Here is a 238,819-nt window from a genome sequence, read left to right on the forward strand (position 1 = left end):
TGGGGTGCCGTGTGAGAGATCCCCACCAGCCAGTCGAACATTGATATGATCATCACATTTTAAAATATAACTTTGCTACATAATTTATTGAACTTAATATAATCAAATAGCATTTTCATATGAACATGATTGCATCCCGGTAAAAATGCCAAGCTCGGAAGTATACAGACGCTCCTCCACTTTCGAATGAGATACGTTCCAAATGGCCGTTCGTAACTTTAAATATTTGTTGTTATTCAACATCATTTTAAGGGTATATGCCAGTACAAAGAACTAGGATGCTGGGAGTACGCACGCTACGCTGCTGCGCGGCGGGAGTAGTGGCCGGAAGTCGTACTGGGCGGAACTGGCATACAGGAAAAAAAAAATTGATGTTGCGGACAGGAAACGAGAGCCCAGTGAACACAGTTTGGACTTTCAGTGCTCTTCGTTTGTATATTTGAAAGTTTGTAAGTAGAGGAGCGTTTGTATCTAGTTTTTTTAAACAGACAGAATCCTGCCCCCCCCCCCCCCCCCCATTCACATATGATCCATGATTTATGGATGGCTTTTCAGCTGTAGGCTTCTCCATTAACTGTAGCCTGCAGAGGAGGTGAATGGAAAGCACTCTATAATAGCTCACCCTCGGTTTTCTATGGACTAGATGGAGGAGAGTCGTTCTGGTTTGTTACACTGAATTGTATTTTAAAATAAACAAATGCATATTTTTTTGTCTGTGCCTTTCTGTAAATATCTGTGACATCTTTCTCCTTGGATGAGTGCTTATCAGTACTGCCCCAAGCCCACATGATGTCCTACACTGTCAAAATAAAGATGGGCTTTACCCTCAAGGGGTCTGTCAGTTATATCATTAGCTGTAGGTGCTTGTACCTTTTAAGGTACAGAATTGGACTGTGGGGAACATTTTTCTACCATTGGGGGTACATCAATGTTGTTTGTACCTTAAGGATGTTTCTCAGTGCCAATCTCTGTACCTTAAATTAGACTAAAAGGTACATTTACCTGCAGCTAGGGTGTGCAGTTGGCAGCCCCTTGAGGGTGCAGCCCCAGTGACAAGCAAAGGTACAGATCGGAAATTAGTCTGCTACATCAGCAGCCCCTCAGGAGATGACTCGTGGGGGTCCAGAGCCTATGCCTTGGTCTGTGGGGGGAAGGTGGAGTAACCGGCAGAAACCCCCCGACGAGACACGGAGGACAAGCAAACTCCACACACGCCTAGTTGTAGGGGCGACCAGCTGGTGCTGAGGACGACCAGGCAGAGGAAGCTCCTTTGGGCCCAGCAGTTAACAAGTACAGACTTGGAACAATGATGTGACTTTAGGGCCACCATGACTATTTAACAAAAATAGTTAAAGGATGTAGGAGGTGAATTGGTGGTCGTTCGCCAATCTTCCGCTTTCTGTATCAAGGTCGCTAATAATAATAATTACTATTATTATATCCCTGTGGGGATATTTTCTTTTTATGCCGCTGTCAACTTGCTCTTGTCTGCAAAGGGCAGCCACCTGTTGGGGCACCCAGGGACCTGGGGGTTAAGGGTCTTGTTCAATGACCTGCGGAGGCTGGGTTTGAACGGGTGATTTTCTGATGGCAGATACACAGGCTTAGCCCACTGAACCACACGCTGCCCTCAGTTTGTTATTAAGCTTGTCAGCTAGAGCTGATGAGATGTAAAGGTAACCTTTAAATGGGCACCTAACCATGGCAATACTGCCTAGCATTAACAATGAGCCTGGAACCTGGTACCCTCGTACATGACCAGGGAAACCTGCAGGGATACCGTCAATCAAACACCTCAGACCCGCCCAAGATGGCGCCAAGGCGAATCAGACGAGGCAACATAAATACTTTTGAGATAATCTCCAAAAGCTACACTGGTAAATTAGTCTCGGCTCTCCTCTGAAACCCCTAGATTGCACAGAATTCAAGACTCATTTCCATAACCGTACACATAAACAGATCAATTACACCCGAACAAAACCCTCACCAACCGCCACCACCCCATTAGAAAGAAACCATCAGAGTTATACCACAACCTTCATGAATAAATGTATTCCTTAATGCAAAGCCAATGAAGAACATCAAATTCCTAATACGGGAGTGATTGGGAGCTGGGTGGGAGCAAAAACGTGAAAACGTGCCCCCCCCCCAGGTGTGGATTGGGAAACTTTTAAAAGGAATCATGGAAGCTGTTTGAGGCCTGTGGGGACAACTGCCTCTTTGGGTGGGAGAGGCTTTGTGAAGCTGCCTTCTTCCCAACTAGCAAATCACATCCTTTCTTCTGCTGTTCCTCTATACAGCCACCTCTCATATTCGTATGCAAGGTAAGGCCGGAGATATCCATGGTGGCCTCACACCTCCAGGACTGTGAGTTTGATTTCCAACCCCAGTGTGCTCCTGAAGTTTGTGTCTTCCTATCTTTCAGTACAATGACACGTGCTTTGCTGGACGCCAAGCTCACCGTGACCTTGTCGGGGATGCGAGGATGAGTATGAGACCCATAGTAAGTCCCATGCCGGGGCAGCATGCCTCTGAGCCCAGGGTTTGAGTCTCCAAGGGTTTCCTCTGGATTCTCCATTTTCCCCCACCTGGTCCAAAAAATTGGCAGAATTTAATCCGAGTTTCCAAATTGCCTCTAGGTGTGAATGGTGTGCCCTGTGATGGGTCAGTGCCCTGTGATGGGTCGGTGCCCTGTGATGGGTCGGTGCCCTGTGATGGGTCGGTGCCCTGCGATGGGTCGGTACCCTGTGATGGGTCGGTGCCCCATCTTGGGTTGTTCCCTGGCTTGTGACCATAGGCTCTGGACCCCCTGTTACCTTGAATAGTTGTTACAGAAAATGGATGGATGGATAAAATCTCCGCCTTTCCAGCTGGATGGAGTCTAAGTTGACGATGCAGTGCACTTAGGGCACTGGACTATATGTTTAACGTTATTTATGCTGCTGTTTATTTACATGTTGTATCATTACCACTGCATGGTCACTATTTGTATAACAGTACTGTAGTTTTTATGTACAACCTTTTTATTCTTATAGTTCTCTTAGGTGCTAGATAAATGCACATGCATATTAATGCCTCTATAGGGATTGTGACTGGAGAGGCTTATGGAAGATGGTGGATCCTAACAGCTTTGCATGGAGCAGCACCACACTGATGTATGCACTCCAGGTCCACTGTCTATCGTGCATCCTCGCTTGCACATCCTGCAGTCTGTCACTGTTATCACTATCTCATGATCATGCAGAGTAGCTTACGGAAGGTAGCGTCATCATGTATCGCAGCCGTGTTTCGAGAATGTTTTGCTGTTCTCCAAGATGGATGCTGGACTTCCTGATTTCTGGTAAATTTTTAATCCCGTGTGGGGAAAGGTGCAGGATAGCAACAGGAAATAGGATGGGAAACAAAAGCGGTTAAGTATAAAAGGTTAAACCCCTCCAGTAAGGTCGCTGCGACTGGGTCTAATGAGAACAGAGATGAAGGTTAAATATACAAAACTTCAAACATGAACATGAATTCTATTTCTGCAAATCCACCAATCAACATCCAGGGCACATGGGAGCCTAGAAGCTCATCTGATCCTACAAACTCCTCCCCTTTAGTTTTATTAGATGAGTTCTATCTACTGCCTCCTGCTGGCCACCTGCTGTAACATGAGCGCACCTGGCGTCATGAAGTCATTATAAAAAAAAGTTAACAGGTATGTTACGTTTTTTTGAACAGATTTGCTGCTGAAATATTTAGCAGCAACATCAAAATGTGAGATGATTTTAATACAAAAAAAAAAGTTCTGCTCTTATCAGAAGAATGATGTTCAAGTCAAATGTCTTCTTGAGTCATAGATGTGGAACTACTGAAAAAGCTTAATATACCTGACTGCTGGGAATTTTTCACGAAGGTAAGTCCTCTTGTGTGTGGTCATATGGTTCTGGCTCAGAGCTGCTCCCCGGCAACCGCAGGGGTGTGAGGACACGATTCTTTCATACCTGACATGCCTCCACGACCCGGGGAAACTCGAACGTGAACGTGCCCCATGTGTTTTGCTCTAAATACAGCTGAGAGATGATGTGCGCCTTCACTGCAGAGCAATAGAAGCTGCATTTTTTTTATATTTGTTTATTTTAGTTGTCCTCCTTCTGCCCCTGTGTGGGCGGCCCTGAACCTGTTATCTGATGATCAGAAATAAAAGGACAGAGGCGATATTAAATGAAAAACAGCACCCCCCCCTGGCCTAGCATGGAACTGCGTGATGCAGACCCCCATCGGGCTGGGCCTGTGATTTCCATTCCAGGGTCTGACAGCCCTCTCTCTGCTCTCCACCGGCCTCTCTGCCCTCTCGCTCCAAGACGAGGAAACGCCCCCCTCATCCTGTCCGAAGCCCGCTGCATCCTGACGGGAGGCTTCCTCCGCTTTAAGAGGGGGGAGGCTGATTCGACTCGCGCCCAGTCTGACACGTGGCGGCACCTGATCATTAGGAGAGAGCTTCCCTTGGCCTGTTTAACTGGCGATAGCCTCAGTGCCTTTTCATCAGGATCGTGCGGAGAACTATGCGGCAGGTACCATGAGACACTTTCCACTGGTCGTACTCTTCTGCCTTGTCCACATTTTCCACCTCACTTTTCAATTAGGTAAGTTTCATTCTTATTTAAGTTACGGTTTTGTTTTTGGCATTATTGTGCAGGAAGAGTAACTACAACCATACACTGGATTACTGGCTATGCACGGTGTATGGCTACATTTACAGCTTTTCTCACTTTTCCAATAAATCGGAAATGCAAAGAGTTTTAGTTGATTGTCGTGAAATTTACTTTGATATTAAACTTGTGCACCCAGCTGATATTTAACCAGCCAGAAAGCAGCTTTTCCATGTTCCAGGATTTGGCATTCAGATTAAGAGTCTGGGTTTTTTCCAAACATTCCCATGAGTCTTCGATGCTTTTCTTGGGAAAATGATGGATTTTCAGCATAAATGACACTCGGGTGCCCTGATTCGGAATTGATCTGAATCCTGTTTTTCTAATAATGGTTCTGGTTCAATGGCCACATCTTTGATATCATTTAAATGTTATAGCTTGTACTCTGCCTTTCTAATTAAGTAGAAGAATATAGCACATCAGAAACATTAATTATGACACAAAAATGGAGATGTGACAGTAATTACTGACTATCATCCCAATGACAGTCAGTAATTACTACTAGTACATGTCTGATATGAATAGTTACATATCAGCATAGCCATTACTGGTTTTGACAGGGTTTTTTTTTCAAATGCGTTCCTGACTGTGCCTGTGTTCTTTTGCACCCATTTTTACATCATCTTCCATTGCCGAAGACTAGTTCCAAAATTAAGAACAGAAGTACAGAGGATGGTTAAAATCTTGCATCCTCGACATCCATCGAAATTAGAATAATTCCATGATTCATTATGTCCCACGTTCATTCTTGGCATGCAAGTTAGCAATAAAGCTCTTGCCAAGACCACAGGTACAGGGTATTAATAATCATCCTGGATGTCAGGTGATCTCCTTAGTGTCTTGGCTTGTGCCTTCTGTCATGTCAAGATCTATGCCTGGTGAGTTTGACTTGAGCATAGCAGAAAAATAGTGTGGAATGATGTCTACCCATCTGACCCTTGTTCCCCTGCGTGGTCCACAGATAGCAGCTCCTTCCTGATTTACAACTTGGACCACAACAAGTGTGTGGTGGCCCTCAGCGCCAACTCCATCCAGGTCATGGCCTGCAACCCGTCCAACAGTGCTCAGCAATTTCGCTGGGCCTCGGGATCACGGATGCTCAGCATCTCGCAGAAGCTCTGCCTGGGTGCCCAGAGCCTCAAAGACTGGGTCAAGGTGCTGCTGTACCCTTGCGATGAGAAGAGCAACTTGCAACAGTGGGAGTGCAAGAACGAGACCCTGTTCGGCGTGGTGGGAGCCGACCTCCACTTCAACTACGGCAACTTCAACGAGAAGAACATGATGATCTACAAAGGCTCAGGTTCCTGGAGCCGTTGGCAGATCTACGGCACCCAGGAGAACCTCTGCTCTAGGGGCTATGAAGGTAAGGGAGATTGATGGCCTTCCCACCATTATTGGTCAAAGCCCATTTTTGGGCCCCCTCCCATCAAAATACTGCTTGTTCATATAAGAACTCATAAAGACACAACCAGACAGCAGCCTATTACTAGCACAGTAGTGCGAACAAAACACTGCTCAGTATGATATGGTAGCATATTTCTTCATTATCTCATATTACCTCCTTATCAATGTATAGATCTTGCTACTCACATTTATGTGACCTGAGTCTGGATTAGCTAAAACCCTCAGTTATGTCATCATGTACTTATTCTCATGTATTCATAAATATAATGCATATTTTTCCATGTCCGGCCCCCCGCGTACCAATCAGACCCTAGGCAGGTGCCTGGTTTGCCTGTTTCAGGATCCAGCCCTGCATGTGAAGCTTGTGGGGCAGGATGTGACTCTGTGGGCTAAGCCTCTGTGCCTGTGATTGGAAGGTTGTTGGTTCAAATCCCCGGTCCTTCACCCCCAGTTTCCTGGGTGCTCCTATGGGTGGCTGTCCTTTGTGGCCTGCTTGCTCTCACCTACAGAGAGCAAGTTGGGGCAGGAGTGAAGACGAATTTCCCGACAGGGATCAATAAAGTATCCGTTGTTGTTACTATTGATATTATTATTTACTACTGGCACCCCTTGCCTAAGACAAAGTGAAACTGACTTACTAAGTAGACGGCCCTGGTGGCCACCAGTGTTACCCAGTAGGTTAGCTGGTAGTGCTTCTCTTGGAACAAACCTGTTTATTTGTCGTCGCTCCTTTGCATTATAAAGCTGCAGTTAGCGCTAACTGTAATCGTTGTAAGCATGCACTGCAATCGCTATACGCATGCACAGCAATCGCTATACGCATGCACTGCAATCGCTATACGCATGCACAGCAATCGCTATGTTCTCTCACATGGACTCGTATGGGGAAATTCGCTCAATCTTCTACATAAAACCTCCAAACTTTATGAAGACAGCCAGTGTTCTTTTAACACCTCTTCATTCCTTCGTTTTTATCTTCCGGTTTTATTCCCATTAATTTTTTTTTGCTCCTATCTCATACAGTTTTCCACCTAGAAACTCTGTTCCGCTTCTCAAATTTTCCAGCCATTAAGGAGAAGTGTGCTTCTATTATTCTTTTTGATATTTCACCTGCATCCCTCTTCTTCATCCTTCTTTTCGTTAAGTTCTTTCCATAGGGGACATTTTACAAAATGGTCCCATTCAGTCAATCTTCAATATAAAACCTCCACACTTGTTGAAGACATCCAGTGTGTAGCTCAAAAGTATTCAGCCAACTTTCATCTGCTCAGCCCTCCTTCATCCTTTATTTTTCATCCCTCGAATTTTCACCCATTGACTTTAATTCATTTTTAAATGCTTCTATACTTTAATTGCTGAAATAAGATTTTTAACTAAATGTATCATTTTGTTTTTTTCTTTGCATTTTTTTTCTTTTTTTTTGTGGTCCAGTGGTCAGTAATGGACCTGTAATAGTAGCCCGGTAATGGTCTAATGGTCAGTAATGGTGTTCTAATGGATTGTGATGGTGGTCAGTGCTTGTGGTTAAAGGTCAGCATTGGTGATCTAAGAGGAGAGTTTCTCTATGGGGTCGATTGAAGAGCCAAGATTCTAGCAGATACAGTCTGTAGCTGCTTGGGTATGAACTGATGGAGGCCATAGGAAACAGGAAATGGGCTTTCCTGGTACTACAGGATAGCAAGATAGGCAGTATTATTAGTCTGTTTTTATCACTGGTTCGGCTGGTTTACAGCTTTCTCCTTCATTGTTTTCCTGAGAAAAGTGTATTTGACTTTATCACGCACACATGCATCCGGATTGTTTCAGGAAACCAGTGCCGCTGGATGAAACTCTCACAAACACAGGGAGAGGGTGTAAACTTCTCACACATAGAGCCAGGGTGGAAATAAACCCTACAGGTGTGAAGAATCCGGGGGGGGGGGGGGGGGGCACGATAAATTTGTGCGCATTAGTGAGGAGGGCTTTTTGGCTGGCTTACTAGGAAAATGCCCAGTATGCCAGATGGCCGGTCCAGCTGTGGGGCTGAGTGATTAAGTTCTGGAAAAACAAGCAATAGTTGTGTGGAAATCTCGAAGATCTAGTCCATTTTCCTGTCCTACTTCTCGCCATCCTACAGTTCAGACTTTTTCCTGCATCTAGCTAACTCTCGTTTGCTGCACTGTATGTCCACACTTTATCTGCATCAAGTCCAGAGTCATGTATTTTAATGTAATCATCCTGGCTGTTTCGTAGAGATCTTCTCCATCGGTGGCAATGGATTGGGAAGTCCCTGCCAGTTCCCTTTTAGGTTCGAACAGAAATGGTATGCTGAGTGCACCCTGGCTGGTAGGTCAGATGGCCTCCTTTGGTGCTCCATGGACACTGACTATGATAAAGAAAAGAAGTGGGGATTCTGTCCAACCAAATGTGAGTACTAAATTTAGTCTCTGTGTGTATGTATTTGGGGAGGGGGGCCTGTGGGTTGTCCTAACATATTTTTGTGATACAGCAAACCACAGAGGGAATCTTCCTTCGATTTGTAAATTCCTGACCACAGATACATTTTCTCTTAATCAATATGATTTTATGTGCAAATACTATGTGATTGCAAAGCCAACAGTGGTTCATTTGTCCTGTAAAAATTCCATACATTTCTCCCATACATTTGTTATATATATATATGCAGCTACAGTAAACTCCAGCATGACTGCACAGTACACAACTGGCTGTGCTTCGCTGAAGACTTGGCCTCATCAAATGTTCAAAATAATTGTTGTACAGTGTTGCGGTTGAATTTGTTTTTTTAGTGTATCTTTCCTGTTTCTGTGTGACCTTTGAGTGGATTATAAATCGGTCGCCACTGGCAGCATCTGGTCTCTGACCTAAGGAAACTTCAACATGAAGAGCTTCTTTCAGCTAGCTAAGAGTTCATGACCCCCCCCCCCCCCCAGGTTTGGTGATGTGTCAGGAAGAGGAAGTCCATGTGTCCACTTTCAGGACAATGATAACTGATTTTATTATCCAAATGTGTTCTTCATCCAGGTCATGGACACTTGATAAGTGTGTTGGCTTTGGGCCAAAAAAGGGTTTCCTTAAGCCCAATATATAGTAGATAAGCTTGTCTTCTTCTCCTCTTCCCTTGGACTGTTGTTCTCCTGTAAAGCCAACGCTGGCTGGGACAGCGACCCGGTTACGGGGGTACTGTACCAGAGGAACATGCAGGCCACCCTGACTTGGCACCAAGCCCGCAAAAGCTGTCAGCAGCAAGGTGCAGATCTGCTGAGCGTCGTGGAGCTGCACGAACAGACCTACATCGCAGGTATCTGCTCTCCGGGAAATGGTTCCAGGAGGTACACGTTAATGGCTGCTCAAAGGTGCCATGCTCAACACTTAAGATTAATGTATTTTAAAGCTACTGCTTCAGGTAGTCGGAATTGTCTTCAAAATAAAGGGTTGGCTGGTAAAGGTTCAAATAAATGAAGCTCGTCCTTTCTGTACAATCGAATAACCAGCATGAATTCACCTACAGAACAACAGAAAAAAATACATCAGCCATGAACTCTTGGTGACGTTGTTTAATCGCCATGTTTAGCATCTAGATTTGTACTGTATATGTATAAGACTGCATATGTATAATTATATGCAATGTACAACATGACAAACTGATAATATCCATCCATCCATTTTCCAAACCGCTTATCCTACTGGGTCGTGGGGGGTCAGGAGCCTATCCCAGCCCATCGCAGGGCACACTCACACACCATTCACTCTCACACGCACACCTACGGGCAATTTAGCAAGTCCTATTAGCCTCAGCATGTCTTTGGACTGTGGGGGGAAACCGGAGTACCCGGAGGAAACCCCACGACGACATGGGGAGAACATGCAAACTCCACACACATGTGACCCAGGCGGAGACTCGAACCCGGGTCCCAGAGGCGTGAGGCAACAGTGCTAACCACTGCACCACCATGCCGCCCCCAGACTGATAATAATGGATTATATTTCCATTCACCCAGATGCACTGCATGTGAGCATAAATTATTGACAGACAAACTTTGTCCTAACCTTAAGCCTCTGAAAAGTAACAGCTCTATCATGCGATGGTTTGTAATGTGACTAACACCTGTTGTTGGGTGCGTGTTACGATAAGCTACTATGAATACTCAGAAAACAGAACCTGGATGCTTTGTGTTTTGCGAAGGACTTACAAACACTTTGGGTTCATTGCTGTGGATTGGCCTGAACAGCCTGGACTTCGGCAGCGGCTGGCAGTGGAGTAACGGCAACCCATTCCGATATTTGAACTGGGCCCCAGGTGAGCACCTTGAGGTACTATCCAGGTGAAAGACCGTCTTCGGGAAATGCCGGTACTCATGAGTGCCAAGCAGCCACTTCCGCAGAAATCTTTAAAGATACATACAGCTAGGAATGACTGCGAATTAAATATCTTATTTGAGAATCATGTCTGTGTTAACAGGCCACCCATCTTCTGTGCCTGGCATGAACTGTGCTGCCCTGAACTCTGGAAAAGCCTCCAAGTGGGAAGGTATCTCCTGTTCCCAGAAGCTGGGGTACATTTGCCGGAAAGGGAACTCCACCAGCCTCACTCCTTTGCCCTCTGGTAAGCCGGGCTACAAGAGGCAAGAAATGGCTGTCCTCTGATCTCCTGTAGAAGGCGTTAACCTCAGTTCACGTCATGGACTGCTAATGATTTTAAGCTATTGTCACGATTAAGGAACGCTGCCTGCTATTATGATTGTCGTATTGTCTTGCTGCTGGCTGGCAGGTTGGCTCTGTCTGGGGATATAGCATATCCTCCCTTTATATACTTGGCTAATAAAAAGGATTCGGATTCTTCGTTCGTGTGAGTCTCTTCTAGGTACTCTGGTTCCCTGCCCCTGGTCCATAGACATGCAGTTAGGCTAAGTGTGTGATCTATGTCTGCATGTGCTTTCTGATGGACTGGCATCCCATAGCGAGTCTTTCTCATCCTCCTGCTCTATGAAAAGGCCACATGTTTCCCTGTGATTCTGAGCAGGATGAGCAATTGAAAGACGGATGGATGATTACTGTCATTATCTACAGATACGCATGGCATAATATTGCATTCATTTCCCCTGCAATGACAGACAGTTTATTAAGCCTTTTTAAGGTAATTCATCCTGTGTACAAGTTGGCTTAACCTCTCGAAGGCAGAGTCCCACCTTCTAACGCGGCTGATTTCCTCGCCACAGTGACGGAGCAGCCCGGCTTTTGCTCAAGTCACTGGGTGCCATACGCCGGCCGCTGTTACTACATCCAGCGCACAAAGAAGATGTGGAAAGATGCCCTGGCCGAGTGCCATAAGGAGGGCGGAGATCTGGCCAGCCTCCACAACATCGAAGAGCATAGCTTCGTCATCTCCCAGCTCGGCTACCGTGAGTCAGGACAGCCTTGTGATTTATACACGGTGTAACAGCTATGCTCAGGGTGGCTCAGTAGGTGGCGCTGTAGGCTTTGTGGAGTTTACATGCTTTCCTTGTGTGTGTGCTAGTTTCCTCTGAGTTCTGAGGTTTCCTTAATTGACTTGGTGAATTCTAAACCGTCCATATTGCATGGCTGTATTGAAGACTGTGTGCCCTGCGATGGACTGGCATCCCGTCCAGGGTGTCCCCTGCCTTGTGCCCTGCGATGGACTGGTACCCCGTCCAGGGTGTCCCCTGCCTTGTGCGCTTGTGTTTCCTGGGATAGGCTTCTGGCTCACTATGGCCAGCTTGCACTGGATAAATCGTTATGGAGGATAGATGAATTATCCATACCATACCATAAGTTTTTTAAATTGAACAATAAAGCTGAAAAGTTCCAACGTCTTTGCTGACCAACACTGTCTGGAAATATGCCAAAAGAAAGCATTTCTGCACAGTGAAAAGATGCAAAGCAATACAACTAATGTTATTTTTTTACCAAAATATATTTGGATGTAACCCATTTGTAATCACCAACATTTTGATTAGTACCTGTAATTTAGTTGTTTTAGTTTTTCTCAGTAACTGTAACAGATTACAGTTACATTTGCAATTTCATTACATGACACTGTTGCATGTAACTAATTCTTCCCCAGCACTGCGCATTAGTATTGGAGCACACAGTATTGGTGCTCAAAACTATTGTTCAAACCTCCTTTGAAACAGGGAATGATAAAGAACAAATGGACCCAGTCCGAATAGCGACTGTTCTATGAAGCAAGCACTGCCATATTTAATGCAGATCCCGAAGTTGTCCTGAATTTAGACGATGTTTCACTGCAGACGGTTATACACCGGACTGTCTGAGACGTCATGTTTAGGTTACCGTTTGTCCCCCGGCTGCAGTGGAGAGTGATGAGCTGTGGATTGGGTTGAATGACCAGCGGACCCCCATGCTGTTCGAGTGGAGCGATCGGTCACATGTGACCTTCACCAACTGGAAAGTGGGTGAGCCAAGCCATGGGGTCAGCCTGCAGGAGGACTGTGTGCTCATCAAGGGAAAGGTATTTCCAACCCCAGACACTGGAACCTGGAACCTGTAGTCCTGCCTCAACCTCAGTCTGCCACTATCCCATCCTGTCAGACCTTCTGTTCCTATCACTTCACATCACACCTGAGGGGAAAATATGCCCCGTGATTAAATTTTGGAAAAGTCAACCAACTTAATTATTGCTTGTTATGATGTCTTTTGGTTAAAGAGTAAGGAAACATCATATGTAGGTTGTATGAAGGGGCAAAAGTAATCCTTGGGTGCCCATGTAATAATCAGAGAAGAATCATATGAAGTGTGAATTAGTTATAATTCCGTTAACTATGTTAGTAGAAAAGATAGCTAGTTAACAGTTTACTGGCAGTGCCCGGGTTTACAACGTCCGACTTATGGACAGTTCTTACTTATGAAATGGACTTCCATAAATGCTATTATATTTAAAATTCTGGTTAAATACCATGGTTTGTAATAACGAATGTACACATTACTTTGTGATGCTCCATGAAAACTGAACCGCATGTAATTATTTTTAATATTACTGTAGTATCATCATCATTATATACTGCATTTTTTTCCCAACTTAACTACAGATTCAACTTAAAGATAAACTTAGGGAACAAATCTTGGTCGTAAGCTGGGGACTATCTGTACGAGTTAATTCTGACTCATTCTATTTAGACCCAAGTTCAAGACGGACATATGAGTTAAAGCTTTGAAATTGTTAAACAATTCATTTCTCTTTCACTTTCATTCGGTTTCATGCCCCTGATGTCATTTATTCCCAGGAAGGAAAGTGGGCAGACCACCTGTGCGAGAAGGAGTTTGGATATATCTGTAAGAAGAAAGCATCTACCAAGCAAACAGGCACCTCTGTGACTGTGGCCGAGGGCTGCAAGCCTGTGAGTAGAGTTTCTGTGTGAGATTGCCTAAGTGAGATGACCAGACTAGTTCCCAAGTGTAGATCTATGTTCCATAGTTCCATAAGAACATTTCATTCTCAGCAGGATATGGTGTCTGTGGAAGCTGGCTACAATCCCCAGAACTTAACAAATGCTAGGAAATCCTTTATGTTACAAACCAGCTTGCTATTCTAAGAGGGGTGATTCACTAAAGGTTCTGATTATGTGTATCTGCTGGTGTACACAGAGGGAAGGAGCTGGATTTATACTGTTAATGGTTTGGGGACCTTCCTGTGTTCCTGTTTTATCATGGGGCCTTGCTAGAATTTTTATCTGTATGAAGAATAAAATTTCATGTATCACATTGCGCAGGGCGCTTCAGCTATGACTAAAGTGACGGAACAGGCCCCATTAGGAGCCATTTCCCTGCCTGACTGCAGGTGCTTTCAACATGCTGGGAGATGTATTTCAACGAATGACAAGATTTGGCCAGATTTCTCCCTGTTTCAGTGGGCTTTGCTCCTGAGATGAAACCACCCTTGATTGTTGACTACATGTCTAATCACCAGTTGTCCAAGGCATTAGGTTGTTAATGAAAGTTTCCCACTGTCACATAGTGAGTGATTTTGTGTGTGTGTGTGTGTGTGTGTGTGTATGTGTGTGTGTGTCTGTGTCCTATCATAGATTGACATCCTGTCCAGGGTGTGCCCCAGCCTGGCATTCTGGACTTCCAGTACTGGATGGGATGGGATTGGATAGGATAGAATAGGGTCTTGAAAAAAGTAGTACAGTAGAAGAATTATTCTTTAATAATTTACAAAGATGACCTCATATCTTTGTTACTGTGATTACAAACACAATGACATCAGCTTCATAAGATAAGATAAGATAAGATAAGATAAGAAAAAGCTTTATTTATCCCGAGGGAAATCCTTTTGTCCTTTACATTCTCAGTGCAACAATAGGAATAAAGGTAAGGTAAAGAGTTTAAAGGGAACAGAAGTAATAGTAATAGAAGTAATAGTGCAAATAACTATGACTAATACTTTGTATTATAACTATATAAATACTCATACTCTTTACAAGTAAAAAATAACTATAACTAAGCTATCACAAATATAATAAAATAACAGATTATTAGTGCACGTGTAATGAAAAGTGACTTAGTGTTTGTACCTTGAATAATTGATCATCATTCATAAATAAAAATCACTGCTTTAATCTCATCTATAGAGTGTGATCTTCACACTCTAGAGCAGTGTTTCCTAACCCAGTCTTCGGCGAACTCTGGGCAGTCCATGTTTTTGCTTCCTCTCAGCTCCCAGTGCGCCTGTACCGGGAATTTGGTGTTTCTGATTGGCTGGGAGCTGGGAGGGAGCAAAAACATGCACTGTCTAAGGTTCCCCGAGGACTGGGTTGGGAATCACTGCTCTAGAGGGAGTGATGAACCTGTGCTTAAATGTGGTTGCCCAACAGCAGACAGGATGTCGAATAATATCGCAGACCATCTAACTGAACTTTCCTCCAGGGATGGACCAGATTTGGTGCTTACTGCTACTACGTTAGCTCAGAGAAGAAAACCTTCGATGAGGCAAAAGTGATGTGCCAGAACAGTAATTCATACCTGATCGACGTCATCAATAGGTAAACGGGCACGAATCATGAGGGCCAGGTGGGTCTATGTCGGGACGGATCTGCTTTCTTTCATGCCAACCTGCTTTTCATCTGCAGATACGAAAATGCCTACCTCGTCAGCTTAGTGGGACTGAGGCCGGAGAAGTACTTCTGGCTCGGCCTGTCGAACACCGCCGACCGCCACACTTTCGTGTGGACCAACACAAAGAATGTGAAGTTCACTCACTTTAACGTGGGGATGCCAGGTACACCGTCCTCCATGGGCTGTAATCCGGACAGTTCCGTAGATAAGATTCATGCATCGTGTCTGACTCCATGTCACGATCCGCTCTTTCACAAAGGCCTCTGTGAACCTCAGTCGTCCACTTTGTACTATAACTTCTATTAGCCTTGGTTTTTGAGTTTCTGGACTTTTCATCAGTAAGGCGCCTAACCTAGATTTTCTTTGGTTCGGGGGTCATGTGTGTTTGGAAAAAGACAGAAAACAGGGCTGTGTCGCCATGACGACCGGAATGCTCGCCGGCCTGTGGGATGTGATCAGTTGCTCCACCCAGCAGAAATACATATGCAAGCATATGGCAGAGGGGATCATCTCCACGGTGGCCCCGCCCACCACACCGCCGCTCACCTGCCCATTGCAGTGGAGATCCCTGGGAAGCAGAAACTACTGCTATAAGGTGAAGCCAAGGGCTTGGGTCCGTGCTGTGGAATAGAGGTGCAAATTGGATAACCCCAGCATTCAAACACAGCATGTCTCATACCGCCAGTAAATGAGCTCCGACATCATGTTCACACCCCCATTCACGTCATGTGCCCCTTGATGACACCCCCACCCCCTAAAGCAGTGTTTCCCAACCCAGTCCTCCGGGACCCCGGATAGTCCATGTTTTTGCTTCCTCTCAGCTCCTAGTGTACGTGTACCAGGTATTCCATGTTCCTGATTGGCTGAGTTGTTGGGAGGGAGCAAAAATGTGGACTGTCCGGGGTCCCCGAGGACTGGGTGGGGAAACACTGGCCTAATGATCCCAGGCTCCATGTCTCTCATTGCAGGTCCGTAGCCAGGAATGCATTTCGAGAGGGGGTCCAGCAAATTTTGAGGGGGGTCAAACCCATAATTTTACTATATGTATCTCATTAGTTCAAGTTGATTCCTTTTTGTTTGTTAAATATTTTGAAGGTAGCACTGGGGCCTTAGCTACACGTATTTTTGTGTAATCAATTTGCCTGTAATCAGCAGGTTGCAGGTTCAAACCCAGCCTCAGCCTGTGGGTCCTTGAGCAAGGCCCTTAACCCCCAGCTCCCTGGGTGCCGCTATGGGTGGCAGCCCTTCGCAGACAACTTCCTCTATGAAAAAAGAGCAAGTTGTGGGAGGCGTAAAGACAATTTCCCTGCAGGGATCAATGAAGTATCAATTATTATTATTAATTGTGGTGACATCATCACTGTAGCCTAAACACTTCCAGAGCTGGGGGATCGAATTCTGCCTCCACCCTGTGTGTGTCGGGCAGGGCTATATTTTTTTTGTTTTAAGGTGGGGCCTTGTGCTCATCACTGATTGGACATGTCTTGCTGGCAGTCTTTAACTGGGAGGGACTTCCTGTCTGCCCTCAAGGTCTACAATAAGAACACGAAGCAGAAGAAGACCTGGTTCGAGTCTCGGGATTTCTGCAGGGCCATCGGGGGCGACCTGCTCAGCATTCACAGCAGCAACGAGCTTGACGGCAACATCATGTGAGTGTGGCCAGCTGGTCTGAGTTTCTCGCCGGTGTCGCAAACACCACATGGCCCATGATACAAATCACCCAAAGATTTGATTACCAGTGTTAGTGAAATTGACTCTGCTTTGGGGAAAACATTTTTGCCTACTCTTACCTTTGGAAAAATAAGGTTATGTAACATTACTATGGTGTGGAGATTCTTGAGACTGGAAGATTTATTTTACCATTTTTATTCTTATTTATGTTTATTTTAAACATTCCATCAAAATAATGATGCTCCCATTTCAAATGCCAGAGCAAGATCCACTGTTGTAGCCTTTAAGAAAAACTTAAATTGAGGTTTTTAGATAGTGCAGAAATAGTATATCATGGAAGTTTTGTAGATCGGCGTTTGACAATGGAATTGACTCTGTTTGAGGGAAAGCAGAGTGATGTCACCGTTAGACCCTTGGACCGTTGGAAATGGCTCCACCCTACTAATGACATACTAACGACAATGATACCCAGTCAAATGACTATTGTCGCATTTCTGTGAAAGGGGCCCCATGTCAGAAAATGCCTGGATCGGCATCAATGCTCTCAATGTCAACGGAGGCTTCTCATGGAGCGACGGATCGGTGGTGAGTTTTGCCCATGCGGACGGTATTGTCAGGGACACATAGACAAGACATTATCCACACTCACACACTCATGCCCCCCGCCCCAGGGTCTGGGACCCTAAAGGTCTTCACCTTTCTCCCCCCTAGTGTAGTGACTTTTTGTGGCCTACAGGGGGCTCCACACAAATGCGCTATTTGTTGCGCTGCCTGTTGACGTCCAAAACGCTCCTAATAAAATATCTCACTGTATAAATGGTAACAGGTTTCATACGAAAACTGGGGATATGGAGAACCGAACAACTACAACGATGTGGAATTGTGTGGAGAAGTCAGCTTTTACTACGGAAAGCCATGGAACGACCGCCACTGTGAAGTCTATAACAGCTGGATATGCCAGATCCGCAAAGGTAGAGAACCAAACTATCCTCCCCACAAGTGGCCCCATTGAGCTATGGAGGTAGAGGCCTAACTTCACAAATTTCAATTTCAACAACATTGCCTTAAATGGCAGAGATTTTCGTCCAGAACAAGGTGCAAGCTGGGCAGATATAAATCATAAGCATTCAGTTGTCAAGGAACCAGCTTTAGTACAGGTGCTGCTAGGCTGAGCTTCCAATGAATGACCAGTACAAGTACAGTATAGTTATGGAGGAGAGAGCAACATAAATACTGATCAGAAATTCTATGAACTTGTCATCAACCAATCAACAAGCTGTTAAGCTGTCCAGGCTGGCCCAATGCAATCCTGCCCTTCATTTCCCCCAGGTGTCACCCCAAAACCAGAGCCAACAAACATCGTTCCTGGTGAGTTATTCATCCGGCTTCTCCTTGACCACAGTTCGGAAGCATCTGGAAGAACTTCGAGTCGCCACGCCGCAATTTCCGCCGTTAAGATGCTGATTCATTCACAGAATACAATGTGACCAAGGATGGCTGGATCGAGTACAATAACACCCAGTATTACATCAACAAACAGAAGCTAGCTGCAGATGATGCCAGAGCCTACTGTAAGAGGAACTTTGGTGACCTGGTGGTTATCACCGGGGAAAGTGAGCGAAAGTTCCTATGGAAAAAGGTAAAGCACCCAACGGAAGTCCATTTCCAAACATCAGCACCGATAGTGGGACTCACACCTATTTTTGCTGACATTGAAGGGCTACTGTAGCAGGGTGGCATAATGGTTTAGTGAATATCACTACCTCACACCTCCAGTGTTGGGGGTTCTATTCCCACCATTAGCTCTGTATGTGTTTGGTTTGTGAGCTCTCCTCGTGTTCACCATGAGTTCCCAAGACATGCAGTTCATGTGATTTGGTGCCTCTAAGTCAATATTTCCCAAACCAGTCCTCGGGGAACCCGGACAGTCTAAATTTTTGCTTCCTCTCAGCTCCCAGCGTACTTGTACTGGGTATTCGGTGTTCCTGATTGGCTGGGAGCTGGGAGGGAGCAAAAACATAGACTGTCCAGGGTTCCCTGAGGACTGGGTTGGGGAACACTGCTCTAATTCACCCACTGTGTGTGAGAGCATGTGTGATGGACGAGTCTCCTGTCCAGTGTGACCTTTGCCCTGTCCTTCTTGGGACTCACCTGGATGGATGGCTGTACATTAGTTTAGAATCCTATGTTTTAAGTTGCTGTGAGGATTGCATCTGCATCCCTTTGCCCTTCTGTGAAATTTATGCTTTATCAGTAACTGGTCTGGATTGTGATCTGCTTCTGAGTCAGAGTTATATAAGCAGGCTGGAAAGAGACACATTTTCTGACTAGAAAGAGCAACATGAAGGTAATTCTAAACATTATGTTTCAGAGAAAGAGAAATTTGATTTTGTATTTGATCCAGTTAGGCATATTTACATATTTAATTTGTGAATAAAATTTTACCATGCTTTGGTCTTATAATCAGTAGGGAAGATGAAAGGGTCAATAGAATTTTATCACTAACAAATGTAATACATTTGAAGGATTTTACAGCTTGCCTTGATAGAGTTTGGATAATTATGGACCAAACTCTGAAGAATTTCCAAAACTCGGTCAGTCCACGGGACACATTTTTGAGAAAATTTCAATGGACTTTAAATTCTGTAAATTTTGGATTCCAACACTAACATGAGGAAGCCTGACTTCAGGTCATTGGCACTTCCATCTCAAAAGAAAAAAGATTTTCCCAGCGAGTTTTGGAAATTTGTTCTTCAGTTATGTGCACTGTAACATTGTAACATGAAATTTAGGTCCAATCTGACTAGTGTGTCTACCAAGTTTCAGGTTACATGAACAGTTAAAACCTTCTGCCACATTTTTGGGGGTGTGGGGCTGATGCATGGGTGGACAACAGGATGAACAGCAGTGTAGTCCTGGACAAGACTGCAATATCGGAATAAAATGGCCAGATAATATAAATAATGTACCAGGCATGCCCGCAGAGTCACATGACCGGTCACATGGGGTGACGTGCGTGTGCTTGCATGTTTTAGATATCCCGCGAAAATGAAGACCAGTATTATATCGGCTTGACTGTGGACCTGGATAAAACCTTTCAGTAAGTCCCCATCTCACCCATTAGTAGGAAGCAACTGCTTTTGGGTGAAGCATTTGTGGGTGTGTGGGTACGTGTGTTTGTGCACGTGAATGTATATATACATATATGTATATGTGTGCGTGTGTATGTATGTATATAGAGGTTGAGCTTACTGTACATGACTATAATTGAGATGCAAGTTTTCAAAACTCACTCATGCCATTTTTTTTAAGATGAGATCACCAATGTTCTAAAGTCACACTTCCTCGTCCTATGTTACATAGTACAAACCAAAACTCGCCCAGTCCTTATGTAATCCAACAAAGAACTCATTAAATTTTCAAAGCTACAAAAGGTCACAGAAATGGTGTTTACTAATTAGACTGAGTGAGTCTGGGAAATTTGTTCTTTAATTGTTACCATGGTGCTTTATGCTCAGGTCACGTGTGACACATGTCCACCCCGTGTCTCCGCAGGTGGGTGGATGGAAGCCCCGTGTCGTACGTGGCCTGGGAGAACAACGAACCTAACTTTGCCAACAACGACGAGAACTGTGTGACCATGTACAAGGGCATGGGTGGGTAGGGGTGCCCAGAGCATGCTGGGAAAATGAAGCCAGCAGTACACATTAACTGGTGTCTTGGTACTGGATCGTGTCTGTGATCATCTCATACTGTCTATCTGGGCTCAATCTGGATCGTTTGCACCGCCTGCAGGCTTCTGGAATGACATCAACTGTGGTGTCACCCTACCCTCAATCTGTAAGAGAAACATAGACGTTCCCGTTAATGCCACTGCCGCCCCCACCGAAGCGGCTAAAGGAGGCTGCCCCCCAGACTGGAATTTCTTCCAAGGAAAGGTGAGAGTTATTAAGCGCCGGATCCTCCTCTCCGTCTACAGAATAGCAGGAGAAATCCCGGGTGAAGTACCTTAAACTCGTGTACCTTTCAGCACCTGAATCATTCCAGTAAAGGTGTTGGCGGTTATTTATTTTGTTCGTTCGTTTTTGTGTATCCAGTGCTACAAGTTCCTCGGTGAATCTCAATCAGACCTGAAATCTTGGCGAGATGCTAGATCCTACTGCATCAACCTGGGAGGAAACTTAGTGTCCATCCTGAATGAAAAGGAACAAGGTGAGCGGCAATGCCGGGATAAAAACACCTGAGAGTCTTGGCGACAGTAAAAGTTGTTGATTGGAGGAGGGAAGATGATCTGCGTCCACACCCCTGCGTTGGATCTATCTAGGCAGCATATCTGGAATATCGATAGTTTGAGAGTAGAAGCCAGAACCTTCTGGATGAGGAATACAGAAACGTCATCTTATCTTTATGATCCCCTCATCCCCCCCCCCAACCAATTGTCTTTCAGCATACCTGACCATCAGAGGGGGTGGCATCTCCTCCAACACATGGATCGGCCTCAACGACATCAACTGGGAGATGCGCTTCCTGTGGACAGACGGCAGGGGCGTCTACTACACCAACTGGGCCAAAGGCCAGCCCATATCCATGCCGGATCGCGGCAACATATTCATGGAGGACGATGTACGCAATGGCTTCAATTGCAACTTGCATTTTAAAGAGTTATCAGCACAAAAGTAGTCCTTCTGTCCTACAGCATTTACCTGCTGATTGGCTTATGGTTTATAGATTAAAGTTCGCAACAACTGTAAGATATGATATTTTCTATAGACAAAATATAAAAAAAACCACAGGTTTTAGATTTCAGTACAGACTGTTTGTTCCCCTCAACAGTCAGTAGTTATTAGCAATGATAATGCATCAATGGCTTGATGTTAGTGTTGGTGTGTGTTTCCCTTCCGGTCAGGAGTATGACTGTGTGGTTTTGGTCGGAGGCTCCACAATCCATGCCGGACTTTGGAAAGTCGAAGGTTGCTCAGCTAAGCGCGGATTCATCTGCAAGAGGAATATTGGTGAGTCTTTCAAGCGATCCACACTTTCAGTGCCTCGTTGGGCATCATCATTTCATTGTTCTTCGGATGACACTACAGACACCTGCTCTCTTATTTTTCTAAAACATTGTAAATGAAACATTTTTCAAAGATAAATGAAGGAACCTGCTCTGTCTCACTGGCACTTATGTTTGTAAAGGAAAGACTTTCCCTGGAGTTTCCACACTGGAATTGCTCTTAATAAAAAAGATCTGGATATGTATGCTCAATCTAATAGACAGAAGATCTTCCGGCTTTTGTAAGGGGCTGGTCTTCCTGTATCTCATCAACAAGCCCTCGGACCCCCGCTGACACTGTCCCTGCCTCTGTCACTCCCCCACTCACTCTGCACTCATCTTTTTTGTTAATCTTTTTCACGTACTGGACATCATGTATTTTCATACTTTTAAATTTCAATATTCAATATACAGTGATCCCCCGCCTATTGCAGAAGTTACGTTCCAGACCCATGAGCAATAAGGTGAAAATTCACGATATAGAAAGACCATATAAATATTTTTTTTTGTAGTTTAAGCCTTAAAATACCCCTCCCACATGCTTTAAATACATGTAAACTTATTAAAACACACTTTGAAAACACATATGATATGTGGATGTTGGGCTAAGGATATGAGTAACATAATAATAATAATAATAATAATAATAGCGGGGGATCAGACAGCTTGCACTGCTCTGCACTATTTAATTCCTTTATTCCATTATTTTATTTCTACTGATCTATTTTTCTTAATTGATGTTCTTTGTTCTTCTATGTTATCGGTGAATATAAGCAGCAGTACTGCCAAAAGTTCCAATTACATGCAGTTGTACCCGATCAGTGAAATGAATTCTGATTCTGATGCCAAAAAAAAAACCACCTGGTAAAATAACAAGCTCATTCAAGCACTCTGTTGGATTTTCCGTTTCCTGGTCCAGACCCTCAGATAAATATCCCAGCAACTACCGTGCTTCCCAAGACCTATCAGAAGCTGGGCAATGACTCCTACAAGGTGGTGGCCCAGGCGATGAACTGGGATGAGTCCAGAAGGCAGTGCAAAGCGGACGATGCAGAGCTGGCGAGCATCTTGAACCCTATCGCCCAGGCTTACATGTCAATGTTCCTCTACCAGCACAAGAAGTCAATGTGGATTGGCCTCAACACCAACGAGGTACGCAATCACGGTTCTCCATTCTCACCAGAAACCCTTCTCCTGTCTTCGTTAGGCACTACATTATGAAGAGTTTTGCATCTAACTTGTATTATTATTTTTTATATTATTGTTGGTGGTGGTAGTGATGACGACGACGATGATGATGATGATGACAGACAAATAGATACTTAGAACTGGGGGTACCCATGGGGCAGCGTGACATGCGAGACCGGTGTGTTCCATGTAAATAATGTAATTAGCTGTGTGTAATTAGCGTTCAGTGTGCTGCATTACGTTGTGTTGTAGTGTCATGGATAGTGTTTAATGTTATATGTTGTAAATAGTATGTGCCCACCGTGAATGGTATAAGTAATCGAGGCAAAGAACACAGTGGACAGTGCAAGTGCACGGTTTTGAAATAGATGTCGTTTAGGATAAGTTATAATAGGGCTGGCTGTTTGGGATTTTAGCTAGTATTCCGTATATATCATGTTAAGAACCTGCTCTCTTCAGACTAACGGGTATTTCCGCTGGACTGACAACTGGCGGATGCGGTACTCCAACTGGGCACCAGGGGAACCACGCAACAACATAGGATGCGTGTACATCGACGTCGACGGCAAGTGGAAGACGGCCTCCTGCAGCGAGAGCCACTACTCCCTGTGCAAGCATTCACCCGGTAAGACAACCGCCAAGGACCCGTCAAGCTTCACTGAACCATCAGTAGCTGTTGGCATGACTCGAACTTCTTTTCAAAGACCTATTGTTGAGGATTGGTTGATGCAAGGTAATGTAACCGAATGACAACCAAATACCTGAGTAACTTGGTTAATGTTTTCATGAACTAATGTCATGAGCCTGGGGTATTGGGGGCCGAGACCCCAACTGAATCTGAACGAGCCCTGAATTATTTGTTTAGGTCAAATATTTTACCAACTATGCTCACAATCCAGGATTGTGTTTCCCAAAACATCTTTCGTGCAGCAATGATCATAACTTCAAAGGTGAGAGAATTCAATATGATGACCCTCGGGCAGATTAGGTCTGTGGACTAAGCCCCTGACGCTTAGGAACCCAGCAATGCAAACTCCACACACATGTGACCCAGGCAGAGACTCGAACCCGGGTCACAGAGGTGTGAGGCAACAGTGTTAACCACTGCACCACCATACCGCCCCCCCTGCTAATAATAATAAATTGTATTAAATTTGAGTATCCACCAGAACAATAGAATCTGGTTGGGTTATAAAGAATGAAATATCACAAGACTACGAAAAGAAGCACACAACCCTGTGCACATAATGTCCATAAGTTTCTACTACAGATATTGGCATTTGATAAGAATCAGTAAGGACCAATATGGAGTCAGTAAGCTCTTGCAGCAGTTTAAGGAAACCTATTCTTTTATAGCTTTATTTATTCTGTTTAATTATTATTAATTAACATTGTTAAATGGACTTTAATTTGCCTTTTTTCAGTGGGACTGTGTATTCACTTATATTCACTTTCATTTAAGCTGAGTGTTTTTCTCCCAGTAAATATTTTAAAATTGGCTTTTTAGATAGAACCTCCTTAAAAGAATCAGAAAGCCTGAGTCACTGTGTCCCTCTGCCACAGAAATCGCTCCCACCGATGCTCCTCAGCTCCCGGGAAACTGCCCCGAGCCAAAGAGGCGCAGGACGTGGGTGCCATTCAGGGGCCACTGCTACGCCTTCATGCTCATGATGGAGAACTGGGCTCACGCCTCCATCGACTGCATGCGCATGGGTACGATCAATCATCCACCCTAAGGCTAAACGTGCCCTAAACGTGTAGAACATACAAATTCCACAGAGTGGGATTCGATCCCTTGATGCAGATTGCTCACTTTGCACATCTCAGACATTTCAGTCGTTTTCAGGCTAATATCGTGACTAGATCCTAGGACAATTATCTTAAATTATTTTATCGATGAACCAGATGGTTTCGACATTCAGAGGTTTCATATTCATTGTATTACACATAACAAGATTATGTTGGTGACTTCCAAAGCTGATATAATTCAAAATACAAGACAAAAAAGATACAGTACCAGTCAAAGGTTTGGACACACCTATTCATAGAAAGGTTTGATTGTACTGGTCACTTTATTCTCAAATAATTATAAAGACATTCAAATTATAAAATAACATATAAGTAATTATGCACTGACCGAAAAAGTATTAAACAAAAAAAATGTAATTGGTCTGGGGGAGGAGGGGGCAGCTCTGTGGGTTGGAAACCAAAAGGTTGCGGGATGAAATCCCTGGGTTGGCAGAGTGATCCCCCCCATTGAGTCATTGGGCAAGGTCCTTAACCCCAATTAATCCAGGGTCTGACTGACCCTACTGTCTCGTCTACTGTACGTCAGCTTCATGAGGTGGCCTCCTGTGATGCTTTTCCTTCACTCTCTGGTCAGACTCCCCCAAAACCATTTCTACTGTGTTTAGGTCAGGTGGCCAGGTCATGTGATGTGACACTATCACTCTCCTTTGGTTGGCTTGGTCTGTCCAGACTTTTGACTGGTATTGTGTACAAGAGGCAAAAACAATGTACCAAACTAAACTGTGTATAAAAGTACATTATATGTTGCGGTAGTTCAACTAAAAGAAATCAATTATAAAGAGGCCGACTATGTAAACAATCACATAACATAAAGTGTAGGAGGGACAAGTGACAATTTATCATGAATATATTGCCATATTATACATACAGAATTTATGCCTCCCAGGGAAACAGTCACTGCAACCTATTCACACACTAAGCAGAGCTGGTCAATCCCAAATGAATACTACAGTGAAATTGCAATATAATGGACTTGCTTATAACGGAATATCGGTCCTGGTCGTGCGCCTTTAAGAACATGCAGAAGAAGCATCAGATATAGCTCACATGTAACGGAGTTTCCCTTATAATGGACAAACTATTTGGTCCCCAGGGCTGCCTTTAGCTGTAGTTTTGTTCGGCTTTAACTGTGATATCCAGCGCAGATACATAGTCGGGATTATTGATAGTCACGCATCTGCTCAGGTATAGTTGGATTACTACATGTACAATATAATAATGCATACCACACGTGTGTCTGCTGGGGTGTGGTGTGAGTAAATGTTGTATTCTGGGCATAGAGCAACTCTGGATATAACGGACCTTGGATTTAACGGACTGTTTTGCCAGCTCCCTTGAAGTCCTTTATAACGGGATTTTGCAGTATCTGTGCTTATTACTCCTTATTTTTCCACCAACAGGAGGCACCTTGCTTAGCATCGAAGATCCATTGGAGGCCAAATTCATAAAAGACAACTTGGACATATTGCAGGACGGAACAAAAGCCTTCTGGATTGGCCTGTACAAAACCCACGGAGGTAACAGACACCTTCCTGGGGGGGGGGGGGGGGGGGTATGCTCACACAAAACCGCCTTGTTACTTCAGTTGTGGCCCTTTTTTGAGACCTTTAAACAGTGAAGCTGCAAGGTTTGGCATTTAACAGGCTAAGTGCTTTTCAAGAACGACCATTTAAATTGCTAACCTTTCTGATTAAAGGGTATGGGGGTTTTTTTTCTCCTTCTTTTGCCCAAAAGTAATTTTTAAAAGGGTGACAATGAGGTCATGGACACCCAGAAGGGGGGGGGGTTCCCCCATTCTGTGGGTTGCTGGGGTTTCCTACTCAAACCAGCTCAGACTAGGGAATATGCAAGCCTTGTAATTGAATGGGAACAGAGGTATATACAGGCAGTATATACAGGCAGTGGCCGGCTTAAGAACGTCCGACTTATGAAAAGACTGCCAGGAAGTCTATTGTATTAAGAATTCTGCTTAAACACAACGGTTTGTAATAACAAATGGATGCACCACTTTGTGATGCTTGTGATAACATTACATGACTTCATTATGGTTCGCCAGCTTGAGGTACAGTACAACACTGTATGTAGTTAGTATCGGTATTTCTAGACTATTATTATTGTTGTTGTCATTATTATTATTACGTGCAAGAGGTTTAAGTGTATTTGGAAGTGTTTTTTAAGTGTTTTATATGTACAGAGTGGTAAAATGTGCTATATAGTAAGACAAACATTTGACTAACTGACTGACTTAAATAAGAAACATATGTGACCCGTCGCCACGAAATGAGTCTTAAGTCAGAAGTAGACCTGCACCCATAAGACTCATTTCGTGGTGATGGGTCACATATATGCCCATTCCAACGTAGACAGACTTAGGGAACAGATCTTATTCATAACTTGGGGACTGCCTGTACTGCACAGGGGACTGGTTGTGGATCGACAACAGTGTGGTGGACTACTCTGAATGGCTTGTCGGCGAGCCCTCTGAAACCAACGAAGATTGTGTCGAGATTTTGTCGGACACGGGCAAATGGAACAACAACAACTGCAACCGCTACAAGTCGTACATTTGCAAGATGCCCAAAGGTAAGGGAATGCGTATGACGGATACGTTCACCGGTATGGGTCAGAGCAGGTGACTTGTACAGCTAATTTTGACAGCCCTCTATTCCATGGACAGCCAGTTCTTAGACCATTTTTGGTTTAAATATTAGTTGGTTTGGTATCTAAGTTAAGTGATCTCTGTGTGGCTTAATTTATCCTGTACAGGTCAGTAACTTGAATGTTCATGTCTTAGCTGTGTCTTCATGCAAACAGTTTGTATTGATACCTCCTGCCTGACATGTAACAGCAGCTTATCTTTTATTAACTAGTACTCTGTCGCTGTATTAGTTACAGTAGTAACTTCTGCAATACACAGCACTAGCTTTTATACAGCAGTTGTTAGTTTGCTCAGGAGCAAGATTGTTGTGCTAGTTTAAAAAAAAATGTTGATAATAATAATGTTGAAATAAACTCATTTCATTTTCATACAGCGTACTTACATAGAGAATATGATGCATTTATGTGAACATTTTTTGTATCTCCAGTTATACCCCCAACACAAAAACCCCAAACTGGTAAGTGACTTTAATTATAGTTGCTTACTTATCCATCCATCCATCCATCCACCCATCCATCCATCCATCCATCCATCCATCCATCCATCCATCCATCCATCCATCCATCTTCTAACAACTAATCCTGGGCCATAGTAATAGGGACCTGTAGCCTGTCCCAGGCAACGTAGGACACAATCACACACTGTGGGCAATTTTGAGAGTGTGGGCAAAATTAGTCAACATTAATAATTAGAGCAGATTGACAACAGTGAACTCGAAGTCCTTTCTCTAGCGTGAACACAAGTGTTGACATATCTCCCCTCATGTCTCTCAGTGATTCAGCCTGAGGAGCCCCCCCAGAGTTTCGCGGGAGTCGCCGTAGCCGTGGTGATCGTCATCCTGACTCTGGTGGGAGTCGCCGGCTACTTCCTGTACAAGCGGAGGCCAATCCTGCAGGAGTGCACCTTCGACAACACCCTCTACTTTAACAGTGACCCCTCGCGTTCCACCAGCATTGACACCAAGGGTCTGGTGGATAACATTGAGCAGAATGAGCGGGCCATCACCATCTGACAGAGCCAGCTGCCAGAAGGACACATCAGGCAAGTCCTCAAGGACCAACCCATGCTAAGAGTTCAGTTCTAGGGAGAAGAATTCACATGTTGAAAACCCACGGCACAGTTATGAACATGACTGGTCTTGTGATGGGCTCAGAGAATCAAACACAAGCCACGAATCTTGAGGAGCTGTGTTAAATAATCATCGACATGCTTGGGACCAACAGTGTGTAAAATTCGCCTGTCTCTCTCTGATGTCACTGACAGGAAGCCATGTTTGAAGAATGAATGACTGTGATGCCGATTCCAGAAGGAAACCATTCAAATGATTTTTTTTTGTACAGCTGGATAAATGTCTTGGAAACAATTAAAAAATTTTTTTTGCAAATGCTTACAAGTAGCTCAGAGCTGTGCTTCATCTAAGCCATTTCTGGATGTGTGCCCCATCTGGTCTGCCCCACCTTTTGCTTATTTCACTTGGAAACTGTTGTTTTTTTCGTCTGTAAATAAATGTTAACAAAACTGGGAAGTGGGAGAAATCTCTGAGTTTTCATTGACGGGTCTTGTGGTCTGGACACCACCTCTTAATCTCCTTAAATAGTTATCACAATAAGGGCGTCTTGCAATGTTCTGATTGGTAGACTAGCTCATTAGACAATTTCCATGTTTGCACAGTGGCCTGGACTGACTGTAAGAGAAATATCTATTTGCCATTCCCTGTAGCCTGATAAGTTCACATCAGCCAGTTAAAAATGTTAGTGGAACTAAATTTTACAGAAACTAATTGGTCCTATAATAGTTTTCAAACTTAGTGGAAATGCTAATCTACTTATGAAAAAGTTAGCTTCAATAATTAGGGGTTCGCGGACTAGTAAAACCCTGCCCACTATTGAACTCTAAGATGTTTTAATTATAGCCGACACATGTGAGGCGGTGTGTTCAATGTGGTGCCTTAAAGATTCTCCCATTCTGTGTTTGCTTCCCTCCATTATCCATTTCCTGGACCGCATCCTCCCTCCCTCATGACCTCCGCTGTGATGCTGTACTTCATGACCACAATCCTACATTTCTCGGCTCTGCGATACACTGACAGGAACTCACTATGGATAATGTGAGAGTAACTCACACAATTTGTGCGTGCAGGAATGCGTTCATTATGGTTGAAAGGATGAAAAATTCATAGGCAGTCTAATGATACGTCTCATATTGACAAAATACCAGTAAGTATTTTTTCAGCCTAGTAAAAAGAAAAAACACCACAAATTCCTGCCAAGATTCATCTTCTTGAGCTGGGATTTTTATGTCCCACTGCAACCTTGTACTTCCTAAGTAGTGCATCGTGTATGGATGTGTATTGGCGTATTGGTCATTGTGACCCTGCATTGGACAAGCTGTGATGGGATGGATTGATGGATGCATGGATGGATGGATGGATGGATTTTCTATTGATCACTGGGACCCTGTACTGGATAAGCTGTTATGGATGCTCCACTATTGCACATTGTGTCACTCGCTAATTGCTGGCTATGCTAAAAATCTTACATTTAGGCTTATTAAAAGAACAACTTTTTTTTTATGACATTACAACATATCCACTGGTATAGATCCTCACCGGTGGTGACTGGTAGCTAAAAAAAATTAGGCAATAAGAATACATTTTACAGTATTACAACACAGAATTTTTCCAAAGTGAAGAGAAATGTGTTTTTAGATGGTAATAAAATTATAGTCATGAGATATTTCAAAGTAACTTGTTTCGTAATTTAAAACAGAAGTAGTATGAGCCAGCTGCCTCTGTGGTCCTGCTGCCTCTGTGGTCCTGCTGCCTCTATGGTCCTGCTGCCTCTGACCTGCTCACAGAAGAACTACAGGGAAATACCATTCTCCTGTCCTTAAAACAACAAGAAATAAGTCTGCAGCTTTAGGGTCTGAGTTAGTTCAGAGAATGACAAGAGGAATGGGAGCTTAAAATTCCAATTAAGACCCTGACAGAGGTTTGGACCTGATCTGGTAGCATGGAGTGCCCTGTGGGTTTGGTCAGTCATCGTTCATCATCCTACAGTGAGCAAAATTTGAGATTCTCTCTCTGGTTGGGAAACTTGTCTGTTTAAATATTTACGTAAGTATTTTTATCTTAAGTAGAAATCTCCATATTGTGCTGGGAGAATTTGTAGTTCAGAGGATTCCCTCTTTGGGGTGATGTTTAGGATTGTTCCCCTGTAAGGTGCAGCTACCCCTATGATGGGCAGCGAACGACATTCTCTGTAGCTTGTATTTGTGCCCCTGTGGTGAACAGTTGTCTTAAATTGCCCCCAAAAGTGTCCCCCCCCGCCCCATCAGGAGAGCTGCTGTTTGAAGATAATAAATTTTTGGAGTGCGATTCATTCTCGGGGCACCACCATTGGAGATTTGCCCCCCCCACCAAACAACCAGCCAAGCTCAGAGTCCCCTCATTGTTAAAATGAAAGCGCTCCTCTCCATGGCAACCGAATCCCTATAAGGCTGCTGCCACTAATCCCCCTGTAGCTTGTGCAATTCCTGTTTCTTGATAAGCGGTCTCGCTAGCACGACGGAATTCCAGAACCTTCCGTCAGAGCCACCTCTGTCTCATCACCCCGAGCAGGAAGACGACGGCAGGTGAGGAATTATGATTGATTTTTTTGCTGTGATTTGTTGTGATTCTCTTCCTCCGTGCCAAAGTTCGGGGGGGGGTAGGACGCGCAGGGGCGATTTTGCGGTCGATGTTCAGCATGCGACAGTCCCGTTAAGGGGGGGGGTCGGCGTCAGGCTAGCGTGGGGACCCCATGTGAGGACCAAGGACTGTGCTGCAGATTTTGGGGAGGGGGGGGCAGCGTCTCTCCTCTCGTGCTCGTGGCTCGCCAGCTGGATCTCTGCCTACTCTATGCACCTGCCTCTCCCACCCAAAGACACGGATTCCCGCTTAGCTGGATCTCACTGCGAAGAATTTCGGGTTAAACTTGCTGATCTGGGGCCGATACATGTGCAAAAGTCGAAATTGGAGATTCACCCACGAAAGGGTGCTTTCCTCAGATGTAAGTCATGAATGAACCTTATTAGATGTTAAATGTGTGTATTTTAGACTCGCGTCTATCTCCAGGTTCTGCTTTTTAGACTGCATTTTAATCCGAAGCAAGTCCTGGCTACGCATGCCCTGCTCTTCTCCTGATTTCAGATTCGCGGGTGGGATCGTTCACCCCAGTTAAAGTTTCTCGTACGATCCAACTCTGTGGCATAATGATACCAAACTCCCTCGAGCTAAAACATGCCACTGGAGTGAACCTGGGGCGCTAATTATTTCCCAAGAAAGTGAGTTCTGCCCCATGCTGGCTGAGGTTAACCCTTCTTAATGTGGGGTTAGGGTTTTTAGCAAGCCATTCTCTCTAGGAGGGCACAGATTAGGCTATGAGGTCTCAATGAGACCCCCTGTCGTTGACCAAAGTGAACCGTCTTGAAACCAGTGCTTAAACAATCGCTCTAAAATCCGTAGGCTTTCCCTCTTCTGCTTTTCAATACCCCCAATCCTCTCCTCTCTTCTCTTATATTCTTTCCCCGCAGTCTGCTCAAGGTTGACTCTCCAGACGGGGTGGATAGGGCGCTTGTGAAGATGATTCCCGGGGATAAGATACTGCCCCTGGTGGTTGGTCTGTGCGTGTCGAGCGCAGCCTTGGCAATGGCCTACCAGCGAGACGCCGCCGGGACCTTGGTATGGGATGATCCAACGCAGCTGCGAAGGGACCAGACGGGGGCGCTGGCAGCCAGCCTTTTGCTCGCGGTGCAGTGTCCCAGCCGGATCGGGGGCACCCTCGAGCAGTGTCAGCAGGTCAGGTGGTGGGATTTGGGGGGCACAGGGGTGGGTGGTCATGGGGTTGTCCCGTGGGGTTGCTAAGTTATCTCCCAGTTATGGAATATCTGAACCGGGATGATCTCCAGCCCCAAGCCTTGAGTGTTGGGGGTGGGGTGTGTGTGTGTGGGGGGGGGTTTTCTCAAAGCGATCCATGCTTTGTGAGCAGGGAAGGACATCAGGAATTGACCATGTCCCACAGATTCTCGCACATTCCACCACCATCCTGCAGTATATCTATTGCGTGTCAGTAAAAGTTCCCTTTCTTCTTGTGGAACTCTTGACTCTTGTCAGTCTGCTTTTCAGTATGGGGGAGTAAGGTTCGGGAAATGTGCCGTACACTGCTAGAGAATCGGACACTTAAACCTTATAACAAGCCTTAAGCAAGAGAGGATTGTAATGCCATATAAAACCATAACTTTCATGAAAATCCTGGTTGACTTGATCATTCTCTCTTTCTCAGAGTGTGAGGGATCTGTGGGTCATTCTTTGATCTCATACCTCCAGAGCTGTCGATTTGAGTCTCTCTTTGGCTTACAGTTTCATCCAGATACTTTGGTTTCTTCTCACAATCCAACAACATGCAGGCAGGCTAATTGGTGTCTCTAAATTGCCCTTTGTGTGTAATTATGCACATGTTTTGTGCCCTGTCGTGGACTGGCATCCCATCCGGGGTGTCCCCTGCCTTGTGCTCTCTGCTCACGGGGATTCTGTTCTTGATTATTGCTTATGGGTGGATATGTCTTTAGTGGGTTAACTTTACACTTTTGTCACACGGCAGAAGATTACTGTTAAATAATAAGTAAAGGTTATGGTTGTCATGCCGAAAAGACTTCTCTAAAAGCATTCTAGATCTGTCACTAGAGTATGCTAATTTTTTTGCTCTGTCTGTGTGCTCTCAAACCTGATGCTAATTTACAGGCAGGTCATTTTGGAGGGACGGGGGCAGCAAAAATGTTGACGAAGCAGTTTAAGCTGACGAGAGAGAACAGGAAGTCCTTTTTTCTCACATGAGCCCCTTGTTCCTCTCCTCTGTCAAGCTATTTCCCCCCACCCAGCTTGTCTGAGGAAAACATATGGGGGGCTTTCATCCTGGCTTGGGGCGTCCAGTGAAGCGCCTGCAAGGGCAGCCTTTTAATTCAGGCTCCTCTCTCTGTATCACACGCTCCTAGATATAATTACATAACAGCATTTTCTTTTTCTTCAGCATTTTCCTGAGTTTCCTTTAATAGCTCGTTCTCCTGTACTTAAGCTCACGCTGAACTGTTTGTTATTGACGGTTCCATCTGGTAAGCTGCCACCTAAACAAGGTCTGACTGGTAAGCAGTTTAAATGTTTCCTTGACAACTGCCCAAAAACATGTATTATCCAATCACATGCCCCGCTGGTATTGTTTTGCTCTCACATTGTTTCTGTAGATTCTAGTTGTGTTACGGATTGACATCCAAGGACACCCCTCGCGTCTGGAGTTTTCACGGATTCATGAATCCGTGCCATTTCTCCTCAGTGCCTTGCGACGGACTTGCTGCTGTCGGTGCTGCCGGACCATGGCGGAGAGTACTTGACGGAGGATGATTTCGGTCAGATCTCTACCGTCTTGCTGTACTACGTGGTCAACATGGAGGAACTCTGCGTCGCCAACGTTTCCTCCTCTCCCTGGGACTTTCAGTACTTCCTCTTAGCTGTGACGGGCTTCCACCCCCAGGAGGATGATGAGTACCTCTCCGCCAACGAGACAGAGAGCATCTTGCGACTCATTAGCCGGCACTACCGGGCCAGAGCCCAGCACCCGCGGGTCAGCACTGCGTTGAGCAATCAGACATGCCTAGTAGATCAACATCTTAGTGATTTCAGAGACAAGCAAGTGTACCTGCTTTCAAGACTGAGAGGGTGGCATAGTGACTCCAGGATAGTGGGTTCAACCCCATATAGATTTTGCTTGTTTGAATGGGTTTCTCTTGATACTACAGTTTCCTCCTGCAGTCCGAAAGCCTTGCAGTTTAGTGAATTTTTGTCGCTAAATCGTACATGGTGTAAGTGTGTGTTCCCTGCCTTTTGACCTGTTCTTACAGGCATAGGCTCCAGGCCCACCAAAACCTCTAAAAACAAGGAGGATGGCTGGACAAATGGATGGATAGAACTCTTCTATTCATACTCATAAATACATAGGGAACAAGCCACATATTTCATCAGATAGACACAATGTGATATTTTAATGAATTTCAATGTGTCTTCAGTTAGCTTTTAAATAACTCGTTGCAATCTTGAAATTATTTGCATTTTAAACCACGGAATATTTAAATTGACAATGAAACATTTAAATATATCTCTGGTGAAAGACTGTCTCTGACTCATAAAGCTTGGTTGCGTAATATAAAAAAAAAAAAAAAGCAATTTATTAAAAATGTAAAGAATCCCACGCACACGTCTCCTGGCACATTACTTCATAGCGCCCACTGGTGGAGGTTATCTTCCTTACCATCGTTCGCGTTCTCTTCCCAGTGCGTCGACGCCTTGTCCCTGATGGAGGGGGTGGGTGCGGCTGATGGACGCGGTGCTGCCCCCCAGGCTGTCCCCAGACTGGCGGGGGCCATCATCGGCCACATCCTTCGGGGGCAGTGCTTCAGCTGGAGGAACCTCCCGCCCCCGGGCTTTTTTGTGGGCCGCATTTTCCAGTCCCTGAATAGAACCAGCAACCTGGAAGTCACAGGTGACCCGCATGAAAAATTTAGCCTAGCTTCCCTGCTGGCTCTTCGGTGTCGAAGCCATCTTTATCGTCACTGTGCACAACCACAAAGAAAAGAGGTGGTAGGGTCTCCTAGGGTGAGAAACACACATAGTAATAGTAATAAAATAGCTCAGTCTAATAAATAAAATAACATTTAAAAATAGTACAACGCTTAGTTTCTTGAGTAAGGGATCGTAGGGCAGGGCAGTAGGGCAGGGATCGTGTACAGTACATGATCACACCACAAGAGAAGTACTTTTTTTTTTTTAACCTGCAGCCATTTGGCCTTAATTCTGCATCCCTGACCCATTTGACATCCTAATTCTGGTTGTAGTATCTACTAAGAATATGTAGAGTCTGCAGGAAAACATCATTTGGATTTGGAAAAGGACACTAGGAAAATATGAGGGCTAACGGATCTATTTAATGAACTATTGACCTTATGTTGGGCAATTTTTGGAGTGGTGTAGGTTTATATAGGTGGACGTTTGCCCAGGTTCTTTGTGTTAAACGCCTCTGTAAGACCTGATGCGGCATTGTGCGCTGTGCTAATGTGATGTCACATGCCACCATCTAATCCCCAGACTTGGAGGCTTTGCTGCATCTTCTGGGCATAGGAGTGGGCGGAACTTCCTTGTTGCACAGCAGGGGTAGGCCGAGCACTGGAGACCCCTCCCATGGACTAGTGGGGACCAGCAAATCAGAGAGCTGTCCTCAGGAGTCACATGACCACAACACTGATTGGACAAAGGTGTGTCTAATTGCCCCAATGAGCAAAGCGTGAATTTTTATTTGCATTGAAATGTATCCACACATAATGTGTGCATGTTTTAGCAGGTATGCTTCTCAGCCAGTCAGCTGGTGGAGATCTTCGTGCTGGAGCCCCAGCGTCTGATCTCCAAGGAGCAGTTTGGGAACATCTGCCCAGCCATAATGCAGCAGGTGCTGGACAATGCCTGCAGCTCTGCTGCCCATGCAGGGCACGGCCCAGCTCCGAGCACCATGGAGAGTAAGAATCCTCCTCTTTCTCTCCCTCACATTTCTCATGATTCCCGCCTCCACCTGTGCACAGCTCTGAGGTTTCATACCTGGATCACAGGTAAAAGAAGGCTGGAAAATCAGCAGGGCTTATACCTTTGGGACCGTGACTTGAACAGCCCTGGAGTAGGTGTTGGACACAGGGCCTGGTCACTGTAGGAGGACATGGCGTTCCCCACAGCTAAACCGCTCCACCTCTTTCCATCCCTCTCTCTACCCCCCTCCTGCAGAATACGGCTACAGCACGGCCGCGGTCCTCCTGGTCACCGTCAGCTCCATGCTGGGCACTGCTCTGGTCTTCTTCAACTCTTGCCAGGAGGTCTACGACCTTGTGCTGCAGCTCTTCGTGGGCCTGGCGGTGGGGACGCTTTCCGGAGATGCCCTCCTGCACCTCATCCCGCAGGTAAGAAGGGGAGGAACATGCCGGAACAAAGGAGACTTGTAAGCCTGCCCTCAAATGGAGAGGAAATGTTTGCTCATTTAGCTAATGTAGCTGGCATAGGGCAATCAAAGTAAAAATGAGGTACATGACACCTACCAAGGTACCAAGATAGAGATATTATTTATTTACATTTTACTTTGGTTCAAAGCAATGTACAAGTGAAGCAATTGTCATATTACAAACATTTGGCTTTCAAGGTGTTGATTAGACATGAGTGCGGCTAGAATGAGCTTCCAGTGAGCGCCCAGGTAGAAGTGTAAGCTCACTGGAACTGGAGACGTGCAGTGTCTTCCAAATAAAACAAAGAGCTAATAAGACTATTGTTTACATCAGCAGAAGGTGCAGCCTTAAGAGCATTGGGGGAATATGCAGTGGTGTGGGCTAGTTGAGGTGTTCCTGGAACAGATGACTGGGTCTTGAATTTATTATCTGTTAAATGCTATCGTACGCAACCTCTGCTATCGATGACACTCAAATCTGCAAGGCACACATGGAGACTAATTCAGGTATTTCCAGTTTTGTACACCTCAGTGTTTTCAGTTTTGTTTATAAGATCATTTTAATTAGACAGAAAAAATATTGTTAGTGCCGAGCAGACCGAGGCATAGCGAGAGCAGCGAAGGACGAGGAGATTCGCTTGACAGAACAGAACTTTATTATAGTCCTGAACTGGACTGTAGCAGGCACTCAACGAGCAACTGAATCCACGTCCAACGGAGAAACACAGGTAGATCAGACACGAGACGGTAAAGGTCGCACGTGGTGGGTAATTTATAGAACACTAAAGGCACGTGAGGATCTAACTGGGTTCACGCAAGTCATGGGCAAACACACATGCAACAATAGGGAAATACAATTATACCATAACTACAGTAACTCACGAGGCATCGGTATCCATACATTTGCAGGACCTCTGATAAGCTGCTTAAAGGGGACCTATTATCCTCACTTTCGCTGTTCATAATTTTATTTTGGGGTTCTACTAGAAGAGATTTACATGCTTCAGTGTTCCAAAAACATTATTTTTCTCATACTGTACATTTCTATTCACCCCTCTGTCTGAAAAACTCTGTTAGAGCTTTAAGCCCCATCCCTAGTGAGCCCAGTGTGCTTTGATTGGTTAGCTTGTCCAATTGTCAGGCTTGGCCTATTTGTTCCACCCAGACAGATCCTTGAAAGTAGGCGGCCAATAAGAATTGTGTTACGTAGTGACCTCACCATATCCTGAAAGCAAGGGTTGGAATTCCAACCAGGTGTTCCAACAGATTAGAGAAGACATTGTTAGAGCTATTCCCATTGGCATGTTCTTTGCAGACTGTTTACATGCACATAAAACTATATAATGCACTAAAGGAAATGGAAAAAAAACCCAGAAAAACCATATTAGGGCCCTGTTTGCAGGAAAAAAATATGTAAAATGAGGCATAGATGATGGTTTTAAATGTACATAGACAGGTAAATTTTATACATATGCAGAAACTGGACGAGAAGGACTGGGCTTAGAGGCAGAGCGCTAAGCAATCTCTGTATCAAATGAAAAGTGTAGACTTGAAACGTTAAGCTCTAAGTTGGACCATCAGAAAACAAATTCAATATTTGTTCTTATGCCAACAAGGCTGGTATTTTGTTGACTTTGGATGAAAGCTTACATCAGGAAGACAGCAACGTCCCTGCTGAGGACATTTTGGCCTTGCCTCCATTTCTCATGAGAGCTTATTAACAGCTGATGACTGCCCGCGCCGTCCTGCATCGTATGCAGACTGCTGACGGGAAATCTGACGAGAGGCTTCGGAGTTAGGCTGGACGTTCTCACGGGGACACTGCTTCCTGTTATCCTTTCTCTCAAGATCCTCGGACTCCACGACCACGCCGGCCTGGAGGACAGGCAAGCCGTGGAGGACAAGGGCTACCTGTGGAAGACTTTAGGAATCATAGCAGGCATCTACAGCTTCTTCCTGATTGAGAGGATCTTCTCGCTTATCATGCCAGCACATGGCCAGGTAAGGAGCCTTCATGTAGTGTTGGAAAAATATGTCTGGAAAAGGTTTGTTTGGTCTCTCGAAGGAGGCACCAGACCTCCTAAGGAAAATGTGATTATCTTTGTTGTCATTTGTCATCTTCCTTCCCATTCTGATAGGCTTATCAGATGGGGGGAGGGTCCCCTAGTGGGCTCTGGGTCATAAGCAGCTGCATAGTTCATTTATGCATTGAGCAAACTCTGCACCAGACTGTGGTTGGCCACGGTTTTGTAGTTCAGTTATGCATTGAGCAAACTCTGCACCAGACTGTGGTTGGCCACAGTTTTGTAGTTCAGTTATGCATTGAGCAAACTCTGCACCAGACTGTGGTTGGCCACAGTTTTGTAGTTCAGTTATGATCAACTGCAGAGTAAATTCTCAAGCAAACTGTTGACCACTGTACATGGTTTGAAAATATAAATTATAATCAAGCTTGCCTGTATTTGGTTCCCTTCAGACATATTCCTTCATCTACATTTATATTTCTACACTACATTTGTTGTCTTAGATTACGCCTTTATGAGAGGCAACTGACATATTCTCCGATTAATAGAGGTGGTTATCTTCATATGGTGCTTTTCCACTGCCACCAAGAACCAAGTGAGCTGGAGGTTCTCCACTGCAAAGTTCGCAAGTCGTACCCGAGCCGTAGCCGTGCTGACATGGCTCTGCTTACTCGCAGAAAACGTGACCAACTGAGCTGGCTGCTTCACTACTGCGTGATTGGTTGAGATACACGGACATGCTGATGTTCTGTTGATGGATTCTCTGAAGTATATGTTCTTTATATCATTCATTATTAGTAGTATTGCACTTCGTGATGCATTGATGCATCCCCAAAAATCTGGAACTTGAAAATTTCCAGGCTCCTACGTAAAAAAAGTACCATAGAGCAGCTGGATGGAATGGATTTATGCAAGCGAATGCTAATTCCAGTACCGTTTGTGAACAGTGAATAAGCGTCTCTTCGTTTTTACTTTGGACACTGTCAGAGCGACAGACCCAAACCCAACTACACCTTTACCAAGCTGACCCTTCTGCAGTAGAAACCCGAGGAGAGCTTGAACCATGTTGTAGCTAATCTCTCCTTGCGGTATGGCTCGGGTACGTGTTGGTTCCTGGATACCAGTGGAAAAGCACCAACAGAGAATTTCAGGTAAAGTACCTCACCTGGGATCAAACAGTAGAACCTTCCCAGGATTGAGGCTCACATTTTAAATCTGTGTGCTTAACCACTGCACCACCTACTGTCTTTTTCTGGAGAGACTCGATACAGGGTTCCAGTTTACTGGGATGGGAATCTCAGCTCGTTTCTATGCGGCAAGGACCTAACTTCCAAATCTTCTCCTTCCCGGCAGGGACGCTTGTTTGCTGGCGAGCGTTCGGACCGTTCCCATGATGTCCCACTGGAGATGCATAGGAACGCCCAGCCGCAGATGGGAAAAACCATCTCCACCATGCAGCTGGTGAGGAGCCGTGTTTGGGCAGGCGAGCCAGTATTAGCTGGTCAATCTTTCAGTAGAAGCCTGAAGTCTAGCGTGCAGTACTGTGCTATAGCTATTTGGCATTTTGTTAAGGAAGCTAAGGTTCCAACTCCCAGGGTATGGATCTTCAAATAAACGTACTTGGGGACAGGTGATACGCCTGTTTGCCAGCTGGCTGTGGAGGAGGCTGCGCCTCGTTTAAAAACGTTAACAGCTTCTCGCTGTCTGATAGGAACCAAGATGGCGGAGGTCATCCTGAAAGGATTTCATTAACATTTCATGCTTGCGACATCTGATACGTTTGTACTTGTGTGTGGGGGGAGGATGGCTCTTACAGGCTGGTTCTAAGCCCTCTGTTGCCCAAGTCTGGCCCCTGCAAAAATAACTGGCCTTTGAAGGCCGCCCCAGTCTCAATTCTCGGCAGGTGCCACTGAACAGAAAGTGTTACAACTTGGCCTCACTGCCTACTAGTTATTAGCCTTCATAAAGAAGGTCTGTAGCTAAACTCCCCAACCTGGGCCATCCGTCCATCACACCAGGTCTTCTGGCCCCGGAGACCAAAAGTCCCAACACTGGTGGAAAGAGGCAACCAGGGGGACTTGGGCCGCTGACTGGATGGACGGCTTCAGGATGAGGTGAAACAGAAGGGAGACTATATATGATGGATCTCCAGAGGCTTGTTTCTCCATAAGTCCAACCTAAAGAGGTTTTGTTATTTTTCTCTCCAGGTTTTTCTATTTTTATGTGAAATGCTTTGGGTTGTCTATGTTTGGACGGTTACTTTCCATCCATCCATACATCCATCCATCCATCCATCCATTTTCTGCAACAGAGCAGGGATGCCCAGACCTCCCACTCACCAGCCACCTCCTCCAGCTCCTCCGGGGGGAATTCCAAGGCATTCCCAGGCCAGCCAAGAGATATAATCTCCCCCGCGTGTCCTGGGTTTGCCCTGGGGTCTCCTCCCCATTTGGACATGCCTGAAGCACTTCCCCATGGAGGCATCCAGGAAGCATCCTAGATCGATGCCCGAACCACTTCAGTTGGATTCTTTTGATGCAGAGGAGCAGCGGCTCAAAAGGTCAATTTACAGAAATGAACTGACCTGAAAAGACCTGACAGAAGGATGAACCCGAAGAGCCTTGAAGGGCGTGATTGTCACAGCAAGGGTTTGGGATGCACTTCAGTACGACACTGCTGGCTTTACGCGCTCATGATGTTCTTCCCTATGACAGGGAGCTCTGGAGGACTCCGAGTGTGTCGAGATGCCCCCTGATGCGCCTGAAGCTCGTACCCCCCCCCTGCCAAAGAGTGAGATAATTTACTGAGCGTGCCCACCCACCTCCTGTCCCACGCGAGGCTGTGCACCTGACCCAGCTCTCCTTTATGTCCCCCTTCTTCCCCAGAGCCAGGGATGTCACTGCTGGCGGTGATGGTGATCGTGGGGGACAGCCTGCACAACCTCGCCGACGGCCTGGTCATCGGGGCGGCGTTCTCGTCCTCTGTGGAGATGGGCACGGCCACCACCGTGGCAATACTGTGCCACGAGATCCCGCACGAGATGGGTACAAGCACGGGGGGGGAGCTGGTCCTGCGGGGCCACATCTAGTAGGCACTCTGGTAGAGGATAGGGTGCCGACCCGTCACTGGGCACACTAGGCATTTGAGAGAAAGAAAAAAATCTATCTATCTATCTATCTATCTATCTATCTATCTATCTATCTATCTATCTATCTATCTATCTATCTATCTATCTATCTATCTATCTATCTACCTACCTACCTGTCAGTCTGTCTGTCTGTCTCTGTTTATAAATGTTTACATTGATATATTTATGAATGTATGATATATTTATGAAAGATACATGTCCTGTCTGTGTCAATATATTTTTATTATGTATATATTTATATATTTGATATATACGTACAGTACTGCGCAAAAGTCTTAGGCAGTCTCAGAAAATGATGTTTATACTGGAGTAAAGCTATGACGTGTGTGTCAACGCGGGCCAGCTTCGCCATTTCCAAACCCCCCTAAAGTCACACTGCTATTTGCAGCAACCATCCAATATCTAAATGATTTAGTGGACCACTAAATATCGAAATGTGTTTGACTGGACCACTAGTATGCTGGCTAATCAATACCTCATCAAACTGTTTGGCTAATTAAGTTAATTAAGAGAGCTGGTGATGAAAGGAGGAGAGGAGAGGTTTGGGAACTGAAGCGATGTTCATCTAGCTATCCAGCAAGATATCAGTAACGTTTTGGGGGATAGATGAAATTGTTGTTTATTTTTTTGTGTTACTATTAATTTGCATTCGTTCTAATGTTAAATTGTGTTTTATTCTATGTAAATATGCATCTCCTGTACAGATATATAGCTTTAAACATCATATCCTTGGGCTATCTAAGATTTCTGCACAGTACTGCATGTTTATATTTTGCTCACTGCCTATTCCCCCCCCCGCCCCACCTCCCACGCCCCAGGCGACTTCGCTGTCCTGCTCAGCTCCGGCCTCTCTGTCAAGGTCGCCTTGGTGATGAACTTCCTCAGCGCCCTCACTGCCTTCCTGGGGCTCTACCTGGGCCTCTTCGTCTCCACGGACGCGGCGGTGCAGCACTGGATCTTCTCCGTTACCGCCGGCATCTTCCTCTACCTGTCCCTGGTGGAAATGGTGAGCTCCCCCTGCCCACATGTACCTGGAACCACGTTCCTTTCATAACCGAGCCTGGAGTCTATCTCAGGAAGAACTGGGTGCGAGGCAGGGGGACAGGATTTAGGTGTCAGCAGGTCACCTGGCAGAGGAAAAGAGTGCGGCGTTCGCGTTGGGGGGAACATGCCAGCTACACACACAGGAGCACGAATCAAGCTGTAAAAAAAACTTCCAAAGTAAGGGGTTCAGTTAACCAGCATGTCACTGGCAGACTTTGATTGCTGAATCAAACGTTGGAAGGTAGATGGATAGTTTTTCTTTAGCGGAAGGCACCAAATGCAACTTAAAAATTTGAAGTCAAAAGTGTAGTTCCTGAAAGCTTTTGCAGACATGTCTCCTCCTAGTGCTCTATTATAAATATACTCTTTATTATGGATTTCATACAGCTTTTGTATGAAATACAATAACTTAAGAAATACATAGGAAAATGGATTAACATATGCAATAAAAACTGACCTGTAGGTAGCCTTTACTATCCTCGTTGTTCCACAACCTATGGACATCCCATCCGTCCAATGAGCAGCCGGGGAAATGACAGGCCCCGCCCTTCTCTCCCCTACAGCTCCCAGAGATGAGCCAGGTGAAGACCAAACGTCCCTGGCTGATGTTCCTGCTTCAGAACCTGGGTCTCCTCCTCGGCTGGGCATGTCTCCTACTGGTGGCCATCTTCGAGCACCAGCTGGAGTTCTGAGGGAGCAATCGGTCGCCGTCCCGACGTACAAACTGCACCCCTTCCGGTTATATGGTCCCCTCTCTCACCTCTGCTGCCCGCCATCTTGCTTTGAAGTTAAAAGCACCTTGCTGAATCTGTAGGTGGTACTAGGTGAGAAAAGGCTGAGAAATGGCGACTTTGAGAGCTCGCTGTGACTGGCGCTGATCCGGCGAGCTGCACTGGGAATTTAAATGATATGTGGGTCTGACAAACCCCCCCCAACTGAAGAGAACCACTCACTGCTAGAACGGTAAAGATCTTCTGTCCTTCTAACCACAGTTAGACAGAATTTCTTCATCTCTTCAAACACGTCTCACACTAGTACTATAAACTCCTCCCTCCCCTTGGTCTCCTGACCTGATGGGTTTTTTTTCCCTTGGTGAGTTTCTAAGGGTCTATAAGCTTGGGTTCTCCAGTCTTTCTCCAGGAAGCCACGTTCTGCAGCCTTCATATGGGAAGTGCACCAAATTAACAGCTACCTGCTACCTCTTCCTACTGTGTCTCTATTATGGTTTTCTGTTTTATAGCGTAAAGTACAGGAAAATAGATTCTTTCATAGATCCTTTTGGAATATCTCCATGTACCAGTGTAAGATAATGATTGACAATGAATAAATTTCTCTGTAATAATTCCGAGTTGCTCACTGAATTCTAGAATTGAACAGTTGCTGTCGGTTGGGGTGGGGGGGGGGGGGTTAAACTTGAGATGCTGATTGATCCGGATGGACCTGGATCTTCATAAAGCGAGGAGCATGTTTTCCGGTGTTCCCATCACCTTCAGCTGGCCCGGGTCGTGGGGCATGGAATCAATGAGACCACTGAGAGATGACCCCCCCCCCAGCCTGCCATCAGCAGCAGTGTTTAGGACCACTCAAACCATACATTTGCGTGCCCCCCCCAGGCCACAAAACAGTTACTACACTAGGGGGCTTGGGGCCAAAGTGGATTTTTGACTGGGGAAAGAGCAAACTGACTCCCACTTGCCATCATCCGTTTCCTTCTAAAGTACGTATGCAGGTCTTTGCATGCGAATGCGAGGGGGACGGAACCCATGAAGGGGTGTAGGGAAGCCAGAAGCATCGAGCGGCTTTTCTTCCCCACCGTAAAAAAACCTCCTGAACACACAATACTGTACATGTAATAAACTAAGTGGCAACTACTGCCTCCTGGGCTGTGGGTTCGAATACCTGCCTCCTCTGTGTGTGTGCATGTTCTTACTTTGTCGTTCACATTTCCTGCTGCAGTCCAAAGACCTACAGTCAGACTAATTGCCCATAGAGTGTGTGTGTGTGTGTGTGGGGGGGGGACTTTTATTTTCAGTCCTCACAAGTCGAAATTCAGTTTTATAAAAACTGTGATTGCAATAAAAAAACTAAAATAGCCAGAAGTCTAGTATTTTGTTTGGTTACTTATGGTTAAGGTTAGAGCTGGGTAGGGATTAAGGTGGGGTTAAGGATTAGGGGTTAGGATTATGCCCTGTAATGAACTGGCCTCTTGTCCAGGGTGTGCTCCTGCCCTGCACTGCTTGGGATAGGTGACCCTGCTCAGGATTAAGTGATTCATGGATGGATGGATGGTTGGATTATACTAACACTGTCTCTGTTGCACAAATTCTGTTATGCACAGAGTTTATAAAAGGTGTCATTCAACATGCAGGGCAGACACTACAATACAAACATTTACTTTGTGAGTCTGAGTTTGACTAAGTGGCACCATGATTATATTAAATTGTCCTGAATATTTCTTCTATACACCCATTTCAGGTCAAGCAAGCATACTTTAGGTCTCCCTTAAAAATGTTAGTTTTGTGAATTATTAATTCAGCTCAGTATTATAAATATGATTTAGAATAAGATACACAAAGAATGGTTTGTTTAGAGATTTGTCAGCCTGCCCTATAAACACACAACTTTAATTAACCTTTTCAGGTCGTGTTGTAACAATGTGAGGAAGTTGATTGCAAGCTTTTCTGCTTAAATAGAATTTTTCAGGAAACCATTTGGATTTGGGGGGGGGGGGGGGGTGGTGTGTGTTCGGGAATTACGCTTTCATGGATGTTGGGGGTGAGGTTGTTTTCAAACTCCCAACGCTGACAGGACAAGGAAGGAAGCCATTGTTATCTCTGCCATGGTCGTGTTTGTTGATAGTGATGGTCGTGAACTCACTCGATCAGCAAAATCATTTTGGGGACCTTTGGAGCAAAGATTGCGAGCTCCGCTCCGACATTTCCGAAAACTGGAAGTCCAGTTTTCCCCATTGCGGAAAAGAGTGAATCCTGCCAGATTTTAAAACAGATATGCGCCTACAGCCAACGGGTTGCTGCGCATAATCAGAAATTGCTAATATCCCGGCATCGCCGGCATGTACTGAACAAGCAATTTACAGCGCGATGCTCCCTCAAGAAATTCCACGTCGAAGCAAATAAGAAAAAAAGGTTGATACGTGTGTGCGTGTCTCAGCAAAAACTCGTCACACTTAAATAGGATAGTAATGGGTATGCTCTAATACTCTTGCTTTTGCAGTTGTTATTTAATTAAATGTAATTAATAGCATTAAGGATTAAATTAAAATATTTTACATGGTTGCTGTGCAGTTAAATTCGGGCCTGTGTCTTAATTAACTATGCAATCATGCCTTTCATAAACAACCAAATCGACGGGCGAATAAATGAAAAAGTTATAATTGTGTTTAAAAAGAAAAGCAAATGGTAGAAAACTAAAGCCGATTCGTGTGACTTGAGGTCACATTTAACACAACAAAGGCAATACGTGTCACTTGTTGAAATTCCCACATTGGCCACTAGATGGCATAAACAGATCGCATTTTACGATGGGGCTTCCAGCGACGTGTATGTGGCGTGCGTCATCTGCCCCTGTACTTTGTGGTAAAACAAAATCAAACAGTTATTTATGATCCGTTTAATGTATTTCCAGTTCACGTTATATCCACGCAATCACGCCTATAAATGCTATGCAAAACGTTCTGGTTTTGTATTATACGTTATTCCTTCGGTTGCTAATATAGTGCTCTACCGAAATAAGCGCAGAAAATCTGCAAGTTAACAACAATCGGAGGATTAGTAATAAAGCCTGGTACTGAGCTTGGCTTTGGGGAATTGAAAGTTTGCAGTTTAAGTACTAAGTTGGGGCTTTCTTTTGAAAAAAATATTCTGCCGAAATAAATAATTAATGTAAAAAAATAGCTTCTAAATATATTATAACCAATGCAACAAACGCTACCTTCTCTTTTGCGATTGCATAGTACAGACAGGGGTTGCGCCATCTCCGAGCTAAAGTATTCCTTTAAAAAACAGCAAAGAGTATCTGATGCAAAAAAGCCCGCTGAATGACATACATTAAAGGCGCTCAAAATAGTTCCTCCGTGCATGGGAATTGTGGGAGCGGGGGACTGCGAGAATGTCAAGACTAAACTAAAAGAGCCATGCCATATATGAGCAGGGCGTGATGCCTAACAGCCTGCACACGTCCTGTCCCTATGGAAAACCCACATCCCTGCAAAATGTCAAAAACTGTCCCGTTAAATGCGTGGGCTGAGTGCCGCAATGGGCTGCATTAAAGCAGATTATGCCCGGGGTTCTGATTGCATCTTGGGGCAGCAGGCGCGTCCCAAGTTTACTCGGTAGTTGGGTCTCGGAGAGATGAGTTTATGATAAAGACCGTGTGGATGGAGGATGCCAAGAATCCACTTGTCTTAGCGAAATTTGCCCCTCCTTCTGCCGTCTTCCCGGCTGAGATGTGACTCAAACTTGTGGAGCGAGTCTCCAGACTTACGGAATTAAAATCACATCCACCTCACACCTCTAGGATTACGGACTTCAGAACCCCTCCGGCCCAAACCTCCGGAACCTGAACTTTGCCTTTTCGTCATTTGAATGCACCTCACACATTGAGTTCTTGAAATTTAGCCTTCTATGTTACAAATTTGAGGTCTAAAAAATTTCGACAAATAAATCTGTCAAATGGTCCAGAACAGCATGTTGAAGATACCTTCCGCTTCCCAAGAACTTCACCTGGACTACGCTGAAAACCCCGTAGTAAGTACACACTTATTCATTTCTCTTGGTTTTTTCCTGATTCTTTTGTTGTTTTATTTTAAAATAGGCATTTCCGTTTGATATGTGGCTGAGAAAGGTTGCTTAATGACCACGGATAAAAAAAAATTTAGAGAAAACTTTTGCAACGTGGCCAACGAAGCGCACAATCTCCGTTTGGTTAAATGGACACCTGTTTAGACGCCGGTAGGGCGCATGGACTCCCGATTAAAATGTATTTTGACATAATTTCACAGAATCATGTAAATTTGATCTTATCCACACGATGTGAATATCTGATTACCAGTTTCTTTTTTAATAATTTGGAAAGATTAAGCTCATCACCCAGCTACCCAGAAGCCGTAGTAAAAGTCCAGATTTCATATTTCTGAGGTTTTATGTGAGATCAGATGATGGTTAATGAGCCGATTTGAAGTGAGATCCGTTTTAGGAGCGAAATGCCGTGGATGTGAAACAGCCCGATGCTCAGAACTTAACAAATGTACCAATGAATTTGACTACTACTTACTGCTTCACATTTAGTGTTATAATACCGTCCTTTGCGGGAACGGACCAAATGCGAAGGATCAGGTTCAGTCTGAGGACCATTTGTAGGTTCACTCAGGGACAGGAACTTAAATGAACCCCAATCCATGTGTCATTGACCGCTGCAACGCACTTCTACCTTGATTCCGTGAGGTGTAGTGATAGTGCGGTTGCCACCAGTCCCTTATAATACGGTATCGTCCCGTATTAAGTGGAACGCAGCAGTTTATTTTCCAACATGGGGCGATCCAATATTATAAGGGACGGGTGACAACCGTACTATCACTGGTGGATATACGCAGGTATACGGCTTATTCCCACTTCTAAAAATTGATTTACTTTAAATCCACCTAAAAATTGTCAGAGAAGTAGTATGTATACGCAGTTATATAGTACAACAGTGCACAGATATCCCTAGACGCCGTTACACCACTGGCACAAGTCCCATCATTATGGATAGGAGAGATTTTGTTAATTAAACAAATTAAACGTTTAATTTAACGTCTTAACTCTCGTATGTACTGTATTGTTGGAACAGTCCCACGGGAAAGGAGGCAGGAGAATAGGCCGATTCAAAGGCTCCGAGTGCAGCACGTCCTCCGACACGACCTCCAACAGCTTCATCCGGCAGGTAAGGCGGCCGCTTCGGCATCTGAACGGGCACCGGGGGGCGGGGTCCTGGCAGCTTGCTTATGGCATCTCATTGGACACGGCAATTACACGACTGGGTTCTGATTGGTAAACTAGAGGCACCATAATCTATAACACTTCATCGTCCTCCGGTTTGAAAAAAAGTGTTCAGTGGTAATCTTTAAATTTTATGCTGAGCAAATAAATTAGCATGATCCATGATAACTTAGCACCTGTTGGCTATGGGTTTGAATCTCTATCCCAGCTCTGTGTGTGTTAAGTTTGGTGTGTTGTACACGTGTGTGCACGGCTGTCCTCACAGAACTTTCCTCCTGCCAGTGAGTGAGTGCCCAGTCATTGGCTACCATTTCCCCACCTTGTTCCTTGTGCATTCTGGGATAGGCTCCAGGCTCAACGTGATCCTGTACTGGATAAGCACTTATGGAAGATGGATGCCAATAAATTTGTCCAAAACATCCAAGTGATACTTATGATTTAGCCTGTTAATGAAGCTGGATGGGTCACTAATTTACTTTTCATTACCTTAAATCTTGTTCTCTAGTGAGTAGGTACCATCCTCAGCTAATTAATCCTGTATTGCTAGAATCTAAGAATTCTTGGAGCTGTGTGATCCGAGACTGGGTCCCAAAGCTCAGTTATTCCCCTCCCTGCTTCTCTGGAGGTTTGGCAGAAGAGCAGGGTAAATGGAAAGCTGCCCCCCAGGCGTGGTGGGAAGGGCCGGGAGTGTGTGTGTGTGTGTGGGTTCGTGTGTTTGATCATTTAACGTGAGCGATAGTGGATGAAAGCGTTTGGCACCAGAGGTGTTATGAAACAGACTACAGGAATGGTTGGGGGGCGGGGGGGGAGGGGGGGGGTGCTTACGCCCCCATAAGATGTCTGGTCTTTGTTGAGGTAGGTGGATCGGGGGGGGGGGGGGTGTAGGTGGTGACATATTTCTGCCTTTTTTGGACGGGGATGCTAAGGTCTTGTTCTGGGGGGAATGTGGGGTGTTTTGTTTTTTGTCGGGGGGGGGGGGGGGAGGTATATGCACCCATAGTGGTTATAAGGACAAATGAAGTAGAGAGGAGATGCACAGTCTGTATCGGGGAGGGTTGCAGAGTCAGAGTCACCTTGCTGCGCTCTCCTTCACACACACACGCACGCACACACACACACATGTAGGTTATTCCTATCCTTATGGGGCCCGCTCATTCACCTCTATGGGAAAAATGCTAATACTAACTATGACAACCTTAACCCCCACCCTGCCCTAACCATAACCATAAGTAACCAAGCAAAATACAAGAGTTTTTAAATTTTTAGTTTTTTCATAGCACTCACTGATTCTTATAAAATAGAGTTTCCCTTATGGGGACCAGGAGGGAAAAAAATGGATATTTATCACGTTATGAGGACATTGTGTCCCCATAAGGATAGGTATACCTGCTCACACACACACACACACACACACACACACTTCATGTATTCATATTTTAGGGGGACTCTCCATTCATTTCTATGGGAAAAACCCCATTAATGCCAACCTTAACCCCCACCCAGCCCTAACTTTATCCATAAGTAACCAAACAAAATACATGACTTTCGGCATTTTTAGTTTTTTTAGTGACTGATTGCAGTCACAGATTTTTTAAAATCAAGTTTCCCCTTGTGGGGACCGGAAAAATACTCCCAACAACATCAAAACAACAGGTTTTTAATCGCATTGTGAGGACCAAATGTCCCCACAATGTCATATATACATGACCCACACACACATCCACACACACCTGAATGTATTTGTCTTCTGGGTGATGCTCTCCATGGCCTGGAGGAGATGAATCTGGACCCGGTAGAGCAATGCCATGTAAATGGGTGCCAATGGGGTGGGGGGGGGGGGGTCAAAATGGGGGTAGCGGCACACAGGTATCTCATCATTCCCCAGCATTGTGTGTGATCAATCAGTCAGAGAATCAAGATATAAAATGGGGGAAAATTACGGACGATTTCTCTAGGAGATGTTTAAACACAAGCAAACTGACTTTCCTGAAAAAATGGGGAGAATGTGTGTGCCTGGGCAGGGGGGGGGACTTCTCATCCAGGCCCCCAGAGCAGACAGTTAGCGTGTCTCCTTTTAGCCATCTCCGGATGGGGCCCAGGGGAGTGGCCGGGTGCCCGCTGTTTCTCCTGTTGCCATGAGATGGCATAAATACCCCCCCCTCCTGCCCCCGGCACCCTGGGCGTCCAGCACTCTGTACAGACCCCACTCCCGTTTGCGGGCTGGGTAGCTGCCCTTGTACGTGAGTGTGTGTGAGCTGTAGGACGGAGGTTTGCCCTTCTCTCCCGGCTGAGTGGAGCAGGACGCCTCCATCAGGAATGCCGCCGGCTCCTCTGGCTCCTGTTTACATTCCCAGTCGCGGGCTGCTCTGAGCGATTTACAGCCCCTGCTACGCTCCCCTTTAATCGGATAATGGACCGGCCCGTCCGCCCTGCCGATCCATCTCTCCGTAGGTCCCGGTCGACCATTAAGGAGAGATGGATGAATGTTCACTCACGGTTAAATCACAGCTTTAAAATAACTCCCCCTGAACCTCTCCTCCTGGATTGACGATCAAGGAACTTTTAACCAAAACAGTTGATACCAAATCAGATCTGGGGGGGATGGTTCAGTGCCCAGGGTTGGCTTTTTTTATTCTGGGTGAATAGTGATGGCTCCATTGTAGGTGACCATTACCTAGAAAGAGATATTTACTGTTCTCTTCTGAAGGGTTTTAGCTATTTAGGTGTTTGACGAGGAGTTTGTCACAAAGGCTTTTTAATTAAATGTGTGGTCTGAGGGGGAGGGTGCAATAATTACCTTTGTTTTTCTGACACTTGTGGTGATTATTCACTATCCGAAACGCTCCTTTTTTCATAATAACGTGATCAGTCTTGCACTGCTCGATCCTTACGGAGGACCGTACACACCCGTGAGTGTGCCGGGAAGGCAGGAAGGACATACCTGTCGTTCCTTCGATGAGCAGATGTTTGAAAAGCCAGGCCGTTCTGCTTCTGATCACGGTGAGGAACTGGCCAATCAGAGGCCTGCATGGAGTATTCAGCCAATGGCTGCTTTTGAAGGCCTTTGGATCAATTCCTCAGGACCCCATACGTTGCAGTGGGGTAAGCCCACCCCGTTATCGGTCCTGGGGAGTGAAGGTGGGCTTGCCTATGATTTTTGATAAGGATTTGGTGTGTGTGCGGGTGTGGGGCAGGCTGCTAGCCAGCTGCTGCCTAAGATGATGTTTAGCCACAGGTCACAAGTCAACGGAGAAGCTTAACTGCATATGTTGCAAAAAAGATATTCTTGGTCATGCTTCATCCCGTCATCTCCGGGTGCAATGGGATATTCTCCAGGTTTTCCAGATTGAAAATTTATTAGATTACCCTTTTATGCATTGCAAAAGGTCCCCGATCGATTTCCGAAAGTGCTGAGGACATTTACGAATAGAGATGGCAGAAATCCTAAATGTATGTCAATAGTCTTACTTGTCTGTATGAGACGGATTGTGCAGTTCAGATTGTGCAAATCAGGTTAAATCAGGTTGTCATCAGCAGCTGAGTGCAGTCACTGTCAGAGTCCTGCCTGACAGACTCTGCCTGGGAACTGCATACTTTCAGTTACTGCCCGAGTACTGGGCTGGTGTGAGTTGCTAAATCTGTCCTGCTTTGGTGTGAGACACTACCTGAATACTGCGCTGACATGAGTCACTGCCGAAGTATTGTGTCGGTGTATGTCACTACCAGAGTACTGCATGCCAGATACTGCCTGAGTAGTGCATTGGTGTTAGTCACTGGCTGTTTACTGCAACCTTCAATAACAATCTGAGTACAGTGAGTCACTGAGTGAGTCTGGTTTGTGTGAGTCCCTGCCTGCTTGCAGTGCATTCTCAGTGCTTGGTTGAATTTAATGGCACCTAGTGGGTCTCAGTTTCTCATTACAATTTTTCTAAGCCAGTCCGATGCCATACCTATGGAACACAGGCAGAGATACCCACAAGCCCCTGGGTGCTGCATCGGTGCAACTACAGGTCAAGACTTACTGTCCGTGAGTTAGCAGTAACAGGCATTGTGATGTCATTTCCTCTACACGTGATGTCATTTCTTCAGCAAGATGAGATTGTGTCTTACCCATTAGGTATAGGGGGGATGTGGCTATATAGGGGGGATACACCTTCCCCTGAAGCCCCCCTCCCCCCTGTTTCGTAGTACATTTTGAATTTTATGAAGCAGCCACTTTGAGCAAATATTGACCCCTCAGTGACCTAATCAATATGCTCACCACCCAGCAGAGGTAGTGATGAGGTCGCCCCCTTTATTTCCGGAAGAGGGGTCATTCTGTAATTATCATCACACTGCTTATATAACAGTCAGTCTGTTCTGATTTGATGATACAAGACTGTAATGTTCCGTCGCAGCCTAGTGACGGTCACCATAGGGACTATACCGTTGCCATAGCAGCAGGTGGTCACACGGTGTGCTGGCCACATCTCACATAACACGTCCCTCATGGAGTTGGAGAGCTTGTCGCACAGAGCTCGTCGCACACAGGTGTACCCCACGCGTTCCTGACCCAATCATGGGTAAATCGCTGACGTTCAAACGTCGAGTATCATCCTTCGGAAGATCACACTTTATAAACCAGGCAGAAAGCTAACTAACATTTGTACTCTGTTCCGAAAGGCGGTAAGGTGAAAACTCACTTCCTGCTGGGATGAGCAGCTTCTCGGGAAATACTCAAAGTATCACCCCTCCGCGCCAGGATGATTATTATAGGTTATGGCCTTCAAAATATGGTGTTGAGATGGTATACCAGACCTGTTTCTCCCAAGACAAGATCAAAATCTTTGACTCAAACCGATTGATGTAAACATTTTGCTTAATTTCCCTCAATGAACTGCAGAACGTGACCCAAGAAACATGCCTGCACGTCCTGTCAAGCACCTAGGTGATCTTTGTAGAAAATCTAAAGTTTGGGAAAACGATGATGAAGGAGATGATCAGCAGAGAGAGAGAAAGCTGGGGTGTGATTTAAAGGTGGAATTTGACTCTTTTTGAGAATAACACACATGAGTATCAGTGTATGGAGTTTGGAGCTGTGTGTGGTTTGTTCCTTTTTGATATTTGCTGAAGTGTTCATGACTAAAATATTAGTAATGTTTTACCAGAAGCCTGTGGGGGGGGGGGATGAAAACCAAATTTTGTGTATTTTTCTTGGATGGGTCCAGGGTGCTGGGGGGTGGGGGGTAGCAGTGGAGACCAAAGACAGGAAAGCCACGTCAGCAGGATGGTGACGTATAGATATTTTTGGTGCGGGGCGGGGGGAGGGACTTAGAGCATGAATGGTAGTAGTGAGTCCTTCGTACCTTGAAGGAGTAGGGGCTGTGACTCAAACCCCCCCCCACCCTTTTTCTTAACCCAGCCCAGTCTGAACGCTAATCTGAACGCTACTGGAGTCCGCCATACGCTGCTTCTCTCCAAGTCCTCGTTAAATGTTCTCCAGCTGGACAGGGGCCTGATTTCTATGCAAATATATGTAGATGATATGTAAATGAGTTCCTAAGGACCGTCTGTGGTAGACATTAGATCTCCACCCTGGAAATAGATGTTTTGATCCTGAGCTAAATTTAAACAGTGTTATTCATAATGTGTTGGTGGTGTGTGGATCGGCGTGTGCGGGTGTGTTTACACGTGTTTCGCCTATTCACTCGTCATGACACCCATTGATTGTGGAATTAGTCGAAGGATGGGTTACGTCACGCTCTGATTGGATGGGACAGTGTGTCACATGACACGAGCAGTAACTGGGTAGAGTTTACCCATGTTGCTCACATTTCTGTTTTCGGATATGAGGAGAGGGAAAAATTAATTGTTTGATTTACTTGCCGGAAACTCTAACATAGGCTGGCTCGCTTTCAAGGAGGTCTTAAACTCTCACATTTCTCCAGAAGTATCCGGTACGGCCCCTCCAAGACGATGGTCCCCCTCGAGATTAGTTGGTCAGGTGGGCGGGGGGCTGGCTTATGTAAGAGAGGGCGTCTGGGGAGGTGGTATGGCCATCTATCAGATCTGGCTATGGGGGATGGCTTATGTAACGAACAAGGAGGGCAACACTTTCTCTCCTGGGCTGGAGAACCAGGAAAGAGCCCTGCAAACCATCCATGTTGTCTATAAATCTGACTGCAGCGTTTTGGAGGGAAAATCATGATTTTGCCATAGAAAAAAGGCGCTGCTGTTTATGGGCGCTGTGATTGGCCGCAAGCCTTTTCTCAAGTTGTTTTAACGCTCGTGAAAAACTTGTGAATCGTACCGGCTGCATGGTGCAGTAGGAGTCCGTGGGTGTGGGAGGTGTGTTGGGTAAAAGCGAAATGTGCTGCCAGCAAGTGTGAGCCAGTGTGCCACCTAGTGGCAGGCAGCAGTAGCGACAGGAAATCAGCTGTGAATTGGGGTTTGTTTTTATTGTGTCAAAACTAAATCGAAACTGTGGACGTATTATTAATCAGGTTCTTTCACATGCTTATTTGCGTCTTTTTTGTGTAGCTTCTCTCCCATACATAAAAGTAGCCTGGTTTCCTTCTGCAGTTCGAAGACTGTGGATGGGTGTCCCCAAACAGGTCCATGTATGTCCTGTGATGGGCTTGGATCTCATCCAGGGTATCCTGTAGATCCTCAGGTGGAATTCATGCTCACCCTGACCATGTGCTCTGTTGATCTTTTGTGGGCTGTTGTTCGTATTTGTGTATTGTACCATTCTGCTTCAAGTTTCCACAAGGACACTGGTGTTGTACCTTAGAGTGTGATGTTTCACCCAGGATTATTCAGCAAAAGTCCCCCAGATGTTAAAATAAATTAAATATAGTCTACTGATTGGCTGAAGAGAGTTAAAACAGGTGTAACGGGTTGACAGCTGAAAGTCCTGAGTCGTGCTGCCGGGGAGCATGAAATGTCTTGGAAAATCACTCTGGGATCTGGAGAAGGATCCATGTAGGAGTTCTGAATTATGGACAGTCCGGAGGAATCCCCAGTAAGGCAGCGGGCGTGGTCTTCTCAGAATGGGTTCTTTTCCAGGGAATGGGCATAGATGTTTCAGTAAGATTGCCAGACTAGATCTGCCTTCTGGATGTGTTGTGGGACTCTGCATAGATCTTTTTTCCACAGAAGTGCAAGACTACTGTGTAAACATGTCCTACTGTGTAAACATGTCTGATCTTCCCATGAAGTCTAGGGTACCCTTGGGTTAAAAAAAGTCTTTACCGAGCCTAACCCTTTGCTGTGATGCTGATTAAGGGCAGCTAGGATTAATGTGGACCATGATGAGCAAGTCCTGAGGTGTCGATGTCCATCTGTGTGTTAAATTATAAAGTGTGAGCTCAGTATTGGGTTTGTGTGAGCCTCATGTGACTTACAAGGGTTACTGAGATGAGAGTCCTCTGTCGTGAGGGGAAAAGTCTGTACAGGATGGTAATTGGGTATGAGACCCCCTGATTAGACAGGACGCCTGAATGGGGCATCAGGGGCGACACGCTCTGGGTCGTCCAAGCTGTACCATGGAGGCCTGTCTGAAGCTGTACCATGGAGGCCTGTCTGAAGCTGTACTATGGAGGCCTGTCTGAAGCTGTACTATGGAGGCCCAACTGAATAACAAGCCCCACTTTTGGACTAATTGAACTGTGTGAAATTTCCATCCATCCATCCATTTTCCAAACTGCTTATCGTACTGGGTCGCGGGGGGTCCGGAGCCTATCCCGGAAGCAATGGGCACGAGGCAGGGAACAACCCAGGATGGGGGGCCAGCCCATCGCAGGGCACACTCACACACCATTCACTCACACATGCACACCTATGGAGAATCTAGCCACTCCAATTAGGCTCAGCATGTCTTTGGACTGGGGGGGAAACCGGAGTACCTGGAGGAAACCCCACGACGACATGGGGAGAACATGCAAACTCCACACACATGTAACCCAGGCGGAGACTCGAACCCGGGTCCCAGAGGTATGAGGCAACAGTGCTAAGCACTGCACCACCATGCCGCCCCCTGTGTGAAATTTGTCTAGTAGAAATCAATGAGCGAGATCAAGACAGAGATCATTGATCCATCCATCCAGACGTCCATCTTCTAACCGCTTATCCTGGTCAGGTTTGCAGGGGGAAAGGGCTAAAGCCTCAGAGAGCAGACTAGGCTGGGGTTCATCCTGGACAGGATGCCAGCAAGGTCAGATCAGATACGTCCCCCCCTTTAAGTCGTATCCCTTTAAGACCTGAGATGTGTTATACCCACTATGGATGTTAACTGTCTTTTAAGTCTAATTCTCATCAGTAAGATGAGGAAATGCAGTTGATGGTGAGTGAATCCACACTATGGCACTCATTACAGCGGCAAAGGCTGCTGTTTACATAGGTCCAGACCCTGAAAATACCCCCTTTTTGTCTGGGCTGGTGCAGCTTCTTGCAGTGTTGGGGGGGGGGGGGTGGGATCTGGCTACTGTAAACTCACAAGATGTTCTGTGCTCGGTAGCAGACGCAGGTGGAGGGCTGGGGGGAGGGCGGGTGAGCTTCACATCTCTGTAAACATCGGAATCGTAGATAAATAGACCCCTTTATTTGGAGACATTTTGAAACGATGCAGGGAGGAGGGGGGCAGGCGTGAAGTGGGGGTTTGTTTTAAGAAAGGTCATAAAGCCCATAGCCTGCTGTGTGTTTCAGTGTTCTCTTTTGTCCGGGGGGGGGGGGGGGGCATAGGTGCTTGTTCATTAATGTTCAGACTCGCTGTTGGGGGGGTTGTTTCCATCTCCGGCCTGTTTATCCTTGCGGCTGCTTCCTGGTCTGTCGGACACACTGGGAGGGCAGGAGGTGGGGTGCGGGGGGGGGGGGGGGGGTGATGGGCAGCCAAGCCACCCCCCCCCCAGCACACACACACTCATACCAAGCCCTCTGCCAAGGAGAGGAGAGGCAGGCAGGTGAGGGGCTAAGGAGACACATGCGCCTGTGGGACAAAGAAGGAGGAGCGAGATGGAAGGGGAGCAGGGTCAAGGTGTGTCAGACTGGGTAAGGGGGGGCATACGCAGAACGTGGCTGCCGACTTCTGGGGAACTTCCTGCTGTCGATGTTGGGGGGCGGGGGGGGCAGGGGAGCGAGGGATGGATGGGGGAGGAGGAGGTGTAGGGAGAGAGAGAGTGGGAGAGGGAGAGTGGGAGAGGGAGAGTGGGAGAGGGAGAGAGGCAGCCCGACAGCGATCAGACGGTGACATTCATGCCGCGTGCCGACCCTCCATCTGCGGCTCGTCCACGGCACCTGTGACCGACGCCGGAGCACCAGCGCCCGCCAGAGGCTTTCAGGAGAGCTGCAGGGGGCCGGGTTCGAGCAGCAGGCGGTGGGAGGGAGGCAGCAGCATGCTGTCTGCTGGGACCCAGCGCGGCTGCCCAGTGCAGGACGCCCGGAGACACCCGCTTCTGCAGGGACAGCTGTCCGAACTGGATCCAGAGGCGTTCCGGACGCCAGCCGCCCAGGGCTGACGGACCCCCCCTCTCCCCGCTTTCTTCGGACACCACCCCCCCCGGGTCTATCCCCCACCTTTCTTGAGGGATTGGCACGCAGGAATGGGCAGCGACTGAACGGCTGCGGCGTCCACACCGAGCCCCTCCTCCGGGGGTGGGTGGGAGGCAGGGGGGGCACAGAGCCACCGGAGACCCCCTCCTATCCTCTTGATGTATTGCTGTGGGCTGGGACATCGCCGGAGAGTACAGGTTTCCTACGTAAGTGACCGTCTCCTTCTATCCCACCCCCCGACCACAATGCCCACCCACCCGCGTCCTTTAAACCTGCGGATCGGGAGACAGCGGTTGGCACGGCAACAGTGTTGTTTGGGGGGGGGGGGGGTGCTGAGATTGAGGCACATTTGCGTGAGTTTGGTGATGTTGCTCTTTCCGCCAACGAGGGGACAGTGGCTTTGGGGGGGGCTTCTTCCCCACCTGGGAGCCTCTGTTTTGCTCTGCGCTTCCTCTTCTGCCTCCTCTACCTGCCGGCTGCACCGCGGAATTGGTCCATTTGCTTAATCGCTTTTGCCGCAGACTGTCCCGCCTTCGGGGTTGTGTGTTGTGGGGTATTGGGTCTGGTCCCCTCCCATCGGGTTGGGCATAAGGTCGCCCCAGACATGCTGTCCTTATCTTGAGCCACGTCGGTGTGGTCGCTATGGTGAAGGCAGGCAGCTGCATTGTGACGTGAATGCAATGCTCGTTCTGGTTTCCGTGCACGTTCAGGTCACACACACACACCGGTGCGTGTGTGTGTGTGTGTGTGTGTGTGAGAGACAGATGCTGTCAGGCTAAGTGCCTGCTCTCGCTCGAATGCTGCTGTTGTCAGGCACTGAGTTAGACGCCCTCCTGGGTCCTTTCTGTTGCGCTTCACCCCCAGTTTTAACCAGAGACCCTTTCTGATGCACCTGGTGAGGTTTAGCATTCTGGGAGGGCTGGCAGTCATGTCCCCCGGGCAGCTGAAGGTCCTTCCATGGGGGGGGGGGCTCGATGCCACGCCCCTATCGGCATGAGTCACAGACGAGCATCGGCATGACTCAGACGTGACTCTGGTGAGCAGGTGGCGGAGTGGCACTGCCGGCTGAAGGTGAACGAGTGCGGCGTTAATCACGGACACGTTCCTTCCACCAGGGATGAACCCCCCCCCCAACATGTACTTCACACAGTTCATGTGTATTTACAGGCATCACACGGCTTCACCTCCACCCATTTAGAAGGTCCTTTCCCTCGTCAACCCGGCAACTCAGAACTAATCAGAACCGTCGGCCCAGACTGATACATAGTGACCTATGAAAGAGGCTGAAGTATCTTATAACGTGAAATAATTATTTTAGATGTGGACCAGCAGGTGGCTTGTTGGTTAAAGACTCTTCGTTATTTCAACCCAAATGTTGCACGTTTATGCCTGTTACTGTTGAACCTTTTGGCGAGATGCATCACTGTAAACCATTCCAGTTAAATATTATCTAGAAAAATAAATATTTACTATTAAATCAAGTATTCAGTAAATATTTCGGATCCACAAGTCTGCCTGGAAGAAGTATTGATATTTTCATTTATGTTAAGATTAGCATAATTAGAATTTATCCTTCTTTCAAGGCTTGGTGTTTGGGTCATGCTGAGTTCTCACACTTACTGAAACAATCGAGGGTTTGAGGCTTTGCTGAAGGATCCAGCCACAACATCCTTGCTGGACCCATTTAGGTTTTACAGGTGTCGCGATACACGGTTACACCACCGGGGGTCTCCATCGAGCCATCAGAGGGATAACTGCTCTGCACGTCCGCCCTTCAAGCGGGTGGTCTAGGGGTGGCAGCACATGGAACGTCTCCTACCCTCCCTCTTCCAGGAAGGCAGGACGCGGCCCCACAAGACTAAACAGCAAATGAGAATAAAAGCGCAGAGCTTCTGCACAGGGTTAATTAACATAATAAAAATGCTGTGAAACAAAGATAGGTTGAAACTGCAGATATATTTGGCAGAAATAGTCCGTGGTTGAATATATAATTACGCTGTAGGCGGGTAAGTGTATGCGTGTGTATACCATTACCTGTATCGTGCTCTCTAAATGTGCTTTATATTGCAGATATTTAAACATTGTTAGTTATACTGGTTTGTGTTCTGCAGTCCAGTAGCGAGTGCTGTAACGGGGTGTAGGGTTACGAGAGATTTCCAGAATTTCCCCTCAGGTGGGAGACGTCAATCGTCATCACCCTTGACCCTTACGTGGAGGGATTAGAAGGTGCTAAATGCTGTTTTGCTCTGAGTGGTACCTGGATTAGCTTTCGGCATGTTCTTCACAATCCAAACACGGTTGAATCTGGCATCCTCACTGCCTGTAACCGGGAACCGCGAGATAGGGATCATCTTCCCGCCCAGTGTAGTGACTGTTTGTGACTGCTAGGTGGCCTTAAAAGCTCGGGGACCCCTTAAAAGTGTGTGGTTTGAGTGGTGGCAAACGTTGCCTCTGTTGATCACCATCCTGCCTTGCGTCCTCCTGGGGCCTGTATTAGGAAGCAGGATTTCTTGCTTAGCTGGCTAATGGGTCAGATTTAAGGTATCCCAGTTTAAATGCATGTTATCTTTTTTCAATTACATTCATCCCAGACTACCTTAAATTCACCAAGTTGTCTGGCTAAGCAAGTAATCCTGCTTTCTGAAACAGGCCCCAGATCAATGATAAAATCAAGGCAGTATGTCTTCTTATTACACAATAATAGTATTACATAATAATAGTATTAATGTCTTCTTTTTCTGATTAAGCATATGATTAAATCGAGTGGGGAATCCCCAAATGATATAATCTGTCAGTTTGAATAAACACCTAGGAGACGTCTGAGAGAAAGTTTTGTGTCACGGAAAACTCTAGTACTGTGAAAGCTTACCCACAATGCTCTCGTCTTCCCATGTCTTGTTTTCTAATACCTTATTAATCTTCTGACTAACTGTTTTGCCTCCATCTGGCTTTTGACCTGCTTGTGGTCGGCAAAACAAAGATGGCTACATGTGATTTACATATGATGAGCGTGGATGATATTTTCAGCCTGGGCAGGATTCCGCAGAGCCGATGAAGATAAGGCTTCTCTGAAGCTTTGAAGTTTATCCAACTCTTTAATTTTTCATGTTTTTTTTTTTTTTGTAGTTCTCTGAAAGCTACACTAATTGAATCCAGGCCCGCGTGACTCCGTCTCGTGTCGTTTCCCTGCTTTCCCATGATGCCGCAGTGGAGCGGGACCCTGGCAGATGGCCTCTGGGTCTGGCGGCCCTCCAGGCACCGACTGGTTGGGGGGTGGAGTGGAGTTAACAGGCACAGAAGGGGGCATTAGGGGTGCTTGAACCGCATGTGTCGGGCTGGGAATTTGGGGATGGATTTTTCGGGGTACGCTGGTGGTGAGACACATAGCCAGGCATCATGGTCACATGGCAGAGACCGTTACCTAGAAATTATAATTACAATTCTAATAACTACAATTGCAATTATAAATTACAATTATAATAATCACCCCGTCAATACAGTGACTGACCTCCCCAACCCAGCCACACCTGATCATACCTCCCATATTAACCTACACTTAATCAATACAGTGACCACACCTCCCCAACATGACCACACTTGACCACACCTCCGTTTCTGACCTACAACCTCAGTCAATACAGTGACCACATCTCCCCAACTGTTGAGTTCATATTACAAACCCTAAAAATCCGTCTGGTGAATTGTCCATCTAATTTTGACATGAAGGATTAAAAAAATGATGCATGTGACTAAAGTGGGAAAAGGACCACAAAGGCTCTGCTATCCTGATGCCTTAAACAGCGCAAAGGGAGTGGGTGGTTAGAGGATCACGTCCTGCCACCATTTCCTTTCCTGGTACCGTACCTCTCAACCTGACAGTCCGTGGCTGATGTGTCATTAAGCACGTGAGGGTCGTCTCCAAAGGGTGGAAACCAACTCCTCCATGGCCAAGTACTTGCAGCCCCTTGCCTACATCCACCGAGACCCAGCCAAGCTGGAGGCATATGGCTCTTTGGATAAGGATGCTGTACCTATGATTAGAAGGTGAGGAGTTCAAATCCTGTATTGGACCCCAGTTGCTCCAGGGATTCGCCGACCCGGTTTTCTTAGTTACGTGTGTTCATTTGAATAAAAGCATCTGCCAAATAACTAAACATGAACAGTCTAGCAGTGCAGTGCTGGGTGGCGCTTTGGTGGAGCTACTCAATACAGCTTTGAGGAGACTCTCTGCAGTTGGGCCCATTCATCCCCGTCAAACTCCAAATGGCGGTATGCTTGCAGGCAGAAACACCAAGTCATGTCTGCTGGCCTAGTCTTCCTCCCTTTACCTGCTCAGTTAAAGATTCCTGCTGTGTTACGTTAATCCACATCCTCAGTGGACAGGGGATCAGTCTCGTCTCTTTCCATAATGCCGGTGGTTATTCAGGAATGTTAACGTTTAACATTATCATCAAAAATATCCTTTTTGTGTAATACTTGCCTTGTTAGTGGTGTGCATGTGGCCTTTCGCAGACTGTAGGGTTTACCTGTCTGTAAATTGCCCTTAATGTGTGACTTTGCTTGAATGTGTTTAACAGTGCCATGCAGAGACTTTTTGAGAGCCAGTCGCTTGCATATATTTTGCCGACTGGGGGCAACCAAATCAAGTTTGTGACCTGTGATGGCCGGGCATCTCATCCATGGTGTTCTACTGCCGTGGACTCCCTGATATAAATTCTGAGTTTATCACAAACTTGAAGTAGAAGATGGATGGATTGGTGGATGATTATTTATTATTATTATTATTATTATTATTATTATTATTATTATCCGTGTTCCGCCTGATTGGCCTTACACTCTCCCCATGCGTGACGGCAGGCAGTGCGCATCGCCTTGCTCATTCTCCAATGGGCTCACTGTGGTTGGTGTCCCATCGTGGGTGAGGTGTGGCCGGATTCCCTGATGCACGGCCAAACGTCTGTTTTGGCCGCCAACGTCTGCCTCTACTTGAGGACCTCAGTCCAGGTCCAGTGGCCCGGTGCCAATAGGCCGTCCCTCGGGCCCACATGTAGGCAGAGAGGAAGTAGGAGGGCAGTCCAGTTTGGAACAGGACGTCCCCCTCAGCAGGGGAGTCCCTCTGCTGTCCGCTTCACACGCTGGTTTATTTATAAATAGCCATGGTTTGGCATAGGGAGGTGATACCTCACTTCTGGGTGTGTACAGAAAATGTATGGAGTGCTCCAGGGGGTGTCGCCGCCCACTCTTCACCCCCTATCCTTGAGCAGCTCTGCCTGACAGAATGACCACCCCACAAGCCGTCCCATGTGTTCCCACATTGGATTTCTGTGGGTGGATTCATGTTCTGCAGATAGTTCTTTTGGATCCATGTGCTGTTGCGTATGTATCTAAGGCCCATATGACTATGCATAAGTATATTAAGTCTGGTAATTGTCTGGTTGCTATAGTCGCTACGCACATCAAACCACACGTGGTTTATAACACGAGTTAAACTGGACCTTGTTTGGCCAACAGGTCCTTAGTTTGGTGCACATCAGAGGTGGAGGTTTCAGGTCCAAAGAGTACAAATCCAGGTCAAAATTTTGTTTCAACCAACCAGTTGAGTATAAAGAGTCACAGTCACAGAGTACTCAACTGGTTGGTTGTAACAAAATTTTGACCTGGATTTGTACTCTGTGGACCTGAAACCTCCACCTCTGGTACGAGTTAAGTTCTTTCTGGCTGCCATGCACACGGCGATGGGAGCAAATGCGCTCATCATGGTTTTCTCTGATGTTTGAATGGACAGCTAAGCTTCCCACGGACTCATCACATGACCTTCACATTTGGCTCAGACATGACATCATGCAAACTTCAGGGACGGTGGTGGTATCTCCACTGGGAGGCTTCAAATCACATGACCTCCACAATAGTGCTGGATATGACATTAGTGCAACATCAGGAACTGACTTTAATAGTTGCTTTTAAGGTATTTGTAACTTTGGTGACATTAGTGCAACATCAGGAATGGATGTCAATAATGCCATTTACATGGGAATGGACGTTAGTGGTCTATTTTAAATGTGCTATTTCTGTGTGGAATTCTCTCCTTTATGTAGCGTAAGATATGAGAAATATCTTCATAATTTTAAAGGAAACAAGGTGTTATCTATACATGCGTTTAGCCTACTGTGTTCTCTTCAGCATAGTCATGTCTGAGATGTGCAGGTGATTTCTGCCCCCACAGTGGATGGCCAGTGTTCTGTAGCCAGATCCTTCTCAAAAGAAACGCTAAAGACAGCCATTTTGGCTCTAACAAAATGACTGACAGCCAGGGAGAATAATGCTGCGTTTCATTTGAACTCATAACTCAATTCCTTGTTGGAAATACCACGTGGAACGCCCCCCCAAAGTCAGAGTCAGAGGAATCTACACAACCCAAAGCTCAGAAATCAAGATGGCTGCGCCCTTTATTAACAGAAGTTAAAGCTGTAGTTTTATAGTGTTTATTAGCATTAATGGCTTATTCGTGGCTCATTAAATGGGTTGTACACACAGTACTGTCCAAATGATTTCTGTGGACGTGTCGGTACAGTGTTTTTATGCGTAAAATACTACGTAATGTTTTGTTGTTAACTGATATTGCTAAAAATGGCTAACAATTAACCAGGCTAAAACTGGGGCCCGTTTCAGAAATCAGTTTTTCTTGCTTAGCTGGACAACTTGGTGGATTTAAGGCTAAACGTAAGTGAAAAAGATAAAGGTCATTTAAACTGGGATAAATTAAATCTGACAAGTTATCTGGCTAAGCAAGAAATCTTGCTTTTTGAAATAGGTCCCTGGTATTGCTAAATGGCTTTCCGACTTGCTGTACTAGAATGCTGTTCAATCATGTGTGTCATCATTCCCAGTTCTGTTTTCCCACCTCTGAGGTAAACGGAACACACCATTTTGGCTCTGTCTAACTCACAGTCTGGGGAAAAACGAACTCCTTTTTAATTTGTTTGCACTATGTTTGCGTGTTTGTACTACATAAGAACATAAGAAATTTACAAACGAGAGGAGGCCATTCGGCCCATCAAGCTTGTTTGGGGAGAACTTAACTAATACCTCACAGTTGTTAAAATCTTATCTAGCTCTGATTTAAAGGAACCCAGGGATTTAGCTTGCGCTGCACTAACAGGAAGACTATTCCATACGATACCTATACGCTGTGTAAAGAAGTGCTTCCTCAAATTCGTTTTATCCGTTCTACTGTGTACTGTCTTTGCACCTTGCCTGTTTCGCACAGTACGTAGTTGCTGCTGTATGCACAAGAATTTCCCTTTGGGATCAATAAGGTTAATGAAATCGAATCTGAATCTAAATCTGATTTTGAATTCCAATCCAGTCCAGTCCAGTCCAGTCCAAGTAGCATTGTACCTTCTTTTTTACATTTTTAAACTTTCCACTGAGACCTCATCAAATCAATCCAGTGCGATGGTGGATATATTTTGCTAAAAGGGTGGAGCTGTCAGCCAATATATGAGAATCCCTGGTCCAGCGAGTCAGTGGCATCCCAGGACAGTGCGTCCTGGTGGTGTTTTTTTCTGTGTTACCATGGAACTGGGGAGGCTCTGAATTAATTAAAACTGGGATGTAATTAGCTCTTCCCTGTCCTCTGGGGCCCAACTGGAACAAAAACAGGCACACACACAGCTCTGGGACCTGGAGTGGACACCTCCAACTGGGTCCATGTGGTGCGTGATGTTCCTGCCCATGCTCCTGTTTTTGGTAAAACCTGGAAAAGGATTTCTGGGACGTTCTTTGATATCTGGATGATTTGTTGCTTCATTTTTTTAAATTAAAATAATAATTCTATTTACAATGTTTTCAGTTCTGAGGAAGAGTCTTAATCTCGGCCAAGATCTCCTCTTCCGTTTCCTGAGTTTTTGGTCGTTCTTCATGTACTCCTCTGATCTCCAAGGCAGTGGAGGGGATGAGGAAAGCAATCTGCCAGAACTTACCATCAAACTTTAATGTCTTCATGCTGATCTCATCGTTCCTCGGACACCGTGAAGTATACCAAATGAATCTGCGGCATATTTTCAGTATGGTTCTTCTGTTTATGCTTTGAATTTCTGCCATAATGAATGAGGAAAGTATTTTCTTGCAGGTCTTTATGTTGAACTAGGGAGCCTGTGATTTGTCAGGTAGTTGGAGGTCTATCTTCATTCCACCTAATAGCCTGAGAGGAACACACTCGAAGAATATAATATTATAACTATAGCATCTCACATAGATAGCGACGTTGCACTGCTATTATAAGATTCTTTTGATGCAGTAAATTGCATTTATTTTATGCACTACTGGTTCTGTGGCATACTCTCCTCTTAGGGGTGGTGGGCTCGAACCCAGCCCCAACTCTGTGTGTTCGCACTGACTTTCCTTTTACTGACCTAATACGAGGCTTTAAGTTTCAACAGTGATTCTATCTCGATTTTTGGCCTTCGTGGACGGGACTGACCAAAAGTGGTCAGGCTGCATCCATCTACATGGCCTAAACCTCCTGCGATGGCCTCCTGCATGTCCATGACCTCAGTTATAACTATCATCATTAATATAAGGAGCTCTACACTGTTGTGGTATGTATCACAGTACATTACACAAGCCGGCTAATCCCTCATCACCCTATGTCCTTGCTCTCTGCCCTTGGCCCTGGACGATGACCTGTGTTCCGCAGAAAAGAACCATGTTCTGCAAATGGCCAACAGACTCACAGGACCTGAAATTGTAGGATGGAACGGTGATTTTTTTTTGTCACTTTTTGGGAGATTTCGGGCCGGCAGGCTGAGCATGATTCAAACCGAAATCGCTTTGTTACGTGAAAGTGCAAATCCTATCAATGTGAGACCCCCGCCATGTTTCTCAACCCTCCCCCTTCACAATACCCCCAAAACTTGCTTTATACCCTTAATTATAGGTGCATAGGGGAACTTGTTCTCCAACCTCATCCCTAACCCACATCGTCCACCTCCGCCATGTGCTCCGCAGCTATTAATTACCAACTCGTAAAATTAAAACTGGCCCAGGTTAGATTTAATAAGTCAGAACGTTTTGTTTTGATACCAGATGATGACCAAAAAATTCCTCCTGGCCTCCTGATGAGTGGGGGTCACAGTTTCCTGTTCACAGTGGGGGTTTTGAAATTGACCACAAACTTTTGATCAAACTGTTGAAATCTTGATTTTAATTTTAGTGTGGTTTTTGAAAGAAAGAACAACAAAGGCATAGGTTGGCAAAAAAAAGGAAGATTTCCTCTATTTTTGTGGAAAATATAAAATGTGACATTTCTGGACCCAGAAATAAGTTGAATCTGAATTATTTGGGGGGAGGGGCTGCTTCCTACAGTCATTGCTCTTATCAGTTGGGAGCTTCAGATTCCTCGATTGTGAAGACCCAGTCCATATAGTGATGGAGGTAGGGTCGACCCATCTTGAGGTGTATCCTAAGTGAGTTTCATACCATTTGGAGTTGCGGTTCTCCTAGATAGGTCTGAGTACATTCCTGTTATCTATTTTGGTCAACTCACCTTTCCAATCCAAGGAATTTTACCCACAATTCTAGATGGGAGATCCAGGTTAGCTGGAGCTACAAGCAAATGGACAGAAGGTGTGGAACAAGGAGCAGTTGGGTGTAGTAAGCAGGGGGGTTGGGAATCAGTCTGTTGGCCCTCGTCGCTTGTCGCCGCCTACAGACCGCCCCCCTCCTCACCCCTCCCACCCACCTTCCTGGTTGCTGTGGCTCCAGCCAAGGGACTCCGTGACAACAGGTGTCAACAGAGACCGCCGATGTACGCCAGGGGACAGGTACCTCCAAGGATGTGTGGGGTGAACGAGACTGTGCTGTAGCGAGAGAGAGAGAGAGAGAGAGAGAGAGAGAGAGAAAGTGAGAAGGGAGTGTGAGACAAGAGCTCCAGAGAAACGAGAAGAGGAAGAGGATGAGTGTGTGAAGCTGAGCAGCAATCAGGGAGAGGGACTGATGAAGGGGTAGCCATTCCTGTTCTCCACGCGACCCATGTCCTCGTAGACTGGGGGAAACCACCGAGAGCTGCCCCCCCCCCGCTGCCGTCCCCCCCGACTGCATCCCTCAACATCCGCACGCTAATAGCTGCTTAAGCCCACCCTCCCAGGCTTACCACTCCGCCGCAGAAAGTGGTCTAGCTCCTGCACTGCCAGGGATGGAACAGGCAGGATCCGACTCGATGTGATGCCGGATGTGAACTGGGAGCGAGGCCACATTACCGATCACCATCCAGGGGCCCCGACGGGCTCTGGTCCGGATGGCAGCAAGGGCTCGGCTGGGTCCCACGGGCTGAACACGTTTAATCGGACCGATGTTGTTGTTATTCCGCGCTCTGGATTTAGACGAAGAGGAAAACCCGTTCTGGCAGGCCCCCTGGGGCCCCATGATTACCGGCGCCTGTCTGTGCACCGCCTCCTGAGGGCCACACAACGACCCCAGGTTACCCCTGCACCATACTGCCATGCTCAGGCCACCCAAGAGCAAAAATGTGTCCTGGGTGAGTATGGAGATGTGGGCGTGTTAAGGGTGGGGTCAGGGGTCATTGGGCGGGGTCTTGATATTGTCTGTGGTTGGTGCTTTGCTTCCGTCCTGTGCTCTGGAGCTTGTAGTGACAGTTGGTGTTGGGTTTGGTATACTTTGTATACCTCACCTCGATGGTAAAATTATTGCAAGGAGACCTTACAGCTTTCATGTCTCCCAACATTTTGGAAAATGTTTAAGACTTTTAGCAGAGCTAGGAAATCCCTGTCGCTCCTCTGCTGTCCTGGCGTCTGAACCGACTAGTGTGTGTCTGACCATGGCTGTGAAGGGGGTCGCATCCCGTGTGAATTGGTCGACTCTTGGGACTTTGCAGAGACCAGGATGCTATGTGACTGATCAAGCCTCTCTGTGATTTATATTTATACAGTAAAACCTCGGATTGCGAGCATAATCCGTTCCGTAAATGTGGTTGCAATCCAAAGCACTTTTATATCAAAGCGATTTTCCCATTAGAAAGTAATAGAAACTCAGTAAAAACTGTCGAGGTTTTGCCCCCCCTTCTGGATAGCTAGTCACTGCCCCAGGGTGTTCCGGCTGCAGGCAGGTATCATGCCCAGAAAGTTGACTGTTTCTGGAACAGCTGCGGTCGGTCATTCTGGTTAAAAGGTCAGTTATCAAGGGAAACAACAAAGAGAGGCGAGGAAGCCATTTTTCTTAAGATTACACGCCAGCAGAGTGGTTAGAAGATGGATGGATAGATTGTGTACTTTTTTTGATCCTGGAGGAGCAGCATGTCCATCAAATCTGTCTGTGGCTGGTGGAGTGTTTGTATACATATGCATGTGTGTGTATGTGTGTGTGTGTGTGTGCTATACAGGAAGTGGTGATTACTAGCTGTGTTGTGTTGGAGCAGCGCTTACACTTATAACTAGTCATTCACTGGAAGCTCAGCCTAGCTGCGCTTATGCCTATTTGACAGCTTGACAGCTGTATATTTCTCATATGATTTTCGTCTCACTTCTACACTGCTTTAGACAAAAGCATCTGGCGAACATGTAAAATGTAAATGAAGGCAGACAGACTATTAAACAGCTGCTTATGTGAATGCTTAACGCTAATGCTGGTTAGTTGAGGGTATTGCATCTAGCAGGTTAAGTAGCATTTGGAGTAACCAGCCTCAAGAGGAGAACCTGTCGCTTGGCTCCTCTGTCACGCCGCTGACGTCTTTCCATTGGCGCCATCCACATCCGGCCTGGGTGAGTGGGGTGGAGAGAGAGGGGTAGGCTGGGCTCCTGGATGGGGTCCACGTGTACAGTCACACAGACACGCGCGCAGAGCCCACCTCGAGCTGAGCGATGGCGCCGGTCTGCTGGGCCCTAATGACCGTGGCGATGATGCCGACGGAGAGGTGTGAGGATTAGCGCTCCAGATGGCCCGGCCTGGCACCGCCGTCTGCTGTCGTGGGTCACATGCTCCGGCCCTCCCCCTGGCTAGCTCGCTGCGCACGCCCCATGGGAGGGGGGGGGGGAGGCGCGCTCAACCAGCCCTTAGACTGCTGATGGGGCTAGTGACTCCTACCGACATTTCTGAGTCTGTGATGCCACGACCAGCACCCTAATATAATCGTCTAGTGTGAATTTATATATTTTAAGGGAGGAAAAACAGTTATGAAGTGGTAAAAATGTTTATGTAAGACAAATTGCATATATGCTACAGGCTAGAGTTCGGGGTGCAGTGTCTGGGATGAATGCAGTGCCCAGTACAGGGGTACAGTTCAGGCTGCAGTGTCTGGAATGAATGCAGTGCACAGTACAGGGGTACAATTCAGGGTACAGTGCAATGTCTATGATGAGTGAAGTACACAGTACTGGGGTATGGTTCAGGGTGCAGTGCAGTGAACAAGCTCATTGGCCATGACATAAATGGGATGAACCATAGTGTCCAGACCTTCACATTTGGGTTTGTTCACTCTGTTGTCTGTTGATTGAGCTACACAGGGCTTAAATATATACCTAACAGAAAGCTGTGGGAGGGGTAAAGTGCTCAGGTGTTTTTTAAAGGCCCATCCGAATCACCTCACCAAACAAACATTCTGCAATAGCAACAGAGAATCCTCTGTGAGAATGTAGCGCCCCCTAGAGGTATGTTCAGCTACTCACAAAATTTCCCAACATTCCATGAAGTATTGAAACTGGTTCAAACATTTGGTTGATAAAGGCTTTTAGGCACCTAATTTTAAAACACTGGAAATTAAAATTAGTGAAGTATGATTGCGAAAGGCTATTGAATGAGTTATATCTATGACTATCTGCCTTAGCATAAAATTAATCTAATATTGTTAACACTTGTATATTGATATTACCTGTTTATAAGAATGTGCGTGTGTGTGTACGTGTGTGACTGTGTATGTCAGTGGGTTTGCATAGATGGCTTTGCACCAAAATGTCCCCAAAGTGCAATAAAACCTGAAACTTCCTTACTTTTGGGGACCTTTTTCAGGTCCCTATTTGTATAACCTCAATTTTTATAAAAAAAATCTGTGAATGCGATCAAAAAAGTGAAAATGCCAAAAGTCTTGTGTTTTGCATGGTTACTTATGGTCAAGCTTAGGGCTGGGTAGGGACAAAGCTAGCATAGTTGGGATTAGGGTTTTTCCCATAGAAATGAATGGACAGTCCCCACAAAGATATGGATACAAATGTGTGTGTGCGTGTGTGTATGTGTGTGTGTGTGTATGTGTGTGTGTGTATGTGTCTGTGTGTGTGTATGTGTGTATGTGTATGTGTGTGTGTGTGTGTATGTGTGTATGTGTGTGTGTGTGTATGTGTGTGTGTGTATGTGTCTGTGTGTGTGTATGTGTGTATGTGTATGTGTCTGTGTGTGTGTATGTGTGTATGTGTATGTGTGTGTGTGTGTGTGTGTGTGTGTGTATGTGTGTATGTGTGTGTGTGTATGTGTGTATGTGTCTGTGTGTGTGTATGTGTGTATGTGTATGTGTGTGTGTGTATGTGTGTATGTGTGTGTGTGTATGTGTGTATGTGTCTGTGTGTGTGTATGTGTGTATGTGTATGTGTGTGTGTGTGTGTGTGTGTGTGTGTGTGTGTGTGTGTATGTGTGTATGTGTGTGTGTGTGTCCCACGTCGGGTGTGAACCACAATTTCATAGCAGGTTACTGGGTTTTGAGTTTGTTGCATGTTGCTCACAGGTCCTCTTGTTTCTGGAATTTTCTTCACTGTTCACTGTTGCTTGGGCGGGGAAGTGTTTTGTTTTGACCTTCCTGTCTTCGTTTAAACAGCTTAAATCTCTTTATCAAGGCAAAATAATCGCAAGCAGAGAGGGCACAGATGGGCAGCGGGCAAACACAGACAGTCACGCACACACAGACACTCACACAGACACTCACACAGACAGTCACGCACACACAGACACTCACGCACACACAGACACTCACACACACACAGACACTCACACACAGACACTCACACACACAAAGACACTCACACACAGACACTCACACACAGACACTCACACACACACAGACACTCACACACAGACACTCACACACAGACACTCACACACAGACACTCACACACAGACACTCACACACACACAGACACTCACACACAGACACTCACGCACGCACAGACACTCACACACAGACACTCACGCACACACAGACACTCACGCGCACACAGACACTCATGCACAGACACTCACGCACACACAGACACTCACGCACACACAGACACTCACACACACACAGACACGCACACAGACACTCACGCACGCACACACAGACACTCACGCACATGCACACAGACACTCACGCACACACAGACAGTCACGCAGAGACAGTCACGCACACACAGACACTCACGCACACACAGACACTCACGCACAGACACTCACGCACACACAGACACTCACGCAGACACTCACGCACACACAGACACTCACGCACAGACTCTCACGCACACACAGACTCTCACGCACACACAGACACTCACGCAGACACTCACGCACACACAGACACTCACGCACAGACTCTCACGCACACACAGACTCTCACGCACACACAGACACTCACACACAGACACTAACGCACACACAGACACTCACGCACACACAGACACTCACACAGACACGCACACAGACACTCACGCACATGCACACAGACACTCACGCACACACAGACAGTCACGCAGAGACAGTCACGCACGCACAGACACTCACGCACACACAGTCACGCACGCACACACAGACACTCACGCACACACAGACACTCACGCACGCACAGTCACGCACACAGACACGCATGCACATGCACACAGACACTCACGCACACACAGATACTCACGCACACACACACAGACACTCACGCACACACAGACACTCACGCACACACACACAGACACTCACGCACACACAGTCACGCACGCACACACACACAGACACTCACGCACACACAGTCACGCACGCACACACAGACACTCACGCACACACAGTCACGCACGCACACACAGACACTCACGCACGCACAGACACAGAGATACTCACGCACACACACAGACACTCACGCACACACAGACACTCACGCACACACAGACAGTCATGCACACGCACACCGACACTCACCAGCACACAGACACTCACGCACACAGACACTCACGCACACACAGACATTCACGCACACACACACTCACGCACACACAGACACTCACGCACACACAGACACAGATACTCACGCACACACACACTCACGCACACACAGTCACGCACGCACACACAGACACTCATGCACACACAGTCACGCACGCACACACAGACACTCACGCACACACAGACACTCACGCACAGACAGTCACTCACGCTCAGACAGTCACGCACGCACAGACACAGATACTCACGCACACACACAGAGACACTCACGCACACACACACAGACACTCACGCACACACTCACGCACACACAGACACTCACGCACACACAGACACTCACGCACACACAGACACAGACACTCACGCACACACACACAGACACTCACGCACACACAGTCACGCACGCACACACAGACACTCACGCACACACAGTCACGCACGCACACACAGACACTCACGCACGCACAGACACAGAGATACTCACGCACACACACAGACACTCACGCACACACAGACACTCACGCACACACAGACAGTCATGCACACGCACACCGACACTCACCAGCACACAGACACTCACACACAGACACTCACGCACACAGACACTCACGCACACAGACACTCACGCACACACAGACATTCACGCACACACACACTCACGCACACACACACTCACGCACACACAGACACTCACGCACACACAGACACTCACGCACACAGACACTCATGCGCACAGACAGTCACGCACGCACAGACACTCACGCACGCACAGACACTCACGCACAGACAGTCACGCACGCACAGACACTCACGCACGCACAGACAGTCACGCACAGACAGTCACGCACACACAGACACTCACGCACACACAGTCACGCACGCACACACAGACACTCACACACACACAGACACTCACGCACGCACAGACACTCACGCGCGCACAGACACTAACACACAGACACTCACACAGACACGCACACAGACATTCACGCACACACAGACACAGATACTCACGCACACACAAACACAGACACTCACGCACACACAGACACTCACGCACACACAGACACACGCACACACAGACACACTCACACACACACAGATACTCACGCACACGCACACATACACTCACGCACACACAGACACTCTCACAGACACGCACACAGACACTCACGCAAACGCACACTGACACACACACACACAGACACTCACGCACACACAGACACTCACGCACACACAGTCACGCACACACAGACACAGATACTCACGCACACACACACAGACACTCACGCACACACAGACACACGCACACACAGACACACTCACACACACACAGATACTCACGCACACGCACACAGACACTCACGCACACATAGACACTCACACACAGACACGCACACACAGACACTCACACACAGACACTCACGCAAATGCACACACACGCACACACAGACACTCACGCACACACACACACACACGCACACACAAACACAGACACTCATGCACACACAGACACTCACGCACACAGACACTCACACGCACGCAGACACTCATGCACACAGACTCTCACACACACACAGACACTCATGCACACACAGACACAGACACTCACGCACACAGACTCACCCACAGCTCCTAACACAGGCCTAAGCTGGTTACACAGTGAAAAACAGATCAAAACAACACAAGTCTTGCCGAAACTCTGGTGGGCAGGGGTGCCCCCCCCCCCAACCAGATCAGTCAGAATATGTTCCAAATTATTCAGGGCCGCAGTCACTCAGGGGCCCTTGAAATTGTCGTAACATTCTCACTCTTTGTGGTTACTCTTATAGTGGGAAAAATTACTTTCTAATAAGCATTGCACTCGGTAGACTTCTGTCATTTGTAATTGCAATTGCGGCATTCATTACCGATAAGGTGGTGCTGTATCGTAATCGGCACAGTGCCGATTACCAATACTGCCAAAGAGAAAGAAGTGTGCTGGATTTTTCCTTAAAACAGAGTGTCTGTCCCCCCCCCCCACAAATTTTGTGGCTCTTCAAACAGGTGAGTATAGAATAAAATATACTTTGAATCCAAGCATGTCCAGTTTCTTAAAAATGTTTCTTAAATTAACATTACATCTCATTGGCGTGTTGTTTTCAGCTGCGCAGATACGGCTCATAGAATCCGCAATTAATTTGCTAAGCGATTTCGCTAGAAGGCGATTGGTGAGACGTTGGGGACTTCATCTGATAGACAGTTAAAAAGTAATAATTCATGTTACTGATGAGATGCGATGAATTTGTGCAGGAGGCGAGGAGGCAGTTAAACGTGTTTTTATTTATTCGCACGGTGGGCGAAATTAAAAAGAAGTGGTCCGACATTAAAGTCGACGTGACAAAACGAGTGGCCGCTGACCATAAGAGTCTTAACAGCACAGGCGGAGGGAGTGGAATCCCCGGTCTCTCACTTTATCGGGTGAGGAGGACGCCGATGTCAGCTCGGGTAAGTTTTTCTCATAGCATACTTGTTTGAATTACTTGCATGTTTATGAATAACAAGTAGGGCGCAGATGCGGTGTTACTTTTGTTTATTGTTTGTTTATTCTTACAGACAATAGTACAAGATGTGCCCCCAGTGCCAAGGACGACGCAGGCGGCGATGGTGCTGCTGTGCCGAGCACATCTTTGGGCGCTGGCTGCACACAATCCCCTGCCTCGGAAACCGGGGAGCGACCGTCCGGCCGTGTGCTGACTGAAGCTGTGCTGCAGTCACAAAATGCAATAGCACATGCTGTAAGAGATGTTGCCAATGAATTAAAACATCTAAATGATACGCTGTGTGATATTAACAACACATTAAAAGAATTAGTTAAAAAATAAATGCGGTGTTTTGTTACCTGCTTTACATTCTTGCTATTACATCAATGAGACGCATGTTCGAATCGTACATAATCTACATTAATAGAGTGAAAGTGCTTTCTATTTACATAAGCAAGTTCGTTCTCTGAAGGTTCTTTTATAGCAATGTGAGTGCAGTCGATGGCTCCGATTACATTGGGAAAACCGGACATCGCTGCAAATTATGCTTTAATGTTTGTCTGTTCAACCACAGTGTAAGAAAATTTTATATATCTGGGTGACAAGCGGATTATGCCGTCCCATACAGCAGGCATGGCGCGACTTGGCGTTGACTAAATCACCTGACTGTGATCCCTGAATACGCGCTCTCTTCCAATTCTTCCATAAGCGACGCCTTCCAATAACGCAAGAGCTGCCATGGCAGTTGTAATAGTTCGGTCATTTTCTGCACCATTTTATTGTTACAAATTGAATGAAAATCAGGTGCCATACATTTGCAAACAACATACAATTAATGTCGGTGTATTGCATAAAGTCAGCGTCATGATTGTGAGTTAAAAAAGGGTAACCACAGTAGCAATGATTTACCACTGAGAGCCGTCCGTGTACAAAACCGAGTAGAAACGTGCGTACGCCATGTGTGGAGCTGCCGTGAGAATGTGCGTAGCGGTGCGCTAAGTTTCGTTTTTATACATCTCGACGTGAGTGTGGAAACGGACGTACGCAACATTTTCGTACGTACGCACCGTTTATACATGAGGCCCCTGCTGAGCACCATTGCCGTCGATCCGTTGGGGTTCGTGAAACAGCTGCCCCGGGGGGAGAACGGACTGTTCCGTGTTGGCCTCGGTGTGGGGGTATAACACGGCTCCCTTAGGTTTATGTAAAGTGCCTGTAGGGTGTAATTTTACCAGGAACATTTAGACATTATTATTAAAGTGTTCGGCTGTCCAAACATCGTGTCTTTGAGATCATGGTTTGTTTTTTCCCCCTGGGCCTTTGCCCAGTTTGGGCTCGGGTGGACCCTGTCGGTGGGATGATGATGGAGAGTGTCCGCTCCCAGTGGCCAATCCATACACCCAGCGATCGGGAATGAAAATTAACAGATGTGCTCTCTGTGTCTCACCCCTTGTTCAATGAAGCCAGAGGGTGACGCGGTTTGGTTAACGAAGGTAACCCTGTCTGCTTCCATTGTGGCGTGTGTGTTTAGGCGCGTTTACAGAACTGTACTTCTGCATTTGGGAGAAATCACCCCTTTGGGGGAAGGGGTGTTGGTCATGAAGAGACCTTACTGTGATCAGCTATCCATCCATCCTGTGGTTTCCCCGCATGATAGTGCTCTGTGAAGTGTTTTGGTCATAAAGATAGGTAGTGAGCGTGAGTATAATAGTTTTTTTTTTGTTTTGGAAATGGAGTTTATTTCTTGTATAAATTATCTTGTTTTCATGTATAAAGGTGATGGATGAAATTTCACAAATGGGGGAGTGTGAGAGATTCGCCTGTGCTTGTGTGTCCTGTGTGGTGACCCGATGGAGGGGAATACATCAGTAAACGTTGGAGTAGTTTTAGAGTATTGGCACGTTCCCCACAATGCCCCAATTCTGAGCCATTGTGTAGGATGTAATTATAGTGGGATAATTACAGTCCTATCAAAAGCAAGCGAAGTCCCACAGAGGGAACTCCCTGCATCCCGAGAGCGGATGATTCTGATTCCCCGCAATGTTTACCTGTGGCTTTGTATTCACTGTCTAGCATTATTGTCACTGCACAGGAAAGAATACAAGTAAATCTTTCTAACGCTGGTTTTTAATTGTTGTGTTGAGTATGCATAGCCCCTGGGTGGCCAATCTTATCCAGAAAGTGCCAGTGTGTGTGTGTGGTTTTTGCTGCAACTCCCTATTTAGATTACTACTTAGAGGACTGATTGGCTGAAGAGCCCTCATACCTGGTTTTGAACAGCTAACCTAAAGGTTATTCCAAAATCTGCATACACACTGGCCCTTTGCAGGTAAGATTGCAACTCCTGCTGTTACTTTTCACTGTTCCTATATGGCTAGGGATGGCAAGTTTCGGTCTCCAAGTTACATTACACTGTCTCCAAGTACTGGGCAGGTGTTTCCATTACTTGGTTTTTCACTCTGCACAGTGGACTACTGCCGTTTGACCTGTTGCGATTGTGAAGGTGTGTTAACTTGACGCTGTGCCCTTACGTCATTTAATTCATCATTGTTTTCACCAAACTGATGTTATTATATTAGGCAGGATGGTGTAATGAGATGCAGCATCAATTAATGAATGGGTTTTCCCAGCACACTTTGGAAGGGGCAAGCTGTTGTACCCTTGAACAAGGTTCGAGGGAATGGATGAATTAAATGGTTCCTAAGTTGCCTTTGGTAAAAGCAATGATGAAATTCTGATTTATTGCGACTAATGAGCTTTTAGTGGTGTTTCTAAGCTCTTCAGTCTGAAAGGTTAACCATGTTTTCCACATCAGTGGGAGATAATTTCCTTCCCGATGGAATGCTGGCCGTCTTTAAGAAAGCCATCCCACCTGTCTCTGATTTCCCTGAGGTAAGTCTGAGCCACGGGAAGGCTGTGGAATTTCAAGGGATGGATGCCCATCTCACTGAGACGCCTCTGGCTTTGAGTTAATTTGCAGGTGGTGGTGCTGGTTGTTATTTTCCTAATGGTGGTGCTGGTTATTCATTTGCAGGTGGGGGTGCTAACTGTTTGTGGGTGGAGGTGCTTGCTATTTATCTGGTGGTAACAGCATTGGTTGCTCTTTTGTAGGTGTGCATTCTGGCTTCATTTTTGGGTGGAGGTGCTTGTTATACATTAGCTGTGGCGCTGGTTATTCATTTGCAGTTGGAGGTACTGGTTATTCATTTGCAGGTGGAGGTACTGGTTATTCATTTGCAGTTGGAGGTACTGGTTATTCATTTGCAAGTGGAAGTGCTGATTATTCATTTGCTGGTGGCAGTGTTAGCTCACTTGTGGTTATTTGTTTCCGGGTGGTGGCACCGGTTGTTTGTTTGCGGGTGGGGGTGTTAGTTGTTTTTTTTTTTGCCGGTGGAGGTACTGGTTATTTGTTTGCAGGTGGTGGCACTGGTTGTTTGCAGGTGGAGGTGTTGGTTATTTTTTGCGGGTGGAGGTGCTGGTGTTGTTTGCGGGTGGTAGCAATTATTGTTTGTTTACAGGTGGCGGTAACATCTCCACCTGCAAATGAATTAACCATTCATTTGGCATTGATGGGGAAAAGTACATCATGCTTCCTAAGTCATTTATAAAAGCTAGTATTTGGAGTATAAGTTTGGGTGTTGGTTTACACTGAGCAGCCAGGTAATTAGGTATGCCTTCTTGTCAAGGCAAATGGCCTGATTCCCCAAACAGACAGTCATGTGGCTGAATACATACAACACATAGACAGGGTCAGGAGGTTCAGTTACTGTACTAGAATGATTAAGATCCTGATCTCAGCGATTTTGAATGTTGTGTGATTGTTGGTGCCAGACGTGACGGTTTTACTCAATCGAATGCTGTCTGATGCACTAGGAAATCGCCAGCAATCTGGTCACCATGATTGTTTACGTTAATCTCAAGTAATCAAACCTCTTTTCGGTCTTGAGAAGTTCTACCTGATGATGGTGCTCTCAGCCAATGTTTCAGAAGTATCCCACAGCCCTTGCAGGCCCTGCTCTGGAAGAGTTGAGTCGGACTTTATTTGGGCCAAATATCCATTGCACACAAAACGCACTCTTAAGGCTAAGGACATCCTCCTTGGGCTTGGAGCAGAGCAAACCGAAGACCGTATGCCCTGGGATGACAACCGAAGGTCGCCGTGCCACCCGGATGGCTGAACTCCTCTCTATTACCAGTCAATATTGTTCTGTGTCCTCTGTTTGCCATTTCCCATGTTTGTGTCTGGGGTGAGGGGGCTGGTGTGTGGTGGGTGGGTTAGCACTCTGTGCCTTTTACCAGAAGGTCACCAGTTCAAATCCCAGTGTCAGTAGATTGATGTCATTCATTGGCCCCCTGAGAAAAACCCTTAACCCCCATTTGCTCCAGGGACTGGCTGATCCTGGTCTCTCAGTTGTTCTCAGTACTTTAGATAAAAGTGTCTGCTAAAAAATAAATGTAAGTGTCACAAATATAGCAGCTTAGGCTATGAGCTTCGACCTCATTCTAGGACAGAGGAGAACAGGGCCACCTTGCTATCACTGGGTTTGGAGAACTTGATTCCTCAGTGGTGGACCTTAAACATCTCCAAAGACCCGCTGAAACAAACTTCTGTGATACCTTCTAATAAGGACACTTATCTTCTGGGTGTCCCTCTGGCAAATGAATCTCAGAACCATGATGATCCCCATGTCTGTTCTGAACAGCTGCAAAACAGGCTACTAGACCCTGTCTTCACTCCATGAACCAAATTTCAGTAAGAATTAGCACTCAGTTCCTCTGTCTGGCACCATTTGCTGACGTCCCGTGTGACCGGACTCGAACACTGCAGTCTGGCTTGCGTAAAGCAGTTCTTCAGGAACCTTTCATGCCGCCCGTGAATTTCAGAGGCAGAGGTGTTGCGCCCAGTGGCAGATGTGAAGGTGATCGGGCAGGTTGGCATCAGAACTGGGGCTCTTTCCTTCTCTCTGTACAAGTTGTTCCTTGGCTGGACTCTTCACTCCCGGGACTCCGGGTGTGGATGAATCGAAATCTCCGCTGCGCCCGTGAATTTTTACACGTAAATTGTTGTGAACGACTTCGTGGGATTCAAAAAGCAGAAAATAACCAAGACCTGGCTGACTTTCTTGCTTGAGGTGAGCTGAAAAATGAGGCGTTATGTTAGTTTGTGCGTCAGACTTGGAGTTTAAAAGGGACATCCTGATTGGTTGGTTTATTTATATTAAATGACATCATGTAGTAGCTTAGCATATGATTTTAACCAGTGTGACTCACAAAGCTTTGGTTCCCTAGTCTACTTCAGTTGCTTCTGAAGAGCCTTTGGCTAATTCACAGGTCTAGAACCAGCAACCTTCTGGGTCAACTGTCCTGGGGTTCAACTTCTAGTTTTCCATTCTTTCTCCATCTTTGGTGTTTCAGACCAGAAAGACAAAAAAATTCTCAAAATTAGGAAGAGATCCTCTCTTTTGGATTTACAGAAGGGAATTGTCGATCATCTGTCAGACACACAGAAGTAATTTAATTCTGTGTATTTAATATGAGAGGATTTTTAGTACTGTTTTTATCAGACGCTTTTGTCCAAAGCAATATACATTTGAAATAGCAAAACCAACCAGTCCCTAGAGCAATTAGGATTAGCCAGTCTGCCTTAAGGGTCCAGCAGGGATTTGAACCAAAAACCTTCAATCCATTGCTCAGGGGCACACACTGCCCCTGGTACATTATAAGAAAATTGGGGATTAAAGGCCTTGCTCAAGGGTCCAAAAGTGAAATGACTTTACTGACCGTGGTATTTGAGCCAACGACCTTACAATCACAGGCACAGCATCCAAACCCTCTGAGCTACCCTGTGCACCCGTGTGTGTTCCGTTCCCCTCTCTGCGGTAAATATGGGTAAAGTACGCTGTGATTACATCCTCCTGGAGGAGGATGAAGCAACATCAGCGAGGATCCCGTGGTTCCTCTGGGTGCCTCTTGGTTGTTAGTGGTTTTAACACATGACTGACTGGTGAACAGACCTTTTATCCGGGTTTAAGAGCGAATTGCCCCCTCCCTCCCCCCGCGAATCGACAGTCTCTAATTATAATGTGACAGCGTGCCTTTTGAAGTGCGCCACCCTCGTCGTGGCCCCGTGGGGGGCATCGTAGGTCCCTGTCCTGGCAAGGTAGGTGAACGTGCTTGGGAAACAGAGCTCTCTCCTTGGGACTAGTCTGTAATATCGCCCCCTGCCGGCAGGCAGGAGTATGGCAGTGAAAGTTGTTCCGCCTCTTTCACAGTGCTGATAAGTTTAGATTTTTTTTTAAAGCATGTAGGTTTGCTGGAAAAGCTGTTAATGGAGACGAACGAGGGGTGTACTAATATATCTTATGGAGGATGTGGCTTTGATGTACATCCCAAAGCAGGATGCAAGTGCCGCAAAACATGGGCAATTTCCACACTTCCTGTAATTTACGATTTTTTCTTGTTACCCAAAAAGGCTTTTCTTCAGGCAACATGTGGATGTGCCCCCCACCCCTTCCATGCCTGGGGTAACCCCATCAGGGCTTAGGCGTGGGCACATAAACATCCCCTCCCACCCCTGGACACACAGATGAGTACTCGGGCCGCAGACACACACACACACGCAGACTTTATAAACAGCTGCAGCTGTTTCTGCGGAATTCTGGAATTTTCTGGCCTGCCCCTTCGGTTGGGGCTCGTACATCCGAACTCGCTGTGTGTGGGGGTTGTACGGAGCGGGGGTTGGGTCCGGTGGGGGGGGGGGGGGTACTCACGAATCAGAGTGACTCCAAGAGGAACTGCTTCCCAAGTGTGGGAATTAGACACCCGACTCCAGCGGCAGAGCCGGACGGAGCACACGGGGGGAGAGGATCTGGACCGTCCTTCGCCTGAAAGGCGGACGGGCTTCCCCGCCTTTTGCCGGAACTTTCCGTGGAGGAGAAAAATAGCCCCCGAACGTCTTCCCCCCCCCCCCTCCTTCCACTTCCCAGCGATGGCTGGAGTTTGAGGAGTCGTTCTCCAGCGGCGTAGGAATGTACCTCTCCGGGAGCGAAGAGTCGGATGTGGTGAGTTTCACACGCAGGCACCAAGACACACGTACGCACACACGTGTATGCAGCTAGGTATGTGGGGTTGGGGGAAGCCAGTAAACACGAAGGCATTTTGGCACTACTGGAGTTCCCTCCTCCCTCGGGCACTGAAACTGTGGAAAGTTTTCCGGAAACTTCTGAGCCGCCTAAAGATTTTGGATGAGGTGTAGATGTGGCTGTAATTCCCACCACGAGCCACGCAAGGGCAGAGTTTTGGCCATGCCGGTCTTTAAATCAGCAGTAGCCCCCCCTTCCCATGACAATTAGTTGGATAGCTTGAAACAAAGGTAGCGCACGTTTGTGAGGCATCGGGGCGGGGGTGGGTGGGGGGGTAGGCGTTTAGGTCACAGCCCCTCTCTGCACGTAAAGATGTTCAGCGCTTCTTTTGTCTGTGCTTTGCATATCCTTTTAAGGCCTGGCCGCCTGCGGGGGATGTGTTTTTACCGCGTAAGTTAGAGACCGGGCTGGGGGGGGCGAGAAAATGCAAGGAACTTTAGGAAAACAAATATGCTGTAAGCATATCATTGGCCATCTCCCTCTGCACAGCCTGGTCAGTGTGAGCTGTGGGGGGGGGGGGCTCATAGACAGTCTTGTGGGATGGGGGGGCACCCAGGCCTGTGAGATGGTTCGGGGTGTTTTAGGGTTAGCGCTGTCTCGGCTCTTCATTCCACCCCGTGTCATTTCTCCCGGGGGGGTCGGGGACGGAGAGTGTGTGTGTGTGGGGGGGGGAGGGTTATTTGGGGGGAAGGAGGAAGGAGGAAGGAGGCGAGTCTTTAAGACGATGTCTGGGTTTTCAGTTTGGGACGGGGGTGCAAGGGAAGGACAGGGGAGGCACTTGTCATAAAGCTTCAGCACCTGACAGTCAGACAGAGGTGAATTTGGGTTATATGTGTCTTTGCATGGCTTTTGTAAGGGTTAGGACATCGAAAATGATTCTTCTTCTATTTGAATATTTATAGAGTTTTCCCTTCAAAGGCTCAGCTCATCCTGCAGGGCCCACGCTCTGCCAGCTAAAGCCCCCCTGCCCACCCCCCCCCAGCCCTATCCCTAACCCCCCCAGCAGGCTATCATGGGACTGATGGCAGCATGGCGGTGTTCCCTTTGCTGTGGGGTTTGAAGTCTGTTGGCATTGAGAAGGCCAGAACTGCAGCTCGTCCGCTAACTCCATCCTGGGGTGATAATGCTAATGGTGCCGGTCCTCAGTTTCCCACTGGAAGGGATTTCTAAGCTCCCTGTACCTCCCCTATATAACATCTAGGCTCTTCATGTTTGGTGTGTCACAAGTCAAGGCCTTAGTACCTGCTGGGACTGCCCCCTGGATTAGGGGTACTTCGACTGCCCATCACCCATGGTGCATCCTACAGACAGGGTGGGTGGCCTTTTAAGGGGGGCTTTGGACTTTGTCGATTCGATATGCCTGTTAAGATTACAGTGTAGATCAGTGATGGCGGTGGCTTTGAATATCTCCCGTGAGAAGGGTGCCGTACGGGTCTCTCACCCCTGTTGAGAGAGCCAGAGCCGCACGCTCGGGTCCGTCCTGCCACCGTGTGGCTTTTTTCAGCAATTACGTGGGCGAGGGTGCGAGAAACGGAGGGGGGGGAGATAGCGATGAGAAATCAGACACCGTGACCATGACAACCGGCTTTTGGAGCTCAGCACCCCTCCCAGAACCATGATGATTGCGGGTCTGGGTCAGGACTTGCCCCCAGACGGGCTGTGGCGAGAGTGTCCAAATGATCCAGCTTCCTTTAAAAGAGTCTGTTTTACCCATAGCGGATCGTATTTTGACCATTTGGATTAAAATTGTGTGCTTAGTACTGCCTTGACATGGTTTTTGCAAAAGTCTGGGATTCCTGCTTGGACGCTTTTTTTTGGGTGATGGATGACGCTGTGCTTGGGAATCCCACACAGATATGATTATGTGTGCATGTCCTCAAAGAGATTAGATGACAGAAGTCTGGTTTCTTCCAAAAGAGAAAATATCTGGCTGGATCTCTCTGCTTAAGTGCGTGTGTGTGTGAACTGGGTCTTTTTCTCCAGAAGTGAAGTGTGTGAAATATTGTGCCAACTAGATTCTCTGAGAATCAAGGTCGGATTTTGATTTGTGCCCTCTTTCTTAAATGGATAAATCTCTTAGGTGATTCGCAGTGTGGGCGGCACCTGGACATTATTATTAGATTGTATGTGATCTCACTGTGCTCCCATTCTAACCACTTCCCTAGCTGATTTGCATTGACTGGTGGGCGTGGTCACCGTGAGCAGTAGTTAAGGTGTTGGGCGTGCGGAGGTAGATCGCCCCAACGTGATGAATGCAGATGGGTGCGAAAACTCAACCGTAACCACTGTGGAAGGTCATGCGTGATCAAGGGCTGAAATGAAATGGTGCTTTATTTGCAGTTTGCACAAGTACATGCAGGTCAACATCAGAATGCTCATCTTCTCTCCCTTGAGACAGATGCACACATGCACAGTTAAAGTGAAACTTGGGGTCGGAACGCAGGGTGAGGCCATTTATCCTGCACCCCTGAAGCATTTGAGAGTCCCAGCGCCCAGCAGATATCTAAGTATTCTGCTAAGGATAGGATTCAAAGCGGCAACCATCCAATCATATATGAGTCGACCCTCTACAGTTTTAGAGTCACCAGGGGCTGTGGTTCAGAATCCCTGTCAGAATGTCCTGTCGGCCACAGGGGCCGAGGAGTAGGCGGCATCGAGACTGTAAAAGGAGACCATAAAATTGGGACGGTTTCACAGATCGGACCGAGTCGTGCCGTCGATCTCTAATAATACGGCAGACTAATTAAGGTGGCCTCGTTCGATGCGTGGCTGGGGCGCCCCCAGTGCGACAGCTAAATTGGTCCTCGTCGATGACCCGGGGGAGAAGAAGTGGAACGGGCACGGATTCCTCCACCTTGGGTGTTTCGGATCAGTCTGGATGCCATTCGGATTCTGTGGCGGGACCGGAACGTGTTGTCTCCCATGGTACGGTGTGGAAACACAATCAGGCTTCATCCTCAGCTCTGTGATTTTTTATTTTTTATTCTTTTCCTTCCCCAAAATATACTCCTCAGTGTCCTTGCTTATCTTGAGGTTCCTCAGAGTACATCTGGGTTTCCCCTTGAATGTTGACCACCAGGATTTCCTGTGACCAGTGCCATACTCTCAGACCCCCAACACACGTTGAGACCCTTGAGCTTTCTCAGAGCGTGTCCGGGTTTCCCCTCAAACATTTACCACTTGGCTTCCCTTGGTTCATGTGACTGGTGCCACGCCCTCCTACTTCCAACTAATTCTGGGTAACCACCGACATGGACCAGAGCTCAGCTGATGCACTGGCTTTAATTGGGGCGACATCAGGGGTCTATTCAGGAAATTAGGGTGTTTGAAGAAGTTGACCCAGGGACTGGAGAATCTCTTGTGAATCGATGATATTAACCTCATGCTCTCTGAGCACAGATTGTCGTGAATGAAATGGATGCTTCTCCAGAGTTGGAATCGCCTCAACTAGAGAGACACGGCAAGGGGGGTGAGGGTCGCTGCATTGGGACTGAAAGGTGGTCCCAGGCGGGACCTCAGGATCCTCGGCTATTCTCAGCTGTTCCGTTGTTTTCCTTCTTGGCTTGAGAGAAGGGTTCTGACATAGATTTGGCTGAGACTGTGACGTTATTGTGGATATTTAGGAGAAAAAAAAGAACAAAGGAGGAATGAATTCAGCAGGCATGCTCAGTGCTGCCCCCCAAGGGAGGAAGGCGGCTTTGAAATTTGGACCGGCACTGCACTGTCGGAGGGAAGGGGGACTTGCTCGTGCGTGTATGTGTGTGTATATAGATGAACCGCCTATCTGAGACTGACAGAGAGACACAAGAACAGATATGGAAGGAAAATGGAGAAAGCAGGAGAGAAAGAACGAGGAAGAGGGTGCAAATGTGGAGATACGTTTGGTGGTGAGCGATGGGAAGAGAGCAATAGGTAAAAGCAGGAGACGGAAGAAAACAGGAAGTTGAAGAAGAGAGTGGAATAAAACAGGGGGTGATAGGAAGGAGAGATAGAGAGATGGACAGGAAGAACAGAACAGGTAGAAAGAGAGCAGCAAATGGGAGGGAGCAGGAAGTAGAGGTGGGAAAAGGAGAGAAAGGCGAGAGAGGGGGAGAGAGAGAGATAGAGAGAGGAGTGGAGCAGGAGAGGGAAGAGCAGAGCATTTTTGTACCTGAGCAGTCCAGGCAGCAGTGCGAATCGAGAGCCCCCCCCCCCCCTTTCCCGTCACACACGCACACCCGCCCCCCCTGCGGCGAGAGCATGGCAGTGTGTCGGTGAGGCATGAGCGGTTGGACGGCCAGCCAGCCCAGACGGGGCGGCGGCAGTAGCGGTTCCACGCGACTGTGGAGTGCGGTGTCGCCGCGGCAACAGCATCAGCATCTGCAGCATCAGCATTGGCGACAAGTGACGAGGCAGATAGCGACGCGGCTCAGGGCGCTGAGCGCCGGGGCTGGCCGATGAAGGCGGCTTGGATACGGCTGCTGAAGAGAGCCAAAGGGGGCCACGTGAAGAGCTCGGACGTCTATGTAAGCGCCCGACCGGTTAGCGAGCGCGTCTGTTTAGCGTGTTAGCCTTTTGAAGGGAGGGTATTTTTAGCTCATTAATGTCATATTCCTTCTGGCTGGGGGCAGGCCCCCTCCTGCCTTAATTACCCTGATTAACGGGTAATGAAGGAATTTCAGGCGGCTGGGAACGGGGTTGGGGGGGTTGGACTGCATTTTATTCCGATCAGGGGAACAGCGGGCACGCCAGGCAGTGACGCGGACAACCTGGTTATTTTTAACATGCCGGCGGCTTGAGTGGGGCGACCCGTTGCCATGGAAAAGCATGCCGATTTACGCATCTAGAAGCAGGTGAATGTGTGCACATCCCAGTTCAATGCAAAACCCCCTGTGTGTGATGTTATGTCCGCATGTGTGTGTTAACTGTCTGTGTGTGTCTGAATACAACCAAGCATGTGTCAGGGCCAGACGGTAGAGCTCTTATACCTGTTGTGTTGGCAATAGTCCAGATCAGGAGCTCTTCTAGAGTGAGGGGGGGGGTTGTGGATGTATGCCGAACTCTTGATTAACGCCTTCGATGCTCGGTCCCTTTCCTATTCTTTGAAGCTTCCAGATTGACATGAAAAGCGATAATTTGATGCACGGTGGTCTGTCTGTTCCGCTAGGGAATTGTCAGAATGTTCCCTGATGACGAATTCTGAATTTTAATTTTCTTTACAAAGATTTCCAGTTCCTCTCATCCTTTCTCAACCAGTTTATAAACATTGCATTCCCATAAAACAACAGTAAAATTGTCTTTGTGCTGTCATCGAGGCCGTGGCTGTTTCTCCTTAAAATGGCCAACAGGGGGCATGGTGGTTAAGGTCCTATTCTGCAATATTCTTGAAGGGACCCAGTTCTTGTCCTTCAACCAAGGAACTGAAATAATTGTGTAAATGATCTTTTCTTCCCCATAATACCAAGCAGCTATATAGTGACATGTGTGGAAGTACTGATCTGTTAATGATGTGTGTGTGTGTGTGTGTTTGTTTTCTCCCCTAGGGTTCGGCGGACTCCTACACCAGCCGTCCATCAGACTCTGATGTTTCTTTGGAGGAGGATAAGGAGGCATTACGCAGAGAGGCAGAGAGGCAGGCCCAGGCACAGCTGGAGAAAGCCAAGGTACCATCTCCAAGTCCTTGGTACCCCTTTCATCCCTCTATTTCTCTGCACCGTTGTTTCCCATCCCGGTTCTTGAGGATCCACAGCTGGGACATGTATATGCTCCCTCTGTCAGACAGTGCACATTTTTGCTCCCTCAACTCCCGGGGCAAAAATGTGGACTGTGTTTGGGTCTCCGAGGATCGGATTGGGAAATACTGCTGTACACAATTGTTTCCCAACCAAATCCTCAGGGACCCCCAGACAATCCACATTTCTGCTCCGTCCCAGTTCCTAGTCAATCAAGAACATTGGTACAGATGAGACTGGGAGCTGGGAAACACTGTTCTACACCCTCCTCTGCCCCTCATTCTTGGTACTTTGTTCAACTTTATACTGTTTTTTGCTCAAAGTCAGGGAATCTAATTATAGACCAGCAGTGGTCATGGAACCAGATGCATTGATGGGCAGTCACTGGTTATTGTCAACTCAAGAAAAATTTGGCTGCTTCTGTAAGCAATCCGCTTTTGCAAAATGAAGCTGTGAGATATAGGAGTGTATAGTACGCAGGTACATACAATATTATACACACAAAAAAGGAGGTGTCTCCAATTCTGATTGACTAAGTGTATGTGAGGAGCTCAGGCTGGTCTGTCCCAGCTTTGTGAGGAGCTAAGAGTAATTCTGTGTATGAATTATGCCCCCTGGAAGCTGCAGTCCTGATGTAGTTGTCAAGCTACCTGGTTTGATTGAGGGTTTTAATGTGGGCGAGTGTCTTCTGGTGTCTTCATTGGGTAATATATGTCTTCTGTGAAGGCCCTGGGGCCCTAGTCCTGGACTGAGGGTCATTCTGTGATTCCGTCCGTCCCTACTTGTGGTATTAAGAATGTCGTCGAAAGTCCCTTCCCAGGCTTAGGTTTCAGCCGCAGCTCAGGATTTGTATCGATTTTGGTTTTGAAGCTTGTTTTCAGTAGAAGGGGTTTTCTGGACACAATCCAGCATGACCGGCTGATGGTTTTCCTCTCCTGAACCGGAGAGCTTCGGACATCGCGTACGCCAGGGGTCACCAGCCTTTTTGAAACTGAGAGCTGCTTCATGGGAACCGAGCCATACGACGGGCTACCAGTTCGATGCACTCTTCTTAAATCATGTATAATAAACATGTTTAAATTTTTTTTTTTTTTTTCGATATTGCCATTTTCAATTCTATATAAATGCAAATGTGATTAAAGAAGAGTAGCAACAGGATAAAATTAAATAATAGATGCTGCACACTGGTGAGTTGTACTATTTTTAGAACAGGTCCGCAGGCGACTCATGTGGTCCTTGGGGGCTTCCTGGTGCCCATGGGCACCATGCTGGTGACCCCTGGCGTACGCAAAGATGAGGGGAGGTTGCAGCATAAATTTTGCCTCACCGTGCTTAATCACGGACATTGACGATCATGAACAGATGATGAGCAGTTAGGAATGCCAGCAGCATGTCGATGGGCTCAACTTTTAGCCACAGATTGTAGATGGCCGAACAGTGATGATGTGAGTGATTGAGGATTACCTCTTGGTATTTTACTCTTCTCTCCGAAGGGCAGTAAGATGTTTCACTTGTAGGACAGTAGTTCTAATACCACTGTGTTGAAAAGGCTTTAGATCCTGACTCTTTGACCCATTCCTGGCTGTCATGGTTCTGGTCTCTTTGATGTCTCATGTATGGAGTGCGTGTGTGGGTTTACTGTAGAAGCCACCATTGAACGTATGCCTTATTTAAAAATTGCATTTTTAAAGAGCTGTAGATGATTGATGAGAGTTTTTTGGGTGTCAGCAGAGTACAGTGTGGGGGGAGGGGGGTTTATATAGGTGGTCTGACCCAGCCGCTCACCCAGGTTCCGTCTCAGTCTGTACTGGGACCGTTTTGTTTCTGAATAGCTGAAACGATTCCCGGGTCCATGCCATCCAGTGTTCCGTAGCATTCCAGTGCTCCTGTTGGCCAGCTGGGGCCCCCATTAAAACAATCCTGCTGGCTCCCTGGGGCCCCAAGCTGCAGGAGACCAAGCACAGCCAAGCATTATGTAACAGCATCTAAGCTTGTGTCCTTCTGACCTTTGACCCTAGTTTATGTACGGAAGGAAATTTCACTTTTGGCAGGATGTCCTTTTAACTTGTGTGGAAAAACTTAAAAAACAGCAACACCCCAGAAAATCCCCAGATACACACGAGACTTCGAGGGAACGCTTAAGCAGGCCTGTTTGAAAGTTAATTTCCCCCTAGTTTATATTCATAGCCTTTGCTCTTGTGTAAATCTGTCCTGTTATTTAAACAGTCCAAGTGTCTTGGCCGTTCCATTCAGTGGAAAAGCTGGGGGTGTCCCGGTTGTAAACTCGCTAATTAAAAAGATCACTGTTTTACAGGTTAGCTCTGCTGCAGTGTAATTTATCAGGGAAATGCTCTCTCGGTGATCTCCCCAGGGAGGAAGATTGATTTGTTGAGGTCGGTTGCTATGGTGATGGTAATGGGCCGTGAAAGATCTTTTAAAAACCCCCGGCGAGGTGAAGGCCGACCGGAGACAGACAAGGGGGAAGTGAAGTCGTTCGCGTGGTGGGGTCGTGCACCATGGACATGTCGTGTAATTCGGTCGTTATGAAACGTGGGCCCCGGGGTTCATGGTTTTGCTGAAGTGTTTTGCTTTGGATTCTGGCTCCTTGCATCTGGATTTACCCTGAAGGAGTTTAATGGACCGTCCGTGGGCATTTTGAATGCCGCCATCGCTTCCCTGACAAAAATAGCCAGTCGCACCCTCCTCATTCGTGATCGAACGATCGGGCAGCCTACATTATGCGACAGGGTACTAATTTTAGCGGCAAGTCGAATCTGCCTACGTTGGCCAAAGATTATCGGGAACAGACCAATCGACAGCTGGAGAGTCGCTCCTCGGGGAAGGCGTTCCCCCGTTGCTGTGGTGATCCTTGTCTGGAATGCCTAGCGACTGTAGCCTCGCCCACCAGGGGGGCGGAGTGAATTGTGTTCTTCTATAAGCTGCCAAAGTACCCACTTCCTATCCCTGGATCTACAAAGCCCCAGTCAATCACTGCCCACCCACCCCCCCTAGCTCTTGCCACAGATGGCCACTTCCGAGAGAGCAGGCATCCGGTCTGCAAGGGGCACAGGAAATGAGTGTCCGGCTCGTCCCGACAGGGTGGTCACTTCTGCGGAGAGGCCGTCTGGGCTGTTTATCCCCCGACCCGGCCTGCCTTCCCACAGCCCCGCACCACCTATAGACCACAGGCTATGCCCACAGTCGTGACTAGATGCCTGCCCTTCCTTTTGACATTTTAACTTTGAACCTTGGCTTACAAGACAATAGTGCCCAGGGTTCTAGCTAAACGCATCCTTGTGATTTTGGGCCCATACTATACCATTCCTGCTGGTACCCTTCGTCTTTTCTTACTGCCTGTTCTGGGTAGACTCCAGTGTGTCACCATTCTGGTCACGGGGCACTCAGCGTGTCACGGGTGATGTCCTGCATGCTTTCTACACACCTCCATATGCCAGGGTAGGGTTACGTAATGCCTTTTAATCTCTCTCCGGTCTGTGTGTGTGTGTGTGGGTGTTTCTGCAGTCTAAGCACTTTGGGCTTGCCTCACTACTGCCCCCTTCAGGCTCGGCTTGAGTATCTGACTGGAACGATCAGAGAGGAAGAAGAGGAGGGCTTGCCCTCTGCTGTCAGTAATCTTCCTAGCGAGATGTGTCCCTCACCCGTATCGCTGGGCTTCCCGCATACCTTGCGATACAGCCTCGCAGCATTTGCCCAGATGGGGCGCATTAAAGGGATGCATTTTTAGCTGCGCCGATTCCCATGTGGCTGTAGACGGGTATAAAATCCCGGGCTGAGTGATGTCATCGTTGAGGCCTTGAGCACGACCCTTAGCCCCAAACTGTTCCAGGGACTGACCAACCCTGCTTTCTCAAATGTTTCACTTTGGATAAAAGCGTCCAATAAAAAAACCTAATAGACAAACAAACAAATAAATTTTGGGCCATAAATTTGCGCTGATATCTTAAGGCCAATTCATACGTCAGTTTTACGCCTGCACTTTCGGTTGCAGACAAAGGGGCATGACGTAAATTTCGTCATCAAGGGCTAGCTGCAGTCGGTGCCCATGTAACCTAGATTTTTATGTCTAGCGGGAACCTTGTGCATACGTGCACATCGACCACACGCGTGTAAGATAATTGATTACGTATTTCAGGTAGGTGGTACCACGGACTTTTACAGATCAACAGTCAATGATGAATGAGTTGAGGTAAAATTGTTGTTGTTGTGGTAGATATGGTGAGCTGCTGTATAAGCGGGTTAGAGGTGCCCACATATCTAATTTTTCATGATCTCCAAGCATTGTACCGAGGTATACAGTGTTTTACTGTAACTATTCCACCAGTTTGACATCTTGGCCATAAAATTCACCGAGCAAGTTAATGTTGTCATAAGGATTTCAAAATCTTATTACCGTAATACCACCCAAGCCTTGACTAGTACAGTAACTTTAAAACTGTTCAGAAACGTTTACTCGTTTCACTACACTACTTGTAGTAATACATGTACTACATCTACCCTCTCCTGGTCTGGGGGAATGTCGCCGCTGTTTGCATGCGCCGACCAGGCCGTTCGCATCCGTAGCCAAATGCGATGTCATGCGGACACAAGCTGCTGTGCGGAAAGCCGTCTCCAGCCCAAAAGCGCACGAAAGCACACGCGGAAAAGTGAAGTATCAACTAGACCTTTGAGCAGTAAACAGAAAGATTACTCGGATATTACACAGCTCCCCCAGATAATTCCCAGCCCGACCCAACCAACTGTACTCGGAGATTGTGGGATGAGAGGTTTCTATGGGCTACATCCATCCTGCCAGTGAATCTAAACGTCTGAACTAACATGAGCACAGTGGGGGCCCGATACGGCCATTTTAAGGTATGCTTTCTGTTCAAAGGGGTCGTTAGATCCCCCAGACAGCACACCAAATGCTGAGCTTAAAGCACACCTGCTGTCCTAGGGTCCGTTAGCTACGGTTTTCTTGTGTACAGCCTGATTACCAATCTGCGTGGCTCTCATCCCCAGACTAAACCAGTCGCATTTGCCGTCCGCACTAATGTCAGCTACATCGCCGCCCAGGACGATGACGTCCCCGTGCCCGGCATGGCTATCTCCTTTGAGGCTAAAGACTTCCTTCACGTCAAAGAGGTGAGCAGCCCCCAGGACGCGCAGCCTACGAGTCCGGAAGGATCCACCCATAAGGACTAATGAGTTCCGCTCCAAATTAATTTTGGAAGCCAGCAAAAGTCCATTAATTATCAATGATGTTGCCCAGCAAATTCCTCTCCAGGCATCGTGAGGTCTCTTAAATACTTACTGAATTAAAATGATTAAGAGCTGAGCACGAGCAGAATTAAGTACACCTGGAGGTGCTTGCCGATTTTGTGTTGTCATGACAATGGCGATGATGATGTGATGATTGTAGTGATGGTGATGGCGATAATGATTCAGAAGTTTTCAAACCGGAGAGGAACTGTGGGCCGCCCACCCCGAGCCCGTAAATCTGGTGTACCTAGGATGGGGATACCATGAGTGATTTAGGGAGCTCCTTGGGTTCTCATTTATGTCTAATCTTGACAGTAACGGTAGCATGTGGTCCCTGGGGTCTGATCTCACCTTCTAAACCCCCCCTGCAGAAATATAACAATGACTGGTGGATAGGACGGCTGGTGAAGGAGGGCTGCGAGCTGGGCTTCATCCCCAGCCCCGTGAAGCTGGAGAACACGCGCATGCAGCACGAGCAGCGAGCTAAACAGGCCAAGCTCCACTTCAGGTAGGGGGCGTCGCTCACACTCTGAGTGTGTTTCTGTGTGTCTTTGTGGATTATGTTTATATTACATTGTGGGGACCATTTTTCAGGTCCCCATAAAGATCTGTGAATGCAATCAAAAGAGTAAAAATGCCAACAGTCTGGTATTTTTTATGGTTACTTATGATTAAGGTTAGGGCTGGGTAGGGGTTAATGTTGTCATGTTGGGATTAGGGTTTTCCTCATAGAAATGAATGGAGAGTCCCCACAAAGATATAATTACAAACCTGTGTGTGTATGTGTGTTTGTGTGTGTATGTGTGTCTCCTGCCTCCTGCTGTGTGCTGCCTGGGATAGGGTCCAGACTCATTGTGACGCTGTGATGGATGGAGGGATGAAAGGATGGATGGATGGATGGATGGATGGTTTCGACAGTAATTCATTTGAGCCAAAAACATTGGATTGATGGAGCGATCGGTTGGGACTCAGTAGTCTGAAGTCTCCTCCTTTTCTGTCCGGCAGTAAATCTGGAGCAATCTCTTCATCCAGTTTGGGTGACATCGCTCCCAATTCGAGGAAATCCACCCCACCCTCGTCTGGTAGGTTGGAGCCAGCCAGTTTTCTCACAGTGTAAAACCCTCCTTCTTGATGACTTAATGAGGTCACAGTCGACCTATAGTACATTTCAATTATAAAACCTTTATTTATGTAAGCATCAGATATTGATCAACACTGAATCCATTTGAAGAGCTTAGGGGCTGCCTACATCAGAGGCTGCTTTTGTTGGGAGTTCCCTGACCTGAGGAGTATGCTGTGATGTCAAAGGACAGCTTGTTATCCGTGTCTGAATGCGTTATTTCATGCTATTCGTATTAGGTGCCTCAGCTAACTGCTGTTGTCCAACATGCTGAGTGGTGGTTGTAATTAAATCCCAGTGCTTAATGACCTGTTGTCCTTTCCTATATGAAATCCCCAAAATGCTGCCCTCAGTATTAACCACAGGTCATGCAGTGCTGCGGGGATTCACAGCTCTGATGTCATAGCGGAGCCTTTCTGAGAACTTGATCCACTGCAACTGTAGCATAGCTGTATGCCGAAAAAAAAAAAATACAAATAAATTTGATTGTGATTTACTTGGAATTACTGACTTATTCTTCAGTCAATAATTAGTACTTCAAATTATTAACCAAAAAAAAAATGAGGGTAGTGTATTGAAATTCCATGGATGACCTTGGTCTTGGTCATGTTTTTCACAACTAATCATAGCACCTCACCTGTGTGCTCTCACAGTGGCTGAGTCAGTCTATAAATGCATATCTATATTTAGATTTTGTGTGTGTGCGTGTATATATATGTACATATACACATAGACATACACACACACAAACACACACACACACACACACACACACACACATACATACAGTATAAAGAATACGGTTGAGGTGGAATCAGTTCAGTGACTAGTCACATTTAGGCTGTTGGTAACTATATATAATACACAGTTGCTATAACTGTAATAGAAATAATTGCCACAGTAGCATACAGTAACGTGACTTTATTGTACTATATCAGTATTCAAATAGTACTGTAATGTGGTATATATAGTATACTCTAGTACTGTAGAATTATGTCACTATACTCCAGTACTGTATATAGTACAATATGTCACTATACTCTAATACTGTACTATACTACAGTATTGTACTATAAAACTATATGTTACAGTTCTCTAGTACCATACTGTAGAACTATACCTCACAAAGCTGTTGCACTATACTGTACTATTGCACTGTAATATGACTCTGTACATAAGTGTAGCATATACTACTTTGATCTAAAATGCATGATACCTGTTATATAAATGACCGGATAGAAATATGATTCCAGAACTGCTCCTGTAAAAACAGTGATATTTACATAGATTAGCCTCTCCAGCCTGCCATGTTCTGTCTCTGGGGCCCCTCCCGTGTCCCGCCTTTGGCCCGGCGTGTGACAGTCACCCTGTCTGTCTGTGCGTAGCCATTGACATAGACGCCGCAGGCTTAGAGGCAGAGGACAGTGACCTCCCGGCCCAGCAGCGGTCCCCCAAAGCCAGCCCAAACAGTGTCATGTCACCCCTAGCAAAAGAGAAACGAATGCCCTTCTTTAAGAAGGTAACGGCCCTATCGACGCCTCCCGCCTGCCTGCCCGCCCGCCTGTCCGCGCGGCTTCCTGCCTGTATCTGCTGAGCGTGGCGCCATCGCCCCCCCCCTCCCACCCCAGCCATCCCCGCACGTGGTCCCATGGGACGCTTGCATCACGCATGCCAACCTTAATCACTCTCTTTCTTCTCCTCCTTCCGCCTTTCCTTAGCTAAGCTGAAGCAGAAGTCGGTAAGTATAAGGAACGTGGCCTCCGTGACGTCCATGACCTCTGTGACCTCCGTGACCTCTGTGACCTCAGTGGCCTCTGACCTTTACCGTCATTTTTTTTTAACAGATAAGACTTTTTCTCCCTTTTCCTCACCCTTCTTCTTTGCCCCCCCACCCCCACGTTTGGTGACGCTTACGAAGATGGACCTCACTGTACGCTGAGAAAATAAGATTTGGGCTCTTCGTATCTTTGGACTTGCAGTCTTTAATTTTCCTCAGTAATTCATGATTCTGGCAGCCAGAATCCCAGGACCGGGTCTGAGGCAGGACTGCTGGGCTGCTTAAGGGGACACCGCAGGAATGTTTCTGTTGTGTAACAGTAGAGCAGAGTGCTATCCACCAAACAGAGGTTTTCTGAACTGAAACTTCTGGTAAGTTCTAGGTCAGCTGGATCTGGGTAAAGTGATTATACATATTAAAATATATATGAAAAAATTTAAATATAGTTTTTTTTCCAAAAGAATCTCTCACTTTATAGATGTAGGAAACAAAGGCTGTTTCCTTCACAAGAAATTTTCCTCTCAGGTGATTTTCCCTCCTTTCCTGTGACATTCCTGCGATCGCCCCCCATCCTATCGTCCCTCCCACAGGCAAGCTGAGTGCCCCCGGGCGGAATTGAAAACAAAATGAAGCGCCATGCAAATAGGGATTCCTCTCCATTTTCATAGCTTGATGGAGCTACGGTCAGGCAGGCTCCGCCTGCACATTGGAGGTGCTGTCATTACACTTGCTGCATTAATGCAGGGTCTTCGACCAGATCCAACTGCCCTGCAGTTCTCGAGTCGGCTCTTATCATTGTTCTTCTAGGTGCCAACATCAAGGGAAATCGATATGACCATTTAGCCCACTTGTGCAGCTCCTCGGAAAGGTCCAGAATTAGAGCCCATCTTAAAGCTACGGCAGCAGTGCCCCCCCCCCAGGCGTGACTCTAATAATAGCCCCGCCCCCAGAGGGGGTCGTGCTGCTTGTGGCACGCAGGGTACAGTGTGGTCTCTTTGCTCTGTATATGCAGTGTTCTCTCTGGTGTCCCGCTTCCAGCAGTGACCTTTGACCCGTGGATGTTCCTGAAGTCCCCCCCCCCCCCCCTCAGCTCCAGCTGCGCAGTGAGACGAACATTCCTGCACGTTTCCCACTATCCCCCCCTTCAGGTGCACATGCACCATCAAACAGAACACTCTGGAATATCAGAGAACCCACAACAAATAACACCCCCCTCCCAACCTCCCCAGAATAGGCTGGGTTTTGATGGGATGTTTGGCTCATTGTTCAGAAGGGCACTGAGTGATTTGGGGGGCTGGATGGTTCGATGGCGATTGCATTGGCGATGTCTAACTGCTGCTCTTCTCTGCTTTAGACGGAGCACGTGCCCCCATATGACGTCGTGCCTTCCATGCGACCTGTGGTCCTCGTTGGCCCCTCGTTGAAGGGGTATGAGGTCAGGAAACCCTCCCCCCTGCATTGTCTTCTGGCATTACGCAGTCCAAGGACGTTTGCCAAGATATTTCTGAGCCTTACTCTCCGTGTTCTTCCTTTCAGGTGACGGACATGATGCAGAAGGCGTTATTTGACTTCCTGAAGCACCGATTCGAGGGAAGGTGAGTCCCCCACCATTTTTGCTTTTCCAGCCTCGGCTTCCCACCCCGGATTTCCACAGGCCAGGAAACGGGGACTGTGTGTTATGGCTTCTCTCTCAGGAGCATTCTGCTTAAATGGACTTTTGATTGACTTCCTGTTTCTTTGGAATCTAAGAGTCTGTCTCTCATCAGAGCAGGATCTCTCTCTCTCTTTCTCCTTCTCTCTCTCTCTCTCTCTCTCTCTCTCTCTTTCTCTTTCAGTGGGTAGCAGTGAGGGACTTTATGAAAGAGTGCTAACTGGTATTCTGCCCTCCCCAGAGACACTGTTGAACGTGGCCCCTTGCGTCTTTAGCTGCTCGGAGATGTCATGGGGCTGCGTTTCATTTCCTTAATAGGATAGGCCCTAACCCCCACCCACTTCTGCTTGCATTTATTGGCCCTGAAGGAGGGGGAGTGGGACTGTTTACTTAATTCAGCCAATTATACTCAAGTTTAGATGGATATTGGAATCCCACCTCCATATTTGCTGATTAACTGACTTAAGCAAAATTCTTTCAGGCAGGGGAAAGGTCACTGTGAAATGCATGTGTTGAGGGTTGGGGGTGTCCTGTAATTATATTCCTTCACCATCCCACTTCCCAGAAGTGGCTGTCACTGCCCGTCTGTTTGTCACCTTCCCTTTGGCAGGATATCCATCACGCGAGTCACAGCAGACATCTCGCTGGCCAAGCGTTCTGTGCTGAACAATCCCAGCAAGCATGCCATCATCGAGCGCTCCAACACCCGCTCCAATCTAGGTAAGGGTTCTCCTGCTACCTGACACCCCTTCAAATATGAATAAAGATCCTTCTGTCCCTTGATGGCTCCTCAAATAAGGGTAAGGTTCCTCCCCTTCCTCAAGGCTTCCTCCAATTTGGGTAGGGGTCCTTCTGTGTCCTGAGGCAAGCCTCAAATCTAGGTAATGGTGTACTGTATCCTGCCACCCTCTAAAATCCAAATAACATTCATTCCGTTTCCTGACACCTTCTCAAATGTGGGTAATGGCCCTTCCATCCCAACATCCCCTTGAATCCTACTAACAGTCCACCTATCTTCCAGTGCCCACTTGTATCTGGCTAAGGGTTATCCTGTACCCAGACAACACCTATCCTCCAGTGCCCACTTGTATCTGGCTAAGGGTTATCCTGTACCCAGACAACACCTATCCTCCAGTGCCCACTTGTATCTGGCTAAGGGTTATCCTGTACCCAGACAACACCTATCCTCCAGTGCCCACTTGTATCTGGCTAAGGGTTATCCTGTACCCAGACCCCACCTATCCTCCAGTGCCCACTTGTATCTGGCTAAGGGTTATCCTGTACCCAGACAACACCTATCCTCCAGTGCCCACTTGTATCTGGCTAAGGGTTATCCTGTACCCAGACCCCATCTATCCTCCAGTGCCCACTTGTATCTGGCTAAGGGTTATCCTGTACCCAGACAACACCTATCTTCCAGTGCCCACTTGAATCTGGCTAAGGGTTATCCTGTACCCAGACAACACCTATCCTCCAGTGCCCACTTGTATCTGGCTAAGGGTTATCCTGTACCCAGACAACACCTATCCTCCAGTGCCCACTTGTATCTGGCTAAGGGTTATCCTGTACCCAGACCCCACCTATCCTCCAGTGCCCACTTGTATCTGGCTAAGGGTTATCCTGTACCCAGACAACACCTATCCTCCAGTGCCCACTTGTATCTGGCTAAGGGTTATCCTGTACCCAGACCCCATCTATCCTCCAGTGCCCACTTGTATCTGGCTAAGGGTTATCCTGTACCCAGACCCCACCTATCCTCCAGTGCCCACTTGTATCTGGCTAAGGGTTATCCTGTACCCAGACCCCACCTATCCTCCAGTGCCCACTTGTATCTGGCTAAGGGTTATCCTGTACCCAGACCCCACCTATCCTCCAGTGCCCACTTGTATCTGGCTAAGGGTTATCCTGTACCCAGACCCCACCTATCCTCCAGTGCCCACTTGTATCTGGCTAAGGGTTATCCTGTACCCAGACCCCACCTATCCTCCAGTGCCCACTTGTATCTGGCTAAGGGTTATCCTGTACCCAGACAACACCTATCCTCCAGTGCCCACTTGAATCTGGCTAAGGGTTATCCTGTACCCAGACAACACCTATCCTCCAGTGCCCACTTGTATCTGGCTAAGGGTTATCCTGTACCCAGACCCCACCTATCCTCCAGTGCCCACTTGTATCTGGCTAAGGGTTATCCTGTACCCAGACCCCACCTATCCTCCAGTGCCCACTTGTATCTGGCTAAGGGTTATCCTGTACCCAGGTACCCTGTGGAATTTGAGTACAGGCCTCCCATTTCTTGGCACTCCCTCAAATCTGGTTAAGGATTCTCCAACACCCTGACATCCCCTTGAATCTTTGACTGGGTCTGCTCTGTACGCTGTCACTCTCTCAAACTTGGGTAAGGGTCCGCCAATACCCTGATGCCCCCTTGATCCTGAGTAAGGCTTCTCCCATCCCTCTGCACTTTCTTGAATTTGTGCAAGAGCCATGTTGTACTCTGACACCCTCTCAAATTCTCATGTACTCCTGTACCCTTATCCGTTCTCAAATCTGGGTAGGGGTCCTATCATCGTCTGACACCCCCCTGAATCTGGGTAAAGGGTCCCCCCGTACCCCGACACCTTCTCGAATTTATTGCTGTACTATATATTAACATATTCTGGATCGATTTAGAATCTACGATTTACTGTACTGATCCCAGGATTTTGAATGAAGTAGACAGCACTCACCAGTGAAGCCTCACCCTGTATTTCATTATCACCGGTCTTTATAGATATATCAGACAAGCCTTTAATGTTTATCAACGTTACTGAAAATGCTTGATGTATTTTGCTGTGTCACGTTGAATGAGAAGAGAGGTAATCTCTTGCATGACGGCACATTATGGTCTTCTTCCACTTGGCGCCACTTCTCCAAGGCCTGTGGACGGGCTTGATGCCTATCAGGAGCTGTCAAAGTGCCTGCTTCAAGATCCTAGCTTGTTTACTGATTAGAGGCAGGGGCAGATCAAAGAGATCTGTTTCAAAGGAACTGTTTTTAATTAATGGTCCAGTCATTGGTGAGAGGGGAACTGACTGAATCTCACCATTGCGGGAAGAGAATGGTGATTACGTCCGGTCAGGGCCCTTCTGATTTTGGCCCGGCCGTTTTCGGATATATAATGAAAGCAAGATGGCTGCTGCCGAACCCAGAGTGGGGGCGGTAATCTGTCATCGGCCGACTCCCATAATCAGCGGCGCAGAACGCTTGGCGTAACGCTTTGTGCTTTAGCGGAGACTGTATGTACCCAAGGACTCGCAGCACAAAGGAATGGGCTGTTTTTTTTCGTGCAGTTTTGCTACTGCTGCAGCGGTGTGTAGTATTAGTAGGTCCTGCCACGTGCTATTCCCGGCTCTCCTGTCCTCAGCGACCCAGCTCAGGATTGTCGTGGTTCCGTTCGTTCCCAGCTTGTGGTGTTTCTGGGCCAAGGTCCAAACCGCGACCGCTCCTGAGCATAGACCCGGCCTCCCCCTCATGGATGAATGTGTGACCCATGGCTCAATGAGTATGCCTTTCTTCATCCCCTGATTCCTATTGCTTATGTTATTGTTTTTTAAAAGGATACCGTAACATCTCTGGACATCCATTCGGTGTCTGGTGCATTCCATGGTGCTGGTTAGCACCCTGGTGTGTCTAGAAATGCAAATCAGCTTCATCAAAGCAACATCTTCATTCCAATACCCAATGTGAATTTCCTGGAGCAGAAATGGGGTATTACAGCCGATCTTTGTCCCCACAGCCGAGGTGCAGAGCGAGATCGAGCGCATCTTTGAGCTGGCGAGGACCCTGCAGCTGGTGGTGCTGGATGCGGACACCATCAACCACCCTGCCCAGCTGGGGAAGACCTCACTAGCACCCATCACCGTCTATGTCAAAATCTCATCCCCCAAGGTAAACACACACACGTCCCCCCTCTACCCCCCCGATTTCAGTTTGTGTCTGTCTCACCCTCGTTACCTAGGCGGCCAGATTATGGCAGCAGGCCAAACGGTCCTTATCTGTCACTGGGATGCAACATGTGTCCAAGAAGTCCTTGGGGATAAGTGCTTTAGGAAAAAGGAAATTAATTCATCCAATCCCAGGAGTCAGGGAAGGGGCTGATCCCATCCCAGGAGTCAGGGAGGGGGCTGATCCCAATCCAGGAGTGTGGGACAACCTTTTGTTTGAGTCCTAGATCCTTGGATCTTGCTTGTCTGTAACGATGTAGCTGGACACACCGCTAAAATACAGGAGTACTAGACTGTTCCATTTGAGGTCATTTTCTCCTCGTTCCCACAGCAAGAGAGCTGCAGCCTTTCGGTAACTGTACGCGCTGTCCTCTCCTGTGCCCGAACAGGTCCTGCAGAGGCTCATCAAGTCTAGGGGGAAATCCCAGGCCAAACACCTGAACGTGCAGATGGTGGCAGCGGATAAGCTGGCGCAGTGTCCGCCCGTGAGTGCCAGCCTTCCCATGAGACCCCACGGTGACCTCTGACCCCTCTCTACCACGTCACCTGATTCATCCTGAGGCGCAAACACAGTTTAGGACAAAAACATCTTATAAACGTTTTAGTCCAGTACAAAGTACACTAAAATCATAGAAGAGGGCATTGTTGTCAGTGCTTTGGGGTGATTTTTAAATGGATGGAAGACTCAACAGCTGTCAGTGAATATTCATGTGAACATCCCACAGCATGCCTAACTGGGATGATTATAGAATTTTTAAAGGGGGGGTGGGCATAAGAAGGGTCATAATTTATACAGAGATGCCAACCTTGTCCTTAGTCAATGGTATATTTTGAATTGGTGAATGACAGTGCTGGAGGCACTCTGTGGGCCAATCAGCTTTCAGCCTGAGCCTGTTCCCCTGAGGCCCGCCCCTATGTACACCTCTGGTGCCTGACCGAGTTTTCAGGAGAGTCGGCTTGAGAGGTCACCATTTTTGGTTTCACTGGTTCCTCTCTCTGTTCCTCTTAACCACCCTAACCAGTTTACACGTGTCCAACTGCTAATTTCAGTAAACAACCTTTTCTTCACTGCCCCTTCCCCCCACTCCCCAAAAAGGAGATGTTTGACATCATCCTGGATGAGAATCAGCTGGAGGACGCATGTGAGCATATGGCTGACTACCTTGAGGCCTACTGGAAATCCACCCACCCGTCCAGCTGCAGCCCCGCCAACTCACTGGAGGCCAAGCTGGATGCCAATACTGTGCCCTCAAGCCCTGCACCTGTCGCCAGCCTGCAGGTACAAGATTTGACAAAGCAGCTGTGTGTGATGAGGTATACCCTTTCAGAGGTCCAGTAACTACTCTGGGAGAGCAAAGCATCCTGGCTGGATCTTTAGATTTTATTTTAAATAAATTCATTAACCGATCCCATTTAATAGCTTGAGATTATGCGGTTAGGAGGGGAAGGGGTAATGAGCGAGCCGGACACTGGACTTATCCTACTATAAATTTTTGGTTTATGTTACTAAATGCATTAACAGTGCATTTCATTTGCCTATAACTCACCGTGTGAATGACATTTGATTTCCTTATACAATTTTACAGTTACTAGAATGTCATTTCAGCTGCTTTTTACATATACACGTTTCTCTGGTAATAAGTAACGACCCATGAGGAAACAGCACACATTTCTGAAGCAGTACTTGCCATATATTCCACTCTGATTGGACAGTTTTGTGTTCAACCTTCTCTAGGAAATTCCCCGTGAAATTGACTTACTTGGTAGATGTGGTCTTTTTCAGTGGCAGGAGGTTTGTGGTGATTTTATGTCTTGTACTGTTTATTTCTGTCATGCTTTTTGTCACTGGGACCTTGTGGGCCGACCACATGGGCGGAACCTTGTCCATTACATAGCACCTACTACTCATGTTAATTGACATACATTATTGACATGCAGGGCTGGCCCAACCCTTTTCGGGGCCCTAAACATAATGTGATTAACCTTTTTGTCATTTATTATCTCCCCTCTCATTCTGAGGGCCCCCCGGTAGCCACTAGACCTTAAGCATCTGCCTAGTTTGCTTACACGATGGGCCGGCCCTGTTGATACGTTATGCTAACGTCGCTAACAGACTGTGTGTTGGTGACGCAGGGCTCCGGGGGCGTGCAGAAGGCTGACAAAGCTGTAGGGGACAGAAAGCCCTTACGGGAGGAGCACACGTGCCACACAGAGGCCGAGGCTGGTGGAGACAGGCCCCAGGCACCGGAGGTTTCCCGGCGGGCGCAGCACACGCACCACCGTTCCTCCTCCACACGGACAGAGCACCACAACCACCATCACCATCACCATCGGAGCAGCAGCAGCAAGTCGGGCCGGCGCCTGTCCCGGCAAGAGACGCTGGACCTGGAGACCCCGGAGAGCCGGGACTCGGCCTATATAGAGCCCCATGAGGAGTTTCCCGAGGAGGCGGAGGCAGCAGTGGGGCCGGGTGCAGGCACGGCATCGCGGCCCGAAGCAGCGGGTCACCGCGAGCACAATCACCATCATCATCATCACCATCACCACCATCATCACCATCACCGCAGCGACAGCCGTGACCACGAGCAGGACCACAACGAACGAAACAGGCAGCGAGGGCACCACTCTCGGGGGACCCGGGAGCATCACCACCATCAATACTACCGGAACCGCGACCGCGATGGGGAGGCGCAGGCCCGGAAACGGGGGGAAACTGGCGAATGGACCAGAGACGCTTATGCCCAATAGTGCCTGTCTTCACATCCGCCTCTCCTAGGACCCGGCGGGACCCTCCTCGAACCCTGATGCAGGCTCCATAGCAACAGTTGCTATGGCAACAGTTTCTGTGGTAACGCCCGTATCCACTTCAATAGCAGCATCATTTTTTTTTTTTTTTTTTTTTAAGGAGGGCGAAAAAAAGTCTGTACACTTCCGTGGGTGTGTGCCCACACGAGAAAACTCAAAGGTATCCACGTTTCGAGCACATATCCACACACGCGTGTGTGTGTGACTGCCGTTCCGTGTGCTGCGTTCCACTTGTGAGCGACATGTGTGTGTCGAGTTGCGGTAAAATGTGAAATCTAAACCGTGAGGGATAAGTTTCTGATATAATGTTGAGATATGCAGCACATACAGCAAAATATGTTATGTTTATCACCACTTTCATATATGCAATTCTGTGCATTCGTTTTGGAATGTTTTTACATGTAATCTTTGGGGTGGGTACTAGTGTAGAGGCATAAAATGGCATATTGGGGGGCTGGGGCAACACTTTTAGGAAAATAATATCCGCAATATATTTTGATGTGTGTTAAGGAGATAATCTTTATATTTTTAGACTTCATTTTTAATCGTAGAAGCCGTTTCTGTAAAGGGTACGCTGGTGTATTTTCTGTTCCTCTTTTTGTTTAATTTTTATTTTTCTGTTGTGAGTGCCTCCCCCCCCCCGTTGCAAATAGACTACTGTTTCATGAAGCGGGGGGGAGGGGGGGGGCGTTGAGTGAAAAACACCCACCGGGGTTTCGAGAAGCTTCCGTCCGCATGGGTCATGTCCGTTTAGTCACGGTTCATGTTATGCAACTTTGTTTTGTGTTTAAATGTAACGTCTAAGTTTATTTGTTTAAGTTTTTTAGTTTGTTTGTTTGTTATTGTATCTTCTGTCTTCTGGTCCTCCGACAGCTCCTGGTGTCCTTCTGGAGGATATCAGTAGTCTTGCCTTACAAGACGATAGCAGTATTGCTATATGATGCTAGCCAGCACAGTCCAGCCTGTGTACATTGGGGTGGCGGGGGGGGGGGGAGTTTGTAACACGCATGCACACACTCACACCACACACTTGGGATCCCAAACATGTGACCGGGGCATGGGTGGCCTATCGGTCAGGAACATCAGGGTCACCATGTTCGTGCAGCATAGCACCAATGGAATTCCAAGTAAACCTTGTACCATATGGGGGCTTCCCTGTACGCAACCTGTACCAGGCCGTCTGGCCTTACCTGAAAGATGTACTCCAAAAACAGACTGCAGGAGTCATAAATCTGTCCACACTCTAAAACAGGGGTGTCAAACTCCAGTCCTGGGAGCGCGGAGCCCTGTGTAGCTTAATTCTTAATTCTCCCTGTTCCGCCATAAATGATTCAGCTCAAGAGCTGTGTGGTAATTAGCACAAGGAGGTGCAAGGAGGTGAATCAGGTGTGTTAAATGAGGGGAAACCCAAAAATGTGTAGGGCTCTGCCCCCCAGGACTGGAGTTTGACACCCCTGCTCTAAAAAAGGGAAAAAAGAACCTTCAAAAGAGCAGTGATGTGGTGGAAAGATGGAGGGCATCTCATGGATGATCTTCTTTCATAAGTGATTGGAATGTCTCACCTTTTCACTACAAAGCAAACTGGATGTAAATCTGTACGTCCTATACAGACACATATGCAAAACACACTTATATGCCTGTTTTTCTCTTGCATTGAAGATTTTAGTCATACGTTTGGATCTTTCTGAACCCTTTTCTAAGCCTTCTGTCCAAGTTTCATCATATGTGACCAGAAAAGTCTGTGCTGGGTACTCTACATGTCCAATTGTTCAAGAGCTTTTAAATATATATATATTTTTGGTCAGTTTATATGCATTTGTATATAATTCATGAATGCCTTTGTAGAGGAACTCGTAGGAAAGGTTGCACTGTAAAATCGATTTTAACTTATTTATTTAACTGTCCATTCTGCAGCTGTGACTTACATGCTCATATTCTAAAACAACCATGGCAACTAAAACCATGGCAACAAGGAATTACTACTTCCTGTTCATCCTCTGTTCCTTTTCTATTCAATTTAAACCAGGGCGGCATGACGTTGCTGTTTGAGTCTTATTTAACATGCACATCTCTCTGTTTGGTGTGAACTGCCAGCACTGTCACTCCACTGACATCTTCATTTAATCGCGTTCAGTTTCCCGGCTTTCGTTTGTTTTGTTGTTGTTTTATTTTGTTCGGTCCTGCCACTGCACAGCACCGGTAGAATTCCATGTTTGTAAGAATGTACATTTTGAATGTACATAGATGTATAAAAAAAAAATAAACTTGTCGACACAGACTCAAAGGAAAGTGGCTTTTGTTTTGAAGTCTGACCTGATCTCCTTCTCAACCTCGGTGCTTTAAAATTAATTTCATTTTATTTATTTGCTGATTCTGAAATTGAATTTCAGATTTGTCTGGGCAGCAGGGGTAAGGAGTTAGATCAGAGATCTGGACTCAATATTAAGTGGGACGTTACTGTTTCTGCTTTGAGTTGGATTTCCAGCTTCTTTTTTGAAGTTTATCGCCTGAAATTGACAAAATAAATATTCATATACGCTAAGGCCTAGTTTGAGTGATGCATAGACACCTCTTAGCCCCAGAGCTTTCGGATTGGCTCGGCATCCAGCTGGAGGCGGAGCTCTCCACTAGCTGTCACCACAAGTCCGCCGGACTAAAATAGGCCTTCATCACAAACACCTCCAGCTTTGCACTGGTAAATATTAACATTAATATTAGTGTGACTTATGTTACACGTGTACATGCTTTTGGGAGGCCCGGAGACCTGGATGGGGAACGGAAAGTTCTGGAAGGACGTCGGCTGTGTGGCCACATCAACATCCCCTGACACGTAATTTCAGATGAATCTCTGAGTGTATTATTCCTGTCTCTGGGAAACCCACCCCAAATTAAGGTAATTATTGGGTAAATATTGATAAATATACTCAGTGTCTCTCTCTGGTAAAAATTGTGCTTCGAGTTGTATCATTTTCACACAGCCTGTGACCCCTTTTATGGAATTAACATAGTGTCGGGTGTGTGGTGGCCTGATATTTGCATCTAAATTGAAACTATGCGGTCAAGCTAAGATAACTAGAGAAATAAAAAATTCGAATAGGAGTGGGGTGGCAGTAAGAATGTATCAGAACCTCTGCATCTGGTGTGTTTTGTTTTTAAAATGGTTGAAACAGGACATACAACGCCCCCCAGCAGGACAGAATGCACGTCCGTGGATGCAGAGGTAAGAGGCAGATCCCGGGACTAGGGCTGTTACTGGACAAACATGGGGGGGTCACCATGACAACCCTCACCACAATCACTTGAGTGCCAGTGCCAAAATGACCCCCCCCCCCCACCCGCTCATTTCCTGCCAGGAAGTCTGAAGATCATTTCTGGGTGGTTTTCCCAGCCTAATATGTTTGTAGTTCTTAACCTTTACCACCGGCAGCCAATGAGAAGTAGGGTAAGAATAACCAGAGAGATAAACACCAGTCCACATGTGTAATGCCTGGGGCAGCGTTTCTCAACACAGTCCACGTTTCCACACCAGCACAGCAAGCCTGTGTCAGGTGTTCACTGTCCTGAATGTACGGGAGCTGGGAAAGGACAAAAATGTAGACTGACTGGGGGTCCCTGAGGACTGGATCTATAAATAGTGGTCTGGAGGATGGGTGAAGTAGCCGTTTGGATACCAACAGCAACTTGCACACATTAATCAATCACATATGAGCTGTCATTCAAACAAAGAACACCACTTAAAGGACTGCAAAATGTTTATTTCAATAGTACTACAAAAAAAAATAATAAATACAGCACACAAGTGTTCAAAATAAGCCCCACGCAGAACCTGCCCTCTAAAAATAATCCTCAGTCCTGTCGCCGCCCAGTAAGACGCGATTTGAGTGATAAATCACTTTCTCCTCCGTTCTCAACTTCCCCGTCTGCCGTCACATAGCCGTTGCCATGACAGCCGTGCCGTCACCATCTCCAAGACAACCGTTGGGGGGGGGGGGTGCTCCGTATATGGTGCTCCTGGCCGGTGTCACAGGGGGATGGTTTCCGGTCAGCGAGAACGATTCGTACTTCACTCCTGCAGGCTTCCTGAGCTGCTTGTCATGGGTTTCTCCCCCCTCTGGGGTGGGCTGCCACTCAGGTCTTCTGGAACTTGGCTATGAAGAAGCCGATGGTGTCAGCGTTGGCCTGCTGGAGGATGCTGTTTGGGTCTCTCTCCACCAGGTCCGAGTCACTGGGATCATGGCGCGGGCTAAACCTTTGGACCAGGCGGCGCTGGTCACGTGATAGGCCTGCCCCCAGCATCCCCTCTCCTCCGATGTGAGGGGTCTGGACGGTCCAAAAAAAACTATTTGTTCTAGGCCAGTTTAACATTGCATTAAAGTCTGGTGACACACCCCCTTAACTGATCATGCGTTAAGTTAGAACTAAACGATTAAGAGGTATAAAATCAGGCGAAGGCTGAGAGGCAGAGCGAAACAGTTCAGCGGACCTGCTTTGGGTCACCCGAGAGCTGGGCCAGGAAAAGGGACTTCTAGAAGTTCCTATAAACTTCTAAACTTCTATAAATGTATGTTCTAATGTTCTTATTCCAGGACCGTATGGTAAACCGCAGCGACACAAAAGATTCTGAACTCTGAATGCCTGATTCTTCGAATGCTGCTGCCTCATGAGCCAGGACCATCCCAGGGAATCCACCCCCCCAATCTGACGCTGGGGGCCAGTTGGGCCATCTCCAGATTTAAGCATCCAAGTTTGGGCTCAAATGCCACGATACCCCCACCCCAGCCAGGACCCCCGCTCACCTGCGGCTGTAGCGTCAGCTTCGGGAAGGTGGAGAGCGCCCAGGCCACTTGCTCCTCGTTCTCTGCCAGGGTGATGGTGCAGGTACTGTACACCAGGGTGCCGCCCCTCCGCAGCAGCTGCACGGCCTGATGGGAAGGCGCATATGGTCATGCTGACAACCAAGCCTCTTAAGCTGAACATTAGAGGCTTGAGTGCCAGGAAGTTCCCCGTCTCTTCAGTACAGATTTCCAGTTTGAATGGGTAACATTATACTTCCACTTTGTTAACAATACCATTTACTGGTAAAACTTAACTGATCAAGCCTGTAAAAATGAGCAGAAACTTGACTTGGTAGGAACTAAACATCCAGATTTAGCTGAAAACTTCACGGTTTAAGGGGAGGAATGACTAGCCAAGGAAACTGGGCAGAATGACTTCAGCAGAAATGTCTAGATGAACAAATGGATAAATGGTGTCTTTGGTAAATCTGTCTGCAATACAGCCAGTTTCTGAAGAAGTGCTTTACACACAGGGGAGAGCAGAGACCTCCCCACAGTAATCTGGGCATGTTTTTAAACACATCATCCAAACGAAGTTTACCATCTCGCAGGTTAGGTTTGAGTGGTCATGCTGCCCTCTGCTGGTGTCGCTGTCACTGCTCATGCAGCAATTTCTACTACAGAGTCAAACCGGGCAAAAAACATCACGCTACAGACGTTCCTAACCCATCTGTTTTTCAACGGCTCATCTAGTGCAAGGTTGCAGAGGGCCTGAAGCCTGTCTCAGGAAATTATGGGGTGTGAGGAAGAGGGAACGTCCCATCACAGGAGATGGTCATTTGTAACTATATCTTTATGGGGACTCTCCATTCATTCCTGTGGGCATAACCCAGCCCGAACCTTAATCATAAGTAACCAAACAAAATACAACACTTTACTTTTTTGATTACATTCAGAGATCTTTGTGAGGACCTGAAAAATTGTCCCCACAATGTAAAAAGGTTTTTATTGCATTGTGGGGGACATTTGTTGGACTGGCACCAAAACCAATCCCAAGTATCGGATCGGCGCACCTCTACTCCAGCCCTGGATAGGCGAGGCAAAAGCGCCCAATGCTGGCCCTCGTTTCATTTAAAGTGTTATTTACACAAATAAGTGTGATATATTAACAGCAAACCACTTGAAATCATGACAAAAAGTGAGGGTAAATTTCAGATGTTCTTCTACTTACAAACGTTCAGCTTACGAACTTTCAGATATACTAACGAAGAGGACCGTGAGTCCAAATTGTGTTCACTGGGCTCCCGTTTCCTGTCCGCAACATCGAGTGTTTTTTTCTCCGCTAATTCCGCCTAGTACGACTTCTGCCTGCTGTTCTCGCCGCGCAGCACAGTGATGTCATATTTGGACTCTTGGTCAAGGCCCTTAACCCCCAGTTACCCCCGGGACTGGATGACCCTGCTCTCTCAAAGTCAACGTACACTGCTTTAAATAAATGCTCCTGCGAAATAAATGAAATGTAAATGTAATCAATGGCTAGCTAACATCTCACAGAACTGCAACTCCTTAATTAGGGGGACGAAACTGGGAAAGGATGCCTGCAGGTGACCCAAGGAGCGAGGCCGGTGTCACATGGCCGTGACCATGTGACCCGGGGAGACACGTACTGCATGGAAGAGCTTGCGCTGCAGAGGCTGGTAGGACGTGACCTCACGCAGGCTCAAGGAGGACGCCATGTTGGGCCTCTGGCCCAGGCCGCTGCAGGGGGCGTCCAACAGAACCCTGTCGAAACTCTCTGGGGGGAAGGGTGGCCCGCCTGGAGCACGAGAAGAGGTGGGGAGGGGGGAATGTGGGGTGAATGGCGGCTAAAGCTAGGGGGTGTTACATCATGGCTGGGGGTCCCACCATTTCCTGGAACCTGGGCCTGATCAGCACACACAGCCCGGATACTGTTGAAACAGTAAGCCGCGATACAATCCAACTCCAGGGTCGAGGCGTTCTGGCGAATCCGCTCCACCTTGCTGGCGATCTTATCCAAAGCCATTACTTCCCCCTAGTAGGGGAGGTAAAGTATGAGTATGTACATTTGGTGCAATGGCGGCATCTAGTGGTAGCATTGTGTAACACAAGGAAGGCTCATTGTTGCAGAATTCAGTTTAAACTGCGTAGGACTGGTTACCTGACCCCCCATCAGGGCGGCGATGTGCGAGGTCTTCCCCCCAGGGGCTGCACACATGTCCAGGATCCTCTCACCTGGTTGTGGACCCAACACATGGCTCACCACCACCGAAGGTAGGTTCTAGATACAAGGAACAAGCAGCGTCATTCACAAAAGCTAGAAAACGGGTAACTCTTGAATGGCCAGGAAATCACCCGATTTAAATCCAGTTGAGCATGACCTGCATATGCTGTAGAGGAAACTTAAAGGGACCAAATCCCCCAAAACAAGGAGGAGGAAGATACTCAGCACCTGCTGATGTCTATGAATCACAGACCTCAAGCAGTCACTGCATGCCGGGGACATGCAGTGAAGTACTGAACACGACTGCTTTAATATACACAGCACTGCTATGTCCCGACATGTAGGTGCCCTGAAATGAGGGGGATTATGCATAAAAAGGGTTGTAATTTCTACACAGTGAAACCGAAATGTGCACAAACAATTTTAAATTAAAATCTGGATTGTGCACTTCAATCACGCCTGAACTGTTAGATTCAAAAGTTTAAACTGTGGAGCAGAAGGGTAAATCAGGGAAAAATGTCTCTTTGTCCCAAGTATTATGGAGGGCACTGTATGTCCAAACAGCTAATATAATATCAGTAATATCATATGCCCTGTGACAGACTGGAATCCCATCCAGAGAGTCCCCTAGCCACCTCCCAGCCCCTTGAAGTCCACTGCCATGGACCAGCCCCCTGGGTCAGGGCGTACCTGTAGGAAGACGAGTCTGGGCAGGAGACCATCGAAACAGGGGCTGTGGTACACAGGCTCCTGCACCCTCACTGCCACCCCCCTGCACAGACAGATAGCGTTATTCCCGATGGCCATCCACTCCTTTCCCCAGCTGGGCCCCCCCATTAACCTGCCACCCACCTGACTGGCTCATCCGCTTGGAAGATCTCCGCGCGGCTCATCACAGCAATCCCGTTACCCAGAAAAACCTTCCTGCCCTGGAAGTCCGTCGCCCCCCGCGTGCACCTACCCTCGACGTCGGAGCAAACTGCAACTGAATCCCCAGCCTTCATGTCTGTGGTCAAGAGACTGCAGATCAATAACCCCCCCCACCGGTCCCGTATGGTCGATCAGATGTCACCCAATTAATGCTAGACAATAATCTGCTTTCAGGTAAGCCACGGATCTGTTATTTCAAATATAATTCTCAGTTAACATGAAAAGATCTTACAGCATGATATTAGCATATAATATATAACTCACTAGCATTGTACTTTGAATGGAAGTGGAATTACAAATAGTGGACTTCTGAACTGTTTAAGGCATGTATAACAATTGAATTAAGAATTTAATCTTATAATATTAGTTTAGCAGATGTTTTTATCCAAAGTGAGAAAGCAGGACCAGCCATGTTCCTTGAGCAATTAGGGGTTGATCAGGGGCCCAACGGTGTCGTCACTCTGCTGACCCTGGGATTTGAACCTACGACCTTCCGATCACGGACACATGCACTGGGTTAGTCTCCCTTCCCTTTTCTCTGTCACTCTCACCCACTCACATATGCACACACGCCCAATCTGTATTTACATTTAGGGGCAGACAAAACGCCAGGCGCAAAGACGTGAGCCCCCCGCAGCACGGAATTCCCACACTGTGCTCCTACGATGACCTCTGACCTCTGCCGGCAGACAGACCTGGGTGGGGGGGGTGGAGAGGATGAACCATGAATGCTGGGACAGGCCTTAAACTCACCCCAGACACCACACTCCTGTTCATACAACTGCTGTCCGTAATTAAAATTACAGCTTACGTAACTTCACACTTTTAATTAAGTTAACTAGTTGACCACCCTGGCTGTTCTGGTGCCACAGACGAGATTCTGCTGAGTGCTGACATTTCATATGCAGGGACAGTGCCATTGTTTTCCATCACTCAAACCATGCATTTGTGTGCGGCCCAGTTAGCCACAAACAGTCAGTACGCTAAATATTAATGAAATAAATGGTTCAATATTTTGAGTCTAAGTACTAGCTATTTATTTAGTTTTTGAAACATCTGGGTGGGGGGGGGGACTCTTTGAGAAGGACCCCAGAAACAACAAGCCCCCCCGTACAGGGAGGCTTCCTACGCTTTGTACTTACAGGGGTCCGGTAACACGGATGAGCAGAACATCGGGAACCTGTGGGTGTGTAAATATTGGGACTGGCCCCACGCCTGAGGACCATGCCACCTGCTGGTGAAACAGACAAATGACAAATGCTTCTCCATTTGTATGCATTTGTAGGCAGTGACAGACACACCCATCTCCCTCCTTTATTTACAGATGGTTTAATTCTTAACAGCTGATCTGGAGACCAGGGACCCGTTTCGGGAAGCAGGATTTCTTGCTTAGCCGGATAGCTTGTCGGATATAAGGTACCTCAGTTTAAATTTTTCTTCGTTCGCGCACATTTAGCTTAGACTACCTTACATCTGACATATCTGGATAAGCAAGAAATCCTGCTTCGTGGTACAGGCCCCAGAACAGAGCCAAGAGCCCCCACAACCCGGGTGACCATGTGATCATACTCCAGCCAATACCTTTTGGAGCTCCTCCACCAGCTGCTCTCTGATGGTCTCCAGGGACTCCAGGTGGGTGCTGGCTCTCACGCAGGTGAAGCCCGGGGGGTGGGACAGGTAGGTGAGGAGCTCCTCGAACTTTTTCTCTGCCTCCTGTTCATCCACTTCGGTCAGCAACTGGACACAACATGGAGCAGGCGTCAAAAAAAAGCTCATCACGCAAGAGCGAGATACTACGTTAATCACTGGCGGTTTTTTTTAAACAACGTCATACTCACCCTCATCTTATTATGTGGCTTAGTTCAGCTTCCCGGATGTTATACACGGAGTTTGTCTTGGTGATTAAGCTGAAGCACAGTGTCTAGGTACGGGCTTCGGTCTTTGCAATAACATCACGAAAAGACACAAGGAAAAGCCTCACCTCTTTATTCTGAAATGCATTACTGAGGTACTGACGAACTTCTGGCTTCAACTTAAGTTTTGGTAAAACTGACACGGTCCTCGTGCATGATTCCCCAAACGCTGTCAGGTGAAAACAAGATAAACGAGTCGTTAAGTCATTTTACCTTCTATCGCATTAAAATGAACTTTTGTGCAACACGGACGTTATACGATAACAGATTGTACAGTACCTTGCATCCTGCCTGTCCTCATCTAAAACACGTAGTTTCCGGGGTCTCCGTAATGCTGTCACAGAACCTGCACGTAAAACGTCGCTTTCGCAATGTTTTCCAATTTCCACTCATGACAACACATGTTCATTTTTTACGATCCTTCCTTCTTATCTCATCACCAGTTAAAAACATCAATCACTATCAGATTAACATAATTATGAATAAAATCTCGCACAGACTCTCCCATCCATCTGTATTTTTGTAGGCGGATACTTTTAATGGCCCCACATGACAGATTTTAAACGAAAGATGATATAACGCTACATGTCACATAGTATACAAAGCAACTTGTACCACACTGCACTGGCGCTCGATCAATTTTAAAGAGCAATCCGAAATGAAAAACCAAAGCTTCCCACGTTACCCTTCTGAGAACTCATGTACAGGATATCCGTCTCGGGGCCAATTGACAGCTGCCTACTCATTGGCTAAGCGTTTAATCGCAGAGGTGTCTGGGAGTTTTAGTTTTTCTTCTTCTTTTGCCCAGATGTGTAGTTTAACCATATTTTGGGTTATGCTTTTGTTAGCTAATATCTTGTTTGCGGCTCACTGAGGTACTGTGTTAACAACAGCACCGTTAAATCATTGAGAAGTGATTGTACTCCAGTACAATCATTTTCATCACCATTTCAAAGCAACTGAACTTGAAATATAAAATACACCAACATTTTGAACGTTTCGTCCAGTCATTATACCAAGCCTAGTACCAAGTCGCCGGTGGCCGAGCCAGAGTACAAGCAACCAAGGATCGGGTCCAAGTTAAGTACAAAACTTATAAAAGGCCAGGGATGTTCAGAAATAGTCTACATGTGGCAGAATGTATTAACTGTTGTCAGAAGTACCCTGACGAAAGAATCAAGAAGACAGCTTCCTCTCCATTACCTATTTTTCCATCGCCCATAGATTGTTTAGTTATAGTCATATTCGACTCCTTTAAAAAAAGAGTCGAGGACCTTCTGATGGAGAAAGCCAAACACACTCTTGTGTGACATGGGTAACCTCTAAAATACTTTTTAGACAAATATATGGTAAAGAATTTGCATTTCAGGGGGAGTTCAGGGGTAATGAACCTTGCCAATGTAAGCCAATGTGAATGACTAGAAAAAACGTAATGTATTTGGTAATATATTCTTATATCCTATTATTGTAACATGGTATAAAGCACCACGTGCTATTCACTAGCAGAAAATAATCACATGTGCAGGCTAAACAATACCATTTGACGAGGAAAATTAAGCATTTCTCCTTAACAATGGAAAGGAAATATTTAAATTATTTTAACGTCAAGAACTGGACTTAAAAATATGGGCCAACCTACCTAGCCAAGATCCAAAATTTTGCATATTAATGCTAAATAGGCGTACGTAACTTCTGGTGCAACAATGTGCAATATAATAATTTTAAAAGTATATTAATTATTTCTTTGCATACACTCAGATACACGTTCGTGTGAACAGTTTCAATCCTTGCAACATTTTAAAATGAATGGTTAATTCAACGGATGATTACATTTTTCATTGGTCAGATTACTTTAGATTTTTTATTTCTTTCAATTAAAAGTGCTCCAGTGCCTTGTTTGGCTAAATCAAAATTACTACTGATTTAATCCCTTGTATCTATATTGTATTTAGGCCTACTTATTTTGTTAGTGTATATTATTATATGCGTGCATTGTACTACTTGCATAGCAGTTTGGGAACCGTGCACGTCACGGGGGTGTAACCCTAAGCCGGGGCGGGTGCTGCAGATCAGAGGATCCCTAAACCGCGGCGCTGCTGGGCGCTGAAGCCGCAGTTACCCGGCGCCTCGACTCTGTCTTTTCCCAGGCGCTGCGTGACTTTCCCCTTACCGGCTTTGCAAATACGGACGGGTTGTTTAAAAAACGCAGATTAACGCAAAAACATAAATATTTATGATTGTGGCTGTAATGACAGGATTGTCGGGTTGACAATCTGAAGCGCTCCGGCGTGGAAATAGGGCTCTCCGGGACAAAGGACGGACATCCTGGTGCTGGTGGAATGGTCATCGTTAGCCTTGCGGCTAGCAGGCGAACTGGGAGCACCGGACAAGGGGATCGGGGAGCGGAGACAGCCCAGCGTGCAGCCGGGGGGCCGAGAGAGAGCGGACGGCCGCCGGTTGATGCCACCGGCAGCGGGTAGTTTACCAGCCAAGAAACTGATCTCAGCAAAACATCCAAACCAGCATTAATAATATTCAATAATGGGTGTTATATTTGCCAAACTCTGGAGTTTTTTCTGCAATCAAGGTGAGTTAGATAACCACCCACACCCCCCGGCCGGGTGCGTCTTACACCGGCTAATGGATTACATAGGACCATCGGGGGATGGCCAGGCACTATATAACAAATATACAGTGATAATAGCTAAACAATTGACATAATAGAGTGTATTTAAGACAATCTTTCTGTTACTATGTATGCTATTTGTTTTTAAAGGACGCGAAAAGTTACATAATCTATTAACTTCAGATGCATGTGAGGTGGCCTGTAGTGATATTTGAAACGAATTCCAGGGTTCCCAAATCTCACGCATCTGGCGTGACACGCTTTCAGACTCCCAGGCTCACGCAAGTCTTAAGGCAAATCCACATTATTCCATTATAAACCTAAAATTAGCTACGTTTAAAGCGTTGCGGTAGTTTGCAAACCCTACGGACTATTTACAAGGTAATTAAGCTGCTACATGTAAATATGTGTGCTCACTTCTGTCGAATTGAAAATTCAACTCCAGCCCGGTAACCCTGGAATAGAGTCATGTTGCTAACAAGAGTAGGTAATGGGGAAAAGTGAGTTTTGTTAACTAGTAGGGTGTTTTTCACTTTTTGGCTTTTAAGGTAGTCTAATTTCTGTCCCGGCGGCTGTTTGGTGAGTTAATATTTATCTAGCAGATGCCATGTACAACATGTAGCCGAGAGGGCTATGGTGAAGCAGACACACCAGAATGGGTCCAGCTGGCCTGTGTGGCGCCCTTGTGTTGGTGAATAACCGTTCATTGAAGGCTTATCTGTCGCGTTTAAATGCGCGATTTCCCGGTTTCTGAACAATAAAAAAATCCCGCGGCTTCTTGTGCGTCCGGCCACAGATCTCAAGGCGACAGATGTTGGTGGTACAATAGATGCAGGGGTCTAACACATGATTCATCCCCCCTTTACCAGCTGGTGGTCCTCCCTCATTGTGGGGGGCTGGGAATTCCCCCTTTGTTAAGTTTGTGGTTGACCTGGGGGGCTGTGGGCTTTCAGAATAAAGGGACATGGCAGAAAGCATGAAGCCTTGGTCTAATTGGTGGCACGAGAACCCCCCTCCCCCGTTTTTCATTACAGACCAACATGCAGTTGAAATGGATGACCCCCCCCTCCCAACAAGTGGTGTGCATGCGGCTGTAGCACTGGAAACCACTGTGTTTTGCTCTTTAAAATCTGATTTACTCTGCATATCATTTTCATTTGCCAGTCTTGGACAGAATCTCGGGGTCTTCCCTGAGATTTCTGCATTTCGTTAGCGGTCAGTACTAGCTGATGCAGCTCACTGTTAACAGCCGCAGTCTTGACAAAATGCTCTATATATAGTTAAACACATCCTACTTATTTTGCGAAGAAACTAAATTCACCATTTCTAGACTTTACTTTGATTCCCAATTATTTAAAAATGTGCATTTCTGCAATGTCAGGACTGGTTTTGGTTAAAAAATGTCAACTGGTTTGGTTCTATACATTTTAACATGAAATCTTCCATCCTGCCCTGTATGTGTTAGCAGTCTGTCGCAAGACTTCACAGAAAGTAATAATTTCTTCTGAAACTTAGAGCTCCACTGTTAAAGAGAGTGCTGAAAATTCTCACAGGTTCACACAAGACAAACGTCTGATTTTCTCCCAGCGTAAACTGACATAATATACTGTGTGCAGTGAGTCAGATCAAATGTTACTTTTTGAAATGTTGACTTCTTTAAAGAATCTCCCTGTCCTTTGGCAGTAGTTTCCATGCAGGTACTTAAATGGAGACATGACTTGTAGTGACATGTAAACCATCTCCAGGAAGATCAAATCAGTCCTTTTCAAACCAGCTTCCCTTGCCTTTTGGTTGGTTGATCTGTGGCTTGTTTGGATCCTGGAAAACCTGCTGAATCTACTCCCACATATGTACACTTGTTGCCAGGTTTCAAAACCTTCTAATCTCTAGGAATCTCCTAGAACCTTGGGTTATGTTCATGAGATTCCTCTACTCGACATACAGTATAGTTTGGTTCCTTTGTGGGCGCATTTAATCCAAACAGCTTGCACTGTTGACCTGGCAGGTTAGGATGCCAGGCATGTGATCGGTTGGTTGCAGGTTCAAATCCCATGTTTGGCATTTGGTTTTAGCATTGGGCCTTTTAAGCAAGGCCCTAAACTTCTAATTACTCCAGGCACTGGTTGACCTTGCTATCTCAAAAATGTATGTTGCTTTAGATAAAAGCATTTGCTTAACAAGTGTAAATGGTCTTGCTTCTTAAATTTATCTAAGTAGTATTTGGTATTTGGTCAGTATTTAATGACTTGCTCCTAATTAAATACAGGGCATTGTAGATTTTTTTATATTCCCAAGCAATTAGTCTCAGCTATTGACGTTGTTTCTCTGTATTGGACACTTTTACGAGTCCAAATTCTCATTGTGGTCATATATATATTATTGATCTATGTGTTCTGCATTCTGTACTGCGGTTAATGCATATTTGCATTTTTGTGGTCAGTCCACTCTTGTCACTGCAGGAAATGCAGCTGTCAGTTAACAGATTTCTAACGGGTGGTTGGTCCTGCGTCACATGGACATGAAGGTGTCCTGAGGCTCTCCACAGCAGGGCATCTCTGCTGAATGTTCTAGAATGTTCTGTGTGGTGACCCCATTAAGCCATAACAGAAAATGAGCTCATTAAGGGCATTTTTATATGCACGGCAGCCCACTTCCCGGTTTAAATTCTCCGGCTTCCATCGGTGGTGGCTCACAGCCTGACCACTGTCCTCAGGAAGTAATCCCAGTGCCGTATCTGCTGTTGCTGGCCAACACGGTCGTCATGGATGACATTCCCACCCCCACTTCCTTCCTCCTTATCTACGATACAGTTAATGCTTTTGACCCAAGGGGCAGATCATTCCGGAAAAATAGCCCCTGTGCCCTAACATCAGCACCGAAGGCCTGCCAGTGTCAGAGAAACGGTTTGATCTTGCCGTGAATGATGAGGCACTGGCTGACTGCTGATCTGCTATCCCACCCTGATTGGTTATCCATGATGGTTGCCTCCTGGACTGTGTTTGTGGCTCAGCCATCTTTCAGAGGTAGTTCAGCTGATATCCTGGGTCAGATCTAGTCTGTGCCCACGTCTTCACTGTCCGCTAGCACAGGAGTATCTTGAATATGTTACGGTGTTGGCGGTTGTGTGTGTGACTCATTGGGTTAAGACTCTCTGCCTATGATCAGAAGGTTGCCAGTTCAAATCCCATGGTTGGCAGAGTGTCACCTTTGGACCCTTTAGCCATGCCCTGATCTTCACCCTCAGGTGATCCAGGGACTAACTGAACCTACTTTCTCAAAACAGTGTGTCTCACGTCCTGGGTCAGATCTATTTTGTACCCAGGTCTTTGCTGTCCAACTGGAACAAAAACATCCCAAATATGTTATAGGAGAACTCTCCTAATGTTGTAAGCTAAGCTTGGACTCTTCCAGAACTAAAGTTCAAAAGAGAAAGAGAGTTTCCAAAGACATATGTTATCCCCTGTAAAGTTATTGGTGCCTTCGAGCTGTTTTAGGTTACACTTATGGGCTGAAATGTCATCTTGTGTATGTGTGCAGCAGTACATTAATCAAAGGAAATGTATACGAATGATCTAACGCCATTAATATGGGCGGCTAAGCGGTGGGGAATATTTCCCAGTTATGGCCTTTCCTAGTGAACCATTCAGTCGCATTGCTGTGCCATGACTATTAAGTGGGTCTCGCTGTGCGCTGTGTTCTGCATCGCCGGCTGTGTCACACTCTTGCGGAGACTCTCACGCTATTGGGGTGGGGGTGGGGGGGGGTGGCTTCTGGGCAAGGAAGGAAGCTAGTGGGTCATGAATGAAAAGGAATGAGGTCGGCCACAGGAAGTCACACACGTTGGGGGGGTGGGGAGGCTTGGAGCCAGGTCTCTAAGTGTTCTAGAAAGTTCTAACCTCTATGTTTTCATCCTGCAGAACACAAGGTGATCATCGTGGGCCTGGACAATGCGGGGAAGACCACCATACTGTACCAGTTGTGAGTAGCCACACATGAGGTTGAACCCTTGCCGCCTCGTTTGCGGGAAACTTTGTTTACGATTTAGTATCTTTATGGTGTTTATGCCATGGGATCTCTTAGGCCTCATGGAAATAAATCCACTGCAGTAAACATCTTTGAGCCCTTGTGGGGTCTTGATGGCACAGATAGCCACAGTGGTCTTTGATGTCATGGTAACACCACTCCCTTCGTCAGAGTGTGACATGGCAGATCATGTCCTCTCTCATCCACCAGCTTTCTTTAAAATGTCATGGTCTTCACACCCTGATCACACCTACCTCCATCCAGGGACGTGCACAGGACAGGGCTAAGGTTGCCCACCTGCCCTATTTGACTCAATCTGCCCCTCCTTGAAAAAACATTTATATATATTTTGTCACCACACAAAGAGGAAAAAAGATGCGCAAGTTATCTGCGTCAGGAAAATGCTTTTTGATTTCAGTCACATACAGTAGCAACTCAACAGATTCACAACTTAGTGCAGCTCCCTGAACGGGCCCACCCCACCCCACTGCATTGCGCACCTACTGAACAGTGGCAAACTGCGCGCATTTTTTAAAAACGCCACCTGATACGCTTCATGTAAGGTAGAGAGAAATGCATATGGCAGTAACGCTACCGTTACAGACTCATTCTGAGACTAGCTACTTCGCCATCGAGCTGTTCACTTGCACTCGGCAAACTTATAGGCAAAGCGAGCGGACGTAGCGTCTGACAGCTCGGCCGGTCTGTTCCCCTTTCAGCTGCGTCGCCTGCATCCACGGCACTAGAGCCAGAGCCTGCATCTTGCAGCTGCGCATTACACACTGACGACGTAGAAATGATTAAGGACAAACTATCATTTTTTTATTAAATGAATTTTGAGTCCGGCCTCAGTTTCCCACGTAATGAACCAGGCAGTTACCAGATAGCATGTTAGGTTATCACATGCTAAATATTCTGGTAGGAAACGTACACGTCTGCTGATGGTTATTCTCCAACATTTGTTTTTACAAGAAGCATAAATGGTGGAAGTAATCATGCCCAGACTACCTTAAATCCAACAAGTTACCCCGATAAGCCAGTAAACCCGCTTCGTAGTACAGGCCACTGGTGCAGAACCTGTGTAGAGTCCCAGAGGCAAACCATTTTATTTGCTCTGATCCCACCCACCATCCACGAATGGCCGACATGAATGTGATACCACACGGTTGATCAGCTGGACTAATTAGGCAGCTACCAACATGCTTTGCACTGCACCGCACTTTACATACTATAAATGAATATGTGTGTTTGTGCATTTATTTTAATATCAAGTGTCGTGACCTTGTCATTTTTGCTGCGGAATACGTGTGTTTCGTTATTGTGTAACTATACCTGTAAATTGTTGGCTTCCCTGTCTGTGCCACTGCTAATATTAAACCAGGAATGGCTGTCAATAAAGAGAGTAACTTTCATTTTGAATAGGGCTGTCATCTCCTCAGTCACCCGCCCCCATACAGTTATTTGTGCTCTGTATGTGGCTGTGCTGCATGGAAAACATTCTTTGCCCTCTAGGGACATCTAACGTACAAGATGGCAGCATCATGTTGTTTTCGCCAATGTGTTCGATTTTCATTCTGTACAGACATCGTCTGAGGTACCTGGCCACTTTTAACCACTTGTCTAGTACAAGACTGCAGTGGGCCTGGAGCCTATCCCAGAATGCACCGGGCACAAGGCAGGGGACACCTTGGACAGCTTGCCTGTCAATTTAAGAGGAGGGAACACTCACATATCCTTCTTGAATAAGAGAATTTTCTTTAAATTTACCTGGGGCATTATGACCTATGTTTGCAGTTTTGGGGAGTAGCTACTAACTGACCTAATTTTCTGTACATTATAAGTAGTGCAGCTACTTTTAAAATGCTGTAGCTTTTAAGAGTATCCTACAGCGCAGATATTAAGTATTACCAGATGAAATAGCTTCAATGTAGTTAGCTACTTTTTCTCTGTAGCTTTTTGTGTGGCTAACTACTATATTAAAACAGTAGCTTGCCTCTAGCCTAGCTACTTTTTAATCATAAGTAGCTTGTAGTTTGAAAAGGTACTGCAACAGACTGTTGGATAGGTGTCTTATTGTGAAGGCATGTTGTTATGGGATAGAGGAAGTGTAAGGAGAGGTTCCGGGTGGTGATGAGCGGGGAACGGAGTATGTATGGCAATAAGAAGGCCGCCACTTGAGTTGAACACTAACGGGTCTGTTCCTTCTGTTCATTATTTTCTTTATTACTGCAAAGTCAGGCAAACCCAAATAACCGGCTACAGTAGTGTTTCAAAGTAGCTTCCCCGGCACTGTTTGTTGTTAGGGTTTTTCTTCTGGGGGAAAGTGATTGAAGTGGCGAGTTCTGGATCTGCTCACAGCAGACTGAGAGCGGTGGTGTCTTAGTGTTTGAGACTGGGTCAGATTTCCCTGTCAGGGAGGCCCCAAAATCCCTCTGGCATTCCCACGAAAGAACTCCCCATCATGTAAAAATCATAGCCAGCAACCACTTGGCCCTGTCCTTTGTAAGGGATAATCTTTATATCAAATCAGCTGCTGTAATACAAATTAAATACCCCCATCCACTTTTATCATAGCGTCTGAAGGCAACCAATCCTGAATCCATTACGTTTACATTACATTTATTCATGCGGCAGAAGTACGAGGGAGGCAGATGATATATCTCCAGCGTACAGCTGCTAAGGAGCCGGTTTAGCTGCAGGTGCTGCTAGGCTGAGCTTCTAGTGAGGAACCAGTACAGCAGTAGTTGTGGGGGACAACAGCTATAGGCGCTTGCTTAAAACCACAAAATTGTAATCAGAAATGTGATAACATGTCATTAAGTGTGCAGACATATAATCAACTCAGAAATATCCCCCAAGGAAAATGGCAGTAAGAAACTAAATCTAAATCTTAAAAGAAGTGCATTGTACTTTTTTCTTTCAACCCAAGTGCTTGGTTGAGCCCGTTGGGTAATTTTGCTGGGTTATTTTCAGTGTAAGTACCCAGTCTTGACCCAGCAGGGGTTATTTTGCTTTAGATCTTAACCCAGAACTTGGGTAACTGTACCCCCGTTTTGGGAACCCATGTTCTCTCTCGCCTCATTCAAAAACATCTTCGTTGGAACTGCTGGAAGACGAGCACACAAACATCCTTCAGACGGCTGATGTGGCTCAGATACAAAGATGAAGTTGTTACCATATAAAGATTAAAATGCATTGTTTTGTTTTCATATCACCATAAATGCACATATAATAAGTATGCATTTACACTGTTACCACAATCGATTGTCGCATTTATCGTTTCTAAAGGTGAATGCGTACTTGCGTAACAGTTATGTCTGTCCCCGGTTATATTGTCTTTCTTTTGCCAGCTAGGTAACCCGGCCGATTATCGATGCTGATATTTAGCATTTTTATGTTTATTGGTATCGGCCTTTTTTTCCCACCAATAAATATTTAAAAAGTGCTGCTTTGTTTCAAACGCGCTTCACTGCCTGTACTTGGCACTCTGTGGTCTAGAGAAATGTCCCACCCACTACGCCATCTGATTTGTTAGGCACCACGAATCCAGCCAATCGACATGGAAAGATGAAGGCACTGAAAGTCCAGTAGTGCTGGTTGCAAAGCTCAAGGGGCGTGGAATCTCTAAGGCAGGGGTGTCAAATTCCAGTCCTGGAGGGTCAGAGCCCTACACATTTTTGGGTTTCCCCTTATTTAACACACCTGATTCAACTCCCTGCACCTCTTTGTGTCAATTGCCACACTGCTCTTGAGCTGAATTATTTGTGATGGAACAGAGAAAGAGCTAAGCTACTCCGGCCCTCCAGGACTGAAGTTTGACACCCCTGCTCTAAGGGAACCTCATGGGGGCGTGTAATCACTTAGGGGCCCTCAAGGGGCGTGCAACTTCTGCAAGTTGATAGATTTATCCTTCGATTATGAGCCAAAATGTCATTTTCTGTTTTACTCATTTTTAAAATCTATGTAATCCATGTAAAAGACTTTCCTTCTGCTGTTGTTCTCCGACAGCTTGATGAATGAGGTCGTCCACACGTCGCCCACAATAGGAAGCAATGTGGAGGAGATCGTGGTGAAGAACACGCACTTCCTGATGTGGGACATCGGGGGCCAGGAGTCTCTGAGGTCTTCCTGGAACACGTACTACTCCAACACTGAGGTACGGCCCCAGTAGGCGGATGCAGGGCATGGCCGTGTTTCTGCAGTGCTGGTTGTGGCAGCCATGCTGGGTGTGGTTCACAGCTCCAGGGCCAACGGTATGGTGCCAGGTCGAAATCTTAGATATAACTAAGCTACGTTTGAAAGAACTTTCCAGTGATACATGGCAGCTTCTGATTTGGGCCAGTTAAGTTGGTTTTGGGGATGGGGGGGGTGATAACATTTTCCCCATAATTCCTTGGTTTGCAAACTCAGCCAATAATATACCACCTGGAATCCGGAACAGTATTGAAATAAAATGCTGTTGCTGATGTAGTTCACTGGTGATTTTAACAGAACGAATCTTGGTCTGTCTAAATGCAAATTTTAAAAGGCACTTTTAACAGGTTGACCAAGGTGAGAAATTCTTGGATTTTTTAAGGTGGGGAGCATAAGAGGGGCCATAATTTATACAGAGGGGGCAACCTTCTTTTTAGCCAATAATATGTTTTGAATTTGTGAGTGACAGGGGAGGTAGCACTCCGGGGCCCAATCAACTTCCATCGAGGGCCAGTGCCCCCTTCGCTGCTTTCCAGTCTTGACCTCCATCCATCCATCCATTTTCCAAACCGCTTATCCTACTGGGTCGCGGGGGGTCCAGAGCCTATCCCGGAAGCAATGGGCACGAGACAGGGAACAACCCAGGATGGGGGGCCAGCCCATCGCAGGGCACACACACCCCATTCACTCACACATGCACTCCTACGGGCAATTTAGCAACTCCAATTAGCCTCAGCATGTCTTTAGACTGCTGGGGGAAGCCGGAGTACCCGGAGGAAACCCCACGACGACATGGGGATAACATGCAAACTCCACGCACATGTGACCCAGGCGGAGACTCGAACCTGGGTCCCAGCTCTCATACAACTCATCAAGCATAAAAATTAAGAGAAGATCTATTTGCCATTTCTAGATACATAGGAATTCCTTATGTTTCACATACCCCAATTTAGTTTCTGAGAGAGAGACCGTTTAGGAGTCAGAGCTCAGGGTCCCAGAGGTGTGAGGCAACAGTGCTAACCACTGCACCACCATGCTGAACCCAGTCTTGACCTATGTCACAATAAAGCTGGAAGGAGGGTTTGCTAAGCTTCCTGGCCGCGTGTCGCTTGGCCTTGTGAGAGGCGTGGGGCAGCTTAAGGGTGTTGGGTTTTGATCTGTGACGCATGTGATCCAGGGGGGTTTCAGCTGCGTGGCAGCATGAAGGGGAGCAGCTGGTGTGTTTGTTCAGGGGGAGTGAATGCAGAGGGCGGTTAAAGGTGGGGGGGTGTGAATGATGCGCGTGTGTGGTGGGAGGGCCTTCCTGCTGTACCCTCGATTTCCCCCACCCCAATGTGCCGGTCTGTGAGTCTTAATTTAGTTATTTGCACAGTATGAGTTACATTTGCAAAGAAGTGCGGTCCATGAAAACATCCCCCCTCCAGTCTTCTCCAAAAACCTTATTTTTGGGTGTTTTTATAGCCTGATATTTATCATTCCTGTGCAATTTGAAGTTCTGTAATTATATATAAATATACTTACTACATTCACACGACAGCTTGATCTGTTTCAGTTACATCATCCACATGTAATGAAGATAATTGGGCCGTTTCCACTGAAATTATAATCAGGATGATTTGGGTTTTTTTTCTTTTGTTTTTTTTAATAAGAGAGTGTGGGCACAGTCGCCCTGTTTTGGTTTGGAGGGGGTGGTGAGGTGTGTCGTATTTCCCTGGAACTACCTTTTCTGGATTGGCTGGTTTAGGGACTGATGTTTCCATCATTGATTGTGTGTCTTATGAACTTAAAATGTGCCGGCTTTGCAGTAACTTTGAATCGACTCTATTTTAGTTTCTTGTCTTGTCTTGAAGCCTGTGGGAGGTGGTGGGGGGCCCCCGCTGTCCCCCAGTCTGAGGTGTTTCCTGCCTTTCTCACCCCTCCCCAGTTTGTCATCCTGGTGGTAGACAGCACCGACAGGGAGCGCCTTGCCATCTCCAAGGAAGAGCTGCATAGGATGCTTGCTCATGAGGTGAGCGCCCCCTGGCTGTCGATCTCATAGCTGCATGACACACACCTTCATAATTCCACCTCTTCCCTGAGCATGGCAGTTCTCACAGGGGGGAGGAGGTTTAAGAAGAGGCCCTAAACAATGGCCTGATGTGTACTGCATAACAGATGGTATCTGAAACCACTGTATTTACAGTAAATAAATGTCATGTGTTCAGGGGTTTCAGGTATGGCCTTAACGAGCCCCAGGGGCCCGGTGTGACCTTGAGGCCCCCATGCCCCGCCCCCGGGGCATTTGTCCCCTAACAGTTCTGTGCTCCCATGACGCAGGATCTCCGCAAAGCCGCCGTGCTGATCTTCGCCAACAAGCAGGATGTGAAGGACTGCATGAGCGCTGCCGAGATTTCCAGGTCCCTCACCCTCAGCTCCATCAAGGACCATCCCTGGCACATCCAGTCTTGCTGTGCGCTCACAGGAGAGGGGTACGTGTCGCAGAGCGCCACCCTGGTGGCCACCGTCATTACTGCTGGCTTTACACCAAGCTTCCCCAGAAGTTGCACGCCAGTAATTGCTTAGAGATAAAAAGGTAAACGGCATCTTTAATCGTACTCGTCAAGTTAAGCCCTTACACCATATACTGGTCCATTTAATACGGGGACCTATGACCTACCCAGCTCTCATACAACTCATCAAGCATAAAAATTAAGAGAAGATCTATTTGCCATTTCTAGATACATAGGAATTCCTTATGTTTCACATACCCCAATTTAGTTTCTGAGAGAGAGACCGTTTAGGAGTCAGAGCTCAGGGTCAGCCAGCATTCTGCACCTCTGAAGCAAATGAGGCTCAAAGGCCTAGCAGTGATAAGATTGCCCTATCATGCTGAGCCACACCCTGCCCTCCAGTTGAATGAGTAATCCCAGTGAATGGATTGCCTTCCCCAGTGTTTATCCTGCTGTTCTGTAACCCAGGGGTTTCTCTCTCCAGGCTGTGCCAGGGTTTGGAGTGGATGACCTCCAGAGTTGGACTCAGATAACCAGCATCCTGGACGTCCCCACCCCACCCCCCACCACCTCCCTGACCCTGCCAGACAGACTGCATAAAGATACGTTGCAGGCTGCTGTGACATGAGCCTGATGCTGGCCTTGGAATTCCTCCCACAGTTCCCTGCTACACTTCCAGAGGGACGGGAACTGGTTTGCAGATTAGCCAATGACGTATTGCCTGGAATCCAGAAAGGTGTGCATGCGTGAGTGAGTGAGAGAGATGTCTTTTGGATAGAGAGTTCTCATTATAGAAACCATTGACTTAGAGGCCTGAAATCACTGTTAACATGGCAAACCTGACACTAAACTGAACAGCTGCTTCGGGGGGAAATGTGTGTGTGTGTGTCTGTGTGTATCTGCACATGTGCAGCATGAGGGAGAAGTGGACAGAGGTCACCTCAGAGAGCATGTATCTCAGCACAGTTTGTGGGGACCCCCGAGTGCGGGGATTGGTTAGGGTCACAGCCCCAACCCCTTCAGACAGACTCCTCCCCTTCTCCGTGCATGTGTGTTTTACTCAACTATCAGTTGAGTGACGAGTTAGTGAGTGTGTGAGAGGACACAGAGTGGGTCATCCCATCTGCCTTATTCTCACTCCCCCCCCACCCCCACAAATAGCACTACTTGTTGCCAAGAGCAGCGGGTCCTTCTAACTGGCAGTATGACAGGTCTGTGTCCATATAAGGAAGTCTTCTGAAGAGTATTCACTTTTTACTGTGCTCAGTAGTCCTTAATATTAACTCCTGTAAGCTTTAATCTGGATTCTAGAAGTTGACTCTCTTCTCATCTCTCGGTTTTCATTTCATACCAGCAATCTATGGAATTTGCCCATGTCTTCTATAAGAGCGCCTCCTATTGGTGGGGAGGTGTTAACGTCTTTTAAAATGCGTTGATTGGGGGTCTCAGATGTAAAACCGTGCCAAACTTCCCACGGTGCCCCCTGGGCATTCTGGGATTGCATGTAGAGCCTGTAGGTGTGCCTTTACCCAGGCATACCTGACTTTGTTTATTCAACTGCTGCGGGTTTGTGCCAGGAAGCTGCCGTGCACCTGATCTTGGAACACGCTGGAACTTTCCACGTCAATGGAACACTGTGGTCCCTGGAGGGGGTTGTGACAGAAACCTGCCAAATGTGGTGGTGCCTTTTGGGGGGTAGGGGGGGTCAAAACCATAGACCATTTATGCTTTTGGTAACGGACCTCATTTGTCCCACCGCGGGCAAAGCGCGTGGCACTTAAATCACATTCATTTCTCTTTTTAAAAGTAGTTTACAGATGAATGAACAAGTGCAGCATTCTGAGATGTTTTAAAATGGGGCAGAGATAATTATGTACAGGATTCGCAACTTGTTTTTTTATTAAAAATGGAATGAAAAATGGAATGTGTGGTTTTTATTTCCACTGATAAACCTCCCCCCAAAGTGAAAGCACTGGAACGTTTATTTAATGTTTAGTGTAGTGACTGTGTGTAGCCACCAGGGGGTCCCCACACAAATGCGTGGGAGTGGTAAAAGTGGTAATCATGGCTGCTCACAATAATTGGGCAGTAAGCATTTTCTGGGACAAACAGAACACACCCTTCTCCAAGGTGCTTCTGTACTGTGTTTTGTTGTTTTTTTTTGAGCTGAAGCAGGACGTTTTCTAAAGGTGTCCTTTGCCACTAAATCAGGTCTTGGAGGTGTGAAAGCTTAAAGGTCATGATGAGGATGCCGGCCCTCTGCAGGGTCTGCCATTGGATGGCGCAGAGGGAGGGGGTGGCTCTTGACACGGGTATCCACAAAAGCAGGGTCTGTTCTGCTTTTACTTCGAGACACAAGAAGCTGGCAGGCATGCCGGTGGATCAGAAACTGCACGATTCCCTAACCCAATCGCAATGCGCCCCCTACAACTTAAGCCCTGAACCCTCACAGGCTTAACTGACATCAGCTGGTAAGTTTCTAAGTGCGAGAATCTGCAAGGGCTCAAAGTAGTATGAACAGGAATGGGACAGCACCTCGTGACGTTACATTGACATTGCCTAAACATCAGTTTACTCCTTTCTCACAAAATTATATCATAAAGCAAAAACTAAAAGAAAATAATTGTTTACCGTTTACTCTTCTTGGCATCCCCTGGTAGCCTTGTGTTTCACGTTACAAAACTGTGGGTAATTCCCTAAGTCAAAGAATGTGTGCATAAAGGGCTCAAAATGCGTGCGAGGGAGCCCTCATGCACTTGGCAATTAGGCCGTGGGACAGCCCTAATCCAGGGATATTCAGATCACGGTCCTCAAGGTCAGCGCACTGCTGATTTTCCAGCCTTTACCTGTGAGCCAGGTATGAAGCCTCTGTGGCCAATCAGAATCAGCAATTATTAAACCAACTGCCTGGGAAAACTGAAAACAAGGCCTGGATTAGAAACTGAAGGCTGGATTTGAAGACCCCTGCCTTAAGACTCCTCAAGGCCCCTGAGTGTGGATAATGGGATTGAGCCACTCAGTAGTAGCTCCCTCAAACTATGCATGTGTGTGTAGTGGGTCCCCTGTTGGTCACAAAGAGTCACTAAAATAAAAATTAAACATGTTGCTTGTTTAGGGGCTGCAGATGTAATGTGTTATGTTGGTTTCTACAGGTGTGGCGTCATGGTAATTGGAACTCGGGTGCATTTCTAAAAAGCATAGCTGCCAATTACGCTAGCAATTTACAGCTGGAACCATGTAACAGAATGGGCCCAACTATGTAAGCTGCTAATGGGAGCTTATGGGAAATGCACGCCCAGGTGAAAGCTCACTGCCGGTCGCATGATAATTGTTTTCTGTATGAACCAAGTACAACTAAAGCAATGGCAGTGATACCAATAGTAATAACAATCCTAACTATTGTGAACTGAACTTCTGGTATTGTGATTGGGGTGTAAATGCGAGTTTTATCTAAGTGAAAAGTACTTAACGTTAATGTGAACAAATACAGTCATTTTATATGTGGCAGAAAAAGCAGTCATTTCACGGCACAGTGGTTCTTACACCGCGGACCTCCTCAAAATATTATGCACTCATAGCCACAATAATAGAAGGAGATTCCTCATTTACCACCAGAGGGAGCTCGTGGTGCACGTACCACAATTTAAGAACCTCTGTCTTTGCAGACTGATGTAGAGGGAAGAAAGAATGGAAAGATGACAGGAAGAGGGACACAATATGGCAAAAGGAAGTAGGAAATTGTAGACAAATAAAGGAAACGAAGCAACTATATGAAAAAGATGGAAGAGTGAAGGAACAAATGAAGGACTACTGAGAATTTCTCAAGCCAGAAGGGTCCTCAGAAAAACGGGGAGAAACTCACTCTGCAGCCGGGAGGAGAGCAGGACTCCCGCAGCCCATAGGGGTACATTCCTGACTGGGTGTATCGTAGCGGAACCTGCTTAAGGCTGCCTTAAATAGTGCTGGCCAGCAGGTGTCAGTAGAGTGCCAAGTGTGTACTGACGTCCAAAATGCAGAGACATGGAAAACATGCAAAAACAAAAGATCAGCGATTATTGTAATAATAATTTAAATTATTTATCATTTATTAACCAAAACACTGTAGCCTCACTTCCGGGGCTCTGGGATCGATTCCCACACCCATCCCTGTCTTTATGGAATGTCCATGTTTTTCCATGTTTGTGTTGACTTCATTTATATACTCCGGTTTCCTGCCTATGGGGCGCCGTTTGTAAAGGTAGCAAACATTTTTGTACTTGCCACTTTTTCAACATTTAGTGCAATTTTCTGAAATTTGGCTAGAAGTCAATGGTGTTGTGGATCATCAGGTTTTTTTGCTGTGTAAATTATGTTCAAAATTGTTTCTCATATGTAAATATAAATGGTTCGTATATATATAAATATTAAATGTAAATTTTATATATAAATGTTAAATGTAAATATAAATGTTAAATATAAATGTTAAATATAAAACTGAAATATAAATATAAAACTGAAATATAAATATAAAACTTAAATATAAATAGTAAATATAAATGTTAAATATAAATGTTAAATGTAAATATAAATATAAATGTTAAATATAAAACTTAAATATAGATGTTAAATGTAAATATAAATATAAATGTTAAATATAAAACTTAAATATAAATATAAATGTTAAATATAAAACTTAAATATAAATATAAATGTTAAACATAAATGTTAAACATAAATGTTAAACATAAATGTTAAATATAAATGTTGAGAACGTATGCTAATTAGCCACATTCATCTGCGTAGAAATGGGCGGTACCGACGAGAGCGCGCTAAGTGGTTGCAGGTTAGGGCTGATAGAGAACAACATGGCGAATTCCGCTCAATTAGAGGCTATTGAACGTGCCGTTTTGGCAGGTGTTCGCGCTGCATTAAATGGTATTGCCACACAAGCGGGAGCAACATCATCTACGTCTTCTACAGTCACATCGGTAAGTTATGAATGTATTTTGGGGCGGGAGGGGGATCAGTAGTATCGTATAAATTGGCCTTAAGTATTTCCCACCAAGCTTTCGTTGGTGGCGGCAGTTCGTAAGATGCTGCCGCTGAACGTTTTGTTCGGAAATGGCAAGAAAAATCGCTTGCAAAACGGCAGGTCCAATCACAGGAACTATGTGGACCTTAATCAATTGCGGTTATCGGTCACTGCTACGCGTCGCTCGTTCGCATATTGGTCAATACTGACAAGCGAACATTACATTTTATGTAATGTGTTTAGTGATTCTCATTTGACAAACAAAAAACTGAAGTAAGCAGCAAGGACATACACTGTTTTTTGTTCTACCCATTTAGTTAATAACCCAGCAGGCTATACTATTACATGCATTACAATAGTATAACATGCGCAGTAGATTACTAAATAGATTACTAAAATTCAAGGTAGAATACTATGTCTTATTGTATACTTATACTGTTTCCTAATTTTACTCTATAATTGTAGGATGGCAGCCTAAACCTGATTTCCAAAGAGGATATTGAGAATTTGCTGTCACTAAGTTTGACATTAACTGTGGTAGCATCAGTCCTGGGGATTTCCAGACCCACATTATACAAATATATGCAAGAGTACAATATTCCACAATCCAAGTTTTCCAGTATTCCAGTTGAGGAATTGGATGTTATGATTAACCAAATAAAGTCAGAACATCCACATGCAGGAGAAGTAATGCTGAATGGACATCTACGTTCCAGAGGCATCATTGTGGCAGAGAAGGCGTCTACGAGTCAGTGAAAAGGGTTGACGGTGCTGGTCACGAATCAAGAACAGCAGTTCAGCATGTTTATGCTGTACCCTGTCCAAATTATATCTGGCACGTGGATCGAAACCATAAATTGATTAGGTGGAAACTGGTTGTACATGGTGCAATGGATGGATACAGTCGGATGTTGATGTTTCTCAGGTGTTTTAACAACAATCGAGCTGAAACTGTCAAGGACCTTTTCAGGACAGCTGTCAGTGAATTTAGCAGGCCTCTCCATGTTAGAACTGACCACGGAGGGGAAAATGTCCAGATTTGGCAGGACATGAGACTACACCGCGGTGAAACATCTGTACTAACTGGAAACTCAGTACATAACCAAAGAATAGAACGGTTCAATCGGGATTTAAACAGGAACTGCAGTCATGTTTACGCTCCCATTTTTTATGAGCTGGAGTCAATGGAGGCTTTGAATGTAGAAAATGAAATGGATTTATTTTCTCTGCATTTTGTATATATTCCAAGGTTAAATCGCACACTGGATGAGTTTAAAGATGCATTTAACAATCATTCAATCTCCTCTGAAGGGAACAGAACACCAGTTCAGCTTTACACAGTGGATAGACATCTTTTGTTTCTTAATCCAGATGTTGCTAGCGGAGAAAGAACAGTAAACTCCACATTCACCATGAACCAAACATCAGTACCTTTGCATATGAACTATTCATTTTCCCCTTTGAATTGTTGGGAACTTTTTCAGAGACCAGGAGACGTTGGGATATCATTCAAGCAGAAGTTACTCTTTATTGAGAACTTGCCGAGCGTCGCTGCAGTCATCCAAGTCTGACTAAAAAACTCAGCTCTGGAGAGTTTATACTTTACAAGAGGGGGAGGATACAAAGAGGTGGAGACCACCTAAACAAAGCATAGTCTAGTACAGGAGTCAGCCTGCTAACGGAAGTTCCCCAGCCCTGATCTCCTCAGTATAACAGTGGCTTTCAAATGCATAGGTGCTAATCTAATCAGCCTGACAGTATCACCCAAACCTTTACATTCTCATAGAGACAAAGGCACAGTCTGGCCTTGAGATTAGCATTCCCATTGACTTTGGGACCCTACCCAGTGGTCAGGAAGTACATAAAGACAAAAGGTTAATGTCTCTGACACCTGGGGTACAAGACTTGATCTTCTTAGAATGTCACCAATTTTACCTTAAAAGGTAAAACCCAATGTACATAACTTGTTCAGTTTGTATACTATTACGTTGGAAGCTAGATTTAACATTTTATAAATTTGTAATCCTACAGAATGAACAGGGTTTACAAGAGCTGTTTGATACAGTAAACCCCCTTGCCAACGATGGTAACAATGGAAAGACATTCCAGAGAGTACAGGAGTTTGTGTTTAACAAAATTATGAATGAGCAATGAGCTGTATGTGTAAATGAGCTGTATGTGTGGAACGCTAGATACTTTTGACTAGTCTACACAGTACTGAAAATGCCACCATTCATGAGAGCCACAATAAAATGATAATCAAATGCAGTGTCATCTGCCAAATTCTTTGTATTTACAAAAATCAGAAGCTCGTTTGAGCATGTGTGAGCAAGTGGAAGGTGCTTCATCTCATCGTGAACAAAGGTGAGCTTAGGACTAGGACTGAATCCAGCTGCAGGGACTTTGCTGCTCCCTGTTGCAAATGCAAGTACATGTGCAGGACTCAAGGTCAGGATGAACGCCTTCTCTGCCTCATTGAGGTTCCTTGTGTTGAGACGTTCCCCAAGATCATTCTCTGAAGAGTTGAAAAGGGTACAAAAATGTCAAAAGACCAAGATATCTTATCAGATATGCAGTATTATCCTATATTCCACTGACCTTGTACACAGTAAAGGAACTCTCGGAAGTTTACCACCATTAGCTCCTCTTTTGCTTCTCTATTACTACCAAGCACTGAGTAATTTGGCTTCAGAAGACCAGCCACAACATGTGCAGTGACTTCACTGGGCATATCAAAGAAAACCCTCATAGAAGGATTTTCTTTCAATAGGGGTAGGGCCTTTTAAACAAAAAAAAATAGTTCAAAATCTGTGTAATACACATGTATAGAGAGTTTATTGTGGATCACACATGAGATCTATTATTATGTATAACAGTACTGAAAATAGCTGTTTGTTTATATATACTCATGGTATTAAAGTAAGGCTCAAGGATTATCAAAAAACTAACCTCATAGTGCTTCAAACCCTGAACAAACTGGTCATAGCAGATCTGTCGTTGAATGAGATTGTGGAAGTGTATTGCATTCTTCACAAATGCATCCTTGGTCTCCATGGTGACTGGGTTTGGAAGACCTTCAACTTCAAATCTCAATGAGTCACAACGTTCCACTGCTACACTCAACTCATCTTGGGTTGCTGCTTGATCAACCTAAAACGTTGTAAAATGGAAACATAAAGAAAAGTGAAAATGAAATTAAAACTGGCATTTACATTTCTAGCTTTGCACATTGCTACATCATGTATTTTGTTTTTAAATAACCTGAAAAGGGTTGTTTTCTGTTTTCTCAGAGTTCAGTGTCAGCGACGTCACCCGGGCTGACATGCACCTGAAGAATATCTCCTGTTACAATGTAGTCCACTACATGAGGAGAAAGTAATGCTGGAGGTTCACCACCCTGGACTATTGTGGTAGACATCATCTGGCCAATTGGAGTATATCGCACTTTCTGTACATGAGAAATGTTCATTCTTGGAACAAATCCATTTGGAGCCTCTAGGACAGAAAACAATTTATGAACAACTAACACAACTGGTTATTCAGAACAACTATCTGGAAAAGAAACAAACAATCACATGCAGACATTAATATAAACTTTCAGGATTAATCTGAAATGTTGGTGAATTTAGCCTAATTAGAACAATTACCTTCAAAGGCTCCACTTTCTGTGTAGATGGCTTTTACAAGTAGACGAAAGAATTCTCGCCTTGGTCCTCCTAGGTCATCAGCATCCTGAGCAGTGTCTTCATCACTGGCAAATGTGACATAAAGCATGTCGGTGCTCTCTGCAAATTTGCGTCTACTGAACTGCCGGATGGCAGTTGTCCACAGGTTTCCTCGGCTGATATGGATCGGTCGGAATGCTGATGTGACAACTCTCTCACTGTGTGCTTTCACAATTCCTGTAATTTCTTCTCTGCTCAAAGTTATTCTGGCAAAACAAACACACAGAGTTAACATTACAATTATTACCAAACAGTATACACACATATGGCAAAATAGTAAATTACATACAGTAACAATTAGATTAACAGAATGTATATTCTACTTGCATGAAATATTAACACACTATTACAATCTACTGTGACAAGCAAATATGAATCATACCTTGAGTCATGTAAGGGCTGCACCGCCTCCTCTAAAAGACTGAGTCTTATGGCCTCTTCAACAGCTTCATCTTCTTCGAGATTAACAGGGCTACAATTAAGGTAAATGGTGATGAGCTGAAATCAATATTTCTGTTGACCAATAATGCAGATCAACATACAATATAATCTGAAATGTAATGAAAATGCAGTCGTTTGGAGACATTCAGCTTTTCAATGGCTTAAAAATGTGTAAAAACATTTTTGCTACTGACGGAATTCACACATAATATCTTACATAAAATCTGCAAAGTGAACATTTGCTCGCAGCAAATTCAACCCTTCATCTGCTGGAGCATTTGCTGCTACACCCTCATGCCTCTCAGGGGCTTCCCTCTGTGATAGAGCAGATGGAGGCCACTTCCTTACCATCCCATGGGAAATTGTTACTGACATTTGGCTTCATTAGTTTTTTGCATCCTTCGATGGTGCTCAAATACTGAAAGGGCAGTGTTTGGTTCTCTGACAATCCAAATGTGGATCTGAAGATGGAGGATATTTCATCTCTCAGTTGGTCTTCAGGCCACTCACTGGAAATTTTTCCAACAAGACCATCCTGAGCCAATTTGACTCGATTGTCACCTCTGGGTATAACTAATGTTGTTGCCTCGGGTGAGAAACGCAAACATATAATGTCCTTTGTATAGGTTTTGCTAGATCTTCGTTTGAAAGGATGGCAGTGTTGCCTAATAATAGAATGAAAGGGAAACATTAATACAACAGTCTTCATGTGCAAATGAAAAATTATGCACAAAAAAAATTATACTGTCTAGCCAACAAGAAGCTGCCATATTCACAAATAAACATCTATATTTATACATATATGTATTCATTCAGTTTTACAAAAATACTCTGTAGACTGATGTTGCTAGCTATCTGTTAGCTGTGACTAAAGTCAGAACTTACTGAACTCACTGATCACATAATGGCATTCGTGCTGGATGTGCATGAGGGCACTGCCGGTATTGAAATCAATGAAATGAAAGGGCCTCTTGAATGTCTTAAGTATGAACTACGTGAACTATCTGAGACATGAGATTATGAACGGTTTCATAAATATTTACATTAACTCAACCCAAATAATATAAACAATTACACTTTTTATAAGCATACTTTCAATAATAAGATAAGAACCTGTGATTCCTGTGATTGGACCTGCCGTTTTGCAAGCGATTTTTCTTGCCATTTCCGAACAAAACGTTCAGCGGCAGCAACTTACGAACTGCCGCCACCAACGAAAGCTTGGTGGGAAATACTTAAGGCCAATTTATACGATACTACTGATCCCCCTCCCGCCCCAAAATACATTCACAACTTACCGATGTGACTGTAGAAGACGTAGATGATGTTGCTCCTGCTTGTGTGGCAATACCATTTAATGCAGCGCGAACACCTGCCAAAACGGCACGTTCAATAGCCTCTAACTGAGCGGAATTCGCCATGTTGTTCTCTATCAGCCCTAACCTGCAACCACTTAACGCGCTCTTGTCGGTACCGCCCATTTCTACGCAGATGAGCGTGACTAATTAGCATACGTTCTCAACATTTATATTTAATATTTAACATTTAGATTTAACATTTAGATTTAACACTTAACATTTATATTTATATGTAAGTTTTATATTTAACATTTATATTTATATTTAAGTTTGATATTTAACATTTATATTTATATTTACCTGCGATGGGCTGGCCCCCCATCCTGGGTTGTTCCCTGCCTCGTGCCCATTGCTTCCGGGATGGGCTCCGGACCCCCCGCGACCCAGTAGGATAAGCGGTTTGGAAAATGGATGGATGGATGGATGGATTTATATTTACATTTAACATTTATATTTAACGGGGGCGGCATGGTGGTGCGGTGGTTAGCACTGTTGCCTCACACCTCTGGGACCCGGGTTCAAATCTCCGCCTGGGTCACATGTGTGTGGAGTTTGCATGTTCTCCCCATGCCGTCGTGGGGTTTCCTCCGGGTACTCCAGTTTCCCCCCACAGTCCAAAAACATGCTGAGGCTAATTGGAGTTGCAAAATTGCCCATAGGTGTGCATGTGTGGGTGAATGGTGTGTGAGTGTGCCCTGCGATGGGCTGGCCCCCCATCCTGGGTTGTTCCCTGCCTCGTGCCCATTGCTTCCGGGATAGGCTCCGGACCCCCCGCGACCCAGTCGGATAAGCGGTTAAGAAAATGGATGGATGGATTTATATTTATATTTATATTTATATTTATATATAGACGAACCATTTATATTTACATATGATGAACAATTTTGAACATAATTTACACAGCAAAAAAACCTGATGATCCACAACACCATTAACTTCTAGCTAAATGTCAGAAAATTGCACTAAATGTTGAAAAAGTGGCAAGTACAAAAATGTTTGCTACCTTTACAAATGGCGCCCCATACCTGCCATAGCCCAAAAACATGAATATGGGTGAATTTGTATCTCAGAATTGCCCTTTGTGTAAGTTTGTGTTCTGTGATGGACAGCCATCCCGTCTGTCATGTTCCCAGTGCATCCTGATATTCACTCACCGATGGCCAATTTGCTAACTTCAGTTAACCTAATGCATATTTTTGGACGGTGAGGGGAAACTGAAGGACCCAGAGGAGACCCCATGACAACATGGGGAGAACATGCAAACTCCACACACATGGAACACTGCTGGAGACTTTAAACCAGGTCCCAGAGGTGTACGGTAACAGTGCTAACTACTGCACCACCATGCCTCCCCTGGTCCTAAACTGTATCCATCCATTGTTCAAACCGCTTATCCTTCTGGGTCGCGGGGGGTCTGGAGCCTATCCTGGAAGCAATGGGCACGGGGCAGGGAACAACTTCGGGTGCAGAGCCTATCGCAGATCCCAGAGGTGTACGGCAACAGTGCTAACCACTGTACCACCATGCCTCCCCTGGTCCTAAAACACATAAGTAAATTTAAAAATACAAATAGTGCATCGACAACATGGGGCATTGCTGTGGTGTGATGTCACTCTTGGGAGTATTAATTCTTGCAGCTGGTTACCTGCTGCAGTGTTGCTATGGCAATATGCAGGAGGCTCGGTCGACAGTGCTAACACTCAACAATGAATCAGGTTTGTCTTCCGAGACTTTTTAATTAAAAAATTGCCTTAAATCAACGTGTATAATAGGTTAAGGCTTTAGGGAACTGTCATTATGCATTGGAAAGAGCCCTACGATTGTGCAGGAGTTGGCGAAAGGATCTGAATGATGTTTTGTTCCGTTTAACACAGGTGTTTATTGAGGGCCGGATTTTGCTGCCTGATCTTGGGGGGCGGAGGAAGCTCACACTTATTAATATGTCTACATGTACAGTCTCTCTTCTACGTAATGTCCTCTCGTATCTGTCCCAGTGAGAGTAGAAAGGAGAGTGTCTCTCCTTTCTACTCTCTCCTTTAGGCTGGCAGTCATCAAACGTGTGTGAACAGCAGCTGAGGCGGTCATCTGCAGACCAGCAGGGCCTGATGTTCCAGAGACATCAGTTACGAGTGAGACCGGTTTTCATGAGCTGTACAACAGGGATGAGCGCTAATGAAAAGCTTTGCGGGTAACTTACTGTAAGTCTGAAAGAGTGACCATGTGGGTCAGGAAGGGTCCCAAACAGGGATGATTCTTGATCAGCCTGCCAGGCTGCCAGGATGTTACCCATCGACTGAGGCCATATTAAAGGAACAGTCAGTTAGCCTGGTATGCAGAGAATTCACTTCCCATGTTAGATCCTTCACATACCTGTTGAGATACCTCAGCTGATTTGGCTCCCTGTTTAACCCTGGCACGGTTAGTTAGTGACTTCTGTAAAATGTTGACAGTTTACTAGTTTACGTGGCACCATTGAGATTGTATGAAATGTACCAGACACCTCTGAACAGTGTCAGCTAACAGAACTGACTTCCACATCAGCCGTGTCATTTTAGGTTTCACTAATTTTGATTCTAAAATATACACGCATAGATTCTTTGGGGGTTTTCGCAGTTTGGTTCATGATGTCTTGTGATGTCTTGGTCTAAGGTCCACAGTCTGCTGATCCAGAGGGAGATACACTCAAGACGTGTTGGGTTTAAAGCTCCATCCATGTTTGATAGGCAATTTTTACTGTTCAGGGAGCCTATCCCATAGCACAGGGAACAGGTTATGTATATATTTATGTAATGGAAACATGGAAAAGAGTCAGAAATCAAAATATGCTGCTACATTTTATTAATTAATTTGTTTTCCAAACTCTCACTCAGTAAAATACATAAATGATTTTAAAATTCCAGTATAATCTTCATTAAAGCGATCTTTGTTAATTATTCATACAGATATCTAACATGACAAAAGCAAGACAACTGATGGATTTATACAGATTTTATACAGAATATCAATAAAAAGTATAAATGACTGCATAAAAAAAAAATAATCATTTCATTTGACAGAAGGAATCATTTTGGAAAATTTGCTAACTAGACCTGTTATTGATATTTAAAGGAATAGACACAGACACATTTACAGGTGGGAGCAAACTTTGGGGTCACTGCACAGAAATGTCAAGTAAAAACGTGTAAAAGTATTGATTTCTAATTTGTTATTTCCACCTATAAATGACCAAAACGCACAATTTATAAGACATCTGTAAAATTGTTGTTTTATTGTATTTATTTTCATATTGATTGTTTCCACTCCTCACATGAAAGATTAAATATACCAAATGTAAAGAGATATTAATTAGCTTACTTAGCTCAGTTTGGCTGTACTGTACCAAAGCTGAAACCCAGGATAGAGGGGCTCAGTGAACGTGGCCTGGACCCTGTGCAGGAGGGTCATTGTGTCAGAGACACTGTAGAAGGACAGAGTTCCTGCCCTGTGATCCAGGTACACTCCTATCCTGGAGGAGGGGGGGGCAGACACTGCAGATTTAATGTTGTTGTGCCAGAATGAGTGACTGGAGGTTGAGCAGTACAAACACCAGGACTTGTCATTGCATCCAAGCTTGGTGTCTTCACCCCATCCTTTCCTGTTGATCCCTCTATGTGTCACAGCGATATTAACTACAGCCCCACTCCACTCAACCTCCCAGTAGCAGCGCCCAGTCAGACCCTCTGTACACAGCACTTGGAGGCATGGGCCAGATCTCTTCTGGTGATCAGGATATGACTGGGTCTCTTCCTTCCATGTCACTGCTTTGATGTTCTATGCTGAAACTTGAATGGAACATTCTTACGTCTTGAGGCCCCGAATGAGAAATTGAAATCTTCATTATCATCATAAAGTGTTCGTAATGTAACAGCTGGTTTTATGTGTATTACTTCCTTTACGATGGTCCTTTTCATAACTAGAAGGAGACAGAGAGAAACAGGGATGTCAGTAAAAGGAATTTACTTGTGGGAGATGAACTTCACTCACTGTGGAGATAACAGCACTAGGATATTATCATTATGAGGGCATTTTAATCATGTGATTATCATCCCCAGTGAAACACAATAGAAATCTCTAATACTTTTTGAATTATATCATTTTGCAGAAACATGATTTCTACTATTTCAAATGTTTTCTGAAAGAGTTTTATCTTACTGGAAACCGAAACTAACTTGGTCACAAAAATGTGAGGCTGACTGAATCGTCGGCTGTCTCTGCATGGTCTGTACTAAACGTGAACAGAGTGGTAAATGTATTTATTTATTAACCTGTGTGTTTAACCTCTGTTGTTTTATGTTCGCAAACATTCTCCAGTTGATCCTTCAGTTCAGAAACCACCTTCTTCACATTCTCAAAAGAGCAGCGTGGACTGACAGAGATTCTGGGTCTAACTTCAGCTTCAGGGATGACAGGAAGAGCCTGGAATCTCTACAGATGCAAAGTGAGATTAAACAGCTTCATCAATACAAATGTATATTATAATCTAACCAAAAGGAACATTCCTGACAAATGACAAGCTAAAATACAAATGAAAAATACATCCATTTGAATACTCTGGTTTTCTTATTGCCAAAGTAGCTGTTCTGTTACCTGGAGGAAATGGATGTGATCCTCTGTGTGTGAAAGCTGCTCCAGCTCAGAGTGTCTCCTCTTCAGTTCATCAATCTCCTGCTTCAGTCTCTCCATGTCTCCTTCAGCCTGACTCACTGCAGCCTTCTCCTGATCTCTGATCAGCTGTGTCACCTCAGAGCGTCTTCTCTCAATGGAGCTGATCATCTCAGTGAAGATCCTCTCGCTGTCCTCCACTGCTGACTGTGCTGAGCTCTGTTGGTGACACAGGGAGCAGAGGACAGTAAAGTACAATTGGCCCCTTTTGAGACTCCAGAGAGCCTCATTGTACAATAGAGATGTGAGCCGACAGGAGGTATAAAAACAGCACAGGGCTGGGGTTTGGAGCGTCACCATGCTGGATGCCTCAGGTACTGAAACCCAGCCAGCACTGATTGGAAATGATCACTCATTAAGCTCATACACTGTCAACTGCAGGGATTTGGCAGAGACTGGTGGCTGTATGGGGCAGGTTGGTTGTCACCATTAGGTGTCAGTTTAATAGGTGACTTTCTTGGTGTTTATTTGCATTACGCTGGGTTGTGAAAAGTTGCATTTTTCTCAAATGGGCCTTTTATGGTATTTTTTTTAAATAAATAAGCTACTACTGCTGCAACACTTGGTTAAACTCTGTAATCTAGCAAATTTATCCCACTGAACCAGAATAACCCAGAGCAGCATTAATTTGATTAATCCACGTAAGTCTGTAAATCTGCAATCTGTTGAATCTGAAAGAAGATTCAATATGATCACAAGCCAGCTGTTATCTTCTCTTCAGGTTCATACTCACTGTGAATGAGGCCACAGCCTCTCTCAGCTCCTGCAGCTCCTTCTCTCTCATCTGAATTCTCTGCTGAAATTCCCTCTGTGTTTCACCCATTTGTTTCTACAGATAGGAAAAAAGATGACAAAACAAGTTTGTTTCATTAGTTGAGATCACATTCATTAATCATCCTGCCCAGGGTGGCCCCCAGCCTTGGGCCCTATGCTGCCTGGGAAAGGCTCCAGGCACTCCCCCTGACCCTGACCTGGATTACCGGATAGGAGATGGATGAATGGATGGATGAATGGATGGATATCCGTAAATGATTTATTGACTGTAGGTAGGATTCAATGGACATAGACCCTTTGGTCCTGTTTCCACCTGGTATTAACATGCGTCCTGGGTGATCCAATCACAAGTGGACAGCGCTAATTACCCAGGATGCATTGAAGATGCATTGAGATCCGATCACTCAACCCACATTGGGAGGTGGTCTGGGCTGCATATGGTCACATTCTTATAGCAATGTGAAGGCGAATGTGTCCTGGGCTGCACTGCAGGACCGGCTACTCAACTGACGTCCTATTTGATTGATGTCAGATCGCATATCAGTTGAGAATGGGCCACTGTGTAGTAAACTGCACTGTGAACAACAATAATGCATCTTTTCTCTGTGACACTAAAAACTCTGAATCCGCTGGGAAGTTGGTTTAATATTGGACTGTTGTGACCCATTCATATGGAAACTGTGTCAAAGTCTGCATCGTTGATGTTCCACGCAAATTCAGAAAGGAAAATGTGTAAAATGGGATTCATTAAAGATGCTTCAGAATTTGAACAGATCATATATTTAATGTGCATGTTGGGGCGCAGCCTGGTGCAGGCAGGGAAACAAGGTGACGATGCACTTAAAAGCACAAAGACAAAGGGAATTAAGGAGACTGAACCAAACTGGAAAGACACACAATAAAGGAACAAAAAGGGGTCAAAACCCACCAGGGAAAAAGTAGCTAAACAAATGACACGTAGACTAACAGAGGGAATGGGGCAGCTAGTGATGTTAAGCTTGACACAAAAAAAAAACGATTCACTACATTCTGAAGCACAGCTTCAGTTTCCTCCGTTCCACCCTGAACACGTGACCATGGTCATCTGAAGCTTCGTTCTGCACTCAACCATGTGACTGCTTTGGAAACTGAAAATGTGGCACAATCCTCATTACCGGTTTCAAACCTGTTGTACAGCACATATTTTGGCGTATACACACCCCCTCTTTAAGAAAGGGGACTGGAGGGTGTGCTCCAACTATAGGGGGATCACACTCCTCAGCCTCCCTGGTAAGGTCTATTCGGGGGTCCTGGAGAGGAGGGTCCGCCGGATTGTCGAACCTCGGATTCAGGAGGAGCAGTGTGGTTTTCGCCCTGGCCGTGGAACAGTGGACCAGCTCTATACTCTCAGCAGGGTTTTGGAGGGTTCATGGGAGTTTTCCCGACCAGTCTACATGTGTTTTGTGGACTTGGAGAAGGCATTCGACCGTGTCCCTCGGGGGGTCCTGTGGGGGGTGCTCCGGGAGTATGGGGTACCGGGCTTCCTTTTAAGAGCGGTTCGGTCCCTGTATGACCGGTGCCAGAGCCTGGTCCGCATGGGCGGCAATAAGTCGGACTTGTTTCCGGTGAGGGTTGGACTCCATCAGGGCTGCCCTTTGTCACCGATTCTGTTCATAGTTTTTATGGACAGAATTTCTAGGCGCAGCTGGGGCGTTGAGGGCGTCCGGTTTGGTGACCTCAGGATTAGGTCTCTGCTTTTTGCGGATGATGTGGTTCTGTTGGCTTAATCAGACCGTGACCTTCGGCTCTCACAGTTCGCAGCGTAAAGCGGCCGGGATGAGAATCAGCACCTCCAAATCCGAGACCATGGTCCTCAGCCGGAAAAGGGTAGAATGCTCTCTCCGGGTTGGGGATGGGGTCCTCCCTCAAGTGGAGGAGTTTAAGTATCTCGGGGTCTTGTTCACGTGTGGGGGAAGGATGGAACGGGAGATCAACAGGCAGATCGGTGCCAAAAGGCGAAGCTTTCGATTTACCAATCGATCTACGTTCCTACCCTCACCTATAGTCATGAGCTATGGGTAGTGACCGAAAGAAAGAGATCGCGGGTGAAAGCGGCCGAAATGGGTTTCCTCCGCAGGGTGGTTGGGCTCTCCCTTAGAGATAGGGTGAGGAGCTCAGTCATTCGGGAGGGACTCAGAGTAGAGCCGCTGCTCCTCCGCATTGAGAGGAGCCAGATGAGGTGGCTTGGGCATCTGATTAGGATGCCTCCTGGACGCCTCTCTGGTGAGGCGTTCCGGGCATGTTCCACTGGGAGGAGACCCCGGGGAAGACCCTGGACACGCTGGAGAGACTATGTCTCTCGGCTGGCCTGGGAACGCCTTGGGATCCCCCCAGAGGAGCTGGATGAAGTGGCCGGGGAGAGGGAAGTCTGGGCCTCCCTGCTGAGACTGTTGCCCCCGCGACCCTACCTCGGATTAAGTGGAAGATGATGAATGGATGGATGGATGGATGGATGAAACATTTATCATTTTATTTATTTTTTTGATATACTTATTTATTGTATTTTGAGTATCATGGTGTTCCGTACAAACATCTTAGGGGGTTTTGTTACCCTAAAATGTGCTAATAGCTTTTGATTTCTTCCTGTCCTTCTTTTAATGTTCAGCAGATTCTGCATACGGAAGTTATTTACGTGCTGATTTAAATTACTGCGGGAAAGTAAGATCCAGTTACAAATGGATGGTTAAGATGGATGTGGAGAGAGTGGATGGATGTTAAGATGGAGTTAACATGGATGTGGACCAGAGCCTTTGACTCAAGCTGTTTTAATAGTAACAATAATTGATATTTTCACTGATCCCTTTGGGGAAATTCTCTCAACAACACCCCCCCCCCCAACTGGCACTCTGTAGGTGAGAGCCAGCTGACTGCAAAGGGCAGCCACCCATAGCAGTACCCAGAGAGCTGGGGGTTAATGGTCTTGCTCATGGACCCCCAGATGTACCAAGGCCAGGCTTGAACTGACAATCTTCTGATCATAGGCAGAGAGGCTTAGCCCACTCAGCCACAGGCTGCCCCAGAACTAACACACTCTGGGGGTTTCATGTTTACTGCACCATTCTCAGTAAACTCTACACACTGCAGTGTGTGAAATTAAAATCCCAGGACGGAGGCTGTTTCTGAGGTGATGGAGCCGCTACTCTTATGCTGAGCTCCATTTACCTCGGAGGTCGGAACTTGGAGCTGGGAATGACGTCACAGACGAGTTAAACACGTTCCAGTGCAGCAAGTCGGACGGCAATTTAGCAAAACCAGGGACCAGTTTCAAAAATCAAGATTTCTTCCTTAGCCAGATTACTTGTTGGATTTAATGTGTCCCAGTTTAAATGGCCTTTTTCTTCATTCACTTATATTTATCCTGGACGACCTTAAACCCGACAAGCTGTCCAGCTAAGCAAGACATCCTGCTTTCTGAAACGGACCCCATTTCTAGCTGGTTAATTGTTAGCCATTGTTAGCAATATCAGTTGGTAACAACACAGTACATGATATTTTGCACCCAAAAACACCATACAGTAGCAACACGTCCACAGATAGCAGCTATACAGTACTATGTGTATGCCTGATTTAATGAGCTAAAAATAAGATATAAGTGCTAATAAACAGTATAAAACTACAGCTTTAACTTCTGCTGATAAAGGGAACGACCATCTTGAATTCTGAGGTCAGGGTTGTGTAGATTCCTCTGACTTCAGTGGCCTGTACTACGAAGCTGGATTACTAGCTTGTCGTAGTAACTTGTCGGATTTAAGGTACCACAGTTTAAATGGAGTTCATATTCGTTCACTTACATTTTTCCGAAACTACCTTAAATCCGACAAGCTAGTAACCCTGCTAGTAAGACCGGACAAGCAGGTCATGGGAACTTTACCGAACCAGTCTTGTTCTGAGTGTTTCGTAGCAATTACACTAACATGTGTTAAGACAAAATCCATTTCTTTAAAATTAACTTTATATTTATATAAGAGCACTTCTGGCCTGACCTGTATCTCCGCCCTTCCTGCAGCAGCTGAGACTGTATCATGGCCTCTGTGTTCATCCATCACACACAGCAGACAGATACACTGCTGGTCGGTACGGCAGTAGACCTCCAGGGGTTTGTCATGGTGGGAACAGACCTTGTCCTTCAGATGGCCAGTGGCATCAATGAGCTTGTGCTGTTTTGCATGGTGGAGTTTATTGTGAAGCTGCAGGTCAGTTTCACAGTAGGAGGCCAGACACACCAGGCAGGACTTGACAGCTTTGTGTTTTCTCCCAGTGCAGACGTCACACTCCACATCTCCAGGTCCAGCATAATGGTCAGCAGGAGTAGCTGCTTGTAGTCCAGTCTTCTTCAGGTTCTCCACCATTTCAGCCAGTATTGTGTTTCTGCCCAGAACAGGTCTGGGTGTGAAGGTCTGTCTGCACTGGGGGCAGCTGTAAACTCCAACATGATCTTCCTGATCCCAGCAGCTCTTAATGCAGCTCATACAGTAACTGTGTCCACAGTTAATGGCCACTGGATCCTTCAGTAGATCCAGACAGATTGGGCAGCTGAACTGGTTCTGATCCAGTGCGGAACTGGTTTCTGCCATTTTACCATGAACACTGATAGGATTCAGTTTCGTTTTCTCTCACAGTCGTCACAGTGGGAGGAACTTCATGCTTCTCAGGCTGCAGTAGGTGTGGTTTTGGACTGAGGCCAGACTGAGAAGAGCCGACTACTGTGTTTACTTCCACATTATCTGTCAATGTTAACGTGCCCCCCTCTACTCCTGCATTTGTCCTGTCTATCCACTTTATGTATATACATACAGTCTTGTGAAAAAATTATGACACCCATTAAATATTTAGTACTTTATTAAGAAATATCAACATATCAATATTGAATCTTCTTTCAGATTATATATGTAGATAAGAGTGATGTAATGCATGAAACAAGAAACACATTCACTTATTTAACAAAGGAAATTAACTAAGATGCCAATTCCCACTGAGGAAAAAGTTAGGACACCCTGTGCCCTAATAGCTAGTATGTCCCCCCTTGGCTGAAATAACCTCAAAGAGACGTTTCCTATAACGATCTATAAATTTCTCAGATATCACTGGCAGAAAGTTTTCCTCACTCTCAAATGCAGAATTCCTTAAGCTGTGTGATGTTTGAAAGGTGTCTTGCATGCACATCCGCTTCAAATCACCCCGCAACATCTCAATAGGATTCAGATCCGGGCTTTGACTTGACCATTCCGGAACTCTCCATTTCTTTCTTGTAAGCCATTCCTTGGTAGATTTACTGGAATGTTTTGGTTCATTGCCATTTGCATGGTTCACCCCCACTTCAGCTTCAACTTCCGGACAGTTTTCACATTGTCCTCAAGCACCCTCTGATATAATGAAGAATTCATAGTGGATTTTATGATGGTGAGCTGGCCATACTTTGCTGCAGCAAAGTATCCCCAAACCATGATATTTCTACCCTCATGCTTCACAGTGTCACGCCCAGCTCGTATGATCCTCGTGTGTGCCACGCCCCCCTGATTATCCACGTGTGCTTCCCTGATCGTACCCAGCCGTGTCTAGTTATTTTGCTCCGTCTTGTGTATTTAAATCCGCGTCTTGCCCTGGTTCCTTGTCTGTCATTGATGTTTGTCGATGTCCGATGTTCCCTGCCTTAATAAATCCCCGTTTCCCCGTGCTTTGCCTGCCTGCCTGCTCCTTCCTTGCTTGCTCGCTCGCCTGTACGCCTATCAGCACGATCGCCCGTCTTTTCAAGCCCGATCGTGACACACAGCTGGTATGAGGTCCTTTCGTTCAAAATCTGTCTTTGGTTTATACCAAATACGTCCTCTGTTACTGTGTCCAAATAATTCAGTTTTAGATTAATCTGTCTAAATCACATTGTTCCAAAAGTCCTGGTCTTTGTCTTGGCGGTCTCTGCCAAACTTCAGTGTTGCCCTGATGTTTTTTCTGACAGCGAAGGTTTCCTCCTTGCACACCTCCCACGTAAATGAAACTTGTGCAGTCTCTATCTGATATTAGATGCATGTACCTTGACATCAACTCTGGCAAGAGCTTCCAGTTTATTCCATAATGACATTTTCAGATTTTTGCAGGCTTCTTTCAGCATCTTGCGCTCTGCTCTTGGGCTGAACTGCCCATGTTGACAATTGAGGTGGCTGGTGAGAGGGAGGTCTGGGTATCCCTGCTTAGACTGCTGCCCCCACGACCCGACCGGGGATAAGCAGCAGAAAATCGATGGATGGATGGATCTTCTGGTCACAGGCATGGATGCCTAACTTGCAGAGCCACAAACCACCTCCCTGCTGGGAAGGAATTTTCAAACTTTTCAAAACTTATGCATAAAAAAAGACAAAATTATCCTTTATACCAATGACAATGACTTTATGCCCCCTTGTTCCAATGCGTTCCATGGTCCATGACTTTATGCCCCCTTGTTCCGATGCGTTCCGTGGTCCATGACTTTATGCCCCCTTGTTCCGATGCGTTCCGTGGTCCATGACTTTATGCCCCCTTGTTCCGATGCGTTCCGTGGTCCATGACTTTATGCCCCCTTGTTCCGATGCGTTCCGTGGTCCATGACTTTATGCCCCCTTGTTCAGATGCGTTCCGTGGTCCATGACTTTATGCCCCCTTGTTCAGATGCGTTCCGTGGTCCTTGACATTATTTCCCCATTGTTCAGATGCTTTTTGTTTTAACTGTGGAGAAAAATAAGAGCTTGCGGTTTTTATTCAAACAGTAGCCTTGACAATAACAGTTTCTGCATGAGTAACACAAAAATGTACAATATCAAATACCTAAAGATGCCATGAACATTTTTTTTTCAAGCAAATCTGAGATATAGAGCCACCTATAGGTCCTTTGCTAGTTTCCATGGACACACACACCATTTCTGTGATTTCTGTATCATACAACAGGTATGATATTTATATTTAATGAACAAAGCGTCCTCAGAGCAATTGGGGGTTAAGGGCCTTGCTTAAAGACCTAATGGATAAATCCCACTCTAATCCCAGGATTTGCGCCAAGAACCTTCTGCTCATAGTCATAGGAGCCGGTCCAGCTTGGGACTAGATCTTGACATCAGATACTGACTTCCTGTTCCTGGAATATGACTCTTGCGAGATTACAAGACAGCTGAGTGTGTCATGCTGCAAAATGGTATACAGGTTTATTTCTTTTTTGCTAAAGTTCCTGTGAAAAGGTAGGAAGGCTTATGATGGTGTGTTCATGAATATATGTGTGGTACAGGGGACTGCGCATTGTTAGTCTTTATTGTCATTTCATGTTGTTCTTTGTACTGTCAAAATGTGTGTTGTACTACAGCAAACCTGCATTTTCATTCGAGGTTGATGTGTCCATCCACCCCAATAAGAAGCAAAACGGATCACCCCTAACCTAATGACATTGATCACTAAGTTCAGTTGTATCTGTATCTGTGCAGGGTGAGAGCCTAGTCAAACTGGGAAGTTGGGTCCTTCACTTCTGGTATCTCTCCATTACAGTTATTGCCACACTCTCACCCAGGTTGGCCAAAACAGATACTTCCTCTCAGACTGTGCGGATTCTGTTGAATAAGTGAACATGATAAATAGGTAATAAGAAACATGATAAAGGGATGAGAATGCAGAAATAGATGAACGTACAGTACATAACTTTGATGAACACAATTAGGCTTATTAGGATAAATAAAGATCTTATTAACTTATATTACACTACATTTATTTTATCTTACAGTAGCCCATCAAGTGTCAGCGTCCCACCTCTCTTATAATTCTTTGTAACTTGCATCCTTTTCCACAAATAAATTCCACACGAATTATACCATCTTTAATAAGTACAAAACAACAAAATTCCACTTGCTGTATGGCTCAATGCACGTTTGTTGGAAGACAATATTTTACATAAAACATTTATATTCATTCAATAAGTGATTATGGATTATGATGGTGACACATTTGTATCAGTTTCACTAGTGTTATTCGCTGTTTTCCAGGTACATCTTTCCACTGGTCTGAAAAACACGCTTTACCTAATATAAAAATGCCTTATATAGGCTTGTTCCCAAATCGTCAGTGACATACCATAATTTTACATTGTATAACTTGTCCCCTGTAACATTTTTACTGATTTTAAAATGTGTAAAAATATCATATTCATTCCACACAATATATTGCAAGTATTGTGTTTGAAAATGCTTTCATCCTTGAAGATTCGTCTTGTAATACTAGACTGAAGTACCATCCATCACCACATCAACATGTACGTTTCAAAGCTTTACAGCAGGAACATCTGAGCTTTGACGCATAACTTCCTGTATGTCCCCAATCGGAGGACGTTGGGTAAGGTATAACCATACACGACTTCAGTTCCTTTAAAGTCACTGTAGAATCTATACAGTTGCTGGCACGTCGCAGATTTGATTAAAAAAACCATGTCGTTTGTGGACACAATTCGGCAGTGGGACAGGGGGGTCGCACATGCCGATAAGAGGGACTGGGCAGCTGCACTTGAGGTCTTCTTGGACATTCAGGAGAAAAATTCGAAAATATTATTCAACATTGGCTGTCTCTATCTCATCAATCAGGAATTAGATGCCGCTGAAAAGGTAAGGGGTGTTTTCTGTTTTTTTTTTTTAACTGTACCGTTCAAGAGACATTATGGTAACACTTTACTTGACGGGGCACAAATAAAATCTTATTATGCACTCTATTACTTATGTATTAGCGACAAACTCGAAATAATATTTAGGAAACCAAATCATTCCTCTCACTTTTGTGCATTTTCTTGAAGTCAGATATCTGTTGCTGCAATGTGTCGTCATTAGTGAAGTGCGAGTCATTGTAAAAAAGGGATGTGAAAGTGTTTTTATAGCTCGCGCCCCCCCGACTGTCTGTTCTTGGTAATTCCCACTAGGCTTTTGATAACAGCATCAGCAAAGACGAGCACTTGGCGGTCGCCTTCTTTCAAAGAGGAACGATGTTTTACAAAAAACAGAAGTGAGTTTCAAAATTTGTGTAAATGTATCTCGAACTTTGCGGAAATAGTTCCGCAAATGGCAATTGTAGAAGTAGGCCTAAAAAGTAACAAGTAGGCCTGTGAACACGTTTAATGACATTTTGGGGACATATGTGATCTATACACACACACACACACACACAAGTTTTATATATATATATATATATATATATATATATATATATATTCCCTTTTACAATCTAAACTACTGCAATTTTATCTTACAGTACCGTATAATAACAGCAGTGCACGTTATTATAACACAGTAGTTCCGCCGATATAGACCTACGTGCTAATTCTTCTTCTAATGTTTTCACAGGTTTGAGGAATCTTTAAACGATTTTCAAAAGGCCTTCAAATTGTTGCGAGGGAACCAGCTGATTGATTACAAGCTGTTGGGACTGAGATTCAAGCTGTATGCATGCGAGGTGAGAGCAGGGGCCAGTAACGTAAACCTCAGTGACTGGGTGTCATATATAAAACTTACGCTGTCTTATTAGTAATTAATAAACTACAAACTAAAATACACACTAAATAGCAAGCTATTTAAATCTAAATATCAAGTTTTATGATGTACTGCGGAGTGTACCTATGGACAAACCTCACAGATGATTAGTATAAGTCAAACAGCGCCCTCTTAAGTTTGTTTGATATATGAAAGCTACTCCAGGCCTGTTGATCTGTACAGCATATCCAAGTCGACTTTTTGTTAATAATATGTAATACATCAGTAATTAAATGGCATGATTAAAACCAATTATTATATTTTTATTACTAGAGCAGTTATTATATTCATTATTACTTGAGCTGTGCTCAGATTTTTTTTAGATCTATAATTCTATCCATCCATCCATTTTCCAAACCACTTATCCTACTGGGTCACGGGGGGTCCGGAGCCTATCCCGGAAGCAATGGGCACGAGGCAGGGAACAACCCAGGATGGGGGGCCAGCCCATCGCAGGGCACATTCACGCACACATGCACTCCTATGGGCAATTTAGCAAGTCCAATCAGCCTCAGCATGTCTTTGGACTGTGGGGGGAAACCGGAGTACCCGGAGGAAACCCCACGATGACATGGGGAGAACATGCAAACTCCACACACATGTGACCCAGGCAGAGACTCGAACCTGGGTCCCAGAGGTGTGAGGCAACAGTGCTAACCACTGCACCACTCCTAATCTCTTCCCATACCCATCATTTCTGTGCATGTACAGTACTGTGCAAACGTCTTAGGCAGACAAAGAAAATTACGTTTAAATGATCTTCAACTTGGTGTAAAACCATGATGTCTGCCAAAGTGCATTTGTTTTGCCATTTCAAATCGTCTCCTAAAGTCACCCCAGTAAACATCCAATATAATCATGTTCGGATGAACAACACGTCATGAAATTCACTAATTACATTAATTAATCAAGTAAGCTGGAAGCGAAACTGAACAAATACATGGAATGGCTGAGGTGCCCCTGAGGAGAGGTTAGGGAACCAAATCGGTGTTCATCTATCCATCCAAAAAATACCAGTAAATTTTGAGAACACAAGAAATTCTTGTTTTTTTATCATGTTACTGTTCAAGGGATGGCATGGTGGTGCAGTGGTTAGCACTGTTGCCTCACACCTCTGGGACCCGGGTTCCAGTCTCCGCCTGGGTCACATGTGTGTGGAGTTTGCATGTTCTCCCCAGTGAGTGGAGAAAAACACGTATTTTCTAAGAAAATTTAAGATAAAGGACTAATTTCTGAAGACAAAGCCCGTACAAAACATTCAAATTATGATGGTTCAAGGTATTTATTTGCTATTTTGATTATTGGGATCGATAGATGATTACTTAATGGACTTGTTTTTGGGAAAATCTCAATTTCAACGAAAATTTACTTTGACATTTTTGACTCTAGCTCATAATTAGCCTGTGCGCATTCCGACTCATTTTGCCAGCACGGGTCACATATGGATAACTGGTCGATAATCTGAATTTCGGTTCTGTTTCATTGTCCTGTGTATTTGTTCCTAATAGATTCTTCACAATGTGGCTCTTACCCAAGCCCAGCTAGATCAGTGGAAGAAGGCTCAAGAGAGCCTACTTACTGCATTAAGCCTGAAGACAGAGTCCAAGCACGAGCATGTGGACCAAGCTCTGCAGTCTATTTTGGTGAGTATGTCAAGTTCATAATCATGCAAATGTTCTTCTTCAGGCTCAGTGTTTGTTTGTTCCATTGGTATTTGTAAGAATCACATTTGACACCTTTTCCTTAAAGTGTTTAAAATCTAAAACAAGTAAAATTGATGGAAGCTTATTTTATCTGGCAAATGTGACAATTTTTGTTGTCTTAGATGATTAAATGAGAATTTATTAGAGTTATGGTTTAAATGAATAAATAAATCTATCTATGTAATTTTTTATTCAAAAGAAGGGTCCTGGAGCAACTGATGGTTAATGACCTTGTGCTAGGGCCCAACAACGAAATTATTCTGTCCTCATTAATTATTATTTTCTAGTCCCCAGTCAAAGGTTGAGTTTCCCTCCAAAACATGCTGTAATTTCCAACATACTGAACATACGTACTAGCTATTCCATCCATCCATCCTTTTCCCAAACCACTTAAACTTCTGGGTCACGGGGGGTCCGGAGCCTATCCCGGAAGCTATTAACACAAGGCAGGGAACAACCCAGGATGGGGGGACAGCCCATCGCAGGGCACATTCACGCACACATGCACTCCTACAGGCAATTTAGCAAGTCCAATCAGCCTCAGCATGTCTTTGGACTGTGGGGGGACGCCGGAGTACCTGGAGGAAACCCCACGACGACATGGGGAGAACATGCAAACTCCACACACATAACCCAGGTGCAAACTTGAACCCAGGTCCCAGAGGTGAGAGGCAACAGTGCTAAGCGCTGCACCACCATGCCGCCCCTAGCTATTTTCTGTCAGGAGAAATATGTTTGAAAAAAAGTTTGAAATTCTGAAATGAGTTCCAATGTGGGAAGACAGGATTAGGCAATGTTCACATTTGATTAGAAGACACTTTACTTTCATCAGAAACTTCGGTGAGATGCTGAGTGAGGATCAGAAACCAGGATCTGCCAGTGCCTGAAGCAGTGTGGGTCAACTGGGGCCCAAGATCCCAACAGTGACATCACTCCGCTGACCAGGGGATTTGAACAAGCACCGAGTTCTAACCTACAGAGTCTCACTCCATCCATGTTTTCTCCCTGACAGAAGCACAAGCTTTTTGCTTTGGTGGAGATGCAGCCAGGGATCCTATTCAGACCCCGGAAGCACTACGTGGATGAGCTGGAGAACAAGGATTACATGGGCAAGGCCAAGGTATGCTGATCCTACAGCCATGTTTCAAAGAAACCGTAGCCATCATCTGGGAATTCTACTGCTAAAGTGTAGATCAGTATGCCTGCTTTGCAAGGACTGGCTTAAGTGTACAGAAAACTAGAAACTGTTCATAATCTTTACATTGCTGATTGTCAAGCGATGGGTTGCGATCTTTCTCATTGGGTCACAGAATACAGCATTAATCTACATGTTTCCTGTACAACTATAAAACTTCTCAAGTATTAACAAGTGTTAGTAAGTTAGAGTGTAAGACAATTTTAAGGATACTGACCAATTATATATGCATTTTGTACATTTACAGTTAAATGTATTAATTTGTAGTGTTCCTCACATGAATACCATGAATTCCATTTCTCCGGCAGGTCATCGCCTCTATAATCCCTCAGGATGAGTTTTCTGGGTTTGCGCCTTTGCAGCCTCGGGTAAGCCCGTCCTCTAGATTACTAGTGACCCCAATTGGTTGTTCTTTAGAAGAATATCGGTGGTCTTACCCGCATACTATACATCTATTTTTTTATGGATGTCGTGGGCATCTGGACTGGTGTGTGGCTTTGTGGGGTGGAATGATATGCTTGTGATCAGAAAGTCACCAGTTCAAATCCCTGTATTGACAAAATAATATTATCATTGGGCCCTTTAGCAAGGCCCTTAACCCCAATTGTTCTGGGGCTTGACTGACCCCACTTTGAACATCACTTCAAGTAGAAGCATATTGTAAATAAATATGCAATTGGAAATTATTATACTGGTTTTGCAGGCAGTATCCCTGTTAACACATGCTGTATAGTTTCCTGATTGGTTATATTTATCCATTTACCCTGCTTGTGCCTGTAAGTTACCTACGATGTGATGTGATCTTTTGCCATGCTGCTTATCCATTTATTATAACCTCTTATCTAATGTATGGTTACTAATCCCAGGAACAGCAGTTATGCTTTTTACAGGATGTCGATCCAACACTGGGCACAGAAACACAAACGCATAAAATCAGTACACAACAGTACAGCATTCAGCAGTACATGCAGGCAATGAAATGAGTCAAACAAGCACATGCTAAAGCAGGGGTCTCCAACTCCGGTCCTGGAGGGCTACCGTCCAGTAGGTTTTCTATCCTACCTGGCTTCTGATGAGCCACACCTGTTATCAGGTAAATACCAGGAGCAGGTGTGGCTCATCAGAAGCCAGGTAGGATAGAAAACCTACTGGATAGTAGCTCTCCAGGACCAGAGTTGGAGACCCCTGTGCTAAAGGTTGTTTAGACGTGTATATTAGTGGTAGATTGAACAAGACTACATATAATGAAAGAAATTTTGCCTTTTGTGGGACCCACGATTCATAATTAATTTATTTCTTTTTGCCATTTTCAGGCAGAAGATATTCCAGTTCAGCCCAAAATGCCAGAAGTAATAAGGTAAGAAGAAGACGCTGTTTTTCTAAGTATAAGTGTGTGCAAACAGCACCATAAGACAGGATAGAGTATTAAGGAACACATTCAGAGTCAGAAATGTAAACAACAAGGTCGTAGCTTTCTGGATAATGCTACGGTGGCTGGTGCATAGAGATTATGGTCTGGTCACAGACATCTACACCATCATATATAATAGTAGGGGAGCCCTGACCATTTTAATGTGCCTCTGGATGTTCCGCTTCTAAAGTTCATATTTCATAGGTGTTGTAATGCATAGCTGCACGGGAATTTAACCCTTTGACTCCATGTACATGCTGTATGCATTCAGTCAGTTCAGTGATGCTGCATTCATACAGATGGTTGAGTTGTGCTATATGAATTCAGCCAGTTCAGTCATGCTATAGATATTCAGGCAGTTCAGTCATGCTGTCTTGCATTCAGTGAGTTCAGTTGTGCTGTGTGCATTGTCATTTGAGTCATGCTATATGTATACAGTCGGTTCAGTCATGCTGTATGCATTCAGTTGGTTCACTCATGCTGTTTGTATTTAGTGGTTTGACGAGCTGGTGTACCAGATAGAGTGACCCCTGAATATCCTTTTACAGGCCTTTTGGACATGCAGTGTAATAATGATAATAATTATTATTATGTATTAGATAGAGTGGCCCCTGAATATCCTTTTACAGGCCTTTTGGACATGCAGTGTAAGTGTGCCTGGTACTTTTTAGCAGTGTCTTTCCCTTCCACAGAGCGCTGGAAGGGGAGCCTCACAGTGTACTGTACGAGTTCATCCCAGAGACGGAGAATGAGCTGGCTGTGTTACCAGGCAACATTGTATTTGTGCTCCAGAAAGATGCTGATAATTGGGCATCAGTCATCTTCAACGGAAAGGTGGGCTCCGTTCCCTCCATTTCTTGCAGCCATTCAGTGTCTTCATCTGTCTTCTACCGTAACTATATTTGTTTCTTTCTTCCTTGTGTCAAAATGTCTCTCTCTCACTGTTGCCGGGGTTGAGAGCCTTAATTCAATCATAGTGAAACTGGCCTGCATCGTTTATTAGGCCGATAAAGCCAAACTGTCTATTCAGTGCGTTTGAGTGTTTGTACAATGATGTTATTAACTACTGGCTTTCTCATTTGGGTCAGTGTGTCGAGAAAATGGTATGTTGTTAGATGCATAATCCCTGTCAGTTTGTTCTAAATCTTTTCTGTGTCTTAAAAGAAAGACTGATCAGGGCAGCTGAACTATACTCAGATAGAACCATTAGGAATGACGTCGATTTGAGTAATTAGCATTGCACTGTAGATTATTCGGGATCATTTTGATGTGTATGTTTGTTAAAAGTAATTTGCTCAGGGAGTTGCACTGGGAGTCAAATGCATATGTTTTTTTTTTTTTAATATAGAGTGGTCTCTTAATTTTTTCCAGAGCTGTATATGTGGCATTTTTTGGATGGGAAGGGTTATTTAAAAGAGTGTCATTTAAGACTTACATTAGCTGTCCAGTGCAGTTCAGCTGTTTGGTCCATGGAGTAACATGGTTTTGATGCTGAATCTCAGGCTACGTTCATACTGCCAGCTACATTGTTCAATTCCGATTTTTTGCTCAGATCGGATTTGTCTATCTTAACGGTTCGCATTCATAACTGCAAGTGCCCTGTATCTGACTGCAATGTGAACGCATCGGTCCTCCTAAACGTCACGCATGCGCACATTGATACGTTTTTACACAGTTCAACAACAAAAAATATATCTGTGGGACGACTCATGGCATTAAAAATGGAGGCGTTGGTAGCTCACGCATGTATCGCACTTTGCTCTGGAGGATGACAAACAGTGAATCAGCTGTACATGAGCAGGTCGAAAAGGAGAAATAAAGTCAGGCGGCTAGCTTTTTCTTTTTTCGCAGTTATTGCAGGGATTGCTGCACCAAGAGATGTGTGGGTACGAGCCTGCCGGTGTAGGCTGATGATGTCATGCGTATAAGCAAAAAGCCGCATGAATTCTGATCTGAGCGTTCACATTCAGGTCGCATGGCCGCGAATCAGATACGTATCCTATTTAGTACCACATATGAAAGTGACACAAATCCGATTTGAAAAGATCAGATTTGCGTGTCCATACAGCCCTGAAAAGGTCAGATCTGTGTCACATCAAGGCAAAAAATCCGATTTGAGTCGCTTCAGCGTGGCAGTGTAAACGTAGCCATAGTGATGGCCAAAACGATGCCTCATAAATCATTTGCTGTATTTTTTGTCGCCACTAGATGGGGCTCATGGTTTGCTTTGGGTCATGCTTTGAGCCCTCTTTTGCACAGAGAGCACCGTCTGGTGGGGTCAGAAAATACAGCAAATGCTTTATAAAGCGTCAGCCAGCACTACTGGATAACAAGCAGTGCCTGAACTATTTTGGGGTAATCCTGGGTGTTTCAGTTTGGAAGATCCTTTGTTGGTCAAAAATATTTGGAAAGATTGTGCTCTGATGTAATGCCCTCTGATATCTTTTTCACAAACTGTTTCAGAGAGGACTTGTTCCATATACTTTTCTGGAACCTGTGGAAATAACTCTGTCTTCCAAGCAAGGACAGGTAACTGCTTTTTAAATAAAATGCTATGCACATTTCAACAGATTATGTATTAAAGTCACATGTCACATTGCTGTAGGGAGGCTCTGTGAATGATGCCATCCCAGCCCCACCCGTAGGACAACCTCCAGTGAGACCACAGAGGAGAGAAGGCAGCACAGGTACCAAATCCCAAAGGAAAATTATATAAAAGTGCGCTTCATGAACCATTTGTTATTGTTTTTTCGAAATGAATCACCACCTTATCGTGGTGGAGGGGTTTGTGTGCCTCTGTGATCCAAGGAGCTGTGTTGTTGGGGGTTAATGTCTCTCAAAGCAAATTAGTTATAGGCGAGTGGCTAGACTAAGTGCAATTCAGAACACCCCCATGATAATTATTACAAAGGAAAATGTGACCCGGTCGGACTAGGGAGACCAGGGCTCCGCCCTGAAGCGAGGCACAGTGAGGGAGCCCATGGGTGGGGGCCTGGAGGCCAAGCCTCTGACCATAGGGCCCGGCTGGGCATGGTCCAAAGCAAGTAGAGGAGTGCACCCTTCTGTGGGCCTACCATCAGCAGGAGAGGCTTTGGGGGTCGGTTGCACTATAGATCGGATGACAGTTGAAGGCAGGGGTCCCGACAGACCAATCGTCAGCTACCAAGTCGGGCTATAGGTACATGAAACGTAACCTCTCTGGTGGGAAAGGAGCCTGAGCTGGTGTGGGAGGTAGAGAGGAACCGACTGGATGTAGTCAAGCTCAGCTCAACACGTGGCCCTGACTCCTCAACCAGTATGTTGGAGCTTACCCCACTGAATTAGAGGATTGTCTTTCTTCGACTTCGTGTCAGGGGATGCACCAAACCAGTTCAGAGTGTCCGGCCTTAATGGAGACCTAGGATGGAGTGCTGCAAGGCGCCCCCTCTGGGGACTTCATCGTTCATTGCTTCTGAGCTGAGCTTAGCCTTAGAGACAGGTTGCAGAGCTCAGTGATTCGGACAGAGCCAAATAGAACTGCTGCTCCTCCGGATCGAAAGGAGCCGGTTTAGGTGGTTCAGGCATTTATCTAAGATACCTCCTGGATGCCTCTTTGGGATGGTGCTTCAGGCATGTCCAACCAGGGGGAAACCCCAGGGCAGACCCAGGACATGCTGGAGAGATTGGAGCTGGAGTTGGTGGCTGGTGAGAGGGAGGTCTGGGCATTTTTGCTTAGACTGCAGCCCCCATGACCCGACCTGGGATAAGCAGCAGATAATGGATGGATGCATGGATGGATGGACTTGTATTTATACAATATAATTCAATACTTTTTGTTTCTTAGTATTATAAAGCTAGGTTGAGAATTTTAACTAATAAACTAATATGTTTGTTCATTTAATTAATGTTAATACTAAAAGTCACTTCTTAATTTTATCCTTGTGAAAATTGCAATGGTTTTTCTTTTGACAGACTTTTCAAAAGACATGAATACTGCGATGAAAGGCACAAAGGTATGGAATGAAATTAGTCCGCAGAATGTACCATAATATAACATGACCTTGACATGAAGGAGTGATTTGCGTGCCCTAACGTTACATGGAGATTAGGGCTGCCACTAACAGCTCTTTCTATAGATTAATCTAGCAACTAGGATCCTGCAAAAAGCCCAGTGAAAGGCACTAAGAAGAACTAAGGATGTGCAGGGAATCATGTTAGTGGGGGGTGGTGTTTGACGGAGAGTTCCTGGTGGCATCCAGGTAACCAGGCAGGACTCAGACAGGTAACCAGGCAGAAATGGCTACGTGGAGCCATCTTCTAGGTTTGCAATCCATAAACTGAAAGTTCAGGAACAGTGTAAGTGTTTTATGCCTGAAGTCCGATGGCCTGGCCCAAGATAATAATGGTGGTGGTGGTGGTGGTGGTGGGTGGGGGGGGGGGGGGGGTCATGGGGGTAATCGTCTCCACTGGGTTTTATGAGTGATGAGGGTGAAAGTTGTTGACCTGGGGGGGGGGGGGGGGGGGGTTGTTACCTTTTTGTGGGGGCCCACGTCTGTGTACTGACTCTGGGAAGTGGTGCCTGACTGGCAGAAATGAGGGTGCAGAACCCAGACATCTTACACCTTGGTAATGGATGCTGACTTTAGGAATGTGGGATATTACCTACTTGGCTAGTAAGGAGTCAGAACTAGTGCTGAAATTTAACAAACACATGGAATGGCTGAGGTGCCCCGAAGAGAGGTTTGGGAACTGAAGCGGTGTTCATCTAGCCATCCAACAAGATATCAGTGACTTTTTGTAGAACAAATTAAATAATTGTTTCATTTAATTGTATTTTATTTAATTGCATTGCAGTTTATTTGTCCATATCCATATAAATAACTCAAAGCTATAGTGTATATATTGCATAAAACTGTATTTCCATATACTAATTAAACAAAGCCTATCATTAAAAAGAAAATGGAAAATGCAATTCTGTTTTTGTCCTACAGGATGAAGAAATCCAATCCTGCGTTGTGAAAGTGCACTTTAGATACACATTAGCAATCTGCATAATCCCTGGAACAGCATACAGCATCGTCCTGCAGAAAATTGGAAAAAAGCTAAACCTGCCTATTCAACATGTAACACTAAGGTTGGGCGCAAAACCGATAACTAATGAAAAGTTCCACATTTAGCCTTGTGTATATATAGTGTTTTGAAAAAAGAACCAAAATCTCTCAGGCCATCCTATTTTCTGAAATTGCATAATAATTTCAAACATTTTTTCAAGCTTAATTTTATAATGAACCATAATTCTGGGTTTGCTGACCTTTACTGTAGCTTGAAAGTAATAAGATAAGATAAGATTGCCTTTATTAGTCCCACGGGTGGGAAATTTGCGTTTTACAGCAGCAAAGTGGACAGTGCAGCAGAAATGCACCCGAACTCATCTCTTTGCACACTGGATTATTGAATTCTTCATCCCAGTGATTATTTCAGGCTTTTATTTTACACAACATGCCAACCCTGCTTGGAGCTTTCTGTCCACCATTATTGTGCATTCATGTTACACCATGTAGGACTCACTTGTTTTCAAATGAAATGGCCAATGACCAAAAGTCAGGTTTCCTCCTTACATGTTAAAGTTTTGGGAACCAAAACTCATTCAGTCCAGACATCCCACCTCATCTGGAAGTTCCTGAAATCTCCTACAAATTAACAGCAGCACCTTGGCCCCCATGAACATTCCAGCTATCTCATCTTCTGTTGTTTATATACAGTATAGTAATACTGTCCGAACCACTGCATATGGTATTTTGAAGATTTGATGATATAAAATTTGCTGAGGGGGTTTGGGGGTAATTTCAAAAATACTGCTGTATATGGTATTACCATAATACCGCCCACCCTGCTCAGCACCCGCCCCCCCACCCCCAGTTCTCCATTATCGACCTCCCTGAAATAAGTATACCCAAGGTGGTCTGTAGATAGCAAAAGCTGATATTTTTCTATAAATGTAATGTCATTACATACCATACCTTAGGAATGACCTAAATCAGTGGTTCTCAAACACCACATACCACCTCTGAAAACATTACGCTCTCCACCTACTAGTTTTATGACCATTGTCATCAAAAGAGATTCCTCCATGTACCACTTTTCGAGAACTCACATACCGAAGTTTGAGAACTACTGATATATTGACATATAATCTAGCAAAACAATGTTCCTAGACATACTGTGTTATAAAACACCTATTTTCCAGTTACACAGAAAAAGACTCGGGTCAGAGAGTAACAATCAATGAGATGGAGATGGAGAATGTCTGGAAGAACGTCCAGAACGGCCGTCTGGTCTTGTGGTGTGATGTCAGCTGGACACAGCAGAGTCAGGGCACAGAGGTAAAACATTTACAAGATCTTTCATGAGTGGAAATTTATATTACAGGCAATTAATATGACAAAGGGTTGTGGGACGGTGTATTAGTCTGACAAAAAAATGCCATTACACATTTAGTACTGAGCTTCTTGAATTCTCTTCCTTTTATTGTAGTTGAGGATCAGTCTGTTGCAGGGGTGGCCAATCTTATCTGCAAAGGGCCAGTGTGTATGCAGGTTTTTGAGATAACCTTTAAGTCAGCTATTCAAAACCATGTGTGAGAACTCTTGAGCCAGGTAATCCTCTAATTAGTTATCTAATTGGAGAATATCGGTGAAAATGTGCCTACATAATGGCTCCTTCTGGATACGATTGGTTATCCCAGCTCTATAGGCTGCTTGGAATCGGGGCTATATGGTACTTAACCAGCACTTGTCATCACAGCAGAGTGTTGCGACCCGGGACTTTAAGAGAGTGGTGGCTCTCCATTCCTATGCAGCCTTGCAGCCAGAGGACCTTGCATTTCACCGTGGTGATGTCATCACGCTTCTTTCCAAAGGTCAGTATGAAGATTGAACTGAAGAATTTAAGGAAAGTGGGTTAATGTAGAAAGTATATATAGTGGTACCTTGGAACACGAACTTAATTAGTTCCAGAAGGCTGATTGAGTTGCGATTTGGTTGAGTTGAAATTCCTCGTAAGTAATAATGTAAATAAATTTAATCCGTTCCAGACCACCAACTGATTGCCTATTTAAACTTATCTAACTATCTAATGATGAAAAGCATTAACAAGCAATATAAAATTGATATACACATGAAAAGCGCACGGGGCGGCATGGTGGTGCAGTGGTTAGCACTGTTTCCTCACACCTCAGGGACCCGGGTTCGAGTCTCTGCTTAGGTCACACGTGTGTGGAGTTTGCATGTTCTCCCCATGTCGTTGTAGGGTTTCCTCCAGGTACTCCAGTTTTTCCCCATAGTCTAAAGACATGCTGAGGCTGATTGGAGTTACTAAATTGCCCATAGGTGTGCATGTGTGACTGAATGGTGTGTGAGTGTGCCCTGCGATGGGCTGGCCCCCCATCCTGGGTTGTTCCCTGCCTCGTGCCCATTGTTTCCAGGATAGGCTCTGGACCCCCCGCAACCCAGTAGTAGGATAATGGAAAATGGATGGATGGAAAAGCACACATATAAAACCAATAAACATTAAATAAATGACAATCCCATACTCCAAAGTGAAAGCAGACTCACGTGCATGACCTTCAAGTCTCGTACTGTGAGACTGAGAGTGAGACATACAGTAGGCATCGGCATAGCAGTAGGTCCGTTTGCCTTTTTAAGAAAACATTATGGGGCAAAAGAAGAGTCATGATGTGTTTCTGTTTTTAAAAAGGATTACAAAAGCACATTGAAATCATTTTCAGACTTCTAAGTGGCATAAGGTTCTTAGTAGACAGAAATGTACACAAACGTTCCAATACTTGCCAGGCATGTGAAAAACATTATCCCAAATCTCTCTTATGTAATCAGAGCTGAACACTGCTATAGCTTTTCTACAGAAGTCACAAGCTAGTCGTTAGTGCCGCCTGTAGTGTTGGGCTGTGTCTCTTGGTTCAGCCTCCATTGCACCGAGCCAAATTTTGCCCATTTTTTAAAATTCACATTTATGATTTTTTAAGATTGTTTGTTTGAACTTGTGAGAGGTTCTTCACAATTGAGCATGTGATTTAAACAGAAACTCACTGAGGCGTAATTAATAGGGATACGGTACATCTGAACTTTTATTTAATGTTAAGCTGTTAATGAGTGCTATTTGATTACAGTTAAAATAAGACATTGACCTTCTGTGATAATTGAGTCAACTAAAGAATCTACAAAACTAATAATAATATTTATTCCTTTTAGTGAATGATGAATGGTTTGAAGGAAAATACGAAGATAAGGTGGGGATATTTCCAGCGTCTTTTGTGGAACACATAGGCAACAACGACCCACTCTAAAGATGTCAGGAAAATCTATTCTAAAATAATAACCTTTGAAATATACCTGCAACTGCTTTTAATTACTTGTATTGTTTTGCTTGTATGGCATTATTGATGATTAAATACTGAGAAATATAGTCTTTGTAAGCAATCGTCTTCTTCTTTGGGAATGAGCAAATGTATGCAAATGTGTGCAAATATATGCAAATGTATGCAAATGTATGCAGGGTCAAGAGAAAAATAAAATACCCCATGAAAACCTGTGTCTTTATGATCATAGGTAAACATCTTCATTTTAACAATAATGAGAGATTAAGGAAATATAACTAAAGAAACAAGACTGAAGAAATGTCTTTTAAAAATGTTTTGTGTAATGTAATTAATGGAACAGCAATTCCCTGTGAGGAAAAAGTTAGGATATCCCCAGATTCATTACTACTTAAAATGCCTAGAATTAGGTTCAAGTGCAAATGATTAGAAAACTGGTACAGAACATTTCGGAGGAGCATGTCTTATTGAAACCTCGGACGTTTAGTTTGGTTTGTTCTTGATTGTTGAAATGAGTTGAATCACCATGGTGAGAGTCAAGGAGCTCTCTCAGTTATCCAGTGAGAAGATTGTAGAGCCATGTGTGTCTAGGAAGGGATGTTATTAAAAGATCTCAAAGAACTATAAATCAGCCATTCCACTGTCCAGGAAATAATTTACAGGTGGAGAATGTGTATAACAACTGCCAAAATGACCAGGTCAGGAACAAAATGTTTTGGATAAATGATAAATGACTGGTTTATACAGCCCAGTCACTCCACTAGCCCACTGTGAAGTACTGAGTGCCTACACCGTACAGCGCGTTTCCTGTGATATCCATTGTTGTGCCACATTTGACCCGTGTTTTCTGTTCCTTGTACCGATGATTCTCGTCTCTTTGTTTCTCAGCATTTGGTAGCCTCGTTGATGGCCTTCATGTTAGTGAGCTATTGCCTGTACCTGTCTTCTGTCTCGTGTTCCTGCTTGTTTCAATCTCTTGTATCCCTGCTTGCGAATTAATTTGTTTTTTTGAGCATGATTTGTATGCTTCTTTAAAACAGCCGTCTCTGCACTTTGATCCTCTCCTTGAAATAATTACAAGGTAATTTTCATTTAAAAATGTTTTGATATCGTGGTTCAAGGTCGATAGATCCAGAGGGAGACGTTGAGTATAAACATGTTGAGTATAAATCTCCATCCATGTTTGATAACCTCTTTATACAGTTCAGTGAGTCTATCGCAGGAAGCACAGGGAACAAGTTTTTATATAATTATCTAATGTCAACATGTAGAATGATAGTCAGAGTAAGAAACTAACATAAACTGCTTTAATGTCATATTAATTCATTGGTTTTCCAAATTCTAACTGTGTAAAATACATATATTATTTTAAAACTCCTGAGGATGATCCACATTAAAGCAATCATTGTCAATTATTCATACAGATATCTTGCATGAGGGCCAGCATGGTGGTGCAGTGGTTAGCACTGTTGCCTCCCACCTCTGGGAACTGGGTTCGGGTCTCCGCCTGGGTCACATGTGTGTGGAGTTTGCATGTTCTCCCCATGTCGTCGTGGGGTTTCCTCCGGGTACTCCGGTTTCCCCCCACAGTCCAAAAATATGCTGAGGCTAATTGGACTTGCTAAAATTGCCCCTAGGAATGCATGTGTGAGTGAATGGTGTGTGAGTGTGCCCTGCGATGGGCTGGCCCCCCATCCTGGGTTGTTCCCTGCCTTGTGCCCATTGCTTCCGGGTTAGGCTCCGGACCCCCCGCGACCCAGTAGGATAAGCGGTTTGGAAAATGGATGGATGGATCCTGAGACATTGCAATAAGAAAGTTATTTTTTTTGCCTATTACTACTTCTTGCTGTTCACTCTAGCCAAACGGAACTATGCTCACATTCAAGCTCATCATTTACAAACTAATTCGATCATTAGTGCATTCATGCGGAACACTGGCCATCAATGCAGGTATAACCTGTTACACCCAGGCATGCACAGGTAAGCAGGAATAAAAAGACTGAGCTGGTGCTCACCGTTATTTTATATAGTTTAAAAAACTCCTACATTCTTTTGAAAATGTCACCAAATTCAGTCAACAAAAGTATAGGCACTGGTGAATTATCTCCCCACCACTGCTAAATGCAGCGCCGATCCAGAATTTTATTTTAAACTGCCCCAGACCTTACCCCCACCTGGGGAGCTCATAGTGGTTGATATTTTTTCCTCATACCGAGCCCTCGTTGTGTTTTGTAAGCATTTCTCGTCATGGGCATTTCTCTCGGGCACGTTCTTTCAGCATACTTTCTGTTAGTATTAATTATCACTAACAAAAAAAAGAAGTAATGAGAAGTGTGGGATTACTGGTACTTCGGTTGCTGTGTGTCGCTGTCTGGAGATATTTGAAAAAGTGTCCCCCCCAGCATGGCGGATGTACTCGTAATGAGTTTATGTGCCCATTCCTAATTTATTATCTCCTACGTACCACTCTGCTGTTCCATCATTGCCCATTTGAAACATTCCATCAGTGTTTACTTCACCAAGTGTGTGTCAGTGCTGTTAACGTGTCTTCCCACCCCACCCCCGCCCCTGCACTTGTCCTGTTTATTCATTTTTTGTATACATGTAGCTTGCATCATGGTCCAGAGAACATCATTTCGCTTCACTGGGTGCAGTGTGCTGACAATAAAGCCGCATTTAACTTGATTATAAAAACTATACACAAAAGGCCCATTTGACTTGATTATAAAAACTTTTGTCAGAAAGACTAAAGTTAAGCGTTCTGTTTCCCATCCTCGGTTTGTTAGACTCCCTACTTTTTTCTTTCTTCCCTTTAATGTGCATTAAATGACATGACACTCGCTACTTGTTATCTGTTAAGTGTGTGCATGGAAAGAAAGTGAGTAATGTTAGGAGTGTTTTTTATTACCTTGCTTGTACTTACTTTCTGCCCTATCTTTGACTGTTCATTTGATTTAAAGTTATGCAGTGAGAAAACTGACACTTGTGCAGTTTGCCGGTTTATTTCTGATGAGTATAACTGTTACTGATAGAAATGGCACAGATGCGGAACCACCACCAGTACTGGGTGCCACTCACTGGCCTGTCTGCTGTTAGCTGTACCGCTGCTGTGTGCCACTCACTGGCCTGTCTGCTGTTAGCTGTACCGCTGCTGTGTGCCACTCACTGGCCTGTCTGCTGTTAGCTGTACCTCTGCTGTGTGCCACTCACTGGCCTGTCTGCTATTAGCTGTACCTCTGCTGTGTGCCACTCACTGGCCTGTCTGCTGTTAGCTGTACCGCTGCTGTGTGCCACTCACTGGCCTGTCTGCTGTTAGCTGTACCGCTGCTGTGTGCCACTCACTGGCCTGTCTGCTGTTAGCTGTACCGCTGCTGTGTGCCACTCACTGGCCTGTCTGCTGTTAGCTGTACCTCTGCTGTGTGCCACTCACTGGCCTGTCTGCTGTTAGCTGTACCGCTGCTGTGTGCCACTCACTGGCCTGTCTGCTGTTAGCTGTACCGCTGCTGTGTGCCACTCACTGGCCTGTCTGCTGTTAGCTGTACCGCTTCTGTGTGCCACTCACTGGCCTGTCTGCTGTTAGCTGTACCGCTTCTGTGTGCCACTCACTGGCCTGTCTGCTGTTAGCTGTACCGCTTCTGTGTGCCACTCACTGGCCTGTCTGCTGTTAGCTGTACCGCTGCTGTGTGCCACTCACTGGCCTGTCTGCTGTTAGCTGTACCGCTTCTGTGTGCCACTCACTGGCCTGTCTGCTGTTAGCTGTACCGCTTCTGTGTGCCACTCACTGGCCTGTCTGCTGTTAGCTGTACCGCTGCTGTGTGCCACTCACTGGCCTGTCTGCTGTTAGCTGTACCTCTGCTGTCCTTGCAAAATGAAAAGGAAAGTAAAACAAAATAAAATGCTACCAAAGAATCTAGTAATGCAGTTGAGAATGAGATGGAGGAGATCAGAAAAGCATTGAACTATGTGTTGAACAGATTTGCCAACCTCTGCTCGCAAGACATCCCATGTCAGGAATCATTGTTGTAGCTCTGAATTGGACCACCTCTTAAGCAGCAATGTCCTTTTTGAGTTGATGCCCTTGAATATAGTAAGATAACAAGCATTAGTTTCAGAGTTGTGCCCAGGAGCCACAACTTGAGAATGCTTCAAGAATTGTGGTGATTTTTCAGGCTAGACCTACCTTTGATGGAAATTCAGATTGGCTTCTTACTCCCCTGTCACCCTGATATCTGATCCATCACTTTTTATCAGTATCAGCCTGATGCTGATAGTGGCTATTGGATCGGTGCCATGTCTATCAGAAACGGTTATACTCATAAAAATGTACTTATTTGCTGTGCGTATAGCTTTATAATCAAGTCTAATGAGGCTTTATTGTAACAGCAACCTGTCAGGATCGGTGCCTGTCTGGTCCTGTCCTATGTGTCTTACTCCCTTTTGGCCAGCAGGTGTTGCTGGCCATCTTGTTCCCTCCTTTTGTGGTTGTGGGTTCGAGGCTGGCTTGCTCCTTGTTTCCTGTTCATTCAGTTGTCCTGGTTTTGTTTCCCTTATTGGTTGGTCCTTTCCCCCCTATCTGCTAACCTTACTCCCGCCTGCGCCATGCCACCCCACTGTAACACAACCATATTCAGTATAGTGCATATGGTAACATGAAACGTTCCCTGGACTGCGGTGCGAGCTGCAAATATAAATACATATAAAGTGCACAGGCAGGACAAGTGCAGGGGTGTGGGGGACACATTAAAAACAATGACACACATGGACTCCAAATAAACAATGCAATAATGCAATAATGCTGCAAATGGCAATAAAGTAATAAAGTGCTATTGAATGGCAGAGTTAATGTAAAGACCAAATCTGTGGGGAGGAGGCAGCAACGACGTCAGAATCTGGATGGCCATGGAGAAGAAGGTGTTACAGAGTCTGGCGGAACTGGCTCGGATGCTCCGGAACCTTCTGCCAGACAGAAGAGGAACAAGCAGACTATGGAATGGGTCAGAGGCTTTTTCATGATGATGAAGGCCTTACAGGTGCAGCATGTCACAAAGATCCCATTAGTGGAGGGTAGAGAGTTATCAGTGATCTTTTCAGCTGCATGTATAGTCCATTGTATGGTCTTGTGGTCAGAGTTGCAGTTCCCAGACCAGACAGTGATACAGCTGGTAAGGACACTCTGGATGGTGCCCCTTTAGAACATGGTGAGGATGGGGGGAGGTAGACTTGCCCTCCTTAGCTACAGTAGGAAGTGAAGATGCTGCTCTGCATTCTTGGCAGAGGAGGAAGTGCTGAGGGACCAGATGAGGTCAGCTGGCTGGTGCAGCCCAAGGAATCCGGTGCTCCTGAGCGACTCCACTGCAGAGTCCACAATGTGCAGCAGGGGGTGGACAGCATGGGTTGATTCAGTTGATATGTTGTTCAGTTGCTGAATCTCCATGCTGTACCCTGACTCATCACCATTGCAGATGAGACCCATTGCCTTTGTGTAATCAGCAAACTTGATGATGGTTGGAACTGTATTCAGCACTACGGTCTTGGGTCAGGAGGGTGATCAGGAGTGGGTTGAGCACACAGCCCTGGGGGTGACAGTGCTCAGTGTAGTGATGCCCAGCAAGCTTAGCTTCCCTATGAGTTTCTGGGGGATGATGGTGTTGAATGCTGATGAAACAGCACTCTTACATATGTGTTATTCATTTCAAGAAAGGAAAATGAGACGACTAGCCTTTCAAAGCATTTCATGATGACAGGTTGTCATTGAGGCAGGAGATAGAAGACTTATTCAGCACAGATATGATGGTGGTGGCCTTGAAGCACGTGGGGACAACTGGCTGGCTAAGGGAAATGTTAAAGGTGTCTGTATCTTCTTAATTGTGGACTAACATGGTGCCTGTTGAAGAGGTCTTCCTCGTAGGCATGTCATTCAGGGCTTTCATAAACTTCAGCTCCAGTGTTTGCCCAGTCTGCTCTTCTCAGTCTGGTCTCAGTCCAAAACCACACCTACTGCAGCCTGAGAAGCAGGAAGTTCCTCCCACTGTCACACACAGACGACTGTGAGAGAAAATGAAACTGAATCCTATCAGTGTTCGCGGTAAAATGGCAGAAGCCAGTGTCGCAGTGCATCAGAACCAGTTCAGCTGTCCAATCTGTCTGGAACTACTGAAAGATCCAGTGACTATTCCCTGTGGACACAGTTACTGTATGAGCTGCATTAGGAGCTGCTGGGATCAGGAGGATCATACTGGAGTTTACAGCTGCCCCCAGTGCAGAGAGACCTTCACGCACAGACCTGCTCTGAAAAGAAACACGATACTGGCTGAAGTGGTGGAGACACTGAAGAAGACTGGACTACAAGCAGCTACTCCTGCTGACCATTATGCTGGACCTGGAGATGTGGAGTGTGACGTCTGTACTGGAAGAAAACACAAAGCTGTGAAGTCCTGTCTGGTGTGTCTGGCCTCCTACTGTGAAACTGACCTGCGGCTTCACAATAAACTCCACCATGCAAAACAGCACAAGCTCATTGATGCCATCGGCCATCTGAAGGACAAGGTCTGTTCCAACCATGACAAACCCCTGGAGGTCTACTGCCGCAACGACAAACAGTGCATCTGTCTGTTGTGTGTGATGGATGAACACAGAGGCCATGATACAGTCTCAGCTGCTGCAGGAAGGGCGGAGATACAGGTCAGAATGGAAACGCTGTTATGTAATTTTATATAAATTGAAAATGTTTTATTCCGGTTGTGAAAAAGTTCGCACTGATGAAAAAATTATGATTAGGTCTGGGTAGTTACATGAAAGAAATATGCACAGAAAATTAATCACTGAAAATGTCTTATAATTGATTAAAGATAAATTTAGTACTTTCACTTTTATAAGTAGCTCTCTTCTCAATGGGGCAAACCCGTGTCAGGTGTTACTAAAAAATGTAAAAAGTTCTGATTGAATTCCTACTAAAAACACTTTCAAATAGTGAATTTGAATGGCTGAGATGTGTGAGCTAAGAGGTTTTAAATATGGTGTGATTGTTGGTCCTAAGCGTGGTGATTCCAGCATCTCCAAAACGGCCACTTTCCCGGGATTTCCTGAGAGTTTACTGAGCACTGTGCAGTAAACATACAACACCCAGACTTTGCCCATTCTGTGGGCAAAATGGCATATTAATGAGAGAGATCAGAGGAGAACGGCCAGCTTGTTAACTACAGAAGTGCAATGATAAGTGTGCAGTTTAACAGTGGTGAGCAGAATGACTTTACTGAACAGATATCTAATCTAAGCACATGTATGTACGTGGGGTGCAGTGGTGATTTTGAGGGTAGGGGTTAGAATCCTGTGAATTGTAAGGTCTTGCGGTTGGAGTTGCAGTTCCCAGACCAGACAGTTGAGGAGCAGGTTGTTGACTCTGCACCACTCTGACAGCCACTCCTCTCTGTATGCCAGCTCACTCTCCTTGCCCGATCAGCGTTGTATCTGCAAACTTAATGATCTTCTTGTTGGTGTGTGTGGGGACACAGTGATATGTGTAGAGGGTGTAGAGGAGCGGACTGAGCACACAGCCCTGCGGCAACCCAGTGCTGAGACTTAGAGCAGTAGAGGTGTGGGAACCCAGTCTCACCCTCTGGGAGCGACCTGACAGAAAGTCCAGTATCCAACTGCAGGTGAGTGATGGAAGTCCCAAGTCTGCCAGTTTTGACACTAGTCGTTTTGGGACAGTGGCCTGGGGCAGGGACTCATTGAAAATCCTAGTAAGGACTCCAGTCAGTTGATCCGTACAATCCTTCAGCACCCGTCCAACTACACCATCAGGTCCTGCAGCCTTCCTCGGGTTCACTTGAGTGTGTTGCTGTTGTAACTAGTCAGCTGCAGCGGAGCTGCTGTTGATGTCACCTCAAAGTGGGCAAAGTAGTTTAGCTCCTCTGCCAGAGAAGCATCTCCCTCAGTGGCCTTGGAGTTGCTGGATTTGTAGCTGGTGATGTGCTGGACACCCCACCACACCAGCCTGGTGTTGTTACTCCTCAGAAGGTCCTCTATCCTCCTTCTGTAGGTTACCTTGGCCTCTCGGATGCCTCTCTTCAGGTTGGCTCTCACTGCACAGTAAAGTGCCCCCTACCCCCATACCTGAAAGCAGTATTTCTGTCTTTCTGCAGGCTCTGGACCTCCCTCCTCATCCAGGGCTTCCTATTGGGATAAATCCTTATGCGTCTGACCCTGCTGACGTTGTCCATGCAGAACCTGATGTAATCCAGTACTACTGTAGTACTGTATGGTATTCCAGATCCCGGTGATCGAAAATTTCCCAGTCAGTTCCCTGGAAACAATCCTGCAGCTATTGGGAGGCATCCTCGGGCCATGTAGTAACAGTCTGGGTCATAATGGGAGCTTATTTTCTGAGGGGAGTATATGCAGGGATCAGAAGCAGAGACGTGTGATCAGACTGGCCAAGGTGTGCTAGGGGTTTAGCCCTATAGGCCTGTCTGATGCTTGTGTACAATTTGTCCAATGTTTTTTCTCTCGTGGTTGCACACTGTATGTGTTGATGGAATTGGGGGAGAACAGCTCTCAGATCTGCATGATTAAAGTGAGCAGCCTCAGGATACTTGCTCTGTTTGCTGCTGATGGCGTCCTGCAAAAGCCCCAGGGCCAAGTTAGCATTAGCATCCGGTGTTATATAGACAGCTGTTAGCAGTATGGCGTTGAGTTCACGGGGTAAGTGGGTCAGCGTTTAATCGTCATAAACTCCACATCCAGAGAGCAGTGTCTGACAGCTACGGTGGAATTTGTGCACCAGCTGTTGTTCACATAGGTGCACAACGCCCCTCCTCTTTTCTTATCGGAGCTCTCTTACCTGTCTTGCCGATGTGCTGTGTAGCTTCCTAGCCGGATAACCATGTCTCTGCAGCGTCGTCGTCTCATAGAAGATGGAATTGTAATCCACGGAGAGCCCCGTGTCTGTGGGATGTCGTCCTTAATGTTGTGGATGCGGAGAAATTCTCATGTCGAGTAACTCTCGCTCCGTAGTCTGATAGATAAAATATCTTGCCGATTATAGATGTATGGCATGACGGTAAAACTAAGCTCTGAGTCGGAGAGCACACAGCCGTAGTGTCTAGACGTGCCGCCACCTTGTGATGTTACCCTATCTGACTCTGCAAGCGGGTCCTACAACTTTCAGGGAAAATTTGGGGGTTGGTAGCAGGACTGGAAGTCCTACCACCAGAAAAATACTTCACATCATTTCATTCCATTCGAACGTGTAGTGCTGCGGTATCCATCCATCTCCTACCCACTTATCTGGGTCAGGGTCAGGGGGAGTGCCTGGATCCTTTCCCAGGCAGCATAGGGCCCAAGGCTGGGGTCCACCCTGGACAGGAGGATAAATGAATGTGATCTCAGCTAATGAAACAAACTTGCTTTGTCATCTTTTTTCCTTGAGTAGAAAGAAATGGGCAAAACACAGAAGAATTTTCAGCAGAGTATTCAGATGAGAGAGAAGGAGCTGCAGGAGCTGAGAGAGGCTGTGGCCTCATTCACAGTGAGTATGAACCTGAGGAGAAGATGACAGCTGGTCTGTAAGAACCATTTCAGGCTTGAATTGAGGAATTGAGGCTCTTCCAATATGGGCAACTTAAGTCCTTTAAGGTTTAATTAATGGCTGGGTTTCAGTACCTGAGGCGTCCAGCATGGTGACGCTCCAAACCCCAGCCCTGTGCTGTTTTTATACCTCCTGTCAGCTCACATCTCTATTGTACAATGAGGCTCTCTGGAGTCTCAATAGGGGCCAATTTACTGTCCTCTGCTCCCTGTGTCACCAACAGAGCTCAGCACAGTCAGCAGTGAAGGACAGCGAGAGGATCTTCACTGAGATGATCCGCTCCATTGAGAGAAGACGCTCTGAGGTGACAAAGCTGATCAGAGATCAGGAGAAGGCTGCAGTGAGTCAGGCTGAAGGAGACATGGAGAGACTGAAGCAGGAGATTGATGAACTGAAGAGGAGACACTCTGAGCTGGAGCAGCTTTCACACACAGAGGATCACATCCATTTCCTCCAGGTAACAGAACAGCTACTTTGGCAATAAGAAAACCAGAGTATTCAAATGGATGCATATTGTCATTTGTATTTCAGCTAGTCTGTCATTTGTCAGAGATTCATTAAAAGCTTCCTTTCAATTAGATTGCAATGCACATTTGTTTTGATGAAGCTGTTTAATCAGACTGTGTGTCTGTAGAGGTGCCAGGGTCTTCTTGTCACTCCTGAAGCTTCAATTGGACCCAGAATCTCCGTCAGTCCACAGTGCTCTTTTGAGAATGTGAGGAATTTGGTTTCTGAACTGAAGGATCAACTGGAGAATGTTTGCGAAAAGAAAACAACAGAGATAAATCACACAGGTAAATAAATAATTTTCCAGTCTATTCATGTCCAATACAGACCATACAGAGAGAGTATGCAGTACAGTCAACCTCAAGTTTGTGTGTCCAAGTCAGTTTCTGTTTCAAATAAGATTAAATCTTTCAGAAAACCAGAAAATAGCAGGAATCATGTTTCTGCAAAATGAAATTTGTATTGTGTTTCACTCAGAATTATTATCACATGATTAAAATGCCCCCAAGATGATAATACCCTAGTGCTGGTGTCTCCACAGTGAGTGAGTCCATCTCCCACAAGTAAATTCCTTTTACTCACATCACTGTTTCTCTCTGTCTCCTTCTAGTTACCAAAGACACCGTCCTACCGGTATTAGTGCCCAGGACCAGAGCAGAATTCTTACAATGTGAGTCTGTTCACACACACGCTTCTCTCTCCCTGTATGAGCTGGAGTGTGTTTTATTGTGTTTTATTGTGTTTCATTTTCTTCTGCTAGGGGAGCTTCACTTTCTCTCTCCAGCTGCCTCCTGGTCTTTCATATTTACAGTTGTGCTCATAAGTTTACATACCCTGCCAGAATTTATGATTTCTTAACCATTTTTCAGAGAATATGAATGATAACAGAAAAACCTTTCTTTCACTCATGGTTAGTGGTTGGCTGAAGCCATTAATTGTCAAACAACTGTGTTTATTCTTTTTAAATCATAATGATAACAGAAACTACTCAAATGACCCTGATAAAAAGTTTACATACCCTGGTGATTTGGCCTGATAACATGCACACAACTTGACACAAATACGTTTGAATGGTAATTAATCTGTTTGCTTGTAATTAGTGGGTGTGTATAAAGGGTTAATTTGGTCAGAACTGATGGCAAGATGAATGCAGTAAATTATCAAAAAATACTGGAGGATTATTTGCACTCATCAGCCCGGAAGCTGCGCATGGGACGTACTTGGACATTCCAACATGACAATGATCCAGGTTGACCTGTCATTGGCTACAGCAAAATAAAGTGAAGGTTCTGGAGTGACCATCTCAGTCTCCTGACCTCAATAGCTTTGAGCCTCTCTGGGGAGACCTCAAACATGCAGTTCATGCAAGACCCAATAATTTACAGGAACTAGAGACTTTTTGCCAGGAAGAATAGGCAGCTTTACCATCTGAGAAGATAAAGAGCCTCATCCACAACTACCACTAAAGACTTCATGCTGTCATTGATGTTAAAGGGGGCAAAACACGGTATTAAGAACTGGGGAATGTAAACTTTTGAGCACAACTGTATATGAGCTGTTTACGTCAGGAGCCTTTGAATCTCTGTAATGTGACTCATGATGTTTAATATTATATTACTTATCATTTTCTTCTCTGAGACATCGATGTTGAGAATATGACCATATAAACATGAACGGGTAAACATACATTTATTTATTTTTACTTTTCAAAATACTTTTCAAAGCATTAAAATAAACCAAAAACACTATGTGTTTAATATAAGGAGTAAATGAAACCAAAACATCACCTGCTGATCTTCTCCTCCATCAGATTCCTGTCAGCTCACTCTGGACCGCAACACAGCAAACAGAAACATCTGTCTGTCTGAGGGGAACAGAGTGGTGACATGCATGAGTGAGATTCAAGTGTATTATAAATACCAGCAGAGGCATGACACAAGCCACCAAGTGCTGTGTACAGAGGGTCTGACTGGACGCAGCTACTGGGAGGTTGAGTGGAGCGGGCGTTCAGTCAGTATAGGTGTAGCATATAAAGGGATCAGCCTGAAAGAAGTTGGTTATGACAACAGGCTTGGATACAATGACAAGTCCTGGTATTTGTCCTGCTCAGCCTCCAGTTACTCATTCTGGCACAATAATTTGCAAACTGCAGTATATGGCTCCCATTCCTCCAGGATAGGAGTGTACCTGGATCACAGGGCAGGAACTCTGTCCTTCTACAGCGTCTCTGACACAGTGACCCTCCTGCACAAGGTCCAGACCACGTTCACTGATCCCCTCTATCCTGGGTTTCAGGTTGATGGCAGTACGATCAAACTGTGCTAAATGGGTTACACCAAATCTCTTTAAATTTGGTGTATTTAGGATTTTGTGTAAAAAGTGGAAATAATTAAAAATAAACACAACTGTTAACTAATAGCAGTGACTGAGGGGTCTAAAGGGTTGGAATGTTGTCCATGGCATAGAAACAGTATATTAGCACTGATGGAAAATTGAGCACTGACTGTCACTGGTGGCCAGTGTATTAAAAGTCAGACAGTAGTAAATACTGCTGTAACAGCTTGGATTAATTTCAGTCTAGATTTAACCGGTCAGGAGATATAGAAGAGATTGTAGAAACCTGCAGTGTAGCATTTCCCCCCATTTAATGTCAGATGCTCTGTGCAGTAGGTAGAAATAGGCACCTTCCTACCTAATGTGGTAGGTCTAGGTCTTACACCTTAAGTTTTGTTTATGCTGGCTGTGTGAACTTGGACTATATTGCACATTCAGAACATTGCTGTTTGGGGGGGGGGGGGCTCCATATAACAGGGCTACCATCACACCTTCTGCTTTTGGCCGACTGTTCATTCAGACATGATTTTATCCTCATTACTTGTGCTGTCACCACTGTTGTGATTATGACATAATACATGAGTCCCATCTGATAATGGGACAAGCATAAATGTCTGTTTAAGACAAATATAGTCTATTTCAATTTCAAATGTGCGTGTGGTTTCTGGTTTGCCTCTCATCAGTAATAATAAGGTATGACAAGTATTTCAATGCCATGAACAACATGTAAGAAAAAGACCCATTGGAATATAATGACATTTCACAGTGGTGTGAATTGCTGCAACTTATATTAATAGCTTGCAATATGCAGCCAGTCTGTGGTGTTGTAGTTTGACTATTTCCATTAGCAAAAGCAGCCTATGTTTGCATTACGATGTTAATTTCTACGAGATATTTTGATTTAGTTTTAGTCTTAGTGCTTTGACAAAAATGCAACTTACAGGATACAATGACAGGATATTTAGTCGACTAAATCTAAAGCAGATTTAGTCAATTAAATCTACAGTAAGCACAATCAAATGAAACTCATCTAGATTCCTGAAGGTAACATATGTAAAGCTGTCATTATAGCATGCCATTAGGTTTGAACATTTTTTAAGTTTTTAAGGACCTTAATATAACTGTTGTAATGTGAAACATTGCAGTTCTTTCCAATTTTAAATTGGCTTTATATGAACTTTATTCATCATCAAATAAAAACAAAAATAAAAACAAAATTTTGTCTCAAACAAATTACTTGCGTATTAACACATGTTCATTTGTATTATTAAAAAAATACTCATTGTCAGGATGCTGGTGAAGCGCTGGGTAGCGCACAAGCAGGTAAGCTGGCAAGGAACAGGCGAGTAGGCGAAATTGGGGGAAAACTGGGATTTATTCAGGACTGGGAAACATCTGACATAGACTAACATCTAACATCAATGACAGACAGACAATGGACTCAGGCAAGACATGGACTGAAATAGACAGGACTGGGCGAAAATATGTGGACACAGCTGGGTACGATCGGGGAAACACACGTGGATAATCAGGGGGGCGTGGCACACACCAGGATCGTACGAGCCGGGCATGACACTCGTGTCCTCTCTCAAAAACATTATCAAGTATCAGGCTGTCATGCAATAAGAGATGACATATGGTAGAGCAAGAGATGGGACAAACAAACAGGGTTTTATTCAACTAATAGACCAAAACATAAAGGAACAGGAAATGGCAGGGTTGCCAACTTTGGCCAGCTGGCTGACGTGACATTTTTAATTCAAGACAAGTCTGCATGTGCATTTACATGTATTACCTTGTAAATAGTCTATAGGGTTTGCAAACTACTCAAATGTTTTTGATGTAGCTAAGCGGAGTGGAGCAGGATTGTTCCTGACGTGATTTCCTGATGGTGTCCAAACTAGTGTTATCCAATTACAAGTGTGCATACAAGTTTTTAAAATTGCACCACTGCATTCATACTTTTCATCTGTTGGTGGACCGTGTCATGTGTAATAGAAACGTGCAAAGAGCGTCATATCACTCATTGTCCAGTTGTCTATTTGTATAACATTTTCAATGTTAATTTTCCTCAAAAATTATTTTAAAAGCATTTGTCCTAGTTTTGTCATTGAAGGTGCCTTCGTATTTAGTTTTTGTTCCGTTTTCATCACAGAAAATATGTCATTGACGAGTATTTTTCCTTTTAAAAACCAAATAACATTTAACACATTTAAAATACACTAATAAGCAATGTGTAGGGGAAGGCCTGTAAGTATTGAATGGCATTTCGGAAATGGAGCCCTGACTCCACCTGCTGGCCAAAAACTTATACTGAATGCTGAATTCTGCTTCCTTTGATATATGAATTAAGTCTGATTACATTAGCCGACATCAAATTTGGTGAATAATATCAAATTACATTTTTCAAACACCCTTCATAAACAAACATTTTTAGTTTATTTAGTTTTGCTCCAGCACGTCTGGTTTTTCTGTGATTTCGGCTGCACCTAATAATGTCATTTTGATACCAGTCATATAATATCACCAGTAACCTCTCATAGACAGATTTTTTGTGCAAACTAGTCAGCAGGGTTTACAGGCAGCTTGCAGTTATGTAAACTTACAGGTATGTTGCTGCAGGTCCACTGACGCCGACCTTTGCATGCAGAACTGTGGTCTGAGTGACAGTACCGGAAAGCGGACCGCAGATAAGAAGGCTGCTGAAGGCTGCTGAAGGACAATGTATTTGCAGCCAAAATGGTGACAGTGGAGAGACAAGCCTGGGAAGAATTCCGTAAAGTCGTTGACGGATTTCTCGGAAACAAGAAGTCATCTGACTGTGAGGTTCACATCAAGGATATGATATGTCGTTTTCAAGATCTTGGATGTAGAATGAGTGTCAAGATGCATTTCCTAGACTCGCACCTTGATTACTTTCATGAAAATTTGCGTGAGTATAGTGAGGATCAAGGTGAGAGATTTCACCAAGATGATGAAATGGAACGAAGATACCAAGGACGTTGGAGTGTAAATATGACGGCTGATTATTGTTGGAGTATGTGCAGTACGAACAAAATCCTGCTGCTTCTTACAAAAGAAAATCATACCGGAAACAGTTTCGCAGTGCTGACTGACCAGCAAAGACATGATAAACTGTTTATTTAATGTAAAATTTGCTATATGTTGAACTTTAATTGTAAACTGTGACAAAACCAGATGTGTGGTGGCAAATTGGAAGCCATATTCTGAAAACATGAAAACATGAAAAATTGTAGAACATGTGCATGTTTTTGTTAAATCACATAACAAAAAATTTTAAAATGTCGACCGGTTTTATTTATGTAAGAGTCAAACGGCAGTAAAATGAAAGGTATTTAAAAGCCTAGACTCAGGTGAATGTAAAGGTGGCAACTCTTTGAAGATTATAAGAGCTATAAGGATATTTCAGCTGAATTAGCCAAGCTGGGCCTCAGACATATAGGCACAGTGGCTGTAGCGCCCCCTATTGACCAATCGGCACCAACGTTGGAGGGTGTACCTGTAGTCCCCTACTACAGTATAACTTACATATTAGTGAGGATTGGCTGAAGCACGCCTGAGATTCAGCTGTCTGATAGAAATGGGAGCGGCACAGGTACAGTATGGTCTGGGTGTGGCTGGTGACCATACCATTCAGCAAGTCTAAGATATTGTTAATAATTATTTATAATGAATGAACTGATTTGATTGATACCAGATGAATGTAGGCTGGGTGAAAATTCTAAGACGAGTTTGAAAAGACCTGTTTTCAGACTCATATAAAAAAGGCCAAAATGCAAAGAGGTAGAACCAAGTTCTGCATGTTCTTTGATTTGTCATAACATGCTGAATTGGCAGGGCATGAAATTTCTACAGTATGCTTCACAGTTTGGGAGAAAAAGGCAAAAATGCGGAAGGTGTCACTGTAGTGCACCCAGATGAAAACAAAATAAAATTATTAACACAGGAACAAAAACTTTATTTCCTATAAAGGTGAAATACAAATTACAGTGGGGCAAAAAAGTATTTGGTCAGCCACCGATTGTGCAAGTTCTCCCACTGAAAATGATGGCAGAGGTCAGTAATTTTCATCATAGGTACACTTCAACTGTGAGAGACAGAATGTGAAAAAAAAATCCATGAATTCACATGGTAGGATTTTTAAAGAATTTATTTGTAAATTAGGGTGGAAAATAAGTATTTGGTCAATAACAAAAATTCAACTCAATACTTTGTAACATAACCTTTGTTGGCAATAACAGAGGTCAAACGATTACTATAGGTCTTTACCAGGTTTGCACACACAGTAGCTGGTATTTTGGCCCATTCCTCCATGCAGATCTTCGAGAGCAGTGATGTTTTGGGGCTGTCGCCGAGCAACACGGACTTTCAACTCCCTCCACAGATTTTCTATGGGGTTGAGGTCTGGAGACTGGCTAGGCCACTCCAGGACTTTCAAATGCTTCTTACGGAGCCACTCCTTTGTTGCCCGGGCAGTGTGTTTGGGATCATTGTCATGTTGGAAGACCCAGCCACGTTTCATCTTCAAAGCTCTCACTGATGGAAGGAGGTTTTGGCTCAAGATCTCACGATACATGGCCCCATTCATTCTTTCCTTAACACGGATCAGTCGTCCTGTCCCCTTAGCAGAAAAACAGCCCCAAAGCATGATGTTTCCCCCCCCATGCTTCACAGTAGGTATGGTGTTCTTGGGATGCAACTCAGTATTCTTCTTCCTCCAAACACGACGAGTTGAGTTTAGACCAAAAAGTTCTACTTTGGTTTCATCTGACCACATGACATTCTCCCAATCCTCTGCTGTATCATCCATGTGCTCTCTGGCAAACTTCAGACGGGCCTGGACATGCACTGGCTTCAGCAGCGGAACACGTCTGGCACTGCAGGATTTGATTCCCTGCCGTTGTAGTGTGTTACTGATGGTGACCTTTGTTACTTTGGTCCCAGCTCTCTGCAGGTCATTCACCAGGTCCCCCCGTGTGGTTCTGGGATTTTTGCTCACCGTTCTCATGATCATTTTGACCCCACGGGATGAGATCTTGCGTGGAGCCCCAGATCGAGGGAGATTATCAGTGGTCTTGTATGTCTTCCATTTTCTGATAATTGCTCCCACAGTTGATTTTTTCACACCAAGCTGCTTGCCTATTGTAGATTCACTCTTCCCAGTCTGGTGCAGGTCTACAATTCTTTTCCTGGTGTCCTTCGAAAGCTCTTTGGTCTTGGCCATAGTGGAGTTTGGAGTCTGACTGTTTGAGGCTGTGGACAGGTGTCTTTTATACAGATAATGAGTTCGAACAGGTGCCATTAAGACAGGTAACGAGTGGAGGACAGAAAAGCTTGTTAAAGACGACGTTACAGGTCTGTGAGAGCCAGAGATTTTCCTTGTTTGAATTGACCAAATACTTATTGACCACCCTATTTTACAAATAAATTCTTTAAAAATCCTACCATGTGAATTCATGGATTTTTTTTTCACATTCTGTCTCTCACAGTTGAAGTGTACCTATGATGAAAATTACTGACCTCTGCCATCATTTTCAGTGTGAGAACTTGCACAATCGGTGGCTGACCAAATACTTTTTTGCCCCACTGTATATTTTAATCTTCACTGGTATAATATAGACTGTAGGGACATTTTTTAGCAGCAATGTTGTTAGAAGGAGGCCGTCATTGTTAAGATTCCAGTTCATCTTTCCCAGTGTCCCTACACATTCACATGTCCTGCTCAAACCTGGGGCCAGAGCTTGGACCCTCTTTTATGTCAGGCCTGAATGAGCCATGCTTCTAGATTCACTGCCTTTATTTCAACTTCCATTCTTTATCCATTCATCCATCCATCTTCCAGCTTATCAGGTCTCTGGTCAAGGTGAACCTTTTTCTTTAATTATGGAAGGAAATTTCATGCACACTGCAGGGACAGTATTTGAACCCCCAGCTCTGGAGGTATGAGGATATAGCACTCATGTCCCATCGAAAGGGGAATCTCTATGGGCATGAGGATGGGGGACACCCTGGACGGGATGCCAGTCCATCACAGGGCATGAGGCAGGGGACACCCTGGATGGGATGCCAGTCCATCACAGGGCACGAGGCAGGGGGACACCCTAGACGGGATGCCAGTCCAGCACAGGGCATGGGACAAGGGACACCTTAAACGAGATGCCAGTCCACCACAGGGCATGAGGCAGGTGGACATTCTGGATGAGATGCCAGTCCATTACAGGACACGAGGCAGGGGGACATTCTGGACGGGATTCCAATCCATCATAGGGCACACAAACACACACACATACAGACAATAAGATTTTACATTGAGTCTTGAAGAACTCAATGTAATAAAAGAACACACTGCCTGGTCTGCAAAGAATTCACTTCCCATGTTAAACTCACTGAAAGTTTGTTCAGATGTCCAGCCAACAGTGTAGGAGAGTGTTTGATATTGGGGGGTGGGGGGGGGGACTCAGTAATATAATTGAAATACAGCAGTCAACTTACGGGGGGCAATGAATGAATTCAAATTAAATATAGGGGGTTACACATACCTGTATCAATCTGTTTAAACCGTGTATGATTTCTGTATGAGAAAATCATCTGCTGATGGTTTAACTCTGACCATGTTATTCAGTGACTTTGTTAATGTAAATGAGATTATTAGTTGACGTGGTGTCACTTAGCTTGTAACAAATGTATTAGAACTGAACACTGTCAGCTGAGAGCTGACTTTCACAGCACCTGTGTCTGTCACGCCCGCATTGGACCAACCACACCTGTGCCAAGCTGCACCGGCACGGTCCCACCTACACCGATCACCATCCCCGGGATTCTAACCCGCTGCAGTTTATTTCCCATGATTGGCACTTAGTCTTCACATACAGCCCAGTTACTCCACTAGCCCACTGTGAAGTACTGAGTGCCTACACCGTACCCAGCATTTCCTGTGACATCCATTGTTATGCCACATTTTACCCGTGTTTTCTGTTCCTTGGACCGATGATTCTTGTCTGTTTGTGTCTCAGCCTCGATCATTACCTTCCTGTTAACTGTTTCAGCTTGCTTCAATTTCTTGCATAATTTATAAGAAATATGTACAATTATTTTTTTATTGTATCTATTTTCATAGTCATTATTAACACTCTTTACACAAAAGACTAATTACACCAGATTTAAACAGATGTTTTAACCTAATTAGCACAGTTTAACAGTACTGTCTCAAAGCCAAAACCCAGGATAGAGGGGCTCAGTGAACGTGGCCTGGACCCTGTGCAGGAGGGTCATTGTGTCAGAGACGCTGTAGAAGGACAGAGTTCCTACCCTGTGATCCAGGTACACTCCTATCCTGGAGGAGGGGGGGGCAGACACTGCAGATTTAATGTTGTTGTACCAGAATGAGTAACTGGAGGTTGAGCAGTACAAACACCAGGACTTGTCATTGTATCCAAACACACTGACGTCACCCCCTCCTTTCCTGTTGATCCCTTTATATGTCACGGCTATAGTGACCGAACAGCCAATCAACAACAACAACAAATTTATTTTTGTATAGCGCATTATCATGACATTACATTGTCTCAAAGCGCTTTACAGCATCCGCACCCAAAGCCCCCGGTGAGCAAGCCAAAGGCGACAGTAGCAAGGAAAAACTCCCAAGAAGGAAGAAACCTTGGGAGGGACGAGACTCAAAGGGGGAGCCCATCCTCCAGGGGCCGGCAGGGAGAGTCAAATAGGAGTCAAGTCACATTGTCCCAATCATAAGATTTGGGAAATAACTGGAAAGCAGGGAAGATGACAAGCCAATGCCGAGTCTTCTTCCAACCGCCAGGCAACTAGAGGTAAGGCAGTGGTGTCAGACATGAAAGATGACACAGGCAGAGTGGCGAGTTGGGTGCAGGGACGTCACTGGTGGTGGCGATGTCACATGTAGCAGGGTGTGCTGGACATCTTGATAAATTGAGGTCTCCAGGCAGCACCCCCCAGGAGGAGTATGGGAAATAAAATGTACAATTAGTTAAAGTAGAGGAGGCTATTGGCAGTGCTAACAGCTAGGTGAGTGCAATATGAAGTCCAATGTACAAGCTCCGGCAGATATGGCTGTGGCAGCATCAGTAGGAGGGAGAGGCAAGTGGGAATGCAGGCATGGGGAGTCCCTGAAATGTCAGCACTCCAATTCCACAAGGGATTCTGAAGCCAGAGTGACAGCACTGACAGTCCAGTTTATCCAAAGCCAATGGCACCGATCCCCACCCAGCTCTACACCTCACACTATAGGTCTGACTGGGAGTGAGGAGTTAGCTGGAGCTAGAACTAGTGTCCCTATACGCTAAACTAATCCACTCGACCTCCCAGTAGCAGCGCCCAGTCAGACCCACTGTACACATCACTTGGTAGCATAAGTCAAACCTCTGCTGGTGATCAAGATATGACTGTGTCTCTTCCTTCCATGTCACCAATCTTTGCCTCTTAGACAGATGAAGATTTCTGTTTGCTGTGTTGGGGTCCAGAGTGAGCCGACAGGAATCTGACGGAAGAGAAGATCAGGAGGTGATGGTCTGGTTTTATTCACTCCTTATATTAAACGCAGAATGTTCACTTTTTTGTATGTTTAAACACTTTGAAAAGTATATATATATAAATGAATATATGTTTATCCTTTCATGCTTGCATGGTCATATTCAAAACACGGACATCTCAAAGAACAGAATAATAAGTAACATAATAGCAGTCACAAGTTCAAACAGATTCAGAAGCTCTTGACATAAACAGCTCATGTAAATGTGAAAGACCAGGAGGCAGCAGGAGAGAGAAAGAGAAGCTCCTCTAGCAGAAGAAAATGAAACACAATAAAACACAATAAAACACAATAAAACACAGTAAAACACACTCCACCTCATACAGGGAGAGAGAAGCGTGTGTGTGAACAGACTCACAGTGTAAGAATTCTGCTCTGGGGCTGGGCACTAATACCGGTAGGACGGTGTCTTTGGTAACTAGACAGAGACAGAGAGAAACAGGGATGTGAGTAAAAGGAATTTACTTGTGGGAGATGGACTTCACTCACTGTGGAGACACCAGCACTAGGGTATTATCATCATGGGGGCATTTTAATCATGTGATAACAATTCTGAGTGAAACACAATACAAATTTTGCTGAAACATGGGGATAAGCGGTTTGGAAAATGGATGGATGGATGATTTCTACTATTTCAATGGTTTTCTGAAAGATTTAATCTTATTTGAAACAGATACTGAATGGTCATAAAAACTGTACTGTATACTCTCTGCATGGTCTGTATGGAATATGAACAGACTGGAAAATGTATTTATTAATTAATCTGTGTGATGGATCTCTGTCATTTTCTTTTCGCAAAACATTCTCCAGTTGATTCTTCAGCTCAGAAACCACCTTCCTCAAATTCCCAAAATCAGATCTTGGACTGACAGAGATTCTGGGTCCAAATCCAGCTTCAGGAGTGACAGGAAGAGCCTGGCGCCTCTACAGACACACAGTCTGATTAAACAGCTTCATCAACACAAATGTGTATTGCAATCTAATTAAAAGGAAGCTTTTAATGAATTTCTGACAAATAAACACTTTGAAATACAAATGACAATATGCATTCATTTGAATACTCTGGTTTTCTTATTGCCAAAGTAGCTGTTCTGTTACCTGGAGGAAATGGATGTGTCACCTCAGAGCGTCTTCTCTCAATGGAGCGGATCATCTCAGTGAAGATCCTCTCGCTGTCCTCCACTGCTGACTGTGCTGAGCTCTGTTGGTGACACAGGGAGCAGAGGACAGTAAATTACAATTGGCCCCTTTTGAGACTCCAGAGAGCCTCATTGTACAATAGTGATGTGAGCTGACAGGAGGTATAAAAACAGCACAGGGCTGGGGTTTGGAGCATCACCATGCTGGATGCCTCAGGTACTGAAATCCAGCCATTAATTAAACCTTAAAGAACTTAAGTCGCCCATCTTAGAAAAGCCTCAACTGAAGCCTGAAATGGTACCTACAAGCCAGCTGTTATCTTCTCTTCAGGTTCATACTCACTTTGAATGAGCCCACAGCCTCTCTCAGCTCCTGCATGTAACATGCATTATATGCAGAAAAATAGTGTAGTTAAAGCCATCTGGCATTTAAGAGGTTAAGCTCAATTTGCGTGAGTGCAGCCACGCTCTCTCATCAGTGGAGAACTGGAATGGGCTCTATACACGCCAGTAGGACATTCACCGCCATTACAAATAATATGGTTACGCTACTTCCGGTCCACAGCTTAGAAGAAATGGTGCTGTTTTACACAAGGTGTCTCAGCGAGCTGCCAAATTTAAACATTAACGATGTCCGTCGACTGTGCCGGTCAGGATCCACGACTCCCAACAGCAAGTTGGAGAAGGGTTTTAAAATGTATGCATCATCGTTCATACATGACTACGAAGGTGAGTCTTGTAATATTTTTTGTACCGTCTTGGCTAGCTAGCTAGTTGTACACTAACATGCTCACATGTTACACAACACATTAGCCGAAAATGGCGGCGGTGAGGTGGAGGGGGGGGTGGTAGCTGGACCTGTCAGTCATCGGTGATGACATCATGGGGGGCTTCTAAGCTCCACCCAAGGTCTCAGATAACCTTTTTTCACCGGATATCTAACAGACAGTCTTCTAACCAAGAGAGCAGTGATGCATCATTAACTGTGTATCCTCAGCATAAGAATGAAACACAACACCACGATTTCTAATAATGTTACCAGGAGCATATATAAAATGAACAGTAGTGGGCCCAGTACTGATCCCTGTGAGACACCATATTTGAATTTGGTGGCCTTGGAAGATTCATTGTTCACATGGGCAAACTGATAGTGATCAGTTAAATAGGAGTGGAACCAAGAGAGAGCTGTCCTCTTAATGCCAACCACACATTCTAGCCGGTCCAAGAGGATATTATGGTCCACAGTATTGAATGCTGCAGTTAAATCTAGTAATACCAACAGAGATATACAGCCACGGTCAGAAGCCAAAAGCAAATCATTCATTACTTTGACTAGAGCGGTTTCTGTGCTATTATTAGGTCTAAAGCCAGACTGATATAATTCATTAGTATTTTTTTCTGTAGGAAAATAGACAGCTGATGAACTACAAACTGTAAGGGTTTAGTAGGGGAAAAGATGACGATGTTGCGGAATCAGGTGCTGAGAGACTTAGTACAAAAGAAGGCTGTTATTTCCAAGAAGCTGACAGGATTGTTGTCGTGGGGCAGGCTGGGGTCGGGTGATGTGCGGGGTCGATCTTGGGGCTTGGCTAGGCTCATGGTCCGGGTACAGGCAGGGTCAGGCGTCAGGCGATCATTGAGACATCGAGCAGACCGCAAGTATTCCAAGTTCTTATAGTCGGTCAGGATTAAAAAAGGATCAAGGGTGCCCTCTAACCAGTCTCCATTCTTCCAAGGTGTGTTTGATAGCAAGCAACTTCCGGTCCCCTATGTTGTAGTTCCTCTCAGCAGGAGTGAGTTTCCGGGAAAAGAAAGCACAGGGATGCTGTTTGTTGTCCAATGCGGAGCGTTGGGACAACACCGCTCCAACCCCAGTTCCTGAGGCATCAACCTCCACTAAGAATTGCCGTAAAGGCTCGGGCACCTGTAGGACTGGAGCAGAGGTGAACCAGAAGGCCACGAAGGTCAACAGAAGCCCTCTGGGCCACATCCGTTCACTGAAACAAGAGCCTAGTAGAGGTCAAAGCAGTAAGAGGTGCAGCTACTAAGCTATACCCACGGATAAAACGGCGGTAAAAATTTGCAAAACCAAGAAAGCGCTGTAACTCCTTCCGAGACTGTGGCTGTGGCCACTCAGCCACAGCCCTGACCTTCTCTGGATCTATCCGGATGGAACCCTCTGCGAGGATGAAACCCAGGAAAGAAATGGTACGTCTATGGAACTTACATTTCTCGGCCTTAAGTAACAATGTGTGGGACAGCAGGTGCTGAAGAACTGCCCAAACATGCTGTACATGCTCCTGCTCATTCTGTGAGAATATCAAGATGTTGTCTAGATATACAAATATGTACTTATTCAGCATATCCCGAAGGACATCGTTAATTAAGGCCTGGAACACTGCTGGAGCCTTAGTTAGCCTAAAAGGCATCACTAGATACTCGTAGTGACCAGTAGGCATGTTGAAGGCTGTCTTCCATTCATCTCCCTCCCGGATCCTCACCAAGTGGTAGGCATTACGAAGATCCAATTTAGTAAAGATCTTAGTTCCCTGGAGAAGGTTAGGGGGTAATGATTCTTAATGGTGATTTGATTCAGACCCCTATAATTAATGCACGGATGAAGAGAGCCATCCTTCTTATCTACAAAAAAGAACCTTGCCCCAGCAGGGGAAGACGAAGGGCGGATAATGCCTGTACTAAAAGCTCCATTAACATACTCCTCTATTACCCTTCTTTTGGGGCCTAATGGAGACGACCCATGGAAGGGAAGGTTCCTGGTAGCAAATCTATTGCAGTCATACGGCCGATGCGGCAGAAGGGAGACGGCCTGGGACTTACTGAAAGCAAGCTTCAGGTCTTGGTACTCAGCTGGAACGCCTGACAAATCCAGGTACTCCTCCTCTTGTGCAGGGACCTCTAGTGGTTGGCTAATATGCAAACACTGGGAAAAACAGAATGAACCCCAGGCAATTACGGTGCCCCTCTCCCAGTCGATGTGTGGGTCATGACAGACAAACTAAGGATGCCCCAACACCAGAGGTGCCTGGGGTGAGTTGATAAGATAGAAAGAAAGGGTCTCAACATGAGTTCCCCCCAGTGACAGACTCACCGGAACCGGAACCTGGGAGATAGTAGCCATTCTATGTTTGGATGCAGGTGGTGGGGATCCCCCATTGTTGAGCCAGCATGGAATCTATGAAGCTCTCGTCAGCCCCAGAATCAATAAGGATGGCCAGGGACTGCTGGGAGGACCCCCACATTAATATTGCTGGGAGAAAAGTCCGATACACAGAAAAGGGATTTACCGGAACCACACCCACCAGTACCCTCTTCCCTACTGGTGGGTGCGCCCTTTTACTGGGCACTGGGTAATAAAATGACCAGTCTGTTCACAGTACAGACACGCCCTGGCACTAAGGCGCTGTTGTCGTTCGGCTGGAGATAGGCAGGTCCGATCAACCTGCATCGGCTCTGGTCCAGCATCTGAGGGGTTAACGGTGCTTGGGTACAGGGTGCGGGGTACTCCCTCCGGTCTCCGTTCTCTGCGACTCTGCCGAATCCGCATGTCCACCCTTTGAGCTACGTCAGTCAGTGCAGACAGGGAATCAGGAAGTTCCCGTGTGGCGAGTTCGTCCTTAATTTCCTCAGCCAGCCCGTTATAATAGGCGTCGTATAAGGCTTGAGAATCCCATCCGCAGGACATCACGAGGGTTTGGAACTGTATGGTGTAGTCATATACCATGCGATGACCCTGGCGAAGCTGCATAATTTCTCGTGCTGCCTCTCTTCCGTGCTTCGAACGATCGAAGACACGCTTCGTCTCCTCTTGAAAACGAGCGTGAAAACTGCAGAATGAAGCACCGGAGTCTGAGGCAGCAGTTGCCCACTCCCTCACAGAGCGAGTCAGAGCCATGATTATGAGCGTTCTGAAGGGAACGCGGAGGGCTGCAACTCGAAAGCCAGGGAGCATTGTGACAGGAATGCTCTACACGAACCTGGTTCCCCATTATAGTGCATATATAGCTCTCCCTTAGAGATAGGGTGAGGAGTTCAGTCATTCGGGAGGGACTCAGAGTAGAGCCGCTGCTCCTCCGCATCGAGAGGAGCCAAATGAGGTGGCTCGGGCATCTGATTAGGATGCCTCCGGGACGCCTCCCTGGGGAGGTGTTCCGGGCATGTCCCACTGGGAGGAGACCCCGGGGAAGACCCAGGACACGCTGGAGAGACTATGTCTCTCGGCTGGCCTGGGAACGCCTCGGGATCCCCCCAGAGGAGCTAGATGAAGTGGCCGGGGAGAGGGAAGTCTGGGCTTCCCTGCTGAGACTGCTGCCCCCGCGACCCGACCCCGGATTAAGCGGGAGATGATGGATGGATGGATGGATGGATGGATGGATGGTGCTAATCTGCGGTGCAACGTCCTTGAAGAATTTTGTAGGAATTTGGTCTACAAGGCTAGTAGAGGATTTTCAGGAGGAAACTAGGCTTAGACGTTCTGTTTGTTTTATAAAAAGGAAAGTTTTAATGGTCTCATTTTAAAGGTAGGCATCAGACTTACCCGGAGGCAGGCAACCGTAAGTGGCTAAAGACGTGCACTGAATGGTCTGTCTAATCTTAGTTACTTTACCATTAAAAAAATGTAATAAAGTCATCACTCTTAAGAGCTTGCGGGACTTGCAAGTTTAATCAAGAATTCTGTGTTAACCTAGACACGGATTTTAATAGGAATTTAGGATTGGTTTTGTTCATGTCTATTAATCTGGAGAGATACACAGACCGAGCAGTCACTAGTGCTTGTCTGTATTTAGAGAGGCTCTCTTTCCAGGCAGATTTGAAAACTTCTAGTTTAGTTGAGCGCCATTTGCACTCTAGATTATGTGATGCCTGTTTGAGTTCATGTGCATGATCAGAGTATCAGGGGCCAGGTTTCTTATCTCTATGCTTTATCTTCTTAAGTGGAGCTACAAGTGCGGCAAAGAGATTTTTCCATGTTTTCATTTACACACAATGCTTCAGATGTAAACCTGAAGGACTATGGAAATTGCTGGATAAACGTGCAGGGGTGAGGCGGGGAGGCATGTTACCAGCATTGACACACAATGGTGAAGTAAACACTGATGGAATGTTTCAAATGGGCAATGATGGAACACATTAAGTTGTAGGGGCTCCTACCTTTTAGGCAGAATTCATTGCCCCTTACCTACGCTCATGCGTGCAGGGTGTGGTGAGCACGCGTGCCCAAGTGAGGACGTGGGTTTTTTCTGGTGTTTAGACACTCTGAAATAAATACACTTCTTTTGTGGTGCTCTGCTTGCATTGACAGCCACTTCCTTTTTTTCTGCTGCACCGCAGCTCCACAAAGTACTTACATAATGAGCAGTCATGTGCTTTAAATTATGAAGAAATCTGAAGTACGCAAAGTAATACATGTGACTCAGTATATTGCAGCCCTCTGAAAACCTGGATATTGTTTATTCAACATATCAGTTTATGTCCTATGACACCATGTCATACGATCGTCACCCGACTACACAACAATGTCGCATAGTTGCACACTTTTAGTGAATAAATCCAAATAAAGAGCTACAGACACAAACAATTCACCACTGCCTGGAGGAACAGCTGAAATGATTCCACTTATCTTCACTATTAATGTGCCATTAACTACTAGTTTACTTATGCTTTAATTATTATTGTATTAGTCTGTTTGAGCTTATGTAATGCAGGGCTTAAGCGCCCTCTAGTGGGAAACTTCAGACTTAAGGAGTGTACCCCATTTCTTTTACCAGTCTGCCGACAACAAGTCCGCGAGGCAAAATGCTCTGCGTTGAGCTCCATATAGAGTATTCTTAAGGAAATCAATTCTGTTTGTAATATGTGTTATTTATATCAGTGAAATACTCTGTGTTTCCCTGATTTACTTGTGATTATTTTCCTCTAGCAATTCATCTAAAATGCTGCTTATTTTATTACCGACTACTCTGCTAGCTATCCGTGGCTAACCAGAAGAGCAGTTAAATTTATTTTATTGTTTATTCATAGCCATGCAATAAACTCGTTGCTGGGAGTCGGGCTGTGCAAACTAATTCTGTGCCTGTTTCACCAGAGTAAATGGCGGTACGAGCCAAAGTGCAAAGGTGTGCAGATGATTCTTTACACAGAAAATAGAAGTGCATGGGAGGGCGTACAAGCCACTGCATATGTACCCAGCATGGCAGATCAATCCCACAATGCAATGTACAATCTCTATAACAGAAAAGATTAAAAATAAATACAGGAAGCAGTGCAATAATTCAATAATGCTGTAAATGGTAATAAAGTGCTGTTGGATGGCAGAGTTAGTGTAAAGTTAAAATCTGTGGGGAGGGGGGAGAGCATAGAGTTCAGAGTCCAGATGGCCTTGGGGAAGAAGCTGTTACTGAGTCTGGCAGAAATGGCTCAGATGCTCCGGATTCTTCTGGCAGAAGGAAAGGGGACAAAGACACTGCAGTGGGAAGGGTGGGAGGCGTCCTCCACGGATGCAACATGTGATAAAGATATCATCAGTAGAGGGGCCCCAATGATCTTGTCAGTTGCACTTGTAGTTTGTTGCATCTATTGTAATGTCCTGTGGTTTGAGATGCTGCAGTTCCCGAACCAGACAGTGATGCAGCTTGTCAGGACACTCTTAACATGACTTCAAGGTTTAATGTCAAATCCTACCATCTGTATGTCTGTGTGTTTGTGTGTCCTCTAATGGACTGGCATCCCGTCCAGGGTGTCCCCTGCCTGGTGCCCTGTGATGGACTGGCATCCCGTTCAGGGTGTCCCCGAACCTCATTCCCATTTAGGGGAAGCACTTAGACCAATTGTTGTCTCTCCTTTGGCCATACTGTGAGTGATCACGCCACAATGCTGGCCTTATCTTCTTGCTTCCTGAGATCGGGGCCAGGCTCACTTTGACCGGACACCAGAAAAGCAGCTGATGGATAAAAAATGTGAATTTTGTTAGAGAGAATTGTAAAAAAAAGGCAGATAGCACAAAGCATGGCTGATTCAGGCCTGACATAAAGCTCTGGCTCCAGGTTCGAGTAAGACATTCCGAATATGTAGGGACACCGGGAAAGATAAACTGGAACCTATACTGTATTTAGCAGTTGGGCTATGCCTTTTTATGGAGTGGGTTTGATGTTTGTATTTTGGTGTGTGTGTGTGTGTGTGTGTGTGTGTTTAAGGAGTGAGTTTTATATTATCCAATGGATCTGGCTGAGTATCAGTCATTCTGTCATCATTCTCTACTTTCCACCACCACAGACACACTCAAGTTCTTCTTCACTTTCAACCCCCTACTTAACCCTCCTCCTCCTCCTCCACCCACCACCACTGATTTTGCTACTTGCTTCCATGAGAAGGTGACAGCCAGTTTTGTTTCACTCGGTTTTGGCCTTTTAACCATATTTTCACTGATTAATCTTGGCATGAAATCGAAATCATTTCTACTCAGTCTTGAATTGGTCTCGGACTAGACCTGTGGTTTGAGTCATAATTTTCGAGGGATATGCAAAACCAATTGTTTTTTTTCTGCCACGGTGATGAAGCTTCTTCTAAACTCCTTTCAAAATAATGATACATGTTAATAAAACAAATGTAATAAATGGAAATAAAATTCATCTCTTATTCGCATCCATCATTTTGGCTGCATATGATATGGCAGGGGTTTCCTGTCCATTTAGGTCAGAGGATGTAGCAGTGTATGTCCCAGTGGGTGAAGCCTTTCTGCCTAGAAGGTTATCTGTTCATGGCCGCCCTTGGCAAATCGGCAGGTATTAGAGCAAGACCCTCAACCCCCAGCTTCATGGGTGCCGCAAGTGGTAGCTGCCCTGCACAGCTGACTTGCTTTCACCTACAAAGAACTACAAAGTTGGGGGGAGGTTTAAAGAGAATTTCCCTATGTGGCTCAGTAATATATATTAGAATGCTCTCTACTCTTATGTTGCTGCACAGTCTGCCATAGGCCAAGCTCTCAGCTCCTCAGTCCAATGATATCGTTAGAAGCAGAATGACCATGATCACCATTTAGGTCTCATGTGTTTATTTGTCCCAGAACTTCTTGTGAGTTACACAGGAATTATATTAACTGATGTTTTTTTTATTGCTACTTAAATTTCGACAAAGAATAAAATATAGGGAACGACACATTTGATACAAACTGAGTGGGGGGTTTTGAAGGCTAATTCGTCAACTGGGGGTGTATCTCGGTTAGAAGTAAACATGAAAGTATGTTTTTGGGTGTGAAATATATCGCATGAGTCCATATGCATGTGACATGGCACAAAGGTCATACCTGCTTAGGTAAAGGGTGGAGAAACAGATCAATTCCGTGAGGAAAGGTTCTTAAAGTCAGCATAAATTGCAACACAGTTCTTCAAAATGTTCAGAAACATTTATAGTTCAGTAACATGGAAATGCAACTTTAAATAGATCCTAAAATTATGTGAGATTGTGAGGATGTTACGATCGCCTTAGCACGGGTGATCGCTCAGGCAAGCGAGCGGGCAAGAGCAGGCAGGCAGGCAAAATACTGGGTAAACGGGGATTTATTCAAGGGACTAGGGACAAGAAACATCCGACGATAACATCAATGACAGACAATGAACTGAGGCAAGATGGGGACTGAAGTAAACAAGACAACAGGGTACAGCTGGGTACGATCAGGGAAGCACATGTGGATAATCGGGGGCGTGGCACACACGAGGATCGTACGAGCTGGGCGTGACAGAACCCCCCCCCAAAGGCGCGCTTCACCGGGCGCACCTCAGGGGTGGCGATGGACCAGACGAGGCATACGGGACCTGGAACAGAAGAACAGAAGCATTAATGGGGCACAGGGAACAGGATGGACAAACAAAACTGACAGAAGGGCAAAAACCATGACAAGACCTGACATAAGACAGGAAAGGCGGACAGACAGACAAGGAATGGGGACAGAAAGGGAACAGGTGAAACAAAAGGGCCAGGAGTGAACGGAGGGAATACAGGAGGACGAGGAGCAGGGACGGGAGGAACAAAGGGACGAGGAACGGAGACAGGAGGGACAAAAAGATGGGAGGAGGAGCAAACAAAGGAGGGACATAGGCAGGAGAGTAGGGAGAGAAGGAGGGGGAATAAAGGGGAGCCCGAGGGAGCCCCAGCGGGAGACGGGTGGCAGCCGGAGGGGCTGCAGGTGGCCGGGAGCTGGAGGGGACCTCGGAGGGACTGAGGAGGCAGGGCGAGGGACAGACGGAGGGGCTGAGGAGGGAGTTGGAGGGAGAACTAGGGAAGTGGACGAGGGAGCTGAAGGGACTCTGGCGAAGGCAAGGAGAGGGGGGGAGCCGCAGCAGGCAGCGACGTCCTCTGACGCGCTGAAGCGGGGGGACCCGCGGGCGACTGAGGAGCCACAGCAGGGGAGTCCACAGGCGACCGACAAGGAGTCAGCGGCGGGACCGAGGCAAGGTGCCGAGGCCTTGGAGGGGGACCCGCAGGCGACAGCCCACCTGGAAGGCCAGGACCCGCAGGTGTCGGCCGAGCCCCAGCGCAGGCGAGGGAGGGCGAGCCAGGAGGTAGGGTGGGAGGGACCCCAGCCCTACGTCTGTGTCCTCTCCGCTTGCGGGACACAGACATGGGGGTCCTCGGCCGGGGTCCAGCTCGCCGGGGTGAGGGCAGAGGGGTCACCAAGAGGGTCCCCAAGGGGTCCCATTCAAGCTCCTCCACCTCCGAGGAGGGAGGAGTGACGGTGGGGTCCTCCGGGACCTCCTCGAGGACTGGGGCAGAAGGGACTGGAGAGGGGTCAGGAACGGGAGTCACTGGGGTAACAGTCCGGTGTAGAGGCGGAGGGAGCGCCTTGGGCGTGGGCGCGGGGGCTGCGGGCAGAAGGAGCGCCTGCTCGGGAGCTGCGGGCAGAGGAGGCGCCTGCTCGGGCTGCGCAGGAGATACGGGCTGCGCAGGCGGCTGCTCGGGCTGCGCAGCAGGAGCTGGGGCTCTCCGGAGCTGGATCAGCCTCTTGAGGCCCTCTGCTAATCTCTCCAGGTCGCCCCACGGAGAGGCGGGAGAGAATGCGGCGAAGTCCCGCCGCAGCTGTGCGGCGAGCTGGTCCTCCTCTGGGGAACCCTGTATGGCTGGTTCATCTATCACCCTCCAGTACAGTCCCTGTTCATCTGGAGAAAAAAAGCAACAAAATTCGAAATGGACACAGAGATTCATTTGCAGTATAACTGGTCGCTTCTACCACTCTGCCTTCTGCATAATTTCTCCTTCCAGTATTTTCTGCACCCTGGACTGGTGTATGTGCCCAGGATGGGGTGCTAAACCATTGCAGGGCACACACACCGTACAATTTGGGAACTTCAATTCACCTTTCTTGGACTGTGGGGGGAAACCTAGAGGAAAACCCAAGGATGATACGAGAGAACATGCAAACTCCACATCCATGGAGCCTTAGCAGAGACTTCGAACCCTGGTCCCAGAGGTGTGGGGCAACAGTGCTGACAACTGTGGCAACATGCCGCCCGCTAATTTATTTATGTTATCAAATTGTAGGAATAAAGCTGGTTTGGGCAAAAAACAGTGCAAGTAAACATTACACTCATTAAGGCTAAATAAATGTTTGCTGTGTGAGTTGTATGATGAACTATTTTATTCATAAACTCCAGCTCCAGTGTTTGCCCAGTCTGCTCTTCTCAGTCTGGCCTCAGTCCAAAACCACACCTGCTGCAGCCTGATAAGCAGGAAGCTCCTCCCACTGTGACGACTGTGAGAGAAAACGAAACTGAATCCTATCAGTGTTCGTGGTAAAATGGCAGAAGCCAGCGTTGCAGTGGATGTAAACGAGTTCAGCTGTCCAATCTGTCTGGATTTACTAAAGGATCCAGTGACTATTCCCTGTGGACACAGTTACTGTACGAGCTGTATTAAGAGCTTCTGGGATCATGAGGATCGTCTTGGAGTTTACAGCTGCCCCCAGTGCAGACAGACCTACATACCCAGACCTGTTCTGGGCAGAAACACCATACTGGCTGAAATGGTGGAGAAACTGAAGAAGACTGGACTACAAGCAGCTACTCCCACTGCCCATTATGCTGGACCTGGAGATGTGGAGTGTGACATCTGTACTGGGAGAAAACACAAAGCTGTCAAGTCCTGCCTGGTGTGTCTGACCTCCTACTGTGAAACTGACCTGCAGCTTCACAATAAACTCCACCATGCAAAGCAGCACAAGCTCATTGATGCCACCAGCCATCTAAAGGACAAGGTCTGTTCCCACCATGACAAACCCCTGGAGGTCTACTGCCGTACCGACCAGCAGTGTATCTGTTATCTCTGTTTGATGGATGAACACAGAGGCCATGATACAGTCTCAACTGCTACAGGAAGGACAGAGATACAGGTGAGGCCAGAAATGGTCTTATATAAATTATGAATTTTTATAAGATACAAATGGCCTTTGTGACATATAAATAAGTTTGCATTGAAGAGAAACTATGATTAAGCCTGGTTAGTTACATGAAAGGAAAATGCTCAGAAAATGTCCTATAACTGAATAAAGAGAAATTTCAGCACCTTCACTTTTATCAGGAACTGTGTCCTTAGTGGGGCAAACTGGTATCAAGATGTTAATATATACTGTTAAAAGATCTGATTGAATTCCTATTGTAAAATCTTTCAAAAAAGAATTTGAATGGCTGAGATGTGTGAGCTAAGAGGTTTTGAACATGGTGTCATTGTTGGTCCTAAGCATGGTGGTTCCAGCATCTCAGAAACAGCCACTATCCCGGGATTTCCCACACTACAGATATTTCATCTGCACATTAAGTGGTTCTGGAGGCAAAGTGGGTCCCACCTGGTACTAACTGGTTATTCCTAATAAAGTGGCAGCTAAGCACATGTATTATCTACAGAAAGTGAACTGCAGGTTTAATGTGAGAACTATTTTCACTTCCTTCACTGGGAATTATAAGTCAGATGGACTTCTTCAAGTTTATCCTAATTACAGTCAATAAATCCATCCATCCATCCATCTCCTACCCGCTTATCTGGGTCAGGGTCAGGGGGAGTGCCTGGAGCCTTTCCCAGGCAGCATAGGGCCCAAGGCTGGAGTCCATCCTGGGCAGGATGATTAATGAATATGATCTCAGCTAATGAAACAAACTTGTTTTGCTATCTTTTCTTCCATAAGTAGAAACAAATGAGTGAAACACAGAGGAAATTTCAGCAGACAATTCAAATGAGGGAGAAGGAGCTGCAGGAGCTGAGAGAGGCTGTGGGTTCAATCACAGTGAGTATGAACCTGAAGAGAAGATAACAGCTGGCTTGTAGCAACCATTTTAAGCTTGAATCAAGGCTCTTCAAAGATGGGCAACTTAAGTCCTTTAAGGTTTAATTAATGGCTGGATTTCAGTACCTGAGGCATCCAGCATCGTGACGCTCCAAACCCCAGCCCTGTGCTGTTTTTATGCCTCCTATTGCATCTCTATTGTACAATGAGGCTCTCTGGAGTCTCAAAAGGCACCAATTGTAATTTACTGTCCTCTGCTCCCTGTATCACCAACAGAGCTCAGCACAGTCAGCAGTGAAGGACAGCGAGAGGATCTTCACTGAGATGATCCGCTCCATTGAGGGAAGACGCTCTGAGGTGACAAAGCTGATCAGAGATCAGGAGAAGGCTTTAGTGAGCCAAACTGAAGGAGATATGGAGAGACTGAAGCAGGAGATTGATGAACTGAAGAGGAGACACTCTGAGCTGGAGCAGCTTTCACACACAGAGGATCACATCCATTTCCTCCAGGTAACAGAACAGCTACTTTGGCAATAATAAAACCAGAGCATTCAAATGGATGCATATTGCCATTTGTATTTTAACTAGTCTGTCATTTGTCAGATGTTAATGGTCCTGTTAATTAGATTGCAATACACATTTGTATTGATGAAGCTGTTTAATCCGACTGTGTGTCTGTAGAGGCGCCAGGCTCTTCCCGTCACTCCTGAAGCTGGATTTGGACCCAGAATCTCTGTCAGTCCAAGATCTGATTTTGGGAATTTGAGGAAGGCGGTTTCCGAACTGAAAGATCAACTGGAGAATGTTTGCAGAATGAAAATGGCAGAGATCCATCACCCAGGTTAATACATTTTCTAGTCTGTTCATGTTAATATAGACCGGGGCTGGCCAATCTTACCCAGAAAGGGCTGCTTTTGCTGGATTACTAATTAGAGGACTGATTGGCTGAAGGGTCTCACACCTGGGGTTGAACAGCTGACCTAAAGCTTATCCCAAAGACCTGCGTACACACTGGCACTTTGCGGGTAAGATTGCCCCCCCGATGTAGACCATACAGAGAGAGTATGCAGTATAGTCAGCCTCACATTTGTGTGACCAAGTCAGTTTGTTTTTTGTTTTTGTTGGATTTATTCTTATCTGTTCCGGAATTTAAGTTTTCATAAGCTGCCAAACTGAAAAAAATGTTTTCAAAGTATGACCCACTGCACTCTGTCTCTACTGCCTGTATCCACTCTTGTCTGGGTAAAGGCTCCCCTTCTGTGTGTAAGTCAGTTTATTTCTGCTTGATGTTTTTCTTCTGTCCTTTTAACAGTCGCGCAGTTGAAGATGCCAATAACTGAACTTTGCAATCTGCCTCATGATCTCCTCGCCACTCAAGTGCCACAATATTTAATTTATTAGACCTGGTTTTCATTTACAATGCAAAGTTACTCCGATAATAAGCTGGCTAGTTGTTTTACTGCTGGCACCGGAAATATTAGACAAAACTATATTGGTTATTGACTGAATTATCCAGCTATGCGGACGGTTTGGACACGATGGCCCCTCCCACTTACACTGATGTTATGAGAACTATTTTTTTATTTTTTTTGGTGGCCTATAGCCTTGTGCCTTTGACCGAATCACAGCCATGATATATCAGAGTATCTTCTCATATGTCATTGCTTAAAAAAAGCACGAGAGGATGGGAAAACTGCGTTCTTCGTTGGAGGTCGAGCCTTTGTGAATGGGGTTGAAATCCCTCCACAGTAAACTATGACTTTTGCCATTTAAATTGTTATTAGAGAACGAGCCACTTTTGGAGCCGTAAACTCAATGATAGTTGGAGGAGAAGCACAGGCCTCCATACATATTTTCTTTCCTCCACAGTTGTCAGGATGTGAGTATAATTATATACATATTAGAATGTCTTGCCCGGCTCTTTTTTATCCTAAACAGCAGCTTGTATTTGACATCAGTTTTCTGAAGATGCCTTCTGTGTCCCTTATTCTGTTTATAGTTGTGTAGTCAACAATGTTCAATGTTATCTTAAATTGATATTTTATTTACCTGTAATTAAGCCTATTAGTTTAATACGCGCATCATTTTGGTGCATCTTCCCGCCAGCGTCGCATCCTGAGGTATTCCACATATTTGATTTTTTATATTTTATGTATCGTACAGAATAATAGAGCGCAGGCTAAAGTGCAGTTCGGCCCCAGCGAGTCTCTCAGCGCGGCGTGTCTCACAGCGCAGGGGGCAGCCGGAGCGCCGCAAACTCGGGCGGCTACATGAGTATATTGGGAATAAAATGTGTGTATTGGAGCGAGTTCTGTGTGAGTGAGTGTGTGAGGTGTGACAGTGATAATGATAGAGATGCTGGGCTTTGTCATGGGATTAATCGCTCTTCCTCTTGCCTACAGACTCCTGCCAGCTGACGCTGGACCCCAACACAGCAAACAGAGAACTGTCTCTGTCAGAGGGGAACAGGAAGGTGACAGGGGGGGTAGAGCAGCCATATCCTGATCATCCAGAGAGATTTGACTACTACCACCAAGTTCTGTGCAGAGAGAATCTGACTGGTCACTGTTACTGGGAAGCTGAGTGGAGTGGAGATGTAGCCCTGATAGGAGTGACTTATAAAGGAATCGGGAGGAAAGGATGCAGTGATGACTGTCTGCTTGGAGCCAATGACAAGTCATGGATGCTGCTCTGCTCTCCTGACAGTTACTCTGTCTGGCACAATAATAAACGGACTGACATACCCATAGAGCCCTCAGGCTCCCGCAGAGTAGGAGTGTATCTGGACCGGGCGGCTGGTACTCTGTCCTTCTACAGAGTCTCCTCTGATGGACTGACCCTCCTGTACAGCTTCACCTCCTCATTCACTGAGCCCCTCTATCCAGGGTTTTGGGTTTATCCAAACTCCTCTGTGTCCCTGTGCATGCTGGGATAGCTCACTGTGTGCTGGAGGAATCATTTTTACCTTATCAGAGTGTCACATGTTGCTGCTTCTCTGTGGCAAAAAGGTAAAATCTCTGCTTTATAACCAGTATAACCCTTTTTACTCTGTCTGAAGTGTGACGTATGTCACACAAAAATAAATGAATATTTACACAATGGCCAGAAAAACAGTGGTCAGATCTGAAGACCTTTTGAGAAAGAAACGACTTGCTGCACAGAAGGCCAGTGTGACTGCAACTATCAGGGGCTGTGGTGACATTCATTTATTATTTGCCTTTAGCGCCATCTGGAGTACACAGGAGCCAAGAACAGCCGCGCTTGCAATATATATATATTTATATATATATATATATATATATATATATATTTATGTTATCACAGGATCACAAGTTTATCTTATCTTAAGAAAACAAAGCTTGTTTTCTCGTGATAATGAGTCGATTATGATCATTATTATAATGTTTATCAGGAGATTAGAAGTGCCATGCCAGCATGCATACATAGTATTTTGTCTGTAGTAATTTAACCTGAAAATGTCAGGAGCACCTATTATTCATCAATGCATTATACTGTACTTCAGTCAAGGTCTAACACAGGCAGAAATTGCATTGTGCCTTTCTGTCAGAGATAACAGATTCATTCAGATCAGTCTTCATCAACAGCCGTTGTGTTTTTGAGATAGAGATAGATTATCACAAAAAACAAGGTTTAGCTTGAGGTAACAAAATAATTAACGTGTGATCTCAAAATTGCGGCATTAAATTGAAAATGCTAACTCAGCTGAGTTTATACAGATTGCCTGTAGTTTTTTTTTGTAACTTCCTCTGTAAGGACTGAGATTGCATCACTGTAACTGAGATTGTTCACTGTAAGAATGTGCAGTATGTACTTTACACACACTGTACCTTTAAAAATTTAAAAATGTACCTTTACCAGTGGCGGCTGGTGAAAAAAAATTCTTAGAGGGGCAGACGTACCAATAAATTTCCCTTCCTAGTCCAGTATAAGTATTCAGATGAACAGTCAGAAAATGACAACAATTTCACAATCATAATTTAATTTCCTTAGTTGGCTGGGTGATATTTATTTCGGGCTTGTCGGGTTCCAGTTCCTTAATGTGGATTTTTTCCACCATCGTCCTTCTCGCAAAAGGGTAATGCAATAACGATCTCACCGAACTGGCTGGAAGCTGCCCCTCAACTGTCGTCGTCGCCATCATCTCTCTCTGACTGACCTGAGAGCGATCCAAAACTTTAACCACATTTTATGTAGCAGGGGTGAAATTTCCAGTGCCCCAAAACCATTTAATTCGGCGATGCTGATAGGTGAAATCTTAATTATATTCGCCTAGCGACCATACACGATTGGCTATTTCGCTGCACTTCAGGGGCGCTTTGTTGAGCGCCCAAGGAGAGAAATGATTGGTGGAAATCTGTCATTAGAAATTCACTGTTGAATGAGAGTCAGTTGGTGGAAATGTTGTTTAAATAATTCAGATTGCATGTAGGCACACACTATTAAATAAAACTGACATTGATTTAAGATAGATAAAGAGAGAGAGATACTTTATTTATCCAGAAGGAAATTTAGGTGCCCAGTAGCTTATACACAGTATACATACACATAGGCACACAGACCTATGACATTCACACACACATACATACTGCAACAATACAATGGAAAATAACAGGAGGGCAAGTGTGCTATACAGGCCTAAACACTTAAGTCCATCACCCTCCCATGTGACAGAGGGTGTCACTGTAGAATATTGAGAGCAGTATGCTGAGGGTCCTCCTATCTGCACCTGATGTCAGTCACTCCAGCTCCATGCCCACCACAGAGTTGGCTTTCCTCACCAGCCTGTCCAGTCGGCCAGCATCCCTCTTCCTAGTGCTGCATCCCCAACATACCACAGCATAGAAGAGGACACTGGCCATGACAGACTGGTAGAACATAAGCAGGAGTTTGCTGCAGACATTGACGGACCCCAGCCTCCCATGGAAGTAGAGTTTGCTCTGCCCTTTCTTGTAAAGTGCTTCAGTATTGGCAGACCAGTCCAGTTTATTGTCAAGGTAGACCCCCAGGTACTTGTATGTACTGGCAATGGAGGGGCAGACCTCCTGAAGTTCACTACCATTTCCTTCGTCTTGGTGATGCAGCTGCAGCAGGTTGGTTCTACACCATCCCACAAAGTCCTCCACAAGGCTCCTATACTCAGCTTCCTGCCCATCCTTGATACAGCCGACAACTGCAGTGTCATCAGGGAACTTCTGCATATGGCACGACTCACAGTTGTGCTTGAAGTCCGTGGTGTACAAGGTGAACAGTACAGGAGAGAGAACAGTTCCTTGTGGCGCCCCAGGGCTGCTGACCACAGTCCCAGATGTGATGTCCCCCAGTCTAACAAGCTGGGGCCGCTCAGTAAGGTAATCAGTAATCCAGGTCACCACTCTCATCTACAGCAGTTTGTCTCTCAACAGAAGGGGCTGGATGGTGTTGAAAGCTCTGGAGAAATAAAAAAAACTTGATTCTCACAGCACTGCCTCCATTGTCCAAGTGAGAGTACACCCTGTGTAGCAGATAGAGGATGGCATCCTCCACTCCCACATTTTCCTGGTAAGCAAACTGTAGGGGGTCAAGCGTATGGCGAACCTGGGGTCTTAGGAGGAGGTAGAGCAGGGTCTTCATTACGTGTGAGGTATGATGGCATGATGGCACCAGGCATGATGTTTTCCATAGTGTAGGTACCCTCCCCAGATGCAGACTCAAGTTGAAGACATGTTGGAGTGACTCCCCCAGTTCCACAGCACAGGTCTTCTGCAATCTTCCACAGATGCCATCTGGCCCGGCAGCTTTTGGTTTTAGCCTCTTCAACTCTCTCCTTACCTGGTCTACGGTGATAGTGGGGGGTGAGGGGACACTTGCAGAGTCTGGTAGCAGTGGTGGGGGGTGTGTGGGTTTGATGGCTGTTCCATCAGCAGACCCATCAGCAGACAATGCCCAGCAGCTCACAGGAATGTCACAGGTTGGCAAGTTGGAATGCGAGTTCCATTGTTGAGACGTCAGCAGACAATGGCCAGCAAGTGACCAGTGGAATGTCCCAGGTTGTTGATGGAGGCGTTGGGTTGCTCGCTCTACACCCAGCAGGCAATGGTGGGGTGTGTGTGTGTGTATACATATATATATATATATATATTTTTTTAAATGTATATATTTCATATTCCCCCCCACATCTGGGAGGGCGGCGCCTGAGCGCTCCCTATGGGCCAGCCGCCACTGATGCTTACTATTCTGCTTTGGGGAGCCTTTGCGTCTGAGTACACCAATAATGTTTGTCAAATATCCTTCTTCTTGTCTGTGGTATAACGATATATTCGTTTCGTCTTATAGCCTAGCAGCCTCACTTTATGTTAATACCGGAAAACTAATATTTTATCTGTCATATGTTGCATGTATTTTACAGTGGATTGAAAGCAAAGGGTTTGTAATTGTGTTTTATCTTTATTTTATATTTTTACAAAGTTTTAAAAGAAATTGAATAAAACTTCAAAGAGAACAATAATTGATACTTTATGGATTCCCTTGGGGAAATTGTCTTCACACCTTTCTCAACTTACTATTCTTTGGAGAGTAAGTTGTCTGCAAAGGGCAGCCACCTGTACTGCCAACCAGGGCGCTGAGGGTTAAGAGCCTTGCTCAAGGAGCCACAGACATGCTGCTTGACTGGCAGTCAATTCTGGGTGTAGTGGGCTGCCACAGAATAGGCTGAAGGATGTTTGGCTGGACTGTGGCACTACAGGGTCAGATGCGGACAAGACAGGAATGACAGGAGTAGGGACCACAGGTACATGAGGGTTCTGCTAAGGGCCCCTGGGCTCAGCCGAGGTTGCTGGTTGTAGGTCTAGGGGATCACTGAGAGTTGGTGCCTTTGACAACATGTCTGAGTCACGGCAACTTGACCAGACCATCACTGACAGAGGCCACTCAGCGACGTCTCCGGGACTGGAAAAGACAATGAGGCCAGGGCTGGAACCTGTAGCCAAGCAATAATGGACACTGGATTGGTGCAGGCATTACCGGAGTTGGACCTAGAATGATGCTTTGTTGAGGTGCATGCTATAGCTGTAAGGTATGCTTGTTGTGATGCTAGATCCAACGTTGTAAATTGTAACCAAAGTAAATCACTCTGCTGATACTTCATTTTACTTTTAGCATCACACAAAACTGGAAAACCAATACAGCCTCTCCCCGGGTTACGATGGGGTTACATTCCGACAAACCTGTTATAAGGCAAAAATGCATTTTAATACAGTACACCTACCCTAGCAAACGTCATGGCCTAGCCTATGCTTACAACACTTACATTAACCTAGAGTAAAATCATTAACACAAAGCCTATTTTATAATACACTGTTGATTATCTCATGTAATTTACTGAATAATGTACTGAAAGTGAAAATCATGTACCCATCGTAAAGCCAAAATATGACCATTATATCCCAGGGAGCATCTGTACACCCAGATGACACATCAAACACAATTATTTTAAGGACTCATGATTACTCCCCTACACATTGTTATATCCGTAACTGTTTTGGATTATTGGGACAGCAATTACAACTTGCAATTACAACTTGTTGCAATTACAACAAGATTAAAAAATCTGCGTCTGTTCCTTGGTTAAAATCCCCTCGCTGCATTGTCCAGTAATGTATTGGCTTCGTAAATAAGACCCTGATCTTTCTGTTTTGGTGCACATACTGTATATTGCACAACACCACTGTAACACAGCTGATAATGGCTTCATCACAAATAATCCTCCCCAGATTGTCTTTGAATTCTTTAAGCTTAATTTATGTAATTCTTGTGTTAACTATATTAATTACACTGATTTGTTTATTTGTAAATGATGAGTGAAAAACCTGGCCTACCCAGTCACATTTAAATTTAAGAGCGTCGTTATCTTTTCGTTTATCTTGTAGTAGAGCAACATCTACCCTTTGGTGGTTAAGTTACTGCAAAATATTTTCCCTTTTGATTGAATTTCCACGGCCATTGATATTCCATCTAATAAATTTAACATACCTATGCATATTCAAGTAATAAAACACATTATACGCACAATCGTGTAAAGCTCAAGATGTTTATGTGACTGAAAATCCTTAGACCCATGCAGAATAAACCATGCTGTTACATCACTGTAACATATTAACATTATGAAACATTGCTTTACTTTTCTACTGAAGATCTTCATCCATACAAACGTTCTTCTGCCCAACTAGTTGTGGTTGTATATTGCCGCTACATTTTATTAGAAAAAAGCAGTACAAAACCACAGTTCTACCTTCTGTACTCACAATGAAATATAAGAGATTAAGCTAAAATTAAGACTAATGAGGGAACATAAAGGTTTTTGAGATTTTCCTAGAGACGTGCATAGTGAATATGTATAATGAACTTTGTAATGTGTTGACATCAAGAAATATATAAGGTGAAGTTTCTTCTTAGTGAATTGATGAAAAGATAAGGCTCCTTCTTGGTGAATCATGATCTCTCTGTATTTTCCTCTTTTCAGTCATATCTGCTATGAACCTTTAACAGGGAGTTAAAGGTCACCTGAAGGACACAGATAAAGTAACACATTAACATTACTGTTAAAACCAGGGTGTCTCACCAAAATAAATTTCCCTGTATTATTGAATACAGGAAAGCAGGGTGGCATGGTGGTGCAGTGGTTAGCACTGTCGCCTCACACCTCTGGGACCCGGGTTCGAGTCTCCGCCTGGGTCGCATGTGTGCGGAGTTTGCATGTTCTCCCCATGTCATCGTGGGGTTTCCTCCGGGTACGCCGGTTTCCCCCCACAGTCCAAAAACATGCTGAGGCTAATTGGAGTTGCTAAATTGCCCATTGCGCATGTGTGAGTGTGCCCTGCGATGGATTCAGACCTAAAACTGTGTCATCAAGTCAATCTCAGCATCAGCTTCAGAGACAAATTGCTTCACACTTACTATTTTGTCTTTGTGATCATGTGTGCATGACACCTAGAGAGCAGTGCAGGTCTAGTTAACTCACCTATTTGTGCTGGATCACTAAAGAGCTGTAGGTCACTTCATCTCCAGAGTCATTAAGCTGCCGTTCTTTTGACTGTAATGAGCAGAAAAGAAGGACCCTGCTGTGATACACAATTTCCCCAAATACTGTAAGTCGTATGAAGGACAAATGAAATTGTACTTACAGCCTTTGATGGGCGATTTGCCTTGATGACAACAGTACTGTATGTAACCTCATCATCATGGTGTGTATCCATCTTAGCCAAAATACACAGTCACAGTTCAGAAAACAATACAGTCACAGACATTGGCATTGACAGCCTTCTTCAGTGATGCTAATGAGTAAAACTGAGCAGCAAGCAAAAAGAGTATGATATCTGATCAGAAGAGATGGCAGTAAAAATAAAAATTATGAAAGATAACTATTGTAAATAAAATGGATTGACTTTATTCTAATTTATTGTAATTATGTTGTAATTTATTGTAATAAAAATTGATTTTCTGACATCCATGTATCACAGTGAGATGTTAACTTACTCTGTTGCCTTTTCTTGTTCTTCTCTCTGTAATAAAGTTAATAGAATCATTCTGCACAAATTCATACCAACTTCTGTGTCTATTGTGGCTGATATTTCTGGTGGATAATGGCCTGGATTAAAGTGCATAATGTGAATCTGCATCATCTGTATCTGATTAAACAGAAAAGTAATGCTCATGTAGACATGGCTCATGGAAAATCAATGAATAGACTCTTTCTTGGTTAGAGAAATTTTCATCACTGTAGCCTAAAAAATCCACATATTGAAGAATTGATTCCCATTCCTCCCTGTTGGTTAATGTGTGTGGAGTTTGCATGGTTTACTCCTCCAGGCTTTCAAAGACACTGTACTGGGTAAGAAGTGTAGAATATGGATGGAAATACTTACTCCGCATTTGCCACAGCTTCCAGGTTCCCATCACAACAAGCAGAAGAACCAGCAAGAATCCACATGATGGTAGGAGTATTTTCAGCAGAGACACACTGTACAAATTGTTTAAATACATGTTAGTAATGGTGGGTTGTTAGCTTCACATGCTAATGGGGTCTTCTATCAATATGTCAAAATTTGGAGAACACTTAAAATTAAATGTCTTTAAAGTTATTGTTATTTATTTGTAATTGCGCTGGGTGAGAGGTGTGGGTCAGCTCATAGCCCCCCAGTTCGGTGCCATTACATTGGAGTTTACCCAAGTGTTCGAGGGTCACCTCCCTTCAACTCTGGGTCGGGGGACAGGCTCTGACTGTGGTCTGTGCCTATGCTTTGAACAATAGTTCAAAATGTCCGGCCACCTAGGAGACTTTGGATTGGGAGCTGGAAGGCGCCCCCTCTGGGGACTCTATTGTTTGACTGGGGGGACTTTAACACTCACATACAGTAGGTACTGACAGTGAAAGCTGGAAGGGTGTAACTGGGAGGAACAGCCTGCCTGATGTTCATCACAACGGTGCTTTCTTATTGCAGTTTTGTTTTAGCCATAATTTATCCATAGCAAATACCATGTTTGAGCATAAGGGTGTTTATAAATGCACCTGATACAAGAACACTCTAGACAGCAGCTTGATGATCAATTTTGGAATCGTATCATCAGATCTGTGGCTGTATGTCTTTGACACTTGTGAGGAGAGAGGACTAAACTGTCAACTGATCACCATCTGGTGATGAGTCAGATCAGATGGTGAGGAAAACGCCAGACAGACCTGGTAGACCAAAATGCACATTGGCATATATCTGGTAGCTGCCCCAGTCTGGGAGATTTTCAACCTTCACCACTGGAATAACTTCACTTATGTGCTGTGTGTTCTGAGTGAGGCTGGAGATACTGAGCCATGTTCCATTCCTCCACTGTTGAGGAGGTTGTGCAGAGTTGTGGCCATAAGGTTGAATGTCATTGTGGCAGCTCCTGAACCTGGTGGTGGGCACCAGCAGTAAAGGGAGGCAGCAGAGGTATCAGCATTCTGAGGTACTGGCAGTCTAGGTGGGCTGCAGCTTTGGCTGCAGCGGAAGCAGAAACTCGAGTCTGGGAGAAGTTCGGTGAGGCCATGGAAAATGATTTGCGTTTGGCCTCGAAGAGACTCTGGCAAAGTGTAAGGTGATGTAGAAGGGGGAAGCAGGGCTTTGAGGATGCTGATTACAGCAGGGAGAGAATCCTGTTGACCTCAACTGGGGAAAGAGTCAGGTGATGGAAGGAATGTTTTGAGGACCTTCTGAATCCCGTGACATGCCTTCCTTGGGAGAAGAAAAGGTGGAGGACTCACCCATCACTAGGGCTGAGGTCACCGTGGTAGTCAAAAAGTCTTCAGTGGCAAGGCTCTGGGGTGGGAGAAATTTGCCTGGAGTTCCTGAAGGCTCAGGATGTTTTTGCGCTGTCTTGACTGACATGTCTTTTCAACATTGTATGGAGGTCAGGAACAGTGTCTCTGGATGGGCAGACTGGGGTGCTGGTCCCAATCTTTAAGTAGGGGGACTGAGCTTTATGTTCCAATTTCCACACTCCTCAGTCTCCCTGGGAAGCACTATGCATGGGTACTAGAGGGAAGTATCCAGCCATTGGTTGAACTTTGGATCTGGGTGGAACAATACATCTTTCTAGGTGCAAATAATGGGTGAAGGATGTCTAACTGTGACCTCAGGATTGCATCTTTGCTTTTTGCAATAATATGGTCCTTTTGGCTTCATTTAGCTGAGACCTCCAAGTGCACTAGGGCAGTCTGCAGCCAAATGTGAAGCAGCTGGGATGAGGATCAGGCCACGGTTCTCATCCTGGTGGATTTCCTCCTTCCAAGTTGAGGATGAGTTACTGCCTGAAGTGGAGGAGTTTACGGGTCAATCTGTGTTTTTACCCTCAGTTATGGTCACATGCTCTGGTAGTGACTAAAAGAATGAGATCGTGGAAAGAAGCGGTAGAAATAAGATTCCTTCCAAGGGTGTCTGCGCAAAGCCAGACTGGGTGAGTAACTCTGATATTCAGGAGGGGATCAAAGTAGAGCAACTGCTCCTCCATATCAAAAGGAACCAGCTGAGGTGGGTCAGGCATCCAGCTAGGATGCCCAGAAGTCTTCATTAGGAGCTGTCCAACTGGGAGGACTCCCCGGGGCAGACCCAGGACATGCTGGAGAGATTACATCTCTCAGCTGGCTTGTAAGCGCCATGGTATCACTGGAGAAGCTGGAGCAGGTGGCTGGGGAGAGTGTGATCTAGGCATCTCTGCTTAGACTGCTGCCACCTCTACCCAGACCCAGATAAGCAGAGCAAGATGCATGGATGGATCAATGGATGGATGGATATATAACTTTATACAGGCATAGTCTTGTTACTTGAATTACATATTTTCTTTAAATATCGACATAAGATTTTATTGGTTTTTGATAAATTTGATCATTTTAAGTTAATTATTAACTATTTAACACTGCACCTGGTGAAACGCTGTGCATGTGTCCCATTTCTGGCTCCAGTAGGTATCAAGTCAGTTGAAGATGGAAATGCTGAAGATCCTGTTGGTGATGTTGTTGGCATGTTTGTAGTCACTGTGATCAGAGTCGTTGGACCTCTAGTAGCTGTAACACAGTTCAGTATTTCTGAGTTTATTCAATATGGCATGATTACATAGGATTAGTGAAACACTCCAGCTTTGTGCCCTATATGTGCACTGTCTGGCATGGGCTTCAGGCTCCCTCACACCCCTGATCAGTATAAGGAGGCAGGAGATGGATGCTCAATGTGTCAGTGCGATGCAAATATAAGAACATTACCCTGCTATTCCCACAGCAAGTCAATGCTGAGATAAATGCAAAAAACGTCCTATGAAGGAGCAGTTTTTCAGTGATATACTGTGGAATTTCTATTCATCCATTTTTCAATACACATTTTGCGATGCAGGATTGCAGGGGCTGGAGCCCATCCCAGAAGCTATGGGCACAAGGCAGAATAACCCAGGATGGAGTGCCAACCCATCACAGGGCACATGTACACACACTCACTCACAGATTCACACCTACAATATGGTAACTCCAATTCACCATAACAAGTGTATGGCCTATGGGGGTAACCGGACAACCCAAAGGAACCCTAGCATAGATTTAATATATGAATATAATTTTCAAGTATTAAATTGATAGTCAATCAGTATAACATTATTATCATATCTATTTGAGAGTCATGCTTTGTTCAGTGTTTAGCTTACTCTGTGTTTGATGAGAAACAGTAATATGAACGGGGAAGTTTAAGTCTCCCACACCGCACCAGTACCAGTCTGTGTCCTTCATCTCCAGTCTGGACAGAGTCACAGTCATGATTCTTTGTACATTATTGACATGCAGTTTAGTTCTGTCTCTGTCGAAAGTTCTGCTCCATGTTTGTAAACAGGACTTCTCCGTGTTTCTCCTGCACCATGTCTTCCTGGTGTACTTGTCTTTGTCACTGTAGAGACACTGTACAGTGACAGTACCGCCCACCTCACCATTCACCATGATGTCCCTCACTGACAGGTCTGGAGTACCTTAACGGAGAGACAGAATGGATACATGTTATCTGCAGCGGTTAAAGTGTGTCTGTATATCTTTGTTTGTATCTCCATGTGGATGTATGAATACTTTTAGTAATTCAAGACTGTTTAACATGGAATTATTTACCTTGAGGTCGATTCTCCCATGCACTTAAGTCAAAAAAAGTGCAAAGCTGCGTGTTTTTTAACTTAAGCGTATTCTCCCATTGACTTAAGTGCACTTAGGTGATTTACACATTTTGGGTGCATAAACACAAAAATATGGGCATATTGCATGTATATGACTCTTAAGTGCATTTTGCCACTGACTTAAGTACACTTAAGTGCATTTTTCACTATGTGCTCTGGAGGGCTGTATTAGATGTATTAGAGTGAATTTTCACTCCTATCCTGTCCGACTCTTACAAAAAAATTCTATTTCATCCCAATCCTGGGGGAGGGCAGGGGGATGGTTTTAAGATTGCAAACCTGGCTAATCAGCTAGGCCATGCTTTTCCACCAAGTCACAATAAGACCAGACACACACACAACTACAACCATGCAGCAACACTCCCTGCAACTGAATCCACACTTGCCAGGCACGTATTCTAACCAAACACACCGGCAGTCTGCTGTTGCTGTACAACTCTAACCCTACAAGCAAGTACATATTGCTGTTGCTATACAACTGTTTACCTTATACTCAGTGCACATGGCAGGTCTATCACAATGCATTCACATTATAAGTATTTTGCACATCTTACAAACAGCGTACTCCGTCTTATAACAATAACTCTCTATCTGACATGCCTGAAAGCTCTGAAAGTGAGATATTAGGATCGTTGTTGCAACACAATCTTGTCTGGGTCTGACTCCATTTATATTATGAGTGCGCCATGCAAATGTCAGGTGGTGTTGGCTACCAGCAACCAGCTACTAGCAGACAGGAGAGTTTTGAAGACTTAAAAAGGCAATGAGCTAGCATTGTGCTAAAACGGCATCAATTTACATTAGATCACCATATAAAAACTGGCCTATTAATATTCCAGTTCAGTGAAATTGACTCTCATCCCACGGGATTCAGAAAAAATTATCAATTGCTAGGCTGTATTACATGTAAGTCACGGGGCTCCATCCATCCATCCATTTTCCAAACTGCATATCCTACTGGGTCACAGGGGGTCCGGAGCCTATCCCGGAAGCAATGGGTACGTGGCAGGGAACAACCCAGGATGGGGGTCAGCCCATCGCAAGGCACACACACACAACATTCACTATCAGAATGCGTTGCTGATAAAACAATAATGCAATGAACTGCATAGGTAAAACAAGCTTAAATTTAAGCTGATATGCTTATTCTGCGATGTATTATTCCAAACCGGTTTCTAGTGACTGTCACTTAAATCCCACCCTCTACCCTATTAAGCATAGATTTATGCTTCCTGCCCTGCCGTGCCTTCTCCTTCAGGTTGAGTGTGGTGGGCATGTCCACGCTGAGGTGGGGAGAATACGCTTAACTCGAAAGTGCGTAACTTTTTAGGTGCTTTTTTGACTTAAGTGCTTGATGGCAGGATCCACCCCCTTATGCCTATTCCATATCTAAAACAATTTAAATGTCATTTTAAGAACATATTACCATTGATGACTGTAATGCTATATGAATTGCCAACTGCTCTGATTTCCCCACCAGCTTGTACAACACATGAGTATAAGCCAGTATCATGTCTCTGCAGGCTCCTCATGGTCACTGTGAAGACACCCTGATCAGGGGAATCAGTGACTGACAAACCGTCTCCTTCAGAAATACAACTTGCCATTAATTCCCTGCACCATTGTTTCTGATAATCAGTATACTTATTATCATAGGGACATGGAATGATCACATTCTCTTCTTCCTGAACTGTTATCTTTATACGCCCCTTTTCACCATTAGTGCCTGCAAAAACAAAAGAGAAATGATTAGATGTTTTTTTAAAAAAGAAAAAATGAACAGAGTGGTCTCCTGCAGTTATTCTGAGCCTCTGTGACTGTGTGGTTTTCACACTCTATCTATGTAAAAAGAACTTTCCATTATCTTATATTGAAGATGCATATATAAATAGTTAACCCCTTTTGCTTGAATTATACTGAATAAAACAGTGGACCTTGTCATTTGAAACTATTTTTCTTGTGATCCCAGTGAAAGAGAAGGAGCTGACATGAAAACCCAAATTTAACTAAAAACTCGGCTGCATACTGCCTTCATTCAAGAGAGCTTGTTTTAATAATTCAACGTCTATCTGTTTGTTCATTACATTTATTAGAAAATACTATTTTAAAGTAAATATAAATACAATTTAGATTAGGTTTACCACAGGCAATACATAAAGAGAATATTAAGTGTATATAAGCATATAATACAATATATTAAATAGTAGCATTTTGTAATTCATTTGACAGAAATGCCATTTAAAAAAAAAGAAATTTAACTTCATTAAAATGTTCCCATTTAAATGAAAAAATAAATTTAGGAGGCCCAACTGGTTTAAACCTAGTACATGTGGTTTAACACTAGTAGAATAATTTTTCCATTGCTGCATCCTGTGCATTTCTAAAGACATAAATGAAACAAATGATTGCATGATACTAAACAAAGAGGAAGTTTTGCTTCCCTGGCTCAGAGAAATGCTACCAATCCTTATAAACATGCAGGGTGCTCAACAAGTTGGGGCTTTGAATGTCATCTGAGAAACACTAAAGAAGTGGAGGCACTGCTGCTGTAAGCTGTAGCACCAGCCGAAAGGTCTGCTTGGCTGTAGCACTAATCGAAAAGTGTGGGCATGTAGCAAGTGTTAACAAGCAAAGGCTTTTCAAACTTACAGCAGGAGGACCTCAGATTCTTCTTCTTTTGTCCCCAAATGAGTATATAAATTGTCTGTCTGTGTAGCTCTGGAAAAATTGAGACCTCAGGAATTTTTTGTTTTACTAATTTATGGGTGTGAATCAGTGAATAACATATTTTTTGCAAACTGCAGCCTGGTTCATTGTTTATCATTAATGAAGGGCTTCTTCCTTGCTTTTTGGGACTGCAGTCCAGCTTCTAGGAGCCTGACACGCACTGTCCTGGCAGTGCACTTCACACCGGCACTTAATCTTTCCCATTCCGTTTGAAGGTCACTTGATCCTCTGATTCATGAGAAACTGTCAGATAATTCCTGCCATCTCTGCCATTATAAAGTGGCACCACCCTGTACCTGGCTGGTTTCTGGTCATTTCCAGTGTCTTCACCTTATTCTTGTTCTGCTGTCTTAGAAATTTTGAATCTGGAAGCTACCTGCCGTTCAGTGTAGATTTCTGCTAGTAGAACCAGGATTGAACCAGGATTTAAAAATACATTTACGGCATTGGTGTCTTAATTTTTTCCATAGCACACACACACACACACACACGCACACACACACACACACACACACACACACACACACACACACAGTTACTGTAGTTTTTTATTTCTCCGTTTTTTTAATTTATTGTTTTTCTGAAGGCAGTACGGTTTTTTTGTGATATTTATACTTCAGTTACTTGTACATTTAAATACCATCATACGGACATATTTCTAAGTAAATAAAGCACTGAAATTCAACTGATTTGACTAAAATTGTATTAGTGTATTTATACATATAAATATATATATATATATATATATATATATATATATATATATATATATATATATATATATATACTGTACAGAGATATTGACACACAATATATAGAATGGAAATACTATTTAAAAAATTTACACAGTGATTTTTTAAAAAGCCACTATGACATTTATCACACATAAAACTGGAAATTTATAAAAATGTAAAAAATTACATTTTTGCATGTATTCCATTGTACTTAATGTAGCTTTACTCTCTACTAAAATACTAACTATGCAAATATGAATGAATGCCTACATGAATACTTTTCTTAATGAAAATCATAAAATTATCCATTTTAATCTGTAGCAATTGTGCAATAGATAGCAACTGGAAGCAGCAATATAAATCATAAAAATGTATTTAAATATTTTAGCTGTTATTAGATTTGTCTGTATTACATATTATTGTTACTGAAGGATAAAAGTTATTCTGGTATCAAGGCAGAATCTTACCTGATAAAACAGCAATGACAGAAATGAAGAAGAATCCTACAATCATCTTTGCACCACACAGTGTTTCTCATCTGAAACAGTTCATAGCTTGTGACCTGATAGCTCAATAGCATGTGCTTTCTGGAGAATAACTCTGACTTCCTGTTGCACGACCACATCTCACACGGACCCTTCATACTCATACAGATAGTTTTTACCGTCTTAAGAATGACAGTGGATGTGAAATCCTGAGAGTGATTATATGCATACATACATGAAAAACATTTTAGGTAAGATACTGTCAAACTTTAACATATATGCTCGGCTAAGGTACAGCACAGGTCTCTCCTCCTCTCTATCACCTTCTGCTAACACAGCTCCAATCCCAACACTGGAAGCATCTACTTGGACCAAGAACGTTTTCTCAAAATCTGGCCTGATTGGGACTGAGTGTGTACACGGGCAGTTCCTATGGGCTGTGATGGGCATTTCACATGTCTGTCCCTTGTACAGGATTCCGGGCAGTTTTGCAGTGAGTTTGGCGAGTCGAGTGGCCAGGGTGGGAAAATCTGGTATAAACCTTCAATACCAACCCAGCAGTCCAAGAAATGACAGAATCTGCCTTTTTATCGTTGGTCTCAGCCTGTTTATTATGGTTTTTATCTTGTGCAGCTGAGGTGAGATTCTGCCTTTGCCCAGTTTATGCCCCAATACTGGGTCTCCTCCTCAGCCCACTCACACCTGGAAGCCTTCAGGATGCATCCCGCCATCTCAATGATGCCCAAGACCTTCTACAGTGCTCTGGTAGTCTTAAGCTGGTGCTTCCAATGAATGCCCAGGTACAAGTGCACTGCTTAACACCATTATAATGACGGAACAAAACATCAAGCACCTATCATGTGATGTCTGCATATTTGGAAGCTGCAACAAAAGCAGACTAACATGAAACAATGCAGTTTCAGCATGAATAACATCTCAGTGGTATATATCTCACTGCTTTGCTGATTATCTGTCTCAGTGGGCCTCATCTTAGTGACTATATATATATAAATAAAAAGTTAGTTCAGGGATGAAAGTCTCCACAAATGAAAAAAGCTGAAAAGCGTCACCAATTGCCTGTTGGGGGTGGTGCTGAAAGGTGGGCCTGGGAAGGGTAGGGGGGAGATCTTAAGTGGCCTTCTTCACAATTTGTGGTGTAAGGGGGGAGGGGGTGGTGGCAGTTTAACAAACAACAAAAAATGCAGACAGGAATGACTTCATGCACTAACATGGAGATGCATTTCTGACCTTATTTAGTTCCACATGATCCAACCAATTCTACCAGAATTTGTTTGTCAAACCAGACTCAGTGTATTTCACAGCATCAATATATTTTTCGGTCATTACAGTAAACGCAAACTTGTGTTTGAATCTTTCATTTGTCATTATTAGTCATGTGCAATACTGTAATTTCACGCATATAACCCATACGTCATATACATTTTCTTGCTATTCACGCATTACTGCTGGGTCATACCAGTCATTTTTTTACATGCATTTAAAATTATATATAAAAATATTTACCATTGCTGCAAATCAGAGCAGTATGAGAGGAGGCATCTTTCAGAAAACAAAAGTTAAAAGAGAATTTAGAAATGAATACATGAATACACCCCCCCACCCACCACCAAAAGAAGATACCACACAGTTACAGCGATCTCATAAATGCCAAAAAAAGCGAAAATCCATCAAAATGTGGAAATTTTTCATCCGTGTTAATTGATGTTTTTTGGCCAGTCAGATAACTTGGTTAAAAAAAAAGAAGGTTCATATACGAGGTACCACTGGGCTGCCAAAAACACTGTACTTCTGTCACGGGGCAAACAACACATGGTCCGTAGATGGGTCAGCTACACTGTTGAATAAACAGATTGTGCAGCTCTGGCTGATGAAGAAGGACTGATTGCAAAAACGGTGCTACTTTGATTGTGTGCAAACGGTTTGTATGTAATGGTTTAAGTAATTTTTTTTAAATACAAGCACCAATACACATACAGTGCCTGTTGCTGTCTAACTGGATTTCATCTTTGACCAGTGTGTGGTTCCTTATACTGAAAATGCCTGAATAATCAATAGCATACTGATAAAATATAAAAGCACAAACTGAGCGAGGCAGCATGCACAGCAGAGGATGTCAGGCTTGCACAGTTGTGGTCAGTGGAGGCCTTTTATAATTCAGCCAGATAGAACTGTCTGCTGACAGACTTTGCACACGGTTTACACATCCTGTTGTTCTGTAGTACGATATATACGCACATACTTTCAGTTTTTCAATATGCTGTGTCAACAAGAAGCACCTTAAGTTCAGTTTATCGAGACACCCTGGACAGAAATCCCATCTCTGCAGGTCAAATGTTCAGACACAAAGTCATACATTATGATCAATATAAACATTCCAGTTTGCCAAGCCATATGATTCATATGTTTGTAACTTATAATGGGCACGTTCAAACTGGACCAGGGAGAAAAGGAAGAAGGTGGACAGGTCTGATGAGCCATGTTTTCTGGTACATTATACGGATGGCCGGATGCAGGCATGAGGCTTACCTGATGAAGAGAGGGCACCAGGATGTACTATGGGAAGAGGCCAAATCAGTGGAGGTATAGGGAATAGGGGGGGTAGCGACCAAAAATCAATACAAACTTTATTATACAATCATCTTGCACCTATAGTTTTAGGACAAGAATAGTATGTAAAAATAAAAATAGCATCTTCACTTAGCACATGGTCTTAGATTAAGGGCGGGCAATCTTAGGTCAGCTCTTCAAACCCAGTTGTGAGGACTCTTCAGCCAATCAGTCTTCTGATTATTGATCTAATTAAGGAGTTGCAGCAAAATCCCACATACCCGATGGCCCATTCTGGATAAGACTGTCCACTCCTGTCTTAGATGATCATGTTCCAGCTCTTGCTGCTCTTCGGTGGTCTTGCTGGTTTGGTTACCAGTTGGTAATGCTGGTATGGCCAGCCTGTCAATCTAGTCATGCTGGTATAACCAGCTAAACCAGCTAAAATGACCATCTAGAATCACCCATGTGACCCTGTTCCATGTGTCTTGTCCCCATTTGGCCAGCAGGTGTCGCTGGTCGTCCTGCTCCCCCCTTTCTCTCTTGTAGCCCTTCAGCCCTAGTGTCCTTCCCTGCTCCATGGGCCACCACATAGCTCAGTCGGTTGAGCATATGGCTCAAAGGCTAAACCCCTCTGGTGGTGAATTTGTTATTTAAACTTTATTAGTTTTCAGTTTCCTTAGTGTCTCTTATGGATACTTTGTGTCCCCATTTCATGTTTACTCTGCTCTTGCCTTGTTTAATTATATTCTGGGTGTAGTTATGTTTCCCTAGTGTTGTTAGTCCTTAGTGTTTGATAATGTTTCCAAGTTGTTTGTTAATGTTACTTGTAACTTTTTCCACCTGTTACTTGTTGTTCTGTGGCATTTATTTTAAACATTTCCCACCAAAACGCACCTCTAATTATCCATGATACATCAATATTATTCACACAATAGGGAAAACAAAGTGCATATTTGCTTCCGTAATGATCCACGTACTACTCTTCTGGAGAAAACAATATTTATTTTATAATTAATTTAAGCCTATGAATAATTGGATTGAAAATTCTGAAAGATTGGCTGGAGTTCTACCAGAAATAACAACAAAACTCAGCATTCTATTTATTAGGAAGACAATCACTTGATATTTTCATACTTCTGGGCAGAGTTGTGGTGATGCTGGGTGTGATGCTGGGTGTGATGCTGGGTGTGATGCTGGGTGTGATGCTGAGTATGATGCTGGGTGTGATGCTGGGTGTGATGCTGGGTGCGATGCTGGGTGCGATGCTGGGTGTGATGCTGAGTGTGATGCTGGGTGTGATGCTGAGTGTGATGCTGAGTGTGATGCTGAGTGCGATGCTGAGTGCGATGCTGAGTGTGATGCTGGGTGTGATGCTGGGTGTGATGCTGAGTATGATGCTGGGTGTGATGCTGAGTGTGATGCTGGTTGTGATGCTGAGTGTGATGCTGGGTGTGATGCTGAGTGTGATACTGGGTGTGATGCTGGGTGTGATGCTGAGTGTGATGCTGGGTGTGATGCTGAGTGTGATGCTGAGTGTGATGCTGGGTGTGATGCTGAGTGTGATGCTGAGTGCGATGCTGAGTGTGATGCTGAGTGTGATGCTGGGTGTGATGCTGAGTGTGATGCTGGGTGTGATGCTGAGTTTGATGCTGGATGTAATGCTGATTATGATGCTGAGTATAATGCTGTATATTTATTCACAGAAGTTTGTATATGTAGGTTTGATGTGGAGCTCCGTCAAAACAGCTGCCCCCCATTGACTATAAATAAAGGTGCCATGGGGAACCACCCTTTGTAACACATTCCTTTGTAGCGCATCCTGCAGAGAGTGTGGTTACCCTTGTGCGAAAAATTTTTTAGTGTGTTGTCTCGTAATTAATGGTGTGTGCAGAGTTGGAGTGGAAAGCCTGTCGCTTTCTCCTACATATACTGTACTGTAGTTTGGTCCTGTGTGCAGAGTTGGAGTGGAAAGCCTGACGCTTTCTCCAACAAATAGCGATAAACATTCAGCATTATACTCTAAAACTGTTTGTTATGTCTGTGTTAGTCAGTGGATCATAAACAATGCATTTCTATTTCAATTTCTTTCAGATTATACACAGTTACACACACACACACACACACACACACACACACACACACACACACACACACACACACACACACACACACACACACACACACACACACACACACACACACACACATATATATATATATATATATATACATACATACATACACGGGGGTGGCATGGTGGTGCAGTGGTTAGCACTGTTGCCTCACACCTCTGGGACCCGGGTTCGAGTCTCTGCCTGGGTCACATGTGTGTGGAGTTTGCATGTCGTCGTGGGGTTTCCTCCGTGTACTCCGGTTTCCCCCCACGGTCCAAAATCATGCTGAGGCTAATTGAAGTTGCTAAATTGCCCTTAGGAGTGCGTGTGTGAGTGTGCCCTGCAATGGGCTATATATATATATATATATCCATTTGGTAAGTATCAAATTTGCTCTCTATCAAATAACTTCAAAAACTTACCAAACAGATTCGAAATCAAAGATACTGATTTCTGCCTGGTACTAACTATGTATTCCTTCAAAATACTAATACTAAGGTCCCCAGTGAAACCCCTGCATTCCTGTATCATGGAAACTCTAATCTCAACATTTATAAGATTGCATTTATAGTACAATTTTTATATTAAATGAGACTAGAAATGGGAAATCTCAAGGGGTGCAAGTAGTTTTTTTCTCATACAAATGATGAAATCAAGACTGTGTCAGCATTTACGCATCAAATTATGACATATCTGAATAGCCCAGAATGCACTGAAAGCAAAATATACAGCTGCCCCATGTTGCTGACTCATGTACTTATCATGCAATAAGCCTAAATCCCAAGGGATACAAAAACACTCAAAAATAAAATGGTTAATATAGCACACGCATGACCGGATGGGACAAAGGGCCTGTGACAACTCGTGGGGGGTCAGAGCCCTGAACAGTTTTTGGTTTACCCTCATTTAACACACCTTCCACGGTTCCCCTAAAATCTGGGAACATTAAATACTTGGGCATTAACATTAACATATCCGCCAAGATGTCTGATTTAATACGTCTAAATCACACTCCCGTACTTAAAACAATAGAGGATGATCTCATTAGGTGGAGTATGCTACCCCTTTCACTCAGGGGTAGAGTAGCAACAATTAAAATGATGATCTTACCAAAAATTGACTATATATTCTCAGTGACTCTGACTTATCCTCCGCATGCCAGGTTTCTAAATTTTTATAGAAATCTAAGCCACCATGAGTAAGTCAAAGAACATTACAAAAAGCCAAAAATTCGAGATGGCCTTGAGCTTCCAAATTTCTACAATTATTATCTTGCCAGTAGACTACAAAATACACTGAAATGGATTAAAAATGAACCATTATACAATTTAAAAATCTACTGCATAGAATTTCTATGGAGAGAATGTCTGCCTGTACAAAAAATCGTCTGACAGAATTTGAATACACATTATTGGATCCCAATAATTCATTTCATCACGTAGTGCTGTTGGGGGTAGTGGGGCTTCGCCACTCCAGCCTTGGGGCCGGGCGTCCTGGCTATTGTGGGTCTCTGGTGCCCCACCGGCGGGGTTCACTGTCCCTGAGCGGCTGAGGGTCTCACCTGGGGCATTGAGAGGTTCAGGAGCTTTACCTTCCTGGGTGGGGGTGTACTCGGGGGGGTTGTGGGATGGGGAGGCCGTCGGGCTTGGTGTGGACGGGTCCGGGACTGAGGCTCGGTGGCTAGGGTGCCGTGCAGGCTGCTCTTTAGAAGTTCAAATGTTTATAAATGTGTGTGAACAGTTTTGAGTCATTGTGTTTAAATGATTACTGTGTGCTGGCTGCGCTTAACCTCTGCGGCCTGGGTTTTCTATTTTGCATCAAAGTTCATCATAGCGCAAAATGTCTTTTGATGAATGAGAATGTTTTTCGAGTTTTGCAAAAAGGGTGACTGAGATCTGCAAATTGTGTCTAACTAGGTGAACATGGTTTAAAGTTTTGCCAAGTGACTGATTCAATAAATGACTTTTGGAAATTGGCAGTTTTGTTCCCAAAATGATTTTTAATATTTCAGCAATTCAGAAAAACTGTCAAATATTTCACTTATCTAAACAACATTTATCCCAAAGTGCTACAAATGCTTTTATTCAGCACAAACTCAGGACCAATAATCTGAGCGCATTTAGAATATGATTATTCTATTTTTTTGTTAAAATCTACTTTAAACATACTATTCAAAAACCTATTTTCAGTGGTGCTGACAATAATAAAAACACATTATAAACATTTCTAGCCAAGACTTTTGAGCTCTGAAGCTTATAGATATAGGGGCTGGCTACACAAAGGTGAATGAGACATTCAAAGAATTGTGTGAGGTTTGATTACTAAAGTACTAAACTTTGAAGTGACTTTGGAGTGACCACACCTTTGCATACTGTCAATGGCCCATCAGTCTGGAATATCTGTCACTGCTCCTCACACTAATCAGTTTGAAAGGCAGTGTGAATTTTAGTTTTTTTCAATTGCTAAGACAGATACTGCAATACTGAAGTTGCTTTCTCAAAACTCTCCATACAGTCACTACAACATTAGGTTATGTGTGCTAAACTGTTAAGCATTTCGCTTTGCTTTCATACAAAATGCAATCAATAACTAAATGCTTCAAATGTCATGGATTCCTGTCTCACTCACAACATTACATTTTCATTTTGCACATAAGTACATAATGACCCTAAAACTGCCAATAAAACAGTCAAAACTGAAATATGTCATTTTGCTAAATTACTACCAAGACCCTTTCTAAAATACATTGTAAAAACCACATAATATAAACAAATTATGTTAACTGACACAAGATCCAACAATGAATGCTGTATGCCAAGATATTTCTCCAGAGCAATGCCAAGGATGGATCATGTATGTGAAGAGATACTACCCTAGATACTACCCTGTCTTAGTAATTGAAAAGAAAAACCGTAAGAAAAGACACAATACTAGGCTTTTTACAGTTTATAACATGCAACCGATTAAACGTCGATGTATAAAATTTTCAATCACATTCTATTACAGGAATAATACAAAACAATAAATGAATATTAGAACAACAAATTAGTTAGCTATTAGTTGGTGAGCTAATAATTAAGTTTTCCTCAAACAAGCTTGATGGGCTGAATGGCCTCCTCTTGTTTGTAAATTTCTTATGTTCTTATGTTTTTATGTAAATTGTAACTCCTGATCAGGATGCCAAGCTTCAAAACAGTTCCTGTCTGCTTGAAGGCAGGGATAGACAGCACATGCTTTGCATTTCCGAGGGGTTTTTGTATGTACTGTATAATATCATAGCACTGGATTACTATGTATTGGCATGGTCGCTACCCAAGTACCTAGCCTTGTTTGTCTCTGGTGTTGTAAAAACTGTGACTGAGTCCTCAGTTTACCATAACTCCAACAAGTTATTCGGTTTTTGTGAAGTATCCCTGATCTCAACCCTATTGAAAATTTGTGGGTTATGCTTAAAAGCCAGGGGCGGCATGGTGGTGCAGTGGTTAGCACTGTTGCCTCACACCTCTGGGACCCGGGTTCGAGTCTCTGCCTGGGTCACATGTGTGCGGAGTTTGCATGTTCTCCCCATGTCGTCATGGGGTTTCCTCCGGGTACTCCGGTTTCCCCCCACAGTCCAAAAACATGCTGAGGCTAATTGGAGTCGCTAAATTGCCCATAGGTGTGCATGTGTGAGTGTGCCCTGCGATGGGCTGGCCCCCCATCCTGGATTGTTCCCTGCCTCGTGCCCATTGCTTCTGGGATAGGCTCCGGACCCCCCGCGACCCATTAGGACAAGCGGTTTGGAAAATGGATGGATGCATGCTTAAAAGCCAGGTCCGTGCCAGGAACCCAGCTAGTTTAAATGAACTAGACATTCTGCAAAGAAGAGTGGTCAAATATTCAGGCAGAATTATGCCAGAGGCTTGCTAATGGCTACCAAAACATTCTCGTTGATACCTGTTGTACTTGTGTATGTAAACTTGTAACCACAACTAAAATGTCTTTTTGTAAAGAAGGAGCTATGTCATGGTAACACCCTGCAAGTGAATAAATGGGCGCGTTTAGACGAGAATTTAGGCACACCCCCAGAAGGAGGGGGGTTACTCTCTTTGGCTGGCTTTTGGCAGCAGGCTGCTTGGAGGGGAAAATTGAGTACATCTGTACACACACTGAGCGGGGGGGGGGCAATGGGGGCCTATGAGGGTGAGCGCGGGTGTCCGGCTTCCGGGCCTTCTTGGTTCTGGGCCCAGCTTGCGACAGGGCTGGGGGTTGTGGGCTGGGCCAGTGGCTCCCCGTCCGGTGTTCTCTGGTGGGTCCCCTCATGTGTGTGTGGGGGGGGGGGTTGTTGTCACTAATTACCACACTAATTACAACACACTAATTACCTGTGAACCCTGGCACATTTGCATTTATTTACTCAGAGTAGCTCAAATACATGGCAGCCCAGACCTATGTGTGTGACATGGAAACCTTCACAAAAGCCTGCCATATCTATACTAAATATCCCACACACTGACTGAGCTGCAAATATGAAAGACACACATTCACAAAATATATGGAATCTGTTTTATTTATAAAAAAATAAAGCGAAAATAGAATGAGAAGTTGCTAATATAATTAAATGAATAGAATGAAAACATGGTAACACTTCAGTCTCCAATGCATGTTTGTACACAAAGCTGAATGCTCCATAACAAAGTCATGGTCCATGGTTGATAACATCCTCATACACGTACAGAATGAAATAATGACATTTCATTTTGATTGGCCATCACTGAATTATAAAACCAAAAGTGAATTTTGTTTTTCTGTGATCTCTCCAGCTGTGCATGTTCTCTCCTCTGGCTGTTCATGTAAAAATAGCAAGTTTTTTCAGTCCCTCAGTTCCAGGTTCATCTCTTCATCATCTTTCTGCCTCTTGTCTCAGTGGTTACTCTCCCACACAGCGTTTGCAGACCCAGTGACTATCGTCCCTGCATTTGCCGCAGGTGAATTTGTGACACTTTACACAGGCAAACCTGCTGCGGTTTCTGTTGCAGCTCTCTTGTACCTGGCACTGAGTTGTCTGTACGAGTCCTGTCACAGCAACAGCAAACCCTGCTGTCTCCATTGCCTTTTGCTGCATGAAACGGCAACGCAGTTCCTTGGCTAGAAGACTCAGGAACAATCTTCTTTTGCCTTTCCACCCTGTACACGCCTTGTACAGAACGTAGGCATTCGCCGCCGCCAGGTCAAGCATGTTATAAAATACAGCTACTGGCCACCTGCGTGTTGCTGCTCGTACTGAATACATGCGCGACGATGGAGGAAATTCACGGCGAACTTTATTCACTGTGCCCAGTAGAGTCGTGTTGCGCTGAAGCAGTCTGTCTGACAGTGACAGTGAGGTAAAGAAACTGTCCGTTGTGACATTTCTCCCGTCGTCCAGAAATGGCTCCATCAGACTCATGACCACGCTCTCTGCCAGCCTGTCCCCCTTCTGACGACTGGGGTCTTTTCCCAAGTAAGGGGACACGTTGCAGATGTATTTGGTCTCCAAATCCGTCGCCATCCAGAACTTGATCCCAAATTTGTCCGGGTGGGACGCGATATACTGTGTGAATGGACAACGAACCTTGGTTGGGAACAGCTGTTCGTGTATGAACACATGTTCTCCTGGCGTGAAACTCTCTGCACAGTTCTTAGTGAAGCGTGTCCAGATGTCAGAGATGGCAGAAAATCTGTCTGTTTTCACCCGTTTTGCCCGCGTGTCCTTGTCATCAAATCGAAGGTGTTGCATAATTGTCAGGAATCTACCTCGGGACATTGTCTCTTTGATTACTGGCACCAGAAAGTTTTCCGACCAGCAATCTGTAATGGCACCAATGGGAGACATGATCGCCCTCACAAACAGAATAGAAATGAATGCCATCAGTTCATTAATTGCCAGCTTCCAGTCTGGCTCTGTTCTGCGGGCTTGATGGACTGTACACTCTGTGATGGTCTGCAGCATTCCCACGTCTAGCAGGCAGAGGAAGCTTTGGAGCACGCTTGTAATTTTACGCTGTCGGAAGATAAACAGATAGGGAATGGTAAATTTACATGAACCTCACTCTAAATGGGTTCATATAAATAATACATGGGTTTATATAAGTATCATACGTAATATGGGAATGACAAACCTTAGCAGACTCTGTGGGTCTAGCTGATGCACTGGGTGTTCGACTTCCAATGTCCTCCTCTACCCACACAGTGCCGTCTTTTGCCGTCTGACTCGGACAGGGCTTCCTGGTACCACGGCGCATCTTCCGTGGAGGCATGTCGGGTTTTTCTTCCATCTCCATTTCGGACTCTTCCGATGAGGCATCAGCAAGCTGCCGGGCAAACGAAAGCTCGCCTCCGTCAGAGTCTGCTGCGTCCATTTCCTGAAGCAGGGCCAAAGCCTGTGGCGTGGAGAGGCTCTTCCTGCGTGCCAGTGATGCGGAGGCCATCCTGATGTGCGTTTGCAGAGATGCAAAGAAGAAATGATTCTCCCGCCTCGGTCGGTCTGCTTTTATGCACAGCACTGTGCTGTAGTTATGCAAACAACGATGCCACTCCCTTACATACACAGTCATAGTGGACAGCGTCACACCTTTTGGCCACTCCTACAGCATTTATATGTTGTGAAAAGCCGGCCTATTTGCATACAGTCTGCCATACTGCCATGTCAATGGAATGCTGCCAAAGTGCCAATTGCCCTCACATTGAAATTGATGTTCTAACTGGCTGGCCTTTGAGCTGTCCATACCATTGAAACGGCAACAAAAGCCTTGATTACAGTATCAGTCTGTCATCGCTTACCATGTCAATGGAATGCTGCCAAAAGTGCCAATTGCTCTCTGATTGCGCTTTTAGGCGAGGAACTCCGTTGCCGATTCATGCAGCAAAAGGCAATGGAGACAGAGAGGAAGGCTGCTGCAGCGTTTGCTGCTGCTGTGACAGGACCTGTACAGACAACTCAGTGCCAGGTACAAGAGAGCTGCAACAGAAAGTGCAGCAGGTTTGCCTGCATAAAGTGTCACAAATTTACCTGCGCCAAATGCAGGGACGATAGTCACTGGGTCTGCAAACGCTGCAAACACAGACTTTGAAACAGACAGACAGACAGATAGACAGACTGTGCGGTAGAGTAACCACTAAAACAAAAGACATAAAGATGATAGTTGATGAAAAGATGAACCTGGAACTGAGGGACTGATATATTTTTTTAAAAATTTTTTTTTATTTTTCCTATTTTTACATGAACAGCAGGGGAGAGAACATGCAAAGCTGGAGAGATCACAGAAAAACAAAATTCACTTTTGGTTTTATAATTCAGTGATGGCCAATCAAAATGAAATGACATTATTTCATTCTGTACGTGTACGAGCATGTTATCAACCATGGACCATGACTACACTCAGCTTATGACATTTGTGTACATACATTGGAGACTGATGTGTTAGTATATTTTCATTCTATTCATTTCATTCTATTAGCAACTTTTCATTCTATTTTCACTCTATTTTTTTTATAAATAAAACACTTGTGTTTCCATATATTTTGTGAATGTGTGTCTTACCTATTTGCAGGTTAGTCAGTGTGTGGGATATTTTGTATAGATATGGCAGGCTTTTGTGAAGGTTTCCATGTCACACACATAGGTCTGGGCTGCCATGGATTTGAGTTAAGAGTCTGAGTAAATAAATGCAAATGTGCCAGGGTTCACAGGTAGTTAGTGTGTTTGCACAACAAAAGCAGAAGGACAATAGAGCTAAAGTAGTTCTAGTGAATTTACGCATATTTGCGCAGGCTTAGAAGTTCTAGCATCAGAGATTGAAGCTGCTTTTGTGAAGAGTTGGACAGTATTTCAATTCCATATATTTCAGCACCAGGACAACAGCCCCCCCACATTAGGGGCCCCACCAGAGGACACCGGACAGGGAGCTACCAGCCCAGCCCACCAGAAATACAAAGCTCAGTAGTTCTAGTACTATTTGCAATGTGTTTGCGTGCAAACAAGAGCACAAACAGCATTAGGAGCCGGACAATGTTGCAAATTGCACTGTAATCGTCTCACGCTGCCATCTTTGTGCATTTTCAGTTTTTTTAAATAATTTTTTTTAACTGCACAGTGTTTAATACATTCTAATACTTGCAGAGGATGACATTTAACATTGACAACGTGTCTTACAAGTGGACTACAGTAAAGAAAACAGAAGTTTCAAGGCAGCATGAAAGTAACGTACAATCAGGGATGTGCAAATTCTGAGGCATGTGTTCAAAAAAAGTATTTTAACTGGAAAATTGTATTTTATAATTCATATTTGACTTGTTCATAAATTTTAAAAATATATATTTTTTAAGCCTTTGTTCAGTATTTTTGTACTTTGAAAATACAAGAAATACTATATTACTGATAACGTCATATGTGCAAATTGTTTGTTTATACACAAGGAGGAAGCTTCATTATTCAGACATTTTAATGAATGGTCATTAGAGACAGTAGCTAGTTGATCACTTGTGTTGAGCCAAAAGACCTGCATTTTTAGAACCTATTCATGTTTAAACTTTTAAAGATCTTCCTGAGTGAAGAGCTTAAATTGTGCTTGTCTCAGAGGCTTGAGAGGACACCAAGGGAAGACAAAGTGTCTCGGGGACGACCACAGGCAACCTGGCACTGCCCGGGTAGATGAAAGAAGATGGGCACAGAGCCAGGCTGAGCACCACAGCGCTATCCAGCCCATGGCTGCCGATGGTCACATTCCACCAGAACCCCCCAACACTAACTCCCCGGGGAACTTCCAAGCAGCAGAGCAGATTCCAACAACCGAGGATCAAAGGAAAGGAAAGATCCTGGCAGGAAGAAGAAGATCTTGTGGCCAAAGCTTAAAAATGTAGAAGTTTGGAGAACAAATGTACAACTCAAATTTCAAATAAAAATATGTGCTACAGCTTAATCATTTGTTATGATTATAAATGCCGAAAACATTCCTGGAGCCTTCGATTTAGCATACACAGTGCCCTCTACAGGTTCTAAACAGCATCTCTTTCAACCTTGTTCACAAAAACTCTTTTTCACAAAACGTTTTTCTTTGTAAATCCCAAAATCTTAAATGTATGTATGAATGTGTGGTGTCCCCTGTGAGGGGAAGGGGGAATTATAATTTATGGGTTGTTTATGGTTTGGTTTTTTCCTATTCTTTTTGTTTTCCTTCTCCTTTCAGCAGTGCCACGAAAGCTTGGGGAGGTTGCGCCGTCCCTCATTGGTAATTGAGGGGCGGGACTTGCTAGATTGGTTGGCGGAGGCGGGGACTTGATCGGGTTTTAAAGATGGCTACATCAGAGTGGACGGGAGCGCGGTCCGGGGACGGAAGGTAATCGCGGCGGTTGGTTTAAGGAGGCGTCGGTGGGGCGATGCGGGCTTTCCCCAAGAGGACCGCGGACGTGAGTGAGCTGAGGTACCAGGCTACAAGTCACGGGTCCGCGGTATCGATAGAGGGATAGCGAGCGCGCAGCCATAGCGTCTGGGGAGGTAAGAGCAGTGGGAAGGCGACGCAGATGACGGTGGGGGGGAGTGGCCTGGGATACTGTGCTTAGAACCCGGAAGTAAGGGAAGGTTCCTAACCGGTGGGGTGTAGGACGTATCCGTTCGGGTTATAGCCGGGACGGTGTGGTTCCGGGGTTGTTTTGGGCTTTGTTTCCCCCACAGGTCTAAGCTCGCCGCCGTGGGTCGGCTGGCTTGGGAGGCACCGGGTTGGGGCATATCGCTGCCAACGGATTGAGGCGGTGAGCGGCGTACGAGCTACCAGGCTAAGAGAAGGACAGTGGGAAGAGTTCGGTTATCTCCCACGGGACCGAGAGAGCTCCGGGAGGAGGTGGACGCGGCCGGAGGGTAGCGGCATTGCTGAAAAGGGATAGTTAAGTTTTGCTTTGTTTTTTTTATTTTTTATTTTTTGTTGTTTTTGTGGGCCGGACGAGGGAAGTGCGCCGGCCCAGGACTGAGTCTTTAGTTTCTTTTTTTTTCATTTTTGTTTCTTATTATTATTATTAATAATATTATTGTTATTATTATTATTATTATTACATTTTTGTTTGGGGGTTAGGTTTATGTAGGGGGGACCTTTGCAGGTCACCCTTCGGTTTTGTCCTCTCCTATGTTAACTGACCTCCTCTCCCCGCTGCATAAGTGTGCTGTATATAAGGGTGCCGTGTGCTGTGCCACTGTGTGATTAGTTGTAGTGGATATTGGGGGAGGTGTGAGTGCTGTGGGGTTGTTTTGGAGTAGTATTGGGGAAGGAGAAATAACACTTGTAGTGGTAGTGTGATTTACCTGTTGGTGGGAGGGAGGTGGTTGTTGCCTGGGAGTTTGGAGTATCTGTAACCGAGCCCCAAATAAATCTGTGCCAGCTCACCCAGTTGTTTGCCCATTGTGTCATTGCCCCAGGAGATCCTAAAGGGTGTGTGGGTAGCATTGTGCTGTGTGAAAGGGTTAAGGGGAAGAATTAAAGACTCAGTACAAAAATAGTCATTAGGCAGTGGGGGTCCTACACCCTGGGCCACCACACTGCTTGAATTTGGCGTAGTCGGCAGGATCTCCTCGAGCACGACATGGATGGGACAGCACCTGGGGTACAGGAGTTGTCAGGTGGGTGGCCATGGTTTTTGGGGGGGGCTTGGATGACCCGCTTCGATGGGTCCGCTAAGGGGACGTATCAAGAATGGAGGCGGGTAGTCGGGGTGGGTCTCCGGGCGCAGTCACTCTCTGCAGTCCAACAGGTGGATTTTGTTCTTAGTGCTTTGGAAGGGGAAGCGAGGCGAGAAGTGGAATTATTGAGGGAAAATCAGCGGGATACGGCTGAGAAGATATTGGAGGCATTGGATAGACTTTATGGGGAGGGTGCCGGGCTGGCCCAGTTGAGGGTTGAGTTTTTTACCTGTCAACAACAGTCTGGGGAAGGGGTGGGTTCGTTCATCCTCCGTCTCCGGGAGTGTCATTATAGATGGCGGAAGAAGGAACCAGTCCGGGATGAGGATGATGACGATGCTACCCTTCGAAGTCAACTGGTGACTGGCCTCCTAGCGGGGTCGACTAAGAGGGAATTACAGCGACTTATTCGACGAGCCAGCCGGTTGACATTTATGGAGGCATGTCGGGAGGTGAAAGAAATGGAGAAGGAGGAGGGGCCCGGCACCGTAATGGAAGGTGTGGACGCCCGGAGGACGTTTCTGCCCCTACCTACTGCAGCCACAGAGCCCGCCACTGCCCCTTCACTTGATTTGGAAACATTACGGTCATCCCTGAGGGAGGACCTTTTGAGGGAGATCAGTGACCAAGTACGGGAGCTGAAGCAAGTTTTGGAAGGATGGAGTCAGGTTCGAGAGGGGCAGGCGAGTGCTCCTGGGACCACATTGGTAGTTCCCCCTTCTCGTCGGCGTGGCCGCACTTGCGTAAGTTCGGGGGGACCTCGTTGGGATGAACAGGGGCGTCCCATTTGTCTGCGCTGTGGAGAGGCGGGACATATGGTAAGGAGTTGCCCTCGGGGAGAAACGACGGTGGTGAATAGTCGAGGGGTGCAGCCGGAAGCCAGCATGTCCACGACGCCTGTTGGGTTGCGGGAGGCGCTGGTGGGGGAGAGCCCGGTTCTGGAAGTGCTGGCAGCTGGAAGGCTGGTACCCTGTATTCTGGATACTGGCTCGCAGGTCACTTTGTTTAGTCGTAGTATATTTAATCAGTGTGTGAAGGGTATTGAGGTTAAGGGGGCGGCTGAAGTCCCATGGCTAGCCCTTAAGGCAGTGAATGGGTTGTCCCTCCCGTATGTGGGCTATGTGGTGCTGGACTTCACGGTGGCTGGGGTGGAGATTCCTCAGCGAGGGGTGGTGATCGTGGAGGACCAGCACCTCCCGGCCCCATATGGGATTTTGGGGATGAACGTAATCAGGCATTGTTGGGAGGTATTGCAGACACGGGGGGGAGCCCAGGTGTCCTTGTTTCGTTCTGCCCTCCCACAGAGTGACCGGCGAGCCTGGGATCAGGCTTTCACTGTATGTCGGCGATTGGAAGCAGCAGTGAGGGGACCGGTGGTGGAACAGCTTGCCAGACTGCGGACCGAGAAGCCATGGGTGTTGAGTCCCGCCACGGAGAAGCTGATCTGGGCTGACGTGCCCCGGGGGCATTTGCGAGATGGGGACCAGGTCCTGGTGGAAGACTATCGAGGGGGCCAGCAGGAGTGGTGTGTGGCTCGAGCTGTGGCACGAGTATGTGAGGGGAGAGTGCCACTTCGTATTTGTAATCTCCATCAGTATCCTGTGGAACTCCCTCCTCGACGTCCACTGGCCCGAGTGGAGAAGATCACAGCTGGGTGTGTGCAGCCTCAGAAGGAGTTGGTGTTGCGCCAGCCACAGGGGGGGGTGGTTGACGTGGAGGTGCGGCCAGTGGCCGGGGCTTTGCCTGAGCAACTGCACGCCCTGGTGGCTGACAGCACGGGGTTGACCCGTGAGGAGGGTCGGCAGCTGCAGGAACTGTTGGAGCGGTGGCAGAGGGTGTTTGCCCGGGACGAGGAGGACCATGGTTGTACAGATGTGGTATACCATTGCATCCCCACGGGGGTGGCGGCTCCCTCGAGGGAACGTTACCGGCCTGTTCCCCCCAGTCTGTATCCAGAATTGCGGGAGTTGTTGAAATCCATGCTTGAGGGGGGAGTCATTACAGAGAGTGCCAGTCCCTGGGCTGCCCCGATAGTGTTAGTCCGTAAGAAGGATGGCTCCTGGAGGTTTTGTGTAGACTACCGAAAACTGAATGCTGTGACCCATAAGGACGCTTACCCTCTCCCGCGGATCGAGGAGTCATTGACAGGGTTGAAAGGGGCAGCCTGGTACTCCACCCTGGACCTGGCAAGTGGATACTGGCAGGTGGAGGTGCACCCCAACGATAAAGAAAAGACTGCCTTTACCACACCTATGGGCCTCTACCAGTTCGAACGGATGCCCTTTGGTCTGTGCAATGCACCAGCAACCTTCCAGCGACTGATGCAGCGGTGTCTGGGTGAGCAGGTTTATGATTACTTGCTGATTTATCTGGACGATGTGATTGTTTATTCTCCCGATTTTGGGGGGCATTTGGAACATTTGGAGAAGGTGTTTGCACGGCTGGAGGCTCACGGTCTTAAGCTTCAGCCAGAGAAGTGTCGGCTGTTCCAACGGGCCGTCCGCTACCTGGGTCATATAGTCAGCCGTGAGGGGGTGACCACGGACCCCGAGAAGACGGAGGCAGTACGGGGGTGGCCTCGCCCAGGAACAGTACGGGAAGTGCGGTCCTTCCTGGGGTTTGTGGGGTACTACCGGCGGTTTGTACCAGGGTTTGCTAAAAAAGCAGCTGCGCTCCAGGGACTGCTGAAAGGTGTTGGCTCCTCGTCAAGACAGAAGATCGAATGGACCAAGGAGTGTGAGGAAGCATTCCAGGCTCTGAAGGAGGCCCTACTTGAAGCCCCGGTACTTGCTTATGCTGACTATACCTTGCCGTTTCGCCTGTACACTGATGCTAGTCTTCGGGGGTTGGGGGCTGTTTTGACCCAGGTGCAAGGGGGGCAGGAAAGGGTGATTGCTTATGCCAGCCGGAGCCTCCATGAGGTGGAGCGCAATGATCAGAACTATAGTGCCTTTAAACTGGAGCTATTGGCATTAAAGTGGGCAGTAGTAGAGAAGTTTAAGGACTACTTGTGGGGAGTTAAGTTTGAAGTATTCACCGATCATCGCCCCCTCTTGCATTTGAAGACTGCCAAATTGGGGGCTGTGGAGCAAAGGTGGGCGGGTCAGCTGGCATCATTTGATTATGAGTTAAGGCATAAACCTGGCCGGGAGCACCAGAATGCAGATGCCCTGTCGCGACGATCAGGTATGGCGGTGGTGGCACAGATTGGATCCATAGAAGATTGGGCGGAGCGGCAGAGTGAAGATTCGGCAGTGGCCCAGATTCGGCAGTGGGTGTTATCCGGGGAACGTCCAACTGTGATGGCTGGCCGAACTGTTGGAGGGATGGGCCGGTGCCTGTTGGAAGATTGGGAGCTACTGAGAGTGGATCAAGGGGTGTTGCGGCGTAGATCCCCAGTGGGAGGTGAAGAGAGCTGGGCTGTGGTGGTTCCGGAGAAACAGCGCCAACAAGTGTGGTTGGAGTATCATCGGGCATTGGGGCATGCCCGAGGGCGACGGATGGTCCTGGCCCTGCAAGAGAGGTTCTACTGGCCTGGTATGCGAAGGGATGTGGAGCAGAGGCAGCGTGGCTGCCAGGAGTGCCTGATTGGGAGCCGGGGGAAGGGAGAGCCCCTGCCCCTAGGGGGGATTAATACCAGCTACCCCTGGGAGGTGTTGGCGGTGGATTACCTGTCCATGGGGCGCCCCGGAGATACTTACCCATATGTGCTGGTCGCCATTGATCTGTTTTCCAGGTTCGCTTTTGCAGTACCAACCAGGGATCAGACAGCGGCGACGGCGGCCAGAGTGATCTGGGGGGAGGTGATCCAGCGTTATGGCTGCCCAGAGCGGCTGCTGTCTGACCAGGGGCCTGCCTTCGAGTCACAGTTGGTGAAAGAACTGTGTGAAGTGTATGGGTGCCGGAAAGTGAGAACTACTCCCTACCACCCGCAGGGCAATGGGGCTTGTGAGCGGTGGAACCAAACGCTGCTACGTCTGTTGAACACGCTCTCGGTGCAAGAGCAGGGTCGTTGGGCGGTACATCTACCGGAGCTGGTGCAGGCCTATAATTGCACCCCGCATAGCAGTACGGGTTTGTCCCCATTTTGGGTTTTGTTTGGGCGGCAACCTCGGTTACCTATAGATCAGCGATGGGGGACCTGTGATCTGGCCGGAGGAGAGGCCGGGTCGGAGTGGGTCCGTGGGCATCGGAGACGAATGTGGGCAGCCTGCAAGGAAGTGGAAAGGGGAACAGAGCGCCGGCGGCAAGGGGATCGGCGCTATCACAATGTAGGGAAACGTAGATGGTTGCTGGCCCCAGGGGATCGTGTTCTGGTGAGGAACTTCCGTCGACGAGCTGGAGGCAAGGTGAGCCCATATTGGCAAACTAACCCTTG

The 238,819-nt window shown here is 45.5% G+C and overlaps 10 protein-coding genes and 3 long non-coding RNA genes across 35 annotated transcripts; 7 read left to right on the plus strand and 6 right to left on the minus strand.

The window, feature by feature from the left end:
- Window positions 1-4,443: 4,443 nt before the first annotated feature.
- On the plus strand, window positions 4,444-29,087 carry LOC125724026 (macrophage mannose receptor 1-like). 2 transcript variants are annotated; one of them, XM_049000879.1, is made up of 31 exons: window positions 4,444-4,625; window positions 5,653-6,054; window positions 8,328-8,501; window positions 9,238-9,393; window positions 10,279-10,392; window positions 10,555-10,698; window positions 11,312-11,494; window positions 12,428-12,585; window positions 13,358-13,471; window positions 15,000-15,115; window positions 15,203-15,351; window positions 15,584-15,783; window positions 16,719-16,837; window positions 17,363-17,444; window positions 17,686-17,830; window positions 18,189-18,227; window positions 18,335-18,498; window positions 19,895-19,959; window positions 20,415-20,515; window positions 20,655-20,797; window positions 20,957-21,071; window positions 21,307-21,482; window positions 21,766-21,871; window positions 22,826-23,058; window positions 23,554-23,719; window positions 24,658-24,807; window positions 26,304-26,420; window positions 27,322-27,486; window positions 27,990-28,019; window positions 28,336-28,607; window positions 28,830-29,087. In XM_049000879.1, the coding sequence occupies exons 1-30, from the start codon at window positions 4,559-4,561 to the stop codon at window positions 28,572-28,574; spliced, it is 4,332 nt and encodes a 1,443-aa protein (XP_048856836.1). In that variant the 5' UTR covers window positions 4,444-4,558; the 3' UTR covers window positions 28,575-28,607; window positions 28,830-29,087. The 2 variants fall into 2 exon arrangements, with proteins under 2 accessions (XP_048856836.1, XP_048856835.1); XM_049000878.1 differs by having other exon boundaries at window positions 28,336-29,087.
- Window positions 29,088-30,960: 1,873 nt separating this feature from the next.
- Window positions 30,961-44,185, plus strand: LOC125724037 (zinc transporter ZIP12-like). 2 transcript variants are annotated; one of them, XM_049000952.1, is made up of 13 exons: window positions 30,961-31,195; window positions 32,135-32,399; window positions 33,928-34,215; window positions 34,923-35,130; window positions 35,733-35,899; window positions 35,983-36,157; window positions 36,417-36,589; window positions 38,476-38,628; window positions 40,005-40,112; window positions 41,366-41,441; window positions 41,537-41,695; window positions 42,618-42,805; window positions 43,407-44,185. In XM_049000952.1, exons 2-13 carry the CDS (start codon window positions 32,184-32,186, stop codon window positions 43,533-43,535), a joined length of 2,040 nt encoding a protein of 679 aa, XP_048856909.1. In that variant the 5' UTR covers window positions 30,961-31,195; window positions 32,135-32,183; the 3' UTR covers window positions 43,536-44,185. The 2 variants fall into 2 exon arrangements, with proteins under 2 accessions (XP_048856909.1, XP_048856910.1); XM_049000953.1 differs by having other exon boundaries at window positions 35,986-36,157.
- Window positions 44,186-47,330: 3,145 nt separating this feature from the next.
- LOC125724036 (voltage-dependent L-type calcium channel subunit beta-2-like) lies at window positions 47,331-106,205 on the plus strand. Of its 9 annotated transcripts, none has more exons than XM_049000942.1 (14): window positions 47,331-47,609; window positions 48,691-48,783; window positions 88,734-88,853; window positions 93,942-94,064; window positions 94,553-94,689; window positions 95,187-95,263; window positions 96,687-96,820; window positions 98,433-98,513; window positions 98,615-98,673; window positions 99,340-99,449; window positions 102,505-102,656; window positions 103,102-103,197; window positions 103,809-103,991; window positions 104,846-106,205. In XM_049000942.1, exons 1-14 carry the CDS (start codon window positions 47,535-47,537, stop codon window positions 105,458-105,460), a joined length of 2,055 nt encoding a protein of 684 aa, XP_048856899.1. In that variant the 5' UTR covers window positions 47,331-47,534; the 3' UTR covers window positions 105,461-106,205. The 9 variants fall into 9 exon arrangements, with proteins under 9 accessions (XP_048856899.1, XP_048856902.1, XP_048856903.1 ...); XM_049000945.1 differs by lacking the exon at window positions 96,687-96,820 and adding an exon at window positions 97,020-97,039 and having other exon boundaries at window positions 47,332-47,609; XM_049000946.1 differs by lacking the exons at window positions 47,331-47,609; window positions 48,691-48,783 and adding an exon at window positions 58,497-58,573.
- On the plus strand, window positions 74,820-76,412 carry LOC125724096 (uncharacterized). The gene is made up of 2 exons (XR_007387143.1): window positions 74,820-76,034; window positions 76,143-76,412. It is a non-coding gene; the product is annotated as an uncharacterized LOC125724096 (long non-coding RNA).
- Window positions 100,156-100,954, minus strand: LOC125724100 (uncharacterized). Its single transcript, XR_007387147.1, has 3 exons — window positions 100,823-100,954; window positions 100,595-100,708; window positions 100,156-100,195 (listed from the first exon to the last, which is right to left on the minus strand). It is a non-coding gene; the product is annotated as an uncharacterized LOC125724100 (long non-coding RNA).
- Window positions 106,206-109,251: 3,046 nt separating the features above from the next.
- Window positions 109,252-116,111, minus strand: nsun6 (NOP2/Sun RNA methyltransferase 6). 9 transcript variants are annotated; one of them, XM_049000990.1, is made up of 13 exons: window positions 116,063-116,111; window positions 115,657-115,723; window positions 115,446-115,546; window positions 115,046-115,201; window positions 114,607-114,698; window positions 114,053-114,159; window positions 113,387-113,540; window positions 113,225-113,306; window positions 112,472-112,591; window positions 112,198-112,345; window positions 111,960-112,108; window positions 110,314-110,439; window positions 109,252-109,837 (listed from the first exon to the last, which is right to left on the minus strand). In XM_049000990.1, the coding sequence occupies exons 2-13, from the start codon at window positions 115,676-115,678 to the stop codon at window positions 109,646-109,648; spliced, it is 1,449 nt and encodes a 482-aa protein (XP_048856947.1). In that variant the 5' UTR covers window positions 115,679-115,723; window positions 116,063-116,111; the 3' UTR covers window positions 109,252-109,645. The 9 variants fall into 9 exon arrangements, with proteins under 9 accessions (XP_048856947.1, XP_048856949.1, XP_048856946.1 ...); XM_049000992.1 differs by having other exon boundaries at window positions 115,993-116,090; XM_049000989.1 differs by having other exon boundaries at window positions 115,657-116,091.
- A 1,298-nt stretch (window positions 116,112-117,409) lies between these two features.
- On the plus strand, window positions 117,410-130,798 carry LOC125724082 (ADP-ribosylation factor-like protein 5B). Its single transcript, XM_049001038.1, has 6 exons — window positions 117,410-117,964; window positions 121,921-121,981; window positions 126,035-126,182; window positions 128,145-128,228; window positions 128,537-128,688; window positions 129,194-130,798. The coding sequence occupies exons 1-6, from the start codon at window positions 117,919-117,921 to the stop codon at window positions 129,240-129,242; spliced, it is 540 nt and encodes a 179-aa protein (XP_048856995.1). The 5' UTR covers window positions 117,410-117,918; the 3' UTR covers window positions 129,243-130,798.
- A 5,044-nt stretch (window positions 130,799-135,842) lies between these two features.
- LOC125724101 (uncharacterized) lies at window positions 135,843-137,989 on the minus strand. Of its 2 annotated transcripts, XR_007387149.1 has the most exons (4): window positions 137,828-137,989; window positions 137,368-137,651; window positions 136,670-136,870; window positions 135,843-136,235 (listed from the first exon to the last, which is right to left on the minus strand). It is a non-coding gene; the product is annotated as an uncharacterized LOC125724101 (long non-coding RNA). The 2 variants fall into 2 exon arrangements; XR_007387148.1 differs by having other exon boundaries at window positions 136,670-137,651.
- A 4,915-nt stretch (window positions 137,990-142,904) lies between these two features.
- LOC125724059 (E3 ubiquitin-protein ligase TRIM47-like) lies at window positions 142,905-149,358 on the minus strand. Its single transcript, XM_049001005.1, has 5 exons — window positions 148,742-149,358; window positions 144,679-144,774; window positions 143,871-144,104; window positions 143,549-143,708; window positions 142,905-143,196 (listed from the first exon to the last, which is right to left on the minus strand). The coding sequence occupies exons 1-5, from the start codon at window positions 149,330-149,332 to the stop codon at window positions 143,039-143,041; spliced, it is 1,239 nt and encodes a 412-aa protein (XP_048856962.1). The 5' UTR covers window positions 149,333-149,358; the 3' UTR covers window positions 142,905-143,038.
- A 3,685-nt stretch (window positions 149,359-153,043) lies between these two features.
- Window positions 153,044-167,170, plus strand: ncf2 (neutrophil cytosolic factor 2). Of its 2 annotated transcripts, none has more exons than XM_049000984.1 (15): window positions 153,044-153,364; window positions 153,673-153,755; window positions 154,094-154,202; window positions 155,788-155,922; window positions 156,995-157,102; window positions 157,486-157,545; window positions 158,491-158,534; window positions 159,281-159,422; window positions 161,052-161,117; window positions 161,194-161,275; window positions 162,540-162,580; window positions 163,559-163,701; window positions 164,815-164,950; window positions 165,375-165,486; window positions 166,835-167,170. In XM_049000984.1, exons 1-15 carry the CDS (start codon window positions 153,191-153,193, stop codon window positions 166,927-166,929), a joined length of 1,530 nt encoding a protein of 509 aa, XP_048856941.1. In that variant the 5' UTR covers window positions 153,044-153,190; the 3' UTR covers window positions 166,930-167,170. The 2 variants fall into 2 exon arrangements, with proteins under 2 accessions (XP_048856941.1, XP_048856940.1); XM_049000983.1 differs by having other exon boundaries at window positions 153,047-153,364; window positions 165,372-165,486.
- Window positions 167,171-173,004: 5,834 nt separating this feature from the next.
- On the plus strand, window positions 173,005-205,130 carry LOC125724040 (tripartite motif-containing protein 16-like). Of its 3 annotated transcripts, none has more exons than XM_049000955.1 (6): window positions 173,005-173,640; window positions 176,393-176,488; window positions 176,772-177,005; window positions 177,183-177,342; window positions 177,666-177,725; window positions 203,801-205,130. In XM_049000955.1, the coding sequence occupies exons 1-6, from the start codon at window positions 173,017-173,019 to the stop codon at window positions 204,331-204,333; spliced, it is 1,707 nt and encodes a 568-aa protein (XP_048856912.1). In that variant the 5' UTR covers window positions 173,005-173,016; the 3' UTR covers window positions 204,334-205,130. The 3 variants fall into 3 exon arrangements, with proteins under 3 accessions (XP_048856912.1, XP_048856913.1, XP_048856914.1); XM_049000956.1 differs by lacking the exon at window positions 203,801-205,130 and adding an exon at window positions 178,866-180,606; XM_049000957.1 differs by lacking the exons at window positions 173,005-173,640; window positions 176,393-176,488; window positions 176,772-177,005; window positions 177,183-177,342; window positions 177,666-177,725 and adding exons at window positions 199,888-200,510; window positions 201,303-201,398; window positions 201,675-201,908; window positions 202,080-202,239.
- Window positions 205,131-209,398: 4,268 nt separating this feature from the next.
- LOC125724063 (CMRF35-like molecule 3) lies at window positions 209,399-219,142 on the minus strand. The gene is made up of 9 exons (XM_049001010.1): window positions 219,052-219,142; window positions 216,550-216,849; window positions 214,614-214,928; window positions 213,846-213,987; window positions 211,319-211,413; window positions 210,930-210,955; window positions 210,578-210,649; window positions 210,415-210,486; window positions 209,399-209,957 (listed from the first exon to the last, which is right to left on the minus strand). The coding sequence occupies exons 1-8, from the start codon at window positions 219,095-219,097 to the stop codon at window positions 210,415-210,417; spliced, it is 1,068 nt and encodes a 355-aa protein (XP_048856967.1). The 5' UTR covers window positions 219,098-219,142; the 3' UTR covers window positions 209,399-209,957.
- A 9,196-nt stretch (window positions 219,143-228,338) lies between these two features.
- LOC125724056 (uncharacterized) lies at window positions 228,339-230,218 on the minus strand. Its single transcript, XM_049001000.1, has 2 exons — window positions 229,895-230,218; window positions 228,339-229,776 (listed from the first exon to the last, which is right to left on the minus strand). Exons 1-2 carry the CDS (start codon window positions 230,201-230,203, stop codon window positions 228,664-228,666), a joined length of 1,422 nt encoding a protein of 473 aa, XP_048856957.1. The 5' UTR covers window positions 230,204-230,218; the 3' UTR covers window positions 228,339-228,663.
- Between the last annotated feature and the right edge of the window lie 8,601 nt (window positions 230,219-238,819).

The sequence above is a fragment of the Brienomyrus brachyistius genome, unplaced genomic scaffold (genome assembly GCF_023856365.1).
Source record: "Brienomyrus brachyistius isolate T26 unplaced genomic scaffold, BBRACH_0.4 scaffold54, whole genome shotgun sequence".
Classification (NCBI taxonomy): domain Eukaryota; kingdom Metazoa; phylum Chordata; class Actinopteri; order Osteoglossiformes; family Mormyridae; genus Brienomyrus; species Brienomyrus brachyistius.

Excerpts from the sequence above, each read along its gene's own strand:
- LOC125724037 (XM_049000952.1), top strand. The coding sequence starts at position 32,184 with ATGATTCCCGGGGATAAGATACTGCCCCTGGTGGTTGGTCTGTGCGTG. Across the intron at positions 32,400-33,927 it reads CCCTCGAGCAGTGTCAGCAG|TGCCTTGCGACGGACTTGCT; the intron begins GTCAGGTGGTGG and ends ATTTCTCCTCAG. Across the intron at positions 34,216-34,922 it reads CCAGAGCCCAGCACCCGCGG|TGCGTCGACGCCTTGTCCCT; the intron begins GTCAGCACTGCG and ends TTCTCTTCCCAG.
- LOC125724036 (XM_049000942.1), top strand. The coding sequence starts at position 47,535 with ATGGTCCAGAACAGCATGTTGAAGATACCTTCCGCTTCCCAAGAACTT. Across the intron at positions 47,610-48,690 it reads ACTACGCTGAAAACCCCGTA|TCCCACGGGAAAGGAGGCAG; the intron begins GTAAGTACACAC and ends TTGTTGGAACAG. Across the intron at positions 102,657-103,101 it reads TCAAAATCTCATCCCCCAAG|GTCCTGCAGAGGCTCATCAA; the intron begins GTAAACACACAC and ends GTGCCCGAACAG.
- LOC125724056 (XM_049001000.1), bottom strand. The coding sequence starts at position 230,203 with ATGGCCTCCGCATCACTGGCACGCAGGAAGAGCCTCTCCACGCCACAG. Across the intron at positions 229,777-229,894 it reads GACCCACAGAGTCTGCTAAG|CGTAAAATTACAAGCGTGCT; the intron begins GTTTGTCATTCC and ends ATCTTCCGACAG.
- ncf2 (XM_049000983.1), top strand. The coding sequence starts at position 153,191 with ATGTCGTTTGTGGACACAATTCGGCAGTGGGACAGGGGGGTCGCACAT. Across the intron at positions 158,535-159,280 it reads AAAATGCCAGAAGTAATAAG|AGCGCTGGAAGGGGAGCCTC; the intron begins GTAAGAAGAAGA and ends TCCCTTCCACAG. Across the intron at positions 164,951-165,371 it reads AGCAGAGTCAGGGCACAGAG|CAGAGTGTTGCGACCCGGGA; the intron begins GTAAAACATTTA and ends TTGTCATCACAG.
- LOC125724082 (XM_049001038.1), top strand. The coding sequence starts at position 117,919 with ATGGGTGTTATATTTGCCAAACTCTGGAGTTTTTTCTGCAATCAAG. Across the intron at positions 121,982-126,034 it reads ACCACCATACTGTACCAGTT|CTTGATGAATGAGGTCGTCC; the intron begins GTGAGTAGCCAC and ends GTTCTCCGACAG. Across the intron at positions 128,229-128,536 it reads ATAGGATGCTTGCTCATGAG|GATCTCCGCAAAGCCGCCGT; the intron begins GTGAGCGCCCCC and ends CCCATGACGCAG.
- nsun6 (XM_049000990.1), bottom strand. The coding sequence starts at position 115,678 with ATGAGGACAGGCAGGATGCAAG. Across the intron at positions 112,592-113,224 it reads CCAGACTCGTCTTCCTACAG|AACCTACCTTCGGTGGTGGT; the intron begins GTACGCCCTGAC and ends CCTTGTATCTAG. Across the intron at positions 109,838-110,313 it reads AGCTGACGCTACAGCCGCAG|ACCCCTCACATCGGAGGAGA; the intron begins GTGAGCGGGGGT and ends TGGACCGTCCAG.
- LOC125724026 (XM_049000878.1), top strand. The coding sequence starts at position 4,559 with ATGAGACACTTTCCACTGGTCGTACTCTTCTGCCTTGTCCACATTTTC. Across the intron at positions 15,784-16,718 it reads GCAGAAACTACTGCTATAAG|GTCTACAATAAGAACACGAA; the intron begins GTGAAGCCAAGG and ends TCTGCCCTCAAG. Across the intron at positions 28,020-28,335 it reads AACACAAAAACCCCAAACTG|TGATTCAGCCTGAGGAGCCC; the intron begins GTAAGTGACTTT and ends CATGTCTCTCAG.
- LOC125724040 (XM_049000955.1), top strand. The coding sequence starts at position 173,017 with ATGAAACTGAATCCTATCAGTGTTCGCGGTAAAATGGCAGAAGCCAGT. Across the intron at positions 173,641-176,392 it reads CAGGAAGGGCGGAGATACAG|AAAGAAATGGGCAAAACACA; the intron begins GTCAGAATGGAA and ends TTCCTTGAGTAG. Across the intron at positions 176,489-176,771 it reads AGGCTGTGGCCTCATTCACA|AGCTCAGCACAGTCAGCAGT; the intron begins GTGAGTATGAAC and ends TGTCACCAACAG.
- LOC125724063 (XM_049001010.1), bottom strand. The coding sequence starts at position 219,097 with ATGATTGTAGGATTCTTCTTCATTTCTGTCATTGCTGTTTTATCAG. Across the intron at positions 210,956-211,318 it reads GAAGCTGTGGCAAATGCGGA|AGAGAAGAACAAGAAAAGGC; the intron begins GTAAGTATTTCC and ends ACTTTATTACAG. Across the intron at positions 210,487-210,577 it reads CAAATCGCCCATCAAAGGCT|TCAAAAGAACGGCAGCTTAA; the intron begins GTAAGTACAATT and ends TGCTCATTACAG.
- LOC125724059 (XM_049001005.1), bottom strand. The coding sequence starts at position 149,332 with ATGGCAGAAACCAGTTCCGCACTGGATCAGAACCAGTTCAGCTGCCCA. Across the intron at positions 144,775-148,741 it reads CAGGAAGGGCGGAGATACAG|AAACAAATGGGTGAAACACA; the intron begins GTCAGGCCAGAA and ends TCCTATCTGTAG. Across the intron at positions 144,105-144,678 it reads AGGCTGTGGCCTCATTCACA|AGCTCAGCACAGTCAGCAGT; the intron begins GTGAGTATGAAC and ends TGTCACCAACAG.